General features: G+C 44.8%; 5 protein-coding genes across 6 annotated transcripts; 2 read left to right on the forward strand and 3 right to left on the reverse strand.

Annotated features, from left to right (window-relative positions):
• Positions 1-19181: 19181 nt before the first annotated feature.
• Positions 19182-68623, reverse strand: LOC140071170 (ras-related and estrogen-regulated growth inhibitor-like). Its single transcript, XM_072118531.1, has 5 exons — positions 68428-68623; positions 66136-66463; positions 38463-38519; positions 20864-20937; positions 19182-20120 (listed from the first exon to the last, which is right to left on the reverse strand). The coding sequence occupies exons 2-5, from the start codon at positions 66242-66244 to the stop codon at positions 19638-19640; spliced, it is 723 nt and encodes a 240-aa protein (XP_071974632.1). The 5' UTR covers positions 66245-66463; positions 68428-68623; the 3' UTR covers positions 19182-19637.
• A 16714-nt stretch (positions 68624-85337) lies between these two features.
• MRPL21 (mitochondrial ribosomal protein L21) lies at positions 85338-94292 on the reverse strand. Its single transcript, XM_072118533.1, has 7 exons — positions 94145-94292; positions 90638-90698; positions 90358-90443; positions 88857-89020; positions 87800-87852; positions 85843-85946; positions 85338-85461 (listed from the first exon to the last, which is right to left on the reverse strand). The coding sequence occupies exons 1-7, from the start codon at positions 94197-94199 to the stop codon at positions 85397-85399; spliced, it is 588 nt and encodes a 195-aa protein (XP_071974634.1). The 5' UTR covers positions 94200-94292; the 3' UTR covers positions 85338-85396.
• On the forward strand, positions 94253-127420 carry IGHMBP2 (immunoglobulin mu DNA binding protein 2). The gene is made up of 15 exons (XM_072118532.1): positions 94253-94467; positions 95540-95709; positions 96362-96554; positions 97459-97556; positions 99432-99595; positions 101553-101753; positions 103323-103470; positions 106143-106317; positions 107218-107400; positions 107614-107732; positions 109352-109446; positions 111870-111993; positions 117862-118683; positions 120047-120228; positions 127209-127420. The coding sequence occupies exons 1-15, from the start codon at positions 94397-94399 to the stop codon at positions 127395-127397; spliced, it is 2934 nt and encodes a 977-aa protein (XP_071974633.1). The 5' UTR covers positions 94253-94396; the 3' UTR covers positions 127398-127420.
• A 7907-nt stretch (positions 127421-135327) lies between these two features.
• Positions 135328-203134, reverse strand: SYT12 (synaptotagmin 12). The gene is made up of 8 exons (XM_072118534.1): positions 202823-203134; positions 181828-181881; positions 179770-179963; positions 176648-177007; positions 165371-165586; positions 163683-163803; positions 151513-151646; positions 135328-138177 (listed from the first exon to the last, which is right to left on the reverse strand). Exons 2-8 carry the CDS (start codon positions 181859-181861, stop codon positions 138004-138006), a joined length of 1233 nt encoding a protein of 410 aa, XP_071974635.1. The 5' UTR covers positions 181862-181881; positions 202823-203134; the 3' UTR covers positions 135328-138003.
• A 41224-nt stretch (positions 203135-244358) lies between these two features.
• Positions 244359-286903, forward strand: PTDSS2 (phosphatidylserine synthase 2). 2 transcript variants are annotated; one of them, XM_072118536.1, is made up of 13 exons: positions 244558-244689; positions 258755-258779; positions 263300-263401; positions 267139-267221; positions 268801-268868; positions 270568-270702; positions 273198-273248; positions 275466-275579; positions 275963-276081; positions 276160-276274; positions 280052-280197; positions 283768-283953; positions 286254-286903. In XM_072118536.1, the coding sequence occupies exons 1-13, from the start codon at positions 244662-244664 to the stop codon at positions 286378-286380; spliced, it is 1299 nt and encodes a 432-aa protein (XP_071974637.1). In that variant the 5' UTR covers positions 244558-244661; the 3' UTR covers positions 286381-286903. The 2 variants fall into 2 exon arrangements, with proteins under 2 accessions (XP_071974636.1, XP_071974637.1); XM_072118535.1 differs by lacking the exon at positions 258755-258779 and having other exon boundaries at positions 244359-244689.
• Positions 286904-288358: the final 1455 nt, after the last annotated feature.

The following is a 288358-nucleotide window of genomic DNA, read 5'->3' on the forward strand; positions in this document are numbered from 1 at the left end:
TTGGTTTGTGTCTTCACTTTGGCATAGGGAGAGATCGTTTACCAGTTACTGGCCACCGTTAAGTAGGCAGGTTCGGTTTGGGGGACTTTGTTGAGGACTCACTGTCCTGTGTGTCATCCCTAGTCCTGTCCTCCCATTTCATGGGGCATGATAGACGTTATACAACTCTACAATGCCCCCTAATCACTTTTCAAAACTTTTAAGTTGGATGTTAAACCCTAAAATAATCCATATCCTACAATTTAATACACTATCCTGGACAATTATTTTGCATCAATTTTCGTTGACTCCATCTTCTACTGTTTTTAGCCATAGGTCATTTATGATGCTCTTGGGTCCTTCCCTGAATAGATTTTGTTAGACTTGAGAAGTCTTCTCTCTTCTTCAAATCCTCCTTATAAAGTCCCCAAATCTGCTGAGAACTCTAGAACGGAGGCAGAAGACATCTCAAGCTTTTGACCACAAGGAACAACAGAGATACAGTATTTTTCGGTTTATAAGGCGCACCGGATTATAAGGCGCACCATCAATAAATGCCTGCTAAAACTGATTATACGGATGAATGACCAGCAGGTGGCAGACCTGTGCACAGTTCAAGGCAGCTGTTGTCTGCAAGTACGGTTCATATATAAGGCGCACTGGACTATAAGGCACACCTTTGATTTCTGAGAAAATCAAAGGATTTTTTGTGCGCCTTATAGTCCAAAAAATACGGTATATGAAAACTTTTGAGAAGCTTGATGATTAGCACCATGATTGGATACTTCTGTTGCAGAACCTGACCCAATGAAAATTAGGTATATTTTGTTAAATTTCCATCATAAACATATATATTTAGTTTTGGTGGCAGAATAAAGCTATTGAGATCTTGTTTCAAAGATCCAGAGGACATAAATACAAATGAAATATCTTGGCACCTGCCTTGATGGCTCGGACAGTGTAAAAGTGGCACAGGGATGATTAATTCTTTCAATTTGAGTTTTTTTTTAAAAAAAGGTCCAAATTACTCCAAGATGAACCTGCGACAAAAGTAAAGAATAGACCCCAGATAACACTTTCTGGTGGAAACTATGAGGTTCAGGAGAACATCAGCTCTGGATATTTTCAAGATTTAGATTGGTGACATGTGCTGAATAGTCATGAAGGTTAATCAATAGATCAAATAACCTAAAAACATCCTTTGGTTTGTGATTCATCTCTGTCGGGATGAAATTAAATTGTGAGAAAAGAGGTCTCATTTTAGCAAAATCTTCCTCACGACTCACGAGGAGAGAAATTTTTTTAAAAAGCCATGTAGAAAGTACTTAACAGCAGATCCAATGAAAGAAGCATCAGCATCCAGAGAAGGACAACTAATATCGAGAACGTGGAGAAATGTTTCTTTCTGGATGAAGAGATAAGAGGATTTTGACGTCCCTATACGACCACCTCATAGTATCTTTACGCGGACACAACTGGTACACTAGGCTTACAACCAAATGATGTGCGCAGCAGCTGGGGAGGTCTATGTTGTGTTGCCTCCTTTCATTTTGTGGTTGGGGGGTCCATGATAAAAAATTTTTTTGTCATATCTCTACTGATGAACATATTTGACTTGTGGAATTGCCACCTATGGAGTTGAGCAGTTTTCTTTGTGTTTCTGTTCGACATATTTGTATTTTCCATTAATTTTTTATTGTAAGTGTTCTCTTCTTGTGTGCACAATGCCTTCTGTATAAAATTCCAGTTGTCAGAAAAGCAGACAATTCTTACAAGTACAGCACAGACTAATACATTTGGGAAGTGCTCCACCTCTCATCTGGGCTCCTGTGTAACTGCTTAGGTACAGATTGTTCTATGTCCACCACAGCCTTAGAGTGGCACCTTGCATGTCTTAAACTTCACAATGGGGCAGATTTACTTACCCGGTCCATTCGCGATCCAGCGGCGCATTCTCTGCACAGGATTCGGGTCCGGACGGGATTTATGAAGGTAGTTCCTCCGCCGTCCACCAGGTGGCGCTGCTGCGCTGAAAATCATCTGAACGCACCGGAATACACCAGCTCGGACCAAGTGAAGGTAAGCGCTTCCCAAGCGACACTTTTTCGGTTTTTAAATGCGGCGGTTTTTCCGAATACAGGCAGTCCCCGGGTTACGTACAAGATAGGGTCCGGAGGTTTGTTCTTAAGTTGAATTTGTATGTAAGTCGAAACTGTATATTTTATAATTGTGGATCCAGACAAAAAAAATTTTGGCCCCAGTGACAATTGGAGTTTAAACATTTTTTGGTGTAATGGGACCAAGGATTATCAATAAAGCTTCATTACAGACACCTTACAGCTGATTATTGCAGTCTGGGGCTATAGTAAAGCATTCAGAAAGCTTCACCAGAGGTCAGAGGGGTCTGTCTGTAACTATGGGTTGTCTGTAAGTCGGGTGTCCTTAAGTAGGGGACTGCCTGTACGTCGGGTTTTCGTTCGGCCACGCCCCCCGATTTCCGTCGCGTGTATGCCAGCGCCGATGCGGCACAATCCGATCGCATGCGCCACAATCCCGGGGCAATTCAGGTACAATCGGCGCAAATCGGAAATATTCGGGTAACACGTCGGGAAAACGCGAATCGGGCCCTTAGTAAATGACCCCCAATGTTAAGCTCAGAACCTAAGGTTTGACTTTTTTTTAAAAAAAACACAGGATAAGTTTGCTCATCCTGCGGCATCATGCTTCAGAGTAGAACATTCTGAAATTCAACCCCTTAGATGCTGTGGTAAATGGGAAATGTGGCATCTTAGGTGACTAACTTCTAACCTAATATTGATGACCAACTTGTTACCTGTTATTATCATTATTGGAAAACTCAATAAAAACTGTTTGAGCACACATAATATTGATGACCAATTATGTTTGTATGGATCGTGGTACCAAGCATTATTATTTTTTTTTAATTCAGTGTTTTTATATGATTGTTGCTTTCAAGGTTTATCTTTTCTTAAGCAATATACAATGTGGTCAACGGCAGTACACTCCTTAAAATCAAGGGCTGTTCTGCTCAATCCAAGATGGTTGAAGGTCATGCCCACACTGGACTACCAAATTATTTAAAGTTTGTTGAAACATTAATTTGTGGATGATGGAATTTATTTCTATTTGATAATTGTGCGGGTTACATCCCCAAAATGTGTGGCAGCAGTGTGTAAAAGTCAATAACTCTTCTGTAGCAACCTCCGGATTTAGTTTCTATATTTCTGCTATAAAAGTCCTGACGCCTGATAGACGCCTAAATTTATAGTAAATGGGATCTTTTGGCTTTGTTGATTTTAAGCTTCCAGTTCTCCAGGATTAGGGAGGTAGGTGTGCGTCTAGCCTTAGATGTGTGTCCTTCTCCGATCAGAGGACGGCTCAGTGACTGCTCCTCTAAGGGTTATCCTGTAAGGATGGCGCACCATCTAGTGGTTACTTTATGTAAAGCAGATCGGGTCCATCACCTTCTTCCTTTTGGCTTTACAACAATGAAGCTGTTGGTCATAACTAGAGATGAGCGAACATGCTCGTCCGAGCTTGATGCTCGGTCGAGCATTAGGGTACTCGAAACTGCTCGTTACTCGGATGAATACTTCGCCCGCTCGAGAAAATGGCAGCTCCCGCCGTTTTGCTTTTTGGCGGCCCTTACACGTCGATAGCAGTGGTTGGCTGGCCAGATCAGGTGACCCTGGGATAGACTAGCCGCTGGCCGCGCTGCTCGGATCATTCTGTCTCTGGATGCCGCTAGGGAGAGAGCTGCTGCTGGTCAGGGAAAGCGTTAGGGTGTTCTATTAGCTTACTGTTAGGCAGGAGTGATTCTCAAAGAACCCAACAGCCCTTCTTAGGGCTACAATAACGTTCTACTTTTTTTATTTTAATTTGCATCTATTACCATTTTGTGAGGAATTAGCAGGGGGACTTGCTACCGTTGTGTTTAGCTCTTAGTGGCACACATATCCATAGCAAAGACCGAAGTGGGAAAATTCAGTAGGGGTTGGATTTCTATTAGGCAATAACTCAGTGTCATCTCATCTGGCATAGTAGTGTGCTTCCTTTGATACTTGGCTAGAAAATAGCCATAGGAGAATACAAACAGCTTCTTGAAGCCTACAGTAGCGTTCTATATATTTGATTTCTGGTTGATCTGCTGGTGGCTGTAGTTTCTGCAGTGCATGTACTTGCCAATTCTGAGCAATTTGTAGTGAGACTTGCGACCGCTGTGTTCTGCGCTTAGTGGCGCACATATCCATAGCAAAGGCCGAAGTGGGAAAATTCAGTAGGGGTTGGATTTCTATTAGGCAATAACTCAGTGTCATCTCATCTGGCATAGTAGTGTGCTTCCTTTGATACTTGGCTAGAAAATAGCCATAGGAGAATACAAACAGCTTCTTGAAGCCTACAGTAGCGTTCTATATATTTGATTTCTGGTTGATCTGCTGGTGGCTGTAGTTTCTGCAGTGCATGTACTTGCCAATTCTGAGCAATTTGTAGTGAGACTTGCGACCGCTGTGTTCTGCGCTTAGTGGCGCACATATCCATAGCAAAGGCCGAAGTGGCAAAATTCAGTAGGGGTTGGATTTCTATTAGGCAATAACTCAGTGTCATCTCATCTGGCATAGTAGTGTGCTTCCTTTGATACTTGGCTAGAAAATAGCCATAGGAGAATACAAACAGCTTCTTGAAGCCTACAGTAGCGTTCTATATATTTGATTTCTGGTTGATCTGCTGGTGGCTGTAGTTTCTGCAGTGCATGTACTTGCCAATTCTGAGCAATTTGTAGTGAGACTTGCGACCGCTGTGTTCTGCGCTTAGTGGCGCACATATCCATAGCAAAGGCCGAAGTGGCAAAATTCAGTAGGGGTTGGATTTCTATTAGGCAATAACTCAGTGTCATCTCATCTGGCATAGTAGTGTGCTTCCTTTGATACTTGGCTAGAAAATAGCCATAGGAGAATACAAACAGCTTCTTGAAGCCTACAGTAGCGTTCTATATATTTGATTTCTGGTTGATCTGCTGGTGGCTGTAGTTTCTGCAGTGCATGTACTTGCCAATTCTGAGCAATTTGTAGTGAGACTTGCGACCGCTGTGTTCTGCGCTTAGTGGCGCACATATCCATAGCAAAGGCCGAAGTGGCAAAATTCAGTAGGGGTTGGATTTCTATTAGGCAATAACTCAGTGTCATCTCATCTGGCATAGTAGTGTGCTTCCTTTGATACTTGGCTAGAAAATAGCCATAGGAGAATACAAACAGCTTCTTGAAGCCTACAGTAGCGTTCTATATATTTGATTTCTGGTTGATCTGCTGGTGGCTGTAGTTTCTGCAGTGCATGTACTTGCCAATTCTGAGCAATTTGTAGTGAGACTTGCGACCGCTGTGTTCTGCGCTTAGTGGCGCACATATCCATAGCAAAGGCCGAAGTGGCAAAATTCAGTAGGGGTTGGATTTCTATTAGGCACTAACTCAGTGTCATCTCATCTGGCATAGTAGTGTGCTTCCTTTGATACTTGGCTAGAAAATAGCCATAGCAATAGGATAGGATTGTTTGGTTTTAAAAACTCAAAAAAAAACAAAAAACACAAAAAAAAAACACAAAAAAACACAAAAAAAAACAAAAAGAAGTAAAAAAAAAAAAAAAGTTATAACTCTCATTTTAAAAATGTTTAACCCGAGGGCTAGGGGTAGAGGACGAGGGCGGGGACGTGGGCGTCCAACTACTGCAGGGGTCAGAGGCCGTGGTCCTGGGCGGGGTGAGACACCACCTGCTGATGAGGGAGCAGGGGAACGCCGCAGAGCTACACTCCCTAGGTTCATGTCTGAAGTTACTGGGACTCGTGGTAGAGCACTGTTGAGGCCAGAACAGTGCGAACAGGTGATGTCGTGGATTGCTGACAATGCTTCGAGCAATTTGTCCACCACCAGTCAGTCTTCCACGCAGTCCACCCATGTCACCGAAATCCCCACTCCTCCAGCTCCTGCACCTCAGCCTCCTCCCCCCCAGTCTGCCCCCTCCCAGGAAAATTTGCCATTTGAACCGGCATACTCTGAGGAACTGTTTTCTGGACCCTTCCCACAGTCACAAACCACTTGTCCGGTTGCTGCTGAGCAATTTTCCGATGCCCAGGTTTTCCACCAGTCACAGTCTGTGGGTGATGATGACCTTCTTGACGTAGTGGAAGTGTGTAAAGAGGTGTCCGACGATGAGGAGACACGGTTGTCAGACAGTGGGGAAGTTGTTGTCAGGGCAGGAAGTCCGAGGGGGGAGCAGACTGAGGGATCGGAGGATGATGAGGTGACAGACCCAAGCTGGGTTGAGAGGCCGGGTGAACACAGTGCTTCTGAGACGGAGGAGAGTCCTCGACCTGAACAGGTTGGAAGAGGCAGTGGTGGGGCCAGACGGAGAGGCAGGGCCAGAGCTGGTGCATCAGCGCCACTGTCAACTAGTGAAGCTCCCGTGGTGAGGGCTCTTGCGGCGAGGGCTAGATCTTCAGAAGTGTGGAGGTTCTTTAAGGAAACACCGGATGACCGACGGACTGTGGTGTGCAACATTTGCCAAACCAGGCTCAGCAGGGGTTCCACCACTACTAGCTTAACTACCACCAGTATGCGCAGGCATATGAATGCTAAGCACCCCACTCAGTGGCAACAAGCCCGTTCACCTCCGGCCGTGCACACCACTGCTCCTTCCCCTGTGTCAGCTGCTAGTCAGCCCCCTGCCCAGGACCCTGGCACAAAAACCCCATCGTCGCCTCCACGATCCTCCACAGCATCCACCAGCGTTCAGCTCTCCATACCCCAGACGCTGGAGCGGAAACGCAAATATAGTGCAACCCACCCGCACGCCCAAGCCCTTAATGTGCACATCTCCAGATTGCTTAGCCTGGAGATGCTGCCCTATAGGCTAGTAGAGACCGAGGCCTTTCGCAACCTCATGGCGGCGGCCGCCCCTCGGTATTCGGTCCCCAGCCGCCACTACTTTTCCCGATGTGCCGTCCCAGCCCTGCACCAGCACGTGTCAGACAACATCATCCGTGCCCTGACCAACGCCGTTTCTGACAAGGTCCACCTGACCACGGACACGTGGACGAGTGCTGCCGGGCAGGGCCACTATATATCGCTGACGGCACATTGGGTTAACTTGGTGGAGGCTGGGACCGAGTCTGACCCTGGGGCTGCTCATATACTGCCGACGCCGAGGATTGCGGGGCCTACCTCGGTCCAGGTGTTTCAGGCCTACTATGCCTCCTCCTCCTCCCACCCCTCCTCCACCTCCTCCTCCGAACTACCATCCGTGGGCACGGCGCCATCAGTCGGTAGCTCTAGGCACAGCAGCAGTGCCGTCGCTAAGCGACAGCAGGCGGTGCTCAAACTGCTGAGCCTAGGCGACAAAAGGCACACCGCCCAAGAGCTATTAAAGGGCATCACGGCGCAGACTGATCTGTGGCTGGCACCGCTGAACCTCAAGCCGGGAATGGTTGTGTGTGACAACGGCCGTAACCTGGTGGCGGCTCTGCAACTCGGCAGACTGACACATGTGCCATGCCTGGCCCATGTGTTAAATCTGATAGTGCAGCGTTTCCTCAAGACATACCCCAATCTGTCTGATTTGCTCACGAAGGTGCGCCGCATCTGTGCGCATTTCAGGAAGTCCAGCCCAGATGCTGCCACTCTCAGGGCAGCGCAGCGCCGCCTCCAACTGCCCGCTCACCGACTGTTGTGCGACGTGCCCACGAGGTGGAATTCAACACTGACCATGTTATCCAGAGTTTACCAGCAGCGCAGAGCGATTGTAGACTGCCAGATGTCAACTTCCACCAGAACTGGTAGTCAGGTCAGTCAGCTTCCTCAAGTCTACAATGAGGAGTGGACGTGGATGTCTGATATCTGTCAGGTGCTGAGTAACTTTGAGGAGTCAACACAGATGGTCAGTGGCGATGCCGCCATCATCAGCCTCACCATCCCGCTGCTTGGCCTGTTGAAAAACTCTCTGGTCAGCATGAAGTCGGAAGCTTTGCGCTCGTCACAAGAGACGGGGGAAGAATATTCCCTTGTTGATAGCCAAAGCACCCTGAGGTCTGTTTCTCAGCGCATATCGGAGGAGGTGGAGGTGGAGGAGGATGAGGAGGAAGAGGAGGAGAATGTTGGCGAGACACAAGAGGGGACCATTGTTGAGTCCTTCACTGTTCAGCATGTATGGGCAGAAGAAGAGGAGTTGGAGGAGTTGGAGGAGGAGGAAATGGACAGTCAGGCCAGTGAGGGGAGTGAATTCTTACGCGTTGGTACTCTGGCGCATATGGCAGATTTCATGCTAGGCTGCCTATCCCGTGACCCTCGCGTTCAAAGAATTTATTCCAGCACCGATTACTGGGTGTTCACTCTCCTGGACCCACGGTACAAGCAAAATCTTTCCACTCTCATCCCTGCAGAGGAAAGGAGTGTGAGAATGCATGAATACCAGCAGGCCCTGGTGCACAAGCTGAAACAGTATTTCCCTTCTGACAGCGCTAGCGGCAGAGTGCGTAGTTCTGCGGGACAAGTAGCGAGGGAGAGTAGGCGAGCAGGCAGCTTGTCCAGCACTGGCAAGGGTACGCTTTACAAGGCTTTTGCCAGCTTTATGTCACCCCAGCAAGACACTGTCACCTGTCCCCAGTCTCGGCAGAGTAGGGCTGAGCTTTACAGAAAGATGGTGAGGGAGTACGTAGCTGACCATACCATCGTCCTAAATGATCACACAGCTCCCTACAACTACTGGGTTTCAAAGCTGGACATGTGGCACGAACTGGCGCTGTACGCCTTGGAGGTTCTTGCCTGCCCTGCCGCTAGCGTCTTGTCCGAGCGGGTTTTCAGTGCAGCTGGTGGCATCATCACCGATAAGCGTACACGCCTGTCGACTGACAGCGCTGACAGGCTGACGCTTATTAAAATGAATAAAGGCTGGATTTCTCAGAATTTCCAATCTCCACCAGGTGAAGGAAGCTCAACCTGAATAATTTATCCACTCCTCCTCCTCCTCATTTTCCTCCTTCTCCTCCTCTTTGTACAGTAAAGCAGAGGAAAATGGCTATTTTTTGACAGGGCCCACTGGCTCTTGCTATAGTACTTCATGCATTTAATTTTTCTGGAGGGCCACCTACCCGGTCCTCTGTTTGAAACAATTTTTGTGAGTGCCACATACAGGCACTCAATCTATTCCATTTTTCTGGAGGGCCACCTACCCGGTCCTCTGTTTTAAAAAATTTTTGGGACTGCCACATACAGGCACTCAATCTATTCCATTTTACTGGAGGGCCACCTACCTGCTCCTCTGGTTTGAAACATTTTTGGGACTGCCACATACAGGCACTCAATCTATTCCATTTTACTGCAGGGCCACCTACCTGCTCCTCTGGTTTGAACAATTTTTGGGACTGCCACATACAGGCACTCAATCTATTCCATTTTACTGGAGGGCCACCTACCTGCTCCTCTGGTTTGAAACATTTTTGGGACTGCCACATACAGGCACTCAATCTATTCCATTTTACTGGAGGGCCACCTACCTGCTCCTCTGGTTTGAAACATTTTTGGGACTGCCACATACAGGCACTCAATCTATTCCATTTTACTGGAGGGCCACCTACCTGCTCCTCTGGTTTGAAGAATTTTTGGGACTGCCACATACAGGCACTCAATCTATTCCATTTTACTGGAGGGCCACCTACCTGCTCCTCTGGTTTGAAACATTTTTGGGACTGCCACATACAGGCACTCAATCTATTCCATTTTACTGGAGGGCCACCTACCTGCTCCTCTGGTTTGAAAAATGTTTGGGACTGCCACATACAGGCACTATCCAAATTAAATTGTCTCCATAGCAGCCTCCACACGTTGTCTCCATTGCTACCTCCAAAAGTCGTCCATATAGCTGCCTCCATACATCGTCCCTTTATCAAACGAGGTGTGTCAGGCAGAAATTTGGGTTGTTTTCATGGATTCCACATCAAAGTTGTTAACTTTGTCGCCACCCTGCTGTGTTATCCACAAAATATACTGGCAAACTTTTACCATTTAGGGATATTATTTCAGCGCTTCTTGCGCATCTGTTTACATTCCCCTCACCCGGCATATCCTAAACTTATAAGAACGCTACTACACTTGATCTTATACAAAAGGTTCTTAGAAGTGCTGTTTGGGGAGTAGCCTAGAGACAGGGGCTTGGATTGGCGAAAGCTCGCCTGGCAGCGGAGCGCCAGCTCCATGCGCATCATGCGCTTCTTGCGCATCTGTTTACATTCCCCTCACCCGCCATATCCCAAACTTATAAGAACGCTACTACACTTAACTTGGTGCAGGCTGGGACCGAGTCTGACCCTGGGGCTGCTCATATACTGGCGACGCAGAGAATTGCGGGGCCTACCTCGGTCCAGGTCTCAAAGGCCTACTATACCTCCTCCCACCCCTCCTCCACCTCCTCCTCCTCCGAATTACCATCCGTGGGCATGGCGCCATCAGTCGGTAGCTCTAGGCACAGCAGCAGTGCCGTCGCTAAGCGATAGCAGGCGGTGCTGAAACTGCTGAGCCTAGGCGATAAAAGGCACACCGCCCAAGAGCTATTACAGGGCATTCCACATCAAAGTTGTTAACTTTGTCGCCACCCTGCTGTGTAATCCACAAAATATACTGGCAAACTTTTACCATTTAGGGATATTATTTCAGCGCTTCTTGCGCATCTGTTTACATTCCCCTCACCCGGCATATCCTAAACTTATAAGAACGCTACTACACTTGATCTTATACAAAAGGTTCTTAGAAGTGCTGTTTGGGGAGTAGCCTAGAGACAGGGGCTTGGATTGGCGAAAGCTCGCCTGGCTGCAGAGCGCCAGCTCCATCACAAGATCCAACTAACATAGTTGCAGCACCTTTAATCTACTACTAGTTCACTGCCTCCATAATAATAATAATCTTTATTTATATAGCGTCATCATATTCTGCAGCGCTTTACAAATCATAGGAAACAAATACAAATGTAATGTAACAGAGCACAACATTTGTATGGAACAACAGGAGTGAGGTCCCTGCTCGCCAGAGCTTACGGTTTATGAAGATGATGGGGTAACACGAGGTAAAAGAATATTTAATGGTCAAGCCATTCTTCTTAGGGAATAGAAAAAAATATAATAAATGGAATTGCTGTCGCTTGAACCACTCAGCCGTCATCTTATATACCAGGTCCAGGGTGAATGGGACTGCAGAGAAGTCTGGTGCCTGTTGGTTGCTGGATAACAGATGGGAGGACGACACAGGACGGGTTAGTAGAAGAGTTAAAACTTCATGCAGTTAATGAGTGTTATAGGCTTGCCTAAAGAAATGGGTTTTAAGAGCACGTTTGAAACTTTGGAGGTTAGGTATTAGTCTGATAGTCCGGGGCAGAGCATTCCATAGAATTGGTGCAGCTCTAGAGAAGTCTTGGAGACGCGAGTGGGAGGTCCGCACTAGGGTAGAGGTTAATCTAAGATCACTGGCGGATCTAAGAGCACGGGTTGGGCGATAGACTGAGATAAGAGAGGAGAGGTAGGGGGGTGCAGCATTATACAGAGCTTTATGGATGAGGGTTATTATTATTTTAAACTATTCGAAAGGAGACTGGCAGCAAGTGCAGCGACTGGCATGAACTGTAAGCATACATGGTCCCCTTATCAAACGAGCTGTGTCAGGCAGAATTTGGGGTTGTTTTCATGGCTTCCATGTTAACTTTGTCGCCACCCTGCTGTGTAATCCACAAAATATACTGGCAAACTTTTATCATGTAGCGATATTATTTGAGCGCTTCTTGCTCACCTCCTTTGGTTCCTCTCTGCCACCCATTGGTTTGAAGCCTGAGTCCATTTAGGGTATGTCGCCATGCCACTCTCTAGCCTGCCGCTGCTGCCGCTGCCTCTGCATGCCGTCCCCTATAGTGTCAGGGTCAATTATTGGATGTTTTAGATGCTATCTAGCTTCATTCTGTCACTCTGTCATGGCCATGCTGTTGCCCATAATTTTGGCATAATGGTGCGATTAAGCAGCCTCAGAGGCATCCATGCATGCTGCCCCTGCTGTTTCCTGTCCATTTCCGTGGTGTTTCCATCCTTTTCTGAGGTTCCCAGGTGTTTGGCCAAGCTTCCCTGTGCAGAGCCTTGGTCCCCTTGAAAAATGCTCGAGTCTCCCATTGACTTCAATGGGGTTCGTTATTCGAGACGAGCACTCGAGCATCGGGAAAAGTTCGTCTCGAATAACGAGTACCCGAGCATTTTAGTGTTCGCTCATCTCTAGTCATAACTGATACATAAGTGGTTTATGACCACGGTGGGTCTCATTGGTAGAACAGTAACAAGCCATTGTACGAAGACTACAGGAACAGATGTAACATGTACACCAATACCGAGAGCAACTGGATGATGGAGACATATGATGCCTGTTGGTCTGAAAGCCAAATTATCTGCCAAATTATCTATGTACAGAATATCCCCATAGAGAATCAGTATGCCCCAGTGGGCACATCACTGCACTAGACATCCCATTGTTCTTGTCCTCTGACCACTGAGCAAACGTAAAAGGGTTTTACCACCAAATTAGTTAGGTCCTGTCCACAGCATAGGGCCTAACTTTCTGATCAATGGGGGTTTCAGTGATGAAACCCCCACAGATCACTAGAATGGGGGGTCCGATAGAGTCCAAGGTCCCCTTGTTGCTCCCCTCATTGCTTTTCGGTAATCACCCTCAGCTCCGTAGAGATGAATGGAGCAGAACTGACACTCTTGGCCATCTGCTCCATTTATCTTGGGAGCGAGAAAGGGTCCGACGGAGGGACCTCGGACCCCATTGGACCCCCCCCCCCTCCTGTTCTCGTGATTTGTGGGGGTCTTATCAATGAGATCAGCAGCCTATCCGGCCTAGCTTGTTTGATGAGAAAACCCCCATAAATTGGGCTAGGTACTGGGAGAGGGGGGCATTCTGAATTACAAACTTATACTGGCCCTGAAATAAACAATCCAATCCAATCTTCTATAAGCTTTTTGAATCATAATTTACATACATTTCCAAATTGTTTTACTTTTTGGCAGAACATTGGAAACCATTAACATCTTCTGTGTGTTAAGGAAGTTAAAGGGATGTATGTTTCCTGTTCCATTCTCTGTTTATCAGCTCCTAAAAATATTTGGTATATGGGGGTGTTTGGTGTTGGATCCCCACCAATAGAATATTGAGGACCAACTTTTGAACTCAAGATTTAATATTGTCTTCTATCCACCAGTCTCATTTGTCCATTGACCTGATATTGATGATCAATGCTATGGATAACACTTCAAACAAAGTTGCAGTCAATGTAGTAAACTCAGATTTGCTAATTGAAGTGACTTTATTCAATGTGAGTCATAACACAGGATGGTGAACAGTCCTTATCATTGTCACATTCATTTACAGTTGTAGATCCATATTTTACATAAATATCACTGTACAAGATAAATTACATTGTTTCTAATTTATAAAACCCTCCAATAAAAAAAATAGCAAATCCAGACAATTAATGCAACACCAAACCTGCAACCTTTAAAGGGGTTGACAGGAGATGGACTGGTCCAACTATGGATCTTAAGTTCCAAGCTCATTACTTACATTTATTTTTATCATAATCCATTTATCCAATAGTCATAACTTGCATAACTTTTTTTTTTTACTTTTTTGTTAATGATACTGTAAAAGGCTTGTTTTTTGTAGGGTGAATGAAGTTTTTCAAAGGTATTAAGATTTAAGTAATTGTTTAGCGCTAGCTATTTATTAATTTTATTATGTATGAGAAAAATGTTAAACGTTGTAAAAGTTGTAGTAAACCCCTCACTTCATCTTGCATGTCTCTACTTTTTGCTCCCTTTATGACCCATCAGAGATGCCCCTCACTGCCCAACTTGCAACTAGGAAATATAGACCAGCCCTATTTTTTGTTCTATCCTACAAATGTTGTGTGGCTGTGCAGCGCAGGAAATTTTGATGATGTAGGGGACCCCCTGTTTGCGAGATAGGTGTACGTCCCAGAAGGGGGACCCTAGTCTATCATGCCATATCATTTTAACATATCCCTTTAAGGAGAAGCGTAAGGTAAGAGTTGGTGAAGGTGATAAAAGTCCACTTTAATTTACTTTAAAAATACAATGGGGCACATTTACTTACCCGTCCTGCGCGATCCACGAAAGTGCATTGTCTGACTGGAATGCCCTCGCGATTCACTAAGATCGTGTGCCCAATATCCTGCATGTGTCGCTTCCCCGCTCAGGTCCGCCGGAGTTCACCTTCTTCTTCCTGGTGCATGTAAGTGCATTGTCTTGCGACACAAATTACATCTTAAATCCCGCGCGTAGTCCGGCGCCACAGTTAAATACCTGTCCTAGCAACGCAAATCCCAAAAATCCTACAAAAGTGCAACCCGCGGACCCTTAGTAAATAAGCCCCAATATATCTGTTCAAGTTCAAAAAATGGAAGGGTGAGTGAAGTGAACCAAAAAAATATATATATTAGAAAATTAGAAAGATACAACTTCATGCAAATGAGTGTTGTGAAATACTTAAAGGGATTGTCTACTTTCAGCAAATATATGATATTGTTTGTGTAATAAAAAGTTGTACAAATTTCCAATATATTGGGACTCATTTACTAAGGGTCGCGCGCTGCACTTTCGTTGGACTTTGCACCTTTTTTGGGGATTGCACATCTGTGACTATTATTTAACAGGTGTCTGCGCTGGGATTGTGTTGCACTTGATTGGATTTTAGCGTTGCAGGGCTGGCTTCCATGCGACAGAAATCGGGGAACGGGCTGTCGGACGTCCGACTGATTCAGATAACTTGCAGGATTTAACTTTCAAAATGTGTCACAAGACAATGCACTTACATGCACCAGGAAGAAGGGGAACTCCGGCGGACCTGAGCAAGGACGCACGATCTTATTGAATCGCGGCACAGTGAATGATCATCGTACAATGCACTTTCCGTGAACTCCGCAAACCGGGTAAGTAAATGTGCCCCAATGTCTGTATCAATTCCTCACGGTTTTCTAGATCTCTGCTTGCTGTCATTCTATAGGAAGCTTCTATGTTTACTCCAGTGAATATAAATCTGTCCATAGTGATGTGATACACACGCAGATGGACAAGCCGTTAGTATTACACAACTCCTATTACTCTCAGTGATAATAATGGATGTCCATCACATGACCATGGACAGATTAATATTCACAGCAAGCAGAGATCTAGAAAACTGTGACAAATTGATACAGAAAGTATATTGGTAAACTGGATAACTTTTCATTACACAAACAATATTAATCATTTGCTGAAAGTGGACAACCCCTTTAATTTCTCCTGTAGAGATGCTGTGGGGGAGATGAATACTGACTGCCAAGTTACTGCTAGTAGGCCAGCAGGGGGACACTTTCTAACTTTCCATATACTTTTAACTACTGCATTTCTGGATTGTGTTTTATCACAGAGGACCCTTAAAATATTTAAAGGAAGCAGTGACTGGCTTACCCTGGAAACATTAGGACCTGACCAGAACTCAGTTTGGTCACATTGGGTAGTGTGTGGTATTGCTCGAAGCTCCATTCATTTTCTATACATCTGAGTGGCTGTCCCAGTACACACCATGATCAGCTGTGGCATTGTTTTTGGAATGCAGCCATGTTTTTTAAGCCCTTTAATTACATGTGAAAACCCTTTAGATCAGTTTGCCACCCTAACTGTAATTCATCACCCACAATTAGTGATCCAAAAATGATGATTTCCAGTCATAAAGTGTAGCTCCAGTTCTAAGGAAATTTCCGCAACCAATCAGCACTCAGCTTTTATATTCCCACTCCTGTTTATAAAATTAAAGCTGAGCTCTGATTGGTTTCCATGCGAAACAAGAACAGTTTTACCTCAGACATTTATTATAAACCTTTATCCTTGATTAATAGGAACAAATTAAAAAACTGCCACTTAGACAAAAAAAACAGTGGGGCACATTTACTAAGGGTCTGGGGAGCGCATTTTCGTTGGGTTTCCCAACGATTTCCGTTTTTCGCCACTTCACACCAGGGATTGTGTGGCACCTGATCCGATTTTGGCACATCGGCGCCGGCTTGCACGTGACAGATATTGGGGGCGTGCCGTCGGACAAACCAACGGATTCGGACAACGCGCAGGATTTAACATTTAGAATTGTGTCGCACTTATAAGCACCGGGAAGAAGATGGTGAACTCCAGCAGACCTCGGCGCAGAAGCAACACATGCAGGAACTCGGACGCACGATCTTCATGAATCGCGCCGGACTTCATTCTCGTCGGACCGTCCGAATCGGGGATCGCGACAGGACCGGGTAAGTAAATGTGCCCCAATGTGTTGACCAAAGAAACAAAGATGGGCCGGAATATACCTCCCACACAAATTGAGGAGCCTTGGATGCTAAACGTTCTACTATCTTCCTCTGTGTAGATGCGGATGTACAATATGTACAATGTATAATGTATGTTTGTGTGTATATATTGGCTTCTGTCATGTATATATTTGCCTGTATGTTCCTGTGTATGATAACCACTGGTCCATACTGCTAGCAGCAAAACACAAATGTTGGTCAGTTGTCAATGAATACACTGGTCTCATAGCTAGAGACTAGCTATATTCAGGGGGAGGGTGGGAGCAATAAATCTGTAGGCCCTATTTATCTATATACCGTATTTTTTGGACTATAAGGCGCACAAAAAATCCTTTGATTTCTCAGAAATCAAAGGTGCGCCTTATAGTCTAGTGCGCCTTATATATGAACCGTACTTACAGACAACAGCTGCCTTGAAATGTGCACAGGTCTGCCACCTGCTGGTCATTCATCCTTATAATCAGCTGCGCCTTATATATGAACCCAGACGTTTAAGCAGGCATTTATTGATGGTGCGCCTTATAATCCGGTGCGCCTTATAGTCCAAAATATATGGTATGGTACGGCACATTTAGGGCAATCTAAAAATCCTTAATTTTAGAGATGCTCAGAACAAGTCATCCCGTCATCCCGATTCCTCTCCAGTCAAAGTCACTTGAATCCTTACTTTCCAATTTCCTACATACACTCACCGGCCACTTTATTAGGTACACCATGCTAGTAACGGGTTGGACCCCCTTTTGCCTTCAGAACTGCCTCAATTCTTCGTGGCATAGATTCAACAAGGTGCTGGAAGCATTCCTCAGAGATTTTGGTCCATATTGACATGATGGCATCACACAGTTGCCGCAGATTTGTCGGCTGCACATCCATGATGTAAATCTCCCGTTCCACCACATCCCAAAGATGCTCTATTGGATTGAGATCTGGTGACTGTGGAGGCCATTTGAGTCCAGTGACCTCATTGTCATGTTCAAGAAACCAGTCTGAGATGATTCCAGCTTTATGACATGGCGCATTATCCTGCTGAAAGTAGCCATCAGATGTTACAGGGTACATTGTGCTCATAAAGGGATGGACATGGTCAGCAACAATACTCAGGTAGGCTGTGGCGTTGCAACGATGCTCAATTGGTACCAAGGGGCCCAAAGAGTGCCAAGAAAATATTCCCCACACCATGACACCACCACCACCAGCCTGAACTGTTGATACAAGGCAGGATGGATCCATGCTTTCATGTTGTTGACGCCAAATTCTGACCCTACCATCCGAATGTCGCAGCAGAAATCGAGACTCATCAGACCAGGCAACGTTTTTCCAATCTTCTACTGTCCAATTTCGATGAGCTTGTGCAAATTGTAGCCTCAGTTTCCTGTTCTTAGCTGAAAGGAGTGGCACCCGGTGTGGTCTTCTGCTGCTGTAGCCCATCTGCCTCAAAGTTCGACATACTGTGCGTTCAGAGATGCTCTTCTGCCTACCTTGGTTGTAACGGGTGGCGATTTGAGTCACTGTTGCCTTTCTATCAGCTCGAACCAGTCTGCCCATTCTCCTCTGACCTCTGGCATCAACAAGGCATTTCCGCCCACAGAACTGCCGCTCACTGGATGTTTTTTCTTTTTCGGACCATTCTCTGTAAACCCTAGAGATGGTTGTGCGTGAAAATCCCAGTAGATCAGCAGTTTCTGAAATACTCAGACCAGCCCTTCTGGCACCAACAACCATGCCACGTTCAAAGGCCTCAAATCACCTTTCTTCCCCATACTGATGCTCGGTTTGAACTGCAGGAGATTGTCTTGACCATGTCTACATGCCTAAATGCACTGATTTGCCGCCATGTGATTGGCTGATTAGAAATTAAGTGTTAACGACCAGTTGGACAGGTGTACCTAATAAAGTGGCCGGTGAGTGTAGTTTTCAACTTTCATTTTTCTTATTTCTGTATAACCAACCTCTCCACAGATGCCACAGTCTCAAGATAATCAATGATAAACATAATTTTACATGTTATGTCTGATGAGTGTAAATGTACTTTTTCTAAAGGTTTGATGATAAGTGTCTGATCTAACGGTTCTAACCACAGGGACACCCACATAGAAGAAGAGTTGTACTTTAACTTATGTGTTAATGATGAAGTATATGAGCCCACTGACTATTGCACCTGGCTATCTCCATCTGTACCATAGAGTTTAAATTTGGGTGGTAGAGTGTACATGACACAGTTATCTGAATTGATGCTAACATGGTAACATTTTCTTTACCCATTTCCAGCACTAGGGGGAGCACACTGTATACTGAGTTATGTCCTACTGATGACTTCCATTTAAACAAAATTTTACCATGAAACTCAATGGATGTATGACTGGGGATTGGAAGTTCTATCTGATAAAAGCAAGATAAAAGAGGTCAGACCAGTGACATAGCTATAGAGGCAGCAGTTGAGACCAGGCCCATAGACCAGGGGAACCCACAGGACACAGTACAACACTATACTTTGATTTGTAGCAAATTTAAGCATAATAAATCCTTCCACCTTACTCCGTGCACTGATATTTATTAGGGCAGGCTGCCAGATGCACCCCCTTCATTAACCTTTAAGTATCAGTAGCCCACTATATAGTCAAGGAACTGTTGCATGAGAGCCCATGCAAACCTTTTTGCCCTGTTGCTTGTGATTCTTTAGTTACACAACTGGGTTTGACCCATATTCAAATTCTATTCAAAGCCTATTAAAAGGAAAACAAACTGAATCATAGTTGTCTTTTCTTACATGTATTAAGAACCCCCGCCCATATTTAAAATCTGACTTATAGTAAGTCTTTGACTTTATCTCTAACAACTTGGCCCAACCTATCTTCTGTTACTTTCCCTTTAAGGACATAACAATGATCAATACCTAGAGGTACACACAATTGATATGTAACCGAAATACAAAGTAAAAACGCATAGAGAAGCAGGATATGCAATGCCAAGACTTCATGCAGGTGAAGTATAGTGGAAGAGATTGCATTATGTCTCACTGGTGTCATATGGTCCTTCTAAATTCCCCATGATAACGGCATTATAGTGCATGTCAGTATAGTACTATCAACCTACACCTGACTAGTGAAGACATCTGTACATCTCCTACTCCTAGCATACTCAAGAGCTGTGCTTAATATTCTCCTGAAAATTCAGAACTCTTCTACATAACTTTTACTGATGAGTATTTTTCACTCCGGAATATAATCCCGAAAAGAATTGAAACTTAAACTTCGTCCGTTCGCATTTAGAGCAGAATTGGCGTAAATTTTGGGAATTTTTTCCATCAATTTGGACACATTCCTTTTCTTGAACGTCCCGGGTGAAAGGCTCCCTTGCCTCATGAGTTCATAGTAAAGAGTATTGAAGACCATGGCGGTTTCTTCGTAACTGTCCCTGGTGGAGATTTCGTAGAACGGACACTTCAAGGCCTTGGAAAGATTTTCCCCGTCATCGGTGGACACCATTCGATCGTACTGTAGGTCTTTCTTATTGCCCACAATGACTATGGGGGGCTGTTCTGCTGCTCCTTTCTTACTGGCCGAGTGAATGTGATTGATCAGGAAGCATAATCTCATGACTTCATCGAAACTGCAGCGATCTGTCACGGAATACACCACAGCAAAGCTATCGCCCCATTTGATTTTCTCCTCGATCTGGAGGGAGTCCTCTTCCTTCAAAAATTCCAATGCAAAAATTTTTAATCAATTATAACACAAGAAATTATTTTATTTCTTAAATCTAATCTATCGCTCATCCGCTAAATTAAACGGGACCCGTCACTAAACACAAAATGCTGAATGACATAATTCATCCTTTGCCCTGATCAATTTGGTTTTAGGATTTTAAAAATCCATCCACCTGTTCAAATGATATGGCCCTCCAAATTAACATGTGAAATAAATCAAAATAGCCAAGTGGGAGGTTACCTTATATTTTTGTATAGCACATAGAGACACACCGCCAGAGAAAATAAAAGGATGTTGCCCCTTGGCTAGAATGCAAATTACAATGGGACTATGATTATTGAATATTTTGATGGATTTCAAAAATAAAAAAAACACAAAATTGATCAGATGGGCATCAAAAATTAAATGTCTCTAGCAACTAGCCATGCCTATGATTGGCAAGGTGGACACAACTTGCTAGACTGTGTACTCTGCAGCCGAACCGGCAATATGTCCGGGTTAGACGGAACGCCCCCAAACCCCAACGTGAGCGATAGGAAAGTCCCGCACCAGCCCACTCTGCTACCTGGCATGGCCCCCTCCACCCCCACTTGCTGTGATAAATCTCCCCCTATATGTCCAGTAGATGCCGGACAACATCTGGACCCCAATCCCCTATAAACGTAGCTATGCCACCACAGACTTGGAATTTAGTAACACAACCAAGAACACTAAGATTTGGGACTTACCTGCCCAGCAGTGTCCAGAATTTCAAAATGGATAAATTCTCCCTCTATGGCAGCCGTGTGCCTGTAAATCATCTCTGCGGAGAAACAAAACTATATGAAAACTCATCTGTTACCAGTGATCCCAAATATATTTGCTTCTGCCTAATAGTTAATATAATTTGGTAAAAATGTAACACCACTGACTACAACCCCCATCATGCCCTGTCTACAGATCCGTCCCCCCTGTTCCACAGACAAAGCAACAATGGAGAGATCTGTATTCAATTGACTTGGTTGTTTCTTATATTTAAAGGGCTGTCTTTGGTGAGACCTCCCTCTCATTTAAAGGGGTTTTCCAAAATGGGGATTTAACAACGGGCACCAAGCAGCTTCACTAAACAGCAGCGTTCTGGTGACCACGCCCCCGATCCATTACGTTGTACCCATCAGTCACATGGTCTGATTGCAGCCCAGTCCCATAAGGCGAATCAGGCAAAGCTGCAATACTTGGTACAGCCACTATACAATGAAGGGTGCTGTTCGAGATAAGAAGTGAAAAGATTGCAGCGAACCCTGTGCCAGGAGCCAAACCTACACTGATTATTTATCCTGAGAATATGACATTGATATCTACAGTATGTACTGAAACATCCATTCACATCTCATTATAGCCCTCTGTAGTAAGGATAGGTCGTGTGGATTCCCGGGGGATCCTGCAATAAAATTGTATCCCCCTCCATAGGCTACTATGCCCAGTGATGTCACTGTTCTCATATGGACACACTCAGCAGAGGCTGGGGATGGATGCAATACAATTGTATCCCACCCTACATAGGCTACTATGCCCAGTGATGTCACTGTTCTCATATGGACACACTCAGCAGAGGCTGGGGATGGATGCAATACAATTGTATCCGTCCCCAATAGACTACTAAGGCCTCCGCTGCACGTACACATCACTCAGCAGAGCCTGGGGATGGCATTACAGTTGTATCTAGAGATGAGCGAGCACTAAAATGCTCGGGTACTCGTTATTCGAGACGAACTTTTCCCGATGCTCGAGTGCTCGTCTCGAATAACGAGCCCCATTGAAGTCAATGGGAGACTCGAGCATTTTTCAAGGGGACCAAGGCTCTGCCCAGGGAAGCTTGGCCAAACACCTGGGAACCTCAGAAAAGGATGGAAACACCACGGAAATGGACAGGAAACAGCAGGGGCAGCATGCATGGATGCCTCTGAGGCTGCTTAATCGCACCATTATGCCAAAATTATGGGCAACAGCATGACAGAGTGACAGAATGAAGCTAGATAGCATCTAAAACATCCAATAATTGACCCTGACACTATAGGGGACGGCATGCAGAGGCAGCAGCAGCAGCGGCAGGCTAGAGAGTGTCATGGCGACATACCCTAAATGGACTCAGGCTTCAAACCAATGGGTGGCAGAGAGGAACCAAAGGAGGTGAGCAAGAAGCGCTCAAATAATATCGGTACATGATAAAAGTTTGCCAGTATATTTTGTGGATTACACAGCAGGGTGGCGACAAAGTTAACATGGAAGCCATGAAAACAACCCCAAATTCTGCCTGACACAGCTCGTTTGATAAGGGGACCATGTATGGAGGCAGTGAACTAGTAGTAGATTAAAGGTGCTGCAGTTAAAACTATGTTAGTTGGATCTTGGCATGGAGCTGGCGCTCCGCTGCCAGGCGAGCTTTCGCCAATCCAAGCCCCTGTCTCTAGGCTACTCCCCAAACAGCACTTCTAAGAACCTTTTGTATAAGATCAAGTGTAGTAGCGTTCTTATAAGTTTAGGATATGGCGGGTGAGGGGAATGTAAACAGATGCGCAAGAAGCGCTGAAATAATATCGGTAAATGATAAAAGTTTGCCAGTATTTTTTGTGGATTACACAGCAGGGTGGCGACAAAGTTAACAAGTTTGTTGTGGAAGCCATGAAAACAACCCAAAATTCTGCCTGACACAACTCGTTTGATAAGGGGACCATGTATGCTTACAGTTCATGCCAGTCGCTGCACTGGCTGCCAGTCTCCTTTCGAATACAGTTTAAAATAATAACCCTCATCCATAAAGCTCTGTATAATGCTGCACCCCCCTACCTCTCCTCTCTTATCTCAGTCTATCGCCCAACCCGTGCTCTTAGATCCGCCAGTGATCTTAGATTAACCTCTACCCTAGTGCGGACCTCCCACTCGCGTCTCCAAGACTTCTCTAGAGCTGCACCAATTCTATGGAATGCTCTGCCCCGGACTATCAGACTAATACCTAACCTCCAAAGTTTCAAACGTGCTCTTAAAACCCATTTCTTTAGGCAAGCCTATAACACTCATTAACTGCATGAAGTTTTAACTCTTCTACTAACCCGTCCTGTGTCGTCCTCCCATCTGTTATCCAGCAACCAACAGGCACCAGACTTCTCTGCAGTCCCATTCACCCTGGACCTGGCATATAAGATGACGGCTGAGTGGTTCAAGCGACAGCAATTCCATTTATTATATTTTGTTCTATTCCCTAAGAAGAATGGCTTGACCATTAAATATTCTTTTACCTCGTGTTACCCCATCATCTTCATAAACCGTAAGCTCTGGCGAGCAGGGACCTCACTCCTGTTGTTCCATACAAATGTTGTGCTCTGTTACATTACATTTGTATTTGTTTCCTATGATTTGTAAAGCGCTACAGAATATGATGGGGCTATATAAATAAAGATTATTATTATTATTATTATTATGGAGGCAGTGAACTAGTAGTAGATTAAAGGTGCTGCAGTTAAAACTATGTTAGTTGGATCTTGGGATGGAGCTGGCGCTCTGCAGCCAGGCGAGCTTTCGCCAATCCAAGCCCCTGTCTCTAGGCTACTCCCCAAACAGCACTTCTAAGAACCTTTTGTATAAGATCAAGTGTAGTAGCGTTCTTATAAGTTTGGGATATGGCGGGTGAGGGGAATGTAAACAGATGCGCAAGAAGCGCTGAAATAATATTGGTAAATGATAAAAGTTTGCCAGTATATTTTGTGGATAACACAGCTGGGTGGCGACAAAGTTAACAACTTTGATGTGGAATCCATGAAAACAACCCAAATTTCTGCCTGACACACCTCGTTTGATAAAGGGACGATGTATGGAGGCAGCTATATGGACGACTTTTGGAGGTAGCAATGGAGACAACGTGTGGAGGCTGCTATGGAGACAATTTAATTTGGATAGTGCCTGTATGTGTCAGTCCCAAAAAGTTTTCAAACCAGAGGAGCAGGTAGGTGGCCCTCCAGAAAAATGGAATAGATTGAGTGCCTGTATGTGGCAGTCCCAAAAAGTTTTCAAACCAGAGGAGCAGGTAGGTGGCCCTCCAGAAAAATGAAATAGATTGAGTGCCTGTATGTGGCAGTCCCAAAAAGTTTTCAAACCAGAGGAGCAGGTAGGTGGCCCTCCAGAAAAATGAAATAGATTGAGTGCCTGTATGTGGCAGTCCCAAAAAGTTTTCAAACCAGAGGAGCAGGTAGGTGGCCCTCCAGAAAAATGGAATAGATTGAGTGCCTGTATGTGGCAGTCCCAAAAAGTTTTCAAACCAGAGGAGCAGGTAGGTGGCCCTCCAGAAAAATGGAATAGATTGAGTGCCTGTATGTGGCACTCCCAAAAATTGTTTAAAACAGAGGACCGGGTCGGTGGCCCTCCAGAAAAATTAAATGCATAAAGTACTATAGCTAGAGCCAGTGGGCCCTGTAAAAAAATAGCCAGTTTCCTCTGCTTTACTGTACAAAGAGGAGGAGAAGGAGGGAAATGAGGAGGAGGAGGAGTGGATAAATTATTCAGGTTGAGCTTCCTTCACCTGGTGGAGATTGGAAATTATGAGAAACCCAGGCTTTATTCATCTTAATAAGCATCAGCCTGTCAGCGCTGTCAGTCGACAGGCGTGTACGCTTATCGGTGATGATGCCACCAGCTGCACTGAAAACCCGCTCGGACAAGACGCTAGCGGCAGGGCAGGCAAGAACCTCCAAGGCGTACAGCGCCAGTTCGTGCCACATGTCCAGCTTTGAAACCCAGTAGTTGTAGGGAGCTGTGTGATCATTTAGGACGATGGTATGGTCAGCTACGTACTCCCTCACCATCTTTCTGTAAAGATCAGCCCTACTCTGCCGAGACTGGGGACAGGTGACAGTGTCTTGCTGGGGTGACATAAAGCTGGCAAAAGCCTTGTAAAGCGTACCCTTGCCAGTGCTGGACAAGCTGCCTGCTCGCCTACTCTCCCCCGCTACTTGTCCCGCAGAACTACGCACTCTGCCGCTAGCACTGTCAGAAGGGAAATACTGTTTCAGCTTGTGCACCAGGGCCTGCTGGTATTCATGCATTCTCACACTCCTTTCCTCTGCAGGGATGAGAGTGGAAAGATTTTGCTTGTACCGTGGGTCCAGGAGAGTGAACACCCAGTAATCGGTGCTGGAATAAATTCTTTGAACGCGAGGGTCACGGGATAGGCAGCCTAGCATGAAATCTGCCATATGCGCCAGAGTACCAACGCGTAAGAATTCACTCCCCTCACTGGCCTGACTGTCCATTTCCTCCTCCTCCAACTCCTCTTCTTCTGCCCATACACGCTGAACAGTGAAGGACTCAACAATGGTCCCCTCTTGTGTCTCGCCAACATTCTCCTCCTCTTCCTCCTCATCCTCCTCCACCTCCACCTCCTCCGATATGCGCTGAGAAACAGACCTAAGGGTGCTTTGGCTATCAGCAAGGGAATCTTCTTCCCCCGTCTTTTGTGACGAGCGCAAAGCTTCCGACTTCATGCTGATCAGAGAGTTTTTCAACAGGCCAAGCAGCGGGATGGTGAGGCTGATGATGGCGGCATCGCCACTGACCATCTGTGTTGACTCCTCAAAGTTACTCAGCATCTGACAGATATCAGACATCCACGTCCACTCCTCATTGTAGACTTGAGGAAGCTGACTGACCTGACTACCAGTTCTGGTGGAAGTTGACATCTGGCAGTCTACAATCGCTCGGCGCTGCTGGTAAACTCTGGATAACATGGTCAGTGTTGAATTCCACCTCGTGGGCACGTCGCACAACAGTCGGTGAGCGGGCAGTTGGAGGCGGCGCTGCGCTGCCCTGAGAGTGGCAGCATCTGTGCTGGACTTCCTGAAATGCGCACAGATGCGGCGCACCTTCGTGAGCAAATCTGACAGATTGGGGTATGTCTTGAGGAAAAGCTGAACTATCAGATTTAACACATGGCCCAGGCATGGCACATGTGTCAGTCTGCCGAGTTGCAGAGCCGCCACCAGGTTACGGCCGTTGTCACACACAACCATGCCTGGCTTCAGGTTCAGCGGTGCCAGCCACAGATCAGTCTGCGCCGTGATGCCCTGTAATAGCTCTTGGGCGGTGTGCCTTTTATCGCCTAGGCTCAGCAGTTTGAGCACCGCCTGCTGTCGCTTAGCGACGGCACTGCTGCTGTGCCTAGAGCTACCGACTGATGGCGCCATGCCCACGGATGGTAGTTCGGAGGAGGAGGTGGAGGAGGGGTGGGAGGAGGAGGAGGCATAGTAGGCCTGAAACACCTGGACCGAGGTAGGCCCCGCAATCCTCGGCGTCGGCAGTATATGACCAGCCGCAGGGTCAGACTCGGTCCCAGCCTCCACCAAGTTAACCCAATGTGCCGTCAGCGATATATAGTGGCCCTGCCCGGCAGCACTCGTCCACGTGTCCGTGGTCAGGTGGACCTTGTCAGAAACGGCGTTGGTCAGGGCACGGATGATGTTGTCTGACACGTGCTGGTGCAGGGCTGGGACGGCACATCGGGAAAAGTAGTGGCGGCTGGGGACCGAATACCGAGGGGCGGCCGCCGCCATGAGGTTGCGAAAGGCCTCGGTCTCTACTAGCCTATAGGGCAGCATCTCCAGGCTAAGCAATCTGGAGATGTGGACATTAAGGGCTTGGGCGTGCGGGTGGGTTGCACTATATTTGCGTTTCCGCTCCAGCGTCTGGGGTATGGAGAGCTGAACGCTGGTGGATGCTGTGGAGGATCGTGGAGGCGACGATGGGGTTTTTGTGGCAGGGTCCTGGGCAGGGGGCTGACTATCAGCTGACACAGGGGAAGGAGCAGTGGTGTGCACGGCCGGAGGTGAACGGGCTTGTTGCCACTGAGTGGGGTGTTTAGCATTCATATGCCTGCGCATACTGGTGGTAGTTAAGCTAGTAGTGGTGGAACCCCTGCTGATCCTGGTTTGGCAAATGTTGCACACCACAGTCCGTCGGCCATCCGGTGTTTCCTTAAAGAACCTCCAGACTTCTGAAAATCTAGCCCTCGCCGCAAGAGCCCCCGCCACGGGAGCTTCACTAGTTGACACATTTGGCGCTGATGCACCAGCTCTGGCCCTGCCTCTCCGTCTGGCCCCACCACTGCCTCTTCCAACCTGTTCTGGTCGAGGACTCTCCTCCGTCTCAGAAGCACTGTGTTCACCCGGCCTCTCAACCCAGCTTGGGTCTGTCACCTCATCATCCTCCGATCCCTCAGTCTGCTCCCCCCTCGGACTTCCTGCCCTAACAACAACTTCCCCACTGTCTGACAACCGTGTCTCCTCATCGTCGGACACCTCTTTACACACTTCTTCCACTACGTCAAGAAGGTCATCATCACCCACAGACTGTGACTGGTGGAAAACCTGGGCATCGGAAAATTGCTCAGCAGCAACCGGACAAGTGGTTTGTGACTGTGGGAAGGGTCCAGAAAACAGTTCCTCAGAGTATGCCGGTTCAAATGCCAAATTTTCCTGGGAGGGGGCAGACTGGGGGGGAGGAGGCTGAGGTGCAGGAGCTGGAGGAGTGGCGATTTCGGTGACATGGGTGGACTGCATGGAAGACTGTCTGGTGGACAAATTGCTCGAAGCATTGTCGGCAATCCACGGCATCACCTGTTCGCACTGTTCTGGCCTCAACAGTGCTCTACCACGAGTCCCAGTAACTTCAGACATGAACCTAGGGAGTGTAGCTCTGCGGCGTTCCCCTGCTCCCTCATAAGCAGGTGGTGTCTCACCCCGGCCAGGACCACGGCCTCTGACCCCTGCAGTAGTTGGACGCCCACGTCCCCGCCCTCGTCCTCTACCCCTAGCCCTCGGGTTAAACATTTTTAAAATGAGAGTTATAACTTTAATTTTTTTTTAACTTTTTTTTGTGTTTTTTGTTTTTTTTTGTGTTTTTGAGTTTTTAAAACCAAACGATGCTATCCTATTGCTATGGCTATTTTCTAGCCAAGTATGAAAGCACACTACTCTGCCAGATGAGATGACGCTGAGTTATTAAACAAAATAAACGTAAAATAAAAAAGGAAATGGCAGACTGTGCCTAATTGAAATCCAACCCCTAATAAATTTTCCCACTTCGGTCTTTGCAATGGATATGTGCGTCACTAAGCGCAAAACACAGCGGTCGCAAGTCTCACTACAAATTGCTCACAATTTGCTAGTAGATGCACTGCAGCAAGTACAGCCACCAGCAGATCAACCAGAAATCAAATATATATAACGCTACTGTAGGCGTAAGTAAGCCGTTTGGATTCTCCTATGGCTATTTTCTAGCCAAGTATGAAAGCACACTACTATGCCAGATGAGATGACACTGAGTTATTAAAAAAATAAACGTAAAATAAAAAAGGAAATGGCAGACTGTGCCTAATTGAAATCCAACCCCTAATAAATTTTCCCACTTCGGTCTTTGCAATGGATATGTGCGTCACTTAGCGCAAAACACAGCGGTCGCAAGTCTCACTACAAATTGCTCACAATTTGCTAGTAGATGCACTGCAGCAAGTACAGCCACCAGCAGATCAACCAGAAATCAAATATATATAACGCTACTGTAGGCGTAAGTAAGCCGTTTGGATTCTCCTATGGCTATTTTCTAGCCAAGTATGAAAGCACACTGCTATGCCAGATGAGATGACACTGAGTTATTAAAAAAATAAACGTAAAATAAAAAGTAAATGGCAGACTGTGCCTAATTGAAATCCAACCCCTAATAAATTTTCCCACTTCGGTCTTTGCAATGTATATGTGCGTCACTAAGCGCAAAACACAGCGGTCGCAAGTCTCACTACAAATTGCTCACAATTTGCTAGTAGATGCACTGCAGCAAGTACAGCCACCAGCAGATCAACCAGAAATCAAATATATATAACGCTACTGTAGGCGTAAGTAAGCCGTTTGGATTCTCCTATGGCTATTTTCTAGCCAAGTATGAAAGCACACTACTATGCCAGATGAGATGACGCTGAGTTATTAAAAAAATAAACGTAAAATAAAAAGTAAATGGCAGACTGTGCCTAATTGAAATCCAACCCCTAATAAATTTTCCCACTTCGGTCTTTGCAATGGATATGTGCGTCACTAAGCGCAAAACACAGCGGTCGCAAGTCTCACTACAAATTGCTCACAATTTGCTAGTAGATGCACTGCAGCAAGTACAGCCACCAGCAGATCAACCAGAAATCAAATATATATAACGCTACTGTAGGCGTAAGTAAGCCGTTTGGATTCTCCTATGGCTATTTTCTAGCCAAGTATGAAAGCACACTACTATGCCAGATGAGATGACACTGAGTTATTAAAAAAATAAACGTAAAATAAAAAGTAAATGGCAGACTGTGCCTAATTGAAATCAAACCCCTAATAAATTTTCCCACTTTGGTGTTTGAGGTGGATATGTGTGTCACTAAGAGCTAAACACAACGGTAGCAAGTCCCCCTTCAAATTCCTCACAATATGGTACTAGCTGCAAATAAATAAAAAAAAGTATAACGTTATTGTAGCCCTAAGAAGGGCTGTTGGGTTCTTGGAGAATCACTCCTGCCTAACAGTAATCTAATAGAACACCCTAACGCTTTCCCTGACCAGCAGCAGCTCTCTCCCTAGCGGCATCCAGACACAGAATGATCCGAGCAGCGCGGGCAGCGGCTAGTCTATCCCAGGGTCACCTGATCTGGCCAGCCAACCACTGCTATCGACGTGTAAGGGTACCACGTCATGCTGGGTGGAGTGCAGAGTCTCCTGGCTTGTGATTGGCTCTGTTTCTGGCCGCCAAAAAGCAAAACGGCGGGAGCTGCCATTTTCTCGAGCGGGCGAAGTATTCGTCCGAGCAACGAGCAGTTTCGAGTACGCTAATGCTCGACCGAGCATCAAGCTCGGACGAGCATGTTCGCTCATCTCTAGTTGTATCCCCCCTCCATAGGCTATTATGGCCTCCGCTGAGAGTATACATCACTCAGCAGGAGGGAGCAGGATGAAAAAGACACAGCTTGCCTTTTCATCCTGTGTGTTTGGTAAGATGGGACATTTACGGAAAGACAGAGGCAAAAAGGATTCCCCCACCTACCAGTATATGTCTATGGATACATAGAGAGCATTCCTTCCATATATGTTGAAAATATTTTTAAAAAACCTGGTGTGAATGTAGCTGTATATGAGTGAATTAACTATTATTGAGACTTACTGATTTAAAGGAAATCTACCATCTAAAAGATCCATCATGATAAACCAGGGACATTACTCATAGATCCAGGCACCGTAAGTGTGGTAATCCTCTTATATTTGTTATCCATGGGCGCCTTCCTTCTAAAATCAACTTTTAATGAGCCAGAGTGATTCTACCAGAGATCCTCTGTGCTGTAGCATCAGACTATTACACTGGGGGTCATTTACTAAGGGCCCGATTCGCGTTTTCCCGACGTGTTACCCGAATATTTCCGATTTCCGCCGATTTCCCCTGAATTGCTCCGGGATTTTGGCGCATGCGATCGGATTGTGGCGCATCGGTGCTGGCATGCACGCGACGGAAATCGGGGGCGTGGCCAAACAAAAACCCGACGGATTCGGAAAAACCTGCATTTAAAAAACAAAAAGTGTTGCGGAGCTTGCACTTACCTTCACCAGGAATAGGCCGGTGTACTTGAGTGCATTTCAGCGGACTTCAGCGCCACCTGGTGGACGTCGGAGGAACTGCCTTAGTGAATCCCAGCCGGACCCGAATCCACCGCAGAGAACGCGCCGCTGGATCGCAAATGGACCGGGTAAGTAAATCTGCCCCATTATGTCTCACCCTCCACTTGCTCCCTCAGCATTTTCATCTATCCCTCCTCCTGGTGTATTCTCAGGGCACACAGTGGGGAGGGGGAAGTGATGAGGGAGCAGGGGGTTGGGTGAGACAGTGTAACAGCCTGTGAAGCCAAAGCAGGGAGGGGCTATGGTAGAGTCCTTCTGGCTCATTAGATTTTATAAGAAAGAAGGTCATGAATAACAAACACAAAAAGATTACCGCAGTCACGGTGCCTGGATCTATGAGTAAGTGCTCTTGGTTTATTATGCTGGATCATGGTAGATTTTATATAATTTCCTTAGGAATGTAAATTTATTCACAAATTATCTTAATAGCAGATTGATCCAACAGGAAGGCATTTCAGTCAATAACCGGGAGGAGGGGGTTGTTTCCAGTTTGTCATCATATCCCATGAACACAACAACAACAACAACAACATATAAAACACATAAAACACATTGTTATGTCATGTAAAAACAAATATATCACGTCCTGAACATTTGGAAATCGTCAAACACACGAAAGCTTCTTCCCTGGGATATACAGTGAGTCAGTGCAGACACTACTCACCATCTGCTTCTCTTGTGGGGGCAGCGGAGTGGTACATAATATTACATATCCTCTGGTTGTACAATAATAACTGGAGTGAATCCAAAACTATCAATTACCGCAAATGTATCCTGTATCTAGCAAACAGTTACAGACGCACGCTAGATTTTTCTTCTTTGTAATTTACTTATTGCAATATTTAAGGTTACAAAAAATATAAAATTCAGCAGTTTTGTGTATGGGGGGAGGGGATTTATAAATGCACTTGCGCCCCAATTCTGGTGGTTTTGCACCAAAAACACTGTCTAAGATGCCTTCCACCACATTTATCAAGGCTTTTAGACCGTTTTTTGTGCACTTTCCCGACTTGTCCAATTACGGGGGCGTGGGCTTCCGAAGATGGGCATGGTCTAACAAGATCATTGGCGTGGCTTGCAGGAAATCCCAAAATTCAGGCGCATAATCTAGACCAACTAAAAGTAGGTCTAAAGTAGGAACCGAAAGTCTTATACTGCAGCAGAATTCATCATCACAGTGATAAATCTGGCGCAGCAAACCGGCGGAGCCTGAGACACATTGTTAAATTTTCATTTACTAAGGGCCAGAATTGCTATTTTTCATCGGGTTTCCCGAATATTACCGATTTGCGCCTTTTTTCCCTGAATAGCCCCGGATTTTTGGCGCACACGATCGGATTGTAGCGCATTGGCGCCAGCATACATGCGATGCAAATCGGGGCGTGGCCATCAGAAAACCCGACGGATTTGGAAAAAATGCGGTATTTTAAAAAAAAAATTGTCGCTTGACACGCGCTTACCTGCACCCAGGATAGGATGGTGAACTCCGACGGACCTCGGCGCAGCAGCGACACCTGGTGGACATCGGGCCCCCCCTCTGCCTCATGCAATCTCACATCAGCATCACACACTGAGAGGGTGAGACATGCACCTGCACAGTGTAACAGTCTGTGTAGCTGCAGTATGGAGGGTCTCTGGTAACGCATCCCCATAGCACTTCTGGTTCAATAGCATCATTTTAAAAATTGATTTTAGAAGGAAGGAGGCCATGGATAACACATTTAGGAATATTGCCACAGTCACGGTGCCTGAATCTATAAGTAAGTGGTTTCATGCATAGGAACTTTATTTTCCTATTAAACTCACATTACTTGTTTTCTCAGAAATTATAAAGCACCTAAATAAACTGATTAAGTGGATCTAAGTCTAGGAATTATTTCACCATACAAGGTAATATAAACAATGGGGGTTATTAAGGCTTGAAATGCTCAGATGATATGAGTGGCCTGGATATATTCTCACTAACACGTGCAGACCTAGCTACGAAGAAATTAAAGAAACCGAGGAATAAAAATTCTCCATGTGATACAGCAATATAGTAATGCAAAACGAATGCATAAACTGTGAAGTCTGAATAATGTCAAAGAGTTGGGTCCACAAGAGAACTGTGATCAGTGATTGACGGCTGTAATAAGCATCTGCTGATCAGGTCCATTAAAGGAGTTTTCCCCTCTCTGCATCACATGATTTCTGTTATATCACAACATATTAATATTAATAATTGCAATAGCCGTGTGAATGTAGGGATATGTTTATTAGGAGTGTTAATATTATGTATAACTTATAAAATTAAAGTTTAACAGTATTTGAATGAAGCACATGGGCTTCCCCAAAGCACTTGCGACACCTTCCCTGCTCTCACTGTATTAATAATACAGGCAGTTCCCGGGTTACCTACAAGATAGGTTCTGTAGGTTTGTTCTTAAGTTGAATTTGTATGTAAGTTGGAATTGTATATTTTATAATTGTAAACCCAGCCAATTTTTTTTTGACAATTGGGTTTAAAAAATGTTGGGTTGTCATAAGAACCAGGATTAACAATAAAGCTTAATTGCAGACACCTTTAATAACTGTTATAGCTGATTATGTAGCCTAAGGCTAAAGTACAGTAACTTACCAATTACCAGAGGTCCGTTTGTAACTAGGGGTCGTCTGTAAGTCGGGTGTTCTTAAGTAGGGGACCGCCTGTAATAATTCCTTTTCCCGAAGTCTCGCAGCAGCCGAGATACTTACTGGTAGGACCAATTGCCTTTCTCTGCCTTTTTCTATTTTCTATCTATGATGTGGCTGCCATCTTCCCTGATTTTCTTATTTTCTCTGTTAACAGCATTTAGTGATCTGCTTTACAGCAATCACATGGCCATAGGCAGCAATGGGTTAGCTGAATCATTTTGATCTATGGAATAGTTTTTGGGAAACAACAGATCAATCTGAGGATGGAAATCAGGTTTTAAATGAATCAGGTTGTGGTTGTGGTTCTTTCTCTCTCTTGTTTGGTAATTTTGTTGGGCACCCATGGAAAGGCCCATGAAAGATAGTTCTCACATTTTTTATCCCCTAGTGATGTTTCCACTTATAAAGCTGATTTATTTACAACCCCCTTACTTTACAATTTTACTAAGTTATTTTTGCTGTTTTAGATCCTATCACTTAGTGATGGTCAGTGTAAGATTCCAGAGTGTGAGCAGGGATCCTCTAAGCAGACACTTCATGATTCCTCTAGTGCTGTGTGAGATGCCATGTGCTGACAATGTGCCTAGATTATCAGGGTCCAGGTTTATATACACTTTAATTTAGCTTCTGTAACATTGTACTAGTATCTTAGACATAGAAAGAGAGATGAGACAGATCAGAGATGAGAGATCATGAGATCCATGAGATGGGTATAACACACAATGACACTCTCAACTCTGTGTGTGTTATAGGTGAGTTAGCAGAGTCAGCTCTGCTATATGCCTCCCTCCCTGATAAAGACCTTATCTAGTCTGTAGCTTGTAGAGTAAGTCTCTGCACACTGCTGCTTGCTGGCAGGAAGTGCCTGTGTCTGGGCTGGTCTTGTAATGCAGGGGCAGGAGGCAGAGAGCACTGCAGTGTGCAGACAAGAGAAGCTATTTATGAGAAGAATCTTACCATAGTCAGAAGATTTATGGTAGGATCTAAAATTGTAAACACCAGGACTGATAGAGACAGGTTGGAATTATATCTGTGAAATGCTGGATTTTAGTAAATACACAGTAAATTAGAGATTGTGTTATTTTGATATGCTGAGTATATTTAAGAACCTTGTCTTCATGGGAATGCCCCTTTAACTAAGCTGGTGATAGCTGCCAAAAAGAAAGTGCTCTTTCCACTCTGGATCTCATTGCAGTAACAGATACTTCCACTAAGTTATATGCAGTGTCAGACTGGCCCACCAGAGGATCGGAGAATCTGGTGGGCCCAACACTAGACAGAGTCATGTGACCGCTGGGTTATAACCAACTCTGGCCAACTTAGTCTATTTTTGTGGGTGAGTTTCCCAATTACAGGGGTTGTGTCTAACCATACCAATAAATAACAGGATGGATAAGTGGTTGATCACTAAGGATTCAATTCCTGTGTCCCATATTTAAATAGAGTAACATTTGTGCATGCGAACTCTGTCTCTTATAACTTTTCTCCTATGTTCATTTGCTCCATAGACTTTAAGTGGAGCATCAGTGCACGTGCAGGACCCTCAATAGGGGACATAGGACCCACATTACACAGATGACTTGATTTTCCATCCTGAATACATCCCCCAAAGCAGGAGATGGTTTCTCCTACCCCTGTACAGGAATAAGCAGCAGATGTAAGAAGTATAAGGAAGGGGTGGGATGATGAGGACTGATTGTATGATAATATAACCAGCCTCGCAGAACCTGGCAAGGAATAACAAGTATTATTCAAGTGGAAAATCGTGCTACCCTCAGCAGCCGCGCTCATGGGCAGCTGGCTACGGATTGTGCTCTGCTCTGGGATGTGGGAGGTAAAGGAATTCATTTGTGTACTCGCAGGATTTATTAGCATTGTTATTCATTATAGAATTAAAAAGATTCTATAAAAGTAAAAGAAAAATGACTAATATCTGGTATAAGAGCTGCAAAATAAGTGGCGTGTAATGACGGGTAGATACTGAGATATTTGCTGCGCATATGGTGAGACCTTCATCATAGTCCAGATCCGATGTCTGTGACTACATCCTGGATGTACTTAGGAAACATCAATACTCTACATGGAGTGAGGAATGATGGGAGAGCGGTGAGAGAAGTAGATAGATAGATAGATAAAGAGAGAGATAAAACATAGGGGAACATTAATCATAGCTTTTTGGACTGTTTTTAATTTTTTTCACGCAAAAATCTGGTGCAGTTTGTTAATTTCATGCATTTTTGCGACATTTTCAGGTGCACGTCAAAGTCCGGCACTTAGTGGTTTTGAGTGTCTGCACCTTATCTGACACAGTGGGGCACATTTACTTACCCGTCCTATTGTCCGACGAGGATTCGGAGCTGCCGCGATTCACTAAGATCGTGCGTACAAATTCCTGCATGTGTCGCTTTCCCGCTGAGGTCCGCCGGAGTTCACCTACTGAAATTCAGCGCAATTGCACCAAAATCCGATTGCGTGCGCCAAAAACCCCAGTTAAATGCGGCGCTAAACGGGAAAAAGTCAGGAAACCCGCCGAAAATGTGGTGTGCGGACCTTTAGTAAATGTGCCCCAGTGAGTGACTACTATACAGATGTTCGCACAGCATCTATCTCAATTTTGCACCTAAAAAGGCGCAAAAAAGGCACAAAAATGAACCTACTCTGAGCAGCTGCATTTAAAAAAAACTTCACTTTTCATTACTAAAAACAAAGGTTTTTCATTGCCAAATTAAAAATTATCTCTATGCAACATAAAAAATACTTCAGTGCAGTTTTAAAGGAAACCTACCACTTGAAGTGGTAGGTGTAAGATGGGAATACCGAGCACCAGCTCAGGGTGAGCTGGTGCCGGAGCTTATTTTTGTTAGTGTTTTAAACCGCTGTATCGTGGTTTAAAACACTTTTTAAACTTTATCGCCGAAGCTGCTTCGGCGCAGGGAGGTACGCGCTCGGCGCACCATGCACGCGACCATGCGCACGGCTCTCCTTCACTTCTTATGTAGCCGCGCGCATGGTGTGCCGAGCGCATACCTCCGTGTGCCGAAGCAGCTTCGGCTATAAAGTTTATAAAATGTTTTAAACTGCGATACAGCGGTTTAAAACACTAACAAAAATAAGCTCCGGCACCAGCTCACCCTGAGCTGGTGCTCGGTATTGCCTTCTTATACCTGCAACTTCAAGTGGTAGGTTTCCTTTAAAATGTAACATTTCTCCAGTAACGACTTCATCATCTCTGTGATGAGAATATTATCAGACTCCATTTCCTGTACATTATAATATAAAATGCAAAGATTCATTTGAGCAAGAAATGTATTTATTTTTACTTTTTTAACATATCTGTAACTTTTAGTCCCTGCTCTTACATCACAATGTGGTCCGGACATTGTACAGGCAGTCACTTTACGTGCAGAGATGAAGCCCTGAACGTTCTTTTTTGAATCTCGTTCCATTATAAGTGTCAAATGAGATCTACTTTGTAGGGTAAAAATTAGAGACAAATTTGGTGTAAATGATTCAGACATGCGACAATTCCAAAATGCATTTACTAAGGCAGAACTAGATCCATCATAAATCACAAGCCAAAGAGAAGAACAAACCAGGCACAAAAATAGGCGAACCTGAGACCCACTATGATTAATGTCCCCCATAGATATTAGATAGATAGATAGATAGATAGATAGATAGAGAGATATGAGATAGAGATAGATAGAGAAATATAAGATAGATAGATATGAGATAGATAGATAGATAGATAGATAAATGAATGGTTAGATAGATATAAGATAGATAGATAGATAGATACATAGATAGATAGAAGATGGATAGATAGATACATACATAGATAATAGATAGATATGAGATAGATAGAAGATATGATAGATAGATAGATAGATAGATAGATAGATAGATAGGAGATATATATATGAGATAGATAGATAGATAGATAGATAGATAGATAGATAGATAGATACTGTAGGTAGATAGATAGGAGATAGATATGAAATAGATAGATGGATAGATAGATAGATAGATAGATAGATAGATACTGTAGGTAGATAGATAGGAGATAGATATGAAATAGATAGATGGATAGATAGATAGATAGATAAATAGATAGATAGATAGATACTGTAGGTAGATAGATAGGAGATAGATATGAAATAGATAGATGGATAGATAGATAGATAGATAGATAGATAGATATGGGATAGATAGATAGATAGATAGATAGATAGATAGATAGATAGATGGATAGATAGATGGATAGATAGATAGATAGGTAGATAGATAGATAGATAAATGAATGGTTAGATAGATATAAGATAGATAGATAGATAGATAGATATATACAAGAAACTGGGCAGCACTCCAAATAGTGATGAAAGAGTGTAAGTTCTTTATTCCATGTTCAGCAACAAAACAGCGACGTTTCGGCTCCAAGGAGCCTTTCTCAGGGCTTGAGAAAGGCTCCTTGGAGCCGAAACGTCGCTGTTTTGTTGCTGAACATGGAATAAAGAACTTACACTCTTTCATCACTATTTGGAGTGCTGCCCAGTTTCTTGTATATATCGTTGAGGGACCTCAGGCCGAGTCCCAGGACGCCTGCACCCACCACTTCCTCTGGTTTGTGCCGCTTGGACTTTCTCTTGCTAGATAGATAGATAGATACATAGATAGATAGAAGATGGATAGATAGATACATACATAGATAGATAGATAGATAGATATGGGATAGATAGATAGATAGATAGATATGGGATAGATAGATAGATAGATAGATAGGAGATAGATATGAGATAGATAGATAGGAGATAGATATGAGATAGATAGATAGATAGAAGATATGAGATAGATGGATAGATAGATAGATAGAGTTTTCCTATTTTTTATAACAATACACTTATGCCCAGTTATGTAAATGAATAACCAGACTTACCTAGGGTTGGATCATAATCTCCGATAAAGCGTTTGGTGATAAATCTGACTGTAAGTGCTGGCAAGAAAAAGAAATCTTATTATAGAAAACTCATTACAGCAGCTCATTCCTTCTATCAGTTGTATAAGATCTGCAGGGCAGCCATCAGGAAATTCGGGGCCCCATACAGCAAAAGTGTCTGGGCCCCAACACACCCCAAAACCGAACAAGCCTCCTGCCCCCCGCAGTGACCTTTCACAAACAGGGTTTGAGGCCTGTTGCTACGACAAGGCACACTCTTCTGGTAGATTGCCAATAGGAGTCATACTTTTGGTCAAGTATATTTATTATAGTGCAAATATGGCATCAAAAACTAAAGCATGGTGAACAGTAAACATATAAAAGTGTTTAACAGACAACATATAACAAATATAACATTATAAAGTGCAATTGCTAGGGCCGCCACTATCTTTTAATGTTTTAATAAAGAATTGTGTTAATTACCAGTGGGGGTGCTCCAGTGCACCTAAGGGCTCTTTACGTCACCCTGCCACCAGTCCTGAGGTAATCTGAAGTCCTGGTACCTGTGCCTGCTCAGCAACCTCTGTGAATCACTGCATAAGGGTCAGGACTTCTTTTCCTTCCCATTGGTTCTGAGGAAATATGAAGGAGCGTTCATTGCATGCCCCAAGGAAACCTAAAGTCCCAGCACCTGCACACTGATTCACAGAGGCTGCTGAGCAGGCACAGGTATCGGGATTTCGGATCACCGCAGGACTGGCCGCTGGGTGACTTTGCACTCCACAGACAAAAGCGCACATACACTATATATGCATAATACACATAAACACATATTAACACTGCCCCATATATACTCTACACACGCTATATTCACACTACACATATAAATACATACACCATATGAAACACTGAAATTCAGTTGCACATAAATATATTATATATATATATCCACGTACCTGTACAATACTAATAATATTGCAGTAATGAATATATCACATATACATAAATATATACCAGCTGCGAAAAAACTGCACGTTAGTATACAGCGCCAAAAAAATGACTGCACTAAAGGGCTGCCTCTAAAAACACCACAGTCACTGACAGTATAATATCACAGGAATAAAAATTATGTCCTAATTACATTTATACAAAGACCGGAGGCTGTCTGATTTTAACCCTTCTATTACAATGTGTGATTTGCACATTGTAATAGATGATGTAGAAAATCCGCATATACTGTAGTATGGCAGTATATGGTAGGATCAGTCAGACAACCTGGAGTTAAAGTACCCTAGGGGGTCTGAAAAATAGTAAAAATAACAGTAATGCCCCCCCCCCCCCCCCACACACACACACATATATATAGTAATGGCCCCCACACACACAGATATATAGTAATGCCCCCCCCCACACACATATATATACAGGCAGTCCCCGGGTTACATACAAGGATTATCAATAAAGCTTCATTACAGACACTTTACAGCTGATCATTGCACCCTGGGACTAAACTAAAGCATCCAGAGAGCTTCACCAGAGGTCACAGTGGGCAGAGGGGTCCGTCTTTAACTGTGGGTCGTCGGGTGTCCTTAAGTAGGGGACCGCCTGTATAGTAATGGCCCACACACACACAGATATATAGTAATGGCCCCCCACACACACACAGATATATAGTAATGGCCCCCCACACACACACAGATATATAGTAATGGCCCCCCACACACACAGATATATAGTAATGGCCCCCCACACACACAGATATATAGTAATGGCCCCCCACACACACAGATATATAGTAATGGCCCCCCCCACACACAGATATATAGTAATGGCCCCCCACACACACAGATATATAGTAATGGCCCCCCACACACACAGATATATAGTAATGGCCCCCCACACACACACACACACACAGATATATAGTAATGGCCCCCACACACACAGATATATAGTAATGGCCCCCACACACACAGATATATAGTAATGGCCCCCCACACACACAGATATATAGTAATGGCCCCCCACAAACACAGATATATAGTAATGGCCCCCCACACACACAGATATATAGTAATGGCCCCCCACACACACAGATATATAGTAATGGCCCCCCACACACACAGATATATAGTAATGGCCCCCCACACACACACACACACACAGATATATAGTAATGGCCCCCCACACACACAGATATATAGTAATGGCCCCCCACACACACAGATATATAGTAATGGCCCCCCACACACACAGATATATAGTAATGGCCCCCCACACACACAGATATATAGTAATGGCCCCCACACACACAGATATATAGTAATGGCCCCCCACACACACAGATATATAGTAATGGCCCCCCACACACACAGATATATAGTAATGGCCCCCCACACACACAGATATATAGTAATGGCCCCCCACACACACAGATATATAGTAATGGCCCCCCACACACACAGATATATAGTAATGGCCCCCCACACACACAGATATATAGTAATGGCCCCCACACACACAGATATATAGTAATGGCCCCCCCCACACACAGATATATAGTAATGGCCCCCCACAAACACAGATATATAGTAATGGCCCCCACACACACAGATATATAGTAATGGCCCCCCACACACACAGATATATAGTAATGGCCCCCCACACACACAGATATATAGTAATGGCCCCCCACACACACAGATATATAGTAATGGCCCCCACACACACAGATATATAGTAATGGCCCCCACACACACAGATATATAGTAATGGCCCCCCACACACACAGATATATAGTAATGGCCCCCCACACACACAGATATATAGTAATGGCCCCCCACACACACAGATATATAGTAATGGCCCCCCACACACACAGATATATAGTAATGGCCCCCCACACACACAGATATATAGTAATGGCCCCCCACACACACAGATATATAGTAATGGCCCCCCACACACACAGATATATAGTAATGGCCCCCCACACACACAGATATATAGTAATGGCCCCCCACACACACAGATATATAGTAATGGCCCCCCACACACAGATATATAGTAATGGCCCCCCACACACACAGATATATAGTAATGGCCCCCCACACACACAGATATATAGTAATGGCCCCCCACACACACAGATATATAGTAATGGCCCCCCACACACACAGATATATAGTAATGGCCCCCCACACACACAGATATATAGTAATGGCCCCCCACACACACAGATATATAGTAATGGCCCCCACACACACAGATATATAGTAATGGCCCCCCACACACACAGATATATAGTAATGGCCCCCCACACACAGATATATAGTAATGGCCCCCACACACACAGATATATAGTAATGGCCCCCACACACACAGATATATAGTAATGGCCCCCACACACACAGATATATAGTAATGGCCCCCCACACACACAGATATATAGTAATGGCCCCCCACACACACAGATATATAGTAATGGCCCCCCACACACACAGATATATAGTAATGGCCCCCCACACACACAGATGTATAGTAATGGCCCCCCACACACAGATGTATAGTAATGGCCCCCCACACACACAGATGTATAGTAATGGCCCCCCACACACACAGATGTATAGTAATGGCCCCCCACACACACAGATGTATAGTAATGGCCCCCCACACACACAGATATATAGTAATGGCCCCCCCCACACACACAGATATATAGTAATGGCCCCCCCACACACACAGATATATAGTAATGGCCCCCCACACACACAGATATATAGTAATGCCCCCCCCCCCCACACACACACACACACAGATATATAGTAATGGCCCCCCACACACACAGATATATAGTAATGCCCCCCCCCCCCCCCCACACACACACACAGATATATAGTAATGGCCCCCCACACACACAGATATATAGTAATGGCCCCCACACACACAGATATATAGTAATGGCCCCCCACACACACAGATATATAGTAATGGCCCCCCCCACACACACACACACACAGATATATAGTAATGGCCCCCACACACACAGATATATAGTAATGGCCCCCCACACACACAGATATATAGTAATGGCCCCCACACACACAGATATATAGTAATGGCCCCCCACACACACAGATATATAGTAATGGCCCCCCACACACACAGATATATAGTAATGGCCCCCCACACACACAGATATATAGTAATGGCCCCCCACACACACAGATATATAGTAATGGCCCCCACACACACAGATATATAGTAATGGCCCCCACACACACAGATATATAGTAATGGCCCCCCACAAACACAGATATATAGTAATGGCCCCCCACACACACAGATATATAGTAATGGCCCCCCACACACACACACACACACAGATATATAGTAATGGCCCCCCACACACACAGATATATAGTAATGGCCCCCCACACACACAGATATATAGTAATGGCCCCCACACACACAGATATATAGTAATGGCCCCCCACACACACAGATATATAGTAATGGCCCCCACACACACAGATATATAGTAATGCCCCCCCCCCCCCCCCCACACACACACACAGATATATAGTAATGGCCCCCACACACACAGATATATAGTAATGGCCCCCACACACACAGATATATAGTAATGGCCCCCCACACACACAGATATATAGTAATGGCCCCCCACACACACAGATATATAGTAATGGCCCCCCACACACACAGATATATAGTAATGGCCCCCCACACACACAGATATATAGTAATGGCCCCCCACACACAGATATATAGTAATGGCCCCCCACACACACAGATATATAGTAATGGCCCCCCACACACACAGATATATAGTAATGGCCCCCCACACACACAGATATATAGTAATGGCCCCCCACACACACAGATATATAGTAATGGCCCCCCACACACACAGATGTATAGTAATGGCCCCCCACACACACAGATATATAGTAATGGCCCCCCACACACACAGATATATAGTAATGGCCCCCACACACACAGATATATAGTAATGGCCCCCCACACACACAGATATATAGTAATGGCCCCCACACACACAGATATATAGTAATGGCCCCCCACACACAGATATATAGTAATGGCCCCCCACACACACAGATATATAGTAATGGCCCCCCACACACACAGATATATAGTAATGGCCCCCCACACACACAGATATATAGTAATGGCCCCCCACACACACAGATATATAGTAATGGCCCCCCACACACACAGATGTATAGTAATGGCCCCCCACACACACAGATATATAGTAATGGCCCCCCACACACACAGATATATAGTAATGGCCCCCACACACACAGATATATAGTAATGGCCCCCCACACACACAGATATATAGTAATGGCCCCCACACACACAGATATATAGTAATGGCCCCCCACACACACAGATTTATAGTAATGGCCCCCCACAAACACAGATATATAGTAATGGCCCCCCACAAACACAGATATATAGTAATGGCCCCCCCACACACAGATATATAGTAATGGCCCCCAACACACACACACACACACAGATATATAGTAATGCCCCCCCCCCCCCACACACACACACACACAGATATATAGTAATGGCCCCCCACACACACAGATATATAGTAATGGCCCCCCACACACAATTTATAATTTTAAAAAAATAAACTCTAATACTCACATTTCTTCACTCCCCTTTTTCTGGCCTTCATCCTCCGTCTTCTGTACTGGGCACGTAGTGAGGCGCCCAGCGCTGGCAGCGTAATGACGTCATTATGCTGCCAGCGCTAGGACGCTTACCGTCCTGTGCGCTGCTTCAGTGTGACAGAGCAGGAAGTGTCAGTGCGCGTCACTTCCAGCTCTGTCATGAGCGCAGCTCCAATACAGAATGCCGCGGACGGCACAAGCACCGCCCCCACCGGCCCAGAATCATTAAATTATAGCCTGCCAGGCCAGCAAATTCACGGGGGGTCCGACAGACAGAGGCATTAGTGATTGCCCCGGCCCGGGCCCCCCCGTCCGATGGGCCCGGACTGCGGTCGGTACGCCACTGCCAGCGGCCCCCGGCGCCTCCACACCACACATATTGTGTGCAGCACAGACCGCACAGTCTGCGGCCCACCGGCCGGGCCCCCGGGCCCCCCCCCCTAGTGTCTTAGAGTCCGGGCCCCATAGGGCAGTACCAGTTGTACTGCCCTATCGGCGGCCCTGAAGATCTGTACATAATACCTTCTTTCCCAAATGTTATAATGACGCTGAACATCTACAACCCCTTTAGTGTATTTGGCTTGTACTTACCCCAGCAATAACAGCGGAAGTTTTTTGGCATCTTATCACCAGGAACATCACCTTTTCCCATTGAAACCAGACCAGCCCTCGCACATGTGCTGATATGATAGCACGATCCATAGATCTTATAGGGATGTATGACATAGCAGCTCTCTGTGTGCTCATCCTTGAAGTTTTACTCAATTTATAAGCCAAATCGTATAAATTAATATTGCAAATGATAACAGTAAACTTTGTAATATACTTTATTAAAGCAAAATGTTCATGGGTCCTATATTTCCCTACGTTTCTTTGCACTTTTAGAAATGTGTATAAATCTTTTCCCTCCTTTAATCCATTGACAGCTTATAGATAAGGGGAAGCTGATAAAGTCTCACTTTCCAATCACTGGATTATCTCCTTACAGAGCTGAATTACCAATGGAAATATTCTATAGGTATGTAAAGAATGAATTTTTAGCCTTCGCTACTTATCTTTATGCTGTGAGTTTTATGGTCTTAATTAATTGGCACATGTTACTTAACTGAGTACTACTATACACAATGGGGCCCATTTACTTACCCGGTACGGAAGAGTCTGACGACAATGCACTGTGCCGCGATTCACTAAAATTGTGCGCCAGATTTCAAGAATGTGTCGCTTCCCCGGTGTATGTTCTTCCCAGTGTATGTGAGTACATTGTCTTGCGACACAATTTTTAAGTTGATTCCCACGGTTTGTCCGAATCTGTTGGATTGTCCGAACGCCCGTCCCCTGATTTGTGTCGCATGAAAGCCGGCACGTTTGTGCCAAAATCCGGTCGCGTGCGACACAATCGCCTGCTAAATACCTGTCCCTAAAAACCTGACAGAAATGCGATCCGCTGACCTTTAGTAAATAAGCCCCAATCTGTACAAAGGGCACAGTGCATTACTACTACAGTGCATTAAAGTACTACTACTCCTATCCTGTATATATGGACATAGCACAGTACTACTACTCTTATCCTTTATACATGGAAACATCACAGTACTATTACTCTTATCCTGTATATATAGGCACGGCACAGTACTACTACTACTATCCTGTATATATAGGCACGGCACAGTACTACTACTCTCCTATCCTGTATATATGGGCACAGCACAGTACTACTACCCCTATCCTGTATATATGGGCACAGCACAGTACTATTTCTCCTATCCTATATATATGGGCACAGCACAGTACTACTACTCCTATCCTGTATATATGGGCACAGCACAGTAATACTACTACTATCCTGTATATATAGGCACGGCACAGTACTACTACTCCTATCCTATATATATGGGCACAGCACAGTACTACTACCCCTATCCTGTATATATGGGCACAGCACAGTACTATTTCTCCTATCCTATATATATGGGCACAGCACAGTACTATTTCTCCTATCCTGTATATATGTGCCCAGCACAGTACTAATACTCCTATCCTGTATATATGGGGCAGCACAGTACTACTACTCCTATCCTGTATATATAGGCACAGCACAGTACTACTACTCCTATCCTGTATATATGGGCACAGCACAGTACTACTACTCCTATCCTGTATATATGGGCACAGCACAGTACTATTTCTCCTATCTTATATATATGGGTACTACCCATATCATAAAGAGGACCTGTCACCCCATTTATCGGCGCTAGGAGCTGCTTACTAAAGTAAGCAGCTCCTAGTGCTTGATCAAACGCCGCAGTGTTAGAGTGATAGCGTTACCGGAAACCTCCGGTAACGCTATCAAACACTGCGGCGGGGTACAGTGTAATCATCGGACAGCTTGCAAAGCTGTCCGATGTATTCATGAGGGGGCGAACCGTCTCGCTCGCTCCATAGGCCGGCATTGACTGCCGCGCGCTGGGCGGCAGTCACCGCCCCTAGTCGCGCCCCAACCTCGCCCCCTCATGAATACGCGGCACAGCTTTGCGAGCTGTCCGACAATTACACTGTACCCCGCCGCAGTGTTAGATAGCGTTACTGGAGGTTTCCGGTAACGCTATCACTCTAACATTGCGGCGTTTGATCAAGCACTAGGAGCTGCTTACTTTAGTAAGCAGCTCCTAGTGCCGATAAATGGGGTGACAGGTCCTCTTTAAATATATGGATGCCGCACTGCACTACTCCTCCTATCCTTTACATATGGACACTGCACAGTACTACTTCTTCTATCCTGTATATATGGGCACAGCATGACCACAAGTTTTGTACAGCCCAGGGCCCATCACAGTCTCAATCTGCCCCCTGGTTCTGATCAATCCTCTGTGTTATACTAGTATCCTGAGCTTTTTCCTGTTGGTATTCGTGCTGTATATACCAGATGTAGACTCGCTACAGCTCTGTGTAGTTTCTCAAACCAGGTCAAAAATGCACCAATGACCCATGTCCTGAAGATCAGAGAGTTGTGCAAGAATGAAAAAGACAAAGAAAAACGTAAATTACGAAGAAGTCAAAAATAGGTCAACGCATTTCTGAGCTTTAATTCTAAATGTAGATTACCGAAACCTGATCAAAAGGGAGACGAATCGCCCCTGACAAGTAAATCTGTGATGTGACTAATTACATAGGAATCACCAAAACTACTAAAGGTCCTGTCCGCAGACTACAACCCACAGGTCTGGATCTTCAGGCTAGTAAAGGTTACTCAGAGGTTATGTGCGAGAAGCAAGGGGCGTCCAGTATAAGAGGAGAACCCCCAATATTCTAGTGTGTCCCCTCCCCACAGTCCAATAACATGTAATCCTAGTATAAAAACATAGGGAGTCTCTGACAAACAAAAATTTTTTGATCTGGTGGGCTATCAAAAAATTTCTGGTCCACCCAGGGCCCATTTGCAAAGAAGAAAACGGAAGAAAACTCCAGCGCAGGCTCCTTGGTCTTTATAAAATCAAGTTTTCTTTATTCAGCATACAGCATGGACGTACATCAGGTAAAACGCAATGGGGGTCAGTTACTAAGGGCCAGATCCGCGTTTTCCCGACGTGTTACCCGAATATTTCCGATTTGCGCCAATTTTTCTTGAATTGCCCCGGGATTTTGGCGCACGTGGTCGGATTGTGGCGCGCCGGCATGCACGCGACAGAGATCGGGCGGTGTGGCCGAACGGAAACCCGACAGATTCGGAAAAACCGCCACATTAAAAAAAAAAATGTGTCGCTGGACACGCGCTTACCTGCACCCAGCAATGGATCGTGAACTCCGGCGGGCCTCGGCGGACTTCAGCGCAGCAGCGACACCAGGTGGACGTCGGAGGAACTGCCTTAGTGAATCACCGGAAGACCCGAATCCACCGCAGAGAAGGCACCGCTGGATCGCGAATGGACCGGGTAAGTAAATCTGCCCCAATAGGTTCTGATCAAACCATCTTTGATGGTTGTACGTCCATGCTGTATGCTGAATAAAGAAAAGTTGATTTTATAAAGACCAAGGAGCCTGTGCTGGAGTTTTCTTCCGTTTTCTTCTTTGCAAGTATATGCCTTTGCCTTGGGCACGCCGAGTGCAGCTGGCCAGTCCACTTTCAGGTGGGAGAAGTTTGGAGCTGACTACCGTGGGAGTTTTGATCAATGGCTGATCAACTATGAATCCTACATCATATAGATTGGTCATGAATAGTATGGAGAACACCTTTAACATGACAAACAGTGGCTCTTTCTTGTATTACAATAATCTTGATGTAATATGTATTGTCTCAAGCAAATGGGACAATGGGGCACATTTACTTACCCGGTCCTGTCGCGATCCCCACTGTGCGTTGTCCGACGAGGAGGTCTGCCAAGCTTCACTAAGGTCGTGCGTCCAATTTCCTGCATCTGTCGCTTCCGCGCTGAGGTTCGCCGGAGTTCACCTTCTTCTTCCCGGTCCATGTGAGTGCTTGATGTTGCGACAATTGCGCTTTTAAATTCCGCGGTTTGTCCGAATCAGTCGGGTTGTCTGACGGCATGCCCCTCTCCTTCCACATTTCTCTTCTCAAGCCAGTCATCTTGAACCGCTTCGCCAGGCAAATTCCACCTCCTCCGGCGCCACAGGCTGATTCCACCGATGTCTTCAAGGTGAAGGAGATCCTGGGTATGAAGACGGTGAGAGGTAGGCGGTTATTTCTTGTAGACTGGAAAGGATTTGGTCCTGAGGAGAGATTGTGGGAGCCAGAGGATAACATCCTGGACAAGAGCCTGCTTCAACGATTTCTCATGCCCAGGAAGAGGGGGAGGCCTCCTGTGATTCCTGTCTCGGATAGTGGGGACATCCGTGCTCCTCCATGTGCCCCGCTGTAGCCCCTGCGCCAGACCTACCTGTCCTAGTTCCAGCTCGCCAGGGCGCGCGCACCGCTGTCAAAAATTTAAAGGGCCAGTGCACCGCTGATTGGTGCGCTGACTGAACACCTTCATCTTATAATCCGGCACCTCCCTTCCTGCCTTGCCAGAACTTTGTACCTACACCCTAGAGGAAGCTCCCCAGCCATATTTCTGTGTTCCTGTGTGTTCCCAAGTTCCTGTGTGTTCCTGCTCCTGAGTTCCTGTGTGCGAGTATCCCGTTTTCCTGTGTTGCCGTTCCCATCTGCCTGGACCTCCCGTTGCTGACCCAGGATTGGACTTGACCTTGCATCTCTGCCGCCTGCCCTGACCCTGTGCCTGGACCTGACCACTAGTATGTCTTCCTTTAAGGTATCTTGACCTCGGCTGCCACCGCAGGCTAGTCACACCTGTGGAACGACCTGGTGGTATCCCGCCGCAGCAAATCCAACCCGTTTTGCGGCGGGCTCTGGTGAAGACCAGGTACCACTTAGGCTCTGCTCCGAGGTGTCGGCTAGTACCATCTCCCGTGGTAGTCCAGTGGATTCACACATCCCGAATCCTGACGATACCATTGTAACTAGGGGGCATTTTGCAGCCAGTTTTTTTACAAACTAAGCAGTATTTCTTAATGAAATATATTAGAAAAATGTTCACAAATCTCTCCCCGACACAATAGAAAAAATCATCCGAAATGTCGGTTACACTTTAAGACAAACCATCCCACTAATGTAATATGGCAATTACCAATCATATATTTAGAATACATCCCTTCTGGATGCAGTTATTAGCCTGTCATATACTCTGTACAGCCTTGCATTCTCTCTCTCTATGGACTTCCCTATAAAGCCATCTGCATAATTTTGCCGTTTGCTAATGTATCCTATTGATCCCTGCAGCAAGGTGCCCAGGAAAACAAATGATCCGGAATGACTTCCATGGATTGAGTGTTCCTGCCAATCAGTTAATGCAGCAAATGTTATAGAGAAGTTGTATTCCTGCGGCTGGATAGATGGAGCCTGTACATCTCCCCGCGTGCCAGCACAATCTGCTATTTATCAAGCCGCGAATCATCTGCCTCGGAGTCTCCCACAAGGTCACAGAATAAAGCGCTTGTTGTAGTGTTTACACTGTTTATGGGATTTGGTTACAGTATTTGGTCTTATCTACACTCCGTCCTATCTCCATTAGTCTGTTATGTGCTTCATATAAGATATTTTAACCTCTTACATAAAGGTCCAAAAGGAAATTGATGATTTCTCATTGTCACAAGATTTATTCGCCCAGTGGGTTTTTTGTGGGACAGGTTGTATTTTTAATCAGCAAAGCCTCAGGGGTAAATGGGATTTGCTAAGAAACTTTTGTTCATTTTCTTTGTGAATTCCAAGAGTGTTTGCATTATTTAGCTGTTCCTGTGCACTAAAATTATTAATAGAGATGAGCGAACACTAAAATGCTCGGGTACTCGTTATTCGAGACGAACTTTTCCCGATGCTCGAGTGCTCGTCTCGAATAACGAACCCCATTGAAGTCAATGGGAGACTCGAGCATTTTTCAAGGGGACCAAGGCTCTGCACAGGGAAGCTTCGCCAAACACCTGGGAACCTCAGAAAAGGATGGAAACACCACGGAAATGGACAGGAAACAGCAGGGGCAGCATGCATGGATGCCTCTGAGGCTGCCTAATCGCACCATTATGCCAAAATTATGGGCAACAGCATGGCCATGACAGAGTGACAGAATGAAGCTAGATAGCATCTAAAACATCCAATAATTGACCCTGACACTATAGGGGACGGCATGCAGAGGCAGCGGCAGCAGCGGCAGGCTAGAGAGTGTCATGGCGACATACCCTAAATGGACTCAGGCTTCAAACCAATGGGTGGCAGAGAGGAACCAAAGGAGGTGAGCAAGAAGCGCTCAAATAATATCGGTACATGATAAAAGTTTGCCAGTATATTTTGTGGATTACACAGCAGGGTGGCGACAAAGTTAACATGGAAGCCATGAAAACAACCCAAAATTCTGCCTGACACAGCTCGTTTGATAAGGGGACCATGTATGGAGGCAGTGAACTAGTAGTAGATTAAAGGTGCTGTAGTTAAAACTATGTTAGTTGGATCTTGGCATGGAGCTGGCGCTCCGCTGCCAGGCGAGCTTTCGCCAATCCAAGCCCCTGTCTATAGGCTACTCCCCAAACAGCACTTCTAAGAACCTTTTGTATAAGATCAAGTGTAGTAGCGTTCTTATAAGTTTAGGATATGGCGGGTGAGGGGAATGTAAACAGCTGCGCAAGAAGCGCTGAAATAATATCGGTAAATGATAAAAGTTTGCCAGTATTTTTTGTGGATTACACAGCAGGGTGGTGACAAAGTTAACAAGTTTGTTGTGGAAGCCATGAAAACAACCCAAAATTCTGCCTGACACAGCTCGTTTGATAAGGGGACCATGTATGCTTACAGTTCATGCCAGTCGCTGCACTGGCTGCCAGTCTCCTTTCGAATACAGTTTAAAATAATAATAACCCTCATCCATAAAGCTCTGTATAATGCTGCACCCCCCTACCTCTCCTCTCTTATCTCAGTCTATCGCCCAACCCGTGCTCTTAGATCCGCCAGTGATCTTAGATTAACCTCTACCCTAGTGCGGACCTCCCACTCGCGTCTCCAAGACTTCTCTAGAGCTGCACCAATTCTATGGAATGCTCTGCCCCGGACTATCAGACTAATACCTAACCTCCAAAGTTTCAAACGTGGTCTTAAAACCCATTTCTTTAGGCAAGCCTATAACACTCATTAACTGCATGAAGTTTTAACTCTTCTACTAACCCGTCCTGTGTCGTCCTCCCATCTGTTATCCAGCAACCAACAGGCACCAGACTTCTCTGCAGTCCCATTCACCCTGGACCTGGTATATAAGATGACGGCTGAGTGGTTCAAGCGACAGCAATTCCATTTATTATATTTTGTTCTATTCCCTAAGAAGAATGGCTTGACCATTAAATATTCTTTTACCTCGTGTTACCCCATCATCTTCATAAACCGTAAGCTCTGGCGAGCAGGGACCTCACTCCTGTTGTTCCATACAAATGTTGTGCTCTGTTACATTACATTTGTATTTGTTTCCTATGATTTGTAAAGCGCTACAGAATATGATGACGCTATATAAATAAAGATTATTATTATTATGGAGGCAGTGAACTAGTAGTAGATTAAAGGTGCTGCAGTTAAAACTATGTTAGTTGGATCTTGGGATGGAGCTGGCGCTCTGCAGCCAGGCGAGCTTTCGCCAATCCAAGCCCCTGTCTCTAGGCTACTCCCCAAACAGCACTTCTAAGAACCTTTTGTATAAGATCAAGTGTAGTAGCGTTCTTATAAGTTTAGGATATGCCGGGTGAGGGGAATGTAAACAGCTGCGCAAGAAGCGCTGAAATAATATCGGTTAATCATAAAAGTTTGCCAGTATATTTTGTGGATAACACAGCAGGGTGGCGACAAAGTTAACAACTTTGATGTGGAATCCATGAAAACAACCCAAATTTCTGCCTGACACACCTCGTTTGATAAGGGGAGGATGTATGGAGGCAGCTATATGGACGACTTTTGGAGGTAGCAATGGAGACAACGTGTGGAGGCTGCTATGGAGACAATTTAATTTGGATAGTGCCTGTATGTGGCAGTCCCAAAAAGTTTTCAAACCAGAGGAGCAGGTAGGTGTCCCTCCAGAAAAATGGAATAGATTGAGTGCATGTATGTGGCAGTCCCAAAAAGTTTTCAAACCAGAGGAGCAGGTAGGTGGCCCTCCAGAAAAATGGAATAGATTGAGTGCCTGTATGTGGCAGTCCCAAAAAGTTTTCAAACCAGAGGAGCAGGTAGGTGTCCCTCCAGAAAAATGGAATAGATTGAGTGCCTGTATGTGGCAGTCCCAAAAATGTTTCAAACCAGAGGAGCAGGTAGGTGGCCCTCCAGTAAAATGGAATAGATTGAGTGCCTGTATGTGGCAGTCCCAAAAAGTTTTCAAACCAGAGGAGCAGGTAGGTGTCCCTCCAGAAAAATGGAATAGATTGAGTGCCTGTATGTGGCACTCACAAAAATTGTTTCAAACAGAGGACCGGGTAGGTGGCCCTCCAGAAAAATTAAATGCATAAAGTACTATAGCAAGAGCCAGTGGGCCCTGTCAAAAAATAGCCAGTTTCCTCTGCTTTACTGTACAAAGAGGAGGAGAAGGAGGAAAATGAGGAGGAGGAGGAGTGGATCAATTATTCAGGTTGAGCTTCCTTCACCTGGTGGAGATTGGAAATTCTGAGAAATCCAGCCTTTATTCATTTTAATAAGCGTCAGCCTGTCAGCGCTGTCAGTCGACAGGCGTGTACGCTTATCGGTGATGATGCCACCAGCTGCACTGAAAACCCGCTCGGACAAGACGCTAGCGGCAGGGCAGGCAAGAACCTCCAAGGCGTACAGCGCCAGTTCGTGCCACATGTCCAGCTTTGAAACCCAGTAGTTGTAGGGAGCTGTGTGATCATTTAGGACGATGGTATGGTCAGCTACGTACTCCCTCACCATCTTTCTGTAAAGATCAGCCCTACTCTGCCGAGACTGGGGACAGGTGACAGTGTCTTGCTGGGGTGACATAAAGCTGGCAAAAGCCTTGTAAAGCGTACCCTTGCCAGTGCTGGACAAGCTGCCTGCTCGCCTACTCTCCCTCGCTACTTGTCCCGCAGAACTACGCACTCTGCCGCTAGCGCTGTCAGAAGGGAAATACTGTTTCAGCTTGTGCACCAGGGCCTGCTGGTATTCATGCATTCTCACACTCCTTTCCTCTGCAGGGATGAGAGTGGAAAGATTTTGCTTGTACCGTGGGTCCAGGAGAGTGAACACCCAGTAATCGGTGCTGGAATAAATTCTTTGAACGCGAGGGTCACGGGATAGGCAGCCTAGCATGAAATCTGCCATATGCGCCAGAGTACCAACGCGTAAGAATTCACTCCCCTCACTGGCCTGACTGTCCATTTCCTCCTCCTCCAACTCCTCCAACTCCTCTTCTTCTGCCCATACACGCTGAACAGTGAAGGACTCAACAATGGTCCCCTCTTGTGTCTCGCCAACATTCTCCTCCTCTTCCTCCTCATCCTCCTCCACCTCCACCTCCTCCGATATGCGCTGAGAAACAGACCTAAGGGTGCTTTGGCTATCAACAAGGGAATCTTCTTCCCCCGTCTCTTGTGACGAGCGCAAAGCTTCCGACTTCATGCTGATCAGAGAGTTTTTCAACAGGCCAAGCAGCGGGATGGTGAGGCTGATGATGGCGGCATCGCCACTGACCATCTGTGTTGACTCCTCAAAGTTACTCAGCACCTGACAGATATCAGACATCCACGTCCACTCCTCATTGTAGACTTGAGGAAGCTGACTGACCTGACTACCAGTTCTGGTGGAAGTTGACATCTGGCAGTCTACAATCGCTCGGCGCTGCTGGTAAACTCTGGATAACATGGTCAGTGTTGAATTCCACCTCGTGGGCACGTCGCACAACAGTCGGTGAGCGGGCAGTTGGAGGCGGCGCTGCGCTGCCCTGAGAGTGGCAGCATCTGTGCTGGACTTCCTGAAATGCGCACAGATGCGGCGCACCTTCGTGAGCAAATCTGACAGATTGGGGTATGTCTTGAGGAAACGCTGAACTATCAGATTTAACACATGGGCCAGGCATGGCACATGTGTCAGTCTGCCGAGTTGCAGAGCCGCCACCAGGTTACGGCCGTTGTCACACACAACCATGCCTGGCTTCAGGTTCAGCGGTGCCAGCCACAGATCAGTCTGCGCCGTGATGCCCTCCAATAGCTCTTGGGCGGTGTGCCTTTTGTCGCCTAGGCTCAGCAGTTTGAGCACCGCCTGCTGTCGCTTAGCGACGGCACTGCTGCTGTGCCTAGAGCTACCGACTGATGGCGCCGTGCCCACGGATGGTAGTTCGGAGGAGGAGGTGGAGGAGGGGTGGGAGGAGGAGGAGGCATAGTAGGCCTGAAACACCTGGACCGAGGTAGGCCCCGCAATCCTCGGCGTCGGCAGTATATGAGCAGCCCCAGGGTCAGACTCGGTCCCAGCCTCCACCAAGTTAACCCAATGTGCCGTCAGCGATACATAGTGGCCCTGCCCGGCAGCACTCGTCCACGTGTCCGTGGTCAGGTGGACCTTGTCAGAAACGGCGTTGGTCAGGGCACGGGTGATGTTGTCTGACACATGCTGGTGCAGGGCTGGGACGGCACATCGGGAAAAGTAGTGGCGGCTGGGGACCGAATACCGAGGGGCGGCCGCCGCCATGAGGTTGCGAAAGGCCTCGGTCTCTACTAGCCTATAGGGCAGCATCTCCAGGCTAAGCAATCTGGAGATGTGCACATTAAGGGCTTGGGCGTGCGGGTGGGTTGCACTATATTTGCGTTTCCGCTCCAGCGTCTGGGGTATGGAGAGCTGAACGCTGGTGGATGCTGTGGAGGATCGTGGAGGCGACGATGGGGTTTTTGTGGCAGGGTCCTGGGCAGGGGGCTGACTATCAGCTGACACAGGGGAAGGAGCAGTGGTGTGCACGGCCGGAGGTGAACGGGCTTGTTGCCACTGAGTGGGGTGTTTAGCATTCATATGCCTGCGCATACTGGTGGTAGTTAAGCTAGTAGTGGTGGAACCCCTGCTGAGCCTGGTTTGGCAAATGTTGCACACCACAGTCCGTCGGTCATCCGGTGTTTCCTTAAAGAACCTCCAGACTTCTGAAGATCTAGCCCTCGCCGCAAGAGCCCTCACCACGGGAGCTTCACTAGTTGACACATTTGGCGCTGATGCACCAGCTCTGGCCCTGCCTCTCCGTCTGGCCCCACCACTGCCTCTTCCAACCTGTTCTGGTCGAGGACTCTCCTCCGTCTCAGAAGCACTGTGTTCACCCGACCTCTCAACCCAGCTTGGGTCTGTCACCTCATCATCCTCCGATCCCTCAGTCTGCTCCCCCCTCGGACTTCCTGCCCTGACAACAACTTCCCCACTGTCTGACAACCGTGTCTCCTCATCGTCGGACACCTCTTTACACACTTCCACTACGTCAAGAAGGTCATCATCACCCACAGACTGTGACTGGTGGAAAACCTGGGCATCGGAAAATTGCTCAGCAGCAACCGGACAAGTGGTTTGTGACTGTGGGAAGGGTCCAGAAAACAGTTCCTCAGAGTATGCCGGTTCAAATGCCAAATTTTCCTGGGAGGGGGCAGACTGGGGGGGAGGAGGCTGAGGTGCAGGAGCTGGAGGAGTGGCGATTTCGGTGACATGGGTGGACTGCGTGGAAGACTGACTGGTGGACAAATTGCTCGAAGCATTGTCAGCAATCCACGACATCACCTGTTCGCACTGTTCTGGCCTCAACAGTGCTCTACCACGAGTCCCAGTAACTTCAGACATGAACCTAGGGAGTGTAGCTCTGCGGCGTTCCCCTGCTCCCTCATAAGCAGGTGGTGTCTCACCCCGCCCAGGACCACGGCCTCTGACCCCTGCAGTAGTTGGACGCCCACGTCCCCGCCCTCGTCCTCTACCCCTAGCCCTCGGGTTAAACATTTTTAAAATGAGAGTTATAGCTTTAATTTTTTTTTAACTTTTTTTTGTGTTTTTTTTTTTTTTTGTGTTTTTGAGTTTTTAAAACCAAACAATGCTATCCTATTGCTATGGCTATTTTCTAGCCAAGTATGAAAGCACACTACTATGCCAGATGAGATGACACTGAGTTATTAAACAAAATAAACGTAAAATAAAAAAGGACAAATGGCAGACTGTGCCTAATTGAAATCCAACCCCTACTAAATTTTACCACTTCGGTCTTTGCAATGGATATGTGCGTCACTAAGCACAAAACACAGCGGTCGCAAGTCTCACTACAAATTGCTCACAATTGGCTAGTAGATGCACTGCAGCAAGTACAGCCACCAGCAGATCAACCAGAAATCAAATATATATAACGCTACTGTAGGCGTAAGCCGTTTGGATTCTCCTTTGGCTATTTTCTAGCCAAGTATGAAAGCACACTACTATGCCAGATGAGATGACGCTGAGTTATTAAACAAAATAAACGTAAAATAAAAAAGGAAATGGCAGACTGTGCCTAATTGAAATCCAACCCCTAATAAATTTTCCCACTTTGGTGTTTGAGGTGGATATGTGTGTCACTAAGAGCTAAACACAACGGTAGCAAGTCCCCCTGCAAATTCCTCACAATATGGTACTAGCTGCAAATAAAAGTATAACGTTATTGTAGCCCTAAAAAGGGCTGTTGGGTTCTTGGAGAATCACTCCTGCCTAACAGTAAGCTAATAGAACACCCTAACGCTTTCCCTGACCAGCAGCAGCTCTCTCCCTAGCGGCATCCAGACACAGAATGATCCGAGCAGCGCGGGCAGCGGCTAGTCTATCCCAGGGTCACCTGATCTGGCCAGCCAACCACTGCTATCGACGTGTAAGGGTACCACGTCATGCTGGGTGGAGTGCAGAGTCTCCTGGCTTGTGATTGGCTCTGTTTCTGGCCGCCAAAAAGCAAAACGGCGGGAGCTGCCATTTTCTCGAGCGGGCGAAGTATTCGTCCGAGCAACGAGCAGTTTAGAGTACGCTAATGCTCGAACGAGCATCAAGCTCGGACGAGCATGTTCGCTCATCTCTAATTATTACGTTTCAATAGCAGGAGAAGTTAAAAAAAGATATAGATTTACTAAGGGTCGCGGATCGCACTTTTGTCGGACTTTGCACCATTTTCAGGATTTGCACAGCTTTGACTGGTATTTAACAGGTGTCTACGCTGGGATTATATCGCACGCGATCGGATTGTGGCTCATTGGCGATGGCTTTCATGCGACAGAAATTGGACTGAGCGTGGGATTTATCTTTCAAATTGTTTCACAAGACAATGGGGCTCATTTACCAAGGGTGCGAATTGCGCATTTTCATCGGGTTTCCCGAATATTTCCGATTTGCGCCGAATTGCCCCGGGATTTTGGCGCATGCGATTGGATTGTGGAGCATCGGCGCCAGCTTTTACGTGACAGAAATCATGGGGCGTGGCCGTCAGAAAACCTGACGGATTCAGAAAATCCATGGAATTTTTAAAAAAATTTGTGTCGCAAGATCAGCACTCACATACACCGGGACAAAAAAGGTGAACTCCGGCGGACCTTGGCGCAGCAGCGACACCTAGTGGATATCGGGCGCACGGACCTTAGTGAATTCCGACAAGCTCCGTATCAACGTCGGACAACGCGCTGCGGGATCGCGAATGAACCGGGTAAGTAAATGAGCCCCAATGCACTTACATGCACCAGGATGAAGAAGGATATCGGGCGCACGATCTTAGCGAATCGCGGCACAGAAATGCACTTTCTGTGAACTCTCACCAGATTTTACCCCATTTAACTACCAGCCCCCTCCGGTAAGGGATGAAAACAAACAGGAACAGATGTAAGAGGATTTCATGGTGGAGATGCTCTTTAGTATAGAATTTGGTGGGTGGTTCTGGTGGCCCCTTAGAAGGCTTGGGCCCCGAACCACCTGTATTATAATCCACTACTGCCTAAAGCATTACCCGTAGGGTAATGAAATTACTTTTCTGTTGATACTATACAGCACAGGTTGTAGTAATATGTTTAATTCAATGAATCCTGGTTTGTGCTTTATATTAAATTAGACAAATTAAATTTATTTCAATTCAATTATGTCCAAGGTGTTTGATGTAGATTAAAGAACAACAAAGAAAGTAAACAAATTTACATTTTGCAGCAATGTACATCCTATAAGGATGTTCAACTTTACAGCAGTAGGGACCGAGTAGATTGTACATAATGGGGCACATTTACTAAGGGTCGTGCACCAGTTTTCTGTGGGACTTTAAAAAGTGTTTGAGACGTTTTTTGGCTGCACTAGGCATCATGCGACACAAATTAGGGGGAGTTCCGGTACCTTGCGCCAGATTTATCATGCAAAGTCTGACATAAGTCTGTCGCACGTCCTATGTTAAAGGTGCAGAGAAGGGAAGCGACATTCTTCATTTTTGGCACACGTTCTTCATGAATCTGGTGCACCCCATATTATACACAGGCAAACCGCATTTAGTGCAGTTTGCACTACTCAGTAAATGTGCCCCAGGCAGCATGTTATAGAACAGGAGGAGCTGAGCACATAGTACATAGTGGGGCACATTTACTAAGCTCCTTGCGCCAGTTTTCTGTCGGACTTTGCACGTTCTTTCATATGCAAACTGCTTGCACCTTCCGGTGCTCAGTCGAACCGGGCGCCAGATTTAACATGCACAGTCCTTCAGAATTATGTCACACGCCCTATGTTACAGGTGCGCAAAAAAAAGTGGTTCTCTTTGTCGGAGCAGTGAACAGATTGATGAAGAACGGGAGCCACAAATCACGAATCTGGCACCCCCTGCACTACACACAGGCAAACTGCACATAGTACACACTGCGCTGTTCTTAGTAAATGTGCCCCAATGTTCAACCTGTAGGCAGCATGTTATAGAGCAGGGGGAGCTAAGCAGATTGTACCTAATGGAACTCATTTAGTTTGTGTGCCCGATGCCGCTTCCCAGCTCAGGTACGACAGATTTCACCACCATCTTCCTGGTGCATGTAAGTGCTTGGGCTTGCAACACAATTTGAAAGTTAAATCCCGCGCTCAGTCCGAATCAGTCGGATCGTCCGAAGGCACGCCCCACAATTTTTGTCGCATGAAAGCCAGCACAGCTGCGGCAAAAAAAAAAATGACTGCATGTGACACAATCTCAGCGCAAACCCCGACGAAAGTGCGATCCGCGACCCTTAGTAAATGAGCCCCAATGTCCTATCTGCAGGCAGCATGTTATAGAGCAGGAGGAGCTGAGCAGATTGTACATAGTGCCCTATCTGCAGACAGCATGTTATAGAGCAGGAGGAGCTGAGCAGATTGTACATAGTGCCCTATCTGCAGACAGCATGTTATAGAGCAGGAGGAGCGGAGCAAGTTGTATATAGAGTCCTATCTGCAGGCAACATGTTATAGAGCGGGAGGAGCTGAGCAGATTGTACATAGTGCCCTATCTGCAGGCAACATGTTATAGAGCAGGATGAGCTGAGCAGATTGTACATAGTGTCCTATCTGCAGGCAGCATGTTATAGAGCAGGAGGAGCGGAGCAGGTTGTATATAGAGTCCTATCTGCAGGCAACATGTTATAGAGCAGGAGGAGCTGAGCAGATTGTACATAATGTCCTATCTGCAGGCAGTATGTTATAGAGCAGGAGGAGCTGAGCAGATTGTACATAGTGTCCTATCTGCAGGCAGCATGTTATAGAGCAGGAGGAGCGGAGCAGGTTGTATATAGAGTCCTATCTGCAGGCAACATGTTAGAGAGCAGGAGGAGCTGAGCAGATTGTACATAATGTCCTATGTGCAGGTAGCATGTTATAGAGCAGGAGGAGCTGGGCAGATTGAAAACAGGGTAGGGGAAGGGTTAGAAATCACTCTGCTTTCCATGCATGCTGCCACCTTTTAAATCTGGTTAGAAAGGGGTTAGAGACTATGGGGCAAATTTACTTACCCGGCCCATTCGCGATCCAGCGGCGCGTTCTCTGCTCTGGATTCGGGTCCGGCCGGGATTTAAGAAGGTAGTTCCTCCGCCGTCCACCAGGTGGCGCTGCTGCGCTGAAAGTCATCTCATCGCGCCGGAATGCACCACCTCGGACCAGGTGAAGGTAAGCGCTCCCCAAGCGACACTTTTTCGGTTTTTAAATGCGGCGGTTTTTCCGAATACGTCGGGTTTTCGTTCGGCCACGCCCCCCAATTTCCGTCGCGCGCATGCCGGCGCCGATGCGCCACAATCCGATCGCGTGCGCCACAATCCCGGGCCAATTCAGGTACAATCGGCGCAAATCGGAAATATTCGGGTAACACGCCGGGAAAACGCGAATGACCCCCTATGTTTGCTCAACCCTGTTTATAGAGAATTTGTTATAGTTTTATTAGTATGTGTGTTTTTTTTTAGTTTGCTTTATAACTACAGTAAATAGATTATTTACTGTTGGTTCCAACAGGATGTGTAAACTGAGCACCACTCTGCAGGGCACCATGCCAGCCCACACTGAACACTGTCTAATGACATTAATTGTGTGAATGTGTTGGGGATAGAACATTGTGCCCCAGACAGAGGAGTCAGACCACACAGCAGCCATCCCTGCAGATCCAGCTCCACCTCCTAATGCTAAATCAACCACAATTAAACCCAATAAATCAACTTTTCTCAAAGTCAAAACATTCTACTACTTATTCATTCTACTAAGAGTAAGTTCATATTTCCATTGGAAGCAGAAAATAAATTGAATTTGCAAAAATACTTCACTTCCAAAATCTTTACCGATGTCCCAAATTCTGATCCCTCATCTATTCCAAAAAGTTGTTTTTAGAAATAAGGAGATAATGGATAACAAACTTAGGAAGATTACTGCTACAGTGCCTGGATCTATAAGTGTCCCTGGTTTATCCATGCTTGATTTCCTTTAACCTTTGTGGCTAGGTGGGATGAAGGACCTGTTGTTCCATTATGGTCACATGACCATCTGTGCACAGGTCCTTAGCTATGGTGCCTAGTAGGAATCTAGAGACAAGAAAAGCCTTACAGAATAGGTAAAGAAGGAAACATTACAAAAGATTACAGTTATCTCTGCTATTAAAACACTGGCAGTAATGGAGATGGATTCGCTCTTTCCCCTCTCTGCAGTGTTGTGCATTTCATGGATTATCTTGGCACACACACACCGTGGCACAGGTCCTACATACTGGTGTCCTAGATCAGTGATTTTCAACCAGTGTGCCGTGGCACACCAGTGTGCCGCGACACATGGTCGGGTGTGCCGCGGGGAAAGTTCCCCAAATTATGGTGCCCCCTGTGTTTTGTTTCCCGGCAATGCGCAGCGATGCGCAGTCACGGCTTCTTACAATGTAGGAGACGTGTACAATAACACATGCGCAAGCTTTGAACCTCGGGGGACAAAATGACGTCACCAAGGCCGGCGCATCATCCTGAGAGCGGAGAGACTCTCACATTTGCCCACCGCCAAGGTAATGCCCACCAATAATGCTGACTATATGAGCTTTTGCCTGAGTATATGAACTGTTGGCAGAATACTCAGCATATGAGCTGGTACTTGTAGTACTCCAGCAGTATACTGCATATAACAATGAGAAATGTAAAATAAGAAATACTATAGTCATGAGGCTGGAGTACTACAAGTACCAGCTCATATTCTGAGTATATGAGCCTCAGGGCCATAGTACTTCTCATTGTACCCCTTTATTTTGCAGTATATGAGCCAAATAATAATCAGCACCGTATACTAAAACCAGGGAGAAACTGAGAACTGTTGAGGAAGAGCTTCATGTGTGTCTTTCCACCATTCCTGCCAGGATATCCCTTTTGTGTTTATCGAAACAGGCCCAGGTTTCACACTGGGTAAAATAAATTTAGAATCTATATTATTAACTATATGTATAATATGACTGTTTTAGTGTCATTTTGTGCTATTTTGGTTGGTGGTGTGCCCCAGGATTTTCTAAGTATAAACAGTGTGCCGCGGGTCAAAAAAGGTTGAAAATCACTGTCCTAGATAACGCTGGCATGGCTATGCTCCTTATACCCAGCCCTCGTCTTCCAGCCTGTGGGCGCTACATCACACCTCAGTGACAGTCACAACATAGCCCTCCCTGTGACTGCCCTTTTCATGGCCAGAAATTACCTTGTCTTCTAACATCGGCTGCAAAAACTCTCACTTTGAACTTGGGCTACGGATGATTTCAGCTCTTGCCAAAAAAAATTTAAACCTTTGTAGCCTTGTCTGGGCCTTGAGGTAACAGCCTTTTTTTTGGATAGTACCACTTAACCCTATTTGCTAGTCAACCAATCAGGCGGACATTCTCCTCAGAACAAACTCCTCCTGTTCCGGTATTTTGTTACTTCTGGGGAGGTATTTTGTGGATTGTGCCCATTGGAGCTGCGGAAAGGGTTCCTGTGCTGCACTCTGGTATTTGGGGTAATTCTGGGGTAATAATTTGGGTCATACTGTGTGTTTAACACATACAGGGAGACATTTTGTGCTGTACTGTGGTATTTTGTGCTGTTGGGGAAGTATATTGTGCTGCTGATTGGTTTTTGCTTGGTGTAGTTTTGTATTTGAGGCTCAGCTCGGAGGCTTATACGGTGCTGACATATTCTTTCTCCATGCAGGGTACCCCCGACTGACTATGGAGGGTGCCCTCTGACTGGGGGTGTCCAGGAGTTGCACTTATTGTGTTATTGTGGCGTTTGCACTTTAAGGGGCGTTAGTGGTCAGTTGGTGGTTTCTCCTTCCCCTCCCTGTTTTTCTTCCCTCCCCTTGGGTTTATAAGCTGGGCGCCTGGGCGAGCTACTTTCTCTTGCCCGCACCACCGGTGAAGCTGTCCCTCCCTCCCTCCCTACGGTTACTGTTTTGTGTTTTTTGATAACTCTCTTTTTGTATTACATACTGCGAAGTCACAGCTGGCGGTAAAAAAGAAGAGATTTGTGGAGATATTGATCGAGATTTGCCCGGAAGTAGCAGTGTTGGCCCGGGAGTCCGGCCGAGCAAACCACTTCGGGCAGCTGCGGTTTGGCACCAAGAATGAGAACATCATAACATTGCCATTTAAGTTTTGGAGATTTGTTAAAATGTTAAAATAAATAGCTGTGACCTTTTTACACCCAACAGGAAGCCTCATTGCCTTTTTATTCTTGTGGGGATGTTTTAACTCCGTTTAATACTACGGGTCTGTTTAAAGTGCCTTATTGTGAAATTTGTGTTCAAGTTTACTACCTCCCAGTCCACATGAGGCACATATCATTAACCAGTAGATTTTCGGATCGACAATAGAAGTAAAAATAGTCTGGGACAGCAATAGGGAAATTGAAATTGTCTGCACATTGTTCTATAATCATGAACATATATTAGAAAGCAGGAAAATAAAACAAATGTAGGGAAAAAAGTTACAAAAAGTCTAATATTTGGACTTTTAATAAAAATATTCAGGATATTCCTACTGCTTGTCGCAGAGTCTAGTGAGTCAAGTATAGAAAATCATGGATCACAAGCCACAGTTGGTTCTCTGTCGACCCCGTGTCCTCCTGCTGGACTCAATGACACATTCTTCTATATTTCAGAAAACAAATTCTGGCAACATATGTGTCCATTTAAAGTCACAGTGAAGGTTCTGTGGGAGTTTAACAACTCTTGATCTCCTACAGGAAATGACAACTATAGTTCTGTAAATGCAGAAAACAATCTGTAACAGAGTGAGAGACGGACTTCACTTCAAAATTTGGAATATCAATGGTCCTGTCTTGACATTCGCCTCTGTTCCCAAAACCCATCCACGGTTTCCCGGACTCTATGATACGATATAAATGGGACAGAAATATAAAATGTATCTTGTGCTATGCTTTGGAATTCTGGTGTCAAAAGTTGCAAAGTTGAGTTTTGAAACTTTTTGAGTTTAAAAGGAGGAGGGAAGGGTCTATCAGAAAAATTTAATTATTATCACTTGAGTAAGGGAGGCATAAAAAGACCAAACCAAAAGAATGTTTAAATGATTTCCTTGGTGCTCAAAAATTATAATATGCACATAGTTTAAACCAAGCTACTGATCATAGGGGGGAAACAATGGAGGGAGCAATGGTGCCACATTGGAAACCAGGGAACATTGGAAGTCAGGGAAATGTGGGACACTAAAACGCTGGTCCATAAGGACGACCTGTGATGGGTTTCATGTCCCAAATCTCCTTGGCAGGTTCCCTTTAAGTCAACTTGGCTTGTAGCTTCCAGGTGTTGCAATTCACAACCAAGCGCATGCACCAGGCGGAGAATATCCTATTGATTTGTCTTTAGGGGACTCCCTCGATGATGTCAATAATGTATAGCCTGACTATATACATAGAAACTGAGTGACATATTGCACTCTCTAAATGTCAATGTTCTACTTTTTTTCAAAATATTTGAGATTTAAAGAAATGGTCACCAATAGTGAAATTTTAGAATTTAAAAATGACGAAGGACTCCGGGTCCTGGTACTGTCTTGTGAGTAGAGATGAGGGGGATTGCTTTGTATGTTTGGGTCCCGCGTAACCTGGACATATTAGCCGATCACAGCCATGGCTTGTAAGTAGAGGTGTCAATTTGCCGGTTTGGCTGCATGGCCACTGGCAATGTGTCTGGGTCATGCAGGACCACCGAACTCCAGACCCCAATCTAAATTTTGGTTCCATTCATCTCTACCTGCAAGGAAACGCCCATGATCGGTGCCAGCTCTAGTCCCAGCGGTTATCTCTTTAAATACAAAGTCACCAGGGGCATTTAATGTGCCCCATACCCAAAATGGAGATGCCTGAGGTCCCAACGCGATTGGAGCCAGCACCAATCGTATGTGTTATTGGTAGGGATGTTGAGCCAAACCAGAATGCGAAGCGGCGACCTGACTAAAGTTCATGTCTTTGGGTCTGCTCAACACTAGTCATCAACAATATCCTATATTGCAGCCATCCATGTTACATGTCATAGAAAAGTTGCTTGTAAGTGATCAAAGGGATTACAAAAGCTTAAAGGGATCCTCCACATGTAGGACAGGCATTTTAACTGTAAAGCAAATTATATTCCCTGTACTATGTGTACAAATGGTAGTATATAAAGCTGACATAGAATTATCCATACCTAGTGTCGGACGGACCCACCAGGGACTCAGAGCATCCTCTGGTGGGCCCCAACTCTAGCCAAATACTTGGAGACCAGAGGACAAGCAGAAGATAACCCAAACTGGAGGCTTCTAGGGACAGTATAATGTTATCAGGTGGGTCCAGCATGTCTAGCAAGAGTCCTACCCAAAAGTCACCCCAAAGCTTTTAACACTTTTTTTCAGTACTACATACAAATACAACACCACACACAATAATACACAATATAAAAATATACTAAGAATAGGACATAAAATATGAATTTTTACCTGTTTTTCCCACCGCACTCTGCCCCAGAACCACAATACGCATGGTCCGGGCAGGAGCCAAACTCCAGGATCTTCTGAGCGGCCGTGGAAGTGGGAAGTTGGAGGTCATTGTATAATGTCTTTGGGATGGACGGGTAATGTAGCAGCAGATTCCAAGTGTCAGAGGAATGCCGGGCTAGGCTGATGTGCCATGTAATTCACTCGCTGGTGCTGTGCTTTTTGGTTTGGCATGAAATAAATACATTTCTGTTCTCCGGCCAACCTCTCCTCTGTAAATCCAATCTTTCCTGCCTACTTCTCGCTCTATTCCCGCCTCCTATTCTTCTGGCTGTTGAAGCAGAAAATTGCATGCAATGTACTTGAGGACTTTCTGGCATAGATTGGTATTGTTTGGTAGCGCAAATCATTACGGAGTGTCAAAAGGTTAACGTGGAGTAAAATGAAGGCGACTTTAACCCCTCATCTCCCGGGGGAATCGCTTTCTAAAAGTTTGGCTCGGAGCCGAAACAATCAACAAACTTTACAGCAACTCGAGGAGGGGGCAAAGTGACAGATGACAAAACCCAAGGGAGAGCACAGGCGATGAGTGTCCGCTAGATTACAGCTCACAAAATATTTAACCCTGTGAATTCCATAGTATATTTGGACAACCACAGCATAGATCTCTGTTGTCATATTACAAAGAAATCTACCATCAAAATCCATCATGATAAACCAGGGACACTTACTCATCCAGGCACCGGGACTGTGGTCATCTTCTTATATTTGTTATCCATGGCCTCCTTCCTTCTAAGACGAACTTTTAAAATTGTGCTAATGAGTCTGGGGTGTTACCACAACCCCTCCGTGCTGCAGATTCAAAATGATGGTGTCTGAATCTACGGGTAAATGTCCCTGGTTTATCATGATGGATTTTTAAGGTAGATTTCATTTATATGTACAAAAGGTCTTAAAGAAGAATCCCCTTACAAGTTATTGGAGTTACATGTACCATATATGTCAGTACATAGACAGACTGTAGCACATTATTCTTTCCAAGAACTGGGCACATGGGACATATAATGGGGCTCAGGGGACAATATAATACTAAGGGCCTGATTCGCGTTTTGCCGACGGTTTATCCGAAAATTTCCGATTTGCGCCGATTTTCCCTGAATTGCCTCAGGATTTTGACGCACGCGATCAGATTGTGGCGTATCGGCGCTGGTATGCACGCGACGGAAATCGGGGGGCGTGGCCGTACGAAAACCCGACAGATTTGGAAAAACCGCAGCATTTAAAAAAAAAAGTATCGCTTGACACGCGCTTACCTGCACTCGGTCTGGCTTGGTGAACTCCAGTGCATTCCGATGAACTTCAGCACAGCAGCGACACCTGGTGGATGTCGGAGGAACTACCTTAGTGAATCCCGGCCGGACCCGAATCCTCCGCAGAGAAGGCGCCGCTGGATCGCGAATGGACCGGGTAAGTAAATCTGCCCCATTGTGTATGGAGGAATAGCGTTTTATATGGCATCTATTATATCTGTGTCTAAATTTTCTGCAGTTTGTACTGTCAAACTGAGAAGACACTGAATTCTATTTGGTTCAGCAGTCTGAACAGTGCTCTATGGCTGAACTGCTGGCTCTCTGCAATCTTTGCTCAGAACCAGCAAGGGTTACATGCTATCACACTTGTAGAGCTCCGCCCCTTTCACCTGGAACATACATCACTCTTAGGCTGCATTCACATGACCATAGAGGGGCGTATGTTCGGCTGCAAGCGTGTCCCCCATAGACGGCAATGGCTGCACATGTACTATCTTTCCCCGTGTAACGGGCCATACGCCATGCATTTCAATGGAGAGGGGAGGGGGTTACCCGCCTCCTCTCCATTGTGGAGGATGTATGCCGCCCGGCTATAGCTGGGTGGGCAGACGTCAGTGTGAATGTAGCCTAATAAAAACTTTGGTACATTCTATGCTCCATGGCTGGTTAAAAGATTTTCTTGTTAGACTTCTTGTCTGCACTTTGCTTGCGATACACCTAAACCTAGAGTTTTTGATATTTGGCTTACAATCTTGACTATTCTTCTCTCAGTATGATTCTGTATGTGTTATTTATTTATTATTTATTCTGTCTAGTTATGCGTTACATGTCCACACTTTTGTGCAGGGAGGGACCGTTTTCGTTGTTTCCCTTATCACCTACAACAGTAATGGCGAGTAGAGACCGAGTGCCCAAATTACAACCACAACCCACTTATTTTTGGAAAGTAACAACACAGGCATTTAGGTAATAACTTATTACTCACTGCTCTGTCACAGCTTTCAATCGTATTGGCATTCTAAGGACACACATACAGTAGAAAGAAGGAGGAGAAATTTGGATTTTCATCGTACTTCTCCTAGGTCCCTTGACCAGGAAGAATTGTGGAGTCCAGAGGAGGAGGTGCAATGATGATCCTGCTCTGTCCACTACTACCGCAGTCCCAGGCAGCCGAGGATGTGTCACTTTAAAAGTGCAGCATGTCCGGGGCTATCCAGGGAGGCAGGAGGGGGCCAGGTCTGGTGAACTCTGTACTGCGTACACAGCCTGGGTGCCCACAGAGAGGATTCTGCGTGCCACCTTTAGCACCCATGCCCTAGGTTCACCACCACTGACCTAGGATATGCAGAGGAAGGCAGGGCTCTTGTCCATATTTTGCTGCAGTCCAGTGTCCCCATTACATCATCTACAGAAAATGTTCTGCATCTATGTAATGTCCTAGCCCAAAAGGAAGTAATGGCAGAAAATATGTCCTCATTTAAAGGGGTTGTCATGTCCTCAGGATAGGGGTTAATTAGATGATTGGTGGGGGTCCAAGTGGTGATCACCAGAACAGGGGATCTATTGTACTCCAAATGAATGTCAATCATACGCGCTGCTGCTCCATTCACTGTCCATTACACTGACAGAAGTCGCCATCTCTGTCAGTGCCATAGAGAGCTGCACTATATGTGTCACCAGCTGCCCTATTAATTTGGGGATACAACAGAACCCCTATTCTCCTGATCAGTTGGAGTTCCAGCATTGGGACCTCCACCAATCAACAAGTTATCCCCTATCCTGAGGACACATTCTCTTGATCGGTGGCGGTCCAACCACTAGGACACCCATCAATCAACCAATGCTACATGCATTTCTAATGACTAATTAGAGGGAGTCTATCACCCCTACCAAGTGCTATAATCTGCTGGGAGGATTTTGTAGATAAGTGCTTTGTAATTCCCAACATACCGTTATTATTTCTTTCCCTTTACAAGATATTCCCAGTTTAATCCTTCACAGTACAGGGATAATACACACAGTGATGTCACAGTACAGGGATAATATACACAGTGATGTCACAGTACAGGGATAATACACACAGTGATGTCACAGTACAGGGATAATACATGCAGTGATGTCACAGTACAGGGATAATACACACAGTGATGTCACAGTACAGGGATAATACACACAGTGATGTCACAGTACAGGGATAATACACGCAGTGATGTCACAGTACAGAGATAATACACACAGTGATGTTACAGTACAGGGATAATACACACAGTGATGTCACAGTACAGGGATAATACACACAGTGATGTTACAGTACAGGGATAATACACACAGTGATGTCACAGTACAGGGATAATACACACAGTGATGTCACAGTACAGGGATAATACACACAGTGATGTCACAGTACAGGGATAATACACACAGTGATGTCACAGTACAGGGATAATACACACAGTGATGCCACAGTACAGGGATAATATACACAGTGATGTCACAGTACAGGGATAATATACACAGTGATGTCACAGTACAAAGATAATACACACAGTGATGTCACAGTACAGGGATAATACACACAGTGATGTCACAGTACAGAGATAATACACACAGTGATGTCACAGTACAGGGATAATACACGCAGTGATGTCACAGTACAGAGATAATACACACAGTGATGTCACAGTACAGGGATAATACACACAGTGATGCCACAGTACAGGGATAATATACACAGTGATGTCACAGTGCAGGGATAATATACACAGTGATGTCACAGTACAGGGATAATACACACAGTGATGTCACAGTACAGGGATAATACACAGTGATGCCACAGTACAGGGATAATATACACAGTGATGTCACAGTACAGGGATAATATACACAGTGATGTCACAGTACAAAGATAATACACACAGTGATGTCACAGTACAGGGATAATATACACAGTGATGTCACAGTACAGGGATAATATACACAGTGATGTCACAGTACAGGGATAATACACACAGTGATGTCACAGTACAGGGATAATACACACAGTGATGCCACAGTACAGGGATAATATACACAGTGATGTCACAGTACAGGGATAATATACACAGTGATGTCACAGTACAAAGATAATACACACAGTGATGTCACAGTACAGGGATAATACACACAGTGATGTCACAGTACAGAGATAATACACACAGTGATGTCACAGTACAGGGATAATACACGCAGTGATGTCACAGTACAGAGATAATACACACAGTGATGTCACAGTACAAAGATAATACACACAGTGATGTCACAGTACAGGGATAATACACACAGTGATGTCATAGTACAGAGATAATACACACAGTGATGTCACAGTACAGGGATAATACACACAGTGATGTCACAGTACAGAGATAATACACACAGTGATGTCACAATAGAGATAATGCACATAGTACAGGGATAATACACAAGGGCCAACATTTTTTAAACCCCCTGCGCCAGTTCTTTGTCCGACTTTGTACATTGTGTTCTGTGACACAAAATTCTGCACATATAGGGGCGTGGCTTATTTTACGGACCGTACGGCTTATGTTTGACAGAATTGTGCAGCAAGTCCTATGTTAAAGGTGCACCAAAAAATAGTTGAATGAAAAACGGTGCCACAATTCATGAATCTGGCCAACACTGCACACACCACAGGCAAACTGCATCTGAAGGATTGTAAACTAAGCACACTGACATAATGGTGTGTCCCCTCTGGCAGGACCTGATTTACTTTTAGTTTCTTGGGTTTTAATTATGCAAATGAGCCTGAGGCGCTCCAGGCTCCAATAACATCTATGGAGCCTGGAGCCCCTCAGGCTCATTTGCATTAGTTTTAAAGCCATTTTTTAAAAAAGAGCGGTTCCTGCGAGACGGGGTGCACACCAGTATGTCAGCGTGCTTGGTTTACAATCCTTCATCCTGGTGGTAGATGTCCTTTAGAAATGTATCTTCTTTCCATAGGATAGGAGATAAATATATGATGTGGTTGTCCAATTGCTTAATCCTTAACATCTGAGCTGCTCAGTATCCATCGGACTTAAGGGTTTCATGAATGTATCCCCTGTGTATAGGGGATACATGATTATCTGGATACAGCCCCTTTAAGGCTCTTGTTGGATTATGTATCTTTGTGCACCCCCCTCACCTTTCTGTTTTTCTATTATCACATCCCTTATCATTTCATCAATGCTCGCTGCGTTCGCCTCCCTTTGTACTTGAAATTCTTTGTGTATTTTCTGGCTGATAAGCGGTGACGAGCCAACACGGCCGGTGCCCACACTGCGGCTTCTTGAGATTCCTGCGCTATCAGATGTATTTCATATTGTTATTCTGTGACTATGAATCCCATCGTAGCATTTCCAGACATCACCTATTGTGCCCGTACATCATCCCCTAAGGACGTCTCTCCTCGTCCTATTCTCTTCCCGGCAGCAGATTTGTCCATCTGATCAGAACACGTATTTGCGCTGTAGATGGAGTTCGCCATCTGCTTGTGTTGATATAGAAGAAGCGATCGGATGTCTTGTCCAGTTTTCAGATTAATTGAGAGGATTTTGGCAAACGTTCCGTAAAAGTAGGATAATAACGTTTCTGCTTCTTTCCACTGAACACACGTTTATCTGTCTCGGAAATTAGAGAAACTTAGGGTAGTAGTTCTTTAACAGGGACAACTTCTGGCCCATATTAAAGGGGTTGTCCGAGGGTATAAAAAAACCCTTGGGTGGCCAGGATGGGACGGGTTAAAAAGAATAAACATGTACTTACCTCCCGGAGCCCTCTGGCCTCCAGCGCTGCCATCACTCTTATCCGTGTAAACAAATAGGGGCACGGAAGCCGTTTAACCAGCTCCATTTTTTTATACTCTCGGACAACCCCTTTAAGCATCAATTAATAGTTAAAAAATTGCTACTCAAGTGCCTCTGACCACTCCATTTTCGGACATAACAGTACCTGCGAAATATATCTCAAATTCCCTCTGAGACCCTCACCTGCCACGTCTGCGACTATTGGTCAAGCGTGGCCTAAGAGACCTCTGGCACAGAACTAGCTCACAAGCCCAAAAGGCTGAGAGATCCCTTTAAATAGTTCCAGTGAAACAGTGCTCTGTCAGCCAGTAGAAGTACCCCCAACTCTTTTTAGATGTCTATCTGTAACAGGATAACATTGGGTCAGAAACAATCCCTAGTAGCATAGATAAACTGGGAATGATGACAGGTGGTAAAAGAACAACTGATTAAATTAGATATGTCATTGTCTTAAAGTAAATTCATCATGATAAACCAGACACATCATATATCCAGCCTCTGTGACTATGCTAATCCTCTTATATTATAATCATCAGCATGGAGGGGCTCTGGTAACACCCCCAGTAGCATGTCAGACTTATTAGTATAATTTTAAAAGCTGATTTTAGAATGAAGAAGGCCATGGATAACAAATATAAGAAGATTACCACAGTCACGGTGCCTGGATCAATGATTAAGTGTCCCTGGTTTATCATGATGGTAGATTTCCACTAGACAGACATTATACACAAGAAAAATATATTTCCAGTAGACAGAAATGCAAACTACATTTAAATAATGTAAATGTATATAATGTAAAATGAAAGTCATCAGAAAGTTAGTTACCAGGTCTTGTCCTGCACCACTGGGGCAGGGGCGGATTATGACTCCTATGGGTGCTGGGCTGTAGGAATATTATAGTTCCCACAGATCTAGAATCACTTCCTACATCTGGTAATAGAATCAGCTTTTTGAGGAATGAAGGATGTGTCCCTTCTGCTGCTTTCAATCTTCAGTTTCAGGACCTTTGGTGGTCCTTCAAAGGTTTCCTGAAATCACTGTACATGTGTATCGAGAACAAGAACTGATGTAGGAGGATTTCATGGGTGAAGGTCCTTCTCAGTATAAAACTTTGCGGGTGGATTGGGTGGCTATGGGCCCCATAGAGGTCTTAGGCCCCAGGCTACTGCCCAAATGACCTATATTATAATCCACTAATGGATCTACAATACACTGAGACCAAGGACCTTTGAGGCTAGAGCACCAGGGATAGGTGTCCTCAGCCAGCTTGCAAATACAGTCAAATTTCCTGACCTGCAACTGCACCCTAATATTTAACACAGAAACTGCAACATCTTCATCCCCTTGATCATGAGCTTTGATTGGTGGGGATCAGGGCCGCATCTGCCATGAGGCGAGATGAAAATCTCGCTTCAGGCGGCAGAATGCGGGTCCCTGTAAAGGGCGGCGAAATTCGCCGCTCTAAAGTGGGCGATTCGGGCGTCCATTAACGCCCGAATCGCCCACCAGCTAAATAAATCGCGCCTGTCTCTTTAAGACACAGGCGCGATTTATATGCGGAGCGACGCAGCGCCTTTCCGGCAGCTGCGCGCTCCGTCCTAAGCAGTGACACAGGCGCCATGACGTCATGGCGCGGCGCCTGTGTCACTGTGCGGAGCTGCGTCTCACAGGAGAGCCGCGTGAACACCGGAGCCGCGCCGAGGGAGCAGCTGCCTGCAGGTGAGTATGATTTTTATTATTTTTCATGTATTTAATTAATTGTGGCTAATAATTAATACTGCGGGGGGGGGGGGGGGGGGCTATATATATCATATGGGGCCAGAATTATTTTAAACTGGGGGGGGGGGGATCATGGAATGCTATTTTATTTGTGGCTATAATTATTTCTTTATTACTGGGGGGGATGCAATATATATTTATATTATTTGGGGCTATACTGTAATTATTTTATACTGGGGGGAATGCTATATATATATTATTTGGGGCTATGATTGTTTAATACTAGGGGGATGCTATAGATATTATATGGGGCCAGAATTATTTTATACTAGGGGGGGGATGCTATAGATATTATTTGGGGCCATAATTATTTTATACTGGGGGGGATGCTATAGATATTATTTGGGGCCATAATTATTTTATACTGGGGGGGATGCTATAGATATTATTTGGGGCTATAATTATTTTATACTGGGGGGGATGCTATATATATTATTTGGGGCTATAATTATTTTATACTGGGGGGGGGGGATGCTATAGATATTATTTGGGGCTATAATTATTTTATACTGGGGGGGATGCTGTAGATATTATTTGGGGCTATAATTATTTTATACTGGGGGGGGGGATGCTATAGATATTATTTGGGGCTATAATTATTTTATACTGGGGGGGATGCTATAGATATTATTTGGGGCTATAATTATTTTATACTGGGGGGGATGCTATATATATTATTTGGGGCTATAATTATTTTATACTGGGGGGATGCTATAGATATTATTTGGGGCTATACTTATTTTATACTGGGGGGGATGCTATAGATATTATTTGGGGCTATAATTATTTTATACTGGGGGGGATTCAGTATATATTATATGGGGCCAGAATCATTTTATACTGGGGGGTGCTGTATATATTATATATCACTATATCACTAAGCTGGGGGGATGTATATGGGATACAGTATATTACTAAGCTGGGGGGATGTATATGGGATACAGTATATTACTAAGCTGGGGGGATGTATATGGGATACAGTATATTACTAAGCTGGGGGGATGTATATGGGATACAGTATATTACTAAGCTGGGGGGATGTATATGGGATACAGTATATTACTATGCTGGGGGGATGTATATGGGATACAGTATATTACTAAGCTGGGGGTCTGTATATGGGATACAGTATATTACTAAGCTGGGGGGATGTATATGGGATACAGTATATTACTAAGCTGGGGGGATGTATATGGGGTACAGTATATTACTAAGCTGGGGGGATGTATATGGGGTACAGTATATTACTAAGCTGGGGGGCTGTATATGGGATACAGAATATTACTAAGCTGGGGGGATGTATATGGGATACAGTATATTACTAAGCTGGGGGGTTGTATATGGGATACAGTATATTACTATGCTGGGGGGATGTATATGGGATACAGTATATTACTAAGCTGGGGGGGCTGTATATCAGGTACAGTATATTACTAAGCTGGGGGTCTGTATATGGGATACAGTATATTACTAAGCTGGGGGGCTGTATATGGGATACAGTATATTACTAAGCTGGGGGCTGTATATGGGATACAGTATATTACTAAGCTGGGGGTCTGTATATGGGATACAGTATATTACTAAGCTGGGGGGATGTATATGGGATACAGTATATTACTAAGCTGGGGGGATGTATATGGGATACAGTATATTACTAAGCTGGGGGGATGTATATGGGATACAGTATATTACTAAGCTGGGGGGGATGTATATGGGATACAGTATATTACTAAGCTGGGGGGATGTATATGGGATACAGTATATTACTATGCTGGGGGGGGGGCTGTATATCGGCTACAGTATATTACTAAGCTGGGGGGATGTATATGGGATACAGTATATTACTATGCTGGGGGGGGGGCTGTATATCGGCTACAGTATATTACTAAGCTGGGGGGATGTATATGGGATACAGTATATTATTAAGCTGGGGGGATGTATATGGGATACAGTATATTACTATGCTGGGGGGGGCTGTATATCGGGTACAGTATATTACTTAGCTGCAGGGGCTGTATATGGGATACCGTATGTTACTAAGCTGGGAGGGGACTGTACATGTGGGGCAAGATTTTATCCCTATATAATGAAGGGATGTGTTATATGTGGGGTAGCGTGCGGTCAGTTGTGTTGTGAGGGGTATATATTATTTAGGAGCACAGTGTTGTTTTCCAGGAGACTTCATACTGTAAGTGACTGTGGTATTTTTAGGGACGCCGGGTGGAGATGCTGCACGGAGCTGAAGATATCCGGCCAGGAATTCACCAGTGATACGTCATGGATTGGAGAACCCGGAATAAAGTCCTCCTGATGGAAGAGATTGTCATCTATAAGGTACTAGATGCCACTAATGCCTCTCAGATCCTGTAGTCAGTCACACAGTGTCAGGGAGCTGTCTGTAGGGTTGTTAATTGTTAGTAAAGTTTTCAGCATTTACTTAACAGGGAGCGTGGGGGGGGGGGGGGCAGCATTTTAATATTCGCCTCAGGCAGCAAATATGCTAGAATCGGCCCTGGTGGGGATCACCAATTTCTAACGCCATTAAAGGGAACCGGTCACCAGGTTTTACCCCATTAAACTAGTAGCCTTCTCAGCTGGAGTATGAAATGTACTTTCTACAATTCCCTCTTTTATGTGAAATCTCACCCATTTCCAAATCTCCCCCAAAGTCAAGCAAAAATGACTCTTCTCAGCTAAATTTACATGAGATGAGACGAGCTTTGTGGTTACAGGGGAAGTGTCACCCCAGAATTGTCACCCTATTTTTTGTATGCCCAGTTCTGTAGCTCACAGAACCACTAGCAAGTTTCTAGGTATTATAGAACCAATGAGAGGGGTTTCTGGACCCATGCAACTGCAATGTCTTCCCACCAGGGACTGACCTTTTTGTCTGGAGGCCGATGGATTCCCCTGCTACCTAAGTGACTGGCTTGATGTGTGGCCTAGTGCTAGTTGGATCACAAGTAGTTGGTCCAGCTGAACAGGTTTCTTCCATGTTGCATAGGGCCAGCGAAGAAGATGGGGGCGCAATAGAATGGAGGGGATGGTAGATGGTAGAGGTGAGGCCCATTATGTTAGTGGCAGACAGGGATCACACATGCAAACTCACAGTCTCTTTATTCTTAGACTCCAACAAAGCAACAGGTAACAGATTGATGTAGAAAGATCCTTTCAGCCTGGTCCACGAGATAGCTGGGGCTGGAGAATAAGGCTGGCAGCTGGGGTAACAAGTTTAAGCATCTCTGTGTAGAGGCAGAGTGGCAGACCTGGCAGAGGGTAACCCCTCTCAGGGGAGACAGCAGCCGCAGGCCTTGCGGCTTATTTACTAAGGGCCCGAATTACTCACTCTGTCAGGTTTCCCGACGAATTCCAATTTGCGGCGAATTGCATCGGGATTTTGGCGCATGCGATCGGATTTTGGCGCATGGGTGCCGGCTTTCACACGACATAAATCGGGGGGCATGGCCGTCGGGCAACCGACGGATTTGGAAAAACCGCAGAATTTAAAAAAGAATTTCTGTCACAAGATCAGCAGTCACATGCACCGGGACGTAGAAGGAGCAACACCTGGTGGATATTGGGCACACGGACTTTAGTGAATTCCGGCAGACCCGAATCCTCGTCGGAGAATGCGCCGCTGTATCGCGACTGGACCGGGTAAGTAAATGTGCCCCCTTGTGTACAGATAGCACTCCAGGATAGACTCCTGTACAGTCCTGGAATGCAGTTAGAGTGAGTATTTAATAACCTCCCACGCTGAGGGGTATTCCAAGCCTTCCAACCAATAGCGGACCTCAAGGCAGAGAAGAATAAACAATATAAGTAACATTATAATGTCAACATTAAAAACATTAACCCTCTCCCTCAAGCAGATGGTAGATACAGCTGTCACACCAGAAATAAACAGTAGATGGTAACAAATACTAAGGAATAAATAGGTTTACAATAAAATACGTCATCCACCATCTCCTAGATTAGTACGATAGAGCTAACCACACACTACTAACGGGGTAATTAGATAAAGTGTCATCAGATTAAGTGTAGAAAAGGACATTTCATACCCTACCAGAGGGGACTAGTAGGTTAATGGGCTAAAACCAGGTGACAGGTTCCCTTTAAACTACAAAGTACAGGGCCTCACAAAACTTTATCATGGGGCCACCTCAGTATTTATCACAGTATTCAGCCCAGTTTAGTGAGTATCATCAAGATGAATGGTCTATTGGCTGCTGTGCGGTGTCCACTGTATTGGGGAGGGGTTCTGTATTCTCCACCCACCCATTTGTCCCATTTCTGCCCCTTCATCCCAGATTACTCAGGTCTCCAATGAACTTTGGATTTTGGCCGGTCACCATGGGTCGTGGTGCACCCAACCACTGATAGTCCCCATTAATCATTAATTCAATTAGGATTTAGTCAATGTTAATGCAAGTTCATGTACACTATGGCTCAAAAGTTTCATGAAAACTCAAACTTTTATTTTTCAAAATGAAATGAGTTGCAAAATTAATAGAAAATAAAGTCCAGACATTGACAAGGATTGAATTTTTTTTTTTTTCAGTTGAAATAATAATTGCAGCATTGCAGACCCGGCTGATAATTTGCTGAGATAAACTGGAGAAATTTCACCCCCTGCTTCCAGAAGCCCCTCCCACAAGTTGGATCGGCTTGATGGACAATTTTTGCGTACCATAGAGTCAAGCTCCTCCCACAAGACCTCAGTGGGGTTGAGATCTGGTTACTGGGCCGCCGCTCTATTACAGATAGATACAGGCTCCCTGCTTCTTCCCGAAATTGTTCATATATAATTTGGAGGTGCTTTGGCTCATTGTCCTGTTGTAGGATAAAATTATTCAAAATCCCTTTGAACTTGTACAAATCTTCCACTTTATTACCACCAAAGCAACCCCAGACCATCACATGAGACAGGAGACAGGAGTTGTCTCTTCCCTGTAGAGGGTGATACTGGCGTTTGGTGGGTGCTATTTAATGATGCTACCAGTTTAGGACCTGTAAGGGGTAGATTTCTCAAACTAGAGACTCTAATGTACTTGACTTGTTGCTTAGTTGTGCAGCGGGGCCTCCCACTTCTCTTTCTACTCCCGTTTCTGAAGGGAATAGTAGACAGTGTTTTAGAAAATTTTACGTTTCTTAGCAATTTATCGCATGGATGGTCTTCATTTCTAAGAACACAAATAGACTGTTGAGTTACACATAAAAAAACTAAAATACATAATTCTGCTCCAGGTGTCCCTGGGAATCATTCCTCAAAGTATTTTGCCTCTCGGTCCAAATTTAGTATCTTTTTTGGGCCATAGCAACCAGGGTTTCCAGCTTTCAAAAAAACTACAATCGGCAAGGTGGAGGGGCGGAGCCTGCCTCCTGTCACCTCATCACAAGCGCCTGCTGCTGACCCATGAGACCAGAGCTATCTATTTATCTATCTATCTCATATCTATCCATCTATCTATCTATCATCTATCTATCTATCTATCTCATATCTATCTATCTATCTATCTATCTATCTATCTAAGTAACACTCCAGCACAGCACATGAGGGCACAGCTTGCAGACTTGTAGAGTCTCTCCTGCCACTTCCTTGTGTGAGGTGATGGGGGGAAGTGGGGCGGCAGTTTCTGTCTGTGTGGATTATTTGTTATACACAAGTGTAGGGAAAGCTGAGGGAGAGATAAGAGTGTAGGTGTTTCGTCACTAGATTATTTAGGGCTTCTCCCTGCACATGGCTGAGTGCTGGGGCAGTGACATATGAGGTAATCAGCTGAGATCAGGGAGAGAAATGGGGGCGTGTCTCCTGTTCCATAGTCTCTGCTTCTTTCTGAAGACGGAATGTCCATAGTAACAGCTATCTGAGCAATCACTGCCATCTAGGGGAAGTCTGCAGAATATAAGAGGAATGAGCAAGATTCGGGTAACTAATCCAATTGCAAAAGGGCTTAAAATTACCTGCCCTACAACATATCAAAATTTTTTTGAAATGACTGTTACACTTTAAGTTCTTTTTTTCTGGCCATTGTGGGAGTTTCAAACAAATGTGATGCTCCAGATTCTCAACCAGCTCAGAGGGAGGTCAGCTTCATAGCTTCTCCAATCAGCCACACTGTTTTCAGCTGTGGTAGCATACTTGAACAAGGGTTTTCTAAACATCCATTAGCCTTCTTACACAGTTAGCAAACACAATGGGGCAGATATATTATCGTATCTGCGTCATAAAAGTGTCAGGAACTCACGCTTTTTTTTGGCGCATAACTATTGCGGATCATTTATTAGTTGGCGCCAGAAAGAATAGTTGTTTCTGCCTATCTTGACTCGTCCATCTTTTTTTGGCGCAAGTAGGCGTGGCTTATATTTTCCACATTATCCGCCACATTTATGTGGAGTTTGTTGTCATTTTTAGGCGCAAATTTTGGCGCAAAACAGACCAGGAAAAAAATGGCGCAGTCCATGTAAGATTTTGGCGCACATCTCATTAGTGTCTGCATTTTTATGTCGCCGACTGATTAGTTCTGTCTGCACATTAATTTCTTACAGCCTTGGGCTATTTTAATACATCGGGCTATGCTTTCCGGAGTCTGATCTCAGATGCCGACTGTTGAGGTTACGACAGAATTAATACACCCAGGTCAACATCTGCAAAGAGTTTGTATGTTCTCCGTTTTTGCATGGGTTTCCTCCGGGTAATCCGGTTTCCTCCTACACTCCAAAGCATACTGTTAGGTTGTTCAGATTGTGAGCCCCATGGGGACAGGGACCAATTTGACATGCTTTGTGCAGCGCTGCGTAATCTGTTTGCGCTATATAAAGAATTATTATTAAAGAATTATTATAAATCCCCCCCCAATGTACCATTAAACCACTGGAGTGGTTGCTGTTGGAAATGGGCCTATATACACCTCTATAAAAAGTATATAATACACCTACCCGGCTGCGTCTTCCTGATCTTATACCTAGTGTTGAGATGACCCAAACCGGAAAGTTCCCGAGTCCCCGACCCTAAACTTTTTTAGCACCTCGTCATAATGGGATGGAAAGGGCTCTCCGTTTCAGTGTGTGCAGGGCCGGCGCTATGGGTAGGCAAAGTGGGCAATTGCCCAGGGCCCCTTGAAAGGTTAGAATTTCTTCTTTCAAATGAATTTTGAATTTTGTTTCTAGGTGCCCTGGATCCAGAGATATTCAGGTTTAAAGTGAGACTATCAGGTGCCATTTTTATATATAAAAATCACTTCCAACGACAGTTTAATAGTTAATATCTCCGTTTTCCTGATACTTAGAAATACAGATTTAGATTCATATATATAAGAGGAGACTCTCTTCTTTCAAAGGAAAAAAGAAGTGATGTTCTATGTGTCACAGAGCCAGAGATATAGCCCTCTGAAGTGTAGCCCCCTCCAGATTCTTAGCCATCAGACTGCAGGGAGAATTTGCTGCACACAGGAGCTGCTGCTCCTCACAGATAATGGAAATATTCACTTTATATGTCACTTTATATGTTATATTTTGAGAAGGGATAATATGAACTAATGTTTATGTTTTTAACCCTTCTCTATGCAGAAATATCTAAGAACACACTTTATCTCTTATTGCCTTTTATTTCGTGATAGGTTTTTTTTTTTTTTTTGCAAAAATTGACTGATACGGTGAACATTTGATCCTCTTCGCCTAATGTTGCTACATACTCACCGTAACCCAGAACATGTCCATAAAGTTATATGTAACACCAAAAAGTTTTTATTTCACACCATCTTCCATTATTTACACCAATGTTATGTTCTCACTCACATTCTTATGGACCTCGGAGGGTTCTGTTATTGTGCGGCTAATACAATGGCGCACATCTAAAAGTGACTTTTATTAACTCATTAGCTTGGTTTATGGATATATATTTATTTATTTGGGTCACCATTGTGTAAGGATCAACAATGATAGATCTGTGTGACGCTCAGTGCAATTTTCTGCAAAATTAGTTTGGTGCCCCTGTGGATTTAACGTTCCCTTTGCTGCATATTTTAGTGAATATACACATGTAGGGTCTGTATGATCTCCTCACATCTTACTGTTTTAGGAAAGTATATTTTCTTTATATAAGTATTCTCGATTTGTACATATTTTAGAAGAAATTTTGAATGTTATTTGTCAAATGCATCGACTGGTTTTATGGCGCCTTTACTTTTTATTCTGTTTAATTGCTATATTTTGAAGGTTGTGACTGTCTAGTTATTACAGTTTTAGTGATATTATGATGATTTATTTATGCGCACATATCAATATGGGGCATTTGTGAACTATACACATGTCCATCTATTACATTTAGGGGATGTGAAGGTAAATATTTTCTGTTTGGAGCACATTTTTTTGCCATGAAAGTCAAATTTTAAGTATTTTTTATAAAATGTTTCAGTTTGAATCAAAATTTCATGAGGGTGCCTATGTCTATAAAATCTTTGATGCAATTTTGAAAATGGGGCAAGTGTCTGCTTCCAGAAATTATGTGGTTTGTTGGAGGAACTGGAGGAAACCTACACAAACGCCGAGAGAACATACAAACTCTTTGCAGATGTTGACCAGCGATGCAAGACTGTAGTGCTAACCACTGAGCCACTGTGCTGCCTATCATCTCCCTATCATCTATTTATCGCCTATAAAATTCTCCCATATTACAGTTTGTTTTACCATACTAAAGGAGCCTCTTACTGACTGTGACTGGTCATAAAATAGTTTTATTTTGGGGCCCCACTTTTAGTTTTGCCCAGGGCCTCACTTTGTCTACAACCGGCCCTGAGTGTGTGCACACTCCCTTTAATGTCGTTCATGTTTCACTTCCCATTCATGTACGTCGTCTACACACTTGTGGAGCTTACGTGCATCTTCCTGCGTTCCAAATCCCGTCTGTCACTTCCCGCTTTGTTCTCAGCCCCCCGCTGTGTGTTCTTCCTATATTTAATTAGAAGCTCCATTAGATTAAATTAACATCTTTCGGCAATGTTCTTCCACCGGCTCAGATGCCGTATCGTCTCGATGGACAACAGCCTTTTTAATTGCCCAGAAGTCACTGGGAAATATTTTGGATTTGTCCTCAACTTTTTAACACGTCGTCTCTGCCCAATGAACTTGTCAGGAAAGGGTCACAGACAGACATGGAACACGGATATGCCTTGGTTTCGTACAGATGTAATTTTGTGATTCTTAAATACCCAAGAAGACAAAAGTAATTGCATATACCGTATATACTCGAGTATAAGCCGACCCAAGTATAAGCCGAGTCCCCTAATTTTACCACAAAAACCTCGGAAAACCTATTGACTTGAGTATAAGCCGAGGGTGGGTAATGCATTGGTCACAGCCCCCCCAGTATATAGCCTGCCGGACCCTGCCCCATAGTATATAGCCAGCACCTTCCCCCCAGTATATAGCCTGCCAGCCCATATCCCCCAGTATATAGCCAGCAGCGGGGGAAGCCGGAAAGGTGAGTTTTGATATATTTTTTTTTACTCAAGTATGAGCCGAGTTTGGGTTTTCAGCACATTTTTTGTGCTGAAAAACTAGGCTTATACTAGAGTATATATGGTATCTTTAAAAGGAAATCTGCCATTTGATTTCATGCATTATGAACTAAACATACATTGAGAATGCTGTAGCTACACTGACGCAGAAACATATCTTGTTTAATCCCTGAACAAGTGTGCTTGCTGAAAAAAACTATTCTAAAATTATGATAATGAAGCTGTTTCTCACCCTAATTATGCACTGCTCCAACCTTGTCCTGCCCGGCGTAAGCCGAGAATGATGTAATCATTGTTTTGTCCCTGACAGGCAGAAGTAATCAATCATAGAAGTAATCAAACCCCAGCTGCTGAGTACAAGTCATCTAGCTCAGGTTGATTAGTCCTGTCTGGACAGTTCTTGGCAGTCTGCACCCAGCTTTCCCAAGGTCCTGAATTTTATAATTGTTTTTTGAGCAGAATCACTTGGTTGTAGGATTAAACAAGATATGCTACAGCATTCTTAAGGTGTGTTTGGTTCATAATGCATAAAAGCAAATGGTAGATTTTCTTTAAACAAAAGGTTACCTTTTACCACCTCCAAAAACTTCAACATTCATTAATAAGTGTCACTCTACTGATTCGGGCACAGTTGAATTTTTTTAATAGACTCCAATGTTCCCAAACAGGGAGTTTTGGTGTTGTCAGTTGGACATTGCAACATCATTTAAGGACCTCCCACTTGACAGTACAGAGTCGAATTAGCATATCAGGTGGCAGAATGTACCTCAGTGCTTTCTCAGGAATTTTGGTGTCTAGAGAAAAAAATTTCATCAGGGTCTGTGAGAATTCTAGAGATAGTCGAGCGATGTGCTCAGCAATTTTCAATAAGCTAGTACAGGATGGCGTTCTCGTGACCGTTGCGGGTTCCAGCTGCCTGACCTCCCCAAATCAGATTATTATCCCCTCTCCTGGGATGGATAGCTGTGATGTAGGCTGTGAATATCTAATATCTTAAGGGGTGGCGGATATTGGAGAGAAGAGCTGTAGCATTTTTGGCAATTTATAGAGCCCGCTCCTGGTGCACTTTCAGTCCAATTTGCATATCTGGAGAAAGTTGACTCTTTCTGCATCAATTTATGGATGCAACATAATGTTTCGTAAGAGTCAACTCAATTTGCCTTCATTAAAGGGGTTGGTCACTCTTTTACACAAGTTGCCTTTACCGCCTTGTGGATAATTCCTGAATGTTCAGCCAGCGATACAACAGTCCTGCTACTTACTCTTGTACTGTGTGCAGCCTCTCTGTGAATCTTTATTTACATGTGTGAGCTCTGCTGAATAGGAGGAGCTGTAGCAGAAGAGTTGTGACTCATCCTGATCCCTCCCTCTTTCTGTCTTTGCCTTAGAGGACAGACTGTGTGAAGAAAGATACAGTCAGAGACGTGTAGAGCTGTAAACATAGTCAGATATGTGTGTATATGCAGAGAGCAGCAAGATAAGAACAGGGAAAGGCTGAAGCTCTCAAAGGAGGCAAAGACATGTCATGTCAAGAGAGATATGTCTAATGTAACAGATTTATTGATAAAAAGGGTTTGGCCACTCTAAAATCTAAAAAAAATCTAAGATCTAAAAATTCTCTCTTTTATTTATTCATAATTTGGTATTAGTGCCCCAATATAGATCCCCTTTTTCATTTTTCCTTTAACTAGCCAATGACTTTCTGTATCAGGAAGAGTTATATAAAATCAAATTTAGAACAAAAAACAACCAAAATCTTGTATTCTTCATAGTTTAATAACAGGAATGAAAGTAAAAAACAAAAAATTATACAACATCACGATAAAGCAGGAGCGATTTCAATGGTATTAATCCTCAGGATGGTCTGGGGGAAGATGGTTACTGAAAGACAAAAAAGAAGCAAGAATTAGGCTAAAAAACAACAACAAAAAAACTTAATGTTTACTTCTCTAATCCAAGATATCAGACGTGGTCATTTGGTCTGTACAAATATAGGGATTTTGTTGTCATTGGGAAAGATTATACAATTTTTAAAGGGATCGCCCTATGTAAGTTTATGGGATTGTGGGTACTCACTGCCCCCAATACCCCCTAACAGCAAGGTCAGAGCGGCCAATACTCCGAACAAACAGCCTACCCAAGGATTCACAGTACAAATGTCAGACCTCCTAGATGCCGTGTTTATTATAGGCCAAGACATCAGGAGGGTTAACACTTCAGCTTATCCCCCTCCCCTTCCTGTAACACTCAAACAGAACCTACTTTTCTTCTTCTGGTATCGATGTCGCCTCCAGAACTTCATGTTAATCTTTGGGTAGGATTCGGTTTTTTCAATCACAGTCGCTTCGACTCGCACCAAGTCTTTCCTGTAGACGATTTACCGACAGACAAACTTAGCAAATCTATTACACAAGGTAAAAACAAAGATATACAGGCGGTCCCCGGGTTATGTACTAGATGGGTTCCATTGGTTTGTTCTTAAGTTGAATTTGTATGCAAGTCGAAACTCTATATGTTATAATTGTAGATCCAGACAACATTTTTTTTGCCCCGGTGACAACTGGAGTTCAAAATTTTTAGCTGTAATGGGACCAAGGATTATCAATAAAGCTTCATTACAGACACCTTACAGCTGATCATTGCAGTCTGGGACTATAGTAACATGCAGAGAGCTTCACCAGAGGTCATAGTGGGCAGAGGGGTCCGTCTGTAACTAGGGTCGTCTGTAAGTTGGGTGTCCTTAAGTAGGGGATTACTTGTAGATAATCCATGATGCTGTGAGTAAGAGACAATGGAGCCAGGTGCTCACGACGTGTTGAGACCAACTGAGCCAGGGCCCGGTCAGTCCGGTAAATCCATCCAATTGGCCGTTAATGAAAATTAGGTAAAAACAAAAATAAAAACCACAGCTGCACATTGTCGGGGATATTTTTCTATGGCCAAAGGGAGCTTTATAGTATGCGAGGGCTACGAATGGGGCCTTATGTGGTGGTAGAGCTGGGGGATTGATCAAATTAATTTAATTTAGTCCAATTTTTATTATAATAGCAAAATCAAAAAGCAGTGGAGCCAACATCGAAGCTGGGAGAACTTTCCTTAGCGTAAAGGGTTTTCTCATAAAAACAGAAAATCACCAATAATATGTAGCAGAGGATGAGCAATAAAACCCCCACAGCATTAACCTGCCCCACCCGTGCCTTCCCCAGGACCAAAAGTGCCGGGGGTCATGGTATGCACATCAATCAGTGGGGGCCTCCTCCGACTGTGGGACAACACAGGAAGTGAAGTCGCCTGGAAAACGGAAGTGACATCCCGTGATCCAAAGAGGCCACTCATTGGACAAAGCAGGTCACATGACCTCCCAAGGCCAGGAGCCGGTGTTCTATTCTTTGCCAAAGACAAGCAGAAAAAGAAAATCCCAGAAATGTAAATTTTTGTTTGAAAACAAAAAAATTTAAATAAAGTTTTTTATTTTAGGCAAAATTACGAGCCCGCGCAGGTAGGGAACAAAATGTTCTTGTGAAATCTCACCCGTTTACCAATTTAAAAAATCTCCCCCAAAAATCAGGCAAAAATGTGGAAATTTGCATGAGATGAGTCAAGTTTAGTGGTTTTAGGCAGAGAGTCATTTCAGTATCCCCTACCTTTTGTTGTCATGTACTTAGATGCAGGTTTTTTTGTGTCACATTAATGATATTTCACCTTACAGTTCACATGTGGCTTATGCTTTTGTGCGCTACAGAACCAGACATATAGCGGCACCTAAAGACATCATTGGAAATGTAAGCAGCAGCAAAGGATCAAGTTAGCACCTATATTTTACTGCCTATTTGTCCAGTTCTGTTGCTCACAGAAGCATAAGCTTGTGAACAGAAAGAAGAAAATCCTATCTTTACTATGGCACCAGCAGCATGTTTCTATGTGCTACAGAACAGAAGATAGAGGCTTTTGAAGTGACACTACACCTGCAACCTCTAAAATTGACTCGTCTCATGTGAAAATTCAGTTAGAAGAGTCATATTTTTTTATAGACCAGCAGTTTGGTTGGGTATAACCCGGTGACAAGTTCCCTTTAAGGTGGGCACACTAGGGGTGGGGTAAAAACTAAGGACATGAAATTTGGATGGCATGAAAGGTAACTTTATTAGTTCATCAAGAAACCAAAAAAACAGAAGGAATACGATAAAAATATCTTCTATGGGGCATAAAAACTACTCACCCGAGAAGAGGTCGTCCGACTAATGTAAAATTATCGCTGCCGAGAAGCAAAACCTAAAAAAGCAGCAGAAATAAAGAAACGTCAAAAGAAAATGACAGCTAAATACAGAGCGATATAAACTAACGAGATCATTATCCAAATCTCCCGGAAAACGAGGAAATCCATGAATAGTAAAAACGCTATTAGTGCAGCATTTAAAGAGCCAATACAGGAGGCGCCAAAGACGCAGCGAGAGATTGTGGAAATAATAACCTTAATAAACTGGATTTATAACCCAGAGATTGGGAAGGGTGTGGGGAGGAGCCGCTTCTGCTAAAACATACAGGGGGAGGGGGATGGGGGGCACACTGCGCCTCATTTATAAGACTGTTCCATATTTGACAGAAAAGTTGGCAAAACCCTAACAGTCTACTATGTCACATGTACAGGCGAAGAGTAACACTTGTGTAGCACAAGTCAATATCGTGTCCTATCTGCAGGCAGCATGTTATAGAGCAGGAGGAGCTGGGAAGATTGTACATAGTATCCTATCTGAAGGCAGCATGTTATGGAGCAGGAGGAGCTGGGCAGATTGTACATAGTGTCCTATCTGCAGGCAGCATGTTATAGAGCAGGAGGAGCTGAGAATATGGTACATAGTGTCCTATCTGCAGGCAGCATGTTATGGAGCAGGAAGAGCTGAGCAGATTTTATATAGTGTCCTATCTGCAGGCAGCATGTTATGGAGCAGGAGGAGCTGAGCTGATTGTACATAGTGTCCTATCTGCAGACAGCATGTTATGGAGCAGGAGGAGCTGGGCAGATTGTACATAGTGTCCTATCTGCAGGCAGCATGTTATAGAGCAGGAGGAGCTGAGAATATGGTACATAGTGTCCTATCTGCAGGCAGCATGTTATGGAGCAGGAAGAGCTGAGCAGATTTTATATAGTGTCCTATCTGCAGGCAGCATGTTAAGGAGCAGGAGGAGCTGAGCAGATTGTACATACGTTTTTTTCTATTTTTACAGTCAAATATCTTTTCTCTGTAACCCCGCACACAAGCTCTGCTATAACGGACCTTCTCCAGCCGGATCCTGTCTCCACACTCCGCGTCCACAATCCCGTTAATCAGAACAAGGTCTTCGTTAGTTACTTTCCATTGTTTACTTGCAAAGTGGACGACAGCGAAGAGCCGCCCGTGCTGTCCCGCAGCGATGAGGCTGTTTACTTTCTGGACCAGCTCTACGGGGAACGACAACAAGGGGATAAAAAAAATAATATAGATCAGAAACAACAAATATTAATTAGCGGCAGAAACATCGGCCACGAGTGACAAACGCTAGTCATACGAGCAGCGGAGACCCTGGCGGAGCCGCAGCCTGACGCCATCTGTGTATTCGTGTGGTCAGTATATATTATGTCACCGCTCTGTATAAATATTACACTACACAAGGCAGAAGCCCCGGCCGGGTATCCAGGACACAAACACCACGTCCTCCGCTCTGTAACTATGTGACTGTCTTGTTGCAGCTGGACACAAATCTACCCGCGAGTCTTCATAGCCAAGACATGGTTATTACACAGCAGGATGGAGCAGTATGACCAGAGGCTTGGATCTATCATGCTGTATCCAGCCTTACTCATAGATCCAGACACCGTGACTGTGGTAATCCTATAATATTTATGATCCATGGCCTCCTTCCTTCTAAAATCAACTTTTAAAATTATACTAATGAGCAAGAAGGGCTCTGGGGATGTTACCAGAGCTCCTCTGTGCTCTAGCTTCACATGCTGCTTACACTGTCTCCCACAGCTCATTCTGCACTCTAATCCTCACTCTGACTGATGTAATCTCAGTGCAGCAAAGGAAGTTCCAGCACACAGGAGGGGGGTGGTGTTGGGTCCTGCACAGTGTAACAGCCTGTGAAGCTACAATACGGAGGGGCTCTGGTAAAACCCCAAAGAGTTGCATATTTGTAAAGGAAGGAGGCCATGGATAACAAATATTAGAAGATTTGAAATCATATAGAAGTTATGACAATGGCCTACTTCAAACACCTAGAACTTCTACATTATGGCACAGAGAGACACAGTTCTAGTGTCATTTTCAAGAAAAGTCTACCACCAAAATCCAGCATGATAAACCAGGGCACTTCTCCTTTCCACTAGGTGAGGTTACAGAAGGCAGAGGGAGGGGGAAGCGCTGAGAGAGCAGGGGGAAGGGTGAGACAGTGTAGCAGCCTGTGAAGCTGCTGCACAGATGGGCTCTGGAAACCCAACCCAGAGTCATTTTGGCTCATTAGCATAATTGTAAAAATTGAAATTAGTAGGAAGGGGGCCACTGATAACAAATATAAGAAGATTACCACACTTACGGTGCCTGGATCTATGAGTAATGTCCCTGGTTTATCAGGATGGGTTTTGATGGGAGATTTCCTTTAATAAATCTGTATATAATAAATCTTTGCTGGAAATGTCTGTAGTTTATGGATAAGATGTGTTCAAATCTGATAAACTTTGCTGCCTATGTATTTCCAATGCCAATTTCCTATAAAAACAAAAAAATAAAAGCTTCTCACCTTTGTGTTCCTCCGTTTCTACAATGGGATCCGGAAGCTTGATCTCGGGCCAAGGTGGTTCGGATAAAGACGTCTTCGGGACGTAGCTGAGACCAGAGGATAACGTTACATTAGTGAGGGCGTAAAAGAATTAAAAAAAAAAAAAAACGCTTCTCAAAAAGTGACACATTTTTGGAAAAAAGTAAAAAGTGTAATTTTGCTATCCCTGGTGGATATATGTGATATTACCGTTATAGTGCGCATAACCCTGGATCATTCTACTAGCAGAAACACCACTTACCTGGGCTGCAGAGAAGAACTCTGTGAACTCAGACATCGGGGGAGCGGCCGCAGCAACGAAACTGGAATGAAAAAAAATTCTTACTTAAAAGCAAGTTTAAATAGAGCCGTCTGCTTCTGGCACTGTCTGCGTGAAGTCGCTACGCAGGTCCTACTGCGATCAGTGCATGGACCGGTCTATAAAAGCTCATGTCCAAGAAAAACTCCTTTAAAGGGAACCCGTCATAAGGAATGTCATTTTTAGCTGGTGACAGTTTCCAAAAAAAAAAAACGATTTTAAAAATGCCTTTGTCAGCATTCAGAATCATTTCAGTACTTTACAATAGTTTATTTCACATTACCTGGATCCCTTCCAGCAGCATGTGGTGAGTCCCGGGGGGGGAAGGTGCAGCTGAAGATGATGAGTGCTCCCCCAACCCCCCATTGTAGGCTTTAGTGGCATAATATTGGACATGTCTTATACCGCCCAGTTCAGTCACTGTGTGGCGAGACATTGTGTGTTCACAGCACCAAGATTGGGTGACATAGTGTCCTACATGCAGCTGTACAACGGGCCCCCATACGGTTGTGTGTACGGTGCCTTAGCTGTAGTATATGCCAGATGTCAATTCTGCTGCTCTGGAACCAAGATCAGTGAATATCCTGAGGCACCTAAAAACACAATCCCGATGAAGGGGAGATTCTCCCCTTTAAAGTACGGAAACGCAGCGGTCAAAGATATGCAGTAGCACATACACCCATCTTCCTTGCTGCCTGGTGGATGCAGGGTCCTAGCACTAGTTTGGCCGGTGGACCTGGATATAGCTGCTACGGATGTCAATGTGCCGGATTGGCTGTTCAAGTACCAATTCAGCAATATGTCCGCTCATCTATACTAGTAAGCTTTGTGTTTGCCAAGACTCTTTCTTAAAGGAATCTACCATCAAAATCCATCATGATAAACCAGGGACATTACTCATAGATCCAGGCACCGCGACTGTGGTAATCTTCTTATATGTGTTATCCATATCAACTTCCTTCCAATATCAACTTTTTAATTATGCTAATGAGCCAAAATTACTCTGGGGTGGGTTTCCAGAGCCCCTCTGTGCTGTATTTTCAAAGGCTGCTACACTTTCTCACCCTTCCACCTACTCTATCAGAACTTGCCCCTCCCTGTGCCTGCTGTAACCTCACACAGTGAAAAAGTGCACAGTGTAACAGCCTCTGAATCTACAGAGGGACTCGGGGAAAAAGCCTAGCAATCCTTCAGGTGCTTCAGCATAATTTTAAAAGTTGATTTTAGTAGGAAGGAGGCAATGGATGAGAAATATAAGAAGATTACCACAGTCACGATCTATGAGTAAGTGTCCCTGGTTTTTCATGATTGATTTTGGTGTTAGATTTTCTTTAAAATGACACTAGAACTGTGTTTATCTGTGCCATGATTTATAAGTTATAGGCGTTCGAAGTTGTCCATTGTCATACATGTGCTATATGGAGCAGGTGTGTGTGTAAAAAGTCTTCTACCTCACCCGAAGTGCTTTGTTCACATCAACACTGGTCCTTATTTCTCTGTAACATTGTATACATGAGACTCCTACAGCATCTGGCTCGGTGCGTACCGATAGGCCCCACCCACTGGCTCGGTGCGTACCCATAGGCCCCACCCACTGGCTCGGTGCGTACCCATAGGCCCCACCCACTGGCTCGGTGCGTACCCATAGGCCCCACCCACTGGCTCGGAGGGTAAAAAGCACTGACACATTATGAAAGTTAGATCCCTTTTAGTATGGGAATGTTACTAGTTATGCCGTTTCCTATTATATCATTGGTTCTTTTTTCTGTCTTTTTTTTCTTGTTTATTATGTAAAATTCCATCCGGATTCCGTCCCGATGTTCTCATCCCCGGCATAAGATAAGGAGCGTTTGCTGTGTTCTGGCTTCTTATCTGTGGTTATTCTTAGACTGAGAAAGACCCGAATAAAGTCATCCAGATCCCAGCAACTATTTCCATATGGAGTCATCCATCAAAATTATCAAACTCCAGCAGAACAGGAGATACAACTGCCGCAGCAGCGTCTTACTGGTTAACAATAGGCGACCGGGTGCTGGGTGCTACTACAGGATAATTCCTCCATTATAAGGGGTTGACCCCTGTAGGGGATTTATGACACATCCCTCTACAACATTTCACATATAAGACTCTCAATTCTAATGTCCCTCAGTTATTCCTCAGGGAAATAAATTAAAACCCCCCAGGCAAGTGGGTGCTACTGGCCCCAACCAATCAGAACTGACATAATCAGACTGCATGGGGTCACCTCTCTTGTATAAGTAGAACTACATCTTTCATATCTTCTGTTATTCCTCCTGGAAGTGTATTAAGAAAAGGTGTTACCGTCCTTGTACAATTACAGCTTAGGGTATCAGATTGATTTGGGGTGACATCACTTATGTAGGTGGAATGTAACCCTTCACATTCCCTCTGTTATTCCTCCTGGAACTCTATAGAAAAAAATCTGAACATCTGGATGTTGCAATTCCTGTCCTTAGGGAGCGGATATCATTATATGCGTGGGGCATAAGAGGAATTAAAAATGTTTATTTCTTCTGTTATTCATCCTGGAAAATGTATTTAAAAATAATTAGCTGTAATTAGTGTCCAATTACAGCTGACAGCGATAGACTGTATGGTGGCCGTATATATGTTTTGTATAAGTGGAATTTAATAAATTCCCCTTTTATTCCTCACGGAAATGTAAAAAATTCCTGACAGCTGTATTTTGCCATCCCTGTCCATTTGGAGCTGATATCATCAGACAATGTGGAGTTAACGTCTCTTGTATAAGAGGAATTAAAATTTTCATTTCTTCTGTTATTCCTCCTGGAAATGTATTAGAAAACTAACAATTGGCTGTTACTGTTGTTCTCCAGTCAGTGTTGACATCATCAGGAAGTATGATGGGGTGAATACTTGTGTAAGTGGAATGTAATACTTCAATTCCTCTGCTATTCCTCCTGGTAAATGCTATAGGGAACTAACCATTGGGTGTTACAGTCACAGTAGACATGATCAGACCGTATGGGGAGACAGCACTGAAGTATGGGGCTGTTAATTCTCCATTTCATTTGTTATTCTTCCTGGAAATGTATCAGGACAGTGACCATTGTGTGTTACCGTACTGTCATCTCTAATTGGACTGTACAGTGTGATATCTTGTAGAAGGAGGATTGAAAAATGTTATATAAAATATTTCCAGGAGGAATAATAGAGGGACAGTGCAATAGTTATGTGCAAAGGAACACGATTCTAGCAAATGTAAAGGTTTCCCTGAATCCCGAGTGACAAATGTGACTGATTATACATCAGAGGGATCCTCAGAGCATGCTGGGAGTTGTAGTCTGAGACCACATGACTGTTTAGTAGAGGTACATGTCCCTGCAATGATCTGACCTCCCTTGCAGCACCCTGTCACCCCGTGTGAATGTCACCCATCTGTCAGTGCAGTCCTGCGCCCCCCGTTACCTGCAGCAGCCCCCCGCACACTCCTCAGCAGCCGCCCGCAGCAGGAGACAGCCATCACGTGTCTCCTTCTGTACAACCTTCACCACCGATTCCGTACACCGCGGCCGCGTGCGCCCCGGAAATACGTCCCCTCGGAAAAAACAATAACATCACTCTTAGTTCCGCCTAAACAGGAAGTGCCGGGGAAAGCGATAACGGTGACACCGGACAGGGACTGACAGCTGAACATATCTGTCCCATTCAATTCATGTCATGGAGGAGTTTGTTAAAACTCAGCTGGAACTTCTCCAAGAGGAAAGAGAGGCCGAAATAGAAGAGACCAGGTACAAAACAATATGGAGGCCATAGTCTGGTCTGCACTGGGTACTGCTTGATTTTACTATGGACTGGTAAAATCAGCCTTATCAGGACATGGCTCCTTTCAGTAAAAGAAGAATTAGCATATTCTAGTTTGTTAAGATTGGTGTAGTCTGTTGCTAAGGACGTTGTAGTCTGTTGCTACGGCCTATTTAAAGTGGTTTTGTACTAAGTCTTGCAATGGCAATTATTAATATGTATTTGCTGTCTGTGGCCATGGAGATATGCAAATACGTTTTTAATACATTAAGGGCAGCCCCCTTAACATCAAGCACGACTTTCAAGAAGCCTAATGACATGAATAGATACTGATTTGGTTTAATCCCATACATCATGTCATCAGGCTGCTATGTCATTACCCTAATGTCATGATGTATGGGATTAAACCAAACTAGTAGATCTATTCATGTTTTTATCAAGTCATGCTTGATATTAAGGGAGCTGCATTTCAAGGTATCTAAAAGAGGCATTGTTTTCCTTGTCCCACCTTGGAAAACATATTTGCATATTTCCTAGAATACCCTAGTGGAGCATCAATGGCTATAAGGAGGCCTTAATTGGCAAAGCCTCCATAAGGAGAACTCTTACTTCATGACTATGGCGCTCATATATTTCTAAACCAACGTATGCAGTACAGGCGGTCCCCTACTTAAGGACACCCGACTTACAGACAACCCATAGTTACAGACGGACCCCTCTGCCCCCTGTGACCTCTGGTGAAGCTCTCTGGATGCTTTACTATAGTCCCAGACTGCAATGATCAGCTGTATGGTGTCTGTAATGAAGCTTTATTGATAATTCTTGGTCCAATTACACCAAAAATTTTGAAACTCCAATTGTCACTGGGGCAAAAGAAAAAAAATTGTCTAGAACTTCCATTATAAAATATACAGTTTCGACTTACATACAAATTCAACTTAAGAACAAACCTCCAGACCCTATCTTGTATGTAACCCGGGGACTGCCTGTAATAGGACATCTATAAAGGTCCCCCCCCCCAGCCACTTTTTATTACCTATATGTTGTTTTTCCTTCCAGAGCTTGGCAGGAGAGTGTTTCCTTAAAGAAACTGCAGCGGAGAGGCGTCTGCTTACTGAAGCTACAGGTAGCGAACCAAAGAACAGGGCTGTATGGACGCCTCCTGGTAACCTTCACCCCTAGGAAGTATGACGCCGAGGCCGTGCTCCCTACTAACAGCTTTAGCTCAGGTATTGGTCACATCAATTTATCTATTTTTATCACATGAGTCACAAAATAAGTCTACACTGCCATTGTGGGGGCATATGTACGGCCAAAAGTTTGCGGTCGCATGAACGTCCCCATAGACGGCAATTGGGCTCTTTATGATAAAGAAGAGGGTTTTGGTTGTAATTTGGGGCTTGGTCTCTAAAAGCTTCCACATCGTTGCCCAGTGGGATTGGGGAGGGGAAAAAGAGAGCATATTCGCTCTCAGATTTCAAGTATTTGGGCACTGCACCAGCCAGAAGTTCTGGGGGTTCTGGCTACATGAACCAATGAGAAGTGGCCTTCTTGGACCACGTTTACTTGAGGGACATCAATCACTTTGTTGTCTACTTGCTTGATCAGACCACTCATTGGCCGAAGCAGGTCCCATGACCCTTCAGGACTTCTGGCTATTTAATGGATATACTGGAGTGACAATGGACCCAGGGGCTGGACAGTGTTGGGCACATGATTGTGTTTGGTCTGTGAGAAAAGGACCAGTCCCTGGCCAGATTTCACACCAAGTACAGTGTAGAGGAGTGCGCCGTACATCATAGTGATATATGGTACAGGGAGTTCCTTCTTCTCCGGGAAACCCCTTTAACTAGGCCATTCACTCTCTGTTGTTGCTTGCAGGTGACATTGTTGGACTTTATGACTCCAGTTCCCCGAAAGAAGCCATCGCTACAGGGATTGTGTCCGGCATCACCCAGAAGATTATTAATGTGGCTTTCGATGAAGCTCATAGCGATGCGTTAAACCTGGGCAGTGAGGCCACCTACCGGCTTCTGAAACTGGCTAATGATGTCACATATAAAAGGATCAAAAAGTAAGACAATGGTGACCGCTGTAGCTTTTTCATTTTGATGAATGGGAGCTGAGCTGCAGTAACGCAACACAACCAGACAGTTTAGGTTTATGGGCCTCTTCTAAAGAGAGTTGCCAATTTACATTTCTAGAAGGAATAACAGAGGCATGACACAATATAGTTTAGAATAAATTACAATAAGGGATGTGTGTATAGGCCAAAAAATACATGACAAATTTTATTTACAAACAATTTTTAAAAAAACGTGCAATAAAAAAAACACCACAAACCATGTAGACGCCGCACCCTATCATTATGTCCACATATAGCCTAACATACACAACAATATGTTGGGGTACACCTCCTATATATAAATAACAATAGTGACACTATAATGCAATTCCACATAAATCTAGGGAAATGCCCATACAAATTAGTGCAAATGTCTCTCAGAAGTCAAAAATACCATCCGAAATACCAACTGGGGGGGTCCGATGGGGTCTGTTGTCTGTTCTGCTCCATTTATCTCTATGGTTCTGATGGAGATTGCCAAGTGCTGCAAATTGTTTCCTCGAAATATCCATTTAATGCTACTGTTTTAGGCTATATTCACACTGCCGTGGCCTGCCGTACCGTAGCACACCGGGAACACGGCAGCGCGCGTGGAGAGGAGGTGAGCACTGCACACCCCCGCCCCTCTGCCGTGAAAATATAGGACATGTCCTATCTTTTCACGGGGTGCGGAGCGGTATGGTACCCTACGTGTGGGGGGGCATATACATGGGCCGTATATACGTCCCCCATACGGCAGTGTGAATGAGGCCTTAAGCTACTGAATTTTTGCAAAAAATCTGTGTGGATACTTCACATGTAACCTGCAATGGATGCAGTTCCCTTATTGTATTTCTGTTTTTTTAATTCACAGAGCTCTGATCACGCTGAGTCAGTACCGCGGTGGACCTGCCAGTGACCTCATAGATGTCCTCTTCTGCGTGTCTCAACCGTGCAGCATCAGGACATCAAGTAAGATTATTTCTTATACAATTCAGAGTCTTATTAGATAAACTAATAGAGTTTGGAGTTTGAGGATAACTACGCATTTTGGTTTATGCACACATATTTCAGAGTACCACAAATACTGAAGTAAAGGAATAACTACAAATCCTTCTCCTTTCCTTGCTCCTCCTGTGCTCTGCACCACACTGCAGCTTCTTCTTCTCTCCTCCCTGTGCCGCTTTGTGTCCTGCGCTGGTTTTATGTGCCGGCATCAGGACACAGAGCAGGAGAGGACATGGTAGCATTGCAGTACAACTGACAAGTACTTACCACTCTTGGGTACTCTCCTGCTCATTGGGCCGCACTGTTGCATGTCCCGTGCTGGTTGTATGCGCCGGTATAAGTACCCAGAGCAGAACTGTGTCCGGAACAGGGAGCAGTGCAGTATAGATAACAAATACTTACCACTCCTAGTTCTTCTCCTGCTTCTTAGGCTGCTCTGCTCGGGGCCCAGACGCAAACACAGAGCGGAGCACCCAGGGAGGACCCCGGAACAGTTTAGGTTTCTTATGTGTACTCTCCACTACCCGGCCTCCTGCACCAGTGAGCGCTACCATAAGTTATGGAAGGGCTCACTGGACTGTGACTGTCAGCCTGGTGCAGACCCCAACTTTTGGCTTGACAGGTCGCATGTGGCCGGTCGGCCTTGGATTGTGCTCCCCTGATCTAGGCTTTTGGTTGACATGAATGTGTGCTGCACTTTATGTACATGCTCAGTAGTAAAGCTCCTCCACTACAGTTCAATGGAATAAGGGACTGGAAAGGAAAACTGCACAGTGGAGTCTGAAGTAGGGCTGTTTTACAGGAACATATGCAACCCGTGTAAAAATACTTGTTCCGCTGGCAGAAGGATCGTACTTGCATTATATTTCTATAAAATGCAGGGACTTCCGTCCTCTGCTCTGTGTGCACACGTTCATGTGAGACTGCCCTTAGGGAAATTTAGGTGTCTGAGTTGGAGTCCGAAGTTAAGCTTATCGACCCCGCCGCCCTGGTAACAATATCATATCAGGTGAGGTCTTAGTCTGGGAACACCACAGATCTGCTTTAGAGGTCGGCCACCGTTTTAGGAGAGACCTGATGATCAAGGTGAATAAAGTATTCATAATGTTTTCCTATTTTTAGATGGCAATTGTATAAACCTCATCCCCTTTTCATTCCTGTGTTGCTAGTGGCAGCAGGACTGTGAAATGTGGATTTATATTTCAGGATTGCAGCTTTTCTAACTACCCGGTGGGTACATCGTTACAATGCTGTGTCTAAGCTCTCTGAATTGCGCACAGCAGTGTGAGGATAAACATCATTGTATTTTGCAAAACATCTGTATATTCCAGGATTGCAGCTTTCACAGTCCTTCTGCTACTAACAACACACACAAAAGTATGGCTACATTTTCATAGATTTCAAGGGACAATATCTAACACTTTTTCATTGGTTAAAACCGCTTACAGATTCCTCTTAGGAAGTTCTGACGTTGTGTTGAATATATTTCTTAAAGGGGATGTCTAGGGATAACAAAAACAGGCTTCCTGAAGGAGCATCACATATGTCCTTGGTATCCATCAACTATTGATCAGTCAATGAAGTTGATCCGCAATACCACGCATAACCTGGGGATAAGTGTGGCGTTGTTTTCAAAGAAAGAAGTCATGTTTTTTTCTAATTTTGGACAAATATAATTTTAGATAACTAGGACAAACCTGGATATATGACTAGAGATATAAATGTGATAGAATTTTATTTAAAGGAGTTTTTCCATAGTCTACCTGCAGGGCGGCCATCAATAGCATTTCCTGGAAAATTTAGCATAGTCTTTACTCTTCTCTTCTTTCTCCTCTTCAGGACCTCTGGAATTTTTCAATCCGAGCCTGGACGAGTCTCAGAAGGAGGCTGTTGTTTTCGCCCTGAGCCAGAGAGAGATCGCTATTATTCACGGGCCCCCTGGTACCGGCAAGACAACCACCGTGGTGGAGATTATCCTGCAAGCTGTGAGGCAGGGGCTGAAGGTGAGAACCGCGCGCCCCGCTCTGTAATGTAATTGTGATGGCCTTCACCTTCGTCAGGACACCCGCCGTGGAGAAATGACAAAAATTTTGTTTGTTCGGAAGCTCAGACGCAGGCGGTGACTCAGTGCGGTAATTGTGTTTTCTCACTAAAGAGCAAGTGACTAAATAGGATATGGGGACAGAGGGCGATTACAAGGTGGTTGTGACCCCCCCCCCCCCCAACAGAGATGATGGGGCTATCGTCTAGCCCTGTCAACCTGATATATTGTGGAGGGGGGGCCTCAAATCAAGCTTGTGGTCGCACAATATATGGTCGTGTGCATGAGGTTGCCCCTTTCCCACGGAGATGGATCTGTAACTGTTGCAGACGGATTCGGCACACAGTCCTGTGCATGAGGCCTCAGTAGCCTTCTCCCAGGATGGTGATGTGAAATCCACTTTGAGGGTTTGACCACATAAACGAAAGTTTACAGGTCACCTATTTTGTACTTGTCCTGGTTAACTTTCCCTGTAGGAGTTTTGTGCCACTTTAGGGACCTCCCCGTGTGATGTTCTGTGTCCATTACAAAATGCATACCCTCCCGAACAGTTACATATTGGGGCTCATTTACTAGGGTCTCCGATCGCACTTAAGTTGGACTGTTCGCCGTTTTCGGGATTTGTACAGCCTTGACAGGTATTTAACAGGGGTTAAACGCGAACGGATTTTGGTGCAGCTGCACTGCTTCCATGCGTCAGGAATCGAGGGGGCGTGCCGTCGGACAATCCAGCTGATTCGGACTGAGCGCTGGATTTAACTTTCAAATTGGGTCGCAAAACAATAGACTTACATGCACCAGGAAGAAGAAGGTGAACTCCGGCGGACCTGAGCGGGGAAGCGACACATGCAGGAAATCAGGCGCACAATCTTAGTGATTCATGGCACAGAGCATTATCGTTGAACAATGCACTTTCGGGGAACTCCGGCGGACAGGTTGGTAAATGTGCCCCTATGTAGGGGTGGCATTAAGTAATGAGTGCACTTCCCCATGACCCAACAAGTCCACAGTAGGTCACAAGACCCGCGGCTGGTACTGGCAGAAAAGAAAAGTTCACCAGGGCAAGTACAATAAGGGAGACCCAATTAGGGGATTGTACTTCCTAAACTTTCCTGTATGCGGCAAACCCCTTGAAGAGCAGAGTTTTAGTCCCACGAGGTTAATTGCACTATATAATGTGCCCTTTGGGCCCTCACGTATGCAGATAAATACTGTGTATTGTGTCCACTGATTTATGGCACGTGTGATTGGCTAGAGGATCCTATGGATCAGTATGGACAGATCACTGGTTGTGAGCACCAGTGTTCCAGGCTGTGTTATCCTTGGCCACCTGGTGGGGGCGCCTCCATGTTACTTTCCGTCTTTGTGTTGTAAGGCATTCCTGTCGTCTACAGAAAATGTGATTTACAGCGACCATCACTGATTATCCTACATACTGATTTGCTGCATTTACATTATTTATCAAATTACTTATGCTCTTATGCCACAATTTGATTTTTCTTAAAGGGCTTGTACCAAGTATTATTATCATCCCAATACACAGGATAAAGCATGACTAGCTGATTGGTGGGTCTGACTGCTGGGACCCTCAGCGTTTATGAGAATGGGACCCCTGCTGATCCACAGAACAGGAGGCATGTTCTCACTAGTGGGTGGAATAGCGGGTTGAGCGTGTGTCCTGCAGCGCCATCCAGTACTATGGGAGTATTGGAAATTGCCACATACGGTGCTTAGGTATCTGTGGCAGTCTGAGAGATGCTGGAGATACCCAAGCGCTGCGCTCGGCATTTTGACTCTCCCGTAGTATTGAATTATTATTATTGCTTTATACATTTTTTTGAAACGCGCTCTCATCCTAATTCACGACTTGGACTTTTCGGCAGGATGACTTATAATCTCTTATGTTGTTTATTCCCAAGGTCCTGTGCTGCGCTCCATCTAATGTAGCTGTGGACAATCTGGTGGAGCGATTGGCGGCATATAAAGAGAAGATATTACGTCTTGGCCACCCAGCGAGACTTCTGGAGTCCTTGCAGCATCATTCCCTGGACGCGGTGTTGGCCCGGAGTGATAACGCGCAGCTGGTGGTGGATATCCGCAAGGATATTGACCTGACCTTTGTGAGTGTTCTGGAGAGTCCTGCTCCAGCCAGTTATCTTACAGTCAGACAGGGATGCGATGAGGGGGAGAGGAGGAGGGGAAGGGGCTCCTGCGATACACACAAGATTTATTTAGATACTCTTCTGTTTAATATGAGATAATATAGGATCATGCATGTCCATCATTGCTTTATTCATAGGGTTGGATCATGCATGCGCGTCAGTGTTTCATTCATGGGGTTGGATCATGCATGCGCATCAGTGGTTCATTCATGGGGTTGGATCATGCATGCGCATCAGTGGTTCATTCATGGGGTTGGATCGTGCATGCGCATCAGTGTTTCATTCATGGGGTTGGATTGTGCATGCGCATCAGTGGTTCATTCATGGGGTTGGATCGTGCATGCGCATCAGTGGTTCATTCATGGGGTTGGATCGTGCATGCGCATCAGTGTTTCATTCATGGGGTTGGATCATGCATGCGCATCAGTGGTTCATTCATGGGGTTGGATCATGCATGCGCATCAGTGTTTCATTCATGGGGTTGGATTGTGCATGCGCATCAGTGTTTCATTCATGGGGTTGGATCATGCATGCGCATCAGTGGTTCATTCATGGGGTTGGATCGTGCATGCGCATCAGTGGTTCATTCATGGGGTTGGATCGTGCATGCGCATCAGTGTTTCATTCATGGGGTTGGATCATGCATGCGCATCAGTGTTTCATTCATGGGGTTGGATCATGCATGCGCATCAGTGTTTCATTCATGGGGTTGGATTGTGCATCACATCAGTGGTTCATTCATGGGGTTGGATCGTGCATGCGCATCAGTGGTTCATTCATGGGGTTGGATCGTGCATGCGCATCAGTGGTTCATTCATGGGGTTGAATTATTCTTGCATGTCATTGCTTTATTCGTAGGGTTGGATCATGCATGCGCATCAGTGTTTCATTCGTGGGGTTGGATCGTGCATCACATCAGTAGTCCTCGGGTTACATACAAGATAGGGTCCATAGGTTTGTTCTTAAGTTGAATTTGTATGTAAGTCGAATTATAATTGTAGATCCAGACAAAAAAATATTTTGCCCCAGTGACAATCAACGTTTCAAAATGGGACCAAGGATTATCAATAAATCTTCATTACAGACACCTTACAGCTGATCATTGCAGTCTGGGACTATAGTAAAGCATCCAGAGAGCTTCACCAGAGTCACAGTGGTCATTGTGGTCTGTCTGTAACTAGGGGTCGTCAGTAAGTCGGCTGTCCTTAAGTAGGGGACCGCCTGTACTTTATTCCTGGGGTTTGATCACACATGCGCTTTATTTGAGGGTTCGGCTACACATTCGCATCAGTGATTTATTTATGATGTTGGGTCGCGCATGCGCATCACCCATAGAGTGGCATCTAGACTGTGCTTTCTGGGACAACCCCTGCCAGGGAGGATAATTGGGATATCTTTTATATTTTTTGTGCATTTTCTAAGCTTAGTGTTCTTCTCCTTAGGGGTTAAACAACCCTCCAGCTCCTGTAGTCGCCTAATATTATACCTTGTTGTGATTACCCGATGCTTTTCCCTTCATCTTGAAAGGCAAAAATGAGAAAAGTGAATAACCGAGATGAAAGGAGCGGCTTCAAGACAGAAATCCGGGCTCTGAGGAAGGAGCTGAAGGAGCGGGAGGAGACGGCCATGATCCAGACATTAAAAAACGCCAACGTCATCCTCGCCACCAAAACAGGTCAGTCAGGAGCCGCTTCTTCAGGACGTCTCCCTGGTACCGGGTCCACGTCAGGTTCTGTGATTCAGACCCCGCGTATCACAGGGATATAAATAGCTCCAGATTGTATGACTCATCCCGACTTCACAAAAGGTTATCCGGTACATCTCCTCTCCGAAATCTCATCTCTAGAAGAATGTGAAAATGTTATTCATATTCCATGGTTGTGGCTTCTCAGAGGGCATTGGGGTCCGTCCTCACACTGCTGTGCTCTGAGATCTCCGCATTGTACAACCCCAAAACTCTGCTCTAAGGCAAAACCTTAGCAAATGTCTCAGTTATTACTATACAAGCAGGAAACTAACTGTGGAGCAACCCAGGCCAGGGGTATATATATATATATATATATATATATATATATATATATATATATATATATATACCCTTATATACTGGATAGGAGTAGTAGTACTGTTTCCTTATAGACAGGATAAAAGTAGTAGTACTGTGCTGTACCCTTACATACAGGATAGGAGTAGTAGTACTGTGCTCATATATACACAGCATAGGAATGGTAGTACTGTAATGTGCTCATATGTACAGGATAGGAGTAGTAGTACTGTGCTGTGCTCATATATATATACACAGCATAGGAGTAGTAGTACTGTAATGTGCTCATATGTACAGGATAGGAGTAGTAGTACTGTGCTGTGCCAATTTATAGAGGATAGGAGTAGTAGTACAGTGCTGTGCTCATATACAGGATATAAGAAGTAGTACAGTGCTGTCCCCTTATATACAGGATAGGAGTAGTAGTACTGTGCTGTACCCTTATAAAGAATACAAGAGGATAGGAGTAGTAGTACTGAGCTATGCCATATATGCAGGAAAGGAGTAGTAGTACTGTGCTGTACCCTTATATACAGGATAGGAGTAGTAGTACCGTGCTGTACCCTTATATACAGGATAGGAGTAGTAGTACTGTGCTGTGCCCATATATACAGGATAGGAGTAGTAATACTGAGCTGTGCCCATATATACAGGATAAGAGTAGTAGCACTGTGCCATACCCATATATACAGGATAGGAGTAGTAGTAATGAGCTATGCCCATTTATACAGGATAGGAGTAGTAGTACTGTGCTGTCCCCATATATACAGGATAGGAGTAGTAGTACTGTGCTGTCCCCATATATACAGGATAGGAGTAGTAGTACTGTGCTGTCCCCATATATACAGGATAGGAGTAGTAGTACTGTGCTGTCCCGAGTAGTAGTACTGTGCTGTCCCCATATATACAGGATAGGAGTAGTAGTACTGTGCTGTCCCCATATATACAGGATAGGAGTAGTAGTACTGTGCTGTCCCCATATATACAGGATAGGAGTAGTAGTACTGTGCTGTCCCCATATATACAGAATAGGAGTAGTAGTACTGTGCTGTCCCCATATATACAGGATAGGAGTAGTAGTACTGTGCTGTCCTCATATATACAGGATAGGAGTAGTAGTACTGTGCTGTCCCCATATATACAGGATAGGAGTAGTAGTACTGTGCTGTCCCCATATATACAGGATAGGAGTAGTAGTACTGTGCTGTCCCCATATATACAGGATAGGAGTAGTAGTACTGTGCTGTGCCAATATATACAGGATAGGAATAGTAGTACTGTGCTGTCGCCATATATACAGAATAGGAGTAGTAGTACTGAGCTATGCCCATATATACAGGATAGGAGTAGTAGTACTTTGCTGCCCCCTTATATACAGGATAGGAGTAGTAGTACTGTGCTGCCCCCTTTATATACAGGATAGGAGTAGTAGTACTGTGCTGCCCCTTTATATACAGGATAGGAGTAGTAGTACTGTGCTGCCCCCTTTATATACAGGATAGGAGTAGTAGTACTGTGCTGCCCCCTTTATATACAGGATAGGAGTAGTAGTGCTGTGCTGTGCCCATATATACAGGATAGGAGTAGTAGTACTGTGCTGCCCCCTTTATATACAGGATAGGAGTAGTAGTACTGTGCTGCCCCTTTATATACAGGATAGGAGTAGTAGTACTGTGCTGCCCCCTCTATATACAGGATAGGAGTAGTAGTACTGTGCTGCCCCCTTTATATACAGGATAGGAGTAGTAGTACTGTGCTGCCCCCTTTATATACAGGATAGGAGTAGTAGTACTGTGCTGCCCCATACAGGTTGTAACAAAAAGGTGGGGACGGTGGAATATCTCGCCAACGTTGAAAAAGGGGATATTTCTATAAATACTCATACTGAAACCGATGTATGGAACATTTTTCTAAAAAAAATGGCTGCACCTGATTTAGTATCTATGGTATTTAGGAGTCACGATAGGTCACTAGGGGTCATGAGAGGCTATAGGATAACTTCTTATTTCTATAGATTTGTCTCCTGACATTGATAATACCGCTGCTTCTGTAATCTCACATCAAACTAATGTGAACAGTTGCATATAGGGAATTCTTTACGCATGATGGAGGTTTTGCACCTGATTTGGCTCCTACTCCTCACTTCTCACCATCTCCTCCGCCTGCGCTATCCCAGGGTCTTGGCGCTGCGCCGTTTCCATCAGAATAGTGTATTTTCAGTGCTAATTATCAATAATCGCTCATCCCAAATATGACGGTGTTGTAGGCTCATTGATCCGTATCCAAGGTCTCTCCCGTGCCAGGTGCTTCCCCGGATGGTCCTCTCAAGCTGCTCCCGGAGAATTACTTTGACCTGGTGGTGATTGATGAGTGCGCTCAGGCGCTGGAGGCGAGCTGCTGGATCGCACTGCTGCAGGCCAAGAAGTGTATCCTGGCCGGAGATCACAAGCAGCTACCACCCACCATCATCTCACATAAGTAAGATCACATCTGTGCTGTGCGGGGAAGAACAGGAGAAAAATCTACCATCAAAGTCCATCATGATAAACCAGGGACACCTACTCCTAGATCCAGGCACCAGGACTGTGGTAACCATCTTATATTTGTTATCCATGGCCTCCTTCCTTCTAAAATCAACTTTTAAAATGCTAATGAGCCTAAAGGGCCCCTTCGTGCGGCAGCTTCACAGGCTGTTACACTATGCAGGAGCGAGTTCCAACCTCGCCCCTGGTCCCTCTCTGTGTCTGCTGTATTCTCATGGTAGCAGTACACAGTGAGAAAGGAGAAGTGCTCATACACAGTGTAACAGCCTATGAAGATACAGCACAGAGTGGCTATGGAAATACCCCCTACAACTGTTCTGGCTCATTTGCATAATTTTAAAAGTTGATTTTTGGAAGAAAGGAGGCAATGAATAACAGATATAAGAAGATTACCACAGTCACGGTACCTGGGTCTATGAGTAATGTCCCTGGTTTATCATAATGGATTTTGATTCTAGACTTCCTTTAACCCTTGAGTGCATTGTATTCTTCCAGTGGTTTTGACTGTACAAAGCTGCAGACCGTGTAAGGTTTTGTTCCTGAAGATCTGTGTATTTATACCTGTAGCAGCAGGACTGTGAAAAATGCATATATATATATCAATATATTTATTTCTTCCAGGATTGTAGCTGAACTGGTTCGTGAGATCACTACACTGTACTGCTGTATATGATGCAATATCCAAACACATTCCTGGTACCGATCTTAGTCAAAGTAGATGGGGGCGGCTGATTTGTGTTTGGTCTTGAATCATTCTGTTGCAGCGCTATGTGAGATCTATTCACTAAACGCAACTCCTTCGCCCCAATCGTCGCCGTTCTTCTGTTCTGTACAGGGCTGCGGCTAAGGGTCTGTCGCGGAGTTTGATGGAACGCGTAATAGAGAAGTATGGAGACACAGTGGTGAAGATGCTGACGGTACAGTATCGTATGCACGACTGTATAATGCAATGGGCATCGCACGCGCTGTATGGAGGGAAGCTGGAATCACATCCTTCTGTCGCACAACATTTACTGAAGTAAGTCTAGTGTGAACCATGTTATACCCGTCAAATCCACATTCATTATAAATTCTACACTTCCTATAGTTAGAGGCCGGAAAAGAATAGATTAGGATTATGTTTTCAGTGTCTGACTACACAGAGTTGTTTGTAGTCTGTTACCATGGAGACAAATAAATCCAAATAGGAGCATAGGTAAATTATTGGTTGTGTTTTCACTCCCTGTTTTAGGGATCTTCCAGGGGTGACTGTAACGGATGAAACAACTATTCCCTTACTGCTGATTGATACTGCCCACTGTGGATTGTTTGAGATTGACATAGAAGATGAGCAATCTAAGGGCAATCCAGGTAATGTCATATAATTCTACTCATGTCCAACACAATATCCTATTGTCTATTATAAAGGGGGTCTACCACCTAAGCAAGCATTGGAACATCTTGTCAGCCAGTTGTAGAGAAATCCACTGTCCTTTAAAAAAAATCCTTTATAATTTCTAACTGAGAAATTCTGATTTTGATTCGTATGCTAATGAGGCAGTTGGTGCACACAATGCCTTTACTACTACGCTCTCCAGGAGATTTTTCTTGTGAGAAGCAATGGCCACTGGAAGAAGAAGAAGAAGTTAGTGATTTAGTTGGGAATAGCAATGTCCTGCGTGGACCAACTGTCTCATTAGCATATGGATTAAACTAGGAGTATCTCGGAAATGCCATAATGGATAGAAATCATAACGTCATGTGAGAAATCACAGTGAATTCCTCTACAACAAGGATTATAATGCTTTGTGGAGGTGGAGATAGTTATAGACTGACTGCTAGTGCATTGTATAACCATGAAAATTCCTTTTTTTTTTTTTTGAAATTTTCTAAAAGACCAATAAGTGGGAGACATAAAAGGTTAACAGATTCAACTGAATAGCAGCAGCAATGCATAACCATCAATATACTCGTACAGGGGATACGGGACCACAGATCTTGTGATTGGTGATCATCCCTGAGGGTTGTTATTATGGTACATATCCTATTAAATATGCGTTTATATCCTTATTCTAAAATATATTTTGAATAGCAGATAATTTAGTGGATATAGAAGGGCATCAGTAAACCTACCCTCCGCACCTGCCCCCTGGTGGTGGTCCTTAGAATAAATATGCAATATACTAATAAGCCTTTATTCTGGCTTCATGCAGTCAGCACAAACTGCGTTACCCGATATCGGTATTTTCCTTACCTCGTCTGGAAGGCAAAATCAATTGTCTCATCTTATCTGCTGGATGATAAAATTACTTCTACCCGTACAGGGATCAATTCACAACTGAAATGTTATTTTCCCCTAAATAAAGTTTTAACTTTTGAAAAAAAGTTCTCACTGTTCTTTAAGGGAGACCACAGTCTCTAATTGACTTTCATGTAGGGATTTATGGATTGCTGCTTCTAGTAACTAGCAAGTCAGAATCATTGGCGGCCTGTCCTCCACAATCTGAGAACTAGGGGCATGCATGTAGTTTTAGTGGTAAGTAGGGAATTGGCCACGGCCAGACGGATTTGGCCAACTTTTGGACACCTTGTATGAACTGCGATGTCAGTAATGTGCTCTTGGTTTGATATAAATTAATTTATTTTGAAGGGAATATACCACCAAAGACTGTATGCAAATGAGCCTGAGGGTTTCCAGGCTCCATTATCACCCATGGAGCCTAGAGCCCTTCAGGCTCATTTACATACAATTCTTCATCCTGGTGGTAGATGCCCTTTAAATGAAGATGCCATTTGATCCTGGCAGATTATGCAATTATGTATGTATTGCTGATGTACTACAGTTTCCAGCAAAGCAATGGTTAAATGTCCTTGGTTATTTTTGGATAACTATGTAATCCCAGCAAGTTCTCCTCTCCTGGCTTCTCTGTTCTTAATCCCATTTGTTCCTGCTGTCTGCGCTGATGTTGTACAATTGATGTTCCTTCCAGGTGAGGTGCGGCTGGTGGAGTTGCACGTTCAGGCTCTGACCGGCGCCGGGCTGAAGGCTCGTGATATTGCGGTTATTGCTCCGTACAACCTTCAGGTGAGGAGGAAGATTCCAGATGGATGAAGCGTCACCAACCCTTAGTAGGGTCCACCTCCCCGACCGAAGGGATTCCTGCTTTAAACAACCCCTAGTGATCAGAGTGGTCCCTATTTATTCATGTTGCTTATATAGTGACTTCATAATCTGAGATTGTAGTCGCCAACGTTACCCCCAGCCGAAATGTAGATGTTGTCTTTGATCAGACTAGAGCTAAGAAGAAGTCCTAATCTTCTTCATCCTGAGGTCACCATTGGTCTCTAGGTTGTGGTCCCTCTTAGTTGTAGAGCACAGTGACCAGTGATTGGGGGGACCAAAGTGTAACATGTAGGATCGCATAGGAACCAACGCGGCGCTGGACAAGGGCGGGAACCAACGCGGCGCTGGACAAGGGCGGGAACCAACGCGGCGCTGGACAAGGGCGGGAACCAACGCGGCGCTGGACAAGGGCGGGAACCAACGCGGCGCTGGACAAGGGCGGGAACCAACGCGGCGCTGGACAAGGGCGGGAACCAACGCGGCGCTGGACAAGGGCGGGAACCAACGCGGCGCTGGACAAGGGCGGGAACCAACGCGGCGCTGGACAAGGGCGGGAACCAACGCGGCGCTGGACAAGGGCGGGAACCAACGCGGCGCTGGACAAGGGCGGGAACCAACGCGGCGCTGGACAAGGGCGGGAACCAACGCGGCGCTGGACAAGGGCGGGAACCAACGCGGCGCTGGACAAGGGCGGGAACCAACGCGGCGCTGGACAAGGGCGGGAACCAACGCGGCGCTGGACAAGGGCGGGAACCAACGCGGCGCAGGACAAGGGCGGGAACCAACGCGGCGCTGGACAAGGGCGGGAACCAACGCGGCGCTGGACAAGGGCGGGAACCAACGCGGCGCTGGACAAGGGCGGGAACCAACGCGGCGCAGGACAAGGGCGGGAACCAACGCGGCGCAGGACAAGGGCGGGAACCAACGCGGCGCAGGACAAGGGCGGGAACCAACGCGGCGCAGGACAAGGGCGGGAACCAACGCGGCGCAGGACAAGGGCGGGAACCAACGCGGCGCAGGACAAGGGCGGGGACCAACGCGGCGCAGGACAAGGGCGGGGACCAACGCGGCGCAGGACAAGGGCGGGGACCAACGCGGCGCAGGACAAGGGCGGGGACCAACGCGGCGCAGGACAAGGGCGGGGACCAACGCGGCGCAGGACAAGGGCGGGGACCAACGCGGCGCAGGACAAGGGCGGGGACCAACGCGGCGCAGGACAAGGGCGGGGACCAACGCGGCGCAGGACAAGGGCGGGGACCAACGCGGCGCAGGACAAGGGCGGGGACCAGCGCGGCGCAGGACAAGGGCGGGGACCAGCGCGGCGCAGGACAAGGGCGGGGACCAGCGCGGCGCAGGACAAGGGCGGGGACCAGCGCGGCGCAGGACAAGGGCGGGGACCAGCGCGGCGCAGGACAAGGGCGGGGACCAGCGCGGCGCAGGACAAGGGCGGGGACCAGCGCGGCGCAGGACAAGGGCGGGGACCAGCGCGGCGCAGGACAAGGGCGGGGACCAGCGCGGCGCAGGACAAGGGCGGGGACCAGCGCGGCGCAGGACAAGGGCGGGGACCAGCGCGGCGCAGGACAAGGGCGGGGACCAGCGCGGCGCAGGACAAGGGCGGGGACCAGCGCGGCGCAGGACAAGGGCGGGGACCAGCGCGGCGCAGGACAAGGGCGGGGACCAGCGCGGCGCAGGACAAGGGCGGGGACCAGCGCGGCGCAGGACAAGGGCGGGGACCAGCGCGGCGCAGGACAAGGGCGGGGACCAGCGCGGCGCAGGACAAGGGCGGGGACCAGCGCGGCGCAGGACAAGGGCGGGGACCAGCGCGGCGCAGGACAAGGGCGGGGACCAGCGCGGCGCAGGACAAGGGCGGGGACCAGCGCGGCGCAGGACAAGGGCGGGGACCAACGCGGCGCAGGACAAGGGCGGGGACCAACGCGGCGCTGGACAAGGGCGGGGACCAACGCGGCGCTGGACAAGGGCGGGGACCAACGCGGCGCTGGACAAGGGCGGGAACCGCAAGTGGGAGCCACGACTGCAGTTTTGGTTTCCGTCCACTACAAACAGCCTCTCCAGGGCCATGTCCGTGCTAATGCGGGCCAAAACTGTTCATCATTGCATCAGGTTGGGTGTCCTCCCCTCAGATATTTAAAGGGCATCTACCACCAGGATGAAGGACTGTATGCAAATGAGCCTAAAGAGGCTCCATGCTCCATAGGTTTTAACGGAGCCCCTCAGGCTCATTTGCATACACATTAAAGTCTATCCTGAAGCCATAAATAAATATTCTGGACAACCCCTTTAATGGTTGGATCTCCTAATGACTGTAGCAGTGACAGACTGACTGTATAAAATGACCAGAGAACTTCCCATGTCTTGTTTTCCAGGTGGATTTGCTCAGACAGAGCCTCCGGCATAGATATCCAGACCTAGAAATTAAATCTGTCGACGGATTTCAAGGAAGAGAGAAAGAAGCCGTGATCTTATCCTTTGTCAGATCCAATTCTAAAGGTTAGTGATCAGGAATATAAAAAACTTAAAGGGGTCTTCCCACCTTCTCAGAATTATGGCTTATCCACATTTGCTGTAATTTTCCCCAAATTTAGCAGTTGCAAATCGGTCTAAACCCTTCATGTAAGTGGTGTAAATGTTGTTTGCTGTGTTTTTCATCAACCCTTTGATGACCAAAGGTCATTAATAGGTTATCCAGGTCATATTTAGCAATTCTGTTCTGCTTTTCTACTGAATTCTGGCACTCGTTCTGGTTTCATTTTGAAAAAAAGGAGAATCTCTCCTTTAAAAGAGCATCTGGATTGTGTTTCTAGGTGCCACAGAACCAGAGATATTTACAGTCGGGAATGGGGAGCTGTATATGTGATCGCATTTCTGACTGCAACTTTAACAATACATATCTCCCATTGTGTGGCACCAGTTGGGTGATTCTCCTCTTTAAAATTACACCAGAACTGTGTTTCAAGTTGCCAGAACTGTGTTTTGTAAGATTTGTCTTGTAATAATTAAGATTTATGCAGTGTTGCAAATTTTGGTAATTTAGGTGCAAATTCATTCCGATCCCTCGCTGGTTCAGGAAAAACCTAAGGACTGTCTTTTAGTCAAAAGCTTGCAAATGCACTCCAGACATTAACACTTTGTGTGCCAAAATGGAACAGCAGATTTCAATCTGATGTGCATATTGCACCGCAAAGCTCCACACTACAAAATACTTGAGTAACATACTGTACCTGCTTATTATATCTGCCCCTATATATTTAAAGGCTCCAATAGGGGTCAGTAACATTGTTACAAGGGGTTGTCCACTTTCAGCAAATAATTGTTTTTGTACTGTAAAGTTCTACAATGTATTTTCTGTATCAATTCCTCACATTTTTCTAGATCTCTGCAGGAAGCTTCATTGTTTACTTCCAGTGGATAAACACTGGTCCTGGATCCTGTGATGTCACACAGGTGCACGGCTCTTTATATATCCCTGGTCATGTGATGTCATACAAGTGCACTGCTCGTTAAAACACAACTCTGATTTTTCTGTAGTACGAGCCATGCACCTGTGATATACACTCACCGGCCACTTTATTAGGTACACCATGCTAGTAACGGGTTGGACCCCGTTTTGCCTTCAGAACTGCCTCAATTCTTCGTTGATACAAGGCAGGATGGATCCATGCTTTCATGTTGTTGACGCCAAATTCTGACCCTACCATCCGAATGTCGCAGCAGAAATCGAGACTCATCAGACCAGGCAACGTTTTTCCAATCTTCTACTGTCCAATTTCGATGAGCTTGTGCAAATTGTAGCCTCAGTTTCCTGTTCTTAGCTGAAAGGAGTGGCACCCGGTGTGGTCTTCTGCTGCTGTAGCCCATCTGCCTCAAAGTTCGACGTACTGTGCGTTCAGAGATGCTCTTCTGCCTACTTTGGTTGTAACGGGTGGCGATTTGATTCACTGTTGCCTTTCTATCAGCTCGAACCAGTCTGCCCATTCCCCTCTGACCTCTGGCATCAACAAGGCATTTCCGCCCACAGAACTGCCGCTCACTGGATGTTTTTTCTTTTTCGGACCATTCTCTGTAAACCCTAGAGATGGTTGTGCGTGAAAATCCCAGTAGATCAGCAGTTTCTGAAATACTCAGACCAGCCCTTCTGGCACCAACAACCATGTCACGTTCAAAGGCATCAAATCACCTTTCTTCCCCTTACTGATGCTCGGTTTGAACTGCAGGAGATTGTCTTGACCATGTCTACATGCCTAAATGCACTGAGTTGCCGCCATGTGATTGGCTGATTAGAAATTAAGTGTTAACGAGCATTTGGACAGGTGTACCTAATAAGGTGGCCGGTGAGTGTATATCAGTGGTATAAGGAGCCACGCACCTAAGTGACAGACCAGATATATATATATAAAAAGCCCCAGCACCTGTGTGACATCACATGACCAGGGATATATAACGAGCCCCTGCACCTGTGTGACATCACATGACCAGGGATATATAACGAGCCCCTGCACCTGTGTGACATCACATGACCAGGGATATATAACGAGCCCCTGCACCTGTGTGACATCACATGACCAGGGATATATAATGAGCCGTGCACCTGTGTATATTGGAATATTGTATAACTTAATTACCCAAACAATAGCAATTATTTGTAGAAATTAACGCCTTTAATCAATACTTACTTCCGATTCTGGTCCTCGCTGGAATATAGAATTGCCCCCCCCCTCCCCTCCTCCCTTTCCTATATTTTTGGTCAGCAAATGTTTGTGAAGATGCTCAGACTTGGCCAAACCATATTCTGTGACTACTGACGCCATAATTCTGGAATACAGGGAATTATCTATTCATCCTGTGTCACATCCCGGCTCCACGTGCAGCCTTACTATACACCTACCTGGGGGACTATCAGGATTGTGACCCTGAGATGGCTCATTAAGCTAATTAACATATGACAAACATAATTAGTGGCTCATTAACATTTGACAAACAGAATTTGTGGCTAATTAACACTAATTGACATGCAGTTACACAGGGCTCAGACATTTTATCATATTCAGTATTTCAGAGGCTCCCCCCCCCCCCCACACGTTTTCCCGTTTTTGAAAATGTTAGCTGCAGATAAAGATCAAGTTTCCACCTATTTTTGAACTACCTGTATTTTCAGTTTCTGTAGCTCACAGAACCATAAGATAGTGAAAAATGAGATTTTTATCTTTCATATGACACCAGCAGCATGTTTCTAGGTGCTATAGAACAGAAGATAGGGGCTTCTGGAGTGACTCTCCCCCTGCAGCCACTAAACTTGACTCATCTCATGTGAAAATGGGATGAGAAGAGGCTGCTGCAGCTGATTCCCTCCCCTGGGATTTACCACACACTGCTGATAAGTAAACAGGTAATGTGAAATAAAGTTTTATAAAGTACTGACAGTATTCCGAATTCCGACAATGGTATTTTTTAAATCAGCATAGCATAAGCTGTTTCTAGGTACCATAGAACAGGAGAAGTTCTCCCCCTGCAACTACTAAATGTGACTCCTCTCATGCGAAAATTGGTTGAGAAGAGTCATATTTGCTTTATTCATAGGTAAATGATTATTATTTTACATAAGAGAGGGAATTCCATCCCCGACCTGAAGGGACTTCTAGTTTGATGGGGTTGAACCTGGTGACGGGTTCCCTTTAAGTAGTGCAAATTATTTACAGTTATGTGGCCAATGATTAAACAGGGAGGGTGAGTCCCGGGTGAGGGGCAGCTGCAGCCTGTGTGTACCTGTGTCTCCTCATATATTCTTCCTCTCCTCCTCATCATCCTCCTCCCCCCGGTAAGTGGGGAGGGAGCTGGATTTGTTTGTAGGAGAGGAGACTGAGACACTCGGGCTGCTGCAGCTGACTCCCTCTCCTGGGACTTGCCACACACTACTGATAAGGAGCCAGGTAATGTGAAATAAAGTTTTATAAAGTACTGACACTATTCAGAATTCTTACAAAGGTATTTTTTTTAAATCGACATGGCACTGGCTATTGGAACCTGTCATAAACTAAAAATGACGTTCCTGCTGACAGGTTCTCTTTAACATTAAATGGTTGGACCCCCATGGATCGTACACAGGCAGGCCTTGATTCTTTTAAGGGGTGCTAAGGGTTGGACCCAAGCTAACAAACACAGATGACCTAAATTTAGATACTAAATGCAGGTACTAATCCTAGACATTATGGGATGTGGGGAGCGGCCTACAATATGGAGCTTGTATTATTATGCTAGCAATGATATTAATGGAGGTTTTCATGTGGTTGCCATGACTACAGGTCTATTTGGCCTCCGTTCATTAGTATATTCTGCATTCTGTATTTTTACACCTACGCGGTTATTAAATATAGCAGATGTAACGTGGAGTAGATGAGACGTACAGATATAACATATAGACATAGACCTCCAGTGATAGCGGCATATGGGGAGCTTTATTTTTAGGTTTTTTATTTTAAGGTCTGATGTCGGCAGTTCAGGCTTTGCCTCCTCCTCATTTAAAGGGCATCTTCCACCAGGAGAAAGGATTGTATGCAAATGAGCCTGAGGGGCTCCAGGCTCCATTGGTATTAGTGGAGGCTAGAGCCCTTCAGGATCATTTGCATACAGTCTTTCATGCTGACTGTACGCACAAGTCTTTGGGGGGAAGGGGGGGGGGTATTTGCAGATATCAGAGAGCACATACATTTCTGCACCCATGTGCCTGGTTGTTGGGTATTAAAGGGTTAAAATATAAAGTTATTGCTCTACTCCTTATGATGGTATCAAAGACGAAAAGAACCTCCCCACCTTCTCATAGGCTGAAAATAAAAGATCTCCTCGGCTCCTTGCATCACCATTCGTTTTCCTCCACTGGGTTCAAGCGCAATCTTCGTCCCGTTTCCGTGTCCGTGACGCACTCTTAGTCCTGTGTCAGGAAGTCACGAAAGGATAGTGCAGATTACCAAATTCAAAGGGAAGTAATTTTATTGCCCCGGAAGAAGCCTGAAGAGGGGAAACCTAGGTCGGGCAAGGTGTTTGGCGTTTTTATGTTTTACTATATGCTTAACTTGGCTCTTGTGAGTATATTCAATAAAATTACTAACCTTTCGTGACTTCCTGACACAGCACTAAGAGTGCATCACGGAAACGGGACGAAGATTGCGCTTGAGCCCAGTGGAGGAAGACGAATGGTGATGCAAGGAGCCGAGGAGATCTTTTATTTTCAGCCTATGAGAAGTTGGTGAGGTTCTTTTCGTCTTTGATACCATCGTAAGGAGTAGAGCACTAACTTTATATTTTGGACTTGGACTATGCCGTGTTAGTGGCTCCTCCTTTTTTCCGGATATCGCCGTTTTGTTGATTAAAGGGTTAAGGCTGGATTGTAATTCCACCGCGGTGGCCTGCAGTAGATTGAGCTTTGCTCCTCTGTGCACAGCAGTTAAGAAAAGCCTCTTTTACAGATGAAATCAGAGAGTAGAGCGTCTTGTAATCCTCCCTGGTACCGGAGACTGCCAGCAGCTGGCTATCAGGTGGCGCACGCCCAGCGTCTTTCATGCTCGTTAGACTTTTAATTATAAATCTAGATATTAATATGTATCCCGATGGCGCTTACAATTGGATTCCGCGTTGTGACTGTCAAATGAAAGAATTTTTAAAAAAAAACAGTTTTCATCTATCTTGACATCCACACACATATACCTGTGACAGGATGACCACTTTGTGTCGCATGTAATGGGGGATGACCACTTGCTGTCGCTTGTTGTGACTGGGATGACCACTTTTTCACTATTTTTCACTAAAGACAGGTTACAAAAGCCCATCACACCTGCAAATCTGCCTTTTCTAAGCATGTGCATTACAATATACTTTTGTGTTATAACTTACCTTGTACCCTGACAGAATCCTCTGTGTAGTCCCAGGGGTTGAGCTTTGGTTTGGATGCATTTCCAAAAACAGCATGTGACTTGTCTGTGCTGTAGACTGCTCAGCTCTTGGCCCCCACCTTTGTGCTCCTCTGTGAAGGAGGAGGAGGGCGGAGCAGTACACAAAGGGGCTGAGAGCTGAGGAGTCTACAACAGTGTGACAAGTCACATGTTGTTTTTTTTTTAAATGCATCCAAACCAAAGCCCAACCCCTGGGACTACACAGAGGATTCTGTCAGGGTGCAGAACTATGTAGAAACTGTAAACATTTACTTTTAAAGAAGACCCCTCAGGTCCCCTGACATGTCTATTTTGGATAAATTAACCACTTGGTGTCAGTATTATCTCTGAACCCTTACTGGTGCCATATTTGTCCTCTCCTGAACGATGTCCTCAGAATAATACCATTTTCATGGGATCTTCTTCTTCTTCTTAGGTGAAGTAGGGTTCTTGGCCGAAGAAAGAAGAATAAACGTAGCCGTCACCCGCGCCCGACGCCACGTGGCCGTCATTTGTGACACCCATACCGTCGGGAACAACAAATTTCTCAAAAACTTGGTGACCTACTTCACTGAACATGGAGAAGTCCGGACCGCTTTTGAGTACCTTGATGATATCATCCCGGAGAAGTATTCCCATGACGCGGAGAATTCTGGAAAGGTGGAGGCAACTGTTAAAAAAGAGAGTAACGCTAAGTCAAAAAAGACCGAAACTCTAAAAACAAGTAACCAAAGGTCCAGCAGTTCTGCAGGAAGTCATCCGAAAGTAAAGGGCAAGGCAAAGGGGGCAGACTCTACCGGGAATCTGAAGAAGGGTATGAACTTGGAGGTCGAAGCAGAAGACCCTTCTTCCAATAAGGACAACCTACGGAAGACGATTAGGGAGTTTTTGGAAGATAATAATAAGACTCAGCTAACGTTCCCTTCCACGCTTACATCACATGATCGATTACTGGTCCACCAGATAGCAGAGGAATGCGGACTCCAGCATGTAAGCACCGGAGAGGGCACAAATAGATGTATTTCTCTCACCAAAACCAAAGCAATTTCTGCTGTTCCCGAATCTCAGACAATAGATGACTCCGATATTCAGAAGCATTTACCATCTCCGACAGCGGAGAAAGCAGTAAAGCAGAAAGAGGTGAGCGGAGGGGTCTCCTCCAGCAACGCGGATCTGAAGCTCTTACATATGGAGAGGATGGAGAGGGAGAGAGCAAAGCTGGGGGAGAAGAAGAAGAAGGAGAAAACCCTATCCAAAAGTAGGTTACTTTTTATTCTGATGTTCTAGAAATGGGTGATATTTATAGTCATCACCTTAAAAGCATCTGCAGTTTTTATAAAATTCGAAGTTAAAGAAAATCTTCCATGAAAATCCATCATGATAAACCAGGGACACTTATTCGTAGATCCGGGCACCATGACTGTGGTAATCTTCTTATATTTGTTCCTTCTAAAATCAGCTTTTAAAATTATTCAAAATGAGTCTAAAGGGCTCCGGGGGCGTTACCAGAGCCCCTGATTGCTGCAGATTCACAAGCTGTAACAATGAGCTGAACTTTTCTCACCTTAATCCTGCTCTTACTCTCCCTGTGTAATCTAGCAGCATCAGGAAGTGTGAGGGAAGGGGAGACCTGTCCTGCTCATTGTAACAGCCTGTGACTCTACAGCACTGAGGGGCTCTGGAAACACCCCCTACATTGCTTCACATGAGCAACATTTTAAAAGTTCATTTAAGAAGGATGGGGGCCATGGATAACAAATATCATTATTGCCGTCATGGCGCCTGGATCTTTGAGCGTTGTTTATCATGCTTAATTTTGACGGTAGATTTCCTTTTAAAGAAATTATCTCCTTTTTTTCTACATTCATAAAGCCCTTTCATAAGCCTTTTTTTTTTTCCTTTCTTTTTTTTTTTAAACACATTGGTACCGCAGCCAATTTCCACTTCCCCACCTGCCAAGAGCCCAAGCACTTTAGTTTTACATTCTAATTGATGAGGACTTGTTTTTTGCAAGATAAGTTACCTTTTTTTTTTTTTTTTTTAAGCTACTATTTAAAAATGTCAGCATCCAATGTATTGTGTAAATATATATTACTCCATTGAAAGGATGAAAAACCTTTAAACAAACACCTGTAACCTTTTTGTATGAAAGCTTTTGTGGAGTGAGCTCTATTATTATTGGTGCCAAAAGGGGTACAAACAACATTTTGTTCACTTTTTATTAATTTTTTTTTTTTCTTTGTGAGCACCCAAAACGGTAATTAAAGGGGTTTTCCCACAAACAAAAGTTAGGCCCTACCCACTTACTGATCACTGGGGGTCTCCAGAATTTTCTGGCATGTAAAGGGGATGTAAAGTAATAAAACTTTTACTATCACTCTAGTAGCTTCATAACTGGGGCCCCCAACCCACACCCCAGTTGTGGTGTGTCTCCTGACATCATCGGAAATGCTCCGGTAAGCCCCCCAGCCAACTGGTTGTCATAGAGTTAAGAAGATGAGTAATCTCTAATTTTTGGTTTTGCCTGACCCCCATTACATTACCTAGGACTCCCTTCCATATTGAGGATCGGTGGGGATCCCTGCATCAGTCTTTTTATGTAAATTTTTGTTTCGTAACAGGCAAAAATAACATAAAGCCAGAAGAAAACCAGGAGACGGACAATTTCGATGCCATTATCGCGGCGGCGGTGAAGGCTAACAACACGTGTGGTTTCGCTAAATGCAAGTCCAGCGTCACAATGATGGGCGATTTCTGCATACACTGCAATAAGCGCTACTGCCTCAGCCACAATATTCCCGAGGTAAGTAACGCCGCGTTATATGTAGGCCTCCCACAGTACATTAACCAGAGCCATTCGCTTGGAGAGATCCATCAGGTCCCTAATGGCACCGCTCGTTCCAATAGATCTCCCTGATGTCCCTAGACGCCACTAACAATTTAAGTCTTCGAGGGGAATTAGTTCTTGGAGTTAACATTATCCTCAGTCACAACCGCTTCCGATATATCTTTATTTTCCTTGGCAGGCTTATTGTGTTTGTACGAGGTTTAGAGAACCTGTCACTTTGTGAGCTCGTAACGGAGAGGTGGGCACAGTTCCAGAAATGTTCAGCTCTCACATTTATCCTCTATAGCCAACTGACGAGCTCGGCTCTATTTTTTGCACTCCTATAGATGAAATTTGGATATTAAATCAAATTTGGGACAAAATTTTGTATGGTCTCCATGGTAACAGACTACAAATCCTGTGTAGTCTGATCCCGCTGTCTCGCTCCCTACTTCTGCTAATATACCAGCTGTGTAAAGAAGGTGGAATGGAAGTAACACAAGAGCGGGATCAGACTACATAGGACATGTAGTCTGTTAACATGGAAATGCATCACTCTGCAGAGCAGCTGTATGCACAAAACGGAAGGAAATGTTTAATTATCTCAATCTCGATGTCGAGAAGAGGGGAGATATCGGTATAAATCGATATCCAGTTGAGTTGGTAGATGTCCAGTCATATGACTTGTTTAAATGCTTGCAGTCTTTAAAGGGAACCTGTCATCAGCAATTGGCTTAATAAACCACTTCCAGAATATTCTCAAGCAGTGTAACACCTTCTAGTTTGTTTCTTTCATGACCCAGTGAGGAGGCATCATCCAAAAAATCCACTTTGAAGTGAGAAGTAAACTGGTTGTATAAGGTCAAGGAGGTGGAGAGTTTAACACTGAAGTCAGGGGGATCTCTGAACACCTCCTCCTCTGTGATTGACACCAGGCATTGGACTACGGGACTAATTACAGTGAAGGGGATTTTCTGAGGAAGAGAGAGCTTGACTTCAGTGTTAAACTCTCCACCTCCTTGACTTTATATCTCACTTAAAAGTTGTGTTTTCTGGATGATGCCACCACACCAGGCCATAAAAAAAACACAATCTGGAATGTTTTTAGCTGCTTGGCAACATACTGGTAGCAGTTTATTAGGTCATTTTCGGATGACAGGTTCCCTTTAAAACCGCAGCTGTTCTTAGTAAACCATACAATGTTCTGCCCTTTTTTTTTAGCACCTACTAACCAAATGTACTGTATGTATGTTGAAAGAATGAGAAAATACATAAAGTATAACTGCAGGGTCTGACTACACAGGGTTTGTTTGTAGTCTGTTGCCCCGGCAACTCTTCAGTATAAACAAATTGAATTGTATAAACAAAAAGATTGTTGTGATTTTGTTTTGTTTTTTTAACAAAGAAAATCTACACCTGCTTTATTTTTCAGTTTCGATGATAATATGTTGTGAAGGTGGCGTATTCCTTTTTTCGCGTAATCATAAGATGAGATTATTTGGGGACGCTATAACAATGTAGTGTAACCCACACCTTCACCCTAAGTGATTATGATCATTCTAGTAGGGGAATCTTATAGATCAGTGGTGGCGAACCTATGGCACTGGTGCCAGAGATGGCAATCGAAGGCATCTCTGTGGGCACACGCAGAGTTTGCCAGGCATCTTCAGGCAGTCCAAGTAGTGCCATGCTATTTTAAAGTGACCCATCCTGTGCTGCCTGGTCCTGTCCGAAGAGTGAAAAGGTGTGGACAGGGTCGGATTGGAGCTCAAAGATTCTGGTGGCAATAAGTTTGTTACTGCCTAAATTGCCGTGTTGGCACTTTGGGAAAAGCTAGTGGTTTTTAGGTCTCATTTTGGGCACTCGATCTTTAAATGGTTCGCCATCACTGGTATAAATCCTGGCTGGTCGCATGAATCTGCAGACATCATTAGGAAGCATGGGCACATGTTTTCTCATTAGCAGATCAATGTAGTGGTGTGTCCAGGAAGGAGTTAAAAGTCCCAGTTTGCTTGTATTCCCAGTTGAGTGATAGATGCCGAATCATGCGACTTGTATAAATGCCCGCAGGCTCCGAAAGAGCAGCTGTTCCTAGCGTCGTCCTGCGGGAATCCTAATGAGACCGTGTTTAGCGGATAACCAACTAATACTACATTAACAATGCAAACCAATAGCACTCAATTGGGTTTCCCAGTGATTCATTTATTATAGTAATGTGGTTCCTATTTCCCCGAAATCACTGTTGTGGTGGATTTAATAATCCTGCTGAAAGGTCAGTACATTACACAGTTCTGCGCCTCGGTTATTTATGGCGAGGGAAGAAACGGGACACTGCTGTGTGATTGCCAGGATAGCCTTTACTTTCCGTGGATACATAAAGGGACAGGTAACCTACATTGTGCCGTCTATGCATTGTATTGTTCCGGCTTATAAGCCATATGGGGGCAGGTCTCTGGGTGACAAAAATCTGAAGGTGCCCATACACATAAGAGCAAAGTTGGCCAAACTTTAATATCAATTCTGGTAGCTCCACATTGTCTTCCAGTCATTCTGGATTAGGTTGGTATTTAGCCCCAGGAGATGCCATGTGTACTGATTTTCTCAGATTTTGGCAGATTAAATGGGGTGCAGTAGAAGATCAGGAAGCTCTCTGCACCCTGCTCCACCATTAACACTTTGATCCCTACAATTGGTTGTTTGGTGCAGATCAGGGGGCCTGCAGAGTCATTGGCTCCATTTTCTAATTGTCAATCACTTGGCCGAGTGGTGACCCTCCTCAGTCGCCAGTGACTGGGCCAAGTGGTGACCCTCCTCAGTCGCCAGTTACTGGGCCGAGTGGTGACCCTGCTCAGTCACTGGTTACTGGGCCAAGTGGTGACCCTCCTCAGTCATCGGTCACTTGGCCTAGTGGTGACCCTCGTCAGTCTCCAGTGACTGGGCCGAGTGGTGACCCTCGTCAGTCTCCAGTGACTGGGCCGAGTGGTGACCCTCGTCAGTCTCCAGTGACTGGGCCGAGTGGTGACCCTCGTCAGTCTCCAGTGACTGGGCCGAGTGGTGACCCTCGTCAGTCTCCAGTGACTGGGCCGAGTGGTGACCCTCGTCAGTCTCCAGTGACTGGGCCGAGTGGTGACCCTCGTCAGTCTCCAGTGACTGGGCCGAGTGGTGACCCTCGTCAGTCTCCAGTGACTGGGCCGAGTGGTGACCCTCGTCAGTCTCCAGTGACTGGGCCGAGTGGTGACCCTCGTCAGTCTCCAGTGACTGGGCCGAGTGGTGACCCTCGTCAGTCTCCAGTGACTGGGCCGAGTGGTGACCCTCGTCAGTCTCCAGTGACTGGGCCGAGTGGGGACCCTCGTCAGTCGCCAGTGACTGGGCCGAGTGGGGACCCTCGTCAGTCGCCAGTGACTGGGCCGAGTGGGGACCCTCGTCAGTCGCCAGTGACTGGGCCGAGTGGGGACCCTCGTCAGTCGCCAGTGACTGGGCCGAGTGGGGACCCTCGTCAGTCGCCAGTGACTGGGCCGAGTGGGGACCCTCGTCAGTCGCCAGTGACTGGGCCGAGTGGGGACCCTCGTCAGTCGCCAGTGACTGGGCCGAGTGGGGACCCTCGTCAGTCGCCAGTGACTGGGCCGAGCGGTGACCCTCGTCGGTCGCCAGTGACTGGGCCGAGCGGGGACCCTCGTCGGTCGCCAGTGACTGGGCCGAGCGGTGACCCTCGTCGGTCGCCAGTGACTGGGCCGAGCGGTGACCCTCGTCGGTCGCCAGTGACTGGGCCGAGCGGTGACCCTCGTCGGTCGCCAGTGACTGGGCCGAGCGGTGACCCTCGTCGGTCGCCAGTGACTGGGCCGAGCGGTGACCCTCGTCGGTCGCCAGTGACTGGGCCGAGCGGTGACCCTCGTCGGTCGCCAGTGACTGGGCCGAGCGGTGACCCTCGTCGGTCGCCAGTGACTGGGCCGAGCGGTGACCCTCGTCGGTCGCCAGTGACTGGGCCGAGCGGTGACCCTCGTCGGTCGCCAGTGACTGGGCCGAGCGGTGACCCTCGTCGGTCGCCAGTGACTGGGCCGAGCGGTGACCCTCGTCGGTCGCCAGTGACTGGGCCGAGCGGTGACCCTCGTCGGTCGCCAGTGACTGGGCCGAGCGGTGACCCTCGTCGGTCGCCAGTGACTGGGCCGAGCGGTGACCCTCGTCGGTCGCCAGTGACTGGGCCGAGCGGTGACCCTCGTCGGTCGCCAGTGACTGGGCCGAGCGGTGACCCTCGTCGGTCGCCAGTGACTGGGCCGAGCGGTGACCCTCGTCGGTCGCCAGTGACTGGGCCGAGCGGTGACCCTCGTCGGTCGCCAGTGACTGGGCCGAGCGGTGACCCTCGTCGGTCGCCAGTGACTGGGCCGAGCGGTGACCCTCGTCGGTCGCCAGTGACTGGGCCGAGCGGTGACCCTCGTCGGTCGCCAGTGACTGGGCCGAGCGGTGACCCTCGTCGGTCGCCAGTGACTGGGCCGAGCGGTGACCCTCGTCGGTCGCCAGTGACTGGGCCGAGCGGTGACCCTCGTCGGTCGCCAGTGACTGGGCCGAGCGGTGACCCATTGGTCACTTGGCCAGTCATTGAGGCTTGGCACTTGGGGGTAGCGTTCAGCAGGCACCTTGGTAGTATGTGCTATTTTACAATATTCTTTTTCCTCTGAAAAACTCCATTAAAACTCTGCCTTCCTGACTGATAAAGTAGTCTAGGACTTGATTGACATGGGGCGGCTCTGCAGCCTTCTGTGAGCATGTCCTCTTCCATACATTCTTTTTCTCAGAGAACGCGATCTAGCGAGAGCTTCATTCATCACGTCATCCATTAGATTAGTCTCCCGCCGGCTTGTGTGTTCCAGATACTATCTGAAAGGGAATTATGAGGTCGCTACATTGCTAGCGTGCCATGTGGGGACAGAGGTAGCCGGAGCAAGCCTTGTCTGATGCTGTCACACGTTACGATCTACGTGAAACCAAACAAACGCTGCAGAATGTTCATGTTCTGGAAGAGAGCCAGACACAAGGATAACTCAGCGGATACTCAATGCCGGCAGCATAGCCCATCAGTTATGTGTAAGTCATATACACGACTGCTGTAGTCACGACTTGTCTTCTCCGGATGATATCTCCACCTCATAGAATGTAAAGGGCAGCCAAATAATAGTACGTTTCAAACAAGATGTATAAAGGGGCTGCCAAGTATCCGGTCCTGTCTGGGATGACCTGCGCTTTTCATGGGATATTAATGGTAAAAGTAGGTATTTATTACATATTCACAAGATATGTCTCAAGTACATGAGGATGTGGGCCCCACATATGAAACCCATCACTTGAGGATGGAGGTCTATTTACCCCTTTCCTGCGTCCAGAGTGAGCGGAGAAAGTTTACCGCGCATGCGTATCCCCCCTTCGTTGAAGTCTATGGGAGTGAGAAAGTAGCTTAGTCCATGCGTGGAAAGGGTGGGACATTCATATATCCAGTGGGTAGGTCTTAAATAGACGTGAGCGGACCCAATGTTTCGGGGTGGGATTCAACCGCGCGGCCTCCCGCATTGGAGGCCAAACAGCCAATTTGGTTGTTAGTTGCTAGCCATGGCTATGAGGTGTCCCTTTGGCTAATCATAGCTACGGCTAGCAGCTAGAGGCGTCTGTTTGCCGTGTTGGCTATTTGGTCATTAATATTTCCGGGTAGCTGAAGGAGAATTTTGGGCCCGCTCATCTCTAGTTTTAAATACTAAACATACCCCCTTAAATGGTAAAATACTAGTCACATTTAACTTCAAACCCACATAATTCATGGCGTCCGCCTGAAATCGCTCTTGAAATATTTTGTTTCCGTCAATGCAAATCATGTGTCACTACATTTTTTTGTTTGCCGGTGCAGTATAATTAAATTTCTGCAGAGAATTTTTTTTTTTTAATAAATGAAAAGTCTTTTTATTATGAAATATTGTAACATTTCAGATGAATCTACGGATAGTGACAAAGTAATATCCGAGCCATTCAGTGGTTTATTATTGTCATTATGAGAAATCGGCGAGAGCTGCTCATTCGCATTCAGAACACGTCCACATGGTGGAGCAGGCCGGATTTCGGCGCCGTATATCACGCTCCGAGCAGCGCTAGCATTGGTGTTCAGAAGAAACACAAAGAAAAAGCAACTTTGCTATCTGGATGGCTTAATGGGATGCCTGGCTTATCATAACCTTGTGGACTGTAGACCATGTCAACAGGACATTGAGCTTGTAGGGTATTCATAACATAGGGTGATGTTTAAGGGGCCACAGCCTATAAGGTAGTAACTTCCTATACGCCACTAAATGATTATAGGATATTAGGAACTGGGATAGGGTTGAAATTGTAGTGGTTTCAGGAGGAATCTTGACGAAGAACGCTAAGAAACCACCAGTTACACTAACATACTACTTCTATTGTAACTTGTTACTTAGGCTAGCCATTCCCCTTCGGTAGATTTTACTCTCAACCCTCACTGCATATGGGATACTGCATGGGTTAATGAGATAAAGGAGCTGGAACATATCTCTAGTAGTGGCTCATCTCCAACATTCACAAGGTTCCCCATTCCGTAGAACATTTCAGTGGTTGGGTTGGACCCCCAGTGATCTGAAACTTTTAACCGTTCCTTGAATTTGACAACCCCTTGACTACTTCATCATAAAACCATTGGATAGCAGATGCTGAAAATAGTTTATATGAATGTTGGGTTCAGCATTGGCCATTTTTGGCCTCCTGACCCAGATATGGTCAATCATAGCCATGGCTAGTTGCTATGGGTGTCAATTTCCCAGATTAGCTGTTTGGCCAACTATCTGGCTAAATGTCCGGGTCTGGTGGCCAAAACCGAATGTCGACCCAACCATCTCTACTTAGAATGACTTCCTCCTATTCCCAATTTTCAAAAAGCTGATAAATGTCCTCCACTCTTCTAGATTCATGGCTGTGGTGACAAAGCCAAAGCAGAAGCAAGAAGAAGGATCAGTCGGGAAGGAGTGCTCTATCCAGGGAGTGGCCACAAAGACCGCTCATTGGACCCAACCAAGAAAGCCCATCTACAGAGAAGACTAGACAAAAAAATCAATGAACTATCAAACCAAAGAAAAACCAAGAAGGAAAAGTAAATTATTGTATACAATTAAAGTTCAATGAGTTTAAAAAGTTCTTGTCAAGATTGTCGTCCATTGCCTTATGACTCGGGAAGAAGGTGAGCTCCATACAATATGGTGCTATAGGTTATGCATCTTGATGCACACATTTTGTGGTCTCCCTACCCATTGACACCCAACATTGTCTCCTTAAAGGAGTGTGCCAGGGCTGTGGTGTCGGTAAGCCAAACTTCCAGCTCTGACTCCAACTCCTCAATTTCCCTAACGTCAAGTTCGACTCCATCTTTACTAAAATGGTTGTAGACTTCGACTCCACAGTCCTGTTATCCTGGTCACTCTAGCAGTGCTAAGATAAATGCATATATTCCTTCCCAGTACCTTGTTCCTCTGATCTGAGGAGCTTCACTATTGAGCATGTACATAAAGTGCAGCACACATTCATCCAAACTAAAAGCCTATAAAGGAGGCACAACCCACAGCCGATTGACCACATCCGACTTGTCAAGCCACCCCGCTTACCTTTAAAGTATATTGAGTTCTTCCATAAGTCATGGAAGTGTTTATGAGTGCCAAATGCCAGATAGTGGAGAGTTCAGCTGAGAAGTCCTCACTGCTCCCTGGTCCTCTTCTGCTACTCCACTCCACAGGAGCAGGAGAGGACCATGGAGTGATAAGTACTTGTCAGCTGTACTGTACTGCTCCCTGATCCTCTACCTTTTCTACCTATCTGCTCTGGTTCCTGATGCTGGTGCATACTACCAACCCGAGAAACACGGATAAGAGAACGAGAGAGGAGAGCCAGGAAAAAAGAGGATATATTTATTTTCTGTCTGCTCTGGGGGTCTCTGGTATTATTGTCTACTGTGGGCGTCTCTTTATTATTATACAGCAGTTGTCTGCTCTTTGTCTCCAGTACTATTATTACCTACTCTGGGGTCTCCAGTACTATTATTACCTACTCTGGGGTCTCCAGTACTATTATTATCTACTCTGGGGTCTCCACTACTATTATTATCTACTCTGGGGTCTCCACTACTATTATTATCTACTCTGTGGTCTCCACTACTATTTTTATCTACTCTGGGTCTCCAGTAATATTATTACTACTCTGGGGTCTCCACTACTATTATTATCTACTCTGGGGTCTCCACTACTATTATTATCTACTCTGGGGTCTCCACTACTATTTTTTATCTACTCTGGGTCTCCAGTAATATTATTACTACTCTGGGGTCTCCACTACTATTATTATCTACTCTGGGGTCTCCACTACTATTATTATCTACTCTGGGGTCTCCACTACTATTATTATCTACTCTGGGGTCTCCACTGCTATTATTATCTACTCTGGGGTCTCCACTGCTATTATTATTTGCTCTGGGGTCTCCACTACTATTATTATTTGCTCTGGGGTCTCCACTGCTATTATTATCTACTCTGGGGTCTCCACTACTATTATTATCTACTCTGGGGTCTCCACTACTATTATTATCTACTCTGGGGTCTCCACTACTATTATTATCTACTCTGGGGTCTCCACTGCTATTATTATCTACTCTGGGGTCTCCACTGCTATTATTATCTACTCTGGGGTCTCCACTGCTATTATTATCTACTCTGGGGTCTCCACTGCTATTATTATCTACTCTGGGGTCTCCACTACTATTATTATTTGCTCTGGGGTCTCCACTACTATTATTATCTACTCTGGGGTCTCCACTGCTATTATTATCTACTCTGGGGTCTCCACTGCTATTATTATCTACTCTGGGGTCTCCACTACTATTATTATCTACTCTGGGGTCTCCACTACTATTATTATCTACTCTGGGGTCTCCACTGCTATTATTATCTACTCTGGGGTCTCCACTACTATTTTTATCTACTCTGGGTCTCCAGTAATATTATTACTACTCTGGGGTCTCCACTACTATTATTATCTACTCTGGGGTCTCCACTACTATTATTATCTACTCTGAATACAGTATTTGGTATATGGGGTGGTATTTATTGCTGTATTGCGGTTTTTATAATTTCTGGGGTGGCATTTTGTGTTGCACTGTGGTTATTGGTACATCTAGGGTGCTGGCTACTGATGTGCTCCTCTTAAAATTGAACAGTATGGTAAAAAAAGATCAGAAGAGATATAGATAGAACTGGAATGGAGCAAATATTTACAGGACTCCACAAAAATAGTCACTGACTCCACAGCCCTGGAGTGTAAAATGCAGTAGGGGACTTGGGACCTCTCCTAAAGGCAATGTTTAACTGGTCCCCAATAACCTCACAATATCAGTAACTTTTGATTTCTATGAATATCATATATGTCTTGGCTGTAAGGTTTCTTCACCTATTATAAATATACATTCATCTCCGCTAGCAGCTCCCAATGAAAAACTAGTACTAGTCACTATCAAAGATATTTTCTTGGGGACCAGAAACCAGAAACAACCCATAGGCACAGTCTGCAGCGGCTCCGGGGCTTCCTGTGTTCTAGACCTATCACCTACCTGTTTGTGTGAGGTTATTTCCTCTGTTTTTTGGAGTTTCTCCTCCAGATTCCTTGTTGGTCTTGACTCTTTTCTTGAAACGTTAAAGATTCTACCATCATTAAGATCAAACCTTGACCCCTGCATCCAGCCAGAGCGTTCCCTCCACGACAAGCCGGAGCGTTCTCCCGCAGTCAGCCGGGGCGTTCCCTCCGCAACAATCCGGGGCGTTTCCCCGCAGCCAGCCAGAGTGGCCTCCAATAGCCCACCGCTGTCCCCCCTCTACAGCCAGCCCCCACAGCTGCACGCAGCTCCTCTCTGATGTATGTCCCACTGTTGAAAATGTAAGCATGTAAGACATTTACTCGCCTTTCCCGGCTCCCCCAAAGCAGCAGCAACAACAGCCGTGATGGCGGCGTGTGCAGCCGCCACACAGGAGTAAAGGAGAACTCGGCGCCGGCACTGGGCATACCCGCGCAAGTGTCAGGGCCCAGAGCTGCTGGGGGAAGGGATGGCTTTAGCACTGCGCATATCTGGGCAAGTGTCAGGGTCCAGAGCTGCTGGGGGGGGGGGGGGGGGGTGACTTCAGCACTGGGCATACCTGGGCAAGTGTCAGGGCCCAGAGCTGCTGGGAAGAGGGGGGGGGGGGGGCGCCAGCACTGGGCATACCTGGGCAAGTGTCAGGGTCCAGAGCTGCTGGGGGGGGGGGGGTGACTTCAGCACTGGGCATACCTGGGCAAGTGTCAGGGCCCAGAGCTGCTGGGAAGAGGGGGGGGGGGGGGCGGCGCCAGCACTGGGCATACCTGGGCAAGTGTCAGGGCCCAGAGCTGCTGGGAAGAGGGGGGGGGCGCCAGCACTGGGCATACCTGGGCAAGTGTCAGGGCCCAGAGCTGCTGGGAAGAGGGGGGGGGGGCGCCAGCACTGGGCATACCTGGGCAAGTGTCAGGGCCCAGAGCTCCTGGGAAGGGGGGGGGGGGGGGCGCCAGCACTGGGCATACCTGGGCAAGTGTCAGGGCCCAGAGCTGCTGGGGGGGATGACTTCAGCACTGGGCATACCTGAGCAAGTGTCAGGGCCCAGAGCTCCTGGGAAGGGGGGGGGGGCGCCAGCACTGGGCATACCTGGGCAAGTGTCAGGGCCCAGAGCTGCTGGAGGGGCCCACATAAGGCTGTACATAATGAATCCATGGGGGTGAGGGGCGCTGTATCTAATGAATCCATAGGACACATTATTTCTTTTTGATGTTTTTAATAGAGTTTCATAAAATTTCAAAGAGACTTTTTGTACAGATGAAAATCTTAACAGAAGCTCGTAGTAAATCTTCGTCCTCCCTTTCAACGTTATTGCATTGATGTTACAGAACCGTAACGCGAGCAGATGGGCGCCATTTATACTCGTCGCAGGAACGATACCAAGAAATGGCGTCCATGTCTATGACGTTATAAAGAGGTGAGAAACATTTATGTACAATAATAACCATGGAAAGAATTATTGCTCTTATCTATTTTCCAAAATGGAGTCGTCCACCGATACTTTTACGACAAATACGTAATTTTGTATGGATGAATGTAACGAACAGCGGAGACAGAAACTTTAATGCTGTAATAGAAAATGTTATTCTGGTGGCCATCATACGAAAGGAGGTCACAACACAGATCATAAGGTACATAAGGTAGGTGGCTTTGTACATACGGTAGGTGGCGGTGCACATAAGGTAGGTGGCTTTGTACATACGGTAGGTGGCGGTGCACATAAGGTAGGTGGCTTTGTACATTGAGATACGTTGGCTGATGTTTGCGAAAACTGAACTAGATTTACATGTCTGCTCGGAGATAAGGTAGAGTAGGAATCTGTGGATGACCTTTAACATTACTTGGAGGGGAAAGAATACACATAATAAGGAAAGAAAATTAAAGGGTTTTTCCACTTTTTCCAAAATTGTATACTGGTCTCTGTGGGCGAATGTCCGCTCCCTGGTGCTTGATGTCATGTTCATTCGACACATGTCAATCCGTAGCCTCCAATGTGAAAGCAGAGGTCAGGGGATTGGTCAATAGGTCACGTGCGGAATGAATGTGATGTCATCATGGATGGTCCACCGGGAGCACAAGCTCTGGGTAACCGATGCTCACCCCCAGAATCAGAGACACCCTCCGGAGAGTCAAGGGTATCTTTTTATTCAGTTCCTCCCAAATGCTGCCCATACTGTGGTTCTCTGTAGACTCTGAAATCCCCTTTAAAGAAAATCTTAATCGGATAATTTGGAACTTTAGAATTATCGGGTTCCAAACTAATACCGACCTGTTGTTCCAAAGTAAGACACTCAATGAAAAGCAACAAAGAAGTGGGACAAAAAAAAGTTTTTCATTGGCTTTCATTTTCTGGCTTATCCGACCCATATGCCACTTTGAGCGGGTGGGGGGCACCACATTTACTATAGTCTGTAAAACTGGTGGAGACTTTAACAAAAAACTCTACCAGTTCAGACCGGTGCCTCTAGATATGGGTGCTGGACTTAGGTCTTAATGAATCCCAGTGTCTCCAAGTCTTAACAGTACCTAAAAAATTATGACAGTATCTATGTCCAGATTCAGATAAATTTTGAGTCCATATGGATGGACTCCTGGATTTTCCTGGACTGACTGCAGCTTCTTGAACTCCGCATCCAAGACCTCAAAAATACTTTGTGTTCCAGACTGACTGTAAGTTTACCGACCCATAACTTACCATTGGGTTTAAGTCACCGAACCCATGAGCAGGTTGTACATAGTGTCCTATCTGCAGACAGCATGTTATAGAGCAGGAGGAGCTGAGCAGATTGTACATAGTGTCCTATCTGCAGACAGCATGTTATAGAGCAGGAGGAGCTGAGCAGATTGTACATAGTGTCCTATCTGCAGACAGCATGTTATAGAGCAGGAGGAGCTGAGCAGATTGAGATATTGTTTTCTGGGAAAATTCAGTCATAGAAAGAGCTGGAAATAAAATGTCTTACTTAGCAGATCTAGAAATCCATCAAAACGTTTTCCTAATTATTCCCAGCATGCATTCCTGACAATGTATTTTTATGTCTATTATTATAGCTGTTGGAATAAATAATTTAGAATTTATTCAAATCAAATATATTTTTCAAAAAATAACGTTTTCGGACAAGTGGGCGGGCCTAGAACACACCGATATGCGTTTTAGATTTCCATTGATCTCGGCTAAAAATTCTATATCCTATACTACACTATAGTGAAAAAACTGCCGAAAGGGATGTAAAATATCTACAGCACTTTGGCCATTTAAAAAAAAATTCTGTTTTTGGTTTTTTTTACAATCTTTTAAAAAATTTTCTCCTTTTTTTATATATATATTTACTTTGAGTAGAAAAAAAATTATATTCTGCATTGAAAATTTTTATATATTTTGTTTCCTACAGTAATATTGTATATATTTCTAATAATTCATGACACATACGTAGTCAAAATACAGATGTCCCGTTGCAGCACACTTGGGTGTGGATAAGGTAAGTGGGCGTGGCTTAGAATGGAGGAGTGGCATACCTTTGGTTTCTGTCTTCAGACCTGTGACTTTTTAAAAAAATAAAATAAAAAAATCTTTGTAGCTTATATAGCACCATCATATTTTTACCATTCTGAACAGCTGTTGCCACCATTTACATTAGTCCCTGTCCCCAATGGGACTTACAGTCTGAAATCCCTATTTACTAAGCTAAATGTTGGCTTCAAGGGGATTTTTCACCACCTTCACTAACCCCAAAACTTTGTGTCCTTGAATAGATTTTTTTTCCCACTGATTTAGGAGCAGTTGGAATTCTTTTTCTAGTCCTTACCATTCCCAAGCAATCGGTCAATATTTTTGTCTCTCTGCTGTCAAATGGGCGGTGCCAGACTGTCTAATCCAACCCATCTGACAGTAGAGGGCTTCATTAGCATTGCTTCGAAATAGATTTAGGTGTATGAAAAGTGTATTGGAGCAGAAGTGCTCTAATTGCTCATGGCAACCAATCAGAGCTCAGCTTTTATCTTATAAACTGCTATGGTAAGTTTTAAATCTGAGCTCTGATTGGTTGCCATGAGCAATTAGAACAGTTCTGCTCCAATACACTTTTGACTCACGTACAACTAGAACAGTTTTGTACTCAGACTCTTTTGATAAATCTCCCCAATATACTAATTTAACCTTCCATTGGAAGTTGGGTGGTCCTAAGCAAAGAGCCTGGCCCCGCCCATCTGGCAGTGAAGGTCCTAAAATTATGACCTGGATTGGTTGAGAACGGTGGCGGCTAGAGAGAAAATTACAACTGAGCTGTAATCAGTAGAGGGGCATGATTTTAAGGATGAAATGGAAATAGGAGGCGTGGCTTGTCAAAAAGAGGGAAGGGCTTAAAGGAGCATTCCAGTCCAAGCTTATTCATGGTGCAGGACCTGAAGGGAGGAGCAGGACTCATGTTCACTGTATACCTAGAGTCCTGCTCCTCTCTTCAGTCCCTGCACATGCTATAATTCAATAAATCCGCTTCCACTGGAGTGTTTCTTTAAGATGCCACACATTTTGTCAAAATTCTGATGCAAATGAAGCCATATAATAAAAAAAAAAATTATACCAGACACTATAAAGAAGCACAAGATGTGTAATAAACAATGCACATGTTTAGACTGGTCTAATTTAGGCCAGACTAAAAGAATTAACAGAATTTTATATGTATTATGTTTATGTCTCCATGTCCATACATCACTAAATAACAGCCATACACCAGTTACAGACAGATTATAAGTATTATATAGTGATTTATGTATAATATACTGTATATTTATATTATTTTAGGAATATATAATGATCACGATCCACTGACCATATCTCCGCCTTATCCAAGGTACAATAAATGCACAGCTATATGAAGAAATCTTGTAGAAAAATATGAATTCTGTGAAAAATACATATGTGCCCCCTTTAAGGAATATGTAATTCAGTTGAATGCTCTTAAAGGGGTTGTCCAGGATTAGAAATATGAGTCTTCTTCTATAGAAACAGCACCTTTACTCGTCTGTGGTTGTGTTTGGTATTGCAGTTTAGTCCCATTCTATTAAACTGCAATACCAGACATGGCCACTAGATAGAAGTGGCGCTATTTTTAGAGAAAAAAATTCTAGACATCCCCTTAAATTTCATTTTTACCAATGCGTATCTGACGCTTATGTGTAAGAAAATACAATTTAATATACTGAGTGAGTAAATTGAAGGAATGAATTAATGTCTTTTTACTATCGCATTGCCTAGAAGATGCCTGTTCTGTTAACCTTACCTTACAATATAAAAATATCAGGACATACTTTGCATGCATATAGCCAACTACAGCTTCTTCATCTACATATATTTACATGTAATTAAATCCAGATGCTTTATGATAGATTCCTAGCCAAGAATTTGCAGGATTAAAAAAAAAAAAAAAAAAAGTGCTTAGTCAGGTGAAATTCTGCTGCCTATCATAACTACCAAATAGGAACAGATGGAAATTAACCAAAAAAAGGTGTATATATTCGGACAATCAATATTTAGGCTGTTACTGTAAAGTTTAGGTCCACTTTTAAACACAATGTTCACTGCTTTATATCTAAATATAGATTTAAAAGGGTCTGTTTTTTTATACATTGCTCCAAATTCCAATCGGAACCATGTGAAATTCTGGTTCCTTGAAGTCTCCACTAGAGGGAGCTCAAGAGATTAGTGCATACTGTATTATTATACAGTTTCATATAAAACTGTTTACAGTCAGCTACTACTATATCCTCTTTTACTGCACATTTATTGTGCATTTTGGACCGTTTTGGGGTCAAAAATACAATGGTAGTGTTTAAAAGCAATTGTGTGGAATTCCTAGTTATAAATTATTCCCTTATTGTAGCACCTTGGGTCCAGGTAAGGACATAGACAACAGATCTGTATGTCTGCATTGATCGAAATTACAAACAGAGCCATATCTAAAATTATGACTGCGTGTAGTCACCACTAGAGGGAGCTCAAGAGATTACTGCATACAGTATTATTATTGAGTTTAATATAAAAAAATGAATGCAGTATACTACTATTATATGCTCTATTAGTGCATATATATTGTGAATCTCAGAGTTTTGGACTCTCTTTTTGGGTCAAAATAACATTGTTGTTTAAAAGCAACTGTGTGGAATTCCTAGTTATAAATTATTCCCTTATTGCAACACTTTGGGTCCTGGTAAGGACATAGACAACAGATCCGCATGTCTGCATTGCTCCAAAATTCCCATCAGAAATTCTGGCTGCTTGTAACCACCCCTAGAGGGAGCTCAAGAGACTACTGCATGTTGTAATAATATTGAATTTAATATAAAAACTGTATGCAGTAAGCTTTTGCTGCAATAATATTGTGAATATCAAAATTTTGGACCTTTTTTGGGTCAAAAATAAGATATTGGTTTTTAATAGCAATTTTGTGGAATTCCCAGTTAAAAATTATTCCCTTATCGTAACAATTTGGGTCCAATGTCTTGGTAAGGACATAGATAACAGATCCAAATTCCAATCAGAGTCATGTGAAATTCTGGCTGCCTAATGTCACCACTAGAGGGAGCTCAAGAGATTACTGCATTCTGTATCATTATTGAGTTTAATATAAAAACCGTATGCAGTCAGCTACTACTATATCCTCTATTAGTGCAAGTATACTGCGATTGTCAGAATTTTGCACCCTTTTTGAGTCAAAAATATTAGTTTCAAAGCAATTTCGTGGATGATCCCCTTTAGAAATTATTCTCTTATTGTAACACCTTGGGTCCGACATCCAGGTAAGGACATAGATAACAGATCCGCGAGTCTGAAAATGTCAACTTCTTGCAATAATTTCCTTTGCAGAACAGATGGTTAGTTCTAAGATATGTGGTAGTCTAGGGTAGTTAAGGGGTTAATGATAGCATTCTTTGTGATTTATGTGAGTGGAGGGCTTTATGGTTTGATGCTTGTTGGTATAGGGCAGCTAAAGAGTTGATGGGTAATATCCCTGTTGGCACACAGTAGTGCGGGTGTTAATAGTACTATTATTCATGGTGGTATAGGACTATGAGGGGGCTATAACAATTTTCTCCAAACAGAAAATTTGAAGCTAATTAAAATACTTTTTAAAAATTTTATATAATTTTTATAATTTTATATAATCGTTTTGACCCGTGAGAAGAAGTAACATGGTGCATTATTCATGCATGGATATGCAAATCTATTTGGTCAGTGCCAGTACATGATTTGCATTGGAGGAAAGCATTTGAAAAATAAAATTAAAAAAAAATTAAAACTAAAGGCAGCTAAAGTGATCTCCTGACATTCCTAGTTTACCACTAGTTTCTGCATTTACTTTTTACTACCCCCACTTTGTAAAACAGACTGGCCCACCTCCGCTTCTCCGGTGGGCCAGTCACACTTTATTATATCTCTGAGGTCCAGTATTAGGATAAAGTGTGACTGGCCCACCGTAGAAGCGGAGGATTCTCCGGTGGGCCAGTCACACTTTATTATATCAGACCATGAAGGGGGCCCCAGGAAATAATTTATTTTGGTGGTGGGCCCAAGGAACCCCAGTCCAACACCTCCACCCGTTTTTGTTTATTGTTTGAACTTACTTGAAAATGGGTTATAAATAATGCAATTGTTGAGATGTGTATCTATTATAGTAGCAGTAAATACATCATTCAGTCATTACATATATTTATGGCTTCTGTTAAGGGTAGTTACTATCCCGTTGGCGGTAATCTCACCCTTTAAGTGTTGTAGTTACCGCTCTGTCCGTAAGATAGCTGTATGTAATAACTGTCGTTAATATTAGATTGTGCAGCAAAGCATATCACGGTTTGGCAATAACGCGTAAAAGCAATAATAATAATAATACACAGTCATTAAATAACCCCCGGAAACCAATTCACAAAACAAATCATGAACGCAGCAGTTCTCGCTTTACTGATCGAAACAGTACGAGAGTCCTAGGAATTTGGAGGTGCCATGCACAATATCTACACCAAACGTTCTGGAGGTTGATATGTTTACCAGTGTAAGTCCAATGCCCCCAAGTCTTGTGTTCGTTGACATATCAGGGCATCCGAAATTCCTAATTTCGCCGTAACTGATGCCACATGGATACGGGTTTTCTTAACGTAGCTAACATTTGGTTCCAGTGAGTCATGCCCATCCCACTAACAGAGGGACCAATGATCACATGTCCAACATTTTCCGCTTTCCCGTCATCGCAGCATTCCGCCACCGTAATCCTCAACGATAGGTCCTGAAATGACAACGAAGAAACTTTAAAGAAGACCCGTGGCCGAGTATGAAATACTGATAATGTTGACTACTAAAAGTTCAAAAAGTCCTGATCTAAAGTGCAACTAATAATCCTAAAATTACCCAAACCTTCAACGGAACCTTTAACGTCAACTTTGAGGGAGTGTCCGAGACTAAGAAAAAATAATGAGGTGGCCGGGGTGGGGGGGGCTGCATAAACAAATAAACATGTACTTACCTCCTTGATCCCACCCATTCTGCCGTCTTTCTGTACCTCTGTTTGTTTACAGGGGCACGTAACCTCTGCTCTTGTAGCTTTCGGCCAGCCGGGGCACACCCACCCAAAACTATTCCCAGCGCTGTGTCAGGTGCTGGGACATGGTGACATGGTGACAGGTGGACGGGAGGGCCCCCCCCCCCCCCCCCGGACCACTTCACTATTTTTTCTTAGTCTTGGACAACCCCTTTAATCTAACCACCCAAAACATCTAATATGGTGTCTACAGGTGTCCTTTTAATGCTCAAGTTCTGCCATATCTTTTATTCCTTTTGAATCTTGTGTTCCTCAAGTCAAGATGAAGAAGAACTAACAGAAGCAGTCATGTCTGTAACGCTTCAACCCAAAATCTCAGCTGTGAGTGACACCCAACAGCCCTACTTCTAAGGAACATCAATGACCGGTGAGGGCCTTGTTTTGGTCGTAAAGAGCTTAACTTTCTTTTACTTTGGCTTTGACTTGAAGAAACTAATTTGTAGAAGATTTTACATTTTGGAGGATGGTGGCAATGCTTGGGCACCTCAAAGACCTTTGGACAACACAGAAGCCCTGTGATCTAACCTGCCAAGACGAGGATCAGTACCTCAGAGTATCGAATATGTTGTCTACTGGTGTTCTGTCATATTTTATTATTCCTTTTAAATATTGTGTTCCTCAAGTCAAGATAAAGAACTGACAGAAGAAGTCATCCCCGTCACACTTTAACCAAAAATCTCAACTGTGATTGACACCTAAGAGTCCTGCTCCAACCAGTCAAGGGTTGAGGAACAACAATGACCGGTGACGGCCTTGTTATGGGCGTAAAGAGCTTGACTTCCTCTTTCTTTGGCTTTGACTTGAAGAAACTAATTTGTAGAAGATGTTACATTTTGGAGGATGGTGTCAAAACCTCAAGGACATCTTTGAACGACACATCAGAAGCCATGTGAGGCAAAGATGGTGGGTTATGGAGTTCACAAGTTCCATGTCAGAATTTTCTAAATGGATTCTTTCTGGGTTTGTGACACACTCAGAGTTTGTCTCTGTTTGAGGATGTGATTAACATCGTAAGGCACATTTACTTACCCGTCCCGTTGACTCTGCCTATCCGGAATGTCCGACGAGGATTCGGGTTTGCCGCGATTCACTAAGATCGTGCGTCCAATTTCCTGCATGTGTCGCTTCCCCGCTGAGATCCGCCGGAGTTCACCTTCTTCTTCCAGTTGCATGTAAGTGCTGATCTTGTGACACAATTTGCTTTGTAAATTCCGCGGTTTGTCCGAATCAGTCGGGTCCACACCCCCCGATCTGTGTTGCATACAAGCCGCCGCGATGCGCCACAATCCGATCGCGTGCACCCAAAACCCGGGGCAAATCGGGGAAAAAAAAAACGTGAAACCCGACGAAAATGTGGCGTTCGGACACTTAGTAAATGTGCCCCCTTGTCTCTGAGCTGGGTGTGTACCACAGTTGAGTGTTGGTTGCCGAACCGAGCCGGATCTGCTGCAGGAGTGACGTCCACATACTCTCTGTTCATTCAGGGCCTAACATTGGATCTTCGGACTCTGGCTGCAGTTGCTACTCTGCTGGCTATTTCTGCTTTATTTGACTTTTTGCCTGTCCCCTGACTATTCTTTGACCTGCTGTTTTTGTACCTTACCGCATCATGATTCTGATACTGCCTACTTGTCTGTTTTCATATCTGTATCTAGTGTAGGGACTGTCGCCCAGTTGTCAGCAGAGCTGGCAAGTAGGTTGTGGGAAGAGCAGGCTCACTCTTCCTTCCCTGTCATGACCTTTCTGAACAGAAATAATTTCTTATTTCCAAATTATTACTCTTCATTAATATTAGATTTTATCTCTGGCTGTAGCCTCGGTATAGCTCAGTGTCATAACTCAGTGTCATAACTCGGGAGTGCAGAAGAGTTCCGAGACCAAGTCACTTGCCAAAAGAAAATTGTTTAAGAGAGAATAAAATGTTACCATTGATCCATGTTCAGTGTATAATGCCCTCATCTTATTCAATTAAAGACTACATGTAGTGGTCTTATCCCCAAAGTGAAATTATCCATTGAGCCAAAAAGTACAGCACCACATTATGGCACGAATACAAAGACTCTTCACTGCGGATGTAAAGATCAGGAAGGAAAAATCAATTCCACAAAATTGATCTAGATCTCCAAGAAGTCACACACTGACCCTAGACAGATATAATGTATCTCCCCCCTCCCCGCCCCCCCCCCCCCCACACACCTATTGGGGAACTTCTATAAAGTTTAATGGAGATTAGTGTGGCTCAGTGGTTAGCACTACAGCCTTGCAGCGCTGGGCTCCTGAGTTCAAGTCCCATCCAGGTCAACATCTGCAAAGAGTTTGTATGTTCTCTGTGTTTGCATTGGTTTCCTCTGGGTCCTCCGGTTTCCTCCCACACTCAAAAACACACAGGTAGATTGATTAGGTTGTGAGCCCCATTGGGGACAGGGACTGATTTGGCAAGTTCTGTGTGGCGCTGCATAATCTGTGTGTGCTGTATAAATAAAGAATTATTAGGTGTGGATGCTTGACCCACTAATTCCTAGCAGACGTGGAGAAATTTGTGGCTAATTATCTCTACCCCGCTTCCAAAAGGTAGAAGATAATCTCATAGTAAAAAAATACCAAATTGCAGACTGCTGTTTTGGGGATTTTTCTTCAGCACATTTTACCAGATTGTACACCACTAAACTACAAGCCCCCTACCATCTGCCCTTCAGGTATGAAATCTCACTCTTTTATGTGAAAACTTTCCCGCTTACCTATAAAACATTTTCTTCCAATTCATATGCAAATGAGCTGTGAAGTTCTCTTTAGCCTGAGACAAGTCACTTACAGAGGTTGGCAATACTTCAGACCTCCCTATCTTGGGCTATCTGTAGCACCTAAAACCATGATTTTGGTGTCATTTTAAAGATGAGGATTGCGGTTTGGTGTGCTATGGAATCGAAGATACAGTCAGTTAAAGATATAGTTAGAAATGCAAGCTTGTGTCTTTAACCGCCTGTATCTGTGTTTCTGTAACACTCAAAACTACTTTTTTTTACATGTTATGAATTATGAGGTTCTAATACTTACATTTACAAAACAAAACATTGTTCTAGGTGATTGGTATAGCTAAAAATCGGGGTGTCTGAAGTGAAGCTCCCACTCCAGTCACTAGTGGCATTGTGGTGAGGAGCAAGAAGTGAGCAATGCTCATGAATACATCGGACTCATGTGCAAGGTGTATTCTTTCAGCACCCTTTGTAACCAGGCAGCACAATATATGTTCCTGTTTTGGCTACTAGGAACACAAACATGTACAAGGCCGAATATTCTGCTGACAGATCTGCTCTCACAAAGCTCTTGGTATCTGTAGAGGAGAGGATTTCTGTATTCTACTAAGCATCCAGCATCCTGCAGCCTTGTGCACAAGGTCATTTTTCAACGCTCTATAAATGTCTTTCTTCTACTAATAACACTTAATCAGAAAATAATCTGTAGTCCGGCCACAGATAAAACTAGTAGTTACAGATGATTTACATCAAAAAGAGAAAAATAGAAAAAAAAACCACAAGAAAATCTAAATCCTCCTCCTCAGCCAAAAAAGTACATTCACCTCCTGGGAGAATGGGGGACAGCTGTTTTACTATTCTACTACACGACTACTGGAGTACAAGACTATTCTACTACACGACTGCCGGAGTACAAGACTATTCTACTACACGACTACTGGAGTACAAGACTATTCTACTACACGACTGCCGGACTACAAGACTATTCTACTACACGACTGCCGGACTACAAGACTATTCTGCTACACGACTGCTGGAGTACAAGACTATTCTACTACACGACTGCCGGAGTACAAGACTATTCTACTACACGACTGCCGGAGTACAAGACTATTCTACTACACGACTGCCGGAGTACAAGACTATTCTACTACACGACTGCCGGAGTACAAGACTATTCTACTACACGACTGCCGGAGTACAAGACTATTCTACTACACGACTGCCGGAGTACAAGACTATTCTACTACACGACTGCCGGAGTACAAGACTATTCTACTACACGACTGCCGGAGTACAAGACTATTCTACTACACGACTGCCGGAGTACAAGACTATTCTGCTACACGACTGCCGGACTACAAGACTATTCTACTACACGACTGCCGGACTACAAGACTATTCTACTACACGACTGCCGGACTACAAGACTATTCTACTACACGACTGCCGGAGTACAAGACTATTCTACTACACGACTGCCGGAGTACAAGACTATTCTACTACACGACTGCCGGAGTACAAGACTATTCTGCTACACGACTGCCGGAGTACAAGACTATTCTACTACACGACTGCCGGAGTACAAGACTATTCTACTACACGACTGCCGGACTACAAGACTATTCTGCTACACGACTGCCGGAGTACAAGACTATTCTACTACACGACTGCCGGACTACAAGACTATTCTGCTACACGACTGCCGGACTACAAGACTATTCTGCTACACGACTGCCGGAGTACAAGACTATTCTACTACACGACTGCCGGAGTACAAGACTATTCTACTACACGACTGCCGAACTACAAGACAATTCTACTACACGACTGCCGGACTACAAGACTATTCTGCTACACGACTGCCGGACTACAAGACTATTCTGCTACACGACTGCCGGACTACAAGACTATTCTACTACACGACTGCCGGAGTACAAGACTATTCTACTACACGACTGCCGGAGTACAAGACTATTCTACTACACGACTGCCGGAGTACAAGACTATTCTACTACACGACTGCCGAACTACAAGACAATTCTACTACACGACTGCCGGACTACAAGACTATTCTACTACACGACTGCCGGACTACAAGACTATTCTACTACACGACTGCCGGAGTACAAGACTATTCTACTACACGACTGCCGGACTACAAGACTATTCTGCTACACGACTGCCGGACTACAAGACTATTCTACTACACGACTGCCGGAGTACAAGACTATTCTACTACACGACTGCCGGAGTACAAGACTATTCTACTACACGACTGCCGGAGTACAAGACTATTCTACTACACGACTGCCGGAGTACAAAACTATTCTACTACACGACTGCCGGACTACAAGACAATTCTATCGCAAGACTGCTGGACTGCAAGACTATTTTACAACATGGCAGCTGGACTACATGACTACTGGACTGGACATATACCATAAATGGTTGTGTTTGTCCCCTCACTCCCCCTTTCACTTAAAGGCTATAAGAGGCAAACATTGGTCACAGGACTATTCCTCATGCTCCATTCACTTCTGCGCATGCGCCAATGTCTTCAGCGCATGCACAGATATAGGTAGTAAAATTCCTGAATGTGCAGCTGGGCACAAATAGATTTTGCTGAGCAAAAGGTAGGAAAGTAGTAACATGACCACAGTCACGCAACCTCAGAAGCTCACAGCTCAGCTTCCCTGACTGTATACTTATGGAGAAGATATAGATGGAGAACACAATTGGCGTGGACATCCAGTTAGCATGGGGATTTTTTGTGGTATCATGAGATGGATAGAAAACCAAAGGAGAAGATAAAGCTTGCAATCAAGTACTTTTTTTATGCTGTGGGGAGGACTGTAACAATTGAGAGGAGTATGTATAGAAGAAGTGCATAGTATGATATGCCGTCAGTTGGGGTACATCAATGGAGCTGAAGCGTCATGGGATCAATAGCAAATCAGAGGGGAAGAAAAAACTTTGGAAATCAGGTCTTTATTAAGCTGTGGAGATGCAACACTGTAAAATGTAAGTGGAAATTGTGTATTAAGGTAGTACATAATTATTTGTGGGTACATCAATGGATCTGAGGCATCATGGGATTGATAACAAACCAACTTAACCTGTGGAGGGGCAACGCTGTGAAATATTTGCAGAATATGTAAAAATCTAAGTAGTGCACAGTATGATATAAAGTCAGTTGAGGGTATGCCATGGAAGCTGAGGCATCAAGGGATTGATAACAAATCTTGGCATTCCAAGACTTTTTTTTAAGCTATGCGGAGGCAACACTGTAAAATGTAAGCGGAATATGTATAAAAAATAACGCAGAGTGTGATATAAAGTCAGTCGGGGGTATATCATCAGACCTGAGGCACCATGGGATTGATGGCAAACTATAGCGGAAGAAAAAGCTTAGAAAATCAAGTCTAACGGGGCGTGGCTGGACCCTGGACGTGATGGCCGCACAGTAGAGGAGCTCCGCAGCCCCGGTGCCGTTTTAGCCTTTAAGGAGGGGATTGATCCTGGCCCCTAAAGTGAAGAAGGCCCCCAGAAGGGGAGAGAAGCCCCCGGGACCCCAGAAAGAGGAGTGGGTAGGCGATACGCCACTTACCCGCTTCCTCCTCCGCTCCACAGCCGCCTCCATCACAGGACCACGTGCTGCACGGAGGCCCGACAGCGCGCAGATCCCGGGATCGCACCTCGTGGAGACCTCCAGCATGGCTCCGAAACCGACCGCGGGTAAGCGGGGAACAGCGGTGTCCACCGCAGCACCGCCTACACATAAGGACCGCAGGGCTCCCACCGACACCTCGCACGCCGCGCCGACCCGCCATCTTGGCCCCCAGCCAGCCCAGCAGCGCAGCTCCCCTGAGGTGCAGCAGCGCCAGAATGAGGTGCAGCAGCGCCAGAATGAGGTGCAGCAGCGCCAGAATGAGGTGCAGCAGCGCCAGAATGAGGTGAAGCAGCGCCAGAATGAGGTGCAGCAGCGCCAGAATACGGCGCAGCTGCGCCAGAATGAGGAGCTTCAGCAGAATCCCGATCCGGGAGCCAGTCATGCTGGAGGTAAGGCCTTATCTCCTGCACCATCCCCAGACCTTGATTGTGGCCCAAAGAAGCTAGGCCAGAGGGAAAATGGAGGACATGGAAGACACCCTGGGGACCCCCTGCTGCGATCCCCCCAGTTGCCACAGCCAGGGGAATTTGTCCCTGGAATGCCATATATCCCCAGATCGCATATAATGGAAGACGATCTGGGTGCTACCCCCACTCTCACTCGCTATGCTGCACCCTCCCCAGAGTGGGAATCATCGCCTGAGCACTGTGGTGTGGACACTATGCCAGATAAGAGACCACCGACTTCAGAACCGTACTGGCACGCTCACCTCCAGAATTTGCCTACTAAAGAGGACTTTAAATCTTTAATTGCTGAAGTCAAAGAGGCGTTCAAATCTGAAATTTTGGAGGTACGACGTGATATTCAGTGCATGACGCAGAAAATTGATAATTTAGAAGCTGAACAGGCGGACTCAAGGCGTCAGATTTCACATACGCAACATGCTGTGCACTCTCAATCTGTCACACTACAAGAAATGGCCAGACACCTGGAAGACCTCGATAACAGAGGAAGACGTAACAATATTCGGGTGAGAGGTCTATCGGAGGTGGAGGGCAAAGAGGATGTACGTGTCACGCTACAAGCTCTCTTCTCAGCGCTATTGGGGGAGCCGGAAACACAGGTGAAGCTTGATAGAGCTCATAGAGCATTAAGGCCTAAAGCACTGGGAGGAAACCCGCGGGATGTTATCTGTTGTGTGCATGACTTTGAATTAAAGGAACGCCTCATGCTTGCGGCAAGGAAAAACAAGAACTTTGTTTTTAACGGAGATGCCATACAACTCTACCAGGATCTTTCTGGGATCACCCTTCAGAAGCGGCGGATCCTACGACCGTTGCTGGATGTTTTACGTGAGAATGATATAACCTACCGCTGGAATTTCCCCTTTGCTCTGTCTGCCACCAAAGATGGAGTCACGGCAACGCTCTCTGTGATGGAGGAACTGCAGGAATTCTGTGACATCTGGAACATCCCGACCCCGCGACTGGATGACTGGGGGAGTCTCCCCCCTCAAATGCGCCAACCACAAAATAAGAATCAACCGCAACAAAAGAGACGAAGACCACGAACCAGAGCTCCATCCCAGGACTCTTATGAATAGAAGAGGATGCTTGTTGAATACATATCCTTTATGGGGTTCTTGCATTTGATTGCTTGTAGGGGGTCTTATGTCTGCTTGTGTCTGCATATACTAGGGGTATTTTCCCCTCCTTAGTTATACGGGAAGTAATATGCACAAGGGCACCGGGGCTAGTCCCTGGATAGTTAGTGATTTATCTAATTTTTCAAGTTTTGTATAGTACTATAATTGACGTATCTTTTTCCTTCAACAGGTTCCATTGCCACGTTTTCCCCCATTTGGTGGGTCTTCTCTGGATCCCACCCTCTGGCCCTGACCAAGGGCTTCCACAGGAGGTGGTGAACCCAGATCAGCCGACTATACTCCCCCACATTAGGGGTAGACCGGCTGAATAGACCTACACCAGGGTCAGGAAGCTTTTCCTCTCCCTGGTTATAGAATTGGAAGTTTATCCTTGTTTTCTTATTACTTTCTTACTTGTTTTTACTCGTCTTGATAGTTTGTCTTGTGGTGTGTGTGTTTTGTCCCCCCATTGTCATACCCCTTGTCCTAGTGTTACTGACACCTTAGGCTTTCATACGCCGTCATCCTCCTATATCCCCATACCAGAGCCTACCACATAAGCTGCGCACGGCCATTCCCACCCCCTCTCCCCCTCAGGGCCTGTTCCGCCGTGTATAACCACTCACCATGGTTCAGCTTTTGACATTAAATGTGAAAGGGCTCAACTCTGCTCGCAAACGCCGACTTACGCTCAATGAGCTTAAGAGAAGTAGGGCAGATGTGGTGTTCTTGCAGGAGACACATTACGATGCGACAGGGAATTTTAATTTTGCTAAACATCTTTACCCGGTATCTTACATGGCGTCCACTGAGAACAAAAAAGCGGGAGTGGCGATCTTGTTTTCAACCTCGTGCCCCATAGTACCTGACATTGTGACATCAGATCCCATGGGCCGGTTTATTTTTGTCCAGGGTAAAATGTTCGGTTTGCCTGTAATTTTGTGCAATATATATGCCCCCAATTCATCACAGGTCCGCTTCATTACCAAAGTCCTGAATAAATTAGCTAAACTCCCAGCAGCACCCCTACTGATAGGAGGGGACTTTAATGTCATTTTTTCAGAAAATATGGATCGGCTGGCAATTGACTCCAATCCCGCCACGAGATCGCAAAGTACTACATCAGCGGCCTTCCGTAGAGTCATCAGGAGATTTGCCCTGTATGATCTGTGGAGGGTGGGTAACCCGGGTGACCGTTCGTTTACTTTTTATTCTGCCCCACATGGCACCCATACCCGTATAGACTATTGGTTTGGAGATATACAATTCTTGCGAATGATGCATTCCGCAGAGGTGGGGAATATATCGTGGTCAGACCATGCGCCAGTTCTCTTGCAGCTGAATGAGGGCCTCTCTACAACTAGGGTATGTCACTGGCGCCTAAATGAATCCCTTCTTAAAAAACCCCTGATTAAGGAGGAGCTAACTGGGGCATTAAAGGAATATTTCCAGTTTAATGAGGATTCAATCCCCTCTATCCCGGTGATGTGGGAAGCTCATAAAGCGGTTTTTCGAGGTCATTGCATAGAACAGGGAACCAGACTGAAAAGAAATAGAGCTCATCTGGAAAAGGAACTAAGAAAGGAGATTGGCAGGCAGGAGACAGCTTTGTTAGCTAAACCAACCAGGAGGAGACTCCAACAGCTAATTGAGGTCAGGGAACAGTTACGAGAGGTCCAGACCCAGGCGGTTGAGAAATTGCTGGTGTTCACTAAGCAACGGTACTATGAGCAAGCGAACAAACACCATTCTCTCCTGGCAAAACAACTGAGGGAGAAAAGGGACCACCAAACCCCCCATCTCATACGGGATTCCGGGGGGAACTTACTGCATGATCCGAGAGCGATCGCCTCTCGTTTCCAGGAATTTTATGCTAAACTGTATTCCCTGCCAAACACTCTGCCACTGGACGAGACCCTTAGAAAAACGCTACTAGTGGATTTTTTGAATTCTTGCTCACTCCCTGGAATCCCCTCAGAGGCTATAGAGACACTTAGCTCAGAATTAACATCGGAAGAGATAGAGGAGGTTATTAATGGAATGCCTAATGGCAAATCCCCGGGCCCAGATGGGCTCACGTATCTTTACTATCAAACCTTCTCCCCTGTGTTGTTGCCACATATGACAAAGGTATTTAATGCATTCTTACAAGGTGAGCCTATGCCTACAACTTTTACGCATTCTTACATCACTCTTATTCCCAAGCCCGGGAAAGATGCAACTGATTGTGCTAATTATAGGCCAATTGCACTTTTGAACGCAGATTTAAAAATTTTCACAAAATTGTTGGCCAATCGGCTGATTCAATGGATCCCCCAAGTAATCCATAAGGATCAGGTAGGCTTTGTACCAGGGCGGCAAGGTGGTGACAACACGAGGAGAACAATTGATCTCATAGATGTAATTAATAAACAAAAAGACCAGGCTCTGATCCTCAGTTTAGACGCTGAGAAGGCGTTTGATCGCCTCAGCTGGCCCTTTATGTTTCAAGTGCTTGAACACATTGGAATAAGAGGTCCCTTTCTCCAGGCTTTGAGGGGGTTATACTCAAATCCCACAGCTGAAATTAAGCTCCCACATGCGTCTTCCCCACCTTTGCGGATAAGGAACGGTACCCGCCAGGGTTGCCCACTCTCTCCCCTCCTGTTCATACTTTGTATAGAACCTCTGGCCTCCATCATCCGACAAGATCCTAATATCCATGGTATTATGGTTAGAGATAAGGAATTCAAACTGTCTTTATTTGCGGATGATATTTTACTAACTATAACCCAACCTCTAATATCTTTACCCAACTTGCAGGCACGGCTGCAGCAGTATGGTCGTCTCTCTGGTTATAAGGTAAACCCTTCAAAAACGGAGGCTTTGCCTCTTAATCTTGACCAATCACTGGTAGACCAACTGAAAACCACATTTAGATATAACTGGAAAGCGGATGCCATTAAGTATTTGGGGATACAATTGACTCCCTCTTACAATACGCTCTATGCACAGAACTTCCCCGGCAGTTTCCGGGAAATAAGGACTCTGCTTGACAATTGGAATAGTCTCCCCCTCTCCCTTTTTGGTAGGATAGCAGCGGTTAAAATGACCATCTTGCCCAAGCTGCTTTACCTTTTTGAAACCTTACCAGTCCCAGTCCCGTTAGGGGTTCTGAGGTCCCTGCAAGCATCCATAGTACACTTTATCTGGGCAAAAAAGAGACATAGAATCTCCAAGACTGTCCTCATCGCCCATAAATCAAAGGGTGGCCTATCGGTACCAGATATAACCAGATACTATTGGGCAACACATCTACGGCGCATCCCAGCATGGTCCAACTTGCTGGCTTTCTCCAAATGGATGGAGATAGAGAAATTATGGCTGGCTCCTTTTCACCCTAACTCTTACCTCTGGCCTAAAGAGGCACCTGAGCTACCTGACTCCCAACTAGGCCCCATCTCATTCACAATTAAATTGTGGAGGGCCTGTTTGGCCAGATTCCCACTGGTCTCTCAGTGCTCTCCCATGCAATCTTTCTTACACACCCCCCTCACGCAACAAGCCGGAGCAGGGCAGGAAATTAAACCCTGGCACGAGAAGGGTTTGTTTAGGTTTGCAGATATTGTGGACTACCGAGACAGGAAGATATTACCTTTCACTGCCTTACAGGATAAATTCCATCTCCCGCATACGGCAAACTTTCACTACATTCGAATCAGACACTTTTTACAGTCCCTAAACAGTACCGAGATGGTTTCGGCGCCCACCACATTTGAGCACATTTGCAAAACCGCCACCCACACTTCTGGCCTTATATCCGACATCTATATGATCCTATTACACCCAAGCTCAGATGAACCCATTGCACACCCGTATATGGCCAAATGGGAGAGCATAGTGGGGAGTCCAATATCCCAAGACACATGGCAATTGATCTGGAATAGAGCGGCTAAAACCTCCTTGTGTACCACACATAAGGAGAATCAGTACAAACTAATGTTGCAGTGGTATCATACCCCGTCCTTGTTACACAGGCTCTTTCCAGATACACCGGATACTTGCTGGCGATGTGGCTCAACTGGTGGAACTCTCCAACACATCTTCTGGACATGCCCATTGGTGCAGCCTTTCTGGCAGGAGGTTAGGTCTCTCCTGCGGGAGGTTGTAGCGGTGGACATCCCACTCTCCCCACTATCTTATTTGCTAAATGTCTTTCCTCAACCCATGGCCAAGACGGCTACAAAATTGAGCCTACACATACTCACAGCCGCAAGGTGCCTGGTAGCACAATTCTGGAAAAGGCAAGCCCCCCCTTCCCGAATGGACCTTCTCTCTAGGGTGAGGGAGACTCGTAGTATGGAGTACCTGACCGCTTCTCTGAATAATCGTATCCCCTTCTTTGATAAAACTTGGGAACGCTGGGATCGCTACTGGATTGAGGAGCGAGCACGAGGAGGAGAGTGATATGGTCATCCCCTTTTTGTCTTTACCCAATTGTTAATTGTTGTCATGGTGTGTTTGTATGACTGTCTTTCGTTGACACCCCCCCCCCCCCCAACCCACCTCAACCGATTAGATGTAATGCAGATGTCATCCTGGGCAAATGTCTAAATACTAGAAAAATACTGCACGGTCAGGCTTAGGGTCCTGATACACCAATGGAAGATTCAAGCTGTTGAGGTCTTTTGAGACGAAACTTGTCTTTTGGTTGTATTGTTGTTGAAAAACTTTATTGTGCAATATGTACATGTTAACTTTTCTGTTACATTTCTTTGAAAAATGATAATAAAAATACAATTATAAAAAAAAAAAAAGAAAATCAAGTCTTTTGAGAAGGGATTTTTTTTTGTTAAGAAAATGTGTTCCCCTGGTACCAGTAGAAGCAAAGTATTAAGTGGTGAAACTGAGAACGGGAAGAGAATTTAAGAAAAGTGGAGTAATGCATTCACAGCTTCGTCTGCTATTACATGTCCCAAATTCCCAGATTCCATTACTTATCAATCCATTTACACTAAATTGCTGTGACTCACCTGCAGGACTATGGCTGGCACGGAGAATATCATGGCTTCGTTAAACACCGGATTTCTATCGTCCCGTTTCACGGCCGTCTTCTTCTTGCTGATTTTCCGTCCGTCCTGCAGCAGGTAGACCTTCACAAAGGGGTCTGTGGGAGGAATGGAGCAGGATGAGACAACGCGCCTCTCTAATGGCGGTACCAGGGATTGTTACACATGTGAAGCAGATCCCATCAAGATATGAATAGTCAAATATTTTCTATTTCCATCATTTCAGTTTACCTTGAGTAAAAAGATTTAAAGGGATTGTCCATATTACAATCCGCCCATATTGCTTGTTAGGGCATCGTGTTGTCAGATCAGGTCCTATGTTACTGAATGAGCTTCTATGTAGCAGAGAGTGAAACTTAGTGCAATTAGCATTTTATTTTTAATGTCTGATCATGGGGTATGTACTCTTTTTATTGTTATCTTCTGGTCTGGGGTCTGTGTAATTATTGGTATTATTATTATCTTCTGGTCCGGGGCTGGTATTATCACTGTCTTGTCTGTGTAATTATTTATGGTCTAGTCTGGGGTCTGGGTTTTTACTCTAATTAATCTAATTATTATCATTGTCTGGTTCAGGGTCTGAGATATTATTATTGATATCTGGGGTCTGTGTTAATATTTATTGTCTGGTCTGGGGTCTTTATTATTGCTATTGTTTGGTTCGGGGTGTGAATTTTTCCATTTTAATCTTGGGTTTGTATTATTATTATTATTATTGCCTGGTCCAGGATCTGTATTATCATTTATTGTCTGGTCTGTGTTATTTATCATCTGGTCTGGGGTCTGTATTATTATTACTGTCTGTTCCAGGGTCAGTATCATTATTTATCATCTGGTATGTATTATTAATAGTGTGGTCTGGGGTCTGTATCATCATTTATCAGGTGGTCTGGAGCATGTATTATGACTATTGTTTAGGGTCTGTATTATTATTATTATTATTGTTATTTTTATCTGGTCCAGTGTTAGTATACCGTATATACTCGAGTATAAGCCGACCCAAGTATAAGCCGAGGCCCCTAATTTTACCACAAAAACCTGGTAAAACCTATATATTTTTTACTCGAGTATAAGCCGAGTTTGGTTTTTCAGCACATTTTTTAGTGCTGAAAAACTAGGCTTATACTCGAGTATATAAGGTAATTATTTATCATCTGGTTTGGGGACTGTATTATGTATTGTTGTCTGGTCCAGGGTCTCTATCATCATTTATCGGTTGGTCTGGGACCTGCATTATTACTATAGTCTAGGGTCTGTATTATTATTATTGTCTGATACAGGGTTAGTATCATTGTTTATTGTGTGGTCTTAATTATTTATTATCTGGTCTGAGGTCTGTATTATTATTATTATTGTCTGGTCTAGGGTTAGTTTCATTATTTATTGGCTGGTCTGGGTTCTGTATTTTTACTATTGTCTAGTGTCTGTATTACGGTAGTAGTATTATTGTCTGGTCCAGGGTCAGTATCATTATTTATCATCTGGTCTGTATTATTTATCAGCTGGTCTGGGGTGCATTATAATTGTTTTCTGGTCTGGGGTCTGTATCATCATTTATCGGCTGGTCTAGGGCCTGTATTATCACTATATTCTAGGGTCTGTATTATTATTTTTATTGTCTGGTACAGAGTTAGTATTGTTTATTGTGTGGTATTTATTATCTGGTATGAGGTCTGTATTATGATTATTGTCTGGTCCAGGATCAGTATCATTATTTATCATCAGGTCTAGGGTGTATAATTTTTGTCAGGTGCAGGGTCTGTATCATCATTTATCGGTTGGTCTGGGGCCTGTATTATTACTATAGTCCAGGGTCTTTATTATTATTACTATTGTCTGGTCCAGTGTCAGTATCATTATTTATCGTCTGGTCTGGGGTCTGTAATGTCATTGTTTTCAGGTTCAGGGTCTGTATGACTTATTTTCTTATTTCTGGATTTGTATTTGGGCTGTATTGTGGTATTTGGTGTCTCGGAGGTGGCGTTTTGTTTTCGGTAGAGATGTGGTTACTGGTTCATCCCCTTGAACTGGATTGTTAGTGTATGACCATGCGGCCCTCAGGAGGGGAACATTAGAAAATGTAAGGAAATTCAATAATTTATCAAATATCTGTAGCTGATAAGGACTATTCATATTCCATTATAGATCCATTGTGTCTTATCCTAGTCTATATCCCTGTGGATTTTACAGTCCATTACGTCTCAGTCTTCTGAGGTCCCAACAGTTGGGAAAATATTTGCTTTCTGAGTTCTGCAGGTAAGATGGAGATGAATGAGCGTCCTGACCCAGCTGTAATCCTCCTGAATACAAAGCTCTTTCTTGCTCATTGATATTACAGCGATGGCACGTTAAGACGGCCGGGAGCAAAACTATGAAATATCTGCTGACCCAACGTCTTCTGCTAAGTGACAAATACCTTAAGATTACCTTACAATGAAGATTTTAGGCCGGTATTATTCCTCAATACTTTAACACAGGCATATCATTACTTTTATAGCTACATAATAATTCAGAACAAGACACAGCGCCCACATACAATATAAGCCAAGTGATTTTACTGCCCAGCGGCTAAACAACTGACTTCTAAAAAATCCATTTGCTAAAAATCTCAGCGGATCTGCTGATGAGTGTGATTTTGTTCTTAGGTTACATTTTGTCCTTACTAGTCTGAAAACTCCTTTATTTAATTCCTAGCTGCACTAATTGATATCCACCACACCTGTCTGTTTCCTGTGGATTTTACATCAACAGATCAGCTGATCAGTGAGATATTGTTGTTAGGTTACATTCTGTCCTTACTAGTCTGAACACTCCTTTATTTAATTCCTAGGTGAAAGAATTGATATCCACCATACCTGTCTGTTTCCTGTGAATTTTACATCAACAGATCTGCTGATGAGTGAGATTTTGTTCTTAGGTTACATCTAGAGATGAGCGAACACTAAAATGCTCGGGTACTCGTTATTCGAGACGAACTTTTCCCGATGCTCGAGTGCTCGTCTCGAATAACGAACCCCATTGAAGTCAATGGGAGACTCGAGCATTTTTCAAGGGGACCAAGGCTCTGCACAGGGAAGCTTGGCCAAACACCTGGGAACCTCAGAAAAGGATGGAAACACCACGGAAATGGACAGGAAACAGCAGGGGCAGCATGTGTGGATGCCTCTGAGGCTGCTTAAACGCACCATTATGCCAAAATTATGGGCAACAGCATGGCCATGACAGAGTGACAGAATGAAGCTAGATAGCATCTAAAATATCCAATAATTGACCCTGACACTATAGGGGACGGCATGCAGAGGCAGCGGCAGCAGGCTAGAGAGTGTCATGGCGACATACCCTAAATGGACTCAGGCTTCAAACCAATGGGTGGCAGAGAGGAACCAAAGGAGGTGAGCAAGAAGCGCTCAAATAATATCGGTACATGATAAAAGTTTGCCAGTATATTTTGTGGATTACACAGCAGGGTGGCGACAAAGTTAACAACTTTGATGTGGAATGCCCTGTAATAGCTCTTGGGCGGTGTGCCTTTTATCGCCTAGGCTCAGCAGTTTGAGCACCGCCTGCTGTCGCTTAGCGACGGCACTGCTGCTGTGCCTAGAGCTACCGACTGATGGCGCCATGCCCACGGATGGTAATTCGGAGGAGGAGGAGGTGGAGGAGGGGTGGGAGGAGGTATAGTAGGCCTTTGAGACCTGGACCGAGGTAGGCCCCGCAATTCTCTGCGTCGCCAGTATATGAGCAGCCCCAGGGTCAGACTCGGTCCCAGCCTGCACCAAGTTAAGTGTAGTAGCGTTCTTATAAGTTTGGGATATGGCGGGTGAGGGGAATGTAAACAGATGCGCAAGAAGCGCATGATGCGCATGGAGCTGGCGCTCCGCTGCCAGGCGAGCTTTCGCCAATCCAAGCCCCTGTCTCTAGGCTACTCCCCAAACAGCACTTCTAAGAACCTTTTGTATAAGATCAAGTGTAGTAGCGTTCTTATAAGTTTAGGATATGCCGGGTGAGGGGAATGTAAACAGATGCGCAAGAAGCGCTGAAATAATATCCCTAAATGGTAAAAGTTTGCCAGTATATTTTGTGGATAACACAGCAGGGTGGCGACAAAGTTAACAACTTTGATGTGGAATCCATGAAAACAACCCAAATTTCTGCCTGACACACCTCGTTTGATAAAGGGACGATGTATGGAGGCAGCTATATGGACGACTTTTGGAGGTAGCAATGGAGACAACGTGTGGAGGCTGCTATGGAGACAATTTAATTTGGATAGTGCCTGTATGTGGCAGTCCCAAACATTTTTCAAGCCAGAGGAGCAGGTAGGTGGCCCTCCAGTAAAATGGGATAGATTGAGTGCCTGTATGTGGCAGTCCCAAACATTTTTCAAGCCAGAGGAGCAGGTAGGTGGCCCTCCAGTAAAATGGAATAGATTGAGTGCCTGTATGTGGCAGTCCCAAAAATTGTTCAAACCAGAGGAGCAGGTAGGTGGCCCTGCAGTAAAATGGAATAGATTGAGTGCCTGTATGTGGCAGTCCCAAAAATGTTTCAAACCAGAGGAGCAGGTAGGTGGCCCTCCAGTAAAATGGAATAGATTGAGTGCCTGTATGTGGCAGTCCCAAAAATTGTTCAAACCAGAGGAGCAGGTAGGTGGCCCTGCAGTAAAATGGAATAGATTGAGTGCCTGTATGTGGCAGTCCCAAAAATGTTTCAAACCAGAGGAGCAGGTAGGTGGCCCTCCAGTAAAATGGAATAGATTGAGTGCCTGTATGTGGCAGTCCCAAAAATTGTTCAAACCAGAGGAGCAGGTAGGTGGCCCTGCAGTAAAATGGAATAGATTGAGTGCCTGTATGTGGCAGTCCCAAAAATGTTTCAAACCAGAGGAGCAGGTAGGTGGCCCTCCAGTAAAATGGAATAGATTGAGTGCCTGTATGTGGCAGTCCCAAAAATTGTTCAAACCAGAGGAGCAGGTAGGTGGCCCTGCAGTAAAATGGAATAGATTGAGTGCCTGTATGTGGCAGTCCCAAAAATGTTTCAAACCAGAGGAGCAGGTAGGTGGCCCTCCAGTAAAATGGAATAGATTGAGTGCCTGTATGTGGCAGTCCCAAAAATTTTTTAAAACAGAGGACCGGGTAGGTGGCCCTCCAGAAAAATGGAATAGATTGAGTGCCTGTATGTGGCACTCACAAAAATTGTTTCAAACAGAGGACCGGGTAGGTGGCCCTCCAGAAAAATTAAATGCATGAAGTACTATAGCAAGAGCCAGTGGGCCCTGTCAAAAAATAGCCATTTTCCTCTGCTTTACTGTACAAAGAGGAGGAGAAGGAGGAAAATGAGGAGGAGGAGGAGGAGTGGATCAATTATTCAGGTTGAGCTTCCTTCACCTGGTGGAGATTGGAAATTCTGAGAAATCCAGCCTTTATTCATTTTAATAAGCGTCAGCCTGTCAGCGCTGTCAGTCGACAGGCGTGTACGCTTATCGGTGATGATGCCACCAGCTGCACTGAAAACCCGCTCGGACAAGACGCTAGCGGCAGGGCAGGCAAGAACCTCCAAGGCGTACAGCGCCAGTTCGTGCCACATGTCCAGCTTTGAAACCCAGTAGTTGTAGGGAGCTGTGTGATCATTTAGGACGATGGTATGGTCAGCTACGTACTCCCTCACCATCTTTCTGTAAAGATCAGCCCTACTCTGCCGAGACTGGGGACAGGTGACAGTGTCTTGCTGGGGTGACATAAAGCTGGCAAAAGCCTTGTAAAGCGTACCCTTGCCAGTGCTGGACAAGCTGCCTGCTCGCCTACTCTCCCTCGCTACTTGTCCCGCAGAACTACGCACTCTGCCGCTAGCGCTGTCAGAAGGGAAATACTGTTTCAGCTTGTGCACCAGGGCCTGCTGGTATTCATGCATTCTCACACTCCTTTCCTCTGCAGGGATGAGAGTGGCAAGATTTTGCTTGTACCGTGGGTCCAGGAGAGTGAACACCCAGTAATCGGTGCTGGAATAAATTCTTTGAACGCGAGGGTCACGGGATAGGCAGCCTAGCATGAAATCTGCCATATGCGCCAGAGTACCAACGCGTAAGAATTCACTCCCCTCACTGGCCTGACTGTCCATTTCCTCCTCCTCCAACTCCTCCAACTCCTCTTCTTCTGCCCATACACGCTGAACAGTGAAGGACTCAACAATGGTCCCCTCTTGTGTCTCGCCAACATTCTCCTCCTCTTCCTCCTCATCCTCCTCCACCTCCACCTCCTCCGATATGCGCTGAGAAACAGACCTCAGGGTGCTTTGGCTATCAACAAGGGAATATTCTTCCCCCGTCTCTTGTGACGAGCGCAAAGCTTCCGACTTCATGCTGACCAGAGAGTTTTTCAACAGGCCAAGCAGCGGGATGGTGAGGCTGATGATGGCGGCATCGCCACTGACCATCTGTGTTGACTCCTCAAAGTTACTCAGCACCTGACAGATATCAGACATCCACGTCCACTCCTCATTGTAGACTTGAGGAAGCTGACTGACCTGACTACCACTTCTGGTGGAAGTTGACATCTGGCAGTCTACAATCGCTCTGCGCTGCTGGTAAACTCTGGATAACATGGTCAGTGTTGAATTCCACCTCGTGGGCACGTCGCACAACAGTCGGTGAGCGGGCAGTTGGAGGCGGCGCTGCGCTGCCCTGAGAGTGGCAGCATCTGGGCTGGACTTCCTGAAATGCGCACAGATGCGGCGCACCTTCGTGAGCAAATCAGACAGATTGGGGTATGTCTTGAGGAAACGCTGCACTATCAGATTTAACACATGGGCCAGGCATGGCACATGTGTCAGTCTGCCGAGTTGCAGAGCCGCCACCAGGTTACGGCCGTTGTCACACACAACCATTCCCGGCTTGAGGTTCAGCGGTGCCAGCCACAGATCAGTCTGCGCCGTGATGCCCTGTAATAGCTCTTGGGCGGTGTGCCTTTTGTCGCCTAGGCTCAGCAGTTTGAGCACCGCCTGCTGTCGCTTAGCGACGGCACTGCTGCTGTGCCTAGAGCTACCGACTGATGGCGCCGTGCCCACGGATGGTAGTTCGGAGGAGGAGGTGGAGGAGGGGTGGGAGGAGGAGGAGGCATAGTAGGCCTGAAACACCTGGACCGAGGTAGGCCCCGCAATCCTCGGCGTCGGCAGTATATGAGCAGCCCCAGGGTCAGACTCGGTCCCAGCCTCCACCAAGTTAACCCAATGTGCCGTCAGCGATATATAGTGGCCCTGCCCGGCAGCACTCGTCCACGTGTCCGTGGTCAGGTGGACCTTGTCAGAAACGGCGTTGGTCAGGGCACGGATGATGTTGTCTGACACGTGCTGGTGCAGGGCTGGGACGGCACATCGGGAAAAGTAGTGGCGGCTGGGGACCGAATACCGAGGGGCGGCCGCCGCCATGAGGTTGCGAAAGGCCTCGGTCTCTACTAGCCTATAGGGCAGCATCTCCAGGCTAAGCAATCTGGAGATGTGCACATTAAGGGCTTGGGCGTGCGGGTGGGTTGCACTATATTTGCGTTTCCGCTCCAGCGTCTGGGGTATGGAGAGCTGAACGCTGGTGGATGCTGTGGAGGATCGTGGAGGCGACGATGGGGTTTTTGTGGCAGGGTCCTGGGCAGGGGGCTGACTAGCAGCTGACACAGGGGAAGGAGCAGTGGTGTGCACGGCCGGAGGTGAACGGGCTTGTTGCCACTGAGTGGGGTGCTTAGCATTCATATGCCTGCGCATACTGGTGGTAGTTAAGCTAGTAGTGGTGGAACCCCTGCTGAGCCTGGTTTGGCAAATGTTGCACACCACAGTCCGTCGGTCATCCGGTGTTTCCTTAAAGAACCTCCACACTTCTGAAGATCTAGCCCTCGCCGCAAGAGCCCTCACCACGGGAGCTTCACTAGTTGACAGTGGCGCTGATGCACCAGCTCTGGCCCTGCCTCTCCGTCTGGCCCCACCACTGCCTCTTCCAACCTGTTCAGGTCGAGGACTCTCCTCCGTCTCAGAAGCACTGTGTTCACCCGGCCTCTCAACCCAGCTTGGGTCTGTCACCTCATCATCCTCCGATCCCTCAGTCTGCTCCCCCCTCGGACTTCCTGCCCTGACAACAACTTCCCCACTGTCTGACAACCGTGTCTCCTCATCGTCGGACACCTCTTTACACACTTCCACTACGTCAAGAAGGTCATCATCACCCACAGACTGTGACTGGTGGAAAACCTGGGCATCGGAAAATTGCTCAGCAGCAACCGGACAAGTGGTTTGTGACTGTGGGAAGGGTCCAGAAAACAGTTCCTCAGAGTATGCCGGTTCAAATGGCAAATTTTCCTGGGAGGGGGCAGACTGGGGGGGAGGAGGCTGAGGTGCAGGAGCTGGAGGAGTGGGGATTTCGGTGACATGGGTGGACTGCGTGGAAGACTGACTGGTGGTGGACAAATTGCTCGAAGCATTGTCAGCAATCCACGACATCACCTGTTCGCACTGTTCTGGCCTCAACAGTGCTCTACCACGAGTCCCAGTAACTTCAGACATGAACCTAGGGAGTGTAGCTCTGCGGCGTTCCCCTGCTCCCTCATCAGCAGGTGGTGTCTCACCCCGCCCAGGACCACGGCCTCTGACCCCTGCAGTAGTTGGACGCCCACGTCCCCGCCCTCGTCCTCTACCCCTAGCCCTGGGGTTAAACATTTTTAAAATGAGAGTTATAACTTTTTTTTTTTTTTTTACTTTTTTTTGTTTTTTGTGTTTTTTTTGTGTTTTTTGTTTTTTTTTGTGTTTTTTGTTTTTTTTTGAGTTTTTAGAACCAAACAATCCTATCCTATTGCTATGGCTATTTTCTAGCCAAGTATCAAAGGAAGCACACTACTATGCCAGATGAGATGACACTGAGTTAGTGCCTAATAGAAATCCAACCCCTACTGAATTTTCCCACTTCAGCCTTTGCTATGGATATGTGCGCCACTAAGCGCAGAACACAGCGGTCGCAAGTCTCACTACAAATTGCTCAGAATTGGCAAGTACATGCACTGCAGAAACTACAGCCACCAGCAGATCAACCAGAAATCAAATATATAGAACGCTACTGTAGGCTTCAAGAAGCTATTTGTATTCTCCTATGGCTATTTTCTAGCCAAGTATCAAAGGAAGCACACTACTATGCCAGATGAGATGACACTGAGTTAGTGCCTAATAGAAATCCAACCCCTACTGAATTTTCCCACTTCAGCCTTTGCTATGGATATGTGCGCCACTAAGCGCAGAACACAGCGGTCGCAAGTCTCACTACAAATTGCTCAGAATTGGCAAGTACATGCACTGCAGAAACTACAGCTACCAGCAGATCAACCAGAAATCAAATATATAGAACGCTACTGTAGGCTTCAAGAAGCTGTTTGTATTCTCCTATGGCTATTTTCTAGCCAAGTATCAAAGGAAGCACACTACTATGCCAGATGAGATGACACTGAGTTAGTGCCTAATAGAAATCCAACCCCTACTGAATTTTCCCACTTCAGCCTTTGCTATGGATATGTGCGCCACTAAGCGCAGAACACAGCGGTCGCAAGTCTCACTACAAATTGCTCAGAATTGGCAAGTACATGCACTGCAGAAACTAAAGCCACCAGCAGATCAACCAGAAATCAAATATATAGAACGCTACTGTAGGCTTCAAGAAGCTATTTGTATTCTCCTATGGCTATTTTCTAGCCAAGTATCAAAGGAAGCACACTACTATGCCAGATGAGATGACACTGAGTTAGTGCCTAATAGAAATCCAACCCCTACTGAATTTTCCCACTTCGGCCTTTGCTATGGATATGTGTGCCACTAAGAGCTAAACACAACGGTAGCAAGTCCCCCTGCTAATTCCTCACAAAATGGTAATAGATGCAAATTAAAATAAAAAAAGTAGAACGTTATTGTAGCCCTAAGAAGGGCTGTTGGGTTCTTGTTGAATCACTCCTGCCTAACAGTAATCTACTAGCACCCTAACGCTGTCCCTGACCAGCAGCAGCTCTCTCCCTAGCGGCATCCAGAGACAGAATGATCCGAGCAGCGCGGCCAGCGGCTAGTCTATCCCAGGGTCACCTGATCTGGCCAGCCAACCACTGCTATCGACGTGTAAGGGTACCACGTCATGCTGGGTGGAGTGCAGAGTCTCCTGGCTTGTGATTGGCTCTGTTTCTGGCCGCCAAAAAGCAAAACGGCGGGAGCTGCCATTTTCTCGAGCGGGCGAAGTATTCGTCCGAGTAACGAGCAGTTTCGAGTACCCTAATGCTCGACCGAGCATCAAGCTCGGACGAGCATGTTCGCTCATCTCTAGTTACATCCCGTCCTTACTAGTCTGAACACTCCTTTATTTCAATCCTAGCTGAAAGAATTAATATCCACCACACCTGTCTGTTTCCTATGAATTTTACATCTGCGGATCTGCTGATCAGTAAGATTTTGTTCTTAGGTTACATTCAGTCCTTACTAGTCTGAACACTCCTTTATTTAATTCCTAGCTGAAAGAATTGATATCCACCACACCTGTTTCCTGTGAAATTTGGTACAAACAACTTCTAGGCTGGGACTCTGACATCTTAGAAAGATTTACCTGCTTTTTCACTTGTGCTTGCTATAAGTCTTATTTGGAATTCTTCACCATCATCGATTATGTACTGTATTGTCCTCTTGTTTCTGACTCATATCTGTTAACTACTGTGTTTTATATTGAACAGTTTTGCCTCTGTGTTTGCATTTTAGACATAGGAACATCGACCAGTTGTCTCCTAAAACTTAAGTTTGGAAGGGAGATTAGGTAGAGACATCTGGCAAGGGTGTTTAGCCTATCTGTCTTTGCCTTCCAGTATGTTCTGGCCGTCACTGCATTATAACAGCTTTTCTAAAGTGTACATAATAAATAAACTTGGTTAAATCTTGAAGTTTAACATGGTTGTGGTATGTGGATGTGAATTTCATGTATAAATTGATAATGTGAATAGGTCTTTCCAGAACTGAAAATCTACAGGACCTTTTTTCCTTGTGAGAATTGCCTGTGAGTTTGAATTCAACATCACAAGCTGAAAAAAATTGCCAAAAATGTGATGCATTTTAGGTAGGAACCTAGGCAACAAATAGGTGGTGTGAAGTTAGCTAGGGAAATATGCAAATAGGTTTTCCAGGATGTGATAAGGAAAGGGGACTGCCTTACACGGCAGCTAAGAGGCAATGTTTTCCTTATCGAATCCTGGAAAACTCCTTTGCTTATTTCCCAGAATCCCACAGTGAAACATCAATGGCTGTAAGTCTCCACACGTAATTGGCAGGGTCTCGGTGAGGAGAGCTCTTACTTCCCGACCCTGAAGCTACCTAGACAGTCTAAAGATGCACAAGATTTATCATCCAATATCAACCACTGACTAATCAAAGCTCATGATGTCTAAATACAAGAAAGCCTTAGTGAACCTGTCTAAAAATTTGTGTTAGGTTATCTACCAGTTTCCGTAGCATTTGTATTGGAGAACCGTGAAGTCTAGAACGTTCCTGTCTTCAACTGAGATGAATGATATGGACAGCTTTGTGGATTGGATTGTTTTTTTGACCTGATTTGTAAAAACATTTCACAAATAGATTTTTATTGAAAATATTCACCAATTTAAATTTCGAAGACTGCGTGTATTCTCCTACATTGCAGGCTGCTCTGTCCCATTCTCAGGACTTGTTATGTAGCTTTTATCCATGATCCTCCAAGAGCTTAAAAATTCTCCTCTAAACTATGTTGATTCCATCAACAGATCTGCTCATCAGTGAGATTTTGTTCTTAGGGTACATTCTGTCCTTACTAGTCTGAACACTCCTTTATTTAATTCCTAGCTGCAAGAACTGATATCCACCACACCTGTCAGAATTTAGCTTGAAGGATTGTCATGGGATCAGGGGTGAGAAAACTGCAAGAACACCCAGGTTAATGTAGCACGTCCGATGGCTTTACCTGCTTACTAGTCTGAACACTCCTTTATTTAATTCCTAGCTGCAAGAACTGATATCCACCACGCCTGTCAGAATTTAGCTTGAAGGATTGTCATGGGATCGGGGGTGAGAAAACTGCAAGAACACCCAGGTTAATGTAGCACGTCCGATGGCCTTACCTGCTGTGGTCTTTCCTTCCGTCCACAACAGGTTCTTTCCTTTGACTACCACCACCGTAAGACGTTCCGCAGTAGGAAGATAGCTGAGAGACAATAGAATTTCCCCAACAGCGTCTGCGGCCTACAAGACAACATTGTGGTTTGCATAATAGATTTCCAAATAATCTTGTACTTGCCAATATTAAACAGACACAAAAACAGGTTTAGGACAGAGGCCAAGATCTTCCGTAGCGAATATGAAAGCCTAGTGCAAGCCAATTTGTTTTTTGAGATTCGTTTTTTGCAGTTTCTTGCGAATATAACAAGGTTTAAGCCGGTCATACAGAGTAGATGTTTTGTAATGAGGGACGTTACTGTGTTTGTCAACCATTCCTACAAATGCCACCTCGGGAACTCAAAAATAAGGGCCATGAGAGAGGAAAGGACTCCTGGTCAAAACTCGGTCTGGCTTAGTGGTCCTCTTAATCTGGACATTGCACACACATAAAAAACTGGTCTCCCATGGGCCAAGTAAACATAAATAACAGATCTTGCCGTACAGTTACTGGCCAGGTGGCCACTATGGTCATATCTAGCAATTTCTGTGGCACAAACATCTTCTGTTCTTGTAGCTTACTACTTGTCTTCTGACATCTTCAGTTGGATTATGGGTTGGGATTCTACTCTAATTTTTGTTCTCATATTGACAAGGCACCACAAGAGAAGTCTGGCATGCAGAGGCAGATTAAGACTGCCATGGGCTCTGAGATGTATGAATTTTATTGCCCCAACAAGTCTGGAATCATTTCCTACATATGGTACTAGAATCAGGAGAATCTTGGAGAATGGAGGACATGTCCCTTCTAAATCTGCCTTCAATCTGTGGTTTCAGAACCTTCGGAGGACCTTCAAATGTCCTGAAATGACTTGTGTACATGTGTGTTGAGAGCAGGAACAGATGTACGAGGATTTAATGGGTGAAGGTCCTTCTCAGTATAAAATTTGGTGAGTGGTTTGGGTTTCCATGGGTCTTTTCTTGACTATGTGCCCAGTTCTTGGTGAGATTGGGACTGGTTTTTGCTGATGCATAACAACTCGAGATGAGTAGACCATAGTTTCAGTTTGGGGTTTGGACGTGGATGTATTGTAGGATTGGTGGCTGAACAGCCAATCCGGTAAATTGACTCCCCGTGGCCAATCACAGCCATGACTAGTAACAAGAGGAGCGCCTTGATTGGACATTCAGTTTGCCGGATTGGCTGTTCGGCAAAGGTTGCGCAGCCAAACTTGAACTGAATCTATGGGTCTACTCATTTCTCATAGCAACCAATCAGAACTGGCAGAGCCATTATGGGTGGGATCAAAACAGCAGTCTGAGCCAATAACAAGGCAGGAGGTGATATAAGACCATTTCAGACTCCCGCTAGGGTCTGTATATAAGAATACTCACCAAGCAAAAGTATAATCCCAACAAATTCAGAATATCGAGGCTCAAAGGAGGGAGTTGCTACATGCCAAAAAGTACAAGTAGACCAAAAAGTTTTTTTTAACTCGTATGAACTCCCAAAGGAACAGAACTGAAAAGCAGCCAACAGAGAAGCAAACCGTCCGCCAATTACGTGAACCTCCGCTTCTGACTTATTTAGGTCAAAATGAATAATTGCTTCGTTTACACAAAAACCTAAAAGTAAACCATAAAGTAAACCGACCTTATTGACGTCTTGAAGGTAGATCCACGTGTTGAAGGGTCGCACAGTCAGATCCAGGTCGGATAATTTCAGCTCCGCGACTCCCGTGCTGACGTTCCTTTCATCCCCGTCTATTGCAAAAATGGAAAACCTCAGGCTGTTTTCTTCCAGCACCAGCGGATCAAGGGGAATGGAAAACTTCTCATCAAATAAAACTGAATATGCATTTCTCTGTATCTGTCAAAACAAGAAAAATGGTATAGTTATGTCACAGGAGACGCCTAATGGAAATTCTGATGGAAGAAATCTGGAGATGTCCCCGGAATATTCATAATACGCTGCAATGTTTAGTAACACACAAACTAAGCAACAAATTATGATGATGCGTCGCTTCTGTGTCAGGCTAATGTTCCGAACCTGGTGTAAAGAATAGGCTTTGTCTGCATTCCCTTGTAGGAGACTGCACCAGCAGGGGCACTCAGGAGCTGTGAGCTCAGCAGTCCTCAGAAGAGACGCTCCAAGAGAATGCACTAGCGTCTCCATCCCTCCAAGAGACTGCACCAGCAAGGGCACTCAGGAGCTGTGAGCTCAGCAGTCCTCAGAAGAGACGCTCCAAGAGACTGCACTAGCATCTCCATCCCTCCAAGAGACTGCACCAGCAGGGGCGCTCAGGAGCTGTGAGCTCAGCAGTCCTCAGAAGAGATGCTCCAAGAGACTGCACTAGCGTCTCCATCCCTCCAAGAGACTGCACCAGCAAGGGCGCTCAGGAGCTGTGAGCTCAGCAGTCCTCAGAAGAGACGCTCCAAGAGACTGCACTAGCGTCTCCATCCCTCCAAGAGACTGCACCAGCAGGGGCGCTCAGGAGCTGTGAGCTCAGCAGTCCTCAGAAGAGACGCTCCAAGAGACTGCACCAGCGTCTCCATCCCTCCAAGAGACTGCACCAGCAAGGGCGCTCAGGAGCTGTGAGCTCAGCAATCCTCAGAAGAGATGCTCCAAGAGACTGCACTAGCGTATCCAACCCTCCAAGAGACTGTACCAGCAAGGGCACTCAGGAGCTGTGAGCTCAGCAGTCCTCAGAAGAGACGCTCCAAGAGACTGCACCAACGTCTCCATCCCTCATAGGAGACTGCACCAGCAGGGGCACTCAGGAACTGTGAGCTCAGCAGTCCTCAGAAGAGACGCTCCAAGAGACTGCACCAGCAGGGGCGCTCAGGAGCTGTGAGCTCAGCAATCCTCAGAAGAGACGCTCCAAGGGACTGCACCAGCGTCTCCATCCCTCCAAGAGACTGCACCAGCAGGGGCGCTCAGGAGCTGTGAGCTCAGCAATCCTCAGAAGAGATGCTCCAAGAGACTGCACTAGCGTCTCCATCCCTCCAAGAGACTGCACCAGCAAGGGCACTCGGGAGCTGTGAGCTCAGCAGTCCTCAGAAGAGACACTCCAAGAGACTGCACCAGTTTCTCCAGCCCTCATAGGAGACTGAACCAGCAGGGGCACTCAGGTGCTGTGAGCTCAGCAGTCCTCAGACGAAGCTTATGATGGCCAAAAAGCAACAACTGTAAAAATTTAGATAAACTAAAAAGATAAAAAAAATTAAATATGCCCCCCCCCCCCCCCCCATCCTCCGCACACACACAGGGCTCAGGCCCTTTACCCCAAAAAAATCCATATGTGTTTTGGAAACAGATACATTTTTAATTCTTAGATCTTATCTAACAAGGCAGCTTGGATGTCTATGTAATGGAATTTTATATACAGCAGCTCAGCTGTAAATAATGTGGGTGCCTATGTATTGATGGATTAGATACAGCATTTCAGCTCTAAGTAGGGTGGATAATGGTGGCCCAGGTCCTTTACCCTCAAAAACCTAGATGTGTTTTGGAAACATGCCAATATTTTCTTATTCTCCGCTCTATGTAAGGTAGGTGTCTACATAATGGCAGCTTAGATACAGCAGTTCATCTCTAAATAAGGTGGGTGTCTAAATAATGGCAGCTTAGATACAGCAGTTAAGCTCTAATAAATGTTGATGCCTATATAATAGTGGCTTAGATACATCAGTTCAGCTTTAAGTAATGTGGATGTCTATATAATGGCGTCTTCGATATAGCAGCCCCGATCTTAGTAAGGTGGATGTCTATATAATGGCGTCTTCGATATAGCAGCCCCGATCTTAGTAAGGTGGATGCCTATGTAATGACAGCTTAGATACAGCTGCTCTAAGTAGTGTGGATAGCAATAAAATGGCAGCTTAGATACAGCAGTTCAGCTCTAAGTAACGTGGATGCCTATATAATGGCAGCTTAGATACAGCAGCCCCATTCTAAGTAGTGTGGATAGCAATAAAATGGAAGCTTAGATACAGCAGCTCCATTCTAAGTAGTGTGGATAGCAATAAAATGGAAGCTTAGATACAGCAGTTCAGCTCTAAGTAAGGTGGATGCCTATATAATGGCAGCTTAGATACAGCAGCTCCACTCTAAGTAAGGTGGATGCGCATGCAATAGTGGGTTAGATACAACAGTTCAGCTCTTGGTTGTGTGGAAGCCTATTTTATGGCAGCTTAGATCTCAACAATGTAGACATTGCATACATTTACAATAGCAGCCTAGATGCAGAGGCTCATCCTTATGTTTCGTGGACACTTCTATAATTTTCATTTAGATATCGGTTGTTCGCAACGAGAGGTGATAGAGCTCCAATTATATCTAGTGCCGTCTTTCTGTAACCCTTTCAGCTACAGATTTCTCTACAGTCTCCGTTATTCGGCTATATACAGGTAACTGCAACTTCTGAGATAGAAACAACAACAAAAGGGGGAGCAAGTCTGGCAGCTTATAGTCATAAATCTCAGTGCAGCATCTAAGGTGGAAGGATTTACAATACTTAAATTCCACAACATCAATATGGATCAAAGCTTATGATTTCTGTTGCCACTGTGACCAGTGGTCCATGGGCTTCTATGAAATTGACCTCATCTTGTGTATGTCTGAGACATTAGATTGTGAGCTCCATGGAATAGGGATATGGATCAGGACAGAGGATCTCTATGTAGTGCTGTATACAACATGTTAATGTTATAAAGTGATATACAGCCTTATAATCACAAGATATTGAGCTTTAAGTGAGACTTTATGTTACAACACAAATGTTACATTTCTCACGTATCCACCTTTGTATTCTCTGCTGTATTGGTAGGAGATCAGCGTCTGATGCAGCAGAACTCAGTCAAGCAATGAACATTTCCAAAAAGGAACAAATTGATGCAACTGGGATTTCCTGCAGAGTCGGGGGATTATCCGTCATATGTTCTTGGGTTTTAACTATCCTGCTGCCCGCTGGTTAAATCTCCGCATAGTCTGAGGCGGGAGGGAATACAGAGGAATGAGGTTATATGTAATGAGGACGACTTGAGAAAACCTTTTGTAGGGTGAGACCGCCTCGTGCGTCACCGCTAATGATGTGGAACTGATGACGGAGCAAATCATTCAGAAATGATCTATTATCTTGGTGTCTTAAATTTAATGGGGTTATCAAGAATGATGATGTCTCGGCGGAGAGAACTAAGTAATAGAAAGGGGCAAAATCTGAGAGCACCCTAATTTAGAGAGCCCAATAATAAGGGGTCGTCCAAACAAGAGGCATCAAGCTGTCCATAGGGGTCCAGTGAGGTGAAAGGTGTAAAGGCACCATAAAAGTCAGTACTTGCAAAATTACTTATGGTGAAAAGAAACCTGAGGACCCCAACCCGCTGGCATGCCTGTATACAGCTGAGGTTTAAGGTCCCGTATATATGTGGCTCACCTCTGGCTATTGCCCCAATATGGAGAGAAAACTGGTGACACTGATATATGTCGTAACAAGGCTGTGGCGCATGCGCATTGAGCCTCGTGATTTCAATGGCAGTACGCCTTACTTGAAGGCTAGGTGTCACTATGGAGACAGTCTTCCTACTGGAGGAGAGTTCATTTGAATATTCCTTACCCATTGTTAGACACAATAGCTCCGCTAGATCTCCTCCATGGGACCCAGTATCCATAATGTCTCCGCTAATGTGATACTGCTTCCATTTAATATTCTCGGCGTTTCCCTTTAAGCTCGAGTAGTAAATTCATCTCACTAATTGCTTCCTTCTACCGAACCCAGGGTCGTTTTAATTAATTCCCCCCTGAGATGCCACCACTTTATGCAACAATGCTACATCAGCCTGCCTGTCCATTTACTGTATTGATCGCCCCTAAGCTTGTAATGAAGTAATGATCACTACCTCCTACTGTGGTAATCCCGGCACAGGCTAAAGAGTAGGATGACGCGGCGTGTGTGCACACAGTAGCGTGAGATATTCTAGTGTTTGGATACGGATCAGGATTGTATTATACAATGTCCCATGGAAGTGACTTCAGAGACGCGAGAGGCTTAGGGACAGGAAACATGTGGACCTTTTAAAGCCATCAGTGGTGGTGGAGGTCCTTGGTCAACAATGTGGTCATGTTCTAAATACCATAGCACCTCGTCCAAATATGCTTTGGCATTCCAGGGTATGCCAAAAAAAAGACTGGACAACCCCTTCAAAGCGTTTCGGACACAACCCGACATGAGCGGCTCAAGATGCCCAGCTTTATAACAACATGACATGATACTCTGCCAGGAGTTATGTACCCAGTGGTCCTGATGGGTATTAGACCCTGTCCTGACTTTTGGTAGCAGTTCCTAATAATGTATTGAATTTGAGTAATTTACACCCTGTAGGACACTCCTTGGTGTAATTCTCTCTACTGGGGGTGCGACCGTATCTGGGACTGGAGGACAGCCAGTAGACTGTGGATCCATAAGAAAAAAAAATCCATTGTGTGCGCGTAAGATACACATAAAATTAATCACTAGCGCCCCCTCTGATGGGATCCGCTCTTCTTTTAGCTTCTTATGTCCTGGTTTTTACAAAAAAGGGTTTTAATTATGCAAATGAGCCTGAGGGGCTCTGGGCTCTATTGGTGATAATGGAACCTGTAGTCCCGCAGGCACATTTACAACATTTTTAAAAGCCCTTTTTTCTTAAAAACCAGGGCATAGGAAGCTTAAAGAAGAGAAGATCCAACCAGCGGAGGCACACACCAGTATATCAGTGTGCTTGGTTTACCATCCTTCATCCTGGTGGTAGATGTCTTTTAAGGGGAGCCGGCTGTACATTTAATTACTGAGGGGAGGCTGCTGGACATTTTATTAGTGAGGAGGGGCTGCTGCTGAACATATCGATAATGAGGGGACGCTGCTGCTGGACATTTAATTATTAAGGTGGCTGCTGCTGACATTTCATGAGTGAGGGGAGGCTGCTGGACATTTCATGAAAGAGGGGAGGCTGCTGGACATTTCACGAATGAGGGGAGGCTGCTGGTCATTTCCAGGGGAGGCTGGATATCAGTATGGTGCTGTGTGTATATGTCTGTGCAACATACAGTACATCTGTATTCTCAAGTGTATTGCGTGGGATTGGGTGGCAGTGGGAGTTTAGCTGTATGGGGCCTCATCAAAATTGGCCCCGGGGTACTGGTGTCTTGTTATGCCACTGGCTGTATCGTAGCAATTGGGCCCACAATATGTGTTACCATGGGCCATTTGCAGCCAACCCTTCTTGTGAGGGGCCACTGTCACCTAGGATTGTGTCTCTAGAGGGCTCAGTCCTTTTTCGGGAAGAGTAACTGGAATTTTTACAGAATTGATCGCAGCCTAATAACTAGATTATTCCATGGCTATAGATAGGGCTATGGATTAGTCACTGGTCAGTAATGGATGGAAATGTTTCTTTCCATCCATTAGTAGATACAAGATGAGAGCTGGAGTGTAACCATAGATATCCGTACCGGAGAGAATGGAGCGGCGGAACACTCTGGAACATTCCGGAATCTTCCCAAGCCTTGGAGCAGCGGTCACATCCAAGGTCTCCCCTGGTTCGCACAATACAGATGATAGAATCAGACTCGATTTTAATATAAAGTATCTGACACATTGAATATATATTGAACCATTGCGACGACACTCAGGGGCTTATTCTCAATTAACTTAAACGCATATTTCAATCTGATCGCTACGAGGAGTCTGTGGCTTCACTGAGGAACGGAAGAAGCCGAATCGATCATTGTGAAACATGGACGATTTGACACGAGACACCACAGAGGAGCATGTAGATCAAGAAGGAAATGTCAGGATTGTGGAGGAGATTTTCAAATGTTTTCCATGTTCTTCTAAGTCATTGCATATTCATAAAGAACCTGAACACAAGTAACTTTCTGAATACAAATATGTTATAGTGTCCTATATTCAGGTGGCATGTTATAGAGCAGGAGGAGCTGAGCCGATTGTACACAGTGTCCTATCTGCAGGCAGTATGTTATAGAGCAGGAAGAGCTGAGCAGATTGTACATAGTGTCCTATCTGCAGGCAGTATGTTATAGAGCAGGAGGAGCTGAGCAGATTGTACATAGTGTCCTATCCGCAGGCAGCATGTTATAGAGCAGGAGGAGCTGAGCAGATTGTACACAGTGTCCTATCTGCAGGCAGCATGTTATAGAGCAGGAGGAGCTGAGCAGATTGTACATAGTGTCCTATCTGCAGGTAGCATGTTATAGAGCAGTAGGAGCTGAGCAGATTGTACATAGTGTCCTATCTGCAGGCAGCATGTTATAGCGAAGGAGGAGCTGAGCAGATTGTACATAGTGTCCTATCTACAAGCAGCATGTTATATAGCAGGGGGAGCTAAGTACATTGTACATAGTGTCCTATCTGCAGACAGCATGTTATAGAGCAGGAGGAGCTGAGCAGATTGTACATAGTGTCCTATCTGCAGACAGCATGTTATAGAGCAGGAGGAGCTAAGTACATTGTACATAGTGTCCTATCAGCAGACAGCATGTTATATAGCAGGAGGAGCTGAGCAGATTGTACATAGTGTCCTATCTGTAGACAGCATGTTATAGAGCAGGAGGAGCTAAGTACATTGTACATAGTGTCCTATCAGCAGACAGCATTTTATATAGCAGGAGGAGCTAAGTACATTGTACATAGTGTAAAAAATCTGAACAAATTTCTATCATTTAATTTCCATTTCATTTCCATTACACAACGAGTCTTGCTCTCAGGAGACCGAATGTAACATGTTCCCTGTAAACTCATCTCGGAAAAAGCTGTAAATAATTTTGCACCTCATAAGAGAAAAGTAGGTTATTCCTTCAGGGATTCCCTTTTCACAGTCATAAAATTTTCAAGGCTTCTTACAGTCCCTGTCCCTTCCCCCAGCTAAACCCAAACACTATAAAGCTGCTGAAAGGGTAGAAGCAGAACACTGGTGCTTTGTTATTTCTGGACCCGTCACCTGTTTAAGTGATCCAATCCTGGGAAAGCTGGGTAACTTTGAGGTCACTGCTTGACAAGAAAGCAAAAAAAGTCAAGGTTGCAGGAAGACGCCAGTTCAGTGCCAAAACGTTTCCAGGATTGCATGACCATGGATGGTGATAAAATCTGCATTTCTTGATGCCCATCATGGTACAAGTCTTGGTGGTGAGGTGTATCCTGTATCCCTGGTACTACAGTTCTACAGTACTGTGCAAAAAATTTAGGCAGGTGTGGAAAAATGTTAAAAAGAGACAATTTTTCCAAAAATGTGTCCAAAATTGATTCTTCTGCAGGACTATGATCTCAAACATCCGGCTAATGTCATCAAGAACTAATTTCAGCATAAAGAAATACCAAGCTCCCTGGAGGTGATGATGTGACCCCCACAGAGCCCTGATCCCTACATCAATCACTCTTCACTCAGACTACATTTACAGAAGGTCTGTGCTTAGTTCTCTAAGATGTCTGGAACAACCTCCCTGCCGAGTACCCTCAAAAAATGAATGTACCTAGAAGAATTGATGCTCTTTAGAAGACAGGCGGTTGTCACACCAACGTATTTACTCTGCAGCAGACAAAGATCCCAAACATCCGGCCAATGTCATCAAGAGATATTTTCGGTGTACAGAAGAGCAATGAGTCATGGAAGTGATAATGAGACCCCTGCACATCCTTGATCTGAACTTGAATGTAGGATTTGAGGAAGCCTACATCTCCAGAAGATGTGGGCTTAATTCTTCATGATGTTTGGAACAACCTCCCTGCTGAGTACCATCAAAAACTGTATACAAGTCTACCTGAAAGAACTGAAGCTGATTTTAAATCAGAGGATCAAGACACTACATATTGATCTGCCTAGCCTAGGCTTTCAGTGTACTATATTTCAGTATGACGCCTTGGTCATGGCTCATCTGCGAAGTGACAAATCTGGGAAGAGCTGCTTAGAAACAAAGATGGTAGCAATATTTGGGGAATTACGGTGCATCAGGGATCACACCATCGGTGCTCTCAATGGAACAAGCCTGATGAAGTGTACTGCAGATATCCCGTGCTCAGCAGGACACATTCTTCTTCATTTTAGAGCTTAGAGGGAATCTACCACTCGGATGAAGAATTGTAAACCAAGCACACTGACATACTGGTGTGTGCCCCTACTGTTAGGATCCAATCTCTTTTTAGATTTTTATGCCCTTGATTTTACCAAAAAAGGCTTAAAAAATTATGCAAATGAGCCCGAGGGGCTCCATAGCTGTTATTAGAGCCCCTCGGGCTCATTTGCATCATTTTTAAAGCCTTTTGTTGTAAAAACAAGGTCATAAGAAGCTAAAGGAAGAGTGAATCCTGCCAGATGGGGCTCACACCATCATGTCAGTGTGCTTGGTTTACAATCCTTCATCCTGGTGGTAGATTTCTTTTAAGGATTTGCAGAAATCTGTATTCCACTTCCTGAATGTTGCAGAACCTTCATTAAAGGGGGGGGGGGGGGGGCTCAGATGTAATTTTTGGCTTATTGACCGGCCCCAGTAGCCATTTATTACACATTAGTTGATATACTATAGATATCAGGAAAATCCCCTTTAAGAGAATATTAGAAGATATGATTGTATGTTTCTTAGAACATTCTCTGGTACCACTATGGGGTTAAAGGCGCCTGTCAGCAGCGACACTGGTTTTCTAGTCTTCTTGGTATTTTTTTTATAATGAAGAGAAAATCCTGCAGTATAAAGACGGAGCTGGACAAGATTTTTTCCGCTGTCATATTTTTAATGAGTATCTACCGTATTAAAGTTGTAGCACATCCGCCCACGCAGCGCGCCGGGATGCTGGAAGCCTGGCAGGGAGTATCCCCCCGAGGACGAGCTGCTGCGTCTCCTCTGCCTATACGACTCACTAGTTTTCTAGATTACTCTGCTGCATAGGGGAGTCTGAAGATGGCGATGTAAAGGAGGTAGAGCTCGGGTAATAGGATGATACTACAGGAACACAAAGACCCTGCAAAACAAGCCAAGTAATTCTCGAATGCAGACATTTCGGGTAATTTATATAATAGTATAAACGGGGGTCCAAGATCTTTTTGAGAAGAATGTGGTGGTCCAATGAGCACTATATCCTTTACACTCCATGAGAAGCGCAGCGCCATACATTGTATAGTGGCCATGTTTGGTATTACAGCTCAGCTCCATTTAACATAATGGGGCTCATTTACTAAGGTCCCACGGCCGCATTTCCGCCGCGTTTTCTGACGTTTTCAGGGATCGCGCCGGGGATTGTGTCGCAACCGCGCCGGGTTTCATGCGACACAAATCAGGGGGCTGGCGACGGACGATCCGACGGATTCGGATAACGCGCCAGATTTAACAAATCAATTTGTGTTGGAAGACAATGCAATTACATAGAGCTGGGAAATGACACATGCAGGATATCGGGCGCACGATTTTTATGAATCGTGGCAGATGTGCATTCCGGCAAACAACGCACAGTGGGGATCGCGCAGGGACCAGGTAAGTAAATGTGCCCCAATGAGCCATAAACAGACCATGTGACCAATGTACGTGATGTCAATGACCTGGGATACAAAAGTGGAGCTCACTGGATTGCCGGAGCGAGTATGCATCTAAGTATTTCACGTGGCACATTTTTCACGTGGTTACATATCTAGAAAGCAGGGGAACAATGTAAGAGAACACTTTTTAAAATTGGTTGTCCAAGGTTGGCCATGTGTAGTACGTGGTACTGAAACTTAGCCCCATTCTATACAGCTGAGATGCACTACCAATACAAAGCATATGCTTGTGTGGCTCTCTTTTTACTATTTTTTTTACCTCTGTAAAGGAGATCTACCATCAAAATCCATCATGATAAACCAGGGACACTTACTCATAGATCCAGGCGACTGTGGTAATCTCTTTATATTTGTTATCCATGGCCTCCTTCCTTCTAAAATCAACTTTTAAAATTATGCTAATGAGACAGAAGGCCTCTAGGGCGCGTTACCAGAGGCTATCCGTGCTGTTGCTTTACAGGCTGTTACACTATATAGGAGCATATCTTTCCCTGCACTTCCTCCTCCCTCTGCTTACTATAATTTTGCACAGAGAGAGGTGGGAAGTGCTCCTGCGCAGTGTAACATCCTATAAAACTACAGCATGGAGAGGCTCCCCGGAGCACTTCTGTCTTATTAGCATAATTGTAAAGTTGATTTTAGAAGGAAAGAGGCCGTGGATAACAAATATAAGAAGATTATCACAGTCACAGTGCCTGGATTTATGAGTTAGTGTCCCTGGTTTATCAGGGTGGATTTTGATGGTAGATTTTTTTGAAGGGAGCTGTCATGGCTATTACGCAGTAAATTGTTCTGGTCTCTTTAGTTGGCCGTAGTTTGTCTTAACTCGACAGCTGAGCAAGTTTATGTTTTCAAATGGAGGAGACCACTACCAAATATCAATGGTAGAGGTTTATCCCCACTGAAAACAAGGGGATTGGATGTTTAAATTCTTAATTCTAATGGTATACTCTGTCATAGGAGAATCGGGAGGTCACTATTAGATATGAGTGAACCCAATGGTCACTTTCCAGCGTCCACCTGGCCAACCATAGCCATGGCTAGTTGCTAGGGGAATCATTATGCCGGTTCGGGTTAGTGAACCCCGAATGAGAGCATTGGGTTTGCTCATCTTTAGTCACTACACACATACATATATGATCATTCTCAAGATTCACATGATTTTTCTTATTTCTTTAATAAACAGTGTCCAAAATTTAAGAACTGAGAAGGTTTTGGTCCATTCTGCTCTGAATCACCATCATTGACCATTTATGGTCAATGAGAACAGTCATGATATGAACAGTATAGCCATCACCAATCATGCGCATGTATGGTATATGTACATTATATATGTCCAGTGTATACTCACTCGGGAAATCCCAACGATCTGTTCATCTGGGAGAAGGCTGATGTGCACAAAGCAAGATTCGAAATTGCCATCTTCTTTTTTCTCCAGGAGGTCTTTCCCTTGTATCAAGGAGACATGCAATGTGTTAGAATGGACATCATAGTCCATGGTGACTTCAATCTGTCCCACGGTAAAGTCTGAGCCAAAGTTATTTCCAATGGAAGAGATAGAGCTGAGGGAATCAGTGGAGACGGATTTCCGTAACATCCCGTAAGGAGTCATTTCCATGTCCCGGTTGATCAGTTCCACTGGGCCAAATTCATTGATACTTTCATAGGTGTCGTTGAGATTCGCCACCGCTGTGTGTCCCTGGGCGGCTCTCTAGAGAGAAGAGACAGCAGGACATTGTGGTCACCAACATATTGGGGCACATTTACTAAGAACAGTGCAGTCTGTATTATGTGCAGTTACCTGTGTAGTGTGCAGGGGGCGCCAGATTCAAGATTTGTGGTGACTGTTTTTCATGACTCTGGTGCTCCCTGCACTGCCCCTACAGAGTGCACCACAATTTTTGGTGCACCTTTAACATGCAACACATTTCTGTCGGATATGATAAAGGTGTTGCATGGACTGATTGAGCACTGGAACGCCCCTTTCAGTGCAGAAATGTAATCGCGTCGGGGATAGTCCAGCCAAAACATAAGGAATTGTCTAGGGATTGTCATTGATGGCCTTTCTGTAAAATAACTTCCACTTTGGCACTCCCATACACAAATTAATATCTATTTAGGGTACAATAATTGGTTAACTTTTCTGGGCTTGCATCCTTTGTCACAAGATGGTCATAAGATGTCTTATGGTTGTACAGTGAATAACCTAAAATCCTGTCCCCATATCATAAAATCATACAGCATCCAATGCAGATCTGCTGTACACCATGTATGATAGATAATACGGCAGTGGGTATGGTAGGGTATGTGGAGTCCTGATTAGTGCCAGGCAAGTCAACGCATTTCCTGTGTCGCTCTAGTACTTCCAGTTTGCATCCCCACATCCTACTGGTTGGTCATTGGACACGCTTCATCCAATCACTGGACTCTTTGGACCAGGAGACAACATAGAAGTGACTTCCGGTGTCCGAGAAAGCCACTTACTGTATGTAGTTGATTCCGTAACCTCGATATAATAACCCTACGTTATTAGTTCCTGGTTGGGTAGACTATTTGGGGGGGTGGAGGGTGTTAAATGTAGCTTGAGTGAAGGTTGAGTGAGTTGAGGGTCCTCTATGTGACAACCACACATCGTGACCATCTAAGTGAATAGTGAAGGATTTCAACTTCCCCTAATAGGGCATCATCCATTCTTTATTGGCTCATTACAGTAATGCCCCGCCCCGGTTGCTGGTCAATTTTTGTCTCTTTACAGTGGAAGACTCTCTACGTTCATGCGCTCTACAAGACGTCTTGCTACTCAGTGTTTACTATCCTCCTAGAGTGTTTCTTTTTATTAGTGTTAGATTTATCCCCAGACATCACTATTGTATGCTATAATTTTACAGATAACCAGGACAAGTCCATTTACTTAGTTAGAAATAGATACATAACGTTCTATACAAATCGTTTTTCTGTTCCTTCTCGGGAAACGTTCTGGTTATGTTTGATTTATCTAGGAAGATGCAATCGTCTTAAAGCAAATCCTTTCGTTACAGCCAAGGTTAGTTCTACCTTAGTGTTGAAAAAAAATCATACCGGCAAGTATACCATGTTTAGTGTCGTAGAATATGGAAAATTTTAATTGGGTTTCCACTGAAAAAAACATAGGATCGGGAAAAACAGGGCTTAAGTTGAAAATTTACCAAACTGTGCCAAAAAGACATATTGGGGGTCAATAAGATGTCTCTCCCTCATACAAAGAGACCAATAGTATAAAGATTACAATATTGCTGGGGTGTCCTGGTACCAATTTTGCACTGGAACTAAATAACTTCAAGTTAGGATGAGCTCTGAGGAGCATTGATGGATTGGGTCCGACCTGATGGGACCCTCAGAGATTAAGAAATTTCGGATTTCTCACTACCTTGTATGAATTGTTAAATATTGTGTTGAAGATATTGGTGCAGATAACTGCATTTTAGTGCCACAAGAAGTCCATGGAGTGGTGGTCACGCGTGCATATTACTGCTGCATTCACACAGGAGACATTGGATCTGAGGGACCCACATTCTTGTAATTACTGAGCGTCCAACTTGTGAGGAAGGGATAGGTTGTGTTAACGAGGGGGTCTGGCCCATATGACCCTTCTATGGAGCTGTGGTGGAAAGAGCATAAGAAACAGTTCTCTTACATCTCCTTTCAAGAATATGCCATCAAGAATCAACTTGAAGGGTCTGACTACTCTAAGGCTCCATGCACACATCGAGTGCATCACTGTGCGTAACCCAGGTGGAGTAGGTGGGCGTGAGTGCTCCTCCCTTCTCCATATGGAGCTAGAACCTTCTCTATCTTTTGTGGTGGGCCGTATGTCTCAGAAATGAGTCACGGTGTTCTCACTGCACCGTGCCCACCTCTATAGAAGTAGGGAGCAAGCTGATGTTTTTGTGGCTAGCTCACAGTCGCCATGGAGCCTAACCTGTTGATTCTACTTAACATCTTTTGGAGGTTTCCTTCAAAGTCAAGAACAAATTAGTTTACCTTACTTTGGACCACCAGCACTTGTGGTCAATCTGTTGATCAACACGAGTTATATCCTGGCAATTATTGGAACTCTATGACATAATAGGAATCGAATGATAAGATCTGATAGGAAAATGCAGGAAAAGGAATGATAGGAAAAGTAGACTAACATTGACCGGACACACCTCTTATCAATGTCTACCAACAGGATAACTCAATGTAGAGTCACATGATGTCAAACTAGATTAGGTTGAATAAGATGCAGGTCCATGAATTCCAACCTGTAATCCTACCGTGTAGATCCAGAGGTAGGTAAAAAAAAACAAACCCAACCTGGTCGATTGTAGGAAAAAATTCCCTCTTAACTCCAATATGTCCAAATTACTCCCTGGATCAAAATTCCATCCAAGGATCTACTGTAATTTCCATAACCTGTGATGTAAACTGAGGCAGAGATAGAGAAGACCTTACCTTCTTCTTCACTTCAGAGTACGATGTCCCATATTTTTGTTTGAGGTATCGATAATCGTAGTTAGGGAACGGTGAAGGAGAAGGATAGTTGCCCGATTTGTACAGTTTCCATAAATAGAGACCAACCACTCCCAGCAAAGTCAGCGCGCCGGCGATGTATATTCCTATTTCCCATCCGGGCGGGCTGGTGATGACTGTAAAACAAGTCGGTAAAAATCCCATGAAGAATTTTATGTTGAAACATAAAGGACAAATAAAATTCAGTTGGCGGCTGCCAATATGTAAAGCTCCTTAAATGGGATCTTAAAACGCATACAGCGGTGATATCAGTCATGGAGATTTTGTAATAGTCCATATTGTATTTAATGGGGGACACTTCGGAGAGTGGGACATATTTTGAGTAATTCCGGCATGGCATGCTTCCCCCCTGTAGGTGTGGTATGTATCTAACCTTGTCGAATCTTGAATAATCAAATTTTTGGTTAATAAAAGAAGCACCATAGTATGTTTCTTTTATATGAGTTTTATGTGATGTTCTATTTATGTGTTGGTGTTGCCTTGATTTGCCCTTTCATGTGGAAGACTCCTAGGGGGTCTGGCACGGCTCAGGATTTCGGTTCCCCTCTCCGGTGCTTCTGGTTTTTCGAAACTGCATCTGCTTGAAGTTCTGGTGGGTCACGGGACCTGCTTCAGCCAATGAGTAACCTCCTTGGACCATGGGACATAACTTCCCTTGATCATGTGTAGTCCTGTTTTCCCCAGGACCGAGGAGGCCACTCATTGGCAAAAGGGGGTCATGTGATCCCTGAACTTTTGCTACGGTGTAGTGCTGCAAAGCAGAACTAGCGGAGTAACATCCGAGCTGGATAAGTGTCCTTGTAATTTTTACCCCACCCTTATCCCAGATTCCTGGAAAATCCTTTTAATGTAGCCTACGCTTCCCATGATGTGGTACAAACTTAAAAATAGTGGCCTCATAAGGGGTGTGCAAAAAGATATTACAGGGTAAAAATACCAAGCCGGTAAAATACCATCCAGGTGGCAACACAGGTTTAAGGGATCAATAACTCAGAACTTCTGACCCATAACCTGCACTGTAGTGTGACCTATATGATGAGGCTTCAGCCCATCACCCCTGTCTACTGCTTGTAGCAATGTTAATATTGTCTCTGGAGATCTGTGTCCCCATACCTATTGTGTGTGTGTTGTTGTTAGTAGCAGAAGGAAAATGCATTGATTGATCCAGGATTGCAGCTGGACTTGGAACACTACTGTGTTGTATGCTCCCCAACCCCTCCCCTCTATTGTAATGTCCAAAGACAATCCTGCTTCTCCTCTTGGAAGGACTCTGCTGTACTCAGTACAGAGATCTCACACACCAGTGCACCTGAATCCTCCTAGTCCAGATGCAATCTTAGAATATAAATATGTTCTCAACAGTCCTGCTGCTATTAACAAAACACACAATTTCCCAACTACAGTTAACTCAATGGGGCTTATTTACTAATGGTCCCGGGATCGCATTTTCATCGGATTTTGCACCGTTTTCGGGATTTGCATAAAATTTCGGTGAATTTCATGGTCCGGGTAAGTAAATGAGCCCCAATGGGGCAGATTTACTTATCCGGCACATTCGCGATCCAGTGGCGCGTTCTCTACGCTGGATTCTGGTCCGGCCGGGATTTATTAAGGTAGTTCCTCCGCCGTCCACCAGGTGGCGCTGCTGCGCTGAAAAGCATCGGAAAGCACTGGAGTTCACCGGCTCGGGCTGAGTGAAAGTAAGTGCAAGCTCCGCAACAGATGTTTTGTTTTAAATGCGGCGGTTTTTCCGAATCCGTCGGGTTTTCGTTCGGCCACGCCCCCCGATTTCCGTCGCGTGCATGCCAGCACCGATGCGCCACAATCAGATCGCGTGCGCCAAAATCCCGGGGCAATTCAGGGAGAATCGGCGCAAATAGGAAATATTCGGGTAACACGTCGGGAAAACACGAATCGGGCCCTTAGTAAATGACCCCCAATGTGTTCAAAGATCTCAATCCTATGTAAAAGTTTACTCACCACTTATGCGATAGTCAATCATTTTACTCTCCATGTCATTTAGTACGTTTCTACCTGTAAGGAAGAGAGAAAACATGGAGCAGAAATTCTTATATAAAGATGCCGCAACCTTATACGGAAACACCGGGATTACACGTCTCGCGGTCCCTTTAAATCTACGGCAGTAAAATTAATCGCCACTAAAATCAGCGACTGAAATAACTTCGTAATTAAAAAGTCATCTATAGAATCTGAACTTTGATACATTTGGCGACTTATTACAATCAATTTGACTCTTTATGGCCGGCGTTTGATTTTAATCGCCAGGCTTAATTATTCGGCTACAGTCTCTAACATGTAATATGGGAAGACGGCTTGTTTCATTTCTATATTCCCTCCTGCCCAGGAATTTCAGATTAAAAAGACTTACAACAAGCGCTTTCCAATTTCCTGCAGTCTACAGCGCTTTATATTTTCCAGACAGGAAAAAATAAAATCCAATGAGGTTTTGAACTTTCTATATACTCAGATGACAAACGTTTCTGTGCTTTCATATAGCAAAAGTATATTGGATGGACCCGCTACATTCTATACATTTGTGTCGTCCATGGCTACAAAGGAACATGACATAGTACACCACATATAGAGCAGGAGGAGCTGAGCAGATTGTACACAGTGTCCTATCTGCAGACAGCATGGTATAGAGCAGGAGGAGCTGAGCAGATTGTACTTAGTGTCCTATAGGCAGGCAGCATGTTATAGAGCAGGAGGAGCTGAGCAAATTGTATATAGCGTCCTCTCTTCAGGAAGCATGTTATAGACGAGTAGGTGCTGTGCAGATTGTACATAGTGGGGCAGATTTACTTACCCGGTCCGTTTGCGATCCAGCGGCGCGTTCTCTGCGCTGGATTCGGGTCCGGCCGGGATTCATCAAGGTAGTTCCTCCGCCGTCCACCGGGTGGCGCTGCTGCGCTGAAAAGCATCTGAACCCGCTGGAGTTCACCGGCTCGGGCTGAGTGAGGGTAAGCGCGTCCCAAGCGACACATTTCTTTTTTTAAATGCGGCGGTTTTTCCGAATCCGCCGGGTTTTCGCTCGGCCACGCCCCCCCGATTTCCGTCGCGTGCATGCCGGCGCCGATGCGCCACAATCCGATCGCGTGCGCCAAAATCCCTGGGCAATACAGAGGAAATCGGCGCAAATCGGAAATATTCGGGTAACACGTCGGGAAAACGCGAATAGGGCCCTTAGTAAATGACCCCTATTGTCCTAACTGCAGGCAGCATGTTATAGAGCAGGAGGAGCTGAGAAAATTGTACATAGTTTTCTATCTGCAAGCAGCATGTTATAGAGCAAGATATGCTGAGTAGATTGTACATAGTGTCCTATCTGCAGGCAGCTTGTTATAGAGCAGGTGGAGTTGAGCAGATTGTACACAGTGTCCTATCTGCAGGCAGCATGTTATATAGAAAGAAGATCTGAGAAGACTGTATATAGTGTCCTATCTGCAGGCAGCTTGTTATAGAGCAGGTGGAGTTGAGCAGATTGTACATAGTGTCCTATCTGCAGGCAGCATGTTATAGAGAAAGAAGATCTGAGAAGACTGTATATAGTGTCCTACCTGCAGACAGCATGTTATAGAGCAGGATGAGCTGAGCAGATTGTACATAGTGTCCTATCTGCAGGCAGCATGTTATAGAGCAGGAGGAGCTGAGCAGATTGTACATAGTGTCCTATCTGCAGACAGCATGTTATAGAGCAGGAGGAGCTGAGCAGATTGTACATAGTGTCCTATCTGCAGGCAGCATGTTATAGAGCAGGAGGAGCTGAGCAGATTGTACATAGTGTCCTATCTGCAGGCAGCTTGTTATAGAGCAGGTGGAGTAGAGCAGATTGTACATAGTGTCCTATCTGCAGGCAGCATGTTATAGAGAAAGAAGATCTGAGAAGACTGTATATAGTGTCCTACCTGCAGACAGCATGTTATAGAGCAGGATGAGCTGTGCAGAATGTACACAGTACAGGGGGGCTGTGTGCATGAGCCCATAGAAAGCAGTGGGCAACTGATGCAGCTAAGACCTAAGTGGAAAATCAGAACTAACAAAAACCCCACTAACCCTCCTCCGTTATCTTACTACCCTTATTACATGAAAGTACTAGATCTATTATTGTACACGTTATACAGCCAAAACTCGACTTCCCTTCTCCAGCGAGTAGAAATAATCATTCTGACATGAAGAAACGCTCATCACATTAAAATGGAGAAAAATATTGACATGACAGATTGCCCATTGCTTTCCTATAAAGGAGCACAATATGCAATCTCTCCAGCTTAGCTACATCCCGCTGATGAATAGATGACTAAACACATTCTGTCACAAACTAGAACGTATTGTCAGGGACGTTCCGTCTATCCCAGCATGCACCAGGCATCCAACCACACAACAAATATTCTGGCTTCCATTGCAACATCATAATTGCCATCACCACCAATATAATCCAGTATACAGGTGCTGGAGCAATATGATTCAATATTTCAATATCCGTACAGTTGGAAATATTTCTTAAATGAGAAAAAAGAACAAATACCAAATCCAGTCACCAACAGGAGGGGCGCTGTTGTCATTAGAAAATGTGGATTTTTAAAATCTCATCTTGGACAAATCCTTTAAATCTAACACTAACTCGCAATCTATATTCTGGATGACTTCTCATGACTGGCTTCCATTTGTGTATGTTATGTGCATTGTCCATGTTTGTATATTTTAATAATAGGATAAGTATGCGGATTCCTCAGGGGGAAGCCCGCCAGACGGGCGATACGCGTGGGGCGTTTGTGGTCTCTCCTCTTCATGCTCTACACTAGGTAATATAATGTGATGTACTGCTTTATTGTATCTACTTGAATTGTGTATCCACACCACTAGCTGCTATTTTCTGCACGTAGCACTTTATCTATGTTTTATTTTGTTTTTTGATCCCATAATATATAAACACCTTGCATTGAGACACTGGGGCACATTTACTTACCCGGCCCATTCGCGATCCAGCGGCGCCTTCTCTGCACAGGATTCGGGTCCGGCTGGGATTTAAGATGGTAGTTCCTCCGCCGTCCACCAGGTGGCGCTGCAGCGCCGAAAATAATCTTAACGCCCCGGAATGCACCATCCCATAGAAGGTGAAGGTGAGCGCTCCCCAAGCGACACATTTTCGGTTTTTAAATGCGGCGGTTTTTCCGAATACGTCGGGTTTTCGTTCGGCCACGCCCCCCCGATTTCTGTTGCGCGCATGCCGGCCCCGATGCGCCACAATCCGATCGCGTGCGCCAAAAACCCGGGGCAATTCATGTACAAGCGGCGCAGATCGGAAATATTCGGGTAACACGTCGGGAAAACGCGAATCGGGCCCTTAGTAAATGACCCCCACTGTCTCTACTTGTCTTGTACACCACACAGCACACAGTCCAAGAACCGTTGTATGTATTCAGCCTAGGCACTTTGCACCTTATTATTACATGTGATTTTGTGTATATTTTTACACCTCCATATTTAGCAGCTTTGTTATCCATTGTTGGTTGTACATATATGAAATATTTCTCTGAGGAGAGACCATTGTGTTCTTTCTCCCATTTTTTGGGTTTTTAAATGTTTTTATTTTTGTATATTGATGAAATAATAAAATTTATCTTGTTTGCACATCCGCTTTCCCTCTCTTTTCTAAAGGGTGTGATATCTGGCAAACAAGTGATCAACTGTGTGGAGTGGTGCTGGCGCTCCACTACTCTATCAGCAGAGCAGGAAGCGGAGAGCTTCAGCGATATACTATGCACACTCAGTGTGGTTAATCAGTGGTGGTGCCACCATCTGATAGGTCATGAAAATCCAGGTGTACTCAACTGTGGGAAGTTGACCCAGGTGCAGTAATGGATTATAATATAGGTGTTTTATGGGCCAAGCCTACTAGGGGGCCCTTGGCCACCTACCAAATTTTTTACTGAGAAGGACCTTAACCCATGAAATACTCATACATCGATTCCTGCTCTAAATACACATTTACACAAGAGCCATTTCAGGACCTTTGAAGGTCCTCCAAAGGTCCTGAAACCGCAGATTGAAAGCAGGCAGAAGAAACTAGATCCTAGTACCATAAGTAGGAAGTGATTCCAGACTTGTAGGGACTTTCATATACAGTGCATAGAGCTAGTTTCTATCTCTCTCCCCCCACAATGGTGTATGTCGACTGTAGGTAAGTTACCAGACACATTTGCAACATCCAGCTAGTACGGCCTTGGGCACGCTGTGGTCACGGTGTTTGGTATGGGGACCGGATGGCAGTCCTACAGCCTGGCAGGTCTCTAGCAGGTGGTGTGTGCAAGAAATGATGAGGGAGAGGCTGATGTACTGGTTCTCCCTGCGGCAACCCCTGAGGTGCCTGTAGGATGAGTCCCTGGGTGATGGATGGGGAAGCCCGTGGTGGGAACAGCCGTATATAGGGATCAGACGGAGGCAACATTGTACAAATCAACTTACAGTTCTTTATGGAATGGCAGGCAACAGCCAAACGATATACAGCAGATTCCCTAAACTGGAAAGGTCATGGAGAGCCAGTCCACAGGAAAGGTCCACATCCGCAGACTGACAGACCATGTGCTTCCGCCCAGCAGGGGGTTTATATTCTTCCCTGGTAGCACCATCAATCACCTTTCAGCTTTTGTTACAGAAACACCATTGGACAATTACATATCACAATTAACTGTTGCCTTGCCAGGCAGAATCTACAGCTGCAATTACACAATACTCCAGGTTCTATAACCTTCCTAGAGAGGTGATCAGTCTCCCTACCAGCTCCTAACCTGGAGAGGGCGCTGTTCAGAACTACCAGCCTGCCTATGCATCGGCAGGGGTGTTGCACATTCAATTCACACATTTATCAAATATCTTAGATTCCACTGAAATCAGGTATTTTCTAATAAAAATCTTTGGCCAGTTGCCCATGAGTGAGTTTGTTCCAGCAAACTCACTCCCTATGTGTGCGGGATTTACTGGACCGAACCCAGAACTATTGAGCTGAATGGACATGCTATGTTCAGTACAGTGATCCAATGTTCGGTCCTGCAAATCAAACTGACACACAGGGGAAGATTTATCAGTATTGCTCTGAGGTAAAACTAGAACAGTTTTACCTCAGAGCTCAGCCAATCAGAGATCAGATTTCATTTTATAAACAGCTGTGGGAAAAATGAAAGCTGAGCTCTGATTGGTCGCCCTGGGTAACTAGAACAGTTCTACTCTCAGACACTTTTCATAAATCTCCCCCACGGAGCGAGTTTGTAGGAACAAACCCCTTTGTGAGCAACCGGCCTTAGCCAGACACATTTATAGCTTCATCTCGAATTTTTTCTTCCATTGAAATAAATAAGTATTGACGTTTTCTGTCTTAAGTGTTTCCCAATGATTCTTCTCTTTGCATTTTCTTTGAAAATCTTATTAAGCTCGGGCCTCACAATCACATTTACTAATAAAATTGCCGCTGTGGTTTGGGTTTTGCTTAGAAAAGCAGCATCTCCAAATGTCAGCGCTGATCCAATTATATTCAGCTCAATTAAAAAAATAGATTTTAGCTACGAAATTTGCTTCAATGGAGCGTGGGTGGCGATACCTTCCTCATACCCAATGCACAAAGGAAGACACTATAAACACTGGACAAGAAAATAAGAAGGAAAATGAATATCTGTTTCTCTTTGTTTCATTTTGAAGAAAAATCAAAGAGATGGAGGAAAACTTGACCTTAAAGGGAACCTGTCACCAGGTTTTACCTCACCAAACTAGCAGCCCCCTCCGCTAGGGGATGAAATGTCCTTTCTAGAATTCCCTCTCATGTAAAATCTCACACATTTACCCATAAAAACACTGTTCTATAGTACCTAGAAACATGATACCGTTGTCATATTAAAGATAAGGACCTCATCTTTAAGATCACATCAGGCTTATGGCTTTGTGATCTACAGAACTGGACATATGGGTAACTAAAGACAAGTTGGAAATGCAAATAAATATCCAATTCCTGCCCCTTGTTAACTGTCTGTATGCCCAATTCTGTGGCTTGCAAAACCAAGATAAAAGTTTATCTTTAATATGACACAAAAAATATGTTTCTAGGTGCTACAGAACAGAAAATAGGGCCTTATGAATTGACACTACCCCTGCAACCACTAAACTTGACTCATCTCATGTGAAAAGTCATATTTCCATGAGATTTTTTTTATAGATAAATGGATGAAATTTCACATAAAAGGTGCAATTCTAAAAAGGACAATTCACACCTGACCTTCGTGAATAAGTAGTTAATTGGAGTAATACCCGATGACAGGTTCCACAAAGTCGTTTTCCAAAAATACAGCATCTTCAGCTACTACCATAAGAGCTTGGAAGGTGGGTCATGAGACCTGCTTCGGCCAATCCAAGGTCTGCTTGCTTCATCGGATGTTACAATGGTCTGAGTATGTGATGAATTGGCTGAAACCAGAATTACAGACATAATGCTAGAACCTGCAGCCATGTTGTTTTTTGGGTGGGGGGTGATAATGACCTGGAGGACATCTTGACATTGGACCTTTCATCACTTCCAACTAGGCATCTTTTAGGGGAAATCCATCATCACATTGGGGCACATTTACTAAGGGTCCGAATGCCGCACTTTTTTCGGGTTTCCCGAATATTTCCATTTTGCGCCAAATTGCCCCGAGATTTTGGCACACGCGATCTGATTTTGTCGCATCGGTGCTGTCTTGCAAGCGACAGAAATCGGGGGGGCGTGGACGTCGGACAACCCGACGGATTCGGACAAACCGCGGAATTTAAAAAAGGTTTTGTGTCGCAAGATCAAGCACTCACATACACCAGGAAAAAGAAGGTGAACTCCGGCGGACCTCGGCGCAGCAGCGACAGAGGAAGGAACTCGGACGCACGATCTTAGTGAATTGCCCCGGACCCGAATCCACGTCGGACAACGCACCGCGGGATCGCAACGGTGCCGGGTAAGTAAATCTGCCCCATTAAGTTTGAATAATATGTAAAGGAGGCAGAATTGCTTAGGCGGTAGGTTGGAGTAATCCGCACGTCCCAGCTTTTTCTGACCAATCTTTGCCCATTAATTTCTGCACCCAATATGCTAATCAGACTCTCTCCATGTGGTGGAGCCTCTTAAAAAAATCTATCATCCCATTTTGACATGATAAACTAGACTCACTCATGTGTCCATCTGAGCACGGAGATTCAGGAACTTTTATTTATCTTATTCTTTGTGTCCAAGTTTCAAAATATGTAAATGAGGCAGAAGTGCTTTGGGAGGCGTCATCAGAGCCTCACTGGCTAATATACGCCCCCTCTCCACAGCACTTCTTACATACCTCCTCCAGAGCATCCCTCCTGTTTGATGATGTCAGACTCTTCTTTCTTAATCCTGCGCATGCGCATTGTGATCCCCACTACGCAGTCATCCTAACGGAACCAGAGTTCGCGCACCAGACTGGAGGCAGTGACACGAACCTCTGGGTCTGTAGTCCCAGACCCAAAGAATCGGCTGTGCAGGTGGCTGCACAGTGTAGCGCATGCGCAGGGTTTTGAAAGAAGAGGTTGACATCACCGAACATGGGGGAAGCTCTGGAGGATGATTGTAAGAAGTTCTGAGGGGGGAGACATGAGTGAGTCTAGTTTATCAGGTCTAAATGTGATGATAGATTTCCTTTAAGAGGCTCCACCACATGGAGAGAGTCTGATTAGCATTCTGGGTGCAGAAATGGATAGTACAGATTAGCTGGGAACCGTAGGGGCTATAACCATATACAAAATGGGCCAGGTCTAACCCAATGAAAGTCCCATCCATCAAGTGCTCCGGTAAGTGCATTAGGTGCGGATCACTCCTGCCTTCCCATTCCTGCTGTGTTACTAATTGGATTCCGGTAATGCTCTTAGCGGCGCACCATCCAGCGCCCCTCACTCTATCGATGGCGTGTGAAAAAACCCCGCAGCCGCTGTACATTTACCCCTTATTTCACTTCCATTAAAAATAGACATTTATGGCGGAGCAGTAAAAGTGACATTTTTTTTCTTAGAGCCATACAAGAAAATCTTATTATCCGGCAGCTGAAGCAGCAAAATCCCACAAACTCGAGAGTCTCTAAAGGAATAGATATGCAGCTTTATACCCGACTCACAAGCGCAGATTTATGCAATTGATGCTCCGGCCAACAGCCGCCACTGAACGCCTTCAGCTTGGTTTTTTCGTTCCGTACGGTGAAGTAGTCATAAAACAAGCACTTGAAAGGAAGCAGGGAAGCAAAGGGAACCCGGAGACTGCACCAAGACTACAGAAATGTCACAACTTATTTAGCTACAGAGATGCTCCAAAATAATTTACAACAATATCCATTCTAGAGGAAATTCCTGGACAACGCAATGATAGGCTCCCTATAAAGGGAACCTTTAGGTATAGGACCTCTGACCTACAAACATGTGGGCTCATCTTTACAAACACTCTGGTTGTATATAGCAAAGGTTTGGGGTGTACCTGCCAAATGCACCTGATACTGTACCTCTAGGGATCTGCTTCAGCCAAGGAGTGGCCTTCATAGAGCAGGGGACAACATAGAAAATGCAGTTCCCTGAAAAATAAAAGTGACATCTCATGACCTGAGGAGGTCACTCAATGGCTGAAGAAGGTCCCATGACCTCCCTCCTTTCCAACCTTTAAGACACTAAACCACCCGCATATATTTATGGACTGGTGGTTTAGTGTCCCAAATCCCCCTGTATGAGTTCTCTACCCATCTCGGTCTGGAGCTCTCAGCGCCTGCACATAACGGCAAGTGATTCTGGCGTAGTACTATACTGGTGTAGGCTTTACTGCGCACCGTGCTATCCTGGTTTCAATGAAGCAACGTGAGTGGAGGTGCCAGCACTGAGATGTTCAGATGTGAGACCATTGTGCCTCATTGGACTCACATCAAAATAAGTATAAATGTTTGTTTTTTTACTTAGCGCCCACAGACAGCCCCCCTACAGTTCCGTTTGGGACCATAAACCACAGATCCATAAGGACCTGTAGTTGGTTTAAGGGACATAAATTGACTTGACAGGTGTGTCAGGTCTTCAATCCTGGAGACACACACTTCAGAAATATTAGTTCCAAATATTGAAAAGACCAATGTCCCCTGTGATCCAGATGGGTCCCTTATGAACCTTTTATTGTTCAGATATCCTTATAGTTGTAGGTGAAATACAGTCGACTAAATCCTATAACCAAAGTGGTTTCTATATGAAGCTTCTCTAACATACAACCAGCTACCTTGGACATTGGCAGGACCTCTACCTCAGCCTGTTACCATTGCTGCGTTGAAGTATTGGAATAAAGAGACTGTAAGTTTAATGTTTTACATCTTGTCTCCACGTGTGATCCCTGGCTGCTGCTAACATCACGGGCCTCACCTGTACCATCTACCCAGCAATCTCTGTACTCTCTTGAAGACCCAGCATTTACCTGACTATGATCCATATCTGCCTGCCTTGACACCTTACTTGTTCACTAGACTCTGTTTGCTGCTGTTTCGCTTCTTATTCGGAAATTTGGACTTGGTGAACTGGTGCCACCTGGGCTCCTCAAGGGACCACCATAAGTGGTAGTGGCAGTTGTGGATTATGATAGGTGGTTAGGGTAGCCTGGGGCCCAAGCCTTCTGGGGGACCATGGCCAACCAAACCACCCACCAAATTGTATACACAGAAGGACCTTCACCCATGAAATCCTTGAAATCCACAAGAGCCATTTCAGGAACTTTGAAACTCCTCCAATGGTCCTGTAACCGCAGATTGAAAGCAGACACATCCTCCATTGTCCAAGAAGCCGATTCTAGTAGTGAATTGGGAAATGAATTTTAGGCTCGGAGGGGCTATAATATTCAACCCACTTAGGGCCCATGGAAGTCTTAATCCACCCCTGGGCAGTGACTTTGCGGTTGTTTCACATCCAAGTCCAGATTCCTGTATACAGGAGAAAGGGTGAAAAGTAAAGGGATTCAAGCATAAAGCCCTTAGTGATGGCCCAAAGTCAACTCGGCTGGGTAGCCAACCCGGTCTACAACCAGCTATTTGGCCCTCTCTTTGCACTACTGTAACTTTTCTCCTATTAAAAGGTAAGTTCTTATAATTCCCACATAGCAAACCAATGACTGTCACCAGATAATTTGCCAATTACCTTGGATGACATATTATTATTGTTATTTGGTATCAGATTCTAATTTCCTATTAATTGTATTATATTTAATTCCCAGACAACAGGAGGATAATGAAGTTTAATTTATATTTAATGAAAAACTAAACAGTGCAGCTGATTCATAATGGTAATAATCTACATCATGAAAGGAAGATAAAAGATTAGAAATGAAGTAGATATGAAATACAATTTGTGCATCGCCACTCTGGGAATACCCTAAATTTAAAGGGGTTTTCCAAGAATTTTGATTGATGTCCTTGTGATAGGTTATCTGACTCCGATCCCTCTCGGAGAGGAACTGACAACCGACCCCCACACCTTTCATCATAAACCCAGAGCCCCGAGTCAGAAGATGTTGGCTCTGTGCGTTGTTTAGTGGCAGGAATCCATAACTGCAATCATGGCTTTCATTCATTTTAACCCCTTTGCAACGAGCCTATTTTGGGTCCAAATCTCCTACCACTTGTGTGTAGTCTGTCATCTTATATCTGGTATCTTCTGACCTGTTGGCTTGTCTTCCTAGTTATTCCTTTTATCTATTTATTTGGTACTTTGTACTCTTGATTTCTGACTGGGCTCTGGCGAATTTTATTATTTGTTTGTCTTGATATCACTTAGAATTAAGAAGGGACTGTCACCCAGTTTCTGGCCATCGTCTAGGATGGTTGAAGTAAGTAGGTAGGGAAACTCTGGTGGTTTCAGTTCTAGGGCTGACATTCAACTTTCTAAAGCTCAAGTTTTTTTTACTGTTCTGGAAACACCTCGTGTCACCACATTTCATGATAATTTGGTTGGACAAGTGACTAATGACTTTGGTGGGAGAGGAAACCATCTAATGTGTATGGTGCCTTCAGATATTGGGTTACACAAGGTTAAAGAAGTCTTTCAAGATGTCTTTAACTCCCCCACCAAAACTTAAACGAGCATAGTGTTCCAATTCTTAAAATGTTGAAGGCCTCATCTTCTCTCTTCTAGCTTCTTAGATCTCTTCTTATCAAGTAACAGGTAATGGGGAATGGTTTATTGCTACTAGTGATGGGCAGTCTGGCTCTTCTTAGTTAGCCGGATCATTAAGCTCAGCTCACTGAAAACAGTCGGCTTTCCCGACTCCTGATCGTCTCCCTATTAAATATAAATTATGGACTAGTTGTTCAGGGGCGGAGTCAGACATTAAGGGGCGGAGTTAACTGAGATATCGGCTCACTAGTCGGAGCTGAGTAGTAAAATTTTATTACAAACAGAGAAAGGGCTATGTCAGGCGGAGGTAGAGGAGAGACCCCAGTAAGGGTCACATGCCCTGTCCTGCTGTCTGGTCCGCCCCCTTAAGTGTAATTTAAAGTAAACGGCTCACCGGCTCAGGTTTTAGGCTCCAACTGTTCACTGAAAAGAGTCGGCTCTTTGTGGAACGACCTATTGCTAATTGCTACCAATTTGGATGATTTGCAGAATTGTGGATGCATGCAACCACCAATAGGGGGAGCTACTGTATACGGCATTATACAGCATATACACAATATTTTTATGGTAACAGGGACACAGTAGAAGAACTAAGAAAGTGACAACTTGATGGACGCCAATTGATCCTGATGGTCCTCATTGACTATAAGAAGGTTTGTTGGGTTTCTATCGCGGTCAATGGAGTCACCGGATGTTTAAAGGGAATGGCTGCTGTGACACCGCCGCATTTCATTCCTTGGACTTGATCATGAATTACCAGCAAAGAAAAAAACAATAAGTGCTGTGTACATCACGTCTAATAAGGGATATCCCAGACCGACCCCCCTCCTAACTCCCCCCAGAATCCTCTTGGGTACTTCAAAATGACATTTTGAGGAATGAAACAATCCATACACCGTCTGAAGAGATTAGCTGACAAGACATTACTGCCGCACACATCGATACCACTCTGGGGGGACGTCAACTCCGGATTGGTCAAAGTGACATTAATTTGGGGTTCTTATTGAACCAATAACCTATGTAAATGAAGGAGACCGTGCAGCACAGTCAATGCCCATAATAACTGATTAATGAATGCAGGAGAGTCCTTGAGCCGCCGTAAAGCCCTGACACGCTGAAAATGCTTCATAGGAGGTTTTTTGTTTTTTTTTTGCCCAATAAATGGATAACTGTCTCCGGAATAATTTATGAGAAAGTGGAAGCCACAAGAATTCATTATTTTTATTGTTCTAATGTATCTATTCCAAAGTAGTGAAGCTAGTCCGTAAATAATCTTGATAATCTGGGCATGTATACAGCTCTAATAAAGACTTATGTGTCTCCATGGTTACAGACTACAAATGCTTCCTGTGTAGTCTGATCGTGTAGTCATGTCATAATCTATACACACTAAGGTAGGGAAAGTAGCAGACTCTGCTGTAGTTAGTAGGTTACATTTCATAATCCTGTCCAATATTTGGAGAGTGTAAATTTAGATCATACAGAAAGAAGACGACAGAGGATGCCCCTTCCTCAATATCGAGTGTGGGTGAGTAAGTTTACAGCTTTTCTTGGTTGGTTCACATAATTTCTGCTATAATCGCTACATATTGTTACATATTGGGGGTCATTAACTAAGGGTCCGAATCGCGCATTTTCGTTGGGTTTCCCGTATTTTTCCGATTGGCGCCGAATTGCCCCGGGATTTTGGCTTGGATTGGATTGTGGCGCCGGCTTTCACATGACAGAAATCGGGGGACGTGGACGTCGGAAAACCTAAAGGATTTGAAAAAAAAAGCGGTATTTAAAAACAAATTGGGGCAGATTTACTTACCCGGCCCATTCGCGATCCAGCGGCGCGTTTTGTGCGGTGGATTCGGGTCTTCGGGCGATTCACTGAGGCAGTTCCTCCGACGTCCACCAGGTGTCGCTGCTGCGCTGAAGTCCGCCGAGACCCGTCGAGGCCCGCCGGAATGCACCATCCTATACCTGGTGAAGGTAAGTGCAAGTCCCGCAACACTTTTTTTTTTTTAAATGCGGTGATTTTTCCGTCGGGTCATCGTTCGGCCACACCCCCGATTACCGCCGTGTTCATGCCGGCGCCGATGCGCCACAATCCGATCGCGTTTTCTCCCACACTCCAAAACATACTGGTAGGTTGATTAGATTGTGAGCCCTATGGGGACAGGGACCAATTTGACATGCTTTGTGCAGCGCTGCATAATCTGTAGGCGCTATATAAATAATTACTATTATTAAAACTCACCCATTTGCCTATAAAAAAGTAATCCCAAAATCATATGCACATGAAATAAGAATAGACACTTTTTGTTTGAGAAAAGTCACTTTTAGGGAAACACACCTTTATCTTGGGCTTTATAGCACCTAGAACCATGCTGGTATAAAATAAAAGATACCAATCCCAGCTTTAAAATAGCATCAGGATTGCAGATCTATAAGCTTCAGAACAGGAGATGTAGGCAGTTGAAGACTTAGGGTGGATATTTGTCTGCAGCTCACATTTTCAACTATGGGGCTTATTTACTAAGGTTTCGCCGATCGCATTTCCATCGGACTATTCACGGTATTCAGGGATTGCACGGCCGTGACAGGTATTTGGAAGGGAATTGTGTCGCATGCAATTGGATTTTGACGCAGCGGCGCCAGAAATGGGAGGGGGGTGGGCCACCAGACCATCCAACTGATTCAGACGTAGCGGGGTATTTGACTTTCAAATTGTGTCGTATCCCCTGCACTTACATGCACCGGGAAGAAGGTGGTGAACTCTGGCGGACCCGAGCGGGGAAGCAACACATGCAGGATATCGGACGCACAATCTTTGTGAATCGCAACAGAGTGTTTTGTCGTCAGACAATGCACTTCGGGTGAACTCTGTTGCACGGGTAAGTAACTGTGCCCCTATGTTTTGAACTATCCATATCTCTGGTTCTGTAGCTCACATAACCACAAGCCTGATGTAATCAGAAAGATGAGATTCATATATCAAATATAATACAAAAATGTAATGTAATGTAATGTAGAGCCCAAGATAGGGGCACCTGAGCCTCTAAAAGTGACTCATCTCAGCAAAAAAGTGACTCTTCTCAGCTCATTTTCACATGATTTTTTAAAATCGATTTTGCATATGTGAGCAAAATCTGTAAAGAATAGTTTATACGCTAAACGAGCTGCTAGTTTAATATGGTAAAAGCTGGTGACTGGTTCCCTTGAAAGAATTATGGCTTATAGAAGATGTAAAACATTATATTTTAGGTTTCACCATAATCGATTTGAGGCACTTTTGTTCCAGTGACCCCAGTGATCGGACTTATGTCCTATGCTATGGAGAGTGCTGAAGTGGTGGATCTGGTAATATCTGCAGGGCTTTCAGGAGCTTCCTGACACTAGAAACAGGTAGATAACATTGTGGTTTATGAGCTTAGGAGACTCTCCGGGAAGAGATAATATGCTGTATACACTCATTAGCATATACATGCTGCCCCATAAGGGCTTGTAATTCAGATTTCCTGCCCCTTGTTCCCCTAATTGAAACATTTCACGATTTTTAGTTCTCTGCTCATTACCCTGGGACCAGAATTTACTGTAAGACGCATCTATGCATCTCAGATGATTCCCTCTGTATCTTAGCAATGACCTAATTTCATTCACTATAAGGAGGAGAATAACTGAGGAGTGTATAGATATTGCTTCCTGTAGGAGATAATATAACAGAAAGTGAAGTGAAGCTTCCAGGTACAGGAACTAAACGATTTCCAACACTAAAGGGAACCTGTCAGCAGTTCTGGCCACAAAAAACTTCATATGTAGGAGATCTGAGGAGAGCAGTTATGTATATAGTTTTTGTAACCATTAAAAAAGTAATAATATTCCTGGTTTGTAGCTTCTCCTGGTGCACTGGAGGGGAGGTAGGGGTTGTCCTCACACTGCTGTGCTCTGTGCTCTTTGCAATGAACTGTACCACAGCCCCTCCCCTTTAATCTGAGTCACTTTTCACTAGGATCCTGCTAAAAAGGTTCACTCAGATTTCTCCGTTTTGCTGTGCCATAACCTCTCTCCTCTGCTCTAAGAGCACAGCAGTGAGAGGACAAGCCCCTCCAGCAATGTTTCAGCAACACGCAGAAATCTAAGTGCACAGCAGTGTGAGGACACACTCTCAATCCACACCTGGTGTACTAGACATAGACAGGGTTTCATTTCTGATAGGAGAGACTCTTGGATACTCAATTACAGTGTAAATATGCAAATTAAATAATATCAACCAATCCAGAGACGCATATTTACATGGCATTTATGTTCCCGATACTGGATGGTGAACATTGTATTGACTTCAGAATATTCTTGAATAATGACTAATTAAGGAAATTGGAACCAGTATAAAATGCACAGCGTGGCCGTCCTTCTGCAGGTTTATATTGCTGAAATGAACCTTGGTATTGATAGATTAACCCTATGGGGGGCATGTATGCCGCCACCCATCTGGAGATCTATAGCACCGCTAATTGGGTGGGTGATGTCTGTTACTACAGTAATGCTTGAGGGAATATGGAGCCCAATTAATTTAACTGCATGTTATCCCTGGCTGCACCATATTAATTGAAATATAGAATTTGGGTAAGTGCCCGAAAAATGTTGGCAACCGACTTCTGCAAGACAAGCAGTTAGTGTTACAGCGAGTTACAAAACAACCCACTTAATAGCGGCTGTGTAACACAAAGAAACACATAATATACAGAAAGATGTCTGATTCTAAGACTGGAGGCTGACAACATGACTGACAGCAACACTGTACTCGGTAAAAAGCCAAGCAAATCCTGACAGGACTCCAATAACAGACAGTAAGAGTCCTGATTACCCCGCCCACACACAGTGATTGACAGTGAGAGTCCTGATTACCCGGCCCACACACAGTGATTGACAGTGATAGTCCTGATTACCCGGCCCACACACAGTGATTGACAGTGAGAGTCCTGATTACCCCTCCCACACACAGTGATTGACAGTCAGAGTCCTGAGTACCTCACCCACACACAGTGATTGACAGTGATAGTCCTGATTACTCTCCCACACACAGTGATTGACAGTGAGAGTCCTGATTACTCCGCCCACACACAGTGATTGACAGTGATAGTCCTGATTACTCCACCCACACACAGTGATTGACAGTGAGAGTCCTGATTACTCCTCCCACACACAGTGATTGACAGTGAGAGCCCTGATTACCCCTTCCACACACAGTGATTGACAGTGATAGTCCTGATTACCCCACCCACACACAGTGATTGACAGTGAGAGTCCTGATTACTCTACTCACACACAGTGATTGACAGTGAGAGTCCTGATTACTCCTCCCACACACAGTGATTGACAGTGAGAGTCCTGATTACTCCTCCCACACACAGTGATTGACAGTGAGAGTCCTGATTACTCCACCCACTCACAGTATTTGGCGGTGAGAGTCCCGATTACCCCCCCCCCCCCCCACACACACATACAATGATTGACAGTGAGAGTCTTGATTACCCCCCCCCCCCCCCACACACACACACACACACACATATATTGACAGTGAGGGTCCTGATTACTCTGCCCACACACAGTGATTGACTGTGAGATTCCTGATTACCCCTCCCACACACAGTGATTGACAGTAAGAGTCCTGATTGCCCCTCCCACACACAGTGATTAACAGTGATTACCCCGCCCACACCTATAAATCATACCCTTAAATTATCTGGGTTCTACATTCTTGATCACATGACTACCCAGAAATACAGCTGTGAGTCTGATCCTGAATAAAAGATTAACTTTGCTGGAGCATGCGCCATGAAATATCGTATGCAGATGTCAGAGCCCCTAATAAACGTGCATGGTAAAAAAAATGGATGGAGCAATTAAAAGAAGGAGCTCCAATCATGTCCACAGAAAAGTTACTAGGATCGGTAAACTTCTAAATAAATTGACAACTAGGTGTTACCAGTATACAGTTAGACACTGTCCAATCAGGACATGCCCCTACTAAGGACTTTTCTATCCTCAGGAAGATGGTACCAATGTACTAATATGCCAATATGGGAACTGCTGCTGTACATTTGCCTTTGAAACAGAAGAATTTCCTAATTGGTTTTCTCCGCTCGTTGCTCGGCTTCTGATCCTGTGAAATCTCACATTGTTATTACATTTCTGTGTCTGAATAAAATGCTGGATTTCTACATTTTCACTGTATTATTGGAGTCCGTGCACCACCTTTCCATAGAATATACTGTATGATATAAGACAACCATTCTAGTCATCTCTAAGAGCCACTGATCAGAAATCATTGCCTTCAAAATTTTACTCCATGTGGCACAGTTTTCTATTATCTATCTATCTATCCATCTCCTATCTATTCATCTATCTATCTATCTATCCATCTATCTATCTATCAATCATCTATCTATCCATCTCCTATCTATTCATCTATCTATCTATCCATCTATCTATCTATCTATCAATCATGTATCTATCCATCTCCTATCTATCTATCTCATACCTATCTATCTATCTATCTCCTATCTATTCATCTATCTATCTATCCATCTATCAATCATCTATCTATCCATCTCCTATCTATCTATCTCCTATCTATCTATCTATCTATCTATCTCCTATCTATCTATCTATCTCATACCTATCTATCTATCTATCTATCTATCTATCCATCTATCATTATCTATCTAATAATTATCATCATCTATTATCTATCAATCATTTCTTCTATTATCTCTCCATCTCCTATCTATATATCTTCTATTTCCTACCTTATTTCTTGCTATCTGTCTATCTATCCATCTAACTATGTATCTATAGGCTTGGTGCATAGGATAAGTCATCAATATCAGATTGATCGGTTGATGTCCAGTAGTGATAATAACTATCACTAAGCCCCCACTAATCAGAAAGGAGCATAGCCGTAACATTTTAGTCCATATAGCAAAGACGTATATTATCTATCACATCTATCTTCATATATCTAATATTTCTCTACTATCATCTAATATCTATCTATATTCTTTTTATATCTATTATCCATTTTCTATCTATTTTCTATCTATATATTTTCCATCTGCTACCTTCTTTCATTCTTTCTAGCTATCTATCTATCCATCAATCCAACTTTGTATTCCTATGCACGTAGCCTATGGATACAAAGTTGGATGGATGGATGGATATATCAGTATCAATATCCTCATCGATATCAGATGGGTTTGTGTTAAATACTCCAGACCTCAAAGATCAGCTGATTTTTGGATATCTCCTATTTATTTATCCATCTATCTATATATTTATGTTATGTATTCCATATCTATCAACCTACCAACCCATCCAACTATGTATCCATAGGATAGATGCATAGGGCAGGTCATCAATATCAGATGGGTTGGTGTCCAGTACTCTGGACCTCACAGATTTTGTCTGTCTCAGGAACCAGAAGCAATGTAGAATACTGGGAACAGAACTGTTCTATTCTCAAAATAGTGACCAGCCCAGGCAACTCCAGTCCAGCTACTATTCAAGTAAATTAGAGCTGAGCTGTAGTAACACAGCTTTGGCCACTACACAGAGGATGGAGCTGTTTTTTGTACACCGTTCTGTGTTTCATTGGCCAAAATCAGCTGATCAGTGATGGTACTCAGTAAAGGGCATCGTCTGGTCTATCTCGTCCATCTCGTTAATGTGGAAAGTCATGTATCTTACTAGACATCCTAGGGGTTAAAACAGATGTCTCAGTACAGTTTCATAAGCGAACGTGATTTCCATTCAATGTGCTCAATAATCTGTGACCTCACTTTTGGTCTGATTGATCCCGGTAGTCCCCCATAAGAGGATGACCTACATTCCGGTGTCTATAATGTAACATATAGACATTACATTGTGGACCTCTATGTTCTTCGCTGGAGTCCAGAGCGCAAAATCTGCCTGATTCTACAACAATGCTGGGAATATCCTGGGAATATATCACTACTGTCACTTTAAGAAAGCAGAGCTATGACCCCCCATAGAATATGCAGTAGGAGTCTTATGGGTTATCAACCGGCTCTACCCAAAAAACACCCCAACTATGCAAGAACATAAGTATCCTGTATAAGGTGCAGCCATCACATGGGAACATGCGACAATCCAGCCGGATAAACACAGTGATTTACAGCCACAATAACAAGCTCAGCGACTCCAACTTCTGGCAGCGTTCATGTATCCCAATGCATCTGCTGACCTCAATGAGACAAGTTTGTAGTCAGCAACTGCAGCCGTCTCCAGCCTTATGTAACGGCGGTCACGGATCACGTGTGAGAGTCAATACATAGTTATGTGACGGATAGATAGATAGAAAACATCATAATAGAAAGATAATTAGAGAGGTATGACATAAATGGATGAATAAATCGATAGATAGATATCAATTAAACAGATGGATGTCTAAGAAATAGATGGCGAGATAGATAGTTGGATAGATAGAGCAGAGGGTAGATGGCTATGAAATACATGGGTCACTGGGTGGATGAACATGATAACTAGACGGGTAAAAGAGATAGATAAAAAGATAGAGATAGATATATCAGTGTGTATATGGCTATGAAATACATGGATACATTGATGAAGAAAATGATAGATAGATAGATAGATAGATAGATAGATAGATAGATAGATAGATATGGGATAGATATGAGATAGAGATAGATAGATAGATAGATAGATAGATAGATAGATAGATAGATAGATTGATAGATATGGGATAGATAGATAGATAGATATGGGATTGATAGATAGATAGATAGATAGATAGATAGATAGATAGATATGAGATAGATATGTAGATAGATAGGAGATAGATAGATAGATAGATAGATAGATAGATAGATAGATATGAGATAGATAGATAGATAGATAGATAGATAGATAGATAGATAGATAGATAGATACGGGGTAGATAGATATGAGATAGAGATAGATAGATAGATAGATAGATAGATAGAATGAACGCTAGGTAGATAGCTGTATGGCAACATACAGCAGGTAAATAAAGATGATATCTGGATAGATATATGTTTAGATAGAGAACACAATAATATACATGGGTAAATATGTGTAAAAAAAATAGACAGATAGATAGATAGATAGATAGATAGATAGATAGATAGATAGATAGATGGATGAGGGGGAACATATTTGGCTATAGAGTGCTGGGGACCCTCCATCCAGGACACTACTACCAGGAGAGCATCCAGCATCCATCAGTATCAATGGGCTCTCATTGATTGTAATGGGCTCCATGCAATGCTTTGTTTTGCAGAAGGAAACAGAACAACTTTGAGGTTCCCTCCATCTCCTACAGGGGTACAACTGGACACCCTTAAAGAAGCCTGTTGCTGGAAGGGTAATGGACAGAGATTGTTTTGATGAAATAAAATAATAAGTCAATCATTATATATCACAGTCTATAGGTGAGAGGGACATTATGAGTGACAAAATGACAAAACATCCAAAAAGTTTAGCTAGATGGAGCTGCAGGTATATACAGTAGCTATAGGTAATAGATATATACAATGATACAATCTGCATCTAGATGACCTAGTTACATCACACACTGATAGATGTGTATAGATCCTATAGATATTATGTAAACAACTCCATAGTTCTGTAACAATCTACACGATCACTGCTATTGTATCCTTCCCAGATTGTGTAAATATTATGTAACACATGGGTCTGACAACTTCCCACAAAGCCCAGGCAGGAGTGGACATGAAAGGGTTACCTTGCTGAGAGTTTGCTGCAGGGATAAGGTGCTGCTTACATGGATGGAGCTGCTCTCCTGCAGACAGCCATTGCTGGAGCAGATGCTGGAGCTGCACTGGATGCTGGAGCACATGCACAGGGATGCTATGCTAATGATGATGAGGCTTCTCACTGCATTCATTCAAGCCCTCCTACTGACTGCAGAAGTCCCACCCCTGAGATGAGTAGTATAAGGGAAGCTCCTCTGGAAAACACTCTGTGCCATAGGGGCATTCCCAGTGCAATGCTGCACAATCTGGGAATCACACTGGGATCACTAAGTTGCTGCAGTGTAAGACTGCAGACAGCACAATAATGTGATGCAGCTCCCTGTGTCCATCATCCTGCAGACACTGCAGATCTCCTCCTGCAATCCTGCATCCACATGATGCATTTTGTGAATTGGCTCCATATTTAAAGGGACAGCGACCACATGAGGGATTTGATCCCAGGATCTTAGTCTGTAAATGGGAAGACCCCCTGCAAATATCATCTGATACAAGAGATCGATACTGATTATTGGTAGGGGGTCTATAGTTTTTAGCCTGGTCATTTGGAGAGGGTTGGGAACTTGTAAGGGTCTATTCACACACAGGAGATTTACATGGAGTTGTTTTGGCTGAAAAATAGAGTTTCTATATGCTCCATTTATGTGGATGGGACAGTGATCTGCAACAATCAAAGGACACCAACTTATTCTGACATATGTGAACAGGTGTCTAGTAGAAATAGAAATTAACCCCTGAATGATTACAGTGATGTCACAGTACAGGGTTAATACACACAGTGGGGCTCGTTTACCAAGGGTCCACGGAGTGTATTTTCGTTGGATTTCCCGACGATTTCTGTTTTGCGCCGAATTGCCCCAGGATTTTGGCGCACGCGATCGGATCGATTGGCGCCGGCTTGCACGCGACAGATATGGGGGGGGGGGGTGCCGGACAACCTGACGGATTCGGACAACGCGCAAGAGTTAACATTCCAAATTGTGTCGCAAGACACGCACTTATAGGCACTGGGAAGAAGAAGGTGAACTCCGGCGGACCTCGGCGCGGAAGCGACACATGCAGGATATCGGGCGCACGATCTTAGTGAATCCTCACTAAGGAAGACACGGCAGACACGAATCCTCGTCAGACAACGCACTGTGGGATCGCGACAGGACCGGGTAAGTAAATCTGCCCCAGTGATATCAAAGAACAGAGATAATACACACAGAGATGTCACAGTACAGGGATAATGCACACAGTGATGTCACAGTACAGGGGTAATACACACAGTGATGTCACAGTACAGGGATAATACACACAGTGATGTCACAGTACAGGGATAATACACACACAGTGATGTCACAGTACAGGGATAATACACACAGTGATGTCACAGTACAGGGATAATACACACAGAGATGTTACAGTACAGGGATAATACACACAGTGATGTCACAGTACGGATATAATACACACAGAGATGTCACAGTACAGGGATAATACACACAGTGATGTCACAGTACAGAGATAATACACACAGTGATGTCACAGTACAGGGATAATACACACAGTGATGTCATAGTACAGAGATAATACACACAGTGATGTCACAGTACAGGGATAATACACACAGTGATGTCACAGTACAGGGATGATACACACAGTGATGTGACAGTACAGGTAATACACACAGTGATGTCACAGTACAGGGATAATACACACAGTGATGTCACAGTACAGGGATGATACACACAGTGATGTGACAGTACAGGTAATACACACAGTGATGTCACAGTATATAAATAATACACAGTGATGTTGCAGCACAGGGATAATGGGGCACATTTACTTACCCGGTCCAGTCGCGATCTAGCGGCACATTCTCCGACGAGGTTTGGGGTCTGCTGGGATTCACTAAGGTCCGTGCGCCCTATATCCACCAGGTGTCACTGGAGGACACCGCTGATCTTGCGACACAAAGGGGCAGATTTACTTACCTCGCCCATTCGCAATCCAGCGGCGCGTTCTCTGCACAGGATTCGGGTCCGGCCGGGATTTATGAAGGTAGTTCCTCCGCCGTCCACCAGGTGGCGCTGCTGCGCTGAAAGTCATCTCATCGCGCCGGAATGCACCACCTCGGACCAGGTGAAGGTAAGCGCTCCCCAAGCGACACTTTTTCGGTTTTTAAATGCGGCGGTTTTTCCGAATACGTCGGGTTTTCGTTCGGCCACGCCCCCCGATTTCCGTTGCGTGCATGCCGGCGCCGATGTGCCACAATCCGATCGCGTGCGCCACAATCCCGGGGCAATTCAGGTACAATCAAATATTCGGGTAACACGTCGGGAAAACGCAAATCGGGTAAATTAGTAAATGACCCCCAATGTCTTTTTTAAACTCCGCAGTTTTTCCGAATCTGTCGGGTTGTCCAACGGCCACGCCCCCCGATTTCTGTCGGCGCCGATGCCCCAAAATCTGATCGCATGCGCCAAAATCCCTGGACAATTCGGCGCAAATCGGAAATTGTTGGGACACCCGACAAAAGTGCGTGATTCGGACCCTTAGTAAATAAGCCCCAATATACACAGTGATATTACAGTACATGGGTAATGTACACAATAATGTCAAGGTACAGCAATAACACACATTGGGGCACATTTACTTACCGGTCCGAGGAGTTTACCAAAAGTGCATTGTTCCAACGATCATGCACTTTGCCGCGATTCACTAAGATGGTGCGCCCGATATCTTGCATGTGCCGCTTCCCCTGTGCCAACTGCTTGCACATGTATTTAAGAAGTGTCAGCGCCACATATGTGTCACAGCTGCACTTTACCCAAACCAACACAAATTTCTGCACATAAAGGGGCGTTCTGGTGCTCAGTTGGACCATGCACTGCATTTATCATGAAAAGTGTGACAGAAACGCATTGCACGGCCCACCTTAAAGTCGCACCAAAAAAAAAAGTTGGTGCACTCTGTCGAGGCATTGCAGGGGGCACCAGATTCATGAAGAATGTGTACCAGAAATCCTGAAACTGGTGCCCCCTGCACTATACAGAGGCAAACTGCATATAGTATGGACTGCACCGATTTTGAAAGATGTGGGCCACTGTGATGTCACAGTTTATGGATATCATACACAGTGATGTCACAGTACAGGGATAATACTCACAGTGATGTCACTGGTGGCTGGTTGAAGATATTCTTGCTACATCTCTTGTCTGCACTTTGCTTGCTATATACGTTTTGCTATACATCTGTACTTACATTTTTTCAATATTTTGCTCAGGTTCTTGACTATTCTTCTGTGTATATGATTTTGTACCTTATATGCTATCTCAGTTGTGAGCCGGATTGTTGACCACCCCATTTTGGTATTTGTTTGTCTGTCTTGTAACGTGTCCACAAATTGGCACGAGGGACCGTCTTTTTGGTTGTCCTGTATCGCCAAGAGTATGCAGAGGCAAGCACTTAGGGCTGTTTTAGGATTCCCTGTCCTGTCTGTTGTACCTGAGTCCATTGTCCCCATCACACACTGTCTATGCACTATGTAGGAGGAGCTAACCCATTGTAAAGAGAAAATGAACAAAGATCTATATTTCAGTAATTTCTCCAAATCCTCATTTTCTTTCATGCTCTTCAAGATTACATTTGGGAAATATATAAGGAAATCTGTTCCAAGTGTCCCAGGATATCAGCCGTGTATCCAAACTGCTCACAGGCTTGAGTCTGGCTGTATGACAACTGGCTGGAGCAGGAGCCCTTGTCCTAATAAAACATGATAGTTATGTAAGCCCCTCCCTTTCTCTAATCCCACCCCCTTCACCTGGCACGAAGCCAAAGATGGAGCTGATCAGCTAGAGATTAACCCTAATGTGCTTTTCTGGATTTCTACCATATATTTTTGTCAGAATCAAACAGCAAATGCTAAAAACTGACTGATTAATTACAACATCAATTTTTCTTCTTTACTTTTATCATTCATTCATTCCATCAAAACCCATCAAGATAAACCAGGGACACTTACTCATAGATCCAGGCACTGTGACTGTGGTAATCTTCTTATATTTGTTATCCATGGACTCCTTCCTTCTAATATGAACTTTTACAATTATGCAAATGAGCCTGAAGGGCTCCTGGGGATGTTACCAGAGCCCCTCAGTGCTGCAGATTCACAGGCTGTACAATGAGCAGAACATGTCTCACTCTCCCCCTGCTCTCCCCCTTCTCCTTCTTCCTGTGTAATCTAGCAGCAGCAGGATGTGCAAGGGGGAGGGAGACCTGCTATGCTCATTGTAACAGCCTGTGAAGCTACAGCACAGAGGGGCACATCTGAATCATTAGCATAATTGTAAAAGTTGATTTTTGAAGGAGGGAGGCCCTGACAACAAATATAAAATTAGCACAGTCACAGTGCCTGGATCTATGAGTAAGTGTCCTTGGTTTATCATAATGGATAATAGAATTATTTTGTATTTTTTTTTTCATACTCAATGTAAATTGTCACAGAAAAGTTTGATGCAGGTTTTCGCCTATATGAAGATGGAAGATATTTCAGATTTCCTTTCTCGCAGCAGTAAGATGAAAATAACATATCTGACAAACACTATAGAAACATCTCCCGCCGCGCTGCAGCCAGTCTGTCACTTCTTATTAAACATGGAGGCATCACTTGGCTCCGGAGGAAAAAACTCAACAGTAGAAACATCAGGAGTTCAAATGAGCGCTGGCAAGTTTCTGCCCCAAATATTTCCACCAGTTACAAGGGTTGTAGATGATTGATTATTTATGAAGAGACATTTTTTGGCTATTATTAGGACGCTTCATAACGTTACATGCAAGTTAAAGGGAACCTGTCACATTAAACATTCAGCTGGATTTGCAAACACCATAGAATAGAGCACGGAACGCCGAGGAGATTGATATATCGTTTTATGGGAAAAGGTGCAGTAAAACTTGTACTCTGTTTAAGAGTCCAGTGGGCGGTCCTATGCAATGATTGACATCCTTCCCCTAGGACGAGGTAGCCCAACAAATCAATTCTGTGATGGTTAATTTACATATGATCTATTTATAGTTCACTTTTAGAGACAGGTGGACCTAATGGTCAGGTCCGGCCAATCATAGCCATGGCTAGTTACAAGGAATTGTCAGAATTTGGTGGCCTAATGCCAAACCCGAATCCAACCGCCCAACCTATTCCCGTTTTCTAGACTGAGATTCTCATCTTAATCATAGAACTCAATGATAATATTTATGGCCGACACTAGCCACCACTAGAGGGAGCATGAGAGCATATGGACTAAATTATAAGCTAGCCACCAATTTCTGAAGATGGAAATAATTTAACTTTTACTCTGGTTATTAGGAGGGGGTTTGTATTAGAAATAATAGTGTAGATGTGGCTAAGCCCACAGAACCATCAGAAGTCTGATCTACTTTGATGTCTGGCAGTAGAAGTATCCCGAAGTTTATGCTCTCTGCCCTAAGATTTATGATACACAGGCTGCCAGACAAGGGAGGCGGTGGAGAAAGATGCAGCTGTATGGGTTACAGTGTTCTCCTAGCACAGGTCTATATCAAGGTGACAGCAAAGTGATACTGGACCATAGTCACATCTCACTATATACAACTGGTATCTAAACAATATTGTGGAGGTATCTACCACACACAGAGCTGAGCTGCTGTATCTAAGCTGCCATGATTTATAGCTATGTGGTCCTGAATGTGTATATTTAAAAGAGTGGAAAAAACATCTCTTAAAACCTGTGCCTCTAGTAATGACCTGACTGCTCAATGATTGGACAAGATAAGTCAGGCCAACAATGGAAAAGTTCTAATAAATATCAGGCTGGTGGTAGCCCGGGGCCAAAGCCTTCTAGGGGGCCCATGGCCATCCGAACCAACCACCAAATTTTATACTGAGAAGGACCTTCACCCATTTCTTCATACATCTGTTCATGCGCTCAATACACATGTACACAAGAGCCATTTCAGGACCTTTGAAGGTCCTTCAAAGCTCCTGAAACCACAGATTGAAAGAAGACAGAAGGGACACATCCTCCATTCCCCAAGAAGCTGATTCTCGTACCAGATGTAGGAAGTGAATTCAGACTTGTAGGAGCTATAATATTCATACAGCCCAGCACCCATGGCAGTCTTAAATCGCCCCTGGCTCCACCATGCTTAAGTGCAGGTGGACGCACCCCATGATGCCTTTATCAAAAAAAAGTAAAAAAAATGTTCTAAAAGTTTAAAAAAAAAAAAAATACAAATCACCCCTTTTTCTCTATAACAAATACAGCAATAAATGAGTAAAATCGTAAACATGTTGGATATCCCCATGTCCCAAAATGCTCAATCTATCAAAAAATGTATTCCTGTGAACCCTGTAACAGAAAATAATGCCCAAATGTCTGAATCATCATTTTTTTCACCATTTCACAACTCATAAAATTTTTTATAAAACTTGATCAAAAGGATGTACATTGATAAAAATGTCAACTTCTCCTGCAAAAAATGACTCTTTACATAGATAGTAAGCTCTCCAATGTCTCTGTAAATGGAAAAAATAAAAAAGATATGACTTGTGGACAGAGGGGAGTAAAAAACGGAACCGCCAAAAATGAGGCAGAAAAACTTAGCTGCTCTCTTCACCATGGGTACACATTGCAACTTAGATCCCGCCATCTTTTTTTGCTGCCTCAGGCAAAAATGGAAAATGCTGCCCCCCCCGCCAATGGTACCACCTACACCACTAGTAGTCAATCAATGAAATTAGTAGACATTAGTGACTTCAAGTACCTTACAGGTGATGGACTGCCCAATCAGGAAAAGGACTTCTTTACAATTTTTCTCCATGCAGTAAAACTCCACACTGTGCCCCTAAAAATACCACAGTCACTTACAGTATAGTGGATCATGTTCATAATTAGATTGTGCGCCTGATATCCTGCATGTGTCGCTTCCCCGCTCAGGTCCATCGGAGTTCACCTTCTTCTTCCCGGTGCATGTAAGTGCTGGATCTTGCGACGCAATTTTAAAGTTAAATCCTGCGCTCAGTCCGAATCAGTCGGATCGTCTGGCGGCCCGGCCCCCCGATTTCTGTCGCGTGAAAGCCGGCACCGCTGCACCACAATCTGACCGCGTGCAACACAATCCCCAGTTAAATACCTGTCCCAGTGGCGGAAATCCTGAAAACATCAGAAAAACCTTAAGTTTTTAGGGGGTCAATGTCTTGTCCCACATCTAATAAAGGTGCCCTGTCTCTATTCGCCTAATACAGGCGCACATCAGATGTGAATTCATTGGGAATCGCTTCATCAATCTTTGTGGAAAGTCCTGCTCATTAATATGATAGGAGAGCGATAAATCCTGTCACGTTACTCGTGTAGAGAGAACCGAACATCATATTCCTAATTTCCTGACCCATAATTCTTTATAGTTTTGTATAGAAAAATGTCAAAACATCTGGATAATGTGATTGTACAAGTGTAGGGAAAAAAATCAAAAACTGAACAGCGCCCCCTCTTGTTAATAGGTCATGTCTAGAATTGAAGATCGGTCCCTTTCATGGGGAAAGAATTTAAAGTGGCCCTTGTTAAAAAAAAAACATATAAAAGTGGCTGTATGTTGTTATTGGATATAATTTAGGAATCAGGGCCAACTGGGCAGGGTCAGTGAACTGGAAACTGGGTGGGGTTGAACCAATTTTCTTAAAAGATTGTGGGCGATATACATTGCTACATATTGAATACTGGAAATATATTTATGATGGTGGATGGTTCTCGGTTGAATATGACACAATGGGGCACATTTACTTACCTGTCCCTCGGTGCGTTGTCCGACGAGGATTCCGAGCTGCTGTGATTCATTAAGATCGTGCGTCCAATTTCCTGCATGTGTCGCTTCCCCCGCTCAGGTCCGCCGGAGTTCACCTTCTTCTTGCTGGTGCATGTGAATGCATGTCTTGCGACACAATTAGAATTTTAAATTACGCGGTTTGTCCGAATCAGTCAGGTTGTCCGACGGCCACGTCCCCCCCGTCGCATGAAAGCTGATGCGCCAAAATCCGATCGCTGGTGCCAAAAACCCCTCTGCAATTCAGGGCAAATATTCAGGAAACCCGATGGAAATGCGGCCGACGGACCCTTAGTAAATGTGCCCCATTATCTGCAATACCAGACGGAACCAAAGTAGAAATGGTGGCGCTGTTTCTTACCAGCTATGGTCAGTTTAAATATATTTTTGGAAAGTATGATAAGGTACAGCAGAGGGTAAACAGTCATGATCTCAGTGATATTAATTGTGAATTATCCAATATTATGTGATTTTGCTAAAAATACTACAGGTATTTTTTAGGTTAGAGCACAGATTGTGGCTCTAATTACACGGAATCTGGTGGGAGGATGCGCCATCTAGTGGGAGGTTATCATATTATCACCATAGTAGTCACCTCTTCAGCTGCTTGTTCCTCCTTTATAGTGTTATGAAATAAAGAGATGTAGGAGAGGGGTGTGTTTGGGGAAAAAAAAACTAAAAATGTTAACTATAAGCTAAGCAAGCGTGGGACAGTGCAAGCATCAAACTCTAAAAATTGTCTTAGACCACAGACCAGACCTTTAAGAACTTAAAGGGAACCTATCACCAGATTTTATCCCATTAAACTACTACCCCCCTTTAGGTTAAGTATGAAATGTCCTTTTTAGAATTCTCTCCTTTATGTAAAATCTTGCTCACTTACCTATAAAAAAAAAATCTTTTCCAAAGTCATATGCAAAATGAGCACATATTTTGCCAGAGATGAGTCAACTTTAGAGGTTGCAGGGGGAGCATCACTTCAGACGCCCCTATATCCACTTCTATAGGACATAGAAACATGCTGCTGGTGTTATATTTAAGAGTAGAATCTCATCTTTCAGACTTGTGGTTCTGTCAGCTACAGAACAGGAAAACTGGGAATACAAATGTTTCTTGCTATTATAGATAAAAGATTTAACACAAAAGAGGGAATTCCAGAAAATACATTTTTATCCCCTACCTGATGGGGCTTGTAGTTTAATAGGGTAAAATCTGGTGACAAACACCCTGTTCAAACCAGACCACCAAATAACATACACCAAATCATCTGACCCCAATATTAATTTAGACCCTCCCCCCACCTTGGGGAGGGGGGGCTGTATTTCTGGTCTTGTTTAGTGTATGAAGTCCTCTGCAGTGTCGGACTGGCCCACCAGTGTCGGAGGATCCTCCGGTGGGCCAAGGCTCTAATTCAGTACTGGAACCCAGAGGTACAGCAAAAGGAAACCCAATTCGGAGACTACTAGAGTCGGTTTTCTAGAAGTTGATGGAGGATGGGCCCTTAGCAAAATGTATCCGGTGGGCCCAAGGAATCCCAGGTCTTCTATATGATATCTAGTCAAGAACATTTATGTGCATTTATTCAGAAAGAAGTTCCAAAGACACTGAACAAGCAGAGGGTGCTGGGAAATATTAGCTATTAGCAGTTTCCTTTAAGCAGTGAATTTATTTTAGGGTCTGGTTTGGGGTCTCCATAAAGGGAACTACAATTAAGACATCTGTGTAGTGTCTAGTTAAGAACATCAATGGGGCAGATTTACTTACCCAGCCCATTCGCGATCCAGCGGCGCGTTCTCTGCGCTGGATTCGGGTCCGGCCGGGATTTATGATGGCAGTTCCTCCACTGTCCACCAGGTGGCGCTGCTGCGCTGAAATGCATCTGAGCGCGCCGGAATACACCGAGCTGGACCAGGTGAAGGTAAGCGCGTCCCAAGCGACACATTTTCGGTTTTTAAATGCGCCGGTTTTTCCGAATACGTCGGGTTTTCGTTCGGCCACGCCCCCCGCTTTCCGTCGTGCGCATGCCGGCGCCGATGCGCCACAATCCGATCGCGTGCGCCAAAATCCCGGGGCAATTCAGGTACAATCGGCGCAAATCGGAAATATTCGGGTAACACGTCGGGAAAACACGAATCGGGCCCTTAGTAAATGACCCCCAATGTGTTATTAATTAGAAATATATTCCCATGACACTGAACCAGCTGGGGGTGCTTGGAGACATTAGCTCATAAGGAACCAAAATATGTAATACTGTATGTAAGAATCTGCTCCAAATAAGAAGAAGACATTTTGGGGGAGGCAGAGGATGTGTGTATAATAGGAATGAGTAGGCAGGGTGGGCATGTCGCCATCCAGTGGGCATTATAGGCTAGTCTCTAATAAGCGGAAACGGTGGGTGCTAGGGCTTGAGTAATGGAGGAGGCCTGTGACGTGTGTGGCTCTACAAATAAAGTTCAGTTCTTTATTGTGATGCATGTAGGATATATCATACACTCTATACATAGCCAAGGAAATTGTGAGTCATAAGAATCTCGTATCATACACCATGAACAGATATAATTATATTTCTAAGGACAACATGAAGAGTGGGAGCTAAAGTTGGCACCAAAATTCAAGTAACATGGCAGGGTGTAAATATCAATTTTGGGGGGAAATAAACAAAAGAAATACCTGTAATGTGATGGATTTACTGGATTTAGGCAAATGAACATGTTCTGTATTCAAAGTCATTTCTTACAAATGAACTGAGCCTTATAGGGAACTTGTCAGTAAGTTTTACCCCATTAAACTACCAGCCCCCTATGTTAGAGGATGAAATGACCTTTCTAGAACCCCCTCTGTTGTGTAAAATGAAAAAAAAATCACTATTAAAAAATCAGTTCCAAAGTCATGTGAAAAAGAACATAGAACAGTCATGTTTGCCTGAGATATGTCAAGTTTAGAGGCTGCAGGGGGAGGGTCACTTCCGGCATCCAATTATCTTGGTTTTGGTGTCATATTAAAGATAAGAATCGCAGATTGCGGAACTCATCTGGCTTATGGCTCTGTGATCTACTGAGCTGCAGATATAGCCTCTAAACTTCATTTATCTCCGGCAAATCTGACTCTTCTCTGGTTATTTGCACATGATGATGGAGGACATTTTTATAGGTGAGATCTCACATAACAGAGGGAATTCTAGACATTTCATACCATACCTGAGGGGCCTAATCGTTAAAGAGGACCTGTCACCTAAATTTTCGGCACTAGGAGCTGCTTACTAAATTAAGGAGCTCCTAGTGCTTGATCAATGTAATCATCGGACAGCTCGCAAAGCTGTCCGATGTATTCATGAGGGGGCGGTCCGAGGCGCTGCCTCTTCCCCGGACCGCCCCGCTCGCTCCATAGGCCGGCAGTGACTGCCGCGCGATAGGCGGCAGTCACCGCCCCTAGCCACGCCCCAACCCTGCCCCCTCATTTATACGTCGGACAGCTTTGCGAGCTGTCCGACAATTACACTATACCCCGCCGCAGTGTTTAATAGCGTTACCGGAGGTTTCCGGTAACGCTATCACTCTAACACTGCGGCGTTTGATCAAGCACTAGGAGCTGCTTACTTTAGTAAGCAGCTCCTAGTGCCGCTAAATTGGGTGACAGGTAGAGATAAGCGAGCACTAAAATGCTCGGGTGCTCGTTATTCGAGACGAACTTTTCCAGATACTCGAGTGCTCGTCTCGAATAACGAGCCCCATTGAAGTCAATGGGAGACTCGAGCATTTTTCAAAGGGACCATGGTTCGGGAATAAAATGTGTTATTTAATTGAAAAAGAATGTCTTCTGATAAGTTATCAGGTGTATGCAAACATCTGCAATCTATTCTTCACTGTTCCGCGCGTATATTATCTCCCGACAAGTTATCAGATGTGAAGAACAGTGAAGAATAGAATAAAAACAGTGAACACAGGATCATTTAAGTGAAAAACAAAGAATAGATTACAGATGTTCGGCACATCTGCTTACTTGTCGGGAGAGGAGATACGCTGTCCCGGGATCCGCTCCTCTTCTTCCACTGAAGTCTCCCCGATGTCTCCCTGCTGCCCGATGTCTGCCTGCTGCCCGATGTCTGCCTGCTGCCCGATGTCTCCCTGCTGCGCGCGATGTCTCCCTGCTGCCCGATGTCTTCCTGCTGCCCGATGTCTCCCTGCTGCGCGCGATGTCTCCCTGCTGCGCGCGATGTCTCCCTGCTGCGCCCGATGTGTCTCTGCTGCGCCAGATGTGTCTCTGCTGCGCCAGATGTGTCTCTGCTGCGCCAGATGTGTCTCTGCTGCGCCAGATGTCTCCCTGCTGTGCGATGTCTCCCTGCTGCCGTTCCGCGTGTATCTTCCGACAAGTAAGCAGATGTGCAGAACATCTGTAATCTATTCTTCACTGTGTTCTTCACTTAAATGATCCTGTGTTCACTGTTTTTATTCTATTCTTCATTGTTCTTCACTGTGTTTGTTTAATTAAATGCTCGATCTCGAGCAGGGGAAATACTCGTCCGAACAACGAGCCGTTTCGAGTACCTTAATACTCGAACGAGCATCAAGCTCGGACGAGTATACTCGCTCATCTCTAGTGACAGGTCATCTTTAAGTAGGTAAAATCTTTTACAGAGGTTTTCCTTGTCACAATTTAAGTCCCATGGTCTAAAGACACCACTGATTGGCTGAGCCACCATGCCAAAAACCATAAGATTATCACGATACTTAACACTTAAGTACTGCAGATCTTCTCACCATTTCAGGGAGTGGGCGGGGCAAGGCGGTGATGGGTGGGGCTACAAAGTAGCGGGCAAAGTTAACATAGACAAAAGGAGAAAATTAATGTGACTGAAATCTCTAATTTTCCCTTATTCCCATCTCTGCGATATGGATTTCTAGTTTGAAATCCTCTTTGAGCTGGTGGCTTGAGACCCAGCTGCTGTGACTCACTGCTCCCCCTCCCCTCTCCATAGGGCTTCTGTGTCATCTGAAACATGAAAGTCAACATGTCATTTTTGCTGAATTTTGTCCTGCTAGCAAGATGTAAATGAATTCAGGTTTCAGCTCTATGGAGAGGGGAGGGGGATCAGTGAGTGATTTCTGGATATAGGAGCATATGAAGGTTTTCCGAGCTGAAGCTCAGATTTTTTTTTTTTTTAACTCTACAAATAACCTTCACCTATTCATCTAATTATAGTTCTATGTCAGGATTCCAGCTCCTACTAAGACGCCATCTGCTCAGTGATTTTACTGCGTTCTCCTCAAAGTGTTATTTTCCGGCTCTTTGCAAGGGAATTCTGTTTAGTTTATGTTTTAATGATTAAAGGAAACCTACCACTTGTAGTGGCAGGTTTCTGGTGGAAATACCGGGCACCAGCTCAGGGTGAGCTGGTGCCGGAGCTTATTTTCGTTAGTGTTTTAAACCGCGGTATCGCGGTTTAAAACACTTTTTAAACCTTATAGCCGGCGCAGGCAGGTACGCGCTCGGCGCTTACCATGCGCGCGGCTACATAGGAAGTGAATGAGAGCCGCGCGCATGGTAAGCGCCGAGCGCGTACCTGCCTGCGCCGGCTATAAAGTTTAAAAAGTGTTTTAAACCGCGATACCGCGGTTTAAAACACTAATGAAAATAAGCTCCGGCACCAGCTCACCCTGAGCTGGTGCCCGGTATTTCCATCAGAAACCTGCCACTACAAGTGGTAGGTTTCCTTTAACTATAAGTCTGTGGAAGAGAAATAAGAGTTTACTGAGCTGAATAAAAACAACTGGTGTGTCTGATTTGTTTTACTTAGTGGAAAGGGTGAGGGCTAAAAAAGTTAAAAATTCACCAACATGTGCAGAAATTGTGCCAAAAATTGCCCCAAAATAAGTCAACCTATAGGTGGTATAACATCAAGAAAAGTGCCTTAAAGGGGCTTTCCAGGAATATGGTAAAACCCAGAAGGGGCTGGGGTGGGAAAAAAGAAGGACTAATACTGCGCTCCGGGTGCCGGTTCCCACGTCTCTCTGGTTTCCAAACTTTCACTACAGTGAGTCATGGGACCCGCTTAAGCCAATGGGGCACATTTACTTACCCGGTCCAGTCGCGATCCAGCGGCGCGTTCTCCGACGAGGATTTGGGTCTGCCGGTTTTCACTAAGGTCTGTGCGCCCGATATCCACCAAGTGTCGCTGCTGCGCCGAGGTCCGCCGGAGTTCACCTTCTTCGTCCCGGTGCATGTGAGTGCTGATCTTGCGACACAAATTCTTTTTTAAGTTCCGCGGTTTTTCAGAATCTGTCGGGTTGTCTAACAGCCACGCCCACGCCACCCCAATTTCTGTTGCGTGAAAGCCCGATGCGCCAAAATCCGATTGCGTGCGCCAAAATCCAAGGGCAATTTGGCGCAAATAGGAAATTGACGGGAAACCCGATGAAAGTGCGCTATTCGGACCCTTAGTACATCACTTCTGCTTTCCAGGGGACTTCAATTCCTGTGTTGTTCCCTAGTTTGAGGTGGCCACTCATTGGATGAAGTGACCATCCCTCACCCTCCCCCAGAAGTCCATCCAGATACAAAAAAAACACTGGGGCGATGTAGGAATTGGAGCACCGCTTACCCCTAGGAATTTTCCATATTTCTTGAAAATAATATAATATTTACGGTTCTCCAAATTTGTTATCTGGATTGAGCCACTGTCATAAATAAGGTACATTTTTGGGATGGTGCAGTCTAGCTTTTACTACTTGAGTAGAGACATATATGTTGTTGGGAGATTTATCAATCTGTTCACAACAGAATAATTTCATAATTTGCTCCGGAGCAAACGCAGTGCTCCCGTTTCCATGGCTCGACAGAACTGTCTGCCCATTGACATGTATCATGGAGCAATCAGAGAGGGGCTGGGTATTGCTGAACAGTTAAAGGAGGGTCACTGATAAAACGGAACATGGGTGCATGAACAAGCTCATTTACATATCGCTTCAAAGTTCTAGACTCCAGGTTGGAGATGAAATCCCCTTTCTAGAATTCCTTCTTTCATGTCAAATCTCACCTGTTTACCTATAAAAAAAACTCCTCCATTGGCATATGCTAATGAGCTGAGAAGAGTCATATTTTGCCTGACATAAGTTGAGTTTAGAGGTTGCCTGGGGTAAGAGGAAGGTCAGTGATGGTAGACAGGGCCAGGGAAGCAGCAATCAGTGTGCTCTCAGCACAAATCTCAGGACAGAGACTGGTGTCCAAAAGACCCAGAACCCCAGACAGAGCGTATCTTTATAGACTTGACTTTCTAGACACTATCAGACAACCAATGACAGCCTGCAGAGCCTCAGGAAAGAAACTAAATTTGCAGGGACTCCTTTCAAGCAGCACAGGGGGAAATACTTGTACAAACATCTACTAGACAGTAGATGGCAGCAAGGTATCAACAAAGAATAGCTGAGCAGGTAAATAATGGGGACAATGGCTCTTAAAGGGGTGAGCCAGCCTTAAAAGGTGGCATAAGCGAGCTAGCCAAACCCCCTCCAGTCACAGGAAGCTACCTGGGTGCAGAATTTAGTATAGGTTTGTCCAGTGGGAAATTGTACTGGTGTCAAATTATAGTATTCTCATCTCTCAGAACGCACCAGGCTTGTTGTACTGTCTGTTACAGAACCGGAGATGCAGGCAGTCAAAGATAGGAATGAACTTGTTCTATCTCCGGTACTCGAGCTCACAGAATGACAAACCCGAAAGGGTCTGAATTGTGAGAAATGTATCCTTAATATGAGACCAAGTTTCTATGTACTATAAACCTGAAAAAAATACACACTATATAGTATCCTATCTGTGAGCAGAATGTTATAGAGCAGGAGGAGCTAAGCAGATTGTACATAGTGTCCCATCTGCAGGCAGCATGTTATAGAGCAGGAGGAGCTGAGCAGATTGTGCATAGTGTTCTATCTGCAGGCAGCGTGTTATAGAGCAGGAGGAGCCGAACAGATTATAGATCTTGTACTATCTGCAGGCAGCATGTTATAGAGCAGGAGGAGCTAAGCAGATTGTACATAGTGTCCTATCTGCAGGCAGCAGATTGTACATAGTGTCCTATCTGCAGGCAGCGTGTTATAGAGCATAAGAAACTGAACAGATTGTACATAGTGTCCTACCTGCAGGCAGCATGTTATAGAGCAGGAGGAGCTGAGCAGATTGTACATAGTGTCCTACCTGCAGGCAGCATGTTTTAAAGCAGGAGGCGCTGAACAGATTATAGATAGTGTCCTATCTGCAGGCAGCTTGTTATAGAGCAGGAGGAGCCGAACAGATTATCAATCTTGTACTATCTGCAGGCAGCATGTTATAGAGCAGGAGGAGCACAGAAGATTGTACATAGTGTCCTATCTGTAGGCTGCATGTTATAGTGCAGGAGGAGCTGAGCAGATTGTATATAGTGTCCTCTCTGCAGGCAGAATGTTATAGAGCAGGAGGAGCTGAACAGATTATAGATCTTGTCCTATCTGCAGGCAGCATGTTATAGAGCAGGAGGAGCTGAGAGCAGGTTAATATATTCAGTAGTTTTAGTTGGAATAAATTTGATATAGTCCTGGCATTTACAGGCATGAGAGAGCTTGATGGAAGATACATGCACAGCAATCCGATACACACACTATATATATATATATATATATATACGGTATATGCAAAAGAAATACAATCCAAACATTGCTTTAGTTATGACCACCTGTTCACACAGTCGGCTGGAAGCCTCTTCGCCATCAACAAATAATATTCAAATGTTTTTGTAAGTGCCTTTTATTTTCTCTTCTAATTCTCTCTTGTGCTCCTTGGTAGAATGAAGCGCAGATCGCTGCCCCCTCCTATAACCTTGTTCTTGTATATGGGCTGAATAAATCAGTATTGTGGTTGAAGGAAAGTAATATGGTGCCATCTAGTGAACTTTTCAGGTAGACACAGACAAATGTATACCATTTGGATCATGTATCCTTTTTCCCATTTGAAAGTTACAGGGAATATATTTTTCCAAAAATTTTTCCAACATGTAAACTTCTAATACAATTTTGTGCCATGTGCATTGGATTTGCCCTAAAATGAATATTAGCAGTTACTATATGATAAGGATTATGCTGATTCTTGTGCAGCAGATTCCTTAGGATTCCATCAAAAATCTTGGAAAAGGCAAAATGCTGACATAATAAAAAACTTGACAGAACCCAGTAAAGTCAATGGGGTTCATCACGATACTTTTGTAACTGTAATACCCACACTGGGGTTTCAGTTGTTCCTAAAATGGAAGAGGAAAATGGAAATCCTGAGGATATGTTATTATAACGTAATGGGAACATCTCATCATTCATATCATCAAGACCTGTTGTTAAGGAACTGTCTCCTGTCACTCCAGTGCCTGAGCATTAGGTTCCCTCAGGTTAGGTATGTGTGATACACTCGCATGTTGGCTAAGAGTATTCATAGACATATAGGCCACCTTTTTGCCTTTGTCTGCACAGTATACATTGCATCCTACAGGAAACACAGGATGGAAAGATGCAACAAGCTACGTCTTTCCTTCCTTCTGTAGAGCGACGTATAGACTAAGCGGAGGCCATTAGAGCCTATGGGGAATGGATGCAAAGTATAACATCTATCCTCAGCCTCCGCTGAGCGTATACGTCCCTTTAAATGAGGACAATCACAGCACTTGAACAATGGCAGTAGTCAATCTCTGGTTGCTGCGGATGTACACTCCTTCCCCTCCAGGGGGGAGGGCAGGAACAAGATAATGGAGCACATTTACTTACCCGCCCCGTCGCGATCCCAGAGGTGCGTTGTCCGAAGAGGAGCTGTCGCAATTCATTAAGATCGTGCGTCCATTTTCCTGCATGTGTCGCTTCTCCCCTGAGGTCCGCCGGAGTTCCCCTTCTTCTTCCCAGTGTATGTGAGTGCATGGCTTGCGACACAATTTAGAATTTTAAATGCAGGTTAAACGCACTTAGTCCGAATCAGTCGGTTTGTCCGACGGCCTGCCCCCTGATTTGTGTTGCATGAAAGTCGGCACGATTACACCAAAAAAACCCAGTTAAATGTGGCGCTAAACGGAAAAAGTTGGGAAACCAAATGAAAATGCGCCGTGCGGACCCTTAGTAAATGTCCCCTATTGTATCCCACAGCAGGAGCAGTGGGAAACGTCCTAACCCTCTATTGTCAGGACACTTTCCCGACGTATCCCTACAATAGAGGAAAGAAGTGTGATCTGAACTTAACTTAAGACCCTATTCACATGGCCGTAATGGTCACACAAATTGCAACCAAATCAAGGCCACAATTAAAGTCCATGGAACACATTGGGGGAGATTTACTTACCCGTCCGACTGAGTTCACTGTGCATTGTCCAACATTGTCACTAAGATCGTGCACCTTATCTCCTGCATGTGTCGCTTCCCCGCTCAGGTCCGCCGGAGTTCACCTTCTTCTTCCTGGTGCATGTAAGTGCATTGTCTTTCGACACAATTTTAAAGTTAAATCCCACGCTCAGTCCAAATCAGTCGGATTGTCTGATTTCTGACGCATGGAAGCCAGCAAAGCTGCACCACAATCTGATCGTGTGCAACACAATCCCAAATGCCTGTCAAAGCTGCGCAAAACCCAAAACGGCGAACAGTCTGATGAAAATGCGATCTGTGACCCTTAGTAAATAAGCCCCAGTGTCTCACCGCACAGTGACTGAGCCTGGACCAAGCCTCTCGGTTTTTAATGGAGAAGAGATGGGTGAGGAACGCTCCATCCCTTCTCCACTTTGCCGTGGGCTATGCCGGGGATCCGGTCCGGACTAACACAATGACATGTGAATGTGGCCTAGGGCTATTTTGCTGTGTTTTGGTATCAACTTGTTCCTTACCTCCATCTACTTGGTCCTCATGTCTATTGTCCTTGTCACTCTTACGTCAATTGCTGCTTAGAGAGAATATTCAGGCAAAGTGACCTGTAGAATCGTGGTGATAAATTCTATAGCTACTTGCTGTGGAGTAGGAGTATCTACCATCATTTCTGTATCAGCCAACTGGGTCTAACACTCACATAGGTTTCTAGTCAGCCTGCCATCTTATGGGTGCATCAGCAGTTTTGGCACGCTAAGATTCAGTTCAAGTCCAAATCAAATTGATCCGAAACAATATTATTCCAAATATCCTGGAAATTGGTATATATAGTAATGAGCGGACCCACTAAAATTTTTCAATTGTGCTCAGGTCCAGGCACCGAACCTGGACTAAACCCCTCCCACCAGTAACAACTGTGATTGGTACAGCACCGATTGTGGGTGTTAACTGTTTAAATGCCGCTTGGTAAAGTTGCCAGCAGCATTGAAACTAGTGCGGCTACACACGGTAACATGCCAGCAACACTGCACGTCGCCTCAACACTGACCCTAATGAATCAAATTGTAGAAAATAAACTAAATGAAAAATCTGTGATTTGGAAGACTAAGGGAATTATATACCAATTTGCAACATCAGTTTATCCAAAGTGAATGTATTCAAATTGTTTCCGGAGAATTAGAAGATTTGTATGGAACCGTTGAGAGCCACGGCTGCGTGCATTATGTTATTGGACAGGGCTTATACTGATCCTTAATATTTGACAGTGTGCAGATTTCTTTTTTAGTCTAATTTTCTAATTTTGCAATTACCTTTAAGAAATGTCCATGTAATTACATGTACATCCAGTAAGTAATATTCTGTGTAGGAGCCAAAATCAACTAGAATTGTTATCGGTCGCAGTCCTGGATGTTCTCCAGCTGTAACTCTGAGATTACAAATCCTGATCTACAACCGGTCACTCACATGTGACAGATAAGCAAAAAATTATACTTTTTTATGCAATTGTACACAACGGCTGCACTTCATGTGAGTCATTTTACCTCAATGTCTGGACAAATACTGGTTACAGAAGTTTAGCCTTGGGTATCTATACATGGGGCAGAATAATGCAGATTTGCTATATGTATGTGCAACATCCCCCAACGGGGCCTAGCCTTTTCTTGGGGCCTGGAGTCAGCCAGGGCCCAGAATACCGGAGTGGCTGGCGGCTGCGGCCTCGGCACGCTGTGGTCACGATGCTTGGTATGGGGACTGGAGTGCTGTCCTACAGCCTGGCAGCTCTCCAGCAGGTAGTGTGTGCAAGAAATATGGAGGGAGAGGTTGATGTACTGATTCTCCCTGGGGCAACCCCTGAGTGTCTGTAGGATGAGTCCCTGGGTAATGGATGGGGAAGCCCGTGGTGGTAATAGCTGTATCTAGGGATCAGACGGAGGCAACGTTGTGCAAATTAACTTGCGGTTCTTTATTGAACAGGTAGCAGGCAACGGGCCAAAAGGGTCAAACAGCAGATTCTGGTACTGGAGTGGTCGTGGAGTGTGGTCCTCAGGAATAGTGCACCAGCCTGGTAGTAGATGCTGGCTGGGATAATGGAGATGGAGCTGTGTCCAAATTGTGCAAGCTGCAGCTCTGAGTCTCCTGACTCTGGTCCTGGGATTAGGATAAGTGTCAGCACTAAATGTGTACTGTGCACTGTCTCTCTCTTCACTCTGCCCTTGGGTGAGTTGATCAGACTCACTAGATGGATCCTGGCAGGTAGAGGGCCTTATTCGCAACTACTCCCTTGCCTATACGTTGGCAGGGGTGTTGCATCTATAAGGTAAAAAACCTGCAGTGTAAAATAGCAGAGGCTAAGTGGACATGTCATAAATACTATACACAAGAATATCCCTTTAAGGTTCATGGAACTCATTTATGAGTCATTACATGCTCATCTATATAGTGTTATTATTTCTAGGCATGTTCTGTGCACATCAAATATTGTCAGTAGTGATGTAATGATGGGTCAGTGTTATCTATATAGAGGACATTGTACAGGGAGGAGGAGGAGATAAGCTGTGGCATCATCTATTGTAAGTAGTGATGTAATGATGGGTCAGTGTTATCTATATAGAGGTCATTGTACAGGGAGGGGGAGGAGATAAGCTGTGACATCATCTATTGTCAGTAGTGATGTAATGATGGGTCAGTGTTATTTATATAGAGGACATTGTACAGGGAGGGGGAGGAGATAAGCTGTGACATCATCTATTGTCAGTAGTGATGTAATGATGGGTCAGTGTTATCTATATAGAGATCATTGTACAGGGAGGGGGAGGAGATAAGCTGTGACATCATCTATTGTCAGTAGTGATGTAATGATGGGTCAGTGTTATCTATATAGAGGTCACTGTACAGGGAGGAGGAGGAGATAAGCTGTGACATCATCTATTGTCAGTAGTGATGTAATGATGGGTCAGTTTTATCTATATAGAGGGCATTGTACAGGGAGGGGGAGGAGATAAGCTGTGACATCATCTATTGTCAGTAGTGATGTAATGATGGGTCAGTGTTATCTATATAGAGGACATTGTACAGGGAGGGGGAGGAGATAAGCTGTGACATCATCTATTGTCAGTAGTGATGTAATGATGGATCAGTGTTATCAATATAGAGATCATTGTACAGGGAGGGAGGGGATAAGCTGTGACATCATCTATTGTCAGTAGTGATGTAATGATGGGTCAGTGTTATCTATATAGAGGTCATTGTACAGGGAGAGGGAGGAGATAAGCTGTGACATCATCTATTGTCAGTAGTGATGTAATGATGGGTCAGTGTTATCTATATAGAGGACATTGTACAGGGAGCGGGAGGAGATAAGCTGTGACATCATCAAATATTGTCAGTAGTGATGTAATGATGGGTCAGTGTTATCTATATAGAGGGCATTGTACAGGGAGGGGAGGAGATAAGCTGTGACATCATCTATTGTCAGTAGTGATGTAATGATGGGTCAGTGTTATCTATATAGAGGTCATTGTACAGGGAGGGGGAGGGGATAAGGTGTGACATCATCTATTGTCAGTAGTGATGTAATGATGGGTCGGTGTTATCTATATAAAGGTCATTGTACAGGGAGGGGGAGGAGATAAGCTGTGACATCATCTATTGTCAGTAGTGATGTAATGATGGGTCAGTGTTATCTATATAGAGGTCATTGTACAGGGAGGGGGAGGGGATAATCTGTGACATCATCTATTGTCAGTAGTGATGTAATAATGGGTCAGTGTTATCTATATAGAGGTCATTGTACAGGGAGGGGGAGGAGATAAGCTGTGACATCATCTATTGTCAGTAGTGATGTAATGATGGGTCAGTGTTATCTATATAGAGGTCATTGTACAGGGAGGAGGAGGAGATAAGCTGTGACATCATCTATTGTCAGTAGTGATGTAATGATGGGTCAGTGTTATCTATATAGAGGTCATTGTACAGGGAGGGGGAGGAGATAAGATGTGACATCATCTATTGTCAGTAGTGATGTAATGATGGGTCAGTGTTATCTATATAGAGGTCATTGTACAGGGAGGGGTCATGACACTTTCCTTTTATCTGCTATGCTTGTATGATGAGCTGTAATGGAGCTGTGTGGCTGATGTTTCTCACTAAATATTACTCTGTATTTAGGAATATGTCACATCAGTAGCCCAGCACCATATAAAATGACATTATTCTTCTATTATTTAAAGAAAAGCTTATATTTTCTGACTAATCATCCCATCACTATATATTAATGAGCCTTATGACCCGGGATTGGCACAAACACATTATTGGATACCTGTATGAATAAATATTTGTTTCTACCTCTATCCAGTAGAGACCTCATTAACCATCTCTGGAGGATGACAAAATCCGGAATGTGTCACCAGTCCCTTAGGCAATAAGGAGCCTGGAAGCTTTCCAACCAAAACTCCATAACTGGCTATTGTTCACTGTCTACGTAAGGAAGCTTAAGGCAAGCGGTGTAAAATATCGCTTGTGTATGTGTAAAGTAGTAGTAGTAGGCTTAACAGCAGTGCATTATGGCTGCTTATATTTCAGACTAACCCTTCAGGCCTGGGGATGAGGGGGCCCAAACCAGAAAGACGGGAAGAGAATCATAAATTGAATAACAGCATGCAATGTCAATCAGCTGCCGCTAAAGCCAGTAGCATCTTGTCATGTATGTATGAAAATTGGTATGGACTGATAAGGATGTAATATTACCCCTGTACAAGACATTGGTTCGGCCTCACCTGGAATATGCTGTCCAGTTCTGGGCACCGGTCCATAAAAAGGATGCCCTGGAGCTGGAGAGGGTTCAACAAAAATTCACAAAAATGATAATGGGTATGGAGGGTCTCAGTTATGAGGAAAGTTTAAAACAACTAGATTTATTTAGTCTGGAAAAGAGACAACAGCCGGGGGACATGATTCATTTACATAAATATATGAATGCAGTGGCGTAACAAGAGTCCTCTGGGCCCCAGGGCAAAAATCCCAACAGGGCCCCCCCCCGGTATGCATAAAAACATTGAACACCATCCACCAGTAGCCATAATCAATGCCCCCCCTCACCAGTAGCCATAATTAATGTCCCCCCATGTACCAGTAGCCATAATCAATGCCCCCCCCTCACCAGTAGCCATAATCAATGCCCCCCCCTCACCAGTAGCCATAATCAATGTCCCCCCCTCACCAGTAGCCATAATCAATGTCCCCCCCTCCACCAGTAGCCATAATTAATGTCCCCCCATCTACCAGTAGCCATAATCAATGCCCCCCCTCACCAGTAGCCATAATCAATGCCCCCCCCCCTCACCAGTAGCCATAATCAATGTCCCCCCCTCCACCAGTAGCCATAATTAATGTCCCCCCATCTACCAGTAGCCATAATCAATGCCCCCCCTCACTAGTAGCCATAATCAATGTCCCCTCATCTACCATTAGCCATAATTAGTGCGGGCCTCTGACTGGCAACGGTCCCGGTCTCAGTCGCGACCCCTGCGACCGCGATCGGTACGCCACTGTATGAATGGTCCATACAAAAAATATGGTGGTAAGTTGTTTCAGATTAAATCAAATCAAAAGACGAGGGGGCACTGTCTCCGTCTGGAGAAAACAAGGTTTAATCACCAGAGGCGACAGGGCTTTTTTACTGTGAGAACTGTCAATCTGTGGAATAGCCTGCCTCAGGCGCTGGTGACAGCAGGGATAGCAGAGAGCTTCAAGAAGGGTCTAGATGGATTTTTACACCTAAATAACATTGATGGTTATATTATATAGAATTGTTTCCCCTAAATCCCTTCCTCATCCAATCCCTTCCCTTCCTTGGTTGAACTTGATGGACAAGTATAAACTATGATACCATGAATCATTTGTGTAAGACAAGCATACTATTGATTATAATAGAAGTCCATCAAAAGACACATATGAGTTGTCTGCCAGCTCACACTCTATGATGTCATCAGACGGCGCCACCGCCGCATCATACAGTGTGCGCGGGCAGAGTGCATGGACGTCCGGCGCTGCTGCACATGAAGAGAGAAGAGGAAGCTAAGGGATCTGGGCTCTGGAGGTAAGTTTATTATTATTTTTCTAATATGACGAGAGGCCCTTCTGCTACTGTGGATGTATCATTATTAGGCAGGGTTCACACCTCGTTATTTGACCTACGTTGTAAGGAGACGTCAGGAGGATTCCAAATATTTCTAGAGATAACTTTACCCAGGAATCTATCAGTTTAGAGAAATTTCTGTTTTTTATAGTTATGCAAATGAGTTTATGGGTGCACTAGGGGCGTGGCTGTGCCTGCTGGTGCACCTGTTATATTCATTCAACGTTGCCCAGCAATGACTCTTTATACAATAAGTAAAGGTGAGAACAATGGGGCACATTTACTTACCCGGTCCATTTGCGTTACAGCGGCGGCTTCTCTGACGAGCGTTTGGGTCTTCCAGCGATTCATGAAGGTCCTGCGCCCGATGTCCACCAGGTGGCGCTGCTACGCCGAAGTCCGCCGAGGTGCCCCAGAGTTCATCGTCTTCATCGTGGTGCATGTGAGTATGGCCCGTGCGACCAATTTTTTTTAAAAATGCGGCCGTTTTTCCGAATCCGTCAGGTTACCGTTCGGCCACGCCCCCCGATTTCCGTCGTGTGCATGCCAGCGCCGATGCGCCATAAACCAATCGCGTGCGCCAAAATCCCGGGGCAATTCAGAGAAAATCGGCGCAAATCGGAAATATTCGGGTAACACGTCGGGAAAACGCGAATCGGGCCCTTAGTAAATGACCCCCAATGTATTTTGTTTCTGGACAAATCAAACAAACTATTTAACTCCTAAACTATTTAACCTCTTTAAAGGGAACCTGTCATCAGCAACTGGCCTAATAAACCACTACCAGTATAATGTCAAAAAGCGTAGCACCTTGTAGTTTTTGTTTCTTTCATGGTCCAGTGTGATGACATCAACCTGAAAATCAACTTTGAAGTGAGATGCAAATTCATTGTATAAAGTCAAGGAGGCGGAGAGTTTAACACTGAAGTCGAAGTGGGGATCTCTGAACGCCTCCTCCTCTGTGATTGACATTGTACATTGTACGTCAGGAGATCTGGGTAGTGATGTATCTGGATGCGGGACCATTGATTACAGTGGAAAGGCTTTCTGAGGAAGAGAGAGCTTGACTTCAGTGTTATAATCCCCTCCTCCCTGACTTTATACAACAAGTTTACATCTCAATTCGAAGTTGATTTTCTGGGTGCTGCCACCACACTGGGTCATGAAATAAACATGATCTGGAAAGTCTTAGGCTGTTTGGCAACATTCTGGTAGTGGTTTATTAGCTCAATTTCGGCTAACAGGTTCCCTTTAAGACTTACCACTACCTTTAAAAGTGGCCATACATAATAGACTTCAGTAGAGTTAATATTCTTATTTAGGCAGGACATTCATCTAATGGGTACTTTTTGTTAAAGGGGTTTCATCGCTTATGAAAATCCATGCAAACCCACTTCCTGCGGATGGAGAGTTTGCTGTGCATAGATTTAAATAGAGAGTCGGCACACATGCACAGCAATTCTTTCTTCAGGTCTGTGGGAGATATGAACCATTTCTTTAAAGTTGGTTATTTTCGATGCTCCCACAGACTCCCGCGCATGCGCGGCCAGTGTCCATTGAAGTCTATGGAAACATATATACACATGCCCGAATCTCTGGTGGCACCCGCATCTATCATGTATTTATGACATATCCTGTGGGCAGCATGAAAAACCTCTTTAAATGCTGTCAAGTAGAAAAAGGATCAGGCATGTTGAATTTCAACTTGTGCCCCGGGTTTTTGGCGCATGCGATCGGATTGTGGCGCATCGGTGCCAGCATGGCCGCTCGGAAAACACGACGGATTCGTAAAAAACACGGAATTTAAAAAAAATGTGTCGCTTGACACGCACTTACCTGCACCCAAGATAGGACGGTGAACTCTAGTGAATTCCTGCGGACTTCAGCGCAGCAGCGCCACCTGGTGGACATCAGGCGCACTACCTTAGTGAATCGCCGGAAGACCCGAATCCTCGACGGAGAACGCGCCGCTGGATCGCGAATGGACCGGGTAGTTAAATCTGCCCTAATGTTTGTTTTTTGGTGCACGAATTGTGCAGTAATTTTCACTGGGATGTAAGATTGTGGCACAAGGGTCTGAAAAGGGTCTAAACTGACTCCACATTCATAAAGCCTTTTAGCTGCTCTAACTGTGTGCCAAGAAATGCGGCAAAAAAGTGTTGGGTACCCCAAATTGGTGGACCAAAAAGAAAAGGCATGAGTGTTGCAAAAGGAGCAATAATTTGGCGCTGACACATTGGGGCTCATTTACTCACCCGGGCGCTGGAGTTTACAGAAAGTGCATTGTATAATGCACTGTGCCGCGATTCACTAAGATCATGTGCCCGATATCCTGCTTGTGACGCTTCCCTGCTCAGGTCCCCCGGAGTTCACCATCTTTTTAGTGGTGCATGTAAGTGCTTGGGATTGTGACTCAATTTGAAAGTTAAATCCCGCGCTCAGTCCGAATCAGTTGGATCGTCCGACGGCATGCCCCTAATTTGTGTTGCATGGAAGTCAACATAGCTGTGCCAAAAACAGGGTTGCCTGCGCCAAAATCCCAGCGCAGACACTTATTAAATACCTGCGCAAGCCGTGTAATCCCCGAAAAAGGAGCACAGTCCTATGAAAGTAAGGGCTTTTAGTAAATGAGCCCCAAAAAGTGCAGCAAGGAAGAAAAAATCTGCCAACAATCTGGTGAAAAGCGATTCATGAAAACATCCCATGGTGTTTGGTGATGGCTTACACCCCTCTCCTACTGGTCTGAACAGTCATATCTGGCTAAGATGAACATTTATGTGTATGAGGCAGTGGGGAAGGAATACGTGTGCTCCAAATGACAGGCTGCAGAATCTATCTTGCTTGAACAAGACGGATTTCTAAAAAACTTTAGAGTGAATAGAGACATAACAATTTTAGATTATATAATTTATGGAAATTGGCATTGGAGGAAGTGAGCCGGTATAAGCAGAGACTATGGGGCTTATTTAATAAGGATCCACGGATCGCATTTCCGTCGGACTGTTCATGGTATTCGGGATTTGCACTGCTAGGACAGGTATTTAATAATAATAATGATGATTCTTTATTTATATAGCGCACGCAGGTTATGCAGCGCTGCAAAAAGCATGTCAAACTGTCCCCTCTCCCGACGGGGCTCACAATCTAAACAACCTGCCAGTATGTTTTGGAGTGTGGGAGGAAACCGGAGGACACCCACGCAAACACGGAGAGAACATACAAACGCTTTGCAGATGTTGACCTGGATGGGATTCGAACCCAGGACCCCAGCGCTGCAAGGTAGACGTGCTACTCACTTATGTCGCATGCGATTTTTTGGCGCAGCTGCGCTTCTATCATGCAACAGAAATTGGGGGGGGGGGCATGCTGACTGATTCGGACTGAGCGCAGGAGTAAAGATTAAAATTTGTCGCAACCAATCCACTTACATGCACCAGGAAGAAGAAAGTGAACTCCGTCGGACCTGAGCGGGGAAGTGACACATGCAGGATATCAGGCGCACGATCTTAGTGAATTGCGGCACAGTGCATTATAGTCGGTCAATGCACTTTCAGGAACTCCTCCGGACGGGTAAGTAAATGTGCCCCAATATGATAAATGCTTCTCAGCAAGAGCTTTATGGAGATGATTGAACTTTTTTACTGAGAATTAAAGATGGAGCCTCAGTATAGACCACGAATGTCTGATAGGTGCAGTAACCGACCACTGGATTTATTATGTATTGTCTCCACAGAAACAGAGAGCCTTAAATATATATAGGGGGCATTCTATGAAGAAATGTTACAAAATAAGAGACTTAAAGGGAACCTGTCACCAGATTTTACCACATTAATCTACCAGCTCCCTCAGGTAGGGCATTAAATATCCCTTCTAGAATTACCTTATATACTCGAGTATAAGCCTTGTTTTTCAGCACAAAATTTGTGCTCAAAAACCCTAACTCGGCTTATACTCGAGTCAACTAAAACATAAAGGCAAAACTCACCTTTCTGACGTCACCCGTAGGTCTTCTTCTGTCTGAGACAGTCGGGGACCTACAGGGGACATTGGAAAGATGAGTACAGTGTTATATTTTTTCCTACTACAGGGGCTGGGCAGGCTGTATGCTACAGGGGCTGGGCAGGCTGTATGCTACAGGGGCTGGGCAGGCTGTATGCTACAGGGGCTGGGCAGGCTGTATGCTACAGGGGCTGGGCAGGCTGTATGCTGCAGGGGCTGGGCAGGCTGTATGCTACAGGGGCTGGGCAGGCTGTATGCTACAGGGGCTGGGCAGGTTGTATGCTACAGGGGCTGGGCAGGCTGTATGCTACAGGGGCTGGGCAGGCTGTATGCTACAGGGGCTGGGCAGGTTGTATGCTACAGGGGCTGGGCAGGCTGTATGCTACAGGGGCTGGGCAGGCTGTATGCTACAGGGGCTTGCAGACTATATACTGGGAGGCTGTAACCAATGCATTTCCCACCCTCGGCTTATACTCGAGTCAATAGGTTTTCCCAGTTTTTTGTGTTGAAATAAGGGATCTCGGCTTATACTCGGGTCGGCTTATACTCGAGTATATACAGTACCCCTTTTATGTGAAATTTCATCTTTTTACCTATAAAAAAAATCTTTCAGGGAAATATGACTCATGAAGTGTCACTTCAGAAGCCCCTATCTTTAGTTGTACAGGACCTAGAAACAAGATGAGAATATGCAGTTTCCATTTCCAACTATGTATTTAGCTGTCTGTATCTTCTGTTTTACCCCATGTGATTTCATTACTGGGGAGGCTGCTGGACATTTTACTACTATGGGAGTCTGCAGGACATTTTATTACTGGGGGAGTCTGCTGGACATTTTATCAGGGAGGGGATGTTGCTGCTGGACATTTAGTTACTGGGGAAGGGCAGATGCAGAACTTTTCATTAGTGAGGGGAGGCTGCTGTACATTTTATTAGTGAGGGTAGGTTGCTGGATATTTTATTACTGGTGGAGGCTGCTGGGCATTTTATTACTGGTGGAGGTTGTTGGACATTTTATTAGTGAGGGGATGTCGCTGGACATTTTGTTACTGGGGAAGGGCGGATGCAAAACTTTTCATTGGTGAGGGGAGGCTGCTGTACATTTTATTAGTGAGGGCAGGTTGCTGGATATTTTATTACTGGTGGAGGCTGCTGGGCATTTTATTACTGGTGGAGGTTGTTGGACATTTTATTAGTGAGGGGATGTCGCTGGACATTTTGTTACTGGGGAAGGGCGGATGCAAAACTTTTCATTGGTGACGGGAGGCTGCTGTACCTTTTATTAGTGAGGGCAGGTTGCTGGGCATTTTATTACTGGTGGAGGCTGCTGGGCATTTTATTACTGGTGGAAGATGTTGGACATTTTATTAGTGAGGGGATGTTGCTGGACATTTAGTTACTGGAGAAGTGCGGATGCAGAACTTTTCATTAGTGAGGGGAGGCTGCTGTACCTTTTATTGGTGAGGGTAGGCTGCTGGGCATTTTATTACTGGGGGAGGCTGCTGGACATTTACTTACTTGGGTAGGCAGATGCAGGGCATTTTATTACTGTGGGGGGCTGCTGTAGGGCATTTCATTTCTGATAGAGGGCTTCCACAGGGCATTTATTTATTTTTTTCAAAAAATTCAATTTGCAACGTGTCCCTTTAAGAAACAACATTACAGAGGTTTCCAGCTTGATTTCAATGCAGTTTCCAATAGCAGCAGATCTACTAGTAACAATCCCAATCCCTGAGCAAAATCTAGCATGAAAACATGTAATAGTAAAAATAATAAAAGTAAATATAAATTAAATTCATAGAAAATTAAAATCCAGAAATGATGATTTTTTTTTTTTTTTAAATCCTAGGAGATGTTTTGCAGCGATTGACTGAGGATCCCGGGAGTAATGTGTTCTCTTTGAGGATGATATGCAGACAGGTCTCTGCGTGGGAGTCAGTCAGCTGAAGGCCACGTATTTCATCTGACAAGGTTTTCCAAGGTAAAATTCGCTAAAGCTTTGAAAAGAAGAAATAATGGAGATATATTGTTACTGATGAATATATTCATTCACAGTGGATATATAGTACATTACCGGGACGCTAAAGTACAGGCTTCATAAAGGTGATGCTAATATTGTATTCAGAAAACGGCACATTCGTCAAGCCAAATTAGGGGCATTTTGCCTAAAAAAGATGTACTGTATATAAGCGCAGGATCCTGGACACCAAAATCTACAGCATACCTCCCAAAAGTCCCGGATTGAGCAGGACAGTCCTGGATTTTCTGGTCTGTCTGAATGAAGCAGGGAGCCGTGATGACATCATCCCTCTTGCCGTCTTCACAGCCAATCATAGCAGAGTCAGGGAAGACAGAAGAGAAGAGCACTGCCGCCGGGGAACAGGTAAAGGTAAGTATCTGATTTATTTGTTTTTTTATTCTTAACATAAAGGAAAGAAGAGGGGAACAAAGAAAAGGGTGAGCTAGACAGGAAGGGGGGGGGGGGAATTTAAAAAGGGGTATACAGAAGTGGGGGTATTAAATCTATTTGTAAAGGGGGCATTATATTATGAGTGAGGGTCAGTAAGGAGGACATTTTATCATGTGGAGGCTAGTAATATACTTTGTGGGCACATTAGGGACAGGTTAGGAGGAAAGTCAAGGGCAGGCCGAGGGGTGGGCCACGGGTGAGGTTGTGAGCTGAAAAATTTCCAATGACACACTTAGTGTGATGCATCTTCTGTCTCACTTTTGGAATGCAGAACATTGGGAGAGCTTCTGTGAAAGAATATGATTTAAAGGAAGCCTATTGCCAGGTTTTACCCCAATAAACTACAAGCCCTTTCAGGTAGGGTATGAAATGGCTTTTTTAGAAATGCCTTTTTTATGCAGAATCTCATCTGTTGCCCAGCAGCCTCCCCCAGAAATAAACTTCCCACCGGCCTACCCCTTGCTAATGAAATGCCTCCCCCAGTAATGTTTATATAATATATAAAAGAAATAAACGCCTGCTCCTTCACAGAGCAAGAAAGGGAGGAGCTGTACAGGAGCACAAAGGTGGGGGCTGAGCGCTGAGGAGTCTGCAGCACAGACAAGTCACATGTTTTTTTGAAATGCATCCAAACCAAAGCCCAACCCCTGGGACTACACAGAGGATTCTGTCAGGATGCAAGGTAAGTTATAACACACAGTTTTAATGCAAATGTTTAGAGAAATGCTTGTACCTGGTAGAAAATAGAGATGAGAGATAACTAGTCCTGTTGTTCTGCTGTTCCTTCCCTCTCCTCCCGCATTTCTTATCTGAGCTGCAAATTCGTGCTGTATACTGTGGAGAATGTGCACTGTTACAGGGGCGTGACTACAGAGGTAGCAGCCATAGCAGCTGCTATGAGGCCTGCAGTGTCAGGGGGCCCTGGAATCTGGGGTATTGGGTGTGTATTGAGTGTGAATATGCTATTTTTGTGTGTGTGGTGTATATATGTTGTATGTCTGTATATTGTATGAATGTGTGTATTTGCTGCATGTGTGCATATATGTAATGTGTATATGATCTATATGTGTGTGCATATGTGATGTGTATATTCTATAAGTCTGTGTATATGATGTATGGGTGTATATGATACTGTATGGGTGTATATGGTGTATATATGTATTTGTATATAGTATGTATATATTGTGTGTGATTGTTTGTGAGTGTTCAAATTTGTAGTGGGCCCCCATTCAGAAGTTTGCTATAGGGCCCTACCTCTCTTAGTTACGCCCCTGCTCTTTAATACACATTTTATGCTGTACGATGTGCAGTATAATATGTATATAATGGTGAAAATCCTCCATTCTTTAGTGTGTCAGATCAGATGCCAGGGCCCCATGACACTGCGGGCCCCATAATAGCTGCTATGGCTGCTACTGCTGTAGTTACGGCCCTGAGTGATATGTCACTTATTCCTGGAGATGCCGGTGTAGATATCTACACGTACCACACAAAAATCGCAACGTAAAAATCTATGCAATTGAATCCAGCTGGCTGTGAACTATCACAAGTAAAGCCGGCTGCCATTCCTCCCATTTTGTTTTTGATGGCAAATTATCGTTTAGTATTGAGTTTCCTGATACCAAGATACTAAGTATCGGTATTGAATTCCGAATTCTGATATTCGGTGTAATACGTTTAGTTATGTTATAGTACAAAGTCTTTTTATATTACTGTTTTTATGCACTAAATCGCCACAACGTTTCCTAAATATTTCCAATTTGCCCTGAATTGCCCCGCGATCGGATTGTGGCGCATTGGCGCCGGCTTTCATGTGACACAAATCGGGGGCATTGCCGTCAGACCATCCGACTGATTCGGACAAACCGCGGAATTTAACTTTGAAAATTGTGTCGCATGCTCAGCACTTACATGCACCAGGAAGAAGAAGGTGAACTCCGACGGACCTTAACGGGGAAAGCGACACATGCAGGAAATTGGACGCACGATCTTAGTGAATCGCGGCAGCTCCGAATCCTCGTCGGACATTCCGGATCGGCGGGTCAACGGGCCGGGTAAGTAAATGTGCCGCAATGTCTTTAAAGCCTTGATCTTGTGATAGGTGTAAACATATATTTGCCATATTATGGTGTAGAATAAGAATGGAAGCTAAGGTGCATGTGGGTACCCCTGCAAAATTTGCCAGCCAGGGGCCCCAAAATTCCTAGTGGTGGCTCTAGGAAATGGGGTCGGTAGATAGTGTCCCAGTGGTAGGAGCAGCATCTCTCTTGTATTTATAGTAAACCACTTTAACTATCAATATACAGGCAGTCCCCGGGTTACGAACAAGAAAGGTTCCATAGGTTTGTTCTTAAGTTGAATTTGTATGTAAGTTGAAACTGTATATTTTATAATTGTAGATCCAGAAAAAAATGTTTAGTGCCCCAGTGACAATTGTGGTTTCAAAATTGTTTGCTGTAATGGGACCAAGGATTATCAATAAAGCTTCATTACAGACACCTTACAGCTGATCATTGCAGTCTGGGACTAAAGTAACATCCAGAGAGCTTCACCAGAGGTCACAGGGGGCAGAGGGGTCTGTCTGTAACTAGGGGTCGTCTTTAATCAGGTGTCCTTAAGTACAGGACCACTTGTAGTCTACAGTGCTGTACTCAGATTATGGGGCAGATTTACTTACCCGGTCCATTCGCGATCCAGCGGCGCGTTCTCTGCGGTGGATTTGGGTCTTCCAGCAATTCACTAAGGCAGTTCCTCCGACGTCCACCAGGTGTCGCTGCTGCGCTGAAGTCCGACGAGGCCCGCCGGAGTTCACGAACCTATTCCTGTTGAAGGTAAGCGCGTGTCCAGCGACACTTTTAAAAAAAAAATGCGGCGGTTTTTCCGAATCTGTCAGATTTTCGTTCAGCAACGCCTCCGATTTCCGTTGCGTGCATGCCGGCGCCGATGCGCCACAATCCGATCGCGTGCGCCAAAAACCCGGGGCAATTCAGGAAAAATCAGCGCAAATCGGAAATATTCGGGTAACATGTCGGGAAAACGGGAATCGGGCCCTTAGTAAATGACCCCCTATGACTGTTCACATCAGTTCTGTGTTTGCTGATCTACAGAGGGCAGATGAAGGGGCATTGTAAAGAATGACGGTCCTAAGTATCTAATCAGGGAGACGCATAGATCTTCATGGGAGCTGTAAACATAAAGTGGTAGTAAATTTTTGAAAGAATATAGATAAGGGAAGAAATAATCAAAAATGTTATTTTTGGACAATATCTATCTTGTGTTTGGTCAGCTTTACAGTCAGATCAACAGTCTGAGACTTCTCCTTCGTTTCCTACATTTTTCCGGCTCCTTATTCTTCGTTCTGTCAGCTGTCGGCACTTATCCTTTTCCTAAATAATACAATAGACCTGTCATTGTGACTTCACCCTGCTGCCGATCAGATATAATGAGGCAATAACATTCAGCTTCCCGGTAATGCTGAGGCTGTTTATCCGCGGCTTGTCAGCAGTACTGAAAATGGCAATGAATAAACATGTCACACTACGAGGATACGCATTGTCAAAAATAACATAAACAGCACACAAAATAAATAATTAGAAAACATAACACGGTAGTAAACTGTATAGTACTAGCGCATCGGAATGAGTTCTGACAATGACATCATGAAGTGATGCTGGAGGTGGTCCTGAAAGAGAACCTGTCATACAAATCAGCCCCCCAAAATAAAGACTTCATTATAAACTATGTTTAAAAAGTATTTCCCTTACCCCCAAATGGTTCCTCTCCATCGATGCATGTTACAAAATCTGTTTGTAAACTTATATGCAACACACCTGATGTGAGTCCACCACACTATGTGGGTCCCTTCATATTCATGAGTTACTTGCACCATTCTGCTTCCTTGTTCCTGATTGACCGCTCTCAGGGCTATGATATTTTGGTGTATGGAACATTGAGAGAGAGCTCATTGGACACTTAAAGTCAAGTGACCAGGATGACATCATCTCAGGTCCTCTTACATCTGCAACATCTACCCCATGTATATATCTGATCACATGAAATCACAACAAGACTCCATGGAGGATGGGGAGGAGAATAATTCAATGGACAATGGGGAGGAGTAGAAGGAGTCCATGGAAGCTGCTGTGATTTCATGTTATCAGATATATGCATGGTGCTAATGTTAGGAGGCTAAACGACCTGTGATGATGTCACTCTGGTCACATGACATGCTGAGAAGAGGCATGGGACATGGGGAGGAGTAGATGGGAGGGGCCGTGCGAGCTGGACCAGCCTTCTCTGATGCTAGGGAATATAATATAAAGTTGATTTTTGTGGATGTAAGGGAAACACATTTTAGTTAAAAGAAGAGTGTCAGTTAGTTAATAGGACTCTATAGGAACCTGTCACCATCTGTGTATGTGAAAATGTGGTGACAGGTTCTCTTTCAATGGAGTTTTGCATGATCATCTATGGCAAGGATTGATCATTATTGTTAGATCAGTAAAAGTTGTATACCTGGAACCTTCCCAGCTCACTTGTAGAACTCCACTGAGCCTTCAATGTCACATCAAACTGTTTTATGCTTGGTTTGTAGTTTGGTGTAATTCAGGTCAATAAGTTGGAGCTGCAATACCAAGTACAACCACTATACATTGTATGGCACTGTGCTCAGACTGTGCTTAAGCTGATCGGTGAGGATACCAGTGTCTGATCTGATATTAATCACCTATCATAAGTGATTACAGGCAGTCCCCGGGTTACGTACAAGATAGGTTCTGTAGGTTTGTTCTTAAGTTGAATTTGTATGTAAGTCGGAATTGTATATTTTATCATTGTAGCTCCAGACAAATTTTTTTTTTTTGCCCAAGTGACAATTGGAGTTAAAATTTTTTGATGTAATTGGACCAAGGATTATCAATAAAGCTTCATTACAGACACCTTACAGCTGATAATTGCAGTCTGGGACTATAGTAAAGCCTCCAGAGAGCTTCACCAGAGGTCACAGTGGGTAGAGGGGTCCATCTGTAACTATGAGTCGTCTGTAAGTCGGGTGTCCTTAAGTAGGGGACCGCCTGTACTTTAAAATAAAATTATATATACACTTGGTGGTAAGAAGAGAAAATAATTTTATAGAGCAAAACATTGGGGCACATTTACTTACCCGTCTGGAGGAGTTAACCCGAAGTGCATTGTTCCGACGATAATGCACTCTACCGCGATTAACTAAGATCGTGCGCCCAATATCCTGCATGTGTCGCTTCCCCGCTCAGGTCCGTCGGAGTTCACCTTCTTCTTCCTGGTGCATGTGAGTGCATTGTCTTATGACACAATTTGAAAGTTAAATCAGTCCGAATCAGTCAGATCATCCGACGGCCACCCCTGACCCCTGAGAGCCGGCGCGATTACGCCAAAATCCGATCGCGTGCGACATAATCGGCTTCTAAATACTTGTACAAGCCGTGCAATCCCGAATACGCCGGGAAGTCCGATGGAAATAGGATCCGCGGACCCTTAGTAAATAAGCCTTAGTAAATTGTGTGCATTCACTAGGAGCACCATAACTATGGATATTTTTGGCTATTCAGGATGGGCGCAGCACAATGGGGGAGATGTATCAATCTGTCTATACCAGACAGAGTAATTTGTACCTGAAATGCAGTGCACCACATTTATTGAACTTTTTAAAGCATTTATAGATCTGTCCGAAAAAGGGGCGGGACCGAACAGAAAATAGCCTGTGCACTAAAAAAAAATTCAATTTTGTGGAAAACTAGAATAACTAATGGGAAGTTCAAAGTAGGACTCGCATCAGATTACTACTGCAACATATTAATCATCCAGCATCAGACATGTTGGGGGAGACTGACTAATGTTTTGGCCTTTAGACCAGTGCAGAGTAGAACTAGACAGTTTTCTGCTGCGCCAGATTAATCACTGTGTCTCCTACACCTTTGATTGGTTTCATGCCGCTGTACTACAGAGATCCAGGCCCTCAGTCACAGCAGCTCCCAGACCATGCATGTGCCTACAAGCAATGCAGTTTGACAACTTGGGACACCCTGCTACGACTGAGGGGCTGAAACTCTGTAGTAGCATTTGTCCAGTAGGTGACCTGCTGTCCTGAGTTGCCGAATGGTATCGCATGTATGCCCATTAGCCATATAGCTGCAACTTATGGGACTGGATCTCTTCTGTAATACAGCAGTATGAATCTAACCCAGGTCATGAGTTGCAGTAACAACAGCCTCTTGGAAGGAGAAGACCATGGGATCCAGAGTCAGAGTGTCATTAGTGTAAAGACACTGCTTCCTGGTCTCTGCAGTGGGTCAATTATACAAAATTAGGAATGCATGAGAAATGGGCAGAAGGAGAGGTGAGTAACCATATTTAGCAGTGAATACACTATTCCTGTAATATCCCCTTTTAGATTAGAATGATGGCAACACGGTGGAGAGTGGGTAGCACTTCTGCCTTGCAGCGCTGGAGTCCTGGGTTCTTTTCCCACCCAGGTCAACATCTGCAAAGAGTTTGTATGTTCTCTCCGTGTTTGCGTGGGTTTCCTCCCACATTCTAAAAACATACTGTTAGGTTGTTTAGATTGTGAGCCCCATGGGGACAGAGACCAATTTGACATGCTTGTGCAGCGCTGTGTAATCTGTGTGCGCTATATAAATAAAGAATTATTATTATAATTATGTAATGAACACGGTTTACTTTCCATCTGACCTTCCATGTTCTGTACTGCATGTCCTGTACATATCTATACATGTATATCTACTGTGTTATCTAACAGGTACAATCCAAAAACAGTAGCACATAGGAAAGCACTTTATAAGTCCTTCCTCCATAGAAGGTGAACGGATCACCTCATGGGTGAAGAGATTGTTGGCGTCTAAAGTACACGGAGATAAAACTTATCGTAAGGTCAACATGAGAAGACAGTGGGATGACAAATATCCCGATTTTACTGGCTAAATGACAGCGGTGAAATGACTTTATTACTCCGTTATCACAGTAAATGCAAATAAATGTGACATGTAGCTTGGCAAATCATTGAGGGTGCAGATAACAGTCCCTGAACAGCCTGTGCCAACACTTACCTGCCTGCACGTGGAGGAACAGCTTCTATCCTGACACTGATCTGTTTAACTGTTATACAAAATAGCGGAAAGAATATAAAATTTATATAAAAAGTGTCCACTCCTTAAAACTGATCCGTTTTTGCAGTCCATGTGTAATCAGTTTATGAGCAATATATCCGCAGAAACATATATACTACCACAAAAAACGGAGATACAGCGTTCTTTAGTAAAACCAAAAAATGGATATCTTTATTTAATATATAAAACAACACACAAATGTATCGTCATGAAATAATTAGTGTAACAGAGGGAATCCAAAAAGAAGTCAGATCAGACAAAAACACATGACCACATTATAGGGTATGTTGCTCTGTTCCTTAGGTGACCACAACAAGTGGTATTATTTCCACAGTAATTCACAGTAAAGGTAAATGTAGGATGTGCACCTAGACATTAAGCTTATAAATGCAAGACTAGTGTCCTACCCATTACTTGCAGTCTGTGGTTGCCTCTCAGACTCCCCAACACGCGTTTCGCCCACGCTTCTTCAAGGGGTACAAAACTAACGCTGGGAAGCCGAATTATATACTCCTAGACGGACATCGTCGGCGCATGCGTCCCGGGCAGCTTTCCGGATCCACCGTCTGCCCCACTTCCGGCAGGGCGGCACTGGTGTGCATGTCCGAGACCCGGTCATGCGGTGTGTGCCAAGTGATGGCGGCAGGGACATCGACAGAGCCTCGCCGTCCACTACGCATGCGCCATCCATCCATGGAGATGTAGACTACATCACTATCCAAAGGGAAGAGAACAAGAGAACAGTAATAAAGACGGGGGGGGGGGGGGGGGGGAGGGAGAGGGAAGGCAGGGGAGGGAGGGGGGAAATCTGTATCGGTGACAAAAGTTAACATTGGCTTATAATATAGCATTGTAGAGAGCAAGGATACCCGATAGGGTGTGAAAATTATGCATCACATTCATAGTGACATTTTTGTGAAAGAAAAGGAAAAAGTTAATAAAAAAGAAGAAATTTACAGTTTTAGTATCACGGTCCTGCTTGTACCTAACACGACATATCCGCAAAAACAGTCTGTGTGTCATCCGAATGTCACAGAAGTCTGAGAATTGACATTAAAGGGGTTATCCGGGTTTAAAAATTTTTTTATGGCCGGGCTGGGGAGGGCTAGTTAAACATAATAAACATGGACTTACCTCCTCTGGCGCCGACGATGTCCCGCGCCGCGGTCCCGTCGATCCGTGCCCCTGTAAACAAACAGGGGCACGGAAGCCGCGCACAGGGAGCTTCCGGTCCGCGTTGTGGACGGCTCCTCCCATCCGTCCCTATCTCTCAGCGTTGTAAGCGCTGAGAGATGGTGCGCATGGGAGCATCCGGCCGGCCGGAAGCTCCCTGTGCGCCCTTGTACTGAAACCGGCGCACGGAGAAGACGCACGGAGCACGGAGTTTAAATAGCCCTCCCCAGCCCGGCCATAAAAAAAATTTTAAACCCGGATAACCCCTTTAACTTTCCTGGCTTTTCCTAACTCCTTGAAAGGTCACACTAAGAATCAATGAGGGGCATTTATCACCGCCCATCACTTCGCCCATTAGTGAGAACCCAGCAGTAGGACTTTCCACAACACCTTGATATCTTTCATGCTGTGCATAAGGGATAACTTGTAAACTTTGTACATCCCCTTTATGTACTGGAGAAACACAGGAACAAAGAGCTGGAGCAGTGAGTAATGGTTTGCCTTCTTTTTCAAAAATATTTTGACCACACCCTGCGCTCCAGAACCCCCATCAATATTCACGCATCACGACTTTCCTTAACCACACTGCTATCTAGCTGGATGCACAAGGAAAGGCGTCTTGTGCATGCGGGAGCCTTGCAGACAACCAGGCGACATCACTTGCTGGGCTGCCTGCACACAGATGGGGGCGGAGGAAGAGGTGAATATTGATTGGGAGGGCATGAATGGGGTGGAGCCAAGAGGGCTTCAAACAATATAAACAGTACGTTTCCAGCTCAAATCCCACGAGTCAAGGAATTGGATAACAACTTTTCTTTATTCGGACATCATATAAAAGACAATGGACACACCGTAATTTCCAACGCGTTTCAGGCGCAGTATGCGCCCTTAATCATGGATGATTTTTATCCAATTCCTTGACTCGTGGGATTTGAGCTGGAAACGTACTGCTTATATTGTTGAGACAAGCAGTTATGACCTAACTGTTAGGGTGATGCCACACATGGCGTTTTTGGTCTGCTTTTAAGCATGCGTTTTCAGTCTGTTAAAAAACGCATGCGTTTTTGACCGGTTTTCCCAATTATCTTAATAGATAAAAAGGTTGTAAGCAGCCAAACACATGGTTAAGGCCGCGGTCACACGTACCGCTAGACGTCCATTCATAACGTGACGCTAGCACACAGGGGGAGGTCCTCGGCCCGACCGCACATGCGTTAACAGGGAAACGCATGCGATTGATAAGCCGATCGCATGCGTTTCTCGATCGGGAATGAGCCGCCGGTGTTTTGCGTTAATTTAACGCGAAACACCGGCGGCTCGTTCCCGATCGCAGGCGTTTCCATAGAAACGCCGATGCGATCGAGCCGAGGCCCGCCCCGGTGGGCGCGACTTTGTCTGCGTTTGCAAGCGCAGACAAAGCGCCCTGTGTGGCGCCGGCCTAAGAGTCCCCTTTATTCTGGCCAATATTTTGGAGATTCAAGGTGGCCATACTATGATGTTTGTTAAAAACCGTGGGCCCATGAATCATAGGGTGGTGTCACACGGTGCGTTTCTAAGCGCACTGAAAACGCATGCGTTTTTTCCATGTTTACCAAGCGTTTGACTTATTTGAAACCTGTATTAAAATATTCACAGCAGCTTAAACTTCCAGAAATGAAGAAAAACAAACCAGCCAAACGCATGGTAAACTTGCAAAAACGCATGTGCAAGGGCTGACCAAGAACGCACCCATAACAGTATAAAGAAACGCAATGAGGCAGGCACTTTTTTTTTAATACAAAGCTTTATTTAAAAAGTTGGTTTAGAGTAACTGGGCCTCATTTGTCAAAAAATGCCTGAGAGCAAAACTTCGGGCGCGGTCACACGGTGCGTTTTGAAACGCATTTACAACAGCTGAGGAGAGGTGATTTGCCTAATTACATTACTGTTAGCATTTGCGTTTACAAAACAGTGTAAATGTGATGTTAACGCATCTGTTAACAAAGTGATTGCATTTTGTTAATGCATGCATTAACGTCACGTTTTCATTGCGTTTTATAAACACAAATGTTAATAGTAATATAATTAGGCAAATCACCTCTTCTCAGCTGTTGTAATGCGTTTCAAAACGCAATGAAAACGCAACTATAGCGCAATGTGTGAATGCACCCTTCTAGTTGCTCTGATTGGGTTGTATAGACTGTAATGTGATTATTGTTGCTGCCCCTCAGATCATGACACTCAGAGCCGGGCTTCAGCACCGCGGACAGCGCATGCGTGGCGGGATCCCACAAAAACCCTGGCGCGCCTGGCGTGATCCTACAAAACCCCGCCCCCTTTGCAACGACTGAGCGGATCTCGTCCAGCCCGGGCTGTCAGGACGGGTGACGTCACGCGTGTCACGTGCCTCCCCTCTCCACCGCCGACCCACGTGGTGGAGGAGGGGGTGGAAGCGTGCGTCCCCCTCCCCGGGCTGCTCCTCCCTCTCCCCGGTCAGTGGGAGACTTCCCAGCGGCTGCGGAGGACGGGGCTGCACATGATAGAGCTGCGGCGGTCAGTGCTGAGCCATGCTGCGCTATGAAGTCAGGAAGGGAGCCGCTCATAGGAAGTCCTCCCTGGACGGCCAGTGCTGGGAGGAGACGGAGGCTCGCAGAGGGAACCCCGCCGCCAAGTCCCTGCACAGGGGGGAGACCGAGGTCTATGACGACGGCACCAACACTTTCTTCTGGTGAGGCGCCAGCCATTACATAGGAACAACCTGATGCTGCTGCCTGACTCCTGCACTACAACTCCCAGCATGCCCTCTGCTGGGCCTGCCAAGCTTCTCTACAATCCTAGCTACTGAGGCATTCTGGGAATTGTAGTCTTATTACTGCTTCTCAGCTTGTGGTCACCGCTTTACCCCAAACTTGCACATTTTGGCAAAAACTGCACTCAAATTTGATGAAAGGTTGTATCCAGCGTCGCCCCAGCCTAGTAGAGATAAATGGCTTCTTTATGAGAGGGCGATAGAGGCGCCCTGTGCCTATTGTTACCCGTTTAGGGCGGCAGAGTTATGTGGCGATTTACAGAGAGTATCCGTATACTGGGCACAAGACCTCGCTTAGTGTATGTGATGTTTTCTTAAAGGGATTGTACTGCACCTTTATTTTTAAAAAACTTAGTGTTCCCTGTCCACCCCCCACGGATGACCCTCACAAAAGTTCGTGTGACCCCTGCACTGGACAACACCAAAGTCAAAGGTGGCCGGTGATTGGTGGCATTGGTCACATGTCTCTCTCGAAAATGTTATTGCCAGTCTGAAACCTTCTAAAGGGTCTAAATTTCGGATGTATGGTGTGTTATCTCCTACAAAGAAATTACAGGCAGTCCCCGGGTTACATACAAGATAGGGTCTGGAGGTTTGTTCTTAAGTTGAATTTGTATGTAAGTCGAAACTGTATATTTTATAATGGAAGTTCTAGACAATTTTTTTTCTTTTGCCCCAGTGACAATTGGAGTTTCAAAATTTTTGGTGTAATGGGAACAAGGATTATCAATAAAGCTTCATTACAGACATCTTACAGCTGATCATTGCAGCCTGGGACTATAGTAAAGCATCCAGAGAGCTTCACCAGAGGTCACAGTGGGCAGAGGGGTCCGTCTGTAACTATGGGTTGTCTGTAAGTCGGGTGTCCTTAAGTAGGGGACTGCCTGTATTTGGGGCCATTTTGTTTCATAAGGCAGAGCCTGTACTTGTATACATTGACAGATTACGGCTTAAGATAGGCTATAAATGTCCAATAGATGCAGTTATGATGTTCTGGACCTTTGGATCATTCTTGCATGATTCTTTTTCTAACTGTTGCCGATCCTCAGTTATTCCTCTGAGAAATGTAAGTATGTTGACACCATTACCAGTTTAGGTTTGTGTCTTTGTCCAATCAGGGGTGACTGAGTAAACGCTCCTTTAACTGAGGAGGGTAACACCCAGTTGTCTAATTAGTCATCTTATATTTCCAGGTGGAATAACAGAGGAGCTGCACAGATTTATAATAAAGATGCTACAGAATTGAGCTCAAGTATTTTAAGAAATTTGGTCAGTATTGGTAAGAGGGGACAACACCTGTGTCCTATTGGACGGAGGTGTCTTAAGGTGTCCATGAGCTTTCTGATCGGTAGAAGGTTCCCTGCGGTCTCTGTGTTTTTCCTCTGGATCAGCCTTCTGCGTTGCGGGCTTTACAGTCATGAGATTGATCCCGGCTCCTCTGGTAGCGTGCATTTTATTACTGTATTACTCCTCCTGGCACGTGCCGCACTGGCTAGTAATGGGATATAACGCGCTGATAACGCTGCACAGGAGAAGAAGCGAGATAAGACTGAGATCTAAAGTCATGACTTTGCAACTCTGCACCCGTTCTCCTGAATGCAGTTGTACCCCAGCACCTACATAGCCCTCCCCTCCAATCTTGTGAGCCCCCCTTTCCTCACACTGACTTAATGCACTGCCACATACCTAGGGGACAGGGGTGTGCAGTTGTCCTGATCAGCGGCGGTCTCCTTTATGAATAGTAGCACCCTATGATGGTACAGAATTCCCTATTTTATGTGAAATCTCCGCTTACCTATAGAGAATCCAAAGTCGTGTGAAAATGAGCAGAGAAGAGTCATTTTTTCCCCCCCTGAAATGAGTCAAGTTTAGAGGATGTTGCGGGGGAGGCACACTTGCTGTTCTAAAAGACCTAGAAATGTTGGTGTCATATTAAAGATAAGAATCTCATATTTTGGATCATTACAGAATCTGATAAACGGTTAATGAAATCTTTCACTGTGACGAAAATGTGTGGAATTAGGTGATTACCTTGAACTGGCCATGACACCAGCAGTATATTTTTAGGTGCTATAGAAGTTGGGGGCATTCAGTCACTCTTCCAAAGCTGCCTCATAACTTGACTCCTCTGAGGTAAAATTTTACTCTTCTCAGGCCGTTTTCATGTGACTTCGGAGGAGATTGCTTTTTATAGGTAAATGGGTTTTTACATAAAAGGGAATTCTAGGACCATTTATCCCCTACTTGAGGGGATGGTAGCTTGATAAATTCTGGTGACGGGTTCCCTTCAGCAAGGATTTGTATAGGGCGGAAGCACCTGTATAAACTCCCAGTCTTGTAGATAAAGGGAATAGTCTGATCCCTGGAGAATGGAGGGGGATTACTGTGTGTTGTATTATTTATGGGCACGGTACACAATGTACGGTATATGCCTGGAGCTCTGGGAATACTTTCTCTTAATGACAATGGACTCGTATGATTTCCGCTTGTCTACATTAGGAGCCACTTAAAGGCGCGCGCCGGACTGGAGGAAAGCTGACGTCATGGGTTTAGCTTTTACATGATCTATGACTTACTCGGCATAGCGCTGGGTTATTCCCAGGTGAACCGTATGCAATGGAGAGCAGGACAGTCATTCCTCCAACACCTCCTGTACACATGGATGCTCAGTTTTGGCGGTTTTGCCAGTAATGTGGAGAGTTCATGGAGAAAGCGGTGCTCTGTCTAGCTTTTGGACCCCCACTGATCACCATCCCCCATACTCGCACACTTTTTTTTTTTTCCATGCAATACTATGTGAGTGTCAGATAATGCTGAGTACAGCCCTCTGCTATCTCCAGTACTAATAGTAGTGGTGGAGATATCACAGAGCTGTGCTCAGCATTTTTCAGACACTCACATACACTTGTGCAGATTTTCAGGGGCCCATTCTCATGATCGGTGGAAGTCGGAGTAGTCGGACCCCTCGCCGATCAACTGGTGGATAGGGGGCAACATTCAAATGTGACCCAACCTCTTTAAAGTGTTTGCCTTTAAAACTAGTCTAGTAAATGTAATCTACCATTAAAAACCATAATAAATCAAGGACCCGCTGTCCTGTAGCTTCACAGGCTGATACACTAGGCAGGAGCACCCTTTCCCTTTCTGTCTGCTGGAAACCATCAGGCAGAGGTTGGAAAGGAGTTCTGAGAGAGCAGGGGGATGCCAGTGTAACAGCCTGTAAAGCTGCAGCATGGAGGGGCTCTGGTAACACCCCCTCCCATCCAGAACTTCTGGTGCATTAGCAGAATTTTGATTGACAGTTGATTTTGGAAGGAAGGAGGCTATGGATAACAACTATAAGAATATTTTGATGGTTTCTTGTTCAAAATCCTGGAGAAATCCCGAACCTTAGACTCCCAGAGCCCCGCACCCGTCGTCTTAAACTTCTGAGTCACTTGCAATTTTCATCCTAAAGTTCTTGGCTTTGAAGTCTGGCGAAGAAGGTGTGAATACCGTCACCTTCTCCCTCCACCTCGTGCCTTCTGCTCTGCATAATTGGAGCCGGCTCTGTGTCGCACCACGCGGGCCCATGTTAACGGATAAAAATACCTTCTTCTCGTCTTCACACAAATGACTTTTTCTCAAGATCATAAAATTAGCTCTTCTCAGAGTCAGATGTTGTTTTCTTGTGCCTTGTAATTGTATTCCGGCTTCTATATGCGGGTCCTCTCTCCGGAGGTGGCACCACGGGGAATAGGCGGTCGCCATGTGTCGGCTCCTCTTGGGATAATTCCCGGCTTTGTTTTTATAACCACTTCATAGAAGCTGATGGTGGGGGGGGTCACCAGTCATATGGAAATAGGCCAAAACTAGCGTAGAGCGGCCATAGCGGGAGGGTTTCTGTAGTTACACATCAGTGCGTTGCCTTGGGGGTCAACAGATATTTGGGGTATATCAGTCACAATTGGTTATCACGATGGGGGATAACTTGCTGATCGGTGGAGGTCCTATTGGTAGAAACCCTAGGGGTTCCAAAAATAGGGTCCATTGTACTCCCAAATAAATAGAGAAGCTGGTCACACATGCGCCTAATATTCTCTCGATTGTGCTGGTCACATTACCGGGCTATCTGGGTCTGCGCCATAGACGGTGAATAGAGTGGCAGTGCGCGTGCTTGACCGGCTGTTCCCGTTCTCGTGTTCTTTGAAGGTCTCACAATTGGGACGCCCACCAACTGGCAGTTGATGAGTACGGGATAACTTATGACTGGACAACCCCTTTAAGGAGCTGGAAGCTGAATGCCATAACTATGACTCGCTGTAAGACTCAACCAAGTCATCATTTGCCACCTGTGGAACGATAACGCACCTTCGTGGGTGGTGGAGACTCCGTATCTCGTACCGCGGCTTTGCTTGTAAGGTGTAATGAAGTCAGTAGAGATGTAATCGTGGCACACACCGATAATATACAAGCTTAACCGTACCGTTCCGTGCCTGGGAAAAGATGGGGCATGTCTTATCTTTTCTCGCATTACAGCTCTGTGCCCCTTGTATCTCTATGGAGAGGGATGGGGGTGGGCAGCACTCGCCCCCTCCTCCTCTCCCGTGCACCGACGTTCTATGGCACGACGGTCACACGTTAGTGTGAATGCAGCCTAAGAGCGTTATAAACCATGACTTGCCCGTTATCCCGCGAAACGTTGCATTCTTGGCATCTGCTCAGCGCACCCTATGAAGAGGGAACTGGCAGTCCTCACAAGTGCATTGTGTACGAGATCAGGGTGTGTTTACTAGCTGAGCGTTCGCAAAATTTTTTTATTTTTATTACATCTTCAAAAGTATGTGCACCCCCCTGATGGCCTTACCTAAACGAACCAGATATTAAAACCTGGTTTTCTTTTCAAACTAATTTGGACACCATGAGAAACTGCTATACAGGCGGTCCCCTACTTAAGAACACCTGACTTACATACGACCCCTAGTTACAAACGGACCTCTGGATATTAGTAATTTTCTGTACTTTAGCCCTAGGCTACAATAATCAGCTATAACAGTTATCACAGGTGTCTGTAATGAAGCTTTATTGTTGATCCTGGTTCTTATGACAACCCAATATTTTTAAAATCCAATTGTGACAGAGACCAAAAAAATTTTGACTTGGGCTTACAATAATAAAGTATACAGTTCCGACTTACATACAAACTCAAAACTTAAAAGAACAAACCTACAGACCCTATCTTGTATGTAACCCGGGGACTGCCTGTATTTTGGAATATTTGGGAATTCATCAGCAGAGACTTTCTATAGAAGTTTCCCTTTTATCTCCTCCCTGCCCCCACAGCCCTCATTAAGATCACTCTCCTCCTCAAGGAACCGACTCATAAATGAATTAGTAGGATGAGAGCCGATGCTTTCAATAGCCCGGATTAAGTGGATTGAGATTAATGTTTGGGATAAACCACCTCATGTTAACGTAGTGCGCCCTGCAGATACACAGCAGAATTAGGAGCGGCTCATACGCACCCTACTAATAACCCTCTGACCTACTGTGCAGTGTACAGTGTGCCTTTCAGGTTACTAGCAAAGCTGAGTAAACCTACCCCTGTCCGAGAAGGGTCAGAAAGCTGTGCCCATGTGTCGTGGAAAGGCTCTGAACAAGAGCTTTATATGCAAAATGTGAACAGATTTCAACATTTGTTCCTCTTGCTCTGCTTAAACACAGTATATTAAGGATTTAGATGTGGGGTCAGGGTCTGATGATGATCTCAGCACAGCGCTCCTGAATATGTCGGCGCTATATGGAAGGAATGACTGAATATTTGGTGGGAAAATATGCAGTTCCAGATACCGGAATCACAGTTGGAGCTCATTTTTTTTTTTTTTTTTTTTTTTTAAGGGGTTGTTTTTTTTTCCTCTTGTTCTCCACAGGATTGAGGGAAAATGTCTCATCTCTAAGGGTCCAACCGATGAAAGACCCCCCTATAAGTACATAGCTATGGAGGATTTTATTTGACATTTTGTACATAGCAACTGCTGTAGTAACCTGTCTCTCAGAGCCCTCTAGTTTCATCCGAGCCGTGGACCACACAAAGTAGTCATTGTGTGTCGCCTCCTAACACGTTTATGGACCCCACATGATCTTCACACTATTCACTGTGGCCCAGACCTACAGGACCGAATGTCATTCACATTGGATGGGCGTGAAGTTTTACATTCCAAACTGTCAGCATCACTTTATAGAGCAGGAGGAGCTGTGCAGGTTGTACATAATGTCCTATATGCAGGTAGCATGTTATAGAGCAGGAGGAGCTAAGCAGATTGTGTAGTGTCCTATATGCAGGCAGCATGTTATAGAGTAGGGGATGCTGAGCAGATTGTATATAGTGTCCTACCTGCAGGCAGCCTGTTATAGAGCAGGAGGAGCTGAGCAGATTGTATATAGTGTCCTATCTGCAGGCAGCGTGTTATAGAGCAGGAGAAGCTGAGCAGATTGTATATAGTGTCCTATCTGCAGGCAGCATGTTATAGAGCAGGAGGAGCTGAGCAGATTGTACATAGTGTCCTATCTGCAGGCAGCGTGTTATAGAGCAGGAGAAGCTGAGCAGATTGTATATAGTGTCCTAGCTGCAGGCTGCATGTTATAGAGCAGGAGGAGCTGAGCAGATTGTATATAGTGTCCTATCTGCAGGCAGCATCTTATAGAGCAGGAGGAGCTGAGCAGATTGTACATAGTGTCCTATCTGCAGGCAGCATGTTATAGAGCAGTAGGAGCTGAGCAGATTGTACATAGTGTCCTAGCTGCAGGCAGCATGTTATAGAGCAGGAGAAGCTGAGCAGATAGGACACAATGTACAATCTGTTGTAGAGTGCAGTTTGTTGGATGTTTGCTACATTACATTGGGACTGGGCAGGATTATGTGTTATGACACTATTACCTAAATTTAGAATAATGTAGATTTCGTCATTGTGTGATTTGTGCTGACTTAAATAAATATAACCTCTGGAGCAATATTTGGGTATTTGTACAGAGCTGAAAAAGCATGCAACGGAGGATAGAACGGTGACTGACAGCTGAATGCAATGAGGGAGACTTACAGAAGAGGTAGAATGAATGATGTTGGGTAATGGGATGAAGCAATGGACAATGCGGGTGCAGCCTCGTATGGGGAGTGGTATACGGTATTTTATTAGTGCTGCATAAAAAGGTTAAAAATTTAGGCATATCAACGGCAAACATAGATTTGCTAGAAACTTTTTCTTAAAGGGAACCTGTCACCATGGTTCATGGCCACGAAGCCACTTACTCGTCAGACTTGCTAACTGGTTCCCCACCTTCCATGCACTACTAGTGAGATTAATCAGTAGGATTATAATTTGTGACCCAGGTATCCTTCACATACCCTCACATCTCCTTCTCAGAGGTTATTTTATGCCTTTGAAGTGTCTCTATTGTTGAGTGACCTCTGTGTAATCAGTAACTCGCTGAATGGCTTTGGTCTGGCCTGGAAAATTGCCCATAAAAGCTGCGTTATTGCTTTATTCCCCAAAGACTAGACACATCCAAGGCTTTCAGGACTTTTCTGGTGGTGGTTTCTGTTCTCACCTATGGCATAGACTAGGAGTTTACCACATTATCAATTATGGCCTATCTGCAGGCAGCATGTTATAGAGCAGCAGGAGTTAAGCAAACTATCCATAATCTAATTATCCAGTATGTTATAGAATAGGAGGTGCTTTGCATCTTCTGTATTTGGACATAGAACCATACCTGTGTCTATTTCCTCATACATTTTTCCATCTCTGCCTGCCCGATAGACATGACGGAAAGAGGAGAGGGGGAGGGAGCTGGATGAGTGTGGTGTAGACTGAGACACAGGCTGCTTCCCCTAGCGCAGGACTCTCCAAACACTGCTGGCAAGGAGCCAGGTAAGGTGAAATAAATTTTTATATAGTAGTGGCAGTATTTAAAATGCTGGCAATGGTATTTTGTAAAGGAAATCTACCACCAGGATATAGGACTGTAAATCAAGCACAAAATGCGTGCTTTCAAAATTTACCAAATGAGCCTGAGGGGACCCATAGCTGTTAATTGACCCTGGAGCCCCTCAGGCCCATTTGCATAATTTTAATCCCCTTTTGTTTGTAAAACAAGGGCATAAGAAGCTAAGAGAAGAGCGGGTCCTGCCAGAGGGGGTACACACCAGCATGTCAGTGTGCTTGGTTTACAATCCTTCACCCTGGTGGTAGATTTCCTTTAAATCATTATAGCACAGGCTTTTGGAACAGGTCACCAGTTAGAAAGAACATTCCTAGTGACGGGTTCACTTTAAGTATCTATTGGCCTAAAGGGAGCCTGTCTTGGAGATTTGGGAAAAAACACACCATTAACATCCAAGATGGAAGTACCTCTTTAAAATCTTGATGGTACATAACCCTTTTATATGTTTATGTGGTCTCCACAATCTGTAGACGGCAACATATTTATGGGATTCCATGTGGAGACAATAGACCACCAAGATTACAATAACCAATACAACAAGGAATGGGGGGGGGGTCTCCTATCCTAAATATATGGAGAACTGCTACTGGTAAAAATGTAACTCAGGACCAGTTTAATCCACTCTATTAAATCTCCATCGTTTGGTCTTTAGCCCGTTCCGCCGGTTCTTCTTGGTCCCCGTCTCCTTACCGGTGAGAGGTCAGGACTAATGCGTTGGGCTTTGCATCGCTCTTCTTTGTTAGAATTCTTTTTCAGTTGACATTCTTAAGTGTTCATTGTGCAGTCTCGCAGCTCGGCTAATGCGAGGAATGTGTTGTTGGGTGCGGTGGGGGGTGTTTGTCGTTCTGTTTACCAAATTCTTAGTTCACACAGCATTTCTTTTCTTTTTCAGTTTAAGCTCAAACTTAATCATATTTAAACTTGTCAACATATTAAAAAGTTTCAACTTTGTTAACAAACTAATGTAAGATTTTTATTCATTCATTTAATTTTTTTTTTTTGCACAATTTGGAAGATTTTCACGACCCCTCTTAAATTTTGACCACGACTGCAGGAACTTTTCTTGTCCACTCCAGGAGTTCCTTATTGTGGTCAGGTTGTCTACTCGATTGATTTTCTCACTATGGCCAGGTTCCTGACCACAGAAAGTACCATTCAGGACAGGACTTCCAAGTGATCCTCTTGAGGAACAGATGCGCATGCCCTGTTCGTGTTCTTGGCCTTCCAAACCGTTGGCCAACAAATAATGGATGGACGGGAGTGTGAAATTCAAATGCTTAAAGGAAATCTACCATTTCAAAATGGTCATTCAAACCCAAACATTCCTTTACACGGGTAGGTAAGCTGATGCTGGAGGTGGTCTTGATAAGCCACAGATACAGTGCGCGTGCTCCGGTGCTTCCGAGAGCTCAGTGACTTCACCGACTCTCGGGAGGGTGGATGGTGGGTGAAGTCTCAAGCACACAAGGCGCATGTATTGTTAAGCTAGTGACCGTGCGCCTGGTGTCAGGGGCCCAGGAGCACCAAATGGGTCATTTTCCTTGTGTGTAAAGGTATGTTTGGGTCCGAATGACCATTTTGAAATGGTAGGTTTCCTTTTAGTTGCTTGGCAGCAATTTACTCTCGTCACTATTCAGAGCACATGTACACACAACAGAGCATGGATACGTATGGGGCACAGACCTGGGGACATATAGTTTGGCCGAAGGGCAATGTCAAGGAGACAATAGGAACAGTTGGCCCCGCCTTATTTTACATCCCACCCTCTTACCTGTCCGTCAGCTGTAACGAGATCTGTCAGAGCTCCATAGTCGTGTGCACTACAAGATTCCTTGGAGAGCATGCAGAACACTCTGCAGACTGACGCATGCTGTAGGCAAGTTATTCTTATAACTTTTACTTTGTGGTGTGTTTCTTTAATGCAAAAATTACACTTTTACCCACAGTATTTAATTTTAAATAAAATCTTAAATTTTAACATTTTGTATTGCATGTAAGGGGGGGGGGGTGAACATATTTAAATATTTTACATTTTATAACTATTTGGGTACTTTGTAGTTGGGGGAAAAAAGTAAACTGCAAAGTTTTAGGAATCATTAAACATCGTTGCTAAGGAAGAGCTGACTCTGTATACTACAGTGTGTATGAGGCTCAATGTATATGGCTCACAAACATTGAGAAATAGAACATGGAAATGAATCTGTTGCTTAAGATGAGATTTCAATGTGAATTAAAAGAATACTGGGGGAGTTTATCACTGTTTCTACACCAATTTTTTTTAGCATAGAAGCGGTGAAATATAATGCGATAAACCACCACCATGCCACGTGGGCGTGGAGAGGCATGGCTGGTGATGGAGTGGGTGGTCATGAGGCTGAGTTCTTTTTAAAAACCTGCAGATATTTTATTTACGGTAGTTTTGCACAAAAAGGCATGAGCTTTTTCATGTATCTGGCAGGACGCAAGGGGCAAGGCCATTCATACACCGGAACATGCTAAATCTACCCCAAATTGTGTAAAGTATCTGCAGTACATGGCTCTCCTGAGCAACAGTGTTCTGTGGTGTTGTATGGAGTTTTATAAAATAAAAATAAATTTAAAAAAAATTGTTCGAAATTGTTATTTAAACGACATCTAACACAAGGATTGTACACCCAGCACACTGACATACCAGTGTGTGTTCCTTCTGGCAGGAACTGATCTTCTTGCATCCTCTTATGCCCTGGTTTTTAAGAAAGACTTTTAAAATGTTTGCAAACGAGCCTAAGGAGATCCAGGCTCCTTTAACCTCAATGGAGCCTCTTGAGCTAATTTGCATAATTTTTAAAACTTTTTTTCTTAAAAACCAGGGCAAAAGAAGAGTAGATGCTGCCAGAGGGGGCACACACCAGTATGTCAGTGTGCTTGGTTTACAATCCTTCATCCTTGTGGTAGATTTCCTTTAATCTATATTGCAGATATATTACACTCAATATTTAATATATTTCTAATACTTTGATAATAAAAACTCTTGCACCAGCAGTTTATTATGTTAATTTACATGGATATATTTTTCCTTTTTCCTGGTCAGAAACAGGACTGCTAGCCGCTTCTTTTGCTTGGTGATGACAGCCAATTGCTATCATTCCCAACATCAAAAAGCACATGGCCATTGAATCCGTCTGGTTTAGATCTTCCCTCCTGTGACAATTTATAGACTTTATATGACTGACATAAGTATAGCTTGCACCCCTCCCCATCTGTGTACACTGGTTTGTTCCACTGCCACCAGGAACCTCTTCCAATCGTAATGAATCCCTGCGGAGCACACAACAGCACTGAGATAATGGAGGGGTGCTGATTATACTAGGACTTCAGATCAGGAAACCCACTTTAGGTATCCCGGCAGAAACCTTAATCCATGTATTCTGTAATCTCATTTTTAGTTTTCTTTTGCCTTAAAAAACCGGAATAGAAGAAGTGAATGGAAACTCCTTGCATTGGAAGAGGATAAACCCCCTCCAATATCCTTGTGCAGTGCTTGATTCCACATCAGATAAATAGACCCGCCCCTGCTTAGTACAGAACAGACCATTGAACACACATAGAGGGGTTTTAGTTGCGCTAAGTATAGTCGAAGGATATTCCTGGGTAGGACACCTTCAGAGGTTTTGTGATGATATATGATGTAAAGCTTGTGCTAGGAAAGGAACTTTTTAGACAAAATGGTTTTATCCTGTCAACTGTTCTTGTACTGCTCATGAACCCTTTAATCTTCTTATCTCTTATGTCAGGGGGCGAGGGATTACAGGAATTGGAAGCCAATCTGGCAGATGGTTGGGGGAGTGTCTGGGCCGCCCCGCCCACGCGCTGTGGATGGTTGGGGGAGTGTCTCGGCCGCCCCGCCCATGCGCTGTGGATGGTTGGGGGAGTGTCTGGGCCACCCCGCCCACGCACAGGGATTAATCGCTGTCTGTCATGTGCTGATGTAGAGAAATGTGCATCACTGTGACTAGTTTGGGGTAATCGGCACTCAGGCCTCCCCCCTGAGAGACCTGTCTGGAATTACTCTGCCGTTTTTACCTTTCTTCCTCTCTAAGTTATCAGGTGGCCACCCCAAAGAATTGTCTGATCCATAACCATTGTCTTCCCCCATCTCCAGGCGCATCATTCCTAATTTGGGATGCACTCCCCATACTTGTCATAATATCTGCACAGACGTAGGGGGATACTGTACACATGGCAATGCTTCAAGGCCTTGTCACTTCTTCTTATCTTCCGTTATCTAGATTATTCAATTACACTCGTAGAATGCTACAAAACTGGTCTCGAAATCTATGCCAGAGGGCAAAGGGCCGGGCCGAAAGGGAAATAAATTTTATTTCGTATTCTACATCTGTCTTGAGAAAGTTGTGATGTTCCCGCGTAGCGAACTGAACTTGTTTTCCGTTTGGTAACTATGTACTAGTTTTTATTAGTAAGATGCGTAACTTCGCGGTTGTTCACCTTTAACACTGCTTTGTGTATTGTCCAGATTGCTACATACTGTGTTTACTGTGTCGTTGGCCTGGCCCTTTGTTGCATAGGAAATTTCCTCTGGTGACTGACTTGTTAGATGTAGTCAGAACCCCTCCTTATCTGTGTACAGTGGTTTGTTCCATGGTCAACAAACGCTTTTCTCCATGTGACTGACTCGTTGAGGAACGAACCACTGCACATGGATGGTGGAGGGGCGCGGACCATACTAAGAGTTTGAAGTATGCAACCGCTTTGTATATTAAAACGCTATGATATTTTTATCATTTTGTTTTTAATTTGCTTTTCAAGCCAGAGCAGAAGCAAAGGAGAACGTAAACTCCTGATGATAATGGATGGGGACTAAACCCCCTCCAATATTGTTGTGGAGTGGTCTTCCACAATCAGTTGGCTAGACACGCCCTATTTATTGTAGAAGTAACCATTGGAACACATTAAAGAGGGGTGCTATCTGTAGATAGCTTAGTCTGAGGATAAACCAAGTAGTGGAAATCTAATACAAACTATGTTGTGTGGCGGGGTTGTCACATGGGTTGTGGCTTTTCACCAGCTGCTGATTTGACTCCTTTTGTTCTAATTTTTTCCAGTCTTTTGCTTAGGGACATTTCAGCGTCTATACTCTTTTATCTTTTAGATTTGAGGATCAGGTTTTTTGGCCGCTCTTCTCCGCCTGTTTCTAGTTACACTTGTCTGGTGCAGCCTTTCGTTTCAGGTTCAAGTTCCCCCCCTCTTCCAGATCAGACATTCTTTTTTTACTTCTAATAAGGGGGTAAAAGTTTATATTCCAAAAACCCCTTTAATGTTGTAGCACCAAGTTTGATTGTAGATGGGTGATAAGTCTTGATAAGTATAGATCCAACTACTGGAGCCCCCACTTATCAGGAGAATGGGCGACTATTGTCACTAATTGATGGAGGAGCAGGTTAAGCATCCATACTGCCGTTCCATTCAATGCTATGGTAGCGTCAAAAATTTGAGCTTGGGTATCTCCATCACTCCCACTCACTGTCTATGAAAGTGTCGGAGATACCTAAGAACTGTACTCGGCAATATCCAACAGTACCGTAGTATTTGATGAAGCCACAGATCGAGTATCCATACTGCTGCTCCTTCTGGTGTCTCTGACACTTTCATGGGCCGTGAGTGAGAGGGCTGGAGATACCTGAGCGCTGTGATTATCAATTTCCGACACTCCCATAGAATGGAATAGCAGTAAGGATTCTCAACCTGCTTGCTCTATCCATTAGCAGTTGGACCCCCTCTGATCAGACGGCTATCCTTTGTATAGGGGAGGAGAATTGCGTTTGATACCCCTTTAAGCATTGGACAGGCTCTTTTAAAGGGCTATAGATGACTTATGTCAGGGAAGGTCCAGTTAAAAACTGCTTGATCCCACTTGTACCCCCAATGTTTCCTTTTTTCCTTGTATGTTGTCACCCATTTTCCGTTTTTTCTCGCACTGTACTGTTCTATCCGGTGACGCTGCCAGAGAGTGGGAACTATTACACTTCTAGGTAAGATCCACACTTCCCGCTAGATCCTCGCTATATTAGTTGCCAGAGGCTGCATGAAATCTAATTTGTAGGTGGATTGAAGGCATTAGAAAGCTTTAGTTTTGCTTTTCTTCTGTGGGTTTGTACTTTTTGAAAGCACAAATTACCTTTAATCTCCTCTTACCATTTAATAATGACAGGTAATTATACTCTCTCCTCCTCCCTGCGGTGTGTGAGACGGCCGCGGCTCTGCTCTCCGTATATATTATGGTAGTTTTTGGCTTCTCTAACTTTCTGTGCTTTAAAATCCATGCTGTGCAGTTCCTTAGATTCCCTTTAAATTTGTAGAAGGAATTGTATCACAAGATTTTACCCGATTAAACTACCAGCCCCCTCAGGTGGGTATGAAATGTCCTTTCTAGAATTCCCTCTTTTATGATAAATATTACCCATTTACTTATAAATCATGTCCTCCAAAGGCATATGCAAATGAGCAGAAAAGAGTCATGTTTTGCCTAAGATGAGTCACATTGGCTCAATTGCATAAAGTTTTTGAGGAGATTTTTATAGGTAAACAGATGGCAATTTTCATGTAAAAGTGAGAATTCTAGAAAGGACGTTTGAGACCTTAAAGGCGTTCAGAAATCTATGTTAGCCACATAGAGAGAAATGGAGCTGGACTGATATTCACGGGTGTCTGCTCCACTCAACTCAGGCCTCGGACCCCTCGTCGCTCCCCATCTCGGGGATATAGTATACAGCTGAATTATTTCTCTGTATAATCATAATGTCAAAAGTCCCATTCATCCAAGAATAATCTGCAAACTAAGAATAAAACACAGGACTAATTGTGGTAAAATATGGCCTCGATGCTTTATTATTGAGTAACCCAATTTATTAATAAATGTTCAAAAGTTATAAAAAATAATTTGATTATTGATAAATGGCATTTAAAAAAAATATCCTTAAATACTGTCAGATTGCATCTTCCCCAATTACAAAACTTTGAAGGGAAGGCTGGGAGATGTATCCCGGTCAGTCTTCAAGCACAAGCCTCAGTAAAGACGCTGGGTAGGTGCTACTTTTAAAGGTGAGTCTTCAGGTCAGATACCCAATCAAAAGAGAGCCTACAAACGTTAACCTGGAAACGGCTAATCTATTGGTCCAGCTCGTGGACGAATCACAGCGAATCACTAGGTATAAATAGAATAAAGCATAAGGAGAAAGATGGCGGGAAAAACAAATACAAGAATTACCTCATGAAATACAAATTCCTCAACCTGAGGAAAAATGAAGCCTTTGTAGTGAGAAAAATCATGAGGGATTGTGGCTCCAGGGGGCTTCTACAAAGTATACCAATAGGCTTCAATAAAAAAAAAAAAAAAAAAAAAAAAAAAGCTAAAGCTATGAATCATTCGTGCACTCAGGGGTTAACTTAGAGGGGTTCAAGGGGTGTAAACGCCATTGAATGGCGCTTTAGGTTGAGTGTTCACATTAAAAGAGTAATGGTGTATGTGGAACAGTTACTCATATTGCATCCCCCTTCTTGTCAATGAGGAGACCCCCATGATTATAAAGTTATCCCTCATCCTGTGGGTAGGGGAGAACTGGTGTCCCCTTTAGGACTGTATGTCGTGTCCCCCTAATTACATTAATATAAGAACAAATGTAAAGCAGGGGAACTCTACTAGGCAAAACCTTATATATGTTTGTGGGTTTTTTTGGGTTTGGCCACTTTCATTTGTGGTGCAAGCCCCTACATTGTGTAGACTTCCTTATTTTCTTCCTATAAAGTGTTCATGGCTGACCAGTATTCCTCAGTACAGTATACAAGTTTTGTGTATATACCCGCTCAGTATACAGTGACTGATAGTTTGTTGGTCCTTGATATAATACGTTTTTGTGGTGAGAGAAATGGTTAAATAACATTGCTCGAGAGGGGAATCTATGTAATAATAATAATCTTGATATATAGCACCATACAAATTCCATAGCGCCATCACGTTCTGTAGCGCTTTGTAATGTGTGTGCCTTTAGGGCCTCATGAAACGACCATATGGAGGCCCAAATGGATGCCTATGGCACACAGTGTACCACCGTACCATGGCCGAGCTGGTGGGCCGATCACCTTTCTATGAAGATCGGAGGGTTGACGGGCTCTCGCCCCTCCATCCGGGCGTGTGAAGGAGGATTTTTATGAGGCTTTTTTATCAGATGTCCCTTTATGACGAGATTTGCCGTGGTGATCAGTCGTTCATGGGTGACGTTTCCGTCAGATGTGTTTTTCCCTCACTGCGGGCACAATAAATGGAGATGTAGTGTTTTGTATAACGTATATTGTAATGGCGCCTGTAATCATTGCTCTAGCTCATAGTGTAGCATCCTAGGTCTGCATACAGTAAAGAGAACATATGTGAGAACCCTTTTATTGAATTTTCTAAAGTGTGTTTTTTAATTTTTTTTTTTTTTTTTTTTGCTGGACCTTGTATCTAGCTTTTGCTTCTGCTGCATTCATCAAAGTTGGCTTTTCGTTTGATTTGATTTGAAGGAGTATTTTTTTTTTTTTTAGTACAAACTGAATAAATCCTGACATGACTCCGATGACAATGAGAGTCTGGATTATCCTGCGCCCCCACACAGGGAGATTGGATTAGTATGGTAATTAGGATCCTCACTGTCTAGGAGTCCTTCAAGGTTTTAGTCAGATTTTGACTGAGTAAAAAAACTGTTCCAAATCAAATACATTTCTCAATCTTAGTTTCTCTCCCTCTGTTATACCCTGATCTTAAAGAGGACCTGTCACCCCATTTATCGGCAATAGGAGCTGCTTACTAGCGCGAACTAGCGAGTCTGGCGTCCACATGGTGGATTTTATATGCGCATGTTTTTATTCTATTTTGTGAGTATGTTTTTCATAAAATAAACTCCATATATTTGAACATACTACCCTATCTGCTGCTTAATCTCTTCTATAGTAGCTGTACATTATTTGGCTACAGGATGCAAGAAAACGCAGCTTAAAACTGTCTGAATAGCGATCTATTCCCATCCAAATACCGTTTGTGTGGAAGTGTACTGAAGAATTTGGAACATAGTTGGGAAAGGAGTGAAATCATCGATTTATCAAAGGATATATAAAAGGACACACAAGGAGCTCCGGTCAGACTGTTTTATTTCCTCTTTAAAGGAAACCTACCACTTGAAGTGGCAGGTATAAGAAGGAACTACCGAGCACCAGATCAGGGTGAGCTGGTGCCAGAGCTTATTTTTGTTAGTGTTTTAAACCGCTGTATCGCGGTTTAAAACACTTTTTAAACTTTATGGCCGAAGCTGCTTCGGCGCAGGGAGGTACGCGCTCGGCGCTTACCATGCGCGCGGCTCTCCCTCACTTCCTATGTAGCCGCGCGCATGGTAAGCGCCGAGCGCGTACCTCCTTGCACCGAAGCAGCTTCGGCCATAAAGTTTAAAAAGTGTTTTAAACCGCGATACAGCGGTTTAAAACACTAACAAAAATAAGCTCTGGCACCAGCTCACCCTGAGCTGGTGCACGGTAGTTCCTTCTTATACCTGCCACTTCAAGTAGTAGGTTTCCTTTAAGGCAAACAAAATTTGGCTCCTTTCACACCTGCGTTAAAAAAAAGTAAAGAATAGAAGTTTAATATATCAATTAGAAATCCCATTGACATCACAAATTTTTGTGACCCGTTATGGTCAGTCTGACAGGTATCCGTTATCCATGCAGATTTTTTTTTTTTTTTGTTTTTTTTCAACCGGAGGAAAAGTACTGCAGCCTCTGTCATCTTTTTCCGTCCAAAAACGCATGGATAACAGATGCATAAATGGAACATAAAGGATGACATAAAATGAACATTCATGTCAATGGGATTTTAAATTGCTACGATAAAAGCTGTATGTATATATATATATATATATATATATATATATATATATATATATATATATATATATATATATATATATATACTCGAGTATAAGCCGACCCGAGTATAAGCCGAGACCCATAATTTCTAGAAAAAAACTGGGAAAACCTATTGACTCGAGTATAAGCCAAGGGTGGGAAATGCATTGGTTACAGCCTCCCAGTATATAGTCTGCCAGCCCCTGTAGCATACAGCCTGCCCAACCCCTGTAGTAGGAAAAAAAATAACACTGTACTCATCTTTCGAACGTCCCCATAGGTCCTCTTCTGTCTCAGACTGTCTCAGACAGAAGAGGACCTATGGGTGACGTCAGAAAGATGAGTTTTGTCTTTATGTTTTTAGTTGACTCGAGTATAAGCCGAGTTAGGGTTTTTGAGCACAAATTTTGTGCTGAAAAACTAGGCTTATACTCGAGTATATAAGGTATATATATAATATATATATATATATATGTGTATGAGGTAAGGCACAGTAGTGTGAAATTGGTCTTACCCTACAGTTACACCTACATAGATTCTTGGCTTGTCTGTATTTTGTTATGTAAACTGATTATTAGCCATTTGTAATTCTTTCTTTTCTTGCCTCTTTTCTGCTTTGTAGGAGAGCGCACACACTAACCGTTCTATTTATCCTGACTTGTTCCTTGGTATATGTCACGTTACTTGAAGAGACGCCGCAAGACACAGCATACAACACTAAAAGGTAAGTGTTTACTAATCACTTGGATTACTTAATTCGTATTTTAGACTCTGTTCACACTAGCGTTAAAGCCTCAGTCAAGATCTCTGGGAGAGATAATATATTGTCTTGGAGATTCCCTTATTCAGAGCTGACTAGATACTACTAGATGTGCCTAATATCTTAAGCCTTAAAGTTACTCTGTCAGCTTGTACCCCATTAAACTACCAGTGCCCTCAATGAAATCTCCTTTCTAGAATTCCCTCTTTTATGTGAAATCTAACCTGTTTTGCCTATAAGGAAATCCCCTCCAATGTCATGTAGTAATGAGAAGAGAAGAGTCATATTTTGCCTGAGAAGAGTCGAGTTTAAAGTATGTGGGAGTGTCCCATTAGGCGTCCCTTACTTTTAACCTAGAAACATGCTGGTGGTGTCATAGTAAAGATGAGAATCTAATCTTTCAGATCGCATCATGCTTGTGATTATGTGAGCTACAGTACCAAAATATATATTTAACCGCCTGTATCTCTGGACCTGTGGGTCACAGAACCACAAGTCTGATGCAGTCTAAAAGAAGAGGTTCTTATCTTTTTAAAAGGACTCTTTCATTTTGGGTAAATCCAACTCTTTTTGCATGATTTGCGGGAAGATTTTTTTCCATGCATAAACTGGAAAGTTTTCACATAAAAGGAGGATTACTAGAAAAGACTTTTTCATACCCTGTGTGAGGGGGCTGGTAGTTTAATGTGGTAAAAGTCTGGTGACGGGTTCCCTTTTAAGCAGAAAACCCCTTTAACTTCAAGTGCAAAAGGAAAGCGTAAAAAAATTTGGGGTTTGCTTAAACACAAAATTTACCTCTGCTCTCTACACATTTCCCACAAGGTCCCTTTGTGTAGTAAAGTGCAGTCTACTAGATTATACATTTAATCCAGGTATAATCCAGGCCAGAAGTGTAAATCTATAGATTAGAAAATACCGTATGGTACATCTCTCTATGAGTTGCCTTCGGCCCACATGCACTCACATAGCAACATACAAACATGTAACGCGCCTATAGCGACCATTGTGACAAATGGGCGTCTGAATTTTAATACTTTTCAGTCCTCTGACAGCAGAGGACGATCCAAGGACTTGTATGTACAATGGGTCCCCCCCGCCTGCTCGTCCTTATACCTGTTGCATAGAGCGGAGACTGTGGAGCGCGAGGCTTTGGGTGGGGGAGGGTTGCGGCCTCGTTACTAGGTGGTTACCATCTCAAGGGCATAATCTGTTTGTAGGATATTATGATTTAGCAGCGAGCTGTGGGATTACCTCTGTGTAACCTGTCAGGTAATTAAGCTGTGTGTGTGGAATGTGGCTGCGCCGGGCGGGAGGTCAGGAGAATAATATCTGCTGTAAGCGTCTGGTCCTGTGTACTAGAGGAGGTTACACACTTCACTTCTCTATCCGTGGGGTGATAATAAGTAAGGACATAAGTGCTGGGTTCCCCTGTGATTTTGAAAATTTGGGGTCACCCATGTGGATGGTTTAGTCAAAGTCCTGCATGACCACGAATCTGAATTTCCTAGAGATTTGTGGCACCAAAGTTTCGAGGCCTTCCCTCCGTGGCCTGGTTTCTTGTTGTAGAAGAACTTCTTTGAGGTCTCTCAAAAACTATCCACCCTCCTAGAGCCCTGACTCTTGGTGGTGGTTAACCAGAGCTGAAGCTCTTAGGGGGGCACCCATCAGTTCTTCTTGAAATCTGGAAGCGGGAGAACCTTCGAGGTAGTTGTAGCTCCTCTTTGTGAGACTCTTGGTCGACTTTTTTGAGGTACCAAACCTTCCTAGAAACGGGTCCAGGATGTCGGATAACGTTTCCAAAACATTCTGGTTCCACCACAAAGACCCAAAGTTGTCCCGTTTCTCTCGCCAAAGTCACTCTACATCCTTGGACCGGTCAAATTGAATTTCTGAGACATTTGCTTATCTTTAGTGGCCACTTATTCACTCCAGTGGAGGTGACCTAGAGAGCCAATCACAGAGCCGTTTTGGGGCATCGGTCATGCCATAGAGGTCTATCAGATCCTGCTCTTGTAATTGATGGGAGCTTTAGACCCAGGTCACGTTACAACTGGCAGATGTCAACGTTCTTCTGACCATTGAATGAACATGGTGGTCAGATGCAGGTCATCAGCAGCAGATGCAGGAAAAGGTGAAGTGATTGTTTGGGATGTGAAAAACATGGCTTTTATCCAGCTCCACACCTGGGTAATGTGTCGTTTTGTAACTAAGCTTCATTTATTTCTATATAGCTGAGCTGCAATACTGACACCGACCAGAGTGGGGTGGGGCACTGTGATTGGATGAAAGCAGAAATGTTCTTCAATCCCCGAACAACCCCTGACAAGCTGCAGCTGCATCTCCCTTCCCATCCACACTGCGCTCCTATGTTTTATATGCAGCAGGTTACTCTTTGGTGTAGTTATATATCTGTTTTGCAGTATTCTCTTGCCTTTCCCTTGTCCCAAGATTTTTGACATCCGGATTCCTACGAATCAGTGTGAAAACACGTGTGTAAAACTTGGCCACTATAAATAACTTTTATCATCTAACTTGTGACTTGGATCCAAAAATTTCCTGTTTATTCCTAATGTTCGGGGAAACAGGAGGAAGTTTTGTGTCGTTGTCCCCGGCCGTTCCTTCCTGATCAGTGACACACACCTCTTGTATCAGACAAGTTTGTGAATACCGAGTAACGAGTAGTTTTACAGTTATAATAGACATAGAATGTTGTATCAGAACCTTGCCCAGGCTGCCGAAATGTGCTGTGACCCTGGCAGCTTGTAGTATGCGCAAATGTGCTCTATTCGGGGGAAGGGGGGGGGGGCAGCTGATGGTCTGCTGCCGGGTGCTCTAGGCTCTATTGGAGGGGGTGGAGGCCAGCCAGTGGTCTGCTGCCGGGTGCTCTAGGCTCTATTGGGGGGGGGGAGGGGAGGGAGTGGAGGCCAGCCAGTGGTCTGCTGCCGGGTGCTCTAGGCTCTATTGGGGGGAGGCAGTGGGGGGGAGGCCAGCCAGTGGTCTGCTGCCGGGTGCTCTAGGCTCTGCTGCCAGGTGCTCTAGGCTCTGCTGGCAGGTGCTCTAGTGAGGGCAGGGGGGGGGGGTGCTCTAGTCGTGTAGTATGCCCTGATCTTACTATAAGGCAGTAGTTTCACCTTTAACTTGATCTTTAACATTCCCTCTCTTTCCCCTCCGGCTCTTATTGTATTATAGATTAATTGTCGCTACTGCAGAACAACGCGCTCTGTGTGGAGACTTGGTGTTCTGACACTACCGATTTTACTTTTTTTTTTTCTTTTAATTGTCAATAAAAGGTTCTAAAAATATAATCCACATCCCGGTGACCGGTCTATCCAGTTTTTCTACTTGGGACGGTTGAATCTTTCAATTGGCCATAAATTTAAAGTCTGTGAAGTGTATCTCATGACAACTAGGATGCAGGAGATCTAGGCCCTGTATTCTATATAGCAATTGCCTCACATTAGACAAGGGGGTGGTGACCTTTTATGGCACCATGTTACTTCCCATTTGTCTATCAAGGGCTCATTTACATAGAAACATCATCCACATCTTTTGAACCTCGGGTCTGATTAAAATAAAATCCCAAGTTTATCCCGGGCAGTGCCATGGGGTATATAAATATGTGTGTATTTTATTAGGTTTGTTTTTTCTTTAATATTTTTGTTTCTTTTTGTTCCTCTGATATGCTCTTATTGTCTTTCTAGAGGAATCGTCGCCAGTATATTGGTTTTCCTATGTTTCGGAGTGACACAAGCTAAAGATGGACCATTTTCAAGACCTCATCCAGGTATTTCAAGGGAATAAAATAAGCCAAAAACTGATAAAGTCCCTTTTAAAACATTTTCACTGGCATCTCATGTAATATAATTAGGTCCAGTAGATGTTAAAGGGATAACTTCATCTTTACACGCCCATTTTCTTAACCCTGATCCATCGATCCTAATATCCCTGGTCATGTGATGTCACACAGGTGCACGGCTCATTATAACACACAGCTCTGATTGCTCTCTGTGATATAACGAGCCGTGCACCTGTGACATCACATGACCAGGGATATAATGAGGCGTCCGCCTTTGTGACATCACATGACCAGGGAAATAAGGAGCTGTGCACCTGTGTGACATCACATGACCAGGAATATAAAGAGCTGTGCACCTGTGTGACATCACATGATCAGGGATATAAAGAGCTGTGCACCTGTGTGACATCACATGATCAGGGATATAAAGAGCTGTGCACCTGTGTGACATAACATGATCAGGGATATAAAGAGCTGTGCACCTGTGTGACATCACATGACCATGGATGTAACGAGCCGTGCACCTGTGTGACATCACATGACCATGGATGTAACGAGCCGTGCACCTGTGTGACATCACATGACCATGGATGTAACGAGCCGTGCACCTGTGTGACATCACATGACCATGGATGTAACGAGCCGTGCACCTGTGTGACATCACATGACCATGGATGTAACGAGCCGTGCACCTGTGTGACATCACATGACCATGGATGTAACGAGCCGTGCACCTGTGTGACATCACATGATCAGGGATATATAACGAGCCGTGCACCTGTGTGACATCACATAACAAGGGAGAGGACCGTTGGCTACAGAAGTTAAAAGAAGTCAAATAATGACCAGAAATTGTTTTTGACCCTCCATGTACACTCACTGGACTACCGATTTTTTTGTTTGTTTTTTTTTTTGTTAAATTTGTTGTAAAGTTACGTATACTTAAAGGGAATTGTCTTCAGAAATTGACCTAATAAGCCGCTACCAGTATGTTGCTGAACGGTTTCCAGATTTTGTTTCTTTCATGACCCAGTGACCAAAAAATCAACTTATAAGTGAGATGTACATTGTTAGTATAAAGTTAATGAGGTGGAGATTATTACACTGAAGTCAAGCTCTCTCTCTCGTCTGAAAGCCCCTTTCACTGTAATTGATGGTCCTGCATCCAGAGACCTCACTAACAGAACTCCTGAAGTCCGATGTACAATGTCAATCACAGAGGAGGAGGCGTTCAGAGCTCCCCACCCTGACTCCAGTGTTAAATTCTCCGCCTCCCTGACTCTATACAACCAATTTACATCTCACTTCAAGGTGGATTTTCTGGACGATGTTGCTATACTGGGCCATGAAAGAAACAAAAACTTGAAGGTGTTCTCCTGCTTAACGATATACTGGTGGTGGTTTATCGTGCCAGTTGCTGATGACGGGTTCCCTTTTAAGGTGCATGTCCCGTTGCAGTGTAGTCATGTTCTGTGTGCGGTACCAGTAGCTTTCAGTACATAGCACCCCCAACCATAGTAAATGAGCCTCTTATTTAATTAACATGGTCCATATTTTTGTCTTGCAGCTTATTGGAGGTTCTGGCTATGTGTCAGTGTGGTGTATGAGCTCTTCCTCATCTTCATCCTCTTTCAGGTAAGTAGCCCGAGGGTGTATGATACGTCATAGTAGTGTCCCGTTACTATATCTTTCCATTTAATGTGTACTTGCTGCAGATCTGCTTTGCGATCTTCTCCTCCATGATGCGGTGAGGTGCACAAGCACCAGAATTTTCACATCTGTATAAGGTGTTGATAAAAATCTAATAAAGTTATGCAAATTTTCTGAAAAGCCCCAGCATAAAGCTTCCAGTACTTCTCACCTTAGAAACCCCCGTGTCTCAGCCTAGCAACTCCCTGTCACTTCCCGATGGTCTCTGTATTGTAGTCTACACCCATTGTGTCCCACTATGAATAGGTCACCCCAAATGGGAGGTGGGTAGTTGTTGCTAGACTCCTTTTGGGTCGGATCATCTCCCAGAGAAAAATGGTTTGAAGCCCTCCCTCCCTCCCAAACTTTTCTCTCATGTGCTGTCAGGAGTCTCATATGTATTAGTTGTCATCCAAACCGGCAGATTTCGGCAGGAGCGGCAGGCCAATCAGCTACTATGTATGGACTATGTAAAGTACATTTTGGTGGGACACTGTCACAAGCTTCTACACCACTAGCATTCACATTTTTTTTTCCTATTTAAATATTAAAAATCACCCCCATAGTTATATGCAAATGAGCTAAAGAGAGGACATTTTTTAATCTGATCGAGTCACTTTTAGATGCTAGAGAGAGAGAATTGCTTCAGACGCCTCTTTTGGTCTCTGTAGCAGCTAGAACTATGGTTCTGGTGTCGTTTTACAGATAAGAATTTTGTCTTTGCAATGCACGAGGCTTTTGATCTAGAGAGTTGGAGGCACGGTAGGGAATTGAATCTTTAACCCCTTAACGACTTGGCCATTTTGCACCTTCCTGACACAGCCAATTTCTTTTCAAATCTGACAAGTGTCACTTTATGTGGTTATGACTTTGGGACCCTTTAACACATTGTATTGCACGTTAGTTGAAAAATTTGGATGATATTGGAGGAGAGGAGACTTACATGGGCTGCAGCTGCCCCCTCCCCCAACACTTACCACATGCTTCTGGCAGGTAGCCAGGTAATGTAAAATAAACTATTAAGAAGTGAAATTATTCAGAATGCTAACAAAGGCATTTTTAAAATCTGCATAGCATAGGCTATTGGAACTAAAAATGACATTCCTGCTGACAGGTTTCCTTTTAACTGTATCTCACATTCAATTCTGTCTTGATTACAATGATGCTGCAAACATGGTTCTAGGTGCTATGGATCCCAGTATAGAGGCATCAGAAGTGACACTTTTCTGCCAGCCTCTAAAAGTGACTCCTCTGGGGCACAAAGCTTTTGGCTCATCTGCATGACACTGGAGGACATTTTTTTTCTATATAGGTGGAGATTTCACATAAAAGAACAAATTCTAGAAAGTATGTTTTATACCCCAAGTGATGGGTGAGGGGAGCCCCAGAGCAAGGCTGGGATTGGGGAGATGAGTGGGTGCGCTCACCCGCTTAGTGCCCCTTATATTGAAGCTAAGATTCAAGATAATCTAATGTTGGATTATGAAGGAGGGATTGGCACAAACCTGTGGGGTTACAGATTTTGGATCCTTTTAGAACATGGCTTCGCTTTTGTAGTACTAGTTTTCGTCTCGTCTTCTTCAATACCGTGTGTGATGTATTTATGCTGTTTTTCTTTTTACTAATGTGTCTCTGATCTTTGCAGACTGTACACGATGGAAGACAATTCATGAAGTTTATCGACCCCAAATTGGGAGTTCCTCTACCAGAAAGAGATTATGGCGGAAACTGCCTCATATACGATCCCAACAATAAAACAGATCCCTACCATAACTTGTGGGTAAGAAAATGTGGTCTTTTTCCACTATAAAGAAACAAAAAACAAAGTAAAGCTTTTGTATAAGGGATTGTCATTATGATCGCTGAAGGTCAGACTGTTCATTTCTCCTGCAGCGGCCTCTACAGGTGAGATGTAGTATTACACGTGACCATTTGAGGAAATTACTCCCTCTGATGGTATTTCGTACATACGGCTGATATAATGTGTATTTGAGGAGTTTATAATATGAAAGCTGAGCCCTGATTGGTTGCCTTGAGCAACCTAGAACAGTTCTGCCCTCGTACACTTTTTTGATAAATTTTGCCTATTGTGTACATTCATATATTAATGGACTTCTTCTATGACGCTATGGAAGGATAACCCTTCCCCTAAGTTGTCTATGGTATATGTCCTATGATACTTTCCCTTGCGGGCCCCAAATGTGGAAAATTACACTTGAAAACCATTCTGGGTTTTCTTAAGGGGGTTAGCCAGTTAACCTCATGTTTTTGTAATGTGTGTGTAAGAGTAGGGGGAAAGGATGTTAGGTAGTTTTTCAATATACATCTATTAATAGTTCTGTTCTGCTTTCTTGATATGTACAGTGAAGCCTCCTGTCTTTTACCTCATCAGCCACAGATACCTGTCCATAAAATGGCCGCAGATAGAGGGTCATGTGATCTCCATCTGTCCATGAGCAATCACCCTGCCAGGACCTTGATGTTATACTCATGAATACTATAAGGTCCTGGCAGGGCGATTGATCATGGACAGATAGAGATCACATGACCCTCCATCTGCCGCCATTTTATGGTCAGGAATCTCTGGCTGATGAGGTAAAAGACAGGAGGCTTCACTTTACATATCAAGAAAGCAGAACAGAACTATTAATAGATGTATATTGATAAATTACCGAATATCCTGCCCCACACACTTACACATTGCAAAAAAACATGAGCTTAAAGTGGCCAACCCCTTTAAGAAACCTCAGACTTGGCAGCGCCGATGGTTTTCATGTGTGACATTCCACATCTGGAGGCCGGAGCAGACGGCCTGAGCCTGGATTAGGAAGGATTGAGAAGGATTTGTCATCTCCCTCTCTAAACCCCCAGTAACAAAATGACAAGCAATGAGGTGGAAGGAGCAGGACACTTACCTGTAAGCCGTGCGCAGTGTGAGCGTTAGGGAATGCAAACCTCCCTGCCCCAGTGCTATGCCCTATAACCTGTCCTGCTACACTGCCCTATACACAGGACAGATTACCTGGATTGTGGACACCGCGTTCCCGTCACAGATTATCAGATTACATCTCGTACGTGACACAGTAACCGAGAAACCTGCACGGCCAGCGACGGATTACCCTAAATGGATGAGACCTCTGACCCGTTACTGCCGAAAGCATTACACCCACCTCCTAGTCTGCCTCAGCTGTATTACCCTATGAGGCACTGACCACACCAGGTATTTGGTGATAGGTTATTAGCAGATCCTTTTTTCAAAGGGGGTTTCCAAGGTTTTGAAAAATTTTCTTCCTTTCTTCCAAAAACAACCCCTGCCCCCATAGACTACGTATGACGCCCTCTATCATTACCAGCAGAAATTTGTGCTAGAGTAGATGGGGCTAGTGTTAACACATCTATGGGCCTTGAGGAGCAGCCATCAATTCACAGATTTACTGTTTGTGTAGGAGGTGGCTACAACCAATGCTGGCAAATACATCGCAGCCAAGACCCTTACACTAGGCCAGTGATGGCGAACCTTTTGGACACAAAGTGCCCAAGCTACAACCAAAACCCACTTATATGTAGCAAAGTGCCAACATGACAATTTAAGCACTTACTAATTGGACCCTGCTGTAGGACAGGTTTTAATCGTATTGGCGTCTTGAGTTCACCAATAAAATTGAAAGGTGATGGAGAAATTTGGATCATAGCTTCCCTCCAGGGTCCCCTGAACAGGAAGGATCAGGGGACCCAGAGCAGGAGCTCCAATGACAAAATCCATCTCTATCCACACCTTCTCACTCCTCCTGTAGTCCTGGCAGCCAAGGATGTTGCTTTAAAATAGAACTGAGCTTGGCACGTCCTGGGCTGTATTTGGATCACAGGAGAAAGCCTTGAATCCTATCCGGCAAACTCTGTGTTGGGGTGAAGGCCTGAGTGCCCACAGAAAGGGCTCAGAGTGCCACCTCTAGCACCCGCGCCATAGGTTCGCCACCACTGCACTAGGCCATTGCTGATGTTTCTCCAATCCTTAAAGGGCTTTGCCAGTGTAATGATAGGTCAACAATATCAGAATGTGAGTAAAACCCCTCCGGACCCCACCAATCAGCGGTTTCCTGCGGCCTCTGTGTGCTGGGATGACCGAAATGTAGTTTAAAAATTTTAGCTCTGGTTTCCTGTATTGTGGGCCAGTCCAGGGAACTGCAGTTTCCAGCATCGGCCACTCTTGACGTAGTGTGAAAATTTTGGTTTTCACTGTGGCAATTTTTAATTAAATTATTTTTTTCTTATTAGGACAAGATGGATGGGTTTGTACCTGCACACTTCCTTGGCTGGTATATAAAAGTAAGTCATGGCTGATAATAAAAACAATAATTTTATTGTAGCATTGTCGTTGTATTTTACTATTATTTTTTACTATTTTATTTTATATCTATTTTACCTGTTTTAAGATATAATTTTTTTTTTTTAATGTTTTTTGTTTTACTTGTTTTATTTTACATGAAATCTATCCTCAGCTATGATAAAGCGTGGGCACTTACTCATAAACCATGTCACTGTGACTGTGGTAATTTTCTTATATTTTTTTTATCCATGGCCTCCTTCCTTCTGAAAATCAACTTCTAGAATTATGCTAATGAGTCTGAAGGGCTCTCAGGGAGGAGGGGATGTTACCAGAGCACAGGAGCGTAACTTGAGGGGGTGCCGAGGTTGCAGTTGCACCCAGACCCAAGAGGCTTAGGGGGCCCTTATGGTGTCACTTTCCCATGTGAGAAGACTATTACTATAAACCAGGGGTCAGGAACCTTTTTGGCTGAGAGAGCCATGAGCGCCACATATTTTAAAATGTTATTCCGTAAGAGCCGTACCATATGCACATGCCCCCCAGTAGATAGGTAGTCCCAGTATCACGGGTGCCCCTGCGATCTAGGTCTTGGATCCCAGACACACGCATGCCCCTCTCCTTGGCGGCGCCCCTTTCCGAGCTCACTCAACCCACCACTTTCCGGCTCCCGTCCCGACTGGCCAGCATGCGCGCAATGACACTCGTGGATTTAAAGGGCCAGTGCGCCGCTGATTGTCACTGTCCACTTGCGAGGTTCCTATAAAGACCGGCACCTATCAGATAGGTAGCCATAGCACATGTCCCCCAGTATATAGGTAGCCACAGCACATACCCCCAAGTAGACAGGTAGCCACAGCACACGCCCCCAGTATATAGGTAGCCCCAGCACATACTCCCAGTAGATAGGTAGCCCCAGCACATGCCCCCAGGTAGAGAGGTAGCCACAGCACATGCCCCCAGGTAGATAGGTAGCCACAGCACATGCCCCCAGTATATAGGTAGCCCCAGCACATACTCCCAGTAGATAGGTAGCCCCAGCACATGCCCCCAGGTAGAGAGGTAGCCACAGCACATGCCCCCAGGTAGAGAGGTAGCCACAGCACATACTCCCAGTAGATAGGTAGCCACAGCACATGCCCCCAGGTAGAGAGGTAGCCACAGCACATGCCCCCAGGTAGATAGGTAGTCACAGCAAAAAAAAATCGCTTACTAGCGCTCCCTGCAGCCAGCTCCTCATCGCTCCAACACTCTTCTTTGACCCAGGCTTAGACGATGGTGCCTGGGTCGTACAAAGGACATAGGCAACGGTAACATTGCTGCCTGTGTCCAGTGATCAGTCTAAGAGACACACAGCAGCCATCACTATTTATTAAAGATCTGTCTGAGAGCCAGATCCAGCCAACAAAAGAGCCAGATCTGGCTCCCGAGCCATAGGTTCCCTACCCCTGCTATAAACCATACATTATAGTGGGGGGGCCTGGCACAGACTTTGCACTGGGGCCCATCAGCTTCTAGTTACGACACTGCCAGAGCCCCACCATGCTGTTACACTGTGTGCTGAAACTTCCTCTACAGCGGTAATATCACGTCAGGCAGAGGGAGGGGGAAGTGCTGAGGGAGCAGAGGGGGAGAAACAGTATAACTTTAGAAGGAAGGACATGGATAACAAATATAGATCCAGGCGCTGTGACTGTCCGCATCCTCACCATTAAAGGGGTTGTCTGACTATTTTAAAATATTTATGGTGGGTTTTTGAATAAAAAAAATAAACTTTTACTTGCCGCCTCTGGCGCTCCTTGTCTTACACGGTTCCTCCGCTCCGTCAGTCGCTAATGTTGTGGGGACGTATATATCCGGCAGGATATTTCTCCCCATAGACGCCTATGGCGCCTGGCCACGGGGTGGTGTCACCCTACCATCAACAGGCAAAAGTTATGAAAATATAGAGCATACTCTATCGCGCCGACCGACAGGGGTCCTTATGGAAAGCGGAGGGGTGAGCAGCTCTAAACCCTGCACCTCTCCAGCCAAATGTGGTCTTGGCCCGGGCGTGGCACAGGTTCATATGCAAGAAGCTGAAGTGGCCCTGGTTTATCCATACTTGAACATGATGGTAGATTTCCTTTTATATTATTTTATCTGTGCTGGCTATCCTGTAAACACAGGGTGATGCTATCCTCCATCACCTCATGCTTGTCATCCTCCTGTCTCTGCAGACACTGGTGATAAGAGACTGGTGGATGTGTATGATTATCAGCGTGATGTTCGAGTTCCTGGAGTACAGCCTGGAGCATCAGCTTCCCAATTTCAGCGAATGCTGGTGGGATCACGTAAGTCACTGCACTGTATCCGCACACCCTGAAATCACACGGGGCGCATGTATTGTACATGTTTTATCACTGCTGGGCTCTAACTTTACGATCACATTGCCCATTGCATGTGTAAGCTGAATATAAGATGTGTAGGCCTTCACGTAGGTGAGAAGGTTAGGATCACCCTTGGATTGTTTCTACACAAGGGTATGTTCTCATAATGGCCCCTATATAAATGGCTCCAAGCAGGTGCCTGTATGTTCTAGCTGTGTGTGTGATCTGTGGCATGTAATAAAATGCTATCGGACTTCCAGATTGACCCAATGAGTCAGTGATTGGGCAGACAATGCAGGACAATGTTGGTCTGGACAAGCAATGACCTTATACCTTTCACTTTCCAGTGGATCATGGATGTCCTGGTGTGTAATGGATTTGGAATTTATTGCGGTATGAAGACCCTGAAGTGGCTCTCCATGAAACCGTACAAATGGCAGGGCCTGTGGAACATTCCTACATACAGGTAGGTACAGACGGATCTACTGAGGCCATAGCCACCAGGGGGAAGGCGTGTGATATTCATTGTCTCCTCTACTTCTAGAGGTAAAATGAAGAGGATAGCCTTCCAGTTCACACCGTACAGCTGGGTGAAGTTTGAGTGGAAGCCCGCCTCGAACCTCCGCAGGTGGTTAGCAGTGTGTGGTATCATATTCGTGGTAAGTGTCTGCCTATATAGGGTTAATATCTCTATGGCTTATCTCAGAGAATATTCAGCACTAGAATTAGTTTTCTTGATAATAATAATTTCACCTCCTCCGTCCTCTACCTGCTTTACACCAATCATTTTCACTCCGGTCACTAGATGGCGCTCCAGGATTTGTGATGCCGAATATGTAACCGCAATCATTTGCCTAGAACAGTGATGGCGAACCTTTAAGAGACCGAGTGCCCAAACTGCAAACCAAAGGCGACGTTTCTAGTGCAAGGTGCCAACACAGCAATTTAGTCCAATAGCGCCACAATACCACTATACATGAGACAAATAACACTGACATCATGAGGCCACCATTACAATCACATAAATAGCATAAAGACCATTATCAGAGGTCACACTAACATTTTTCCAGAAGGGTAATAATACTCCTCTCACCATTTTTGAGGAGTATTTTTACCCGAGGAGGAGTATGAAAATTCTGGTAATACGCCGCGCACACTACGCTCACACTGCACACACAGCACACACTCCACTCCACTCACACAGCGCACACTCCACTCCACTCATACAGCGCACACTCCACTCCACTCATACAGCGCACACTCCACTCCACTCACACTGCGCACACTCCACTCCACTCACACTCCACTCCGCTCACACTGCGCACACTCCACTACACTCACACAGCACACACTCCACTACACTCACACAGCACATACTCCACTCCACTACACTCACACAGCACACACTCCACTCACACAGCACACACTCCACTCCACTCCACTCACACAGCACACACTCCACTACACTCACACAGCACACACTCCACTACACTCACACAGCACATACTCCACTCCACTACACTCACACAGCACACACTCCACTACACTCACACAGCACACACTCCACTCACACAGCACACACTCCACTCCACTCCACTCACACAGCACACACTCCACTACACTCACACAGCACACACTCCACTACACTCACACAGCACACACTCCACTACACTCACACAGCACACACTCCACTCACACAGCACACACTCCACTCCACTACACTCACACAGCACACACTCCACTACACTCACACAGCACACACTCCACTCCACTCACACAGCACACACTCCACTACACTCACACAGCACATACTCCACTCCACTACACTCACACAGCACACACTCCACTACACTCACACAGCACATACTCCACTCCACTACACTCACACAGCACATACTCCACTCCACTCCACTCACACAGCACACACTCCACTCCACTCACACAGCACACACTCCACTCCACTACACTCACACAGCACACACTCCACTCCACTCCACTCACACAGCACACACTCCACTCCACTCACACAGCACACACTCCACTCCACTCACACAGCACACACTCCACTCCACTCACACAGCACACACTCCACTCCACTCACACAGCACACACTCCACTCCACTCACACAGCACACACTCCACTCCACTACACTCACACAGCACACACTCCACTCCACTCCACTCACACAGCACACACTCCACTCCACTCACACAGCACACACTCCACTCCACTCACACAGCACACACTCCACTCCACTCACACAGCACACACTCCACTCCACTACACTCACACAGCACACACTACACTCACACAGCACACACTCCACTACACTACACTCACACAGCACACACTCCACTCCACTACACTCACACAGCACACACTCCACTCCACTACACTCACACCAGCATAGACAGACACACATAGAGGGCCTTACTAAGTGCAGCAGCCGCGGAAACGTGCCAAGTGTCGGCGAGGATGGAGTGACGTCGGAGCACAGGAGCAGGCAGGAGGCATGGGGCACCGGGACCCCGCAGGCAGCGGGCACCGGGACCCCGCAGGCAGCGGGCACCGGGACCCCGCAGGCAGCGGACCCCGCGACTCTGCAGGCGAGGATGGAGTGACGTCGGAGCACAGGAGCAGGCAGGAGGCATGGGGCACCGGGACCCCGCAGGCATCAGGCAGCGGGCACCGGGACCTCGCGGGCACCGGGAGCCCGCAGGCATCAAGACACCGCGACTCTGCAGGCAGCAGGGCGGGGACCCCGCAGGCATCGGGACCCCGCGGCTCTGCAGGCAGCAGGGCGGGGACCCCGCAGGCATCGGGACCCCGCGACTCTGCAGGCTGCAGGGTGGGCCAAGCGCGAACGAGCAGGCAGCGGGACGCCGGGGTCGAGCGGTCAACAGAGCGCTGGGACCCGGCAGGGGTAGGTATCATTGATGAGACTGGGGAGATGGTACGCGTGCCAGCAGAGAGGGCTCTGCGTGCCCTCTCTGGCACGCGTGCCATAGGTTCGCCATCACTGGCCTAGAAGGACGCCAGTTTTGGTGTAGAAATACTAGGTTCTGTATGTATTCTGGTCACATGGCAAACTCTGTCCACTGTTGCTCTAAGTTTTGTGCCAGTGGGGTTTTGGAGCATATGGTTAATAAATGTGTTTCAGGAAATTCCTGGAAATTTCAAAATGTTTCCAAACCTTTCTCCCTATGTATTTCAGTGAGTGTGGCTGCAGTATAAAAACCAAGGTGCTAACATACTGCCCATATGCAACAGTGCTTTTTACATCTTCTGATGGTCCCGCACAAGGTTCTTTCGTGCTGGAAATCCACAATGTAATACAGTAGCCGGGGACCAGCAAGGGTCCAAACCCCCTCCCCACACACAGACCTTGGAGAATAAAAAACTGTGTGCCTCAGGGTTGCGGACACAAGTTCCGCTTGCAATGGATTTTGAAACTCATTGCAACGGGGAGGGACTTGTTCTTTTTTTTCCATCACCGTTAAAGGGTTAAAATCTTTGTCGGTGGTATTTTTTGGGGAAAAAAAAGGGTAACCCTTTACTTGCATTCTCCGGCGCTCCTAGTATCCCACGCCACGCTGTGTCGGGACCGTGCTCCTATTTGTTCACAGTTGCTCGGCACCTCCACTCTGACGGATTCCAGTGGCCCATCTGCACTAGGAGTGCCAGAGGCGAGTAAAGGTTTTATTTTTATTTTTTAAAAACCCTCCCCAGTCCAGCTGCAAAGTTTTTAAAATGGTCGGACAACCCCTTTAGCCAATATCTGACCCCAACCTATATAATAACCCCTTTTTTCTGCCGCTCTCTCTCCTTACAGGTTACCCTCTTTTCTGTAACCCTGTCTTTTATTGAATCCTTTTCTGTGGCCTAAAGAAAAGGGGGAAATATAAGAAAGGGGCTGAAGGAGAAGGAGGGACCCTTTTTTCTCTAGTTCCCATAATTTTAATGCCCCCCACCATATACAAACATATACTTGCCTTTCCCCGCTCCACAAAAGCCGCAGTAGTCCTCTCCTCTTCTATGCAGCTGCTATACGCGGCTCTGATGCCGGCAGACGCACAGTGATGACATCATCTCGTTTACTGGATTCAGACCTGCTTATAGACCTGTAGAGGAGAAGGAGACTGCTGCTGCTGCTCCGAGGGGTGAAACACAAGTATCAGCAGATTGTGAATCGCTGGAGGAAAAGTTAAAATCAGGTCCTGGACACACACAGGGAGAACCGTTCTTTGCAGAATGGGTGCAAAATTACCGCAGACTCTATTTTTACACTGCAAAAGTATTAAAATCTTCAACCACTTCCATCCTAGTTTCTGATGCAATGTTATGCCGCAGTCTTGCCGCAGGCCGGGCTCAATCTCTTTCGTTCTACTTATGTTCGTTAGTCATCCTTTTTATTTTTTGTCTCCCCCTTTTACAGTTTTTACTGGCAGAACTCAACACCTTTTACCTCAAGTTCGTCCTGTGGATGCCTCCAGAACATTACCTGGTGTTGCTGCGTTTGGTATTTTTCGTAAACGTGGGCGGCGTGGCCATGAGGGAGATCTACGACTTCATGGACGACTTGTAAGTCTGGAGAGAGTTAATCAAGCTATGTGACCGAAAGTTTCTGCTATTATCTCTAGATGCAATCCAGTAAGGGGGTCCTAGCTGTTTAGGGTCCTTGGATCGCCTCTGCCCAAGGTGTCAGTTAGCGGTGATGGGTACATCCTTAGTGTGTTTCTCCAAAAATACTACTTTATCACAATTTTGTCGTTTAAAATTATTGGCCACAATTTGTTCTGTATAGTAATTGCGCCTTCCCTACATGAGCCCCTCTTCCTCCTCCTCCATGCTGTCATTAGGCTGGAGGGGTTCTGTATGTTAACCGCTATAACTTCTGTACTGTGGAACCTAGAAACACAGTTCTGGTGTCATTTTAATCTAAGATGTACACTGTTAGGCTACATTCAGACAAACATGTGCCACGGGAACAAGGCATAGCACACGTTTGGCTGCAGAGGGATGAGTTCTGCTCACCCATCCCCTCTCCATAGGGATGTCAATCGCCTGTCCATACTTGCGGTACTTAAGGTAAAAAATAAGGCCTGCTTTTTCCTTTTCCCAGCCATGGTACATTGGCACACAAATTGTGCAGCCAGTTATATGTCCCCTTAAAGGGCACCTACCACCCCGATTCTACCTATAAAGGTAGAAGGGGTGGTAGGTGGATGGATGGGATGTGAGGATAGCCCTTTTTTGGGCTAATCCTCACGTCCCGGGTGTCTTTTAGAAAACTTTATTGCATGTATATGCTAATTTTTTTATGCGGCTACTGGGGCGTGGAGTAGCCGGACATTAGGCTACTAGTCGCGGCTACTCCACGCCCCAGTAGCCACGTTACTCCACCTACCAGGTAATCTTCGGCGCGCAGCTCCTGGTAGCTGCGCGCCCTCGTCCGAGTCCCCCGTCTACTGCGCATGCGCAGTAGTTCCGGCCGCGGCCGCGCAGCCGGAGGCCTGCGTTCTGCGCATGCGCAGAACGCAGGGGACCCGGACGAGGGCGCGCAGCTACCAGGAGCTGCGCGCCGAAGATTCCCTGGTAGGCGGAGTAACGTGGCTACTGGGGCGTGGAGTAGCCGCGACTAGTAGCCTAATGTCCGGCTACTCCATGCCCCAGTAGCCGCATAAAAAAATTTGCATATACATGCAATAAAGTTTTCTAAAAGACACCCGGGACGTGAGGATTAGCCCAAAAAAGGGCTATCCTCACATCCCATCCATCCACCTACCACCCCTTCTACCTTTTATAGGTAGAATCGGGGTGGTAGGTTCCCTTTAACCGGTTCGCGACCGCCCACCGTGTATTCACGGCGGCGGTCGCGTTCCGATGCATGGAGAGGGCTCACGGGCTGAGCCCTCTCCATAGCCGGTAAGTCTCTGCTGCATATTGCAGCAAAGGCTTACCGGTAACACCCGCGATCGGTGCCGGCACCGATCGCGGGTGTTTTCTTGCCGCTCCCCGTGACGTCGTCGCCATGGTAGCTTCGGGTCTCACGAAGACCCGAAGCTACTTCGGGTTAACCCATTCATTACAATGTGCTATCAGCACATTGTAATGTATGAGGAGTAAAATCCCCATATACTGCCATACTGTAGTATGGCAGTATATGGTAGGATCGATCAGACAACCTAGGGTTAAAGTACCCTAGGGAGTCTGAAAAATAGTAAAAATAAAAATTAAAAAAAAAGTTAAAAAAAAAAAAATATAATAAAAAAAAACTAAAAATTCAAATCACCCCCCTTTCCCTAGAACTGATACAAATATAAATAAACAGTAAAAATCATAAACACATTAGGTATCGCCACGTCCAAAAATGCCCGATCTATCAAAATATAATAACGGTTTTTCACTGCGTTTAACCCCGTAACGGAAAATCGCGTCCAAAGTCAAAACTGGCACTTTTTTGCCATTTAAAAAAAAATTTAAAATTCTATAAATAGTGATCAAAAAGTCGTACAGTCCTAAAAATAATATCATTGAAAAAATCATCAAAAGCCGCATAAGATGACACCACCCTCCACTCCATACAACGAAGGATGGAAAAGTTATAAGCACAAGAAGACGGCAAAATAAAAAAAAAAATTTTGTTCATGAGGTTTTAATTTTTGTAAATGAATGAAAACATTATAAAACCTATACAAATTTGGTATCCCTGTAATCGTACTGACCCAAAGAATAAATTAGATGCGTCATTTGTGGCGTGAAGTGAAAGCCGTAATATCCAAGCCCACAAGAATACGACACAAATGCGTTTTTTCACCATTTTCACTGCATTTGGAATTTTTTTCCCGCTTCCCAGTACATGGCATGGAATATTCAATGCGATCAATATGAAGTGCAATTAGTTACGCAAAAAACGAGCCGTCACATAGCTTTTTACGTGTAAAAATAAAAAAGTTATAGATTTTTGAAGGTGGGGAGTGAAAAATGGAAATGAAAAAACGGGAAAGGGCCCGGTCCTTAACCGGTTAAAGTTTGTTATGAGCTTTTATATTACAATAGGGAGTGGGAGCTGCGTTATGAAAAGCGCACACCTACAAACACAATCTGCAATCATGCAATATTAAAGGATCAATTCGCCTCCTTTAAATTGGACCAGAACTGGTACAGAAGATGGTCATTTTGTACCTATGGCTTCGTTTTCGGTTGGGGATTATACTAGCATCACTCCGAAAAAATAAGCCTTGCATGATCTCTCAGGCTTTTCGGATAAACACTCTTAAAATTCTTTCATGCTCCTCTTCCCCGGTAATGCACTAGATGGCAGCGTGGAGCTTTCTAGCTTTTAACTTCATGGAGATCATGAAGCAGACTTGGTGCTCAAAGAGTTAATCCTGATGATTTATTGAGAATTAAGGACCCCTGGTCTTGCACAGTCGCATCCACTTTAAAAAAAAAAAAAGAGAGAAAACTAGAGGTGTCAATGTCTAGGTATATTAGTGACGACAATATGTGATTCCTTTGCCTATAAGTAAATTTACAAGCAGTTGAGTCAGCAGATTACAGTCCTTTACAGTAGCCTGGATGTTCCCCAAGCTGTAAAATAAAAATTTTAAAAGGCCTTTTGCCATACCATCCAATTTCATGGGAGTGGTTAGAAATTGTGCTTGGCAGTTTCCCACAGCATTGACTGGAGCGGCGTGACACCTGCTGCTCCCACCAATTAGTGATATTGGGACCCTAACGCTCCAGATTGCCAGGATTCCCATTCTCATGATCAGGTCTGGTCCCAGCAGTCGGACCTTCACTGATCATCACTGTAAGGCTGCATTCACACTACAGTATGGGGGACGTATATAGGGCCGACGTATATGCGGCCGATATACGTCCCCCATACACTTCTATGGACGCGCGGCGCCCTACGGGAGCGGTACGGTGCAGCACACGTGCGTAGCCCGTGTCCTATCTTTTCCCATATTACGGCGCCGCGGCCATACATCGCTATGGAGAGGGGCGGGGGTGAGCTGCGCTCACCTCCTCCTCTCCCCGCGCTGCCGTGTGCCCGCCGTGCTACGGTGCGGCGGGCTCACGGCAGTGTGCATGCAGCCTAACTGAAGAAGAAGTTCTCCTCACTTTCCTGTGTTTGCTCTCTAGGAAGTTCCACAAGAAGCTGGGCCAGCAGGCGTGGATGGTGGCCGCCATCACCGTGACAGAGTTCCTTATCGTGGTGAAGTACGACCCATATACTATAACACTACCGCTACCGTTCTACGTCACGCAGTGCTGGATCCTGGGGATCGTACTTGTCCTATTGTGGACGGCATGGAGATTCTTCATCAGGTAAGTAGTCTCAGCAGGCGCCTGCCTTATTCCTGAGCACGACTGCAGAAAAGCAATGCAAAGGGAACCTGTCATGAGGATTTAGGCCCAAAAGCTGTTATTCAGGAGCAAAGTAGTAGTAGTCCTTCTATTCTGGGAGATTCCACATTTCACAGAAAAAATAAACCTTGAACTCTGCATACAGGTGACCTAAGGAGTCACGGAGGCGGAGACAAGTAACAGTAGCCTGATCCCTTCTGGCTTGTCTAATGTCCCATAGGACTCGTCTAGGACAGGTACGGCATCATAAGCTGACTTCATGAGCCGCCACCCTAGACTTGTGATGATGTACCTGGACTGCAGGACATCATTCAGGCTCCTTAGGTCATTATAAAGGCGCCATTGAAAATCCATGTTCTGAAAGATTCTGCATTATAGAATATAGAAGGACATCACTGTGATTCTAACTCCATCTTGGATAATGGATTACTGGCGGTTTGTGCGCCTAAATCTTCATTAGGGGTTTCAATTGATCAGCAGCAGATGTGACCACTTCTATAGAAGCAGACGTTTATCTATTTACTCTTCCAGAGCATTTATTATGTGTGTGTGTGTGAGCAGAGACATCAACTATGACCTTTTAAGGGAACCCGTGACCTCGTTTTACCCCCACTAAACTATCAGCCTCCTCAGGTAGGGTATGAAATGTAATTTCTAGAATTCACTCTTTTGCCAGAGAGGAGTCAATCCAAGGCTGAAGGGGAGGCGTCACTTTAGACACCTTTCTATATTGGGTTTTATAGAAGCTGAAAACAACACCAGCTCTGTAAATCGCAGAACCATAAACTTCTTTAATCTGATACCAGAACCACGAGTAGGTTACCGTATTTTTCAAACTATAAGGCGCACAAAAAATGCTTTGATTTTGTTAGAAAGTCCAGTGCACCTTATATATGAACCGTACTTAGACAATAGCTGCCTTGAACTGTGCACAGGTCTGCCACCTGCTGGTCATTCATCCTTATAATCGGGTGCGCCTTATAATCCGGTGCGCCCTATATATGAACTTAGACATTTTAGCAGGCATTTATTGATGGTGCGCTTTATAATCCGGTGCGCCTTATAGTCCAAAAAATACGGTAATTCAAAGTTGGAAATGCAATCTGCAGAAAAATAATTCCCTCCTTTTTCTTTAAAGGGGTTGTCCACTTTCAGGAAATCAACTTTACAATATACTTTCTGTATCAATTCCTCACAGTTTTCTAGATCTCTGCTTGCTGTTCTGCTATAGAAAGCTTCTACGAATACTTCCAGTGAATAGAAATCTTTCATGTATTGCATACAGGTGCGCAAGCTGTTATAACACTGCTCTGATTATTCTGTTATACTAACGGCTGGTGCACCTACGTGTCCATCACATGGCCACGGACAGGTTCTTGTCCACTGGAAGTAAACGTAGAAGCTTTCTATAGCAGGACAGCAAGCCGAGATCTAGAAAACTGAGGAACGAATACAAAAAGTAGATTGGAAAACTATTCCTTACACAAAACACATCAATTATTTGCTGAAAGCGGACAGCCCCTTTAATCTAATCGTCCGACGGAGAATGAGAGACACAGGAAGTTAAAGGTGGCTGCTACAGAACTCAAGCTATAGGAATCTAAAATAATACATCCCCCTCCAGTGCCTCTTTATCCTGGCCCGTCTTTGGTTGGTATCATTTCAGATGCCAATATTTATATACTTTATACTACTCGGAACCGTGGTTAACATATCAGATTAAAGAAGACAACCTCATCTTTTAAATCCTATTGGACCGGTGGTTCTGTAGCTCCATGTAAATCTGTTTCTGTAGCCCAAAGACCTACAGGCACACGTATCTTAAGCCTGGATTTGTGTCCCTGCTGGTGTACAAATTGAACGTCAACATGTGAACATCAAAAAGAGCAAGAAAAGATACTTGTTCCCCATAGTCTAAAATCGAAACTTTATCTTTGCATTCCCAACTATGATTTCACCTGCCCATATCTCCCGTTTTGTGGCTCATAGAACAGTCCTGATGCAATTTGAAAGATACATTCTTCTACTTTTAAACTGATACCGGAATGATGAGCCCAAGATATAGAAACACAAATTAATGCTCCACCCTTCAGCCTCTGAATCTGACTCGTCTCTTTGGAGATTTTATTTATTCTTTTTATATAGAAGGGTGAGACTTCACTTGCAAGAATGAATTCTAGACTTTTTGTACCAAACCTGAAGGGGCAGGTAGTTTTAATGGGGTAAAATCACTAAATAGTTAAATATTTGTTCCTCCACAGGGACATCACGTTGCGCTACAAAGAAATTCGCCGCCAGAAGCAAGAATACAGACCCGAAGAAGAGACGTCGCACGTTAACGGCGGAACCAATTCCGAAAGGAACTTTTCCAAACAGAAAAACCTCTGAGCTTTCCGGGAACCAACCATATAAGTCCTTTCCACCCAAATCCCACCGCTACGGAATTGTACATTTTTTTTTTTATATTTTAATGTATTGGATACCATTCTGCTATTTAATAATGAAACCCATAAACCTCATGTTTCGCTATGATTCTCCCCCTTCTCTCCCCCCCTTTTTGGAAAGGGAACTGGAATTTTTTTAATTTTATTTTTGAAGGTCAAAACCTGCTGACTTTTGCACCAGGGGGGGGAAATGGAAAATAAAATAACCTGAATTTTATGATTTGCAGCTTTTGGCAGCAAAGATACTGACATTTTACATGTAGAGAATAATTTTGCAGCGTAACTTGTGGGACTCCGTATTTTTCTTTATTTTTTTTTTTTATGTCGGTGATCTACTTTGAGACTTTGAGGATTTACGTTACTAAAGATATTAATGTTTTAATAAGTGACTATGAACAAAAAGATTTGTTGTCTGTGAATGGAAAGCAGTTTGATGTCTGTAAAGATGGATACATTTTCTAAAACCACCTAGTTGCTGTCGTGAGCCACGTAGGGGGGGGGGGGGGGGGGGTGCTCTACACTAGTGCCTTGTGGGGATTGGAGGAGTCACTGGATCACAAGGAATTGATGGTGACTTATCTGTCTGCTTATTTATAGTGGGATTTTCTTGTATGCAAAAACTCAGTTCTGTTATTGCTGTGCCCCTGTTTAACCCCTTAATGCATTATGACATACAGTACTTGTATGTATGTATGTATGTATGTATGTATGTATGAAGAGGGCTCAATGGTAGAGACAACTGGACCAAAACTTTCCAAGTATAAGCCAAGTTTTTCATCACAATTTTTGTGCTGAAAATTCCCCACTCGGCTTATACTAAATAAAAAAAAAATAAAATAAATAAACTCACTACTCACCATTCCTACGGCCAGGGCAGCTCCTCTTCTATCTTCATGTGCGCGGCAGCTCCATGGTCAGCTCCTCTTCTTTCTTCAAGGTGCCAAGTCTGCGACGGCTCCATGCGTGCGGCCCAGCCGGTGCACTCTGTGATGTCAGCAGCGGATGACATAATAGTTGTGCTCGAATAGATCTGTTCTGCACAATTCGGACATATCAGTGGCCGAACCACAAATCTGGCTGATTGACTCCGCTGACAACAATGGCTGTGATTGGTCAGAGGTGTATATGGCTGTGATTGGTCGGTCAGAGGTGTATATGGCTGTGATTGGTCGGTCAGAGGTGTATATGGCTGTGATTGGTCGGTCAGAGGTGTATATGGCTGTGATTGGTCGGTCAGAGGTGTATATGGCTGTGATTGGTCGGTCAGAGGTGTATATGGCTGTGATTGGTCGGTCAGAGGTGTATATGGCTGTGATTGGTCGGTCAGAGGTGTATATGGCTGTGATTGGTCGGTCAGAGGTGTATATGGCTGTGATTGGTCGGTCAGAGGTGTCTCCCTGGGCAATCACAGCCCTTGATAGTTGGTCAGGGTGATCATTTTGCCAGATTGGCAGTTCGCCCAACAATGTCCGGGTCAAGCAGAATAGATCAGAACGCTTATCTCTACTAGTGGACTGTGAGCCCTCTTCACACATGGTGTGTTGGCTGCGTTATGCAGTCAACACCTTCAGCTGACACCCGCAATGTGTGCACACTTCCAGGGGAAGCCAGTTTTGATGAACCTGGCAGCCCCTGCACGCTCCACAAGCAAAGTGCACCAGTTTTGATAAATGATAAGTGTCTGATGCTGGATGATTAATCTGGTGCTGTGTAAGACTAGAGAGTCCTACTTCCCACCTCCCATTTGTTGGTCACTTTGACAAACTACTACATTGTATACATTGATGGTTGGAAACCCTCAATGTGGCGCACAGCATTTCAGATCCAAATTACTAGTTTTCTGGCAAAGGGGGAGATGAATCAATCTTCTACAGCAGTGATCCCCAACCTTTTTCTGCCCAGGGACCAGCTGTAAACATACA

The sequence above is a fragment of the Engystomops pustulosus genome, chromosome 7 (assembly GCF_040894005.1).
Source record: "Engystomops pustulosus chromosome 7, aEngPut4.maternal, whole genome shotgun sequence".
Taxonomy (NCBI): Eukaryota; Metazoa; Chordata; class Amphibia; order Anura; family Leptodactylidae; genus Engystomops; species Engystomops pustulosus.

Coding starts and splice junctions, on each gene's coding strand:
- LOC140071170 (XM_072118531.1), bottom strand. CDS start 66,244: ATGACCTCCAACTTCCCACTTCCACGGCCGCTCAGAAGATCCTGGAGT. Junction 38,520..66,135: donor GAGTGCGGTGGGAAAAACAG/GTAAAAATTCAT, acceptor TTTTCTTGCCAG/CACTTACAGTCAGATTTATC. Junction 20,938..38,462: donor AGATTATGATCCAACCCTAG/GTAAGTCTGGTT, acceptor GTTTCTCCGCAG/AGATGATTTACAGGCACACG.
- MRPL21 (XM_072118533.1), bottom strand. CDS start 94,199: ATGGCTGTCTCCTGCTGCGGGCGGCTGCTGAGGAGTGTGCGGGGGGCT. Junction 90,699..94,144: donor TGTGCGGGGGGCTGCTGCAG/GTAACGGGGGGC, acceptor TTTTCATTCCAG/TTTCGTTGCTGCGGCCGCTC. Junction 90,444..90,637: donor AGTTCTTCTCTGCAGCCCAG/GTAAGTGGTGTT, acceptor CTCTGGTCTCAG/CTACGTCCCGAAGACGTCTT.
- SYT12 (XM_072118534.1), bottom strand. CDS start 181,861: ATGGAGAGTAAAATGATTGACTATCGCATAAGTG. Junction 165,587..176,647: donor AGATCGTTGGGATTTCCCGA/GTGAGTATACAC, acceptor TTGTTTTGACAG/ATACAGAGAAATGCATATTC. Junction 138,178..151,512: donor TGCCAGCCATAGTCCTGCAG/GTGAGTCACAGC, acceptor TTGTCATTTCAG/GACCTATCGTTGAGGATTAC.
- PTDSS2 (XM_072118535.1), top strand. CDS start 244,529: ATGCTGCGCTATGAAGTCAGGAAGGGAGCCGCTCATAGGAAGTCCTCC. Junction 273,249..275,465: donor TCCTTGGCTGGTATATAAAA/GTAAGTCATGGC, acceptor CTGTCTCTGCAG/ACACTGGTGATAAGAGACTG. Junction 280,198..283,767: donor TACGACTTCATGGACGACTT/GTAAGTCTGGAG, acceptor TTTGCTCTCTAG/GAAGTTCCACAAGAAGCTGG.
- IGHMBP2 (XM_072118532.1), top strand. CDS start 94,397: ATGGAGGAGTTTGTTAAAACTCAGCTGGAACTTCTCCAAGAGGAAAGA. Junction 101,754..103,322: donor AGGATATTGACCTGACCTTT/GTGAGTGTTCTG, acceptor TCATCTTGAAAG/GCAAAAATGAGAAAAGTGAA. Junction 120,229..127,208: donor TCAGCCACAATATTCCCGAG/GTAAGTAACGCC, acceptor CCACTCTTCTAG/ATTCATGGCTGTGGTGACAA.